This window comes from Nycticebus coucang, unplaced genomic scaffold, assembly GCF_027406575.1.
Source record: "Nycticebus coucang isolate mNycCou1 unplaced genomic scaffold, mNycCou1.pri scaffold_54, whole genome shotgun sequence".
Lineage (NCBI taxonomy): Eukaryota > Metazoa > Chordata > Mammalia > Primates > Lorisidae > Nycticebus > Nycticebus coucang.
The window spans coordinates 516,674-781,569 of record NW_026515584.1 but is presented as its reverse complement, the minus strand read 5'-3'; the positions used below and the strand labels follow the sequence as shown (position 1 = coordinate 781,569).

The window sequence follows — 264,896 nt, the reverse complement described above, 5'->3', positions numbered from 1 at the left end:
GCTCTCTCCAGAGGGGAATCTGCTGGGAAATATAAAGCTTAGCGAAATTGAACACAGCATAGAACTGGACTGTTGAGATATTAAAGAGCCAGTAAGTACCTTTGGAGATAATATGACATAATCTTTGAACTATTACTATCAGAAGGGAAACACAAGTGGAAAAACCAAGCTTCTGGAGATAACAAATGCAATATATGAAATGAAAGATATACTTAATTGGATTAAGAACAGATTAGACACTACAGAAAAATAGAAACTGCCCAAAATGAAACACAGAGAAAAAAGATGAAAAAATGAACAGAGCACCAGTGAGTTACAGAAGCTATCAAGTAACCAAACTAAGAATCCCAGACAGAAGAGAGAGGGAGTAGAAAAATATTTGAAGAAATAATGGCTAAACATTTTTTAAATTTTAAAAAATTTTGATAAAAATTTTAAGCCTACATATCCAAGAAGCTCAATGAAATCCAAACCAAAAAAAAAAAAATCACACACACAAAAAAAATCTTGTGATCAAGAAAATCACACCAGAGCACACCATAATTGAACTGCTACAAACCTAAGTCAGGAATTGAGGCTCATGCCTGAAATCCCAGCACCTGGATTACAGGCTAATATAAGAGGATTGCTTGAGACAAGGAGTTCGAGACCAGCCTGGGCAATACAGTGAGAAGAAAAAGGAAAAAACAATTAGCTGGCATGTTGTCTAGCACCTATAGTCCTAGCTACTCAGGAGGCTGAGATAGGAACATCACTTGAGCTCAAGAGCTTGAGGTTATAGTGAGTTGTGATCATGCTGCTTGGCAACAGAGCAAGATCTTATTTATAAAAAATATAAATAAATAAATGATAAAACTATTTGCCACAAACCAGTAACAAAGGGAAATCTTAAAAACAAAGGAACAAAGATATGTATGTACCTGGGAACAAAGATAACTACTTCTCATCAGGAAAAATACTAGAAGACAGCAGAGCAATGTCTTCAAAGCAATGAAAGAAATTAACTGTCAGCCTGGAAATATATACCCTTAACATATTCTACCTAAATGAAAGTGACTCTGTAAAGAGATGGAGTAGATACACTTCTTCCTATACCTCCTCCTAAGTATGGCTAAAAGCCCCTGATATTATATATAAAACAACTATAAGTAGATTCTGAAAATTGGACAGAAGACAGTTCAGCTGGGGACCTGGCAACCTGAGGAAAAACACGTGGGTGAGTTTCCTGGGTTTTGTTTTTGCCTCATGTATCTTGGCCTGAGTGCCAAAGAAGCTGTCGACCTGAAATGTCAACAGATGCAGGCAAAAACAAACAAACAAACAAAAATCACCAAAAAAAGCCTGCTCTCTTCAGCCAAAGAACTAAGAAAAGGGCAATGTGGCATGCCAGAAAACTGTTAAGATAATAACCACTATACTCCAGCTAAATGCCACAGAATAAAATGGTGATCCCACCCTAGACATCTACCATCACCTAAGTGTAAACTGGTTGTCCCTTTGACCCTGCAAGGGTGATGTCAGAGAAGGCAATGTGAGGAATAAGGACTTTCATTCATACCCGGTGGTACTGAGCCTTGCCACACATAGTGTTAGTGTGGGTCTTCTGAGAAGCAGTAATAAGGTGTTCCTGCCCTCTGACATGAGGTGTTATCAGTGGTGACCTAGTGAGAAAGTTCAATCCCTGCCCAGCAGTAACAAGGAATTTCCCCTCCCCAGAGCTGTCACTGGAGGCTGAGTAGAGAACTTAGACTTCCACCTCTGTCAGGTTTGTTAACAAAATGTCAGTTCACGTTCCCTGGTTCTTGGTTCCCAGTACTGAAGAATGGTTACTAATACCAAGATGACAGAATAAATAAGCAGAACAAGTAGCTGCAAGCAGGCAAAGGGCCAACATTTAATAAAGCAAAGTACATTCCAGAGAGGGAATGGGTTTATATGACAAAGATCCTGAGTTTAAAGAGTGTAGTAGGCATAATGCACTCTCAAAGTTAGTAGAGAGCAGACTGCGTCAACGAGCAACAGCAGCCCCCTAGGGTTAGCATTTGTCCTTTATGCTAATCATTAATGATTAAAGAGTGGAATATTCATAAATTTTCTGGGAAAGGGAGAGTTTCCAAAACCAGTAGTCCTCCCCTTTCCTGACCTTATAGGGTAACTTCTGAGGGTTGCCATGGCATTTGTAAACTTCTGAGGATTGCCATGGTGCCGGTGGTGATACTGTGCTCATGAGGGCAAGTCACTTGAGGACACTGTCACCTTGTTTATAGGCATGCTTCAAGACTACCTTTTTTGGTATTGATCATATCACCATTTTTGGGTTTCTCTGCCTCTTTCTGGTTGGTCAGTACTTGGAGATCCCTATCATAGATCAAACATCTGTTCAGCTCTTAGAAACCCCTTGGTTATTCCTTTTTGGAAGCCTCCTATGGTCAGTATGTTCCTATTACTGTAGACAAAGCATCTCCTAGTGCCATCTGTTCCTCACCCTTCTTGTCCATACCTAACACCTCCACCTAGCCATAATCAGGTGGTGACCTTCTTCCCTTGGCAAAGTGAGGAAGCGTGCTGAAATGCAAGATTTAAATAAGATCCAGAGTATTATAATACTCAAAGTATCCCCAAAGGATACTAAAGTATCAAAGGCTTAAAAGGAATGTGAAATGCATAACAAAAGATTCATATGCATGTGGGTGGGATAATGGTGGCAAATTCTACCCTGTAAAATGGCTTCTTTCTTTTTGATTAGAAGCTCAGATCAGCCTCCGAGTTTCTCACAAATTCAATCCTCTGCTCAGACTCTCCCAATAATTCCTATTTTAAAATAAAAGTAAAATTCCAATGGCTTCCCCAGGCCCTAAGTAAGCTGGCATCCACCTCCCTCCCTGATCTCAACTCCTGCAACTCCTACCCCTACCCAGCTCCCTACTCACTTTAATCTGCTTCAGCTTTGTCTTAAAATGAGGCAACATAAAGACACTAAAATTATGCTTTGAGCATTTTTACTCTGTCTATTAACAATTTATAACTTAAACTCTTAAAATTTCATAACTGACACAATGTCTTTACTCAAAGTAAAACATCTCTCAGTTCTAACCTTTATTTGCTGGAAACAAGGAATATTTCTAGGCTGATAGCACAAATACAGATGTAGAAATTCTCACATTCAACCAGATACAATGCTTAGTCACTACCAAATACCACTTCACTTTTCTTTTTGGAAGTTTGAAAAATATCTATTTCTTGATACTTACTTCTCTTTTCACTTTCTCTTTTTTATATTGGTACTGCCTTTCTTTTAAGTGATTGCAATCATCAAGCAACTTCTTGTTTTCCTCTTCCAAAAGCAGACTACACCTTTCATGCACTACCTCAAGAGTCCTCACCGCTGCTGCACACTGGCTGTCTCTGGTGTTTATTTCCTTCTCTTTATCAGCAGAATCCTTGTGAACATCATCCAGCTTTTGTTGAAGTGACATAGTTTTACATTGCAGTCCAGACAATCTTGTCTCTAAAGACTTTTGCTTTACGATGTACGTACTCCCTGTATTTTGTTCACTTTTATACTTTAGTTGAATGTTCTGCTTTTCAAACTGTGCTTCCATCAGGTCTCTCTGTGCACCTTCTAGAGCAAAAGTCTTCTCCCGAAGAGCATCTTTCATGTGACAGAACTCAGCTTGCAGGCAATTGAATTTCTCTTCTGCATCACAAAGTTGTTGGAAAAGGATATCAGCATGAGAGCTCATATATTCCAGTGTACCAGACCATTCTTTTTTTATTCTCTGGACAATGAAGGCAAGGTCTCTTTGGGAGACCTGACTTTGGTGACGCTCATGGTTAGCATCTGCCAGTCTGAGATGGTGGGATTCAAGTTCTGCTTCTAATTTTTTCTGGTTTTCTTTTGCTTCCTTCAGTTCAGCTTGTAGCACTTTATTCTCCTCTCATAGTATGTTGAGCTGGCCACTATACTGAGCTGTTGGTTTCATTAACCTTTCCTCACTGAGCTTTACAGTATTTTGAAGGTCATAAGTCTTGTCTTTGATGATTTCCAAGTCCCGCAAGTGTTTCTTGTCTATCCCCTCATTGTTCATTTTCATTCTTTCTACTTTCAATCTTAGCCTGGCAATTTCTTTGTTCAGGAGATCTCTTTCATGTTGATGCCTTTGACAATTCTAAGTGAAAGAAAAGAAACTTTTAGCTATCACTCAATAAAATAACATATCATGATTTCCCCAGAAAGTAAAAAATAATCTGCACATTTATGAAATGAAAGGGTTGCAAAAAGCAGCTAACTGGGCAAAGAAAGTGGATCCAAACCTCAAAACTTATAGAGCATAAATTCCTGAAAGTTCAAAAATTTACATGAATGCAATTAATCTGTGAAAGCAAAAAAGAAATCATTAAATAATTTTTATGAATCTCCAAATTGGAAAAGGCTTTCTTTGAATTACAACAAATCCAAATGCGCAAAACTTTAATAACTGTGACATACTAGAAAGTTGGGTGTCCACTTTGGTATGCAACATCCCACTCCATAGTAGGAGCCTCAGCTCTGTGTATACTAGAACAGGTAAAATTTGCCAACGTTCTTAAGTTTTTTTCTGAGAATATTCTATAGATATTCTACTCTTCTAACAGTTTTATCCTAAGTTATAACAATTATATCTATTGATAAATGATAAATCTAGGCATTGTGCTAAGCATTTTTCTACATATCAATTAACTTGGCTACTTATCACAATTCTGAAAAGGAGAGATTAAAAGTATAAGCCTCTTACAGGATTTTCCTTAGTCTTCTGACCCTACCCCATGAGGCACATCTATCAAATCACAGTTACCACTTTGGTATGAATATATAAATGTAAAATAAGCCTTATATTTCAAAACACAAATTACAAATAAGATAAAATCTACAGAGGTCTTCTTAGAAAATCATGAGATTACTTGCGGTTGCAATATCTTTTGTTTCTTCTTCATAATGTTTGAAGTTGTTATAAATGTGAAATAGGGGAAAATACAATGACCTATTTTACTAGGAAAAAAACACCTGATAAGTCATCATTCAGTATATACTATGGTATATCATTTTCAAAAATTTTTTGTACTGAAATAAGATACTACTTGGACGCCAAGATTTATAATAAACAACTTTAGCTATAAATATCATAGTTAATTTTTAAGGCAAGATTTTGGCTTGTTTTATACATAAATAATAAGCATTGAATCAAAGAGACATCACAACTAATAGTGATGAAGTAAAATAATAAATGTGATGTTAACCAAAGATTAATTTACCTCCAGATTATTTCTAAGGGTCCCCAACTCCACATTTTGGGCTCTCAGTCTGTGTTCCAATTCTTCTTTTATCGCAACTTCTTTTCTATGTTGCTCTATTTCTCTTGTTAACTTTTCCTTAATTTGTTCAAATGCTATAGAATCATTTTTTCTCATCTCTTCCATTTCTTTTAGTGTGAATCTGCAGTTAAATATACTTATCTTAAAATTCATTGTTAGAGAAAAGTTCATTTTGAGACCTGACTCTTCATCTATTCATTGATTATCTAATAAAATGTCTGTTTTCTTGAATATTTGTTTTTTCTAGTCCTAAGGTTTTGAATATCTCACTTCATTTTCTCCCAAAAGACATGTACACATGAAAGGTAGATGTGAAAGAACATTCTCCTAATTGGTAAGTTTCTGTTAGTTTAGTTACTCAGGAAAAGGATATTGAAAATTATCAAGTGTATAAGTTGAAAATTATCTTTTATTTTTTTTTTTTTTATTGTTGGGGATTCATTGAGGGTACAATAAGCCAGGTTACACTGATTGCAATTGTTAGGTAAAGTCCCTCTTGCAATGAAGTCTTACCCCCATAAAGTGTGACACACGCCAAGGCCCCACCCCCTCCCTCCGTCCCTCTTTCTGCTTTTCCTCCCCCCATAACCTTAATTGTCATTAATTGTCCTCATATCAAAATTGAGTACATAGGATTCATGCTTCTCCATTCTTGTGATGCTTTACTAAGAATAATGTCTTCCACTTCCATCCAGGTTAGTACGAAGGATGTAAAGTCTCCATTTTTTTTAATGGCTGAATAGTATTCCATGGTATACATATACCGCATCTTGTTAATCCATTCCTGGGTTGGTGGGAATTTAGGCTGTTTCCACATTTTGGCGATTGTAAATTGAGCTGCAATAAACAGTCTAGCACAAGTGTCCTTATGATAAAATGATTTTTTCCCTTCTGGGTAGATACCCAGTAATGGGATTGCAGGATCAAATGAGAGGTCTAGCTTGAGCGCTTTGAGGTTTCTCCATACTTCCTTCCAGAAAGGTTGCACTAGTTTGCAGTCCCACCAGCAGTGTAAAAGTGTTCTTTCTCTCCACATCCACGCCAGCATCTGAAGTTTTGAGATTTTGTGATGTGGGCCATTCTCACTGGGGTTAGATGATATCTTAGGGTTGTTTTGATTTGCATTTCTCTAATATATAGAGATGAACATTTTTTCATATGTTTGTTAGCTATTCATCTGTCATCTTTAGAGAAGGTTCTATTCATGTCTCTTGCCCATTGATATATGGGATTGTTGGCTTTTTTCATGTGGATTAATTTGAGTTCTCTATAGATCCTAGTTATCAAGCTTTTGTCTGATTGAAAATATGCAAATATCCTTTCCCATTGTGTAGGTTGTCTCTTTGCTTTGGTTATTGTCTCCTTAGCTGTACAGAAGCTTTTCAGTTTAATGAAGTCCCATTTGTTTATTTTTGTTGTTGTTGCAATTGTCATGGCAGTCTTCCTCATGAAGTCTTTCCCCAGCCCAATATCTTCCAGTGTTTTTCCTATGCTTTCTTTGAGGATTTTTACTGTTTCATGCCTTAAATTTAGGTCCTTTCTCCATCTTGAATCAATTTTTGTGAGTGGGGAAAGGTGTGGGTCCAGTTTCAGTCTTTTACATGTAGACATCCAGTTCTCCCAACACCATTTATTGAATAGGGAGTCTTTCCCCCAAGGTATGTTCTTGTTTGGTTTATCTCAGATTAGGTGGTTGTAAGATATTAGTTTCATTTCTTGGTTTTCAATTCGATTCCAAGTGTCTATATCTCTGTTTTTGTGCCAGTTCCATGCTGTCTTGAGCACTATGGCTTTGTAGTACAGACTAAAATCTGGTATGCTGATGCCCCCAGCTTTATTTTTATTACTAAGAACTGCCTTAGCTATATGGTTTTTTTTCCAGTTCCCTACAAAACGCAGAATCATTTTCTCCAAATCTTTAAAGTACGATGTTGGTATTTTGATAGGAATGGCATTGAATAGGTAGATTGCTTTGGGAAGTATAGACATTTTAACACTGTTGATTCTTCACATCCATGAGCATGGTATGTTCTTCCATTTGTTAATATCCTCTGCTATTTCCTTTCTGAGGATTTCAGAATTTTCTTTATAGAGGTCTTTCACCTCCTTTGTTAGGTATATTCCTAGGTATTTCATTTCCTTTGAAACTATGGTGAAGGGAGTTGTGTCCTCAATTATCTTCTCATTTTGACTGTTATTGGTGTATACAAAGGCTACTGACTTGTGGACATTGATTTTATATCCTGAAACATTACTGTATTTTTTGATGACTTCTAGGAGTCTTGTGGTTGAGTGAAAATTGCCTTTTTTTATATAGTCACAATTTCTCTCCAACTGGGACAGATCATGGACAGTAAACTAACAGAAATTTACCCTTTATAAATAAGTTTATGAATTCACTGGAGGGAAATGTTCATCCCCACAAAACAGCACGAACATTCCTGAAAGTGACTGGCAGTGTAAGAGAGCTCATTCAGATATATCTCACACAACATATAACTGCAGGCTGCTATTTTTATATTTGCTACCCATGTGTTCTGTGTTTCTGTTTTGGGTGATAATTTCAAGTTACTTGTTGATGCTGGTATATATTATAAACAATTCTGAAATTCCTTTTGGGAAAAGACAGGTGAAATATTTAATAATACAATGAACAATAATATATGTTTTCAACACAAAAGTTTGAATTAATTTAGTCTGTGTAGGAGAGATGTTGAACAAGCTAATCAGTAGTCAATTTCCATTTTCCTTTTCATTCCCTGCATTATGAAAACAAACTATGTAATTTCTTTAAGAAACTTTGTCTGGGTTGAAAAAGGTCATTTTAAACTCTGTTGGTTGAGTTATAAATTTGCATAAACATTCTTGAGAACCATTTCAAAATATTAATCAAAGTCATTTTCATAAGATTACTTTAACCCAAGAATTTTATATTGAAGAATAAGTTAAAAGCATATAATTAGAAATGTAAGACTTGTGTAAAAATGTTCATTACAGTATTAATTATACTACAACCATTTAAAATTACAAATTCAATTTGTTAAATAAGTGGAGATTTCCCTATGGTAAACTTCTAATATAGCTATTAAAATTATGATTTAAAATAATATACATTTAATTGTCAGTAAATGTAATTATAATTAAGAACTTATTTTATTATTTCCAAGAATTGTACACCCCAGAAGACTAAGATGGCTTCTCTCCTATTTTTCTTTTCTTTTTTTTGCCAGTTTTTGTCCAGGGTTGTGTTTGAACCTGCCACCACCGGCATACAGGGCCAGTGCCAAACTCCTTTGAGCCACAGGTGCTACCCAACTACTCTCCTATTAAACACCAATTGATACGTCAGCAATTTCAAACATTCTCCAACATATAAATAAATAGTTCAAATAAATAGTTCTAAATAAATAGTTCAAATGTTTCTTTAAAACTACAATTTCATACCTCAACCTCTGGAGTTTTTGCTCCCATTCACATCTTTGACGATATAACTGTAAGTTTATCCCTTTTGTTTCAGATAGCTTCAGTTTTAGTAAAGTAATCATAGATTCCAGTGCTTTGATTTTATCTGTAAGTTTTTTATAGTGACTTTTATTAAGTTCTGCATGGCTTTTATAGGTAAGAGCCATGTTTTGAATTTCCAGTTGGTTAACAGAATCTGTATCAGGGCGAATAAAAGATAGAAAGAGAATACAGGAGCACTTTTATATATAAAGTGCGGCACGTTCTCACACTCACTCACACATTGCACAAATATAATTAGTGGGTATGATGGGGCACATGTGATACTGAGCTCTGCAGACTAGACAGAACCTCTGCTTTTATTTAGCTTAAAGTAAAGTGAAAAAAAAGACAAAAAAGTGACAATTATTAATTTAGATAGAATCTGTAAGAAAATTAGTATGTTATGTAAGATAATTCAATCTATACTGGGCCTAGGGAAGATTTTTCTGAGGAAGAGATGGCCACACTGACAAATGAAGGATGAGAAGCAAGCAGTAAAATAAAGCAAGAATGAAAACATGCTGGCCAGTCCAGAGCATGGGCTGAAGCTCTACTGCAATCTCCTTCTAGCCAAGACAGAGGAACAGGTGTTAATTTTCCATCTACCCCCCCAAAAAAAAATACAGCCAAAACACATTAAACAGTTATTATTAAGACAGTAGAATTTAGGCAACAAAGACCAGAGATCTTTGAAAAATAGAAAACAAGTCAAGGAAGCCTTAGGAATGCCCAAGATACCAGCCTTAATAGAGTTTTTAGGAAAGGACACCTGGAGAAAAAAAAATATATATATATATAGGGACCTCCGGAAGAGCTGTGCAGGCACCAGTGATGGGAACCCTCCCAGACCTCCAAAAGAGCTGCACCGGGACCAGTGATTGGCACCATCCTGGACCCCAGTAAAAGCTGTGCCAGGAACTACTACTCCACACTCCGGGCCTCCCCACACCCTGAAAAGAAACTCTGGGAGCTGTGCAACCCTGCATCCTCCCTTCTGTACCCTTCCTACCTCCACCCTGCCTCTGCGTGGAGCCCTTATACTGGCCAGAGACTGCTGGAGCCTTGGACCTCCTGTGCCAAAGTCACTGGGCAGAAGGCACTCCCAGAACCATGTGTGCCACCCCGTGCCCTGTTGCTTGATCCAGGGGTGTCACAGTCTGGAGCTGCTCCCTCAACCAGAACTCCCTGGCTGGGGCAGCCCCAGAAGAGCTACACAGGGTCACTCCCTGCAAAGATAGAGCAACAATAAAGTAATCCCCGCAGGTCTAATCTTGTAGAGACACAACCCCAACTCTGAGGACAGCCAGAGGCAATGGTGAAAAATAATCATGAGACAAAATCAAAGGAAATATTCTGGCAAAATGAATAATCAGAGTAGATCAATGGATCTATGGGGCAGACACAGCACAAGATCTCATGCACAAACAAATAGCTGAGATGTCAGAAATTGAATTCAAAATATGGATAGCAAATAAGATTGAATTAGAATTTCAAGCAGTAAAGGAAAAGACATCTCAAGAATTCAACAAATTCAAACACTAAATGACCAAAGATTTTGACACATTGAGACAAGAAGTTGTAGCCCTCAAAGATTTGAGAAACACAGTGGAATCTCTCTGTAACACAATGGAGCAAGCAGAAGAAAGGATTTCTGACATTGAAGATAAAGCTTTCAAACGCTCCCAAACTCTCAGAGAGGAAGTGAAAAGGAGGATAAAAACAAACCACTCTCTCAGAGAGCTCTGGGAGAATTAGGCAAAAACCAATATTCATCTTATAGGGATCCCAGAAAGTGATGATGTGGCTTCACAAGGCACAGAGTCTCTTCTCCATGAGATTATGAATGAGAACATTCCGGACATGCCAAGATGTTCTGAAATTCAGGTAGCAGACAGTTTCAGAATTCCAGCACAACTCAACCTGAATAAGAATCTCCCAGATACATCATAATCAGTTTCACTAAAGTTAATATGAAGGAGAAAATTATGAAAGCAGACAGATGAAAGAAAACCATCACCTACAAGGGCAAGAATATTAGAATAACTACAGATCTCTCTGCTGAAACCTGTCAAGCTAGGAGATGATGGTCATCAACTTTTAATCTCCTAAAACAAAATAACTTTGAATCCAGGATCCTGTACCCAGCTAAACTGAATTTCATCAATAATGGAGAAATTTAACAACATTCACAGGTTGAAGAAATTTGCCACAACTAAACCAGCTCTCCAGGATATTCTCAGACCTATCCTCCATAAAGACCAGCACAATCCTCCACCACAAAAGTAAACCCACCCAGAAAATTTTGATCACATTCCAACTTCCACGGTCGTGAAAGGATTAAAAATGTCCACCAGACTCTCAAAAGGCTTATCAATATTCTCAATAAATGTGAATGTTTTAAATAGTCCTCTAAAGAGGCACAGGTTGGCTCACTGGATACAAAAACTCAAGCCAGATATCTTCTGCATAAAAGAATTTCATCTTACATTAATAGACAAATATACCCTCAAGGTGAAGGGATGATCATCTATACCCCAGGCAAATGGAAAGCAGAAAAAAGCAGGCATTGCAATCCTACTTGCAGATGCAATAGGCTTTAAACCAACTAAAATAAGGAAGAATAAGGATGTACACTTCATATTTGTTAAAGGTAATACTCAATATGATGAGATTTCAATTATTAATATTTATGCACCCAACCAGAACACACCTCAATTTATAAGAGAAAGTCTAACAGACATGAACAACTTGCTTTCCTCCAGTTCCATAGTAGTTGAAGATTTTAATACCCCTTTCGCAGTGCTGGATAGATCCTCCAAAAGAAGCTCAGCAAAGAAATCTTGGATTTAAACTTAACCATTCAACATCTGGACGTAACAGATATCTACAGAACATTTCATCCCAACAAAACTGAATACACATTCTTCTTATCAGCCCACAGAACATACTCCATAATTGACCACATCCTGGGCCACAAATCTAACCTCAGAAAATTAAAAAAAAATAGAAATTATTCCTTGCATCTTCTCAGACCATCATGGAATAAAAGTTGAACTCAATAACAACAGGAATCTGCATGCCCATACAAGAACATGGAAGCTAAATAACCTTATGCTGAAGGATAGATGGGTTATAGACAATTTTCCTAAGTGTTCTGATCATGAAGGGATGCTGGATTTTATCAAAAGCTTTTTCTGCATCAATTGAAAGAATGACATGGTCCTTTTTTTTTTTTTTTTTAGTTTGTATATGTGCTGAATTACATTTATAGATTTACATATATTGAGACCAACCTTGAGACCCTGGGATAAATCCCACTTGGTCGTGGTGTATAATTTTTTTGATGTGTTGTTGGATTCTGTTTGTTAGGATCTTATTGAGTATTTTAGCATCAATATTCATTAGTGATATTGGTCTATAGTTTCCTTTTCTTGTTGGGTCATTCCCTGGTTTGGAGATTGAGGTGATGTTTGCTTCGTAGAATATGTTGGGTAATATTCCTTCTTTTTCTGTATTTTGGAAGAGGTTTAGTAATATAGGTGCTAGTTCTTCTTTAAAGGTTTGGTAGAATTCTGGCATAAAGACATCTGGTCTTGGGCTTTTCTTTTTAGGGAGATTTTGTATAGTTGATGCTATTTCAGAACTTGATATATGCCTGTTCAACATTTTCACTTTGTTCTGGTTAAGTCTTGGTAGGTGGCATAATTCCAGATATTGGTCGATTTCTTTCAGATTTTCGTATTTCTGAGAGTAGAGTTTCTTGTAGTATTCATTAAAGATTTTTTGAATTTCTGAGGGGTCTGTTGTTATTTCATCATTACCATTTCTGATTGATGAAATTAGAGACTTGACTCTTTTTTTCCTGGTTAGGTTGGCGCCAAAGGTTTATCTATTTTATTGATCTATTCAAAAAACCAACTTTTGGATTTTTGATCTGTTGTATAATTCTTTTGTTTTCAATTTCGTTTAATTCTGCTCTGATTTTGTTTATTTTTTTTTCTTCTGCTGGGTTTGGGGTTAGAGTGTTCTTCCTTCTCCAGTTGCTTTTGATGTCCCATTAAGTTATTAATTTCATCTTTTTTTGTTTTCCTGAGGAAGTCTTGCAGTGCTATAAATTTCCCTCTGAGGACTACCTTTTCAGTATCCCAGAGGTTCTGATAATTTGTGTCTTGATTGTTGTTTTGTTCCAAAAATTTGGTGATTTTATTCTTAATCTCGTCTATAACCCATTTATCCTTCTGCATAAGGTTGTTTAGCTTCCATGTTTTTGTATGGGTATGCAGGTTCCTTTTGTTATTGAGTTCAACTTTTATTCCATGATGGTCTGAGAAGATGCAAGGAATAATTTCTATTTTTTTTAAATCTGCTGAAGTTAGTTTTGTGGACTAGGATGTGGTCTTTTTTTGGAATATGTTCCGTGGGATGATAAGAGGAATGTGTATTCAGTTTTGTTGGGATGGAATGTTCTGTAGATGTCTGTTAAGTCCAGATGTTGAATGGTTAAGTTTAAATCTAAAATTTCTTTGTTTAGCTTCTTTTTGGAGGATCTATCCAGTACTGCTAACGGGGTGTTAAAATCTCCAACTACTATGCAAGTGGAGGAAATCAAGTTGCTCATGTCTGTTAGACTTTCTCTTATAAACTGAGGTGCGTTTTTGTTGGGTGCATAAATATTAATAATTGAGATCTTATCATATTGAGTATTACCTTTAACAAATATGAAGTGTCCATCCTTATCCGTCCTCATTTCTGTTGGTTTAAAGCCTATTGCATCTGCGAATAGGATAGCAATGCCTGTTTTTTTCTGCTTTCCATTTGCCTGGAGTATAGATGACCATCCCTTCACCTTGAGACTATCTTTATCTTTTAATGTAAAATGACATTCTTCTATGCAGCAGATATCTGGCTTGAGTTTTTGTATCCAGTCAGCCAACTTGTGCCTCTTTAGAGGACTATTTAAACCATTCACATTAATTGAAAATATTGATAAGCCTTTCGAGGGTCCAGTGGTCATTTTTAATCCTTTCACGACTGTGGAAGTTGGAATTTGATCAGAGTTTTCTGGGTGGGTTTACTTTGGTGGTGGAAGATTATGCTGGTCTTTTTGGAGAATAGGTCTGAGAATATCCTGGAGAACTGGTTTAGTTATGGCAAATTTCTTCTACATGTGAATGTCATTGAAGCATTTAATTTCTTCGTCATAAATGAAACTCAGTTTAGCTGGGTACAGGATCCTGGGTTGAATGTTATTTTGTTTTAGGAGATTAAAAGTTGATGACCATCGTCTTCTAGCTTGAAAGGTTTCAGCAGAGAGATCTGTAGTTATTCTAATATTCTTGCCCTTGTAGGTGATGGTTTTCTTTCATCTGGCTGCTTTCATAATTTTTTCCTTCATATTAACTTTAGTGAAATTGATTATGATTTGTCTGAGGGATGTCTTATTTTGGTTGAGTCATGCTGGAGTTCTGAAACTGTCTGCTATCTGAATTTCAGAATCTCTTGGCATTTCTGGAAAGTTCTCCTTCATAATCTCATGGAGAAGAGAATCTGTGCCTTGTGAAGTCACTTTGTCGCTTTGGGGGATCCCTATAAGATGAATATTGGTTTTCTTTGAATTGTCCCAGAGCTCTCTGAGAGAGTGATCTGTTTTTCCTCTCTATTTCTCTTCCTCTTTGAGAGTTTGGGAGCATTCAAAAGCTTTGTCTTCAATGTCAGAAATCCTTTCTTCTGTTTGCTCCATTCTGTTGCTGAGAGATTCTACTGTGTTTCTCAGATCTTTGAGGGAATGCAACTTCTTGTCTCAATGTGTCAATAACTTTGGTCATTTGTTCTTTGAATTTGTTGAATTCTTGAGATATCTTTTGGGTTACTGCTTGGAATTCTAATCTATCTTATTTGCTATCCAGATTCTGAATTCGATTTCTGACATCTCTGCTATTTGTTTGTGCATGGGATCTTGTGCTGTGTCTTCCCCATTGATCCTTGGGGGAGTTTATCTACTCTGATTATTGATATTGCCAGAGATTTTCTGTTGATTTAGCCTCATGATTGTTTTTCACCATTGCCTCTGGACGTCCTTTGAGTTTTTAGTAAAGTATCTTGAGAATGGAAAAAATGTCTCTGATCTACCCAATACTACTATGAAATCAGTATATAATCATCTACACATTCATATTAATGGCAAATCATAACTATCAGAAAGTAAAAGGGAAGAGGAGAGAGAGGGAATGGGAGGGGCTATATGGAAAAAGGGAGGGTATTTGGGGGTACCTTACCTAATGTCCATAATGCAATGGTACATTTCAAAACTATTATGAAATGAGTATAATTGTAATGGATATGCTACTTACTTCAATGTTAGCATTTCACATTGTATATCAATGCAGTACACTGAACCCCATAAACACATCAATGTACAAAGTTATGATTTAATTTTTTAAAAAAGCAAATAGACAACCTACATGCTGGGAAAGGATTTTGCATATTTTGAATCAGACAAAAGCTTGATAACTAGGATATACAGAGAACTCCAATTAGTCACCATAAAAAAGCCAACATTTCCGTATATCACTGGGCAAGAGAGATGAATAGAACCTTCTCTAAAAAAGACAGATGAATGGCTAACAGACATATGAAAAAATGTTCATCGTCTTTAATTATTAGAGAAATGCAAATCAAAACCACCCTGAGATATCATCTAACCCCAGCAAGAATGGCCCACATCACAAAGTTTCAAAACTGCAGTTGCTGGCGTGGATGTGGAGAGAAGAGGACACTTTTACATTGCTGGGAGACTGCAAACTAATACAACTTTTGCTGCCCCATGATCACATTAATGTACACAGCTATGATTTAATTTTAAAAATATATAAATAAAAACACCTGGGGGGAAAAAAGTATGGAGCACCTTCAAAGAAGTAAAGCTAGATCTCCCATTTGATCTTGAAATTTCATTGCTGGGCATCTACCCAGAAGAAAAAAAAAATCCTTTTACCACGGGGACACTTGCACTAGACTATGTATAGCAGCTCAGTTTACAATTGCCAAAAATGTGAAAACAGCCTAAATGCCCACCAACCCAGGAATTGATTAACAAGCTGTGGTGTATGTATACCATGGAATACTATTCAGATACTCAAAAAATGGAGAGTTTACATCTTTTGTATTAATCTGGATGGAAGTGGAACATATTCTTCTTAGTAAAGCATCACAAGAATGGAGAAGCAATAATTCTATGTACTCAATTCTGATATGAGGACAATTAATGATCTAGTACACAGTGGGGAGTGGGGAATGAGGTGAGAAGAGAAAGGGAAGGAGGGAGGGGTTGGGACCATAGGAGGTGTGGTACAACTTTTGGGAGCGGGATAGAATTATAAGAGGGTCCTTATCAAACAAAAGAAATCAATGTACCCTGGTTCTGCATACCCTCAATGAATCCCCAACAATTTAAAAAAATAAGAATTTGAATGTAATAAATGCAACTGTCCAAATAACTTAATCCTATTTTATGAATTTTTCCTTGTTTGCTTATTATTTGAGACCCACTTTTCTATGAAAATTAAGACACCTTACACCTTTCCTAGAATTAGGGTTAAGAAGTTAATACCAGTGTGAAAAGTAAGGATGACATCAGTGGATGAAAACCAGATATTTAAATTGTGCTGTTAGTGTTAGTGCCATTACCTTTGATAGTTTAGCCAGAGTTTGTTGTAGTAGTGTATGACTGCATCCCACAAATCGAGATTTGTTTTGACAGCATAAGCATTGCAAGCTATGAGCAGTGGGTCAGGTGACACATGTTAACCTGCACTCCAGATTAACAATATTGGGCTCTGACTACCAATTGTGACTGATAATCCATGAATGTGAACAGGCACATGTGGCTAATCATTAGATTTTTCAGCAAAACAGAAAATAATAATAATTTTGCTCTTTCAGGGCTAGAAATAAACTTTAAACATTAAAAACACATTTCTTATCAAAGTTCTTTATTTAATTTGTGGATTAATTTTATTCAAGTCAGTGAAAACTGAGATTTTCTTACAGAATTCTCAAAGCCTTTTCCTTAAAAAAGTAAAAGAAACATTACATATGTATATATAATATGCATATAGAAATATGGATTTGAAACTCATATCTCTGAGTGTGCTTACTAAGATAGCCAAAGTGCTTTCCATAACACAGTTTTCAAGAAACATTCCAAGAACTGCTATTTGAAAGTAGTAACTAAAAATATTTATTATAGGAAATTATTTTGTTAGAATGTATGTTGCAAAATCACTCAAGGTTAAATAGTCTGTATTTTCATAGAGGTTGATTTTACCAAAAACCTTTGTGATGATTAACTCACTACAACCTTGTTTTAACTAGCTCAAGCATGAATAAAAGAATGGCATATTTTCTTAAAGTTAAAAACATGGTGAAACTTATCTTCCTGGTAAAAATTACATGTCAAAAAAATGACTTAAACAAAAGCATTTAAAAAACCACAAAGCCTATAGACCATGTGCCTATCTTTGAGATATCATCTAACTCCAGGGAGAGTATCCCACATCACAAAAATCCCCAAACTACAGATGTTGGTGTAGATGCTGAGAAAAGGAAACACTTTTGCACTGCTGGTGGGAATGCAACCTGATACGTTCCTTTTGGAAAGAAGTTTGGAGAACACTCAGGGATCTAAAAGTAGACCTGCCATTTGATCCTGCAATTCCTCTACTAGGTGTATATCCAAAAGACCAAAAATCGCTTTACAACAAAGATATTTGCACTGGATTGTTCATTGCAGCTCAAGTCATAATTTCTAAATCATGGAAGAAGCTGAAGTGCCCATCGACCCATGAATGGATTAATAAATTGTGGTATATTTATACAATGGAATATTATGAACCTTAAAAAATATGGAGACAGTCTGAAGCACATTGTACCTCATGATTGCATTATTGTACACAGCTATGATTTAATAAAAAAAAAAAGAAGGATGGAGACTTTACCTCTTTTATGTTTACATGGAGGGGGCTGTAACATATCCTACTTAGTAAAGTATGTCAAGAATTGAAGAAAATGTATCCAATGTACTCAGTACTATCATGAAATCAATTTAGAAGAGCTCACACTTTCATATGAAAGATAAATCACAACTATAACCCAGGATGAAGGAGGGAAGAGGAGGAGGATGGGAAGGGAAGGTAAATGGCGGGACTACACGTATGGTGCCTATTGCAAGGGCACTTGTCTAATCTTTTAAGTATAGAGTATAAATGTCTTACTTAGCACACTAGTTAAGTAAATGAGATGAAGGATATATTAAGTAATTCAATATAAGCATTCCAAATTGTATATAAAATCAGCCCATTGTACCCCATAAATGCATTAATGTATACATGATGTATGTGTTTATGACTTAATAAAAATGAATAAATGAAAACTGCAAAGCCTGGTGGCTCATGCCTGTAATTCCAGAATCCTGAAGGAAGATTTCTTGAGCTCAGGAGTTTGAGATTAGCCTGATAAAAAGTGATGCCCTGTCTCAACTCAAAATGGAAAAATTATGTACCTTGAAAAGTGTTGCTCTGTTTTCAAAGAATTTAAAAAAAAAAAGAAAAAGAAAAATTACCCTGGTCGTGGTACCATCTTTAGTTCCAGCTATTCAGAGGATGAGGCAGGAGGGTCATTTGAGCCCAGGAATCTGAGGTTGCAATGTGTTATGATGATGCCACTAAATTCTAGCCAGGTGACAGTGTGATACTCAGTCTCACAAAAAAAAAAAAAAAAACACACAGTAAAAACTACAAAGATTCATTGTGTTTATGACAATGCTATGGTACATTGACCTAAAGATGTTGCTGATGTACAATATTCATGATAGCAGAAATCATGCTTCTTCAATGTGTGATTATCTGTACCTATTTAATGGCTGACAAAATATTTAAAAGGTAAATATAAATAGCCGGGCGTTGTGGCGGGCGCCTATAGTCCCAGCTACTCGGGAAGCTGAGGCAAGAGAATCGCTTAAGCCCAGGAGTTGGAGGTTGCTGTGAGCTATGTTAGGCCACGGCACTCTACCTAGGGCCATAAAGTGAGACTCTGTCTCTACCAAAATAAATAAATAAATAAATGGTAAATATGGCAGTCCTAATTAAAGTGAAATAACTTACTAAACATTATTGACATATTTGAATTATAGTTTTATATCTCCAAAACTTGAGAACCATTTTAAAATTACATGATGCAGAGACACTTTATTAACATTTTGAGAAAAGAAAGTCTAGAACTGTAATTACTCCATATTGGAATTTTTCAGGATAGATGAACTATTAAGTTTTGTGATGTTCAGGAAAGGTGAAATTGACTTAAATGTAACTGACAAAGTGTTGGATGGCAAAGTGATTAAGCCTTTGTAGCCACAGAACTTTAATAGTTTTTTGTTTACACTGTGATCTCAGAATACTAGACTACCTTTCCATAGCTCTTAGAACATAAAATCAATTAAAATTCATTTTGTGTTTTTAGCCAAATGATTAAATATGTTTATTTTTCTATAAAAAATGACCTTCAGAAAATCTTTGACTTTCTCACTCATTAACCACCAAGCAGCTGGTTAAGAGATGCTCAATAGTCTCCAATACTCCAATTTTAGAAGCTATTTTCAGTCATGTGCCTGGTCTTGGGAATTCAACATATTTGGAAAGGATCCCAATAATGGAACAGAAGAACTCTGTTTTTCTCCTGCTTAGCTATAGCCGAAATCTAAAATTATATAAATGATTATCACCCAAACCTTAACAAATTATGATGCTGAAACTCATAATGAAACAGCAACTGCACTCCTTCCAAAATTTCAGATTTATCATTCTCTAATATTTGTAAATTAAAGCTTACACTACATTCATGACCTCAGTGCCATTACATTAGAGCTATAGAGTCTTACACATGAATTCTCCGATCCTTTTCAATTAGAAACATATACTTTCTTAGGCCGCTATCTGCACTTTGTGTAAATTTTACCAATTTTACTCTCAGTGGAAGCCTGTCTTAACTTCTGCATTATCAATGTGACAGATCATTTGCACTCAATGTAAATATTGATATGTTTATTGATTTTCCATTTGTTATTTCTGTTCTTTATTCTTTTACCTCTTTTCCTGTATGCACTGGGAAATATTAAACTTTTTATGATTATATTTCACCTCCATTATCTGCTTATTAAATATTATTATTTATGTTTTAGTGACTGCTATGGAGTCTATAATATACCTTTTTCACTTATGACAGGCTACATTCAAAGATGATACCATCAGTCTTCTTCAAAGAGGCACACATTATATTTCCATTCTGTACTTGTTGTCCTTCCTCCTATTCCTCCAAAGTGTCCCACACTTTGATTCTGTATATATAACAAACACCGTATTTCTATTATGTTAGCTATAAACAATAACTTAGCTTTTGAAGGGTTAAAAATTAGAAAAACTATCTTTTATATTCATTTGCATAGCCACTATTTCTGACATTTTCATTCCTACCAGTATGTGTAGAGCCAAATTTCTTTTTGGTTGATAGAATCAGGTGTACTCCCCCAAATAGACCTTCTCCTACCAGGGAGAGTCAGGTTCATGACCCACCCAGGAATGATCAGACTCATGTACCTCCCAGGAAATAGGAATCCCGCCAATTGCTTACCTCCCTGACACTTTAAATCCCCATCTGCCATAACCCAAGTGTGGAATTTCTTTCTTTCTTTCTTTCTTTCTTTCTTTCTTTCTTTCTTTCTTTCTTTCTTTCTTTCTTTCTTTCTTTCTTTCTTTCTTTCTTTCTTTCTTTCTTTTTCTTTCTTTCTTTCTTCCTTTTTTTTTATTAAATCATAGCTGTGGACATTAATGCCATCATGGAGTACAATGTGCTGGTTTTATATACCATTTGAAATATTTTCATCAAATTGGAATTCCTTTCTTGATTTCACCTCAGCTGCATCCGGGTGGAAATAAAGACCATATTACCTCTACAGAATGGGGATTCCGTTTTCCTTTTGTTTTGTGCCTTGTAATAATCTTTCATCCTTGGGTCCAGAATCTTTTGTATGGTGCCATAACTCACTGGGGAGAAGCTCCTTTGGGGGGCTGAAAATATACCCCACTAGACCTAACCAAATGGACACTTATTACAATGAGTTGAGGAGAAGTTGTACACTCTCTGACCTTACCTAACATTCATCCATTTAAGACTGAGATGAGCCCTTATCAAAAACCTTTCTCTATATTTCTTTCCTCCTCCCATTACTATTCTACCTCCTTCTCCCCCCATCCTCTCTTTCTGCACTTTTAAATATTTGTATATAGTCTCTGGGTCCTTTTACCCTCCTGACTGGTGGTTGCATGGAGTGGCCAGGTCCTCTCTGACCTCAGTCTTGCACCCATGGTGCCCTAATTGTGGGTCCAGACCCCTGAGGCTCGTTAAGGTCACATGCAGAGTCCAGGACCTCTTTTTACCAAAGTCATATGTAGAGATTCTGGGTAATCTCCTGATGCCAGCCTCATCAGTCCATTGTCCATGGACCATTTTTGGTCATTCAGTAAAACAGGTTTACTCATCTAGAATCTTCCCAGAGGTCTAGGTCACTTTTGGGCTGACAGCCACACACAGGCAGAGTTCTTTCTGGTGGCAGTTTTGGTTATTTTTGTTCCTCCCTTTCCACCTTGAAAATTCTCTTTATATCTTAGCTTTAATCTCATTGACTTTCTACCTCCAGTTTTCACTATGGGCACCACTCAATCATGAATTCTGCCTTCTTCACCTTTAAGCTGTCTTCTAACTCACCTCAAGCCTCTATGTCTCCAGCCTGACCTCAAACCAAAACATCTCTTTCATTTATGTAATACTGCTTGGCCTACGTACAAACATGACAGTGGCTTGCATTGGCCTGAACATGGCATCTTTGATCTCTCAATTCTCACTGCTCTTACTAATTACTGTCAAAAATTGGGTAAATGGTCAGAGATTCCCTGCATCCAGGCATTTCTCTTACTCTGAAATATTCTTTCTCTGCTTTCATCTTGAGAACCCTCTAAGATTCTCTTGGTGTGTGTGACACTGGCTTTCCCAGACCCATCAGAATTTCCATTGTCTATTCCTACCCAGTAAACAGTTGTTCCCCTTCTGCCCTTCCACAGCCCTTCCTGCTCCTCTGCAAACCCCCTCTTACAATCCCTCCATTTTCTCAACCAGAACACCTGGAAAATTCCTCTGTGTAGGATACCTCTCCTCCATTTATAACCTCCCATCACTGACCCATTCTCATTGCCCTCCAACCCCGATATCCTTCCCTTAAACAATACCCCATCCCCCTCTCTCCACTTCTCTTCACCCATCCTACACCGTATCTGGTTGAAAAAATGGCAGAATTCTTCCAAGGCCCTCAGATCCCTTGTGAGATCTCAAAGATTTGGCCTTCAATGTGTGGGAGAACCTCTCAGAGCTCTGATTATCAATTCCCACTATTAGGTAAAACTAGGATACTTCTTGAAACTCGAAGGGAAATTTCAAACACAAAAAAAAATGAAAAGAAAAGAAAAATCCAAAATCTTCCTCAGGATTGTCCTTTAAGTGCAGCAGACCAGTCTAACTGGCAAAATACTCAGTCCATGAAGGTCTTCACTGTAAATCTGACTGCCTAGTTTTTTTCTGAAGATGAGTTTCACAGTCACTCCCAAGACCTAATGCCTGACCTGAGCCTAGGTGCAAAAGACTGACAACCCCCAGAAAGTCAGGATGCCCCATAGATGCCGTCCCTGGCAACTAAACTCTGGGTATTTTTCCTAATGGAAGGTAAGCCTATTCTTTTTCTAATAAGCATGGGAACAACTTCTTTCACACTACAACTTACATTATTTCTACAGAACAGGGATTCCTTTTCCCTTTGTTTTGTGCCTTGTAATAATCTTTCATCCTTGGGTCCAAAATCTTTCACTAGTATCTGATCTTTCTGACCTTCCTTAGTATTTCTTATAATGTGGGATTATCAAACATAATCTTTCTTAGGATTTTTTTTTTTTTACTGAAAAAAGTCTTTGAGAGATCATTTAGTCTGGTTAATGAATTTTAGACAGCCTTTTTTCTTCCAGTACTTTAAAAGTGTCACTCTATTATTATTATTTTCTTTTTTTTAGTTTTCTAACTTTCTGACAAGAATTCTGCTTTTTTATTCTTAATTTTTCATATATATTATATATTTACTTAAGGTCTCAGTGCCTTTAAAATTGTTCTTTTTTATTAGTGGTTATCAGCAATTTGTTTTTTCTGTACCTTCTTTTTGTTTTTCTGTTTGTTTTTATTTTATTTTATTTTATTTTATTTTATTAATTAAATCATAGCTGTGTACATTGATATGATCACGGGGCATCATTCACTAGCTTCACAGACCGTTTGACACACTTTCATCACACTAGTTAACATAGCCTTCCTGGCATTGTCTCAGTTACTGTGCCAAGACACTTACATTCCACATTTACCAAGTTTCACATATACCCTTGTAAGATGCACCGCTGGTGTAATCCCACCAATCCCTTCCCTCTACCCACTTCCACCCTCCTTCCCCTCCCTTTCCCCCTTCCCCCTATTCTTAGGTTGTAACTGGGTTATAGTTTTCATGTGAAAACCCTAAATTAGTTTCATAATAGGGCTGAGTACATTGGGTACTTATTCTTCCATTCTTGAGATACTTTACTAAGAAGAATATGTTCCAGCTCCATCCATGTAAACAAGAAAGAGGTAAAGTCTCCATCTTTCTTTAAGGCTGCATAATATTCCATGGTGTACATATAGCACAATTTATTAATCCATTCGTGGATCGATGGGCACTTGGGCTTTTTCCATGACTTAGCAATTATGAATTGGGCTGCGATAAACATTCTGGTACAAATATCTTTGTTATGATGTGATTTTTGGTCTTCTGGGTATATGCCCAACAAAGGAATTACAGGATTGAATGACAGATCTATTTTTAGATCTCTAAATGTTCTCCATATCTCTTTCCAAAAGGAATGTATTAATTTGCATTCACACCAGCAGTGCACAAGTGTTCCCTTTTCTCCACATCCGCACCAACATCTCTGGTCTTGGGATTTTGTGATATAGACTAGTGTCACTGGAGTAGATGATATCTCAAAGTAGTTTTGATTTGCATTTCTGTCTGGAACAGAGTAGAGAACCAAGAGATGAATCCAGCTACTTACCATTGTTTGATCTTTGACAAGCCAATTAAAAACATTCAGTGGAGAAAAGATTCCCTATTTAACACATGGTGCTGGGTGAACTAGCTGGCAACCTGCAGAAGGCTGAAACTGGACCCACACCTTTCACCATTAACTAAGATAGACTCTCACTGGATTAAAGATTTAAACTTAAGACACGAAACTATAAAAATACTAGAGGAGAGTGCAGGGAAAACCCTTGAAGAAATCGGTCTGGGCGAGTATTTTATGAGGAGGACCCACCAGGCAATTGAAGCAGCTTCAAAAATACACTACTGGGACTTGATCAAACTAAAAAGCTTCTGCACAGCCAAGAACACAGGAAGTAAAGCAAGCAAACAGCCCTCAGAATGGGAGAAGATATTTGCAGGTTATGTCTCGGACAAAGGTTTAATAACCAGAATCCACAGAGAACTCAAACGCATTAGCAAGAATAGAACAAGGGATACCATCGCAGGCTGGGCAAGGGATTTGAAGAGAAACTTCTCTGAAGAAGACAGGCGAGCGGCCTTCAGACATATGAAAAAATGCTCATCATCTTTAATCATCAGAGAAATGCAAATTCTGTTTGTTTTTAGCATGACTTTCCCATAGATACCATCGTTTTTTTCTTTATTTGTTTCTTTTATTGTTTATTCTATTTGGATTCATTAAGCTTTCTGTATTTCTGGACTTAGAATTTTCATCAAATCAGGAACATTTTTCAACTATTTTTTTAATATATATTTTTTTGACTACCGCCTCCTGTATATCCTCTCTTGGTGTGGTGTGTGTGTGTGTGTGTGTGTGTGTGTGTGTGTGTGTGTGTGTGTTTATCATGTATATATATTTTTCCCACATGTCATGGATGTTTTGCATAGTTTTTATTGCTAAATACAATCCAATGTAATATCAGCTACTCCAGTTAATCACAACCAGTAAGAGTTTTTATTTCAGATATTAGTTTTAATCTAGATATTCCATTTGGGTCTTTTTAAAATGTATTCTACTTTGTAGCATGTTCATGTTTTCTTCTATATTCTGGTACTTATGGGAATAATTATAACAGCGCTAAGATCATCATCTGTCATTTCCATTATCTTCCACCTTTTGGTCTGTTTTTTACTGACTGATTTTCTCCTGTTGCTTTGAATGTCTAATAGTTTTTTAGTGGACGAGGAACCTTTTGGCTACTGAATTTTATTTATTCATTCAGATATTCATGGAGATATTGTTCAAAATTAAGTTACTAGGAATTGGTTTGATCTTTCTTTTGTTATTGTTTGGATTTTAATTTTATTTTTTTAATTTTTAATTTTTTATTAAATCATAAACACATAGATCGTGCATACATTAATGCATGTATGGGATACAATGTGCTGATTTCATAGAGAATTAGGAATTCTTACATCACACTGGTTTTATATACTGCATCTTGTTTACTTAGTTATTGTAGTAAGACATTTATAAGGTATACTAACAGATCCAACATGTACACTTGCATTATACACCAGAGGTGATCCCACCATTCACCCTCCCTCAATCTGACCTTCCCCTTCTCCTCCTTCCTTCTTCTTTCATCTTGGGCCATAGTTGTGATCTGTTCTTCATGTGAAAGTCTGAGTGATTGTTAATTGGTTTCATAATAGTACTGAGTGCATTGGATATTTTTTCTTCCATTCTTGAGATACTTTACTAAGAAGGATATGTTTCAGCTCCATCCATGTAAACATAAAAGAGGTAAAGTCTCCATCTTTTTTAAGGCTGCATAATATTCCCTGGTATACATATACCACAATTTATTAATCCATTCATGGGTCGATGGGCACTGGGGCTTCTTCCATGACTTGGCTATTATGAATTAAGCTGCAGCGAACAATCTGGTGCAAATATCTTTGTTATAAAGTGATTTTTGGTCGATTGAATATAAACCTAGTAGAGGAATTGCAGGATCAAATGCCAGAGCAATCCCTATCAAAGCACTACCATCGTACATTAAAGATCTGGAAAAAATAGTACTTCATTTTATGATCATTATTATTATTATTATTATTAAGTCATAGCTGTGTACATTAGTGCAATCCAGGGATAAAATGTGCTGGTTTCATATACAATCTGAAATATTTTCATCAAACTGTTTAACCTAGCCTTCATGGCATTTTCTTAGTTATTGTATGAAGACATTTGAATTCTACATTTAGTAAGTTTCACCTTTACCTATTCTAAGATGCACCATAGGTGTGGCCCCACCAATTATACCCTCCCTCTACCCTAACCTCCCCCCATCTCCTCCCCTCCCTTGGCCCTTTCCCCATATTCTTGTGCTATAGTTTTCATATGAAAGCTATAAATTAGCTTCATAGTTGGGCTGAATACTTTGGATACTTTTTCTTCCATTCTTGAGATACTTTATTAAGAAGTATATGTTCCAGCTCCATCCATGTAAACATGAAAGAGGTAAAGTCTCCATCTTTCTTTAAGGCTGCATAATATTCCATGGTATACATGTACCACAATTTGCTAGTCCATTCGTGGGTCAATGGGCACTTGGGCTTCTTCCATGACTTAGCAATTATGAATTGGGCTGCAATAAACATTCTGGTACAGATGTCTTTGTTATATTGTTATTTTTGGTCTTCTGGGTATATACCTAGTAAAGGAATTATAGGATTGAATGGCAGGTCTATTTTTAGATCTCTGAGTATTCTCCAAACAGTCTTCCAAAAGGAACATATTAGTGTGCATTCCCACCAGCAGTGTAGAAGTGTTCCCTTTTCTCCACATCCACGCCAACATCTCTGGTTCTGGGATTTTCTTATGTGCGCTAATCTTACTGAAGTTAGGTGATATCTCAAAGTAGTTTTGATTTGTATCCCTCTGATTATTAAGGATGATGAGCATTTTTTTCATGTGTCTGAAGGCCGTGCGCCTGTCTTCTTTAGAGAAGTTCTTCTTCAACTCCTTTGCCCAACCCGAGATTGGATCACTTATTCTTTTCTTGCTAATATGTTTGAGTTCTCTGAGGATTCTGGTTATTAAAACTTTGTTAGAAATATAGCCTGCAAATATTTTCTCCCATTCTGAGGGTTGTCTGCTTGCTATACTTATTATGTTCTTGGCTGTGCAGAAGAGTGAATATTTTATGAGGAGGACTCCCCAGGCAATTGTAGCAGCATCAAAAATACACTCGTGCGACCTGATCAAACTAAAAAGTACTTTGTTTTATATAGAAACAGAAAAAACCTCAAATAGCCAAGACATTACTCAGAAATAAAAACAAATTGGGAGTTATCACGCTTCCAGAATTCAGACTATACTATAAATTTGTAGTGATCAAAAAGGTATGGTATTGGCACAAAATAGAGAGGTAGATGTATGGAACAGAATTGAGAACCAAGACATGAACCCAGACACTTAATCGTCATTTTATCTTTGATAAGCCTATCAAAATATAAATTGGGGGAAAGATTCCCTATTTAACAAATGTTGCTTGGAGAATTGTCTGGCAACTTGTGGAAAACTGAAACTGGACCCACTCCTTTCACCATTAACAAAAATTGTCTCTCACTGGATAAAAGATTTAAACTATAAAGATTCTTGGAGAGAGTGCAGGGGAAACACTTGAAGAAATTGGCCTGAGAGAATACTTTAAGAGGAAGACTCACTGGGCAATTGAAGCAACACCAGAAATACATTACTGGGTCTGATCAAACTACAAAGCTTCTGCAAAGCCAAGAACACGGTAAGTAAAGCAAACAGACATCCCTCAGAATGTTAGAGGATATTTGAAGGTTATTCTTCTGACAAAGGTTTGATAACTGGAATCCACAGGGGATTCAAACTTATAAATAATAAAATAACAAGTAATCCCATTTCATGTTGGCAAGGCTTGAACAGAAGCTTCTCTGAAGAAGATAGGTGCGTGGCCTACAGGCAGATGAAGAAATGCTCGTCATCTTTAATCATCAGAGAAATGCAAATCAAAACCGCTTTTGATTTCATCTAACTCCCATAAGACTGGCTCACATAACAAAATCTCACAACTACAGATATTGGCGTAGATGTGGAGAAAAGGGAACACTTCTGTACTGCTGTTGGGAGTGCAAGCTAACACGTCCCTTTTGGAAAGAATTATAGAGAATACGCAGGGATCTAAAAGTTTGATAATTTTGAACTTTGCTTTTAAGGCTTGGTTGCGTGGGTAAAGCACACTATTACTCTATGGTTAATTTAGAACTATTATTTTAACCTTTCTGAAAATTCTACCTGAAAATTCAGCTTATGTAGGAGTGGGGCTTTGCATATTGTGTGTGGCAATATACTATCCCCCACATTGTGAGTGCAATTGCTAGGCTCATGCTCTCCAGGCCCCATCTCTGGAGGGATTTCTTCTTATGCATATGAAGTTATCAGTATCCAGGGAAAGACCTTATGCAGATGTTTGAAACTCTGTCTCCTCAGCTCATGGAGGCTTCTGAGCTCTTGTCCATGTGCTAGGCAGGATAAGCTATAAGTTTCAGCTGTTGTAGAACTTACCTTGTTTGTTTTTTTTGCTCAGACTTTCTTATTTTCCAATATATGAAAATAGTTGTTTTATGTATTTTATCTAGATTTTAATGTAGGAAAGATCTGGTTTCTGAAATCCATTATGCTCAGAAATTAAAGTTTTAGCTTACTAATTATCTTTACCATCATTGTATTTTTATTTTTTTCTGTCTTTTAAAGTTTCTGATATATTATTATACTTTTACTTTCAGAATTTATCATTTTCCGTAAAGCATTTTTTTTTAGGGTTAGAGTGATTTTTGTTTAGTCTAACTTTTCAAATTCTTAGGTAGCTAAGTTTGCTTGTTACTATTCACTTTACTCATCACAGCTTCTTTCCTTGTAATTTTGAATATGCCCTGAGTTAAGAATGATCTGTCCAAACTATATTTATTTTTACCGTATTCAGGAGTCCTAGGGTCTAAGATGCCTTGAACCATGTGAGTATAAAATGTTTGGTGTGTTAATTGAGGGTAGAAAGAATTAGGTTATGAGGTTTGCCTTTGTTATGTAAAATACTCTTATAATTATGCACTGCCCCCAAGACACCATACACCCTAACTTTGTGCCCATTAAGTGGGAGCACACCCCTCACTTCTCCCTGCTCCCTTGTCCCTCTCTCCCACCTTGAATTGATTTGACTTTTTCTCTTATGTGGGCATGTATTATTAGATCATATACTGGCTTCAGATTAGAATTGAGTATATTGGATTCTTGCTTTTCTATTCTTGTGATACATTATTAAGAAGCATGTGTTCAAACTCCATCCAGTTTAATAAAAAAGATGTGAAGTCTCCATATTTTTTTAACGGATGAATAGTATTCTATGGTGTACGTATACCACAGCTTGTTAATCTATTCCTGGATTTGGTGGACATTGTAAATTGAGCTGTGATACAGTCTAGTGCAAATGTCCTTATGATATATATATTTTTTCTTTTTTTTTAACCTTATTGATAGATACCTCATAATGGCATTGCAAGATCAAGTGGGAGGTTTAGTTTGAGTCGTTTGAGGATTCTCCATACTTCCTTCCAAAAAGGTTGTATTAGTTTGCAGTTCTACCATCAGTGTAAAAGTATTTCTGCTTCTCCACACCCACTCCAGCATGTACCACTTTGAGACATTGTGATGTGGGTTACACTGGGGTTGGATGCTATTTCAGGGTGGTTTTGATTTCCATTTCTTTGACAGTCAGGACGATGGCCATTTTTTCCCAAATATTTGTTAGCCACACATCTGTTTCATCAGAGAAGGTTCTGTTCATATCTCTTGCTGAGTGATAGATGGGATTGTTGACTCTTTTTTTTGATGATTAATTGAGCTCTGTGTAGATTCTAGTTATCAACTCTTTGTCAGATTCATACCCTAAAAATACCTTTCCCATTGTGAAGGTTGTCTTTTTACTTTACTTGTTGTGTCCCTACCTATAAAGAAACTTTCAGCTTAATTAAGTCCCTTTTTTTTCTTTTGCAGTTTTTGGACTGGGCTGGGTTTGAACCTGCCATCTCTGGGTTATGGGGCCAGCGCTCTACTCTGTTGAGCCACAGGCACCACCCAAGTCCCATTTTTTTTTTTAATTGTTATTGTTGTGATTGCTGCTGAAGTCTTTGTTATCAAATCTTTCCACATTCCCACATTATCAAGAGTTTTCCCACACTTTTTTGTAAGATTTTTATCATTTCATGCCTTAGCTTTAAATCTTTTATACATCATGAGTCAATTTTTCTAAGTGGTGAAATGTGTGGGTTGAGTTTCCATCTTATACCTGTGCTTATACAGTTTTTCCAGCACCATCTGTTGAATAGGAATTCTTTTCTCCACTCTATGCTTTTATTTGGTTTATCAAAGATCAGGTGGCAAGTAGGGGCAGGTTTCATCTCTTGATTTTCTATTCTGTTCCATGGGTCTATGTGTCTATTTTTGTGCCAATATCACACTGCTTTGATTACTGTGGACTTGAAATGTAGCCTGAAGTCTGATAGGACGATAGCTCCAGGTTTGTTTTTATTGCTAAGAATAGCTTTGGCTATTCAGGGTTCTTTATGGTTCCATACAAAGTGAAGTACTATTTTTTCCAAACCTTTAAAGTATTATGCTGATATTTTAATGGGGATTGCACTGAAACTGTAGATTGCTTTGAAAGGTATAGACATTTTAACAATGTTGATTCTTCCCAGCCAAGAGCATGGTATTTTATTCCATTTGTTCACTTTCTTTTCTTAGAGTTTCATAGTTCTCTTCAATCTTTTGTTAGGTATATTCATTTCATTTTATCTGAAGGTACTGTGAAATTATTTGTGTCCTTGATTTGCACCTTTTCTTGGTTGTTCTGAGTGTATGCAAAGTCTACTGATTTCTGGACATTGATTTTATACTCTGAGACATTGCTGAATTTCTTGATCACTTCCAGAAGTTTTGTGGTTTAGTCTGTGGGGTTTTATAAGTATAAGATCATATCATTATCCACGAGGGAGAGTTTGACCTCCTCTGCTCCCATTTGCATGCACTTTGTATCCTTCTCTTGCCTGATTGCATTGCCTAGAACTTGAAGAAAATATTGGATAATAGTGGTGTTAGATCCTTGTTTGGTTCTAGTTCTAAGTGGAAAAGCTTTCAGTTTTACTCTATTCAGTATATTGTTAGCTGTGGGTTTACCATACATGGCTTTCATAAGGTTAAGAAACGTGACAGCTATGCATATTTTCTTAAGTGTTCTTGGTATTTAAGGATGCTAAATTTTCTCAAATGCTTTTTATGTATTTATTGAGAGGATCATATGGTCTTTGTTTTTGCTTCTATTGATATGTTGTATTACATTTATGGATTCGTGTATGATAAACCAGCCTTGCATTCCTTGGATGAAGCCTACCTGATCATGATATATAATTTAATGAGTAGCTGGAATGTATTAGCTAAGATTTGGTTGAGTGTTTTTGAATCAATATTCATTAGTGAAATTGGACGGCAGTTCACCTTTTTAGTTTGGTCCTTTCATGTTTTTGGTATCAGGGTAATGTCTGTTCCATAGAATGTGTTGGGGAAGGTTCTTTCCTACTCAGTGTTTTGAAATAGGTTTTGCAGTATTGTTACAAGCTTATCTTTGAAGATTTGATAGAATTCTGGTGTGAAGCCATCTGGTCCTGAGCATTGTTTCATTGGAAACTTTTTTATTGTTTCTTCTATCTCACTACTTGATATTGCATTCTTCAAAATATCTATTTCTTCTTGGTTAAATCTAGAGAGATTATATGATTCCAGGAATTACTAAATTTTCTCCACTTTGTCAAATTTCTGGAGGTTGAGGTTCTTATAGAAGTCAGATATAATTACTTGTATCTCTGTGGTATCATTTGTTACTCCCCTTTTCATTTGTGATTGAGGTTGTTAAAGATCATGCTTTCTATTTCTATTTAATCAGGACAATGGTTTATTGATTTCATTTATGTTTTTGAAGAACCAAATTTTGTTTCATTACCTTTAAGGATGATTCTTTTCTTTTAAATTTAATTTACTTCTGATTTAATTTTGGTTATTTCTTTTCTTCTGCTAGGTTTTGGATTGGATTGTTCTCCATTTTCCATTTCTTTAAGATGATTTATTAGGTTGAGGGTGGCACCTGTGGCTCAAGGAGTAGGGTGCCGGTCCCATATGCCGAAGGTGGCGGGTTCAAACCCATCCCCAGCCAAAAAAAAAAAAAGATGATTTATTAGGCTGTTGATGCACTCTCTTTGTTTTTAATATGTAGGTACCTAAGGCCATCAATGCACCTCTTAGGACAGCTTTTGCAATGTTGCACATGTTCTGGTAGCTTGTGTCTTCATCATTCAAGAAAGTTAATTATTTCCTCTTTTATCTCCTCATTGACCCAACTTTCATTCAGCCTTTGTGCAAAGGTTGAAAATTTTGTTGGATTTGAGTTCCATCTTTATTGCCTTGTGCTCTGAGAAGACACAAGGTATAATTTCAATTCTTTAGATTTTGTTGAGGCTCGATGTGTGTTGTAAGATATGATTTATTTTGGAGAATGTTCCATGGGCTGATGAGAAGTTATATATTCCTTTAGATTTGGGATGGTGTGTTCTGTATATGTCTATTAAGTGCATTTGTTATAACATCACGTTTACGTCCCTTGTACCTTTTAGTTTCTGTTTAGAGTGTCTGTCCAGTCTGTAAGAGGAGTGTTAAAGTTCCCTTATACTATGATATTATAGTATAACATATTGCTCAGACAAATTAAAGTTTATTTCATAAATCTGGGAGCATTTAAGTTGGGTGCATAAATATTTAGAATTGAAACATGCTCTTGTTGTACTGTTCCTCTGACTAATATTAAGTGTCCATCGTTGTCTCATTGGCTTTAGTTCCCTTAAATCCACTTGTATCTGAAAATAAGATCGCAACTCCATCTGTGATTTCAATTTGCCTGAAATATTTTCATCCCTTCATCCTGAATCTTGTTTTGTCCTTTAAGACTAGGTGTGTTTCCTGTAGACAGAATATGAATGGATTGTACTTTTTTATCTAATCAACCAGGCTGTGCCTTTTTGGGGGTGAGGGGTGGAATTCAAGCTATTGACATTTATTGAGAGAATTGATACGTGTGGTGGAATTATATTCATCTTATTTTGTGAAATTCCGTTGCTTAGTTTTATCTTTTGCATCCTTGTGGAGACTAGAGTTTGTCTTTCAGTTTCTGAGTGTTTAAGTTGTTGGTGGCATATTGTGATAGTCAGAGTGAAGAACAGGCGGAAGTATTTTGTGTAAAGCTGGTCTTGTGGCAAACTTCCTTGATGTTTACGTAGCAGTAAAACAATTGATTTCTCCATCAATTTTAAAGCTTAGCTTAGTAGCATATAGAATTCTGGGCTTAAAAATGTTCTGTTTAAAGAAGCTTAAAGGTAGATGACCATTCTCTTCTGTCTTGAAAATTTTCAGTTGAGAAGGCCACAGCCACCCTGATATTCTGCCCCTCTGGGTCAATTGGCACTTACTCCTGGAAGCTTGCAGAATTTTCTCTTTTATCTTGACTTTGAAGAGGTTCATGACAATATGTCTTAGAGAAGCTCTGTTTTGAGTTGTGATGCACTGGGGTTTGATGTCCCTCTAAAAGGAGTGTGTCAGAATCTTTGGTGATACTTGGGACATTTTCATGTATGATATCCTCTAATAGGGCTTCCATTCTTCTGGGTCATTATTATTCCCCTTTAGGATACATATAATTCATATGTTTGAATGCTTCATGAAGCCCCATAATTCTTTCAATGTTCTATTTTATCTCTCTTCTTTTACACTTCTTTAACTGCCTGTGTTAGCTCAAGACCTTTATCCTCTAGCTCTGAGATTCTTTCTTCTCCATGGGCTAATCTGTTATTGATTCCTCTACTACATTTGTAAGTTCCCAGGTTAACTTCTTCAATTCCTTCAGCTCCACTATAGCCTTTCTATCTTCTTCATATCTTTCATCCCTTCTTTTTTTTTTTTGGATTTCCATTTGGTTATTTTCCACTTTCTCAGCAATTTCCTTCATTGTTCTTATCCATATTTTAAACTTCCTTTCTGTCATTTCTAACATTCATTATAGGTGGAATTCTCTATAAAGGAGCTACCTCATGATTCCTTTAGTGGGGCTTACTCTGTTCTGACTTTTCATGTTGCAAGGATTTTTCTTTTGATTCTTCCTCATGCTTGTTTTCTTTATGCCTGCTTCTTTACTTTTTTTATTTCACTTCCTCTACCTCTTTAAGTTACCTTTCTCTGTCCTTAGGTACTCTTGTGTCCTTTTCACATAGGAACAAAATGAAGAGAAGAGTGAAGAGAAAGAAGGGAGAAAATATAGAAAAGAAAGGAAATAAAAAGGAAAGGGGGAAATAGAAGAGAAGAATGGAAAGAAAGATACAAGAGTAATAGTGGTATTCAGCAGGTTGCTTTGACCCACACCTACAATTCTCAGCCTCTGGTTTATGAGTTCCCTGGAGGTCAAGATCGTTTATCAGCCTGAACAGAAACAAGATCCTACTTCCACCAAAGGGAGAAGAAAAAACAAAACTAAAAAAATATATATATACAGGAATTTGTTGCAGTGGGTACTTGCCAAAAGCATCCTTTCGAAGGTCAAAGTTAGAATGAACCCCATACCAGGGAGTCAAGGTGTGCTTGAGCCAGGCCAGTGCTGTGATACTGATGTCCAGACCTCAGAGTGAGGATTTCTCCCATAAGTGGAATAAAGATGACAAAGAATAAAGCTGAGCAGTAAAAACAAATAAGAAGACACGCATATAAGGAGAATTGAAAATAAAGTTATATAAGATGTAAAAAAGGAAGGTTCATCTTAGCTGATATTTAATACATTTGTGTGGGATAGATAGGAAAAGTAGAAAAATCTTTATAACAAAGAGAGAGAAAAGAAGAGTAATGTAAAGGAAAGAAAAAAATAAAAGGCATAGGAAAACTGTAGCAGAAATGGAGCCATGTTATTGAAGAAAGTAAAAATAGAAAAAAAAAACACTATGAATAAAAACAAAACAAGCCAAAACCTTAATGGATAAAATTGAGGAGGAAAAGCATAACAGGAGCAGAATGTCTTAAAAATAGCAAAAATTGGAGCCCTTTCTATTGAAGAAACAATGAAAAACTATAATTGCATACAGAAGAAAGAAAGAAAAAGAAAAATCTAGGGGGAAAAATTAAAAAAAAAATTAAACAGGAAAAACAAATACATAGCTGTAGATTGCATGGAGAACAGGTGAAATTCTGGAGTATGAGATACTAATCACCACACAGGTACAGCTGTGTTAGATGGGGGCTGAAAGCCTCTATCCTGCCGAGGAGACCTGGTCCCATCTTCCTGATATCTTTGCCCTCAATCCCTGTAAGTTCAGGAGCCCAAGTCTCTCATCAGACTGCTTAATAGACACATTTTGACCTTCCCAAACCATATCCTTTGAACGTGCAGTGGCTTTCTCAGGGAACTGTGTGTTACTCAAGTCTCCCCACAGGTGGCTGAGCAGCTTATATATTTTGTGTTTAAAACATTTCAAGCTTTGAGATTAAACTTTACTTTATAAGAGTTAGAGTCAAACTATGATCTTCCTTAGAAAAGTCATTTTTTTCTTCTTAAATTTCAGAAAATATTTGGGAAGTGTATGTAGCCAAAATAATCAAGTGCAGCATATTTAGCATTGAAAACCTCTGTAAGGGTTTTGCTTGATCTAGCTATGCTCCAATCTCACCTGCACGTCACTGTTCTTTTTGGCTCACTGGAATGTAAACATTCCCTAGTCCTTACTTGAAAATCAACACATCATTTATATATTCCCAAGTATGTCTGTCTACCCTACCAACTGTCCTCTTTGATAAGGTTTCTTGTCACTGAATTATAACTTAAAGCCAATCAAAGTTTAAAGTTTATATTTTGTGATTTCACTTTCACAACGTGTTTAAAATACCTACCACAAAAAAATAAATCTTGGTGAGTTTCAAGCCATCATTATTATCATTGCTTTAATTATATCAATGCCTTTCCCTGGATTGTGAGGGGACAAGGATAATAAAGTGACAAATTAAACGATTATTTTCAGTTGAGTATACTATAAAACACCTGTTTATTAATTGACCAAGCTATAGTTTTTCCCCTGTAATATGAAGTATTGAAATGAAAACCTTAAGAAGTTTTCCAGTGTAAACCTTTCAAGATTACATAATTTGGCTATCTGGTAGGTTTAGTCATAATCATAAATTCATTTAAATTAGTGTGAAAAAATCTGAAAGAAAAAAAAAATTTCTCTTGGCACACCAAATCGGCACTTTTAAAAATTTTATTTAAAGTTGGCTACAGAAATATCTGGTAAGAAGAAGTTTCACGACTATGTATGCAAATCCTTTTAGTCCTTATGTAAATCTAATTTTCTTCTGAGTTCTTTCTAATAATAGGAAACTTATATGTATTTGCAAATAAAATATTGTTATACAGTGCACTTCCCCAGTCATTTCTGACTCTATATGACACTAATTGAATATCTTCTAAAAATTTTTCCTCCAGAGTGTGTTTCTAATGACAGGCATTAAACATACTTCAACATTTTAACTTTTCATTAAATGAGAAGGTCCTTCCTTTGCTACATTTTCTAGTCTTTGAAAAGATTAGATTATTTAAAAATCCATTTAAGATTTTGTTTGACCATATTCTTGCTTAAACTAAAGAACTATTGCCTATAAAAGAACATTAGAGGAAGTTGGTTAGACACAATTAATGATTTTGGAGACTCAGAAGGTGATCTACTTTCAGATCAGAAGTGAAGTTGATTTTTGACAATTCTCGCCTAATATCCCCTTAGTCTCCTTATAGAGAAACCATCCTATCTCTTAGCCTACTTGACAGATTTATTGCTCAGATGGACCTCAGACTTAAACAGAGGCACTGAATAGGGAAGCTGCTCATCCACTTGCCCAGTGGTGGCCAATAGTCCAGCGCCGCTGCCCCACGTTCCAGTTGCAGGTCAAGGAGGGTGGGCCCTCAGGCCAGACAGGCGGGATGGACAGGGACTAGGCTGCCAGCCCGCTGCCACCACAGCCGTGGCCGCAACTCGATGCCAGGCGCCTGCAGTGACTGTCCAGAAGTCCCAGATCTCGCGACGCCCTCAGCAGCACCGATGCAAGGGCCGGGGGGCCTCAGCCTGCGCCAAGCCAGGCGGTGGGCCCGGCACTAGCAGCGGCACTCAGGGGCAGAACCGGCTCCACCGCCGAACCCTGAGTCCCTGTGTCCAGCGCCCAAGGACTCGCGTCCATCGTGCTTCCCAAGGGCCCTACCGACCCCGCCTCCGGGCCGGCTCCTCCTGGGCCCATGCCGGGAGTGTGGGGTCCGCGCCCACCAGGCAGTCCGGCTGAGCGGCTGCCGCCAGGTCGATGGCCGGCTTGACTGCAACTGAGGTGTCAGCTGCCTGGTTCCTTCCTGCTAGGGGCGCGGGCAGATTCCTAGTTGCAGGGCTGCTCCCCACAGTCCCTGGCCCTGTCCAAACAGCAGCAAGGACAGGAATTATCTGCCTGAGCTGAGAGGGTACAGAACTCCCTAGATCCCTCCTGCACGCACCATGTGCAGCAGGTGTGCCAGGCCTGGCGGGCAGTGCACGAGGACCCTGTGCACCCAGGGAGCCCCGAGCTCCAGCTCTGTAGCCACGCCCTCCACGCCCAGGCCTCAGCTGCACTGAACTTCGTGACGCCAGCGCTGGTCTTCCTGCGCTCGTGCACTGCGGTTGCTAGCCTTCGGTTGTACTGGTCTGACCACCCAGCCGCCGGGTTTGTTTCCTGGAGTTGCTGCCAGACCTGGTTGGGACACCGGCCTAGGGCTAAGCTGAGCGAGAAAAGCGGAGGGGTGAGGGTGGGGGAAGGGTGACTACGGAGCCGGGAACTCTATCTAAAAGAAATTGTTAGCTGCAGGTGGAGATGGGCAACACAGTCTTTGCCCCTTTGGTCCCCAAGTACTCGGACCAGAATCAGGACCCAGTCTTCTCACCGCCCGGGTATTTCGTCAAAAACTCTGACCTCAGGGCTATCCACAGAGCTGCCTATGAGGGCGACATCTACGAGCTCCTCCACCTGAAAATAAATAAGTTAAATTCGTATGACAAGAAGAAGAGGTAATAGGAACTGGGGGCTCGGGGGTGGGGGTAGCGTCGGGGGTGAGAGGCTGGGGTGACCAGGTGTGAGGGTTAGAGGTAGGAGGGCGAGCAGGAGGAGACACCCCCTATCTTGGGCTCTCTAGGCGAGCCCTCCCGTCTCCAGGGCTCTATAGAAACTGAGATGGGGAAGCCTGGGAGAGGTCCCGCGCGCCGCTCAGGCCACTACTGTGGGCAGCAGAGCAAAAGCTGAACCTCATCTGGTTTCCATCCACTCCAGATTCCCCTTATACAGCTCTGTATTGACCTTTTTTGTTTGTTTTTTGGAGACAGAGTCTCACTTTTTTGCCCTGGATAGAATGCTGTGGCGTCATAGCCCCCCAACAACCTCAAGCACTTCTCTTGCCTCAGACTCCAGAGTAGCTGGGACTACAGGCATCCGCCACAAAACCTGGCTATTTTTAGAGATGAGGTCATGCTCTGGCTCAGGCTGGTCTTGAACCTGTGAGCTCAGGCAATCCACCCGCCTCGGCCTCCAGAGTGCTAGGATTACAGACGCGAGCCCCTATGCCCAGCCTTTATTGACCATTTTAAAGTAATTTAACCAAGAAAATTAGGCATAACCGCATTTTATTTTTAATGTACACATTTTAGGGCATTGCCTGTGGCTCAACGGAGTAGGGCACTGGCACTGGCCCCATATGCCGGAGATGGCGGGTTCAAACCCAGCCCCGGCCAAAAACTGCAAAAAAAAAAAAAAAAAAGAAAAGAAAAAGAAAAAGAAAGAAAGTACACATTTTAGAACATAATGTTCTATAGAAAAGTACATAATGAGAAAAATAATTCCAACAATATTAGTTCAATCTACCTCTGAACTAACACATCTTTAGATCAAATTCAATTTCCATTTTATAAAGCAATTTTAAAGTGGTAAGATGATTGCATGTGCTTGAATAGGAAGACTCATTTTCCTGAAAATGTGAGCTCTTTCCATGTTTATTAATTTTACATCAGCCAAATAAAACTACCAATTTTTTTCAATTTTTGAGTTGCATATGGTATCCGTCTTTTGTTATTGTCATGACATTAAGAAACGTTTGTAATTGTGTGAATAAAGACTTGCCCGTTTAGATATCAAAATGTGCTATTACTTTCCACAAATTGTTTACTAACATTTGAAAAGACACATAAATGAATGGCACAAAATATAAAATCCAGATACACCAAATATAATGAAGAATTTAGAACTTGATAATGGTGACATTTTATATTATTAGCGAACAATGAATTTTTCATAACTGAGGCATTTGTTAGCTGGAAATAAAGTAGATAGTTTTTTTATCCCAAAAGTAAGTTCATGGCTGGGCACTTCATAACAGGGCAGTAGCCCTAGGACATGGGCCACATACACCTGGGCTGGTGGGTACCAAGCCCAGCATGCTAAACAACGACCACTACAACAAATAAATAGCCAGGTGTTGTGGTGGGCACCTGTACTCTCAGCTACTTGGGAAGCTGAGGCATAAGAATCGCTTAAGCTCAAGAGTTTGAGGTTGCTGTGAGCTGTGACCCCACGGAACTCTACCTAGGGCAACATAGTGAGACTCTGTCTCAAATAAATAAGTAAATACATGTAAGTTCATAATAAAATACATATTAAAAGTTTTAAATATACCAAATGAGGAAAGTGCCAGGAACAAACCCAAATGCCTATTGAGATAGATACATTTTTATGGTAATGAAGCCCTTCCTGAGAATGACCTCTTAAGCTTCATGAAGATTGTTTCAGCAAAATAAACATTAAAACCCTCTGTATATTAGGGGAAAAAATTAAAAAAAAACATGTTTGCAAAATATTTGCAACACATCAAATGAAAATATATCTTAATTTGGGCTGCACCTGTGGCTCAAGGAGTAGGGCGTTGGCCCCATGTACCAGGAGTGGCTGGTTCAAGTCTGGCCCCTGAAAAAACTGCAAAAAAAGTATATATATATATATATATATACACACACACACACACACACACACACACACACACACACACACACACACATATATGTATCTTTACAGGGAACTCTTATGTGTCAATAAGACAATAATTCTAAAATTGGGCAAAGTACATTTTTCTTTACTGATCTACAATTGACCTCTGGACCTGGGAAAAACATTTAGTGTTCTTGATAAGACAAGGAACTTGTTAAATAGGGAATAAATTTTGTTTTCTATCCACAAAGTTTATAAGGATGCAATGTAGTGGTACTTACGCTTTTATGTGCTCATGACCTTTTAAATAGACTCCAACAAGTCATAATAAAATATTTTTATGAAACTCCAACAAGTCATAATAAAATATTTTTATGAAGTAATTAGAAATTCATAAATTTTGTCTTTCTCAGCTCTGCTTAAAGTAACACTGTATTAAGGAGAACCTACATAACATATGTATAAAGAAACTTCAATGCATGCATAGGGTAGTAGATTATGTGACAATTGAAGGTGACATATACACAGGTGTCCGCTGACATGTGATGGTGAACTTTTAAGATATACAGTGAGGGGCGGCACCTGTGGCTCAGTGAGTAGGGCGCCGGCCCCATATGCCGAGGGTGGCGGGTTCAAACCTCAGCCCCAGCCAAACTGCAACCAAAAAATAGCCGGGCGTTGTGGCGGGCGCCTGTAGTCCCAGCTACTCTGGAGGCTGAGGCAAGAGAATCGCTTAAGCCCAGGAGTTGGAGGTTGCTGTGAGCCGTGTGACATCACGGCACTCTACCCGAGGGCGGTATAGTGAGACTCTGTCTCTACAAAAAAGAAAAAAAAAAAAAAAGGTATACAGTGAGGAAAATGTCAATTTTCTGATACGTACACATGGACTATGGCAATGTATGAGCTGAAAATATGTAAAAAGTATGATAAAACCAGTTAGTGTTAGAAATTGGTATAAGACTAAGATTTTTTTTTTCCCTGTGATTTCTGCAGTGAACCTGTATAAGTTTTAGTAATAGCTTATTATTAATGAAATAATCCTTTCCCAAGGATTATGGGATATGATCCTTGCACAAGAAAAATAATTTGCCACTTTTTATTAATTCATTTATTTGAATTAGTATCTTCTGCTAACTTGTAGTCTCTTCAAAATGAATCTTTTTACCTATATCTGTGCGTGTATATTATGTTGTGTATACATTTTATTATGCACATATATTTTCATAATATATATTTATTATATATACAAATAATTATAGATTTATTATTTTATTTGTGCCCTTAAGAAAATAAAACTGGCAAATATAAATGATTGTTAATCTTGCAAAAGTATTGCTTTACTTCATGAGTTTTTTTTTTCTTTTAATTGAGCTCCCTATCCATCCTTTGAATTCATTTATTCTCCAAACATAAGCTGGAATCCTCTTTGGTAGGAGACATATACTATTGCCTTTCAGGACCATTCCATCCTAAACCATCATGTTTACCTGAGCAGCCTGAGGAAGATGAGAGGTTTAAAATTGTTGCATTAGGACTTGATCTCACGTGAAGTTTTCCCTCCCTCTGTCAAACACAGTTAAAAAGATTCCTTTACTTTTGAAGAGAATATAAGTTAGCAGAAAAAGAATTTCTAAAGTTAAAAAAATTATTTAAAAATATCTTTTAGTGACCTTTGACATTTTATAACAATCTTAATGACTAATACTAATCATTGGAAATATCTCCTTTATATGTCCATCAATCTAAGCACTGAATAATGAGCCACACTTTGCATTTGAATCCTGCATTTCCTTTGGTTTAAAGATTTTTGAAATCAAAGTGAGAATTAACTTTCTTTTGAAAATTCATTGTTGTTAATTCAGCCTTCTTGTTGTCATAGCACTTTTAAAAACTAAAATTTCTTTAAATGTCAATCATATGAAAATAAAATCTAGAGACCTGTGTGTGCCAAATCTCACTCACTGTAAGCCACCGTGGAATGTGCCATGCACCATTATCTTATGTTCAATAACATAATTTTTAAAATGCTGCCAGTTATACTTATAATCATGAATTACAAGTGGCGTTCCTAAGTCAGAGATATTATAATGCAAAAAAATAAACATCTTAGAATCATTGCAATATAGTTGTATTTCTAATTATCAAAACATACCACAGAGTAGATATGATTCTATCATTTTACTTAATCGGAATGTCATCTTTCTTAGCAGTCATAGTAATAGTTATAATATCAAACAATTACTGAGCTCTTATTTGTGCCAGGAATTGTTCAAAATGCTCAGCATCACAATGGTATCCTGTGAAGTGCTCTTACTAGTTTTTATGTTTTTGGCTGGGGCTGGGTTTGAACCCACCACCTCCAGCATGTGGGGCTGGCACCCTACTCCTTTGAACCACAGGTGCTGCCTGCCCTTACTATTTTTATTTCCATTTTATTGACAAGGAAATTGAGACACAGAAAAGCTAAGCCAAAGTGTGTCCCAAACTGAACTGAGGTTGAACTGAATCCAAAGGCCAATGTCTTTGGATTCCAATAGGCTGCTCTTTTGTTACACAGTGAGTGCTAATAAATATTGTTCTATCTTCACAAGAAAATTAAGGATTTGTTCTGAAAATAGGAATAAATGCAACTTAATGCTTACAATTACATGAATAATTATATGTTTTGAGTGAGTGTACTACAATCTTTTAAAAAGGCTCTCTCAAATTGGTAGGAGTGCTTTGCATTTGACTTGCGTAAGAGGATATGCCAGGGTGGCCGCTATGTTGATCGACAAGAACTGCGATCTGAACATCAGAGATGCTGAAGAGAGGACACCTCTGATAAAGGTAAATAGTAGCCAAATTTCAGCTTGAGATGGATTTTATTTAAACCCATAGAATATAACTAATAAGTGAAATCTGTGAAAGGTTTATATTGCATTCCTAGAACTTATGATCTATTTCTTGGTGTAAAACTGACAGGCCGTGCAATGCGAGAGACCGCAGTGCGTCACTCTCCTCTTAGAACGTGGCGCAGATCCCAACATTACGGATATCCACGGTAACTGCGCTCTCCACTATGCTGCCCACAGCGGCAATGTAGAGATTGCAACAAAACTCCTTGAACATGGTGCCGCTACAGAGATAATGAACAAGGTATAGATTAACTGACTTTATTTTGAAAATATTGGAAATGCATTTGTTTTAACATTGACATATGTAAGGGTTCAATTTTCCAAGTTTGGAAACTTAAGCATCCCCTAAACTAAATATTTTGAAATAGTTCAATTGTCAAAGGTTTCTGTTTAAAAATTGGTACTTTCAAAGGAGCATGAGAGAGTACAGCTTTTTCTATGCATTTATCTTAAATGTTTGTGATAACACTGAATTTTTTGAAGGTTAAATTATTTTTTTCAATTTTTTTTATCATTCTGCTGTTTTTTTCTAATTATCGTAAAATAACACAGAAAAGCCAATTTATCTGAGAAGTAGGTTTTGTCTTAAAACTTCGACAAAAGGAATGTATTTTACAAGAAATAGAAATCTTGCTGTTGACAGGTTCCTTAAAAAGTAATTTCTAGGAACATGATTTGCCTCACATAAGCAAGGGCTAAAGAGGAAAATGGGGAAAAGGGAAAGGAGAGTGATCAGAAACACACAGGCCAGTTTAAAAACTGCATGATTGAGTAAGTGAGATGAAAGCTATGTTGATTAGTATGATGTAAGCACTCCAATTTATACAAATAACACATTGAAAACGGCATAAATGTATTTATGATCTATGTACAAAAGACTTAAAAAAATAGTTAAAAAAACTACATAACTGCAGGAAATACCAATAAGAGGAGTTTTTCGCATGTTTTGCCCCAGTTTTTTAATATTTAAACCGGAATCTCTTTATTTTGAGGGATAATAATTCTCAGTTTGAGAGAGTTAGTGAGAGGTAGACTTGCCTAGGCATCAATTTTAGGAGAACTCCGAGAAAACCAGATTGACAATGAGTATGATGAAGTAAGAAAGAAGGAAGAACAAATAATTAACTGATCATCCTAATTTGGCAGAAGCAGCCACTTAGGTAAGAGTGTAAACTCTGCTCTCAAGAATAGAATGTCTTGATGGGAAGGTGGGAGACAAGGACCTTTTACGTAGCAAAATCAAGGTGCATGTTTTGTTCACTAGTCCCTGTTCTCCCCTTCCCTAGAAACATTAAATGGAATTTTTAGTAATGACTCCACCTCTTATTCTTTCTTGTTTTTATCCAAATCCCCAAGTGGTAACAGAAATTGTCCATGTAGGTAGACAATGAGACAAAAGTGGTTTTCTGTTGCATTAGTTCTCCACTAGAATTGTGCAACACAATGAACTGGGGGGAATGTAAAAGAATAATTTAGAAGTCTAGGCTCTGTCCTGAAGATTTTGATTCAGAAAATATAATAAGGTCCAAGTACATATATTTAAAAATATTTCCTTGAAGGCAGGTACAGTGGCATATGCTTATGGTCCATGTTCGTGGGAGACTGAGGTAAGAAGGATCACTCAATCCCAGGAGTTTTTTTCTTTCTTTTTTTTTTTTTTTTTGAGACAGAGTCTCACTATGTCCCCTCAGTAGAGTACCTTGGCGTCACTGCTCACAGCAACCTCCAACACTTAATGCTTAAGCGATTCTCTTGCGTCAGCCTCCCATGAAGCTGGGACTACAGGCACCTGTCACAATGCCGTGCTGTTTTTGTTGTAGTTGTCATTGTTGTTTGGCAGGCCCGGGCTGGGTTAGAACCTGCCAGCTGAAGTTTATATGGCCAGTGCCCTAGCTGCTGAGCTACAGGCGCTGAGCCAACCCAGGATTTCTTGACACTTTCTCTGACACTGTCCCTAATAACAACACAATTTCTTCAAGACTCTGATACACGGAGCACTTAAGTGTAATTATGAATTCACATATATCAAAAATGTAGGAAATTTCTAGAGGCACTACTTCTCTTTCAATCTCTGCTTTCCAGTAATATTAGACTGATGTTTATGATGTCTTTTACTGCTTAAGAAGGTAAAAGAAATGTTACTGGCAGTATCTATTAGCTTACAGAGCAACTTCTTTTCCCTTTCAACCATCAATCATTTACTGTTATTGAGAGGGATTTTAGAAATTTACTTGTGTGTAGTCTTTCAATAAGTGCAGACTGACCTTAGTATTTCCTCTTTGTTATCATTCAGATGATTAAGTCAACAAATGTTTTTTATAAGTAGAGTTTTCTCAATCAGAATAGTAGCAAATCCTTTACCTTTTTTTTATTTGAAGCTGTAATATGAACTGTCTTAGCACATCTTTTAGGGTCACAGAGCTTCAGCATAATCAGGATCTCAGTTTGAAACACTGAAAACCATGAAGTTAGTAAGAATACATATAGGAATTTTTTTAATAATTCCGTTTTGATAGTCCTAGGAACTAGTTATCCATTTGGTTAACAATCTGGGAAAATTCAGTATTAATACAAATAGACTGTAACTGAATATATATTGGAAAACTTTCAAAGTGGATATTATGAATTTTAATAGCAATTTTTATTCCATATTGGAACCTTCTTTTTTTCTTTTTGTAGAACATATGCTAAAGAAAGTCAAGATTTTATGTACAAATACCTGCTTCATTCAAAACCATTTGGAAACACATGTATAACAACTATAAAAACAGTCTAGAGTTCAGTTATGAACCATTGATAGGTTTAGTATCCTTCCATACATTGAACCAACATGTATTAGGAAACAGGCAAAACTACGGGTTTCAGACTTCCCTTAAGGAATCATCAAATCTTGTGTCAGGCTTCTCTTGAGGAATCTCTGGGTGCCCCTTGAGCCTGTCTTACTTGGGCCCTTGATAGATGGCATAGGCTTTCCAGTTTGCTGATGCACCAACCTAGGTACTTAACTTACACTGGTCACATACTGTGCCTCTACAAGTATTTGAATGTATGACTCCTGTTTTATAGTATACGTTGATAAAACGTTCAAGGTTTTCCAGATAGATTTATATTTGTCTATAGTATGCAACCTATATTTTATATCAGTGCCTTAGTGATGGGGTCATATCTTAGAACTTAGAAAATGGCTTTTAAAAACTCTTTGTCTTTGTATCTATCAAATAATTGTCTTCCTGTTAGAATACCTATAAGCCTTTTTAAGTTAATCATGGTTGTAGTTTGATAGATTATGCATATTGCAGATGACATATATTTCCCCTCAGCACCGTCTCTTAAAAATGTGAATGATTTAGTGCCTTTACTTAGGCTGTAAATAATTCATGTAGGTCAGTATTAGAACTTCTATTAAAAAGCCATTATATTTCTGCTTTATATTATGCCTAAAAAAACATAATTTAAAGAGAAACCAGAAAAAAATGGATTAGAAAGTTAAATATGCATTAGATTTCCAGATGCCATTTTCATCAAGAAGAAAATTTCTCAGTGAGCTTTCTAACAGCTGAGATAAAAATTAGTAATCTTTTTTTGTTGTTATTGTTGTTTGTTTTGTTTTGAGACAGAGTCTCACTATGTCACCTTTGTTAGAGTGCTGTGGTGTCACAGCTCACAGCGACCTCAAACTCTTGGGCTTAAGTGATTCTCTTGCCTCAGCCTCATAAGTAAAAAATTGATAATCTTGTAACAAGAGACATCCCATGGACCATTTAATAATAAGCAAGAAAAGTTCATTTGAAGTCTAGCTATTTTTTCACTCACTAAAATCTTAGTGAACCATTTGAAACAGGAGTGACAGACCAATTGGCATCTGGGATCTTGTCACCATCGATAGAAGAGAGTCCTCAGTTGGTACACCTGGTGAAATCCTCCCCCTTTGTTGGAAAGCTTTCAAGGATCACAGAAACTCTTAATTTCTCAAATGTTAGGGTTTGCCCCAAAAATGCATTGCCAAAGAGAGATTAAGCAAATTTAAGAGATTGCTTTACTATTGGACATATAATGGAAAGTTTGGTAATATTTGTTATGCATAGATTATCATGGAAACTTTGTGTTGGGGGTACATACTTCTCGTAAGTAGTCTTTGAAATCCAGTGTAAGAAATGTTGATCTAGGGGTAATAATTTAGATCATTAACTCAATAAAAATACTGAAAATGTTTACTACTATATCTTAGGGTAGGGGGATATAGAGATATTAATAATAGATACTGCCTCTGCCCACAAGAAGCTCTTGGTTTAGATGAGAAACAATAAAGTATTACAATATACTGTGGTAAATGCTGTGATAGAAGCAAAGATTCTCAGAAGCCGTCAATGTCTGAACTGAGTTTTGGAGGTAACCTGAGTTGATGTGAAGAGGCAGATCAGAGGTGTTTCCAAGGGCAGGAGCGGCACATTGGAAAGCACAGAGTACTGAGAAGGAAGGGGCTACTTTTTATTTATTTTCTATATGATGTATACAATTTTAGGACCTTATATAAAGTTTTCCACTTATAAAAGTGTACAATTTTTGTCCAGTATTGTATTGTTTTTGCTGTATTGCAGAAAGACACCACACCACTCTTCCTTGCTCTGAAGGAAACACATTCAGATGTGGCGGAACTTTTAATTAAGCACAAGGCAAATATACATCTAGTTGATGGATGTAAGAGGTATAGTAATTCATTCTATTTTTAAAACCTGAGTGGTGTTCTAGAGTAGCAATAGTATCTCTCCCCAGAAATGTTAAATGAACAATAACATTACCTAATAATTATTGTATAGTGAAAAATATCCACACAGATCTTCAGTTACACAGAAAAGCAGTTATTTTGACTGGGCGATATGAAGGGCAGTATACAGAAGGATTTATCTTTTCTTTCAATATTGGCTGATTTTTTTTGTAATTTGGTGTTTTGTTGATATATTAGCTGATAGGCTTTAGTTAGTTTTATAAAATGTGGACTTAAACTTGTAGTTTACTTTATGACTTAATACATACTTCTTCACTCTTTCATAGTATTTTTCAACCTCTGTTGCTTATATGGTTTTCCTTTATAATGTTCTGTGTCCCATAAATAGGAGCTGGGATTCATTTTCTCTTTTGAATGACTTAGTGAGTCTTTGCTTTAAGTTGTTTTCTTTGAAGAATATTGATGTTAGATTATCCTTAAGTGACTATTAATTGTTATTACCAGATCCTGTGGCTTCATCAGCTTTTTTCCATTTTTACTTCTAGTGTAGTTTGATGTTTTAGTTTTTAATTGGCATGGGCAGAAGGATGAAAACTTTAACTGGATAAACTTTTCCTTGAATAAAATAAGTCATAGGTGGGTGATAAAGTGTAAACAGAGAGGCTTTAGATTCCCTGAAGCCTGGGTTGGATTTCTCACTTTTCCACTTGCTAGGTATGATCTTAGGAACATAATTTATCAGCAGATATGTTTTGTGATCTGAAAAGGAGTATAATCTGCCAAGGCTTATGGTGTGTAAAGTCTTATATGCACACACGCAGAGATATGTATTTACATATATATATTTACACACACAATCATTTAATGCAGTGCCTAGCACATGATTATCAACATCAACATCTATAACTACTCTAAAATTATTACCATTATTATTAATGTTATTTGAAGCCTCCAAGTAGCTCTTACTTATTTGACTACTATCTGACTTTGAATTAAAATATATTCTATTTGAAGGAATTGAGAATTCTACATCTAAATCTAGCACTATGTAAGATAAGTGATTTCAGCATTGTTTCTTGACCATTAAAGCCCTAAAAAATAGCAGCTTGTACTGTGTTATACCCGTGAGTTAGGAGGCTTCCTTTTAGCTTCAGTGGAAATTTGCTAAAATAAACATTTCAGTACCCAAGATGTTCATGTCTGTAAGAACATTCTGCACAGATAGACAGGATGTTGAATTGGTAAAGTATATCCAATTAGTACTATAAATAACTTTTTTCAAGTTCGTAAGTGTGGGTTATCTTTCTTATTTTAGAACAGCGCTCATGCTTGCTGTACTTTGTAATTCGGAAAGCTTAGTGGATCTTCTTTTGGAGCAGAATATTAATGTCTTTGCGGAAGATTTATTTGGACAGACTACAGACAATTATCTTCTTCCTGACTCTGAAAGGTAAGTGTAGACAATAAAAGACTAGTTAATGCTGGGTGGCACCTGTAGCACCGTGATTAAGGTGCCGGCCACATGCACTGGGGGATGACGGGGTCGAACTGGGCCTGGGCCTGCTAAAACAACAATGACAATTGCAACAAAAAAATATGCAGGCAATGTGGCAGGCACCTGTAGTCACAGCTACTCAGTAGGTTTAGGCAAGAGAATTGCTTAAGCCTAAGAATATGAGGTTGTTGTGAGCTGTGATGCCATAGTACTCTACCCAGGGGCACAAAGTAAGAATCTGTCTCAAAAAAAGAAAATAAAAAGAAAGAAAAGAAAAAAGACCAGTTAATGCTAAATTGAGGTGTAAAATAATTATAACTATTGCAACTTGTACATCAGTTGAAATTTCATGGTTTGTTTCAGAAAGTTTTAGAATGGCAATGAGATAGCCAGAAGAAATCAAAAGGACAGAGATGTTAAAAGTATCAATGAGTGCAGGATTCTTAAGACTTTTAAGACCTTTAACCTTAGGTGTTTCAGTTTTATTTGTTTTATTCCAAGTACAGTCCCTATGTGTGAGATAAAGACAGTGTCACAACTCTGCTTTTTATAAGTAGTTATACGGGTCTTGAAAGGTCCACTTTAGTAGAAGGTGTTGTACCATTCCCTGTTGTACTGTTATGCTCTAGACCTTCCTCCTTGAAATTTTCAAGAACTGAAAGGGTTTTAAAGTGGAAGAAAGGCAATCCTCTTTTATAAGGCAGAAAGGGGAGAAGGACTTTGTACTCATTCTGTTTCCCTTGATTGTGTTGCTGCATTGTTGCCATGGAAACTGGTCCTGCAGTCTGGTAATTATGGACCTTTGCTACTAGGAATTCTTTGCTGATTCAGAAGCCTCAGTCTCCATGGTCAACCACACTTAAACTTTCAAGTAACACTTTTTTTAGTTCACATACATATGCTTATATGCTTGGCCATTGTTCCTAAAAGTACTTGTATCCTGCTCTTGCAGCTAGGCCTCTGACCTTTAGCCACCCAAACATACAGTGAGCAAAGAGATCCCACCCATACTTATATGGAGCTTATACAGAGCCCACATTTTAGTTTAGACTTAGTCTAATCCTTTGTAAATTGTCCTTTAAAGTCATTTTATCTAGCAAATAGTAGTTGAGATTGCTCTAAACAGTCAGAGTTTCAATTAATGTTGCAGGAAAAGATAGAAGTTCCGTTTCTTCTTTGTTACCAGATGTATGCCCTGAAGCCTACTTACAGACTGTGGAACACCTTTCCTTAGGCTGTAAAAGACCCCATATCCTTCTCTAGTAGTGGACACCAACTTTCCCTTGGCCCTCAAATGATCTTTCCTCCATAATTATGAAAATCTTGGAAGCTAATTGGTTCTCTACCTCAAAATTCAAAAATGTTTTCAAATTCTATGTCAAATTCTAAGAAGCTGCTGGATGTAACCTCTGAATCTGAACAGGTTAGTTGTATTTCCATGACAAATCAATAACAAAGCAAATAAACAACCTACCCAATAAGAAAGGATATTTGCATATTTTGAATTAGATAAAAGCTTAATAACTAGGATCCACAGAGAACTCAAATTAATAAGCACAAAAAGAATGAAGAATCCTTTATAACACAGAGCAAGAGAGATGAATAGAATCTTCTCTAAAGAAGACAGATGAATGGCCAACAAACATATGAAAAAATGCTCATCATCCCTAATTATTTGAGAAATGCAAATCAAAATCACCCTGAGATATCACCTAAACCCAGTGAGAATGGCCCACCTTATAAAGTCTCAAAACTACAGATGCTGGCATGGATGTGGAGAGAAGGAAACACTTTTGCACTGCTGGAGGGACTGCAAACTAGTACAACATTTTTGGAAGGAAGTATGGAGATCCCTCAAAGAACTCAAACTAGACCTCCCCATTTGATCCTGCAATCCCATTACTGGGCATCTGCCTAGAAGGAAAAAAAAAAGTCTATTTACCGTAAGGACACTTGCACTAGACTGTTTACCACAGCTCAATTTACAATTGCTAAAATGTGCAAACAGCCTAAATGCCCACCAACCCAGGAATGAATTAGAAAACTGTGGTACATGTATATCATAGAATACTATTCAACCACTAAAAAAGATGGAGACTTTACATCTTTTGTATTAACCTGGATGGAAGTGGAAGACATTATTCTTAGCAAAGCATCACAAGAATGGAAAAGCAAGAATTCTATGTACTTAATTCTAATATGAGAATAATTAGTGACCTAGCACACAGTGGGGGGTTGAGGATGGGAAGAACAGAGAAAGGGACGGGGTGGGAGTCATGGGGGGGTTTACAAGTTTTGGGGGTGGAACACTATTATTGGAGGGTCTTCATCTGACACAAGTAATCAATGTAACCAGGTTCTTTATATCCTCAATGAATCCCCCCCAGAAAACAAAATACTTACATACAAAAGTAGAACTTTGTGCTTACTTTGCAGCATGTATAATAAAATTGAAACAATACAGAGAAGATTATGACTCATGTGCAAAGGTCACGTGCAGTTTCTTGAGACATTCCATATTTTGTGCAGTTCTTGAATGGTCACTGAATTGTTTGACAAACTCTAATAGTATGAGTCAAAGCAAAATGGGCAGCACCCAATAGTGCTGAAATATTTGTGTAAGATGATCTATGAAATGAGCATGGAGCTGAATAACACCTCAGATGTTGTGTGCAAAGTGTTGTTGGTATATTTCAGAAATGAGAAAGTGTCAATTTTGATCTCCTTCATGGAACTTAAAGAAGCAGGATTCTTTTGTCTTCCACATCAATTTGAGATGAGCATGGAGATTAAATACCATTCTAACAAATATCTGCTGGTTCAGAGTCTGACTAGGTACTAGGTAGAGAGAGAATAGTAGGAATCCAAACCAGATCTTGACATCTATTAGTTTTCTACCATTATAATGGGGGACATTTACTTTATGTTATCTAATTTAGTGAGCTCATGTATTTACAAATAAATTTTGTTGAAAACTATGAAACAGCTGAGATGACCTTCTTACTGGATGAAGAGAGTTTGGCCACCTGTCACTGTCAGCCAATATGCAGAGATGGGGATAGTTGCATCAAACTTTGTTTGTCAGAAGTCCATTAATTGTGGAGAAGAGTGAGAGTAGACTCTTCAAGACTTTTCTGTTCTTCTATTTCCAAAATCACAGTTTTTTATTGTTGGGGATTTAGTGAGGGTACAAAGGCCCAGGTTACACTAATTGCATTTGTGAAGCAAAGTTCCTCTTATAAATGTGTTCCTCCCCCAAGAGGTGTTCCAAACACTGTGACCTTCCCCTTCTTCCCTCTCTCCACTCCTCTATTCTCCCACCCCAAAACACGTACTAGGTCATTAATTGTCCTCATATCAAAATTGAGTACATTGGATTCTTGCTTCTTCTTTCTTGTGATGCTTTACTAAGAAGGATGTGTTCCACTGCCATCCAAATTAGTAAAAAGGATATATAGTGTTCATCTTATTTAGTAGCTGTATAGTATTCCATGGTATACATATACCACAGCTTAATCCATTCCTGGGTTGGGGAGGCATTTAGGCTGTTTCTCCATTTTGTTCGATTGTAAATTTAGCTGCAATAAACAGTCTACTTCAAGTGTCCTTATGGTAAAACGATTTTTTTTTTCCTTCTGGGTAGGTACCCAGTAATGGGAGGATCAAATGGGAAGTCTAGTTTGAGTTCTTTGAGGGTTCTCCATACTTCCTTCCAAAAGGTTGTATTAGTTTGCAGTCCCAGCAGAAGTGTAGAAGTGTTCCCTTCTCTCCACATCCACATCAGCATCTGTAGCTTTGAGACTTTGTGATGTGGGCCATTCTCACTGGGGTTCAATGATATCTCCGAGTGTTTTTGATCTGCATTTCTCAAATAATTAGGTATGATGAGCATTTTTTCATATGTTTGTTATTTTCTCATTTGTATGTCTTCTTTAGAGAAGGTTCTGTTTATCTCTTTGGCCCATTGATAGAAGGGATTGTTGACTCTTTTTCTGTTGCTTAATTTGAGTTCTCTGTAGATCCTAGTTATCAATATTTTGTCCAATTCATAATATACAAGTATCTTTTCCCATTCTGAAGACTGTCTATTTGCTTTTGTTTTTGTCCCTTTAGCTGTACATAAGCTATTGAGTTTAATTAAGTCCCATTTGTTTATTGTTTCTGCTGTTGCAATTGCCACTGAAGTCTTCTTCATACAGTCTTTTCCCAGGCAGATACCTGGACGTGTTTTTCCAGTATTTTCTTCAAGGATCTTTATTGTTTTATGCCTTAGATTTAGATCTCTTATCTATCTTGAATAAATTTTAGTGAGTGGTGCAAAGTGAAGATCTAGTTTCAGTCTTTTATGTGTGGTTATCCAGTTCTCCCAGCACCATTTTACTGAATAGGGATTCTTTCCTCCAGTGTATGTTCTTGTTTGGTTTATCAAAGATCAGGTGGCTGTAAGATGTTAGTTTCATTTCCTGGTTTTCTATTTGGTTCCAAAATGTCTATATGTCTATTTTTGTGCCAGTACCATGCTGTTTTGATCAATATGGCCTTGTAGTACAGCCTAATGTACTACAGGTTTGTTTTTATTACTAAGGATGGCCTTAGCTACACAGGATTTTTCCTGGTTCCATACAAAACAAAGAATTATTTTTTCCAAGTCTTGAAAGTATGATGTTGGTATTTTAATGGGGATTGCTTGAATCTGTAGAATGCTTTTGGAAGTACAGACATTTTAACAATGTTGATTTTCCCCAGCAATGAGCATGGTATGTTCTATCATTTGTTAATATCCTCTTCTGTTCCTTCTCTTAGGGTTTTATAATTTTCTTTATAGAGATTCTTCACCTCTTTTGTGAGGTATATTCCTAGGTATTTCATTTTCTTTGAAACTACTGTGAGGGGAAGTGTGTCCTTGATTGTCTTCTTGTCTTGGCTGCTGTTATTGGTGTATACAAAGGCTACTGATTTGTGGACATTAATTTTATATCCTGGCACCTTACTGTATTTTTTGATCACTTCCAGGAGTCTTGTGATTGAGTCTTTGGGGTTCTCTAAGTATAATATCATATCATCAGCAAAGAGGGAGAGTTTGACCTGCTCTGCCCCCATTTGGATGTCCTTTATTTCCTTCTCTTGCCTGATTGTATTGGCTAGAACTTCCAGCACTATGTTGAATTAGTAGTGACGATAGAGGACAACCTTGTCTGGTTCCATTTCTAAGTGGAAAAGATTTCAGTTTTGCTCCATTGAGTATAATACTAGCTGTGAGTTTGTGGTAGATAGCTTTGATCAGTTTAAGAAATGTGCCACCTATACCTGTTTTCTTTAGTGTTCTAATAACCCTAAGGAAAATTATGCTGGGTTTTATTGAATGCTTTTTCTGCATGTATTGAGAGGATCGGGTCTTTGTTTTTGCTTCTTTTGATATGATATATTCCAAAATCACAGTTTTATACGTAAAAGTTAAAGGAAAGAATCATACTGATCCTTATATTAAACAGCAGTAATTAATACTTATTTCAAATAACAATAATCACCATAACCAATGATCTGTAACAAACAATAATTGACATAACCCATGATCCATATAACAACATTCCAATTCAGAAGTTAATCTCTTTAATACATTGCCTTAAGCTATTCAAGATATACAATGTTAGTTTAAACCCATATTTACAAGACAACAAGGATGGGAGACAAGAGGCAAAGGTCACATAGGACATAATCAGAGGTCACACAGGACATAACCAGCCAGACCGTCTGTGTCATCTCAGCCCTAGCCTGACTAACTCCATCTTATTCTCGCTTCGTGTGCTATCAACCTGATTTATAAGCCACACAGTAGAAAACAACCAATATCCGAAAAAGTAGGACTTAATGAACGTGTACTGGAAAATGCAACATTAGAATATTACAACCTATGGGGCCAGCACCCGTAGCTCAGTGGGTAGGATGCCAGCCACATACACCAAGGCTGGCCGGTTGGATCCCACCCGGGCCAGCCAAAATGACAGTGACAACTGCAACAACAACAACAACAACAACAACAACAACAGTTGGGCATTGTGGCGGGCACCGGTAGTCCCAGCTACTTGGAAGGCTGAGGCAAGAGAATCACTTAAGCCCAACAGTTTGAGGTTGCTGTGAGCTGTGACACCATGGCACTTTACCCAGGGTGACTTAGTGAGGCAATGTCTCAAAAAAAAAAAAAAGACTATTACAACCTATGAAAAATACAGATGGTAGTTTGTGTGGGATTCTATGACAGTTTCAATAATAAATTTTAGGAGCAATGTATTCCATTGTATTCCTGTTTCTCTGAGCATTTAAAAATTTTGTCTCAGTAAATCATCATAACAACCTAGTTAAAGAAGGTCATAAAATCCTTATTTTTAGAAAAAAAAATTATTGATCCTTAAAGAAGCAGTTTTGCCATGAACAATTAGCTATTTGTTATAAAGGTAGAACTTATTCCGAGTTCAGGAAGTTTTCCATTTTTTTCAAGCTAATTCTAATCAATGTAATGAGCTGTACTGCCCTCACTTCATGAGTACTTCACCTTGCTTTTTTTCTTTATTCTTTAGAATCTGTATAAGAATTTCATAGAGGGGCGGCGCCTGTAGCTCAAGGAGTAGGGTGCCAGTCCCATATGCCGGAGGTGCTGGGTTCAAACCCAGCCCCTGCCAAAAACCACAAAAAAAAAAAGAATTTCATAGAGCTTACAAATTTGATTTGTATGGGATAACATTCTGATGTCAGCTCTTATATTTTCTGAAATACTCTAATAATTTAATATATGTGGTAATGTATTTCATATCAGTATTAAAACTATAATTCTATTTATTCTTTATACATAGCATTCAACAGAAAATTTTGGAATACAAGGCAAAAATTAAACCTATAACTCCTACACAAGGTAAGACTTCTGATAATGGATTACTCTGGGTTGTCCTAGCTTAGTAAGAGTAGTAAGTTCTGAACACAAAGGAGCAGTTACAAAAAAAGTGTAAATTTTATGTATTTTTTCTTCATTTCTTTCTTCCAAGCCTAGAGTTTAGAATTGTTTATTAAGTCAGTTACAGATAACTTAGAATCCAGTATAATATTGTCTGAGAACAATTAATTTAATTAGTTTTGGCCTGTAAGATCTTATACGAGATTTTGCATAAATACGAAAAAAGATGTGCAAGTTAGAATGTTGAAAATTTCTGCTATCATCACACTGTAATGAGTTGAACTTGTTAATAAAATAAATCCTCAATTTAATTTTTGTAATAAGGGATTTACATTCAGTAAAAGAATATTAATTACTAGTTACCCTCAAAAATTGTGGGGGTTATAGTCAAACATCTGCATATAACATTTTGGGGGGGAGACAGGATCTTCCTCTGTTGGCCAGGGATGCATCACCATAGCTCACTGCAACTTCAGACTCCCGGACTCCAGTAGTCCTCCTGCCTCAGCCTCCTGAGTAGCTGGGAATACAGACATATACCACCAGGCCCAGCTAATTTTTAAAATTTTTATAGAGTTGGAGTCTTGTTTTCTTGTTCAGGTTGGTCTCAAACTCCTGGTCTCAAGCAATTTCCCCATCCTTTCAAAGTGCTGGGATTATCCACCTATGTATAATATTTGGCTCCCTACAAACTATTAATAGCCTATTGTTGACTGAAAACCTTAGTGAATGAAACAATCAATTACCACATATTTTTGTGTGTGTTAGCTACCTGATTCTCACAATAAAGAAAAAATCTTGTATTCTTACAATAAAGATAGAGGAAAGAATTCATTAAGAAGAAAGAAAGAATTGAAAAGTATATTTACTGTTCATTAAGTGGAAGAGGATAATCATAGGGACTTCCACCTCATATGGAATAGGCTGAGGAGGAGGGAGGGGAGAGATTGGTTTTGCTGTCTGCAGGTGGCAGAGGTGAAAGAAAATCTGCATGTAAGTGGATGCTGCAGGCAACACCCCTGTTGTTTAAAGGTTCACTGTATTACATAGTGCTATCTGTCTCTAAAAACATACTGTCTTTAAACCTGGGAACTCAACAATAAACAATACCTCTGTGGTACCATAAATAGGCATAAAACTACGAAACATATCCAGTGTGGGCTAACACCAATAAGTGAATATTTCTTAATGGTACCTTCTGGGTAGGCGAGTCAGAAGGGCAATCCCTGTTGAGAAGCACAGGTTATATATTCTTATACCAACAAGATCTTATTATTATTGACTTCATTAACCAAAAATTGAAATGTAATAAGGTATATTTACTTGGTTAGAATAAGGTGTGTTCTTCTGTGTGCTAGGTAATTATCATGGTAACCATAATTGTGTTAGAAGAAGATACTCTGTTACCATTCGCTAGAGGTTTTGCCTCATAAATATTCCAAATTCCCGACTCTGAGTAAACAAAGTATAATCAAAGTACAAAAATGTTTCATAGTAACAAAAGTGCTATTAGGCTACCTCAATGTGACATCAAATGCATTATGCAATCTAAACTATAATGTAGTGTATCTTTCTGAAATAACTTCTGTATCAGGTTTCTCAAGTTGTAGAAGAAAAAGATGGAGTAGACTGGGCTCAGTAGCTCATGCCTGTAATCCTAGCACTCTGGCAGCCTGAGGCAGGCAGAATACTTGAGCTCAGAAGTTCAAGACCAGCCTGAGCAAAAGTAAGACCCCATATCCACTAAAACTAGGAAAACTAGCTGGGAGTTGTGGTAAGTGCCTATAGTCCCAGCTACTCAGGAGGCTGAGGTAAGAGTTTGAGGTTACTGTGAGCTACAACTCCATTGCACTCTACCCATGGTGACAGAGTGAGACACTGTCTCAAAGAAAACAAATGGAATAGACATAGTTTTGGCCTGTAAGGTGCTCCGAATATATCCTTTCCTATTTAATTCCTGAGGTTGATGAACAAAATTGTTAAGGAAATAATCTTTATTCCTTTGCCCGTTTAACAAATAACTATCAAGTGTCTTTTATGTACTAAGTGTTTTTCTAATGTTGTAGAAGACAAACATTTAAATAAATAATATCAGAAGCTAGTTGGGGTTTTTGTTGTTGTTTGTTTGTTTCTTTCTTTCTTTTGAGACAGAGTCTCCCTGTGTCATCCTGGGTAGAGTTCCATGGCATCACAGCTCACAGAAACCTCCAATTCTTGGGCTTAAGCAGTTCTCTTGCCTCAGCCGCCCAAGTGGCTGGGACTACAGGCACCCACCACAATGCCCGGCTAATTCTTTGTTGCAGTTGTCATTGTGTAGCTGGATTTGAACCCGCCAGCCTCTGTGCATATGGCTGGCACCATAACCACTGTGCTGTGGAGCCGAGTAAAGAGCTAGTTATTATCATTGTCACTTTAATTATTTAGTACTTTCTTCATGGTTTACTGTGTGCGAGCACATGCTTATATCATTCCTTATGTATTTATTATGTTATGTTTATGCCAGCCACTTTTAAGTCCATGCAGAGAAATTAAAGCTTTAAGGGAATGAATAGGATATAAGGTAAGCAGGTAGGGTGAACAGCAGTCTTCCAGAGAAAGAGGCAAAATATGGATGCTTGTAGAAGGAACATCTAACCAGATTACATATTTGTCAGAAGGAAGAGCAAGTGCAAAATCTGATGTTCATAAGCGGCTTTGCCCAATGTCTGAGAGGTTCAGTTTTGCTGGGAATGAGGTGAATACCTGACTCACACATTTTCAGTAGTATAGAAATGAATAGATCTTATTCTGTAGGTCGTGGGCATTTTTTAAAAATCATTGCTGTGTACATTAATGCCATTATGGGGTACCATGTGCTGATTTTATATACCATTTGAAATATTTTCATCAAACTGGTTAACATAGCCTTCAGCACATTTTCTTACTGTGTTAAGACCTTTATACTCTACACTTAGTAAATTTAACATGTACCCTTGTAAAATGCACAGTAGTTGTGTTCCCACACTCCATCCATGCTGAAGATGACCTAACCAACAGTGGCTAAAACCACAGAAAACAGAGTTGTTTGGGGGGGGTCAGTGCACATCCTCAGCATCCCCCTTGTTGTCCCTCTTTCTGCTGTGCTGTTGCTGGTGTTTTGTTCATGTCTCCTTTCATGGTTGCCTAATTAGCAGTAACTCCAAACATTGTTTTCCCGTAAGGTGATGTCTCATGGTTGGAAGGCCTGCTTTTCTTCATGTTTCAGTTAAATGGAGAGAAAACTCACATGCTTGCAGGGGACTTCCTGTTAGATTTTGATGGCTGGGGTACGTCATATGCTCATCCCTAAACAATTCACTGGGACTGAAGATTAACTTAGAATAATTATTTCTGGTTTTGGAGATGGGGAAGGGTTTGGGGATGATAAATATCCATATAGGATTGTGTTTCTCTAGCAAGAGGGAACATGGAATGGCTATTATGTATGGAGCCAGTAAAGTTTGCTGTAGGGATTCATTGGTGAATTTTGAGCAAGGGAGTCACAGATCAGATTTGAGTATTAGAGAGCTCTGTTTATGAGCTAAAGCAAGGACTTGCAAGGTTTTTGTTCAAAGGGCCAGACAGTAAATATTTTAGCTCTGCTGGTTATCTCTGTCACATCTACTCAACCCTGTCATGGTTCTGTGAAAGCAGTCATCAATAATATGTAAGCAAATAGATATGAATTTATTCCAATAAATGTTACTTATAAAGGCATGCCAGGATGAATTTTTATATGTTGTCTGTAGTTTTCTGAGGCCTCGTGTAGGGGATAGGAGGAAGGTAAACACATGAAGAGATTAGGAGACAAAGAAAGCTTTTTTGGTAGTCAAAGCCACAGTTACCTTGGCACCAATTCTTGCTCTCAATCTATTATGAGGTTTTACCCATCCATGGTAAAATATAGAAAAATAGGGAGCTTAGTTTATTTTTATTTTTAAATGTTGGTATTTTTCTTGGCATTGTGACTTTATTTGTTTCTCTTAAAGTATTTTTTTCATTTATGAAATAACAATGATAATTGTTAGTTTGTTTTCCCTATGAGAATGATGCATTAAGAGCACATGCTAAACTAGGAATTATCAATGTATTTTAATGTATTAATATTTAACCCTCCAGCAGTAGTAGAAATATGCAGAAGAAGAAAAGCAATATAGTCAACATGATTTAGTGATTATTGAATGTGAAAAGCTTAGGGGGCAGAGAGAAATCTCAGATAATCCATACATTTCCATGCTGTACACAAATCTATTCAAGGGAATTTTTGAGGAAAACATCCATGGTATCACCAGAGATCCAGACATCTAGATACAAGATGGTCATCAAACTCTGGAAAGTCTTATAGCATATGCCGCATCTCCGAGACACATGATAATCAACTTGGCCAAAGTCAAAATGAAGGAGAAAATTCTACAGGCATCTAGGTGTAATCTATAACTGACCTGCAAAGGAAAAGCCATCAGACTAACAACTTATCAGCAGAAATCTTATGAACCAGAGGGATGGAGTCTCCTCTTTAATGTTTTTAAACAGAACAACTACCAGCCTAGAATCTGGTATCTTGAAAAACTAAGTTTCATATTTGATGTAGAAATTAAGCTTTTCCAGACAAGCATGGGGGGCATTTGTCACGACCAGACCTGCCTTGCAGAAAGTAGTCAAAACTGCATTATACATGAATCAGCAAAATTGATAGCCACCAATGTAAAAATCACCCAAAAAAGTAAAGCTCACAACTCTTATAGAATAATAGCACAAAAGGGAAAAAAGTACAAGGTCTTACCCAACACCATGAACAGAAGAGCATCCTACATATCAATTTTATCTCTTAATGGTTTAAATGCACCACTCACAAGGTGTAGTCTGACTGAATGGATAAAGAAACACAATCCAAGTATCTGTTTTCTCCGGGAAACATGTTGGAGCCACAAGGATGCATACAGATACAATGTGAACGTGTGGAAAAAAGTATTCCACACAAATTGAAACCAAAAGAGAGCAGGCATAGCCATTCTCATATCAGATAAAATGGACTTTAAATTAGCAAAGGTAAAGAAAGCCAAAGATGGTTATTTTAAAATGGTAAAGGGAAAACTTCAACAAGAAGTTACAATAATCCTGAATGCAGTAGACCCTCAGTGACTTGAACAGAACACCCAAGGGACTGTAAAAAACTGGTCAACTGGTCAAGAACTAGACCTACTGTACTGACACGTACATGTGGTGCATGTCCAGTCTATGAAAATTAAGTCAACTTAAGGAGGCAATGTAGGGAGTTGGTCAACCCTGAAGGTTCTACTGTATGTATGCACCTCACATACCAGCTTCCAGATAAATAAAGCAGACCTGCCATTAGACACTACAATTCCCCTACTCGGAGTATATTCAAAAGACCAAAGTAATTTTGAAAGTTACTTTTCAAAAAATATATTTGCACCAGATTATTAAGAAGCCTAAGTGCCAATTGACCGATGAATTGATTAATAAACTGTGGTATATGTATACCATGGAATACTATGCAGCCTTAAAAAAGATGAAGCTTTTACCTCTTTTATGTTTACATGGAGGGATCTGGAACATATTCTCCTGAGTAAAATGTCTCAAGAATGGAGGAAAATATATCCAATGTACTCAGTACTTCTATGAAACCTACTTATATTTACTCACACTTTCTTTTTCTTTTTTGCAATTTTTGGCCTCGGCTGAGTTTGAACTTGCCACCTCTGGCATATGAGGCTGGCATCCTACCCCTTTGAGCCATAGGTGCCGCCCTAGTCACACTTTCTTATGAACGATAGAACACAACTATAGCCCGAGATGTAGGAGAGAAATGCAGTAGGAAGAAAGGAGAGGGGAGAGCTTTGACAGAGGGAGGGTAAAAGGTGGGATCTCACCTATGGAGCATATGACAAGGGTGCAAGTCAAATGTGAAATGTTTTGGCACAGTAACTGAGATAACGCCAGAAAGGCTATGTTAACCACTGTGATAAAAATGTGTCAAATGGTTTATGAAGCGAGTGTATGATGCCCCATGATCATATCAATGTATACAATTATGATTTAATAAAAAAAATAAATAAAAAATAAAATAAAATAAAATGAAAAGGCTGTTCTCCAAAAAAAAAAAAAAAAGTGTCAAGTGTAGAACATAGATGTTTTGGTATAATAATCAAGTAAATGAGGTGAAAGCTGTGAGGACTGGCTTGATCTACATGTCAGATTGTATAAAAAAATCAGCACATTTGGGCGGCGCTTGTGGCTCAGTGAGTAGGGCACCGGTCCCATATGCCGGAGGTGGCGGGTTCAAACCCAGCCCCGGCCAAAAACCACAAAAAAAAAAAAAAAAAAAAAAATCAGCACATTGTATCCCACATATGCATGAATGTATTCTTGTATTTGACTTAATAAAAAAAAAAAAAAAAGAAAGTTAAGTAAAGAAATAAATACAGAAAACTTCTCATCTGGAACTCAAGCAACCCGCATTTGCAAGAAACCAGCACATGACCTGGTAGAAAACCTAATTGGAAGTTAAACTTGGTGTGCTGTGCTGTCAGCAATCTGAGGCTTTGCACATCCCTCCTGTGGCTCCCATGTTTTCCCTGTTACAAGTCCAGGTGTGAATGTATGTTACTCAAAGTTTAAAAAATACTGTGGTGAAGTAGAAAAGTGTTTTGACTTCAATTTAACTAAAATTGTACACTGCATTTAAAAAGCTGTTTTATAAAACAGTAAAACTGTGTTATAGTAAGTGAAGTCTGTCTTTGTCTTAATTTGCTTTTAACCAGTGTATTTGAATATTAATATGAAGTCAATACAGAATTAGTGGTATGTTATGGTGTGAACAAAAGAGATAGGCCTATTTTTAAAAGGAATTCTCAAGTTACCAGAAACTACATTTATCTGGAATATACCGATCCCCATGGGTTCCAGAGAGCAGGAAGATAACTGTGGCAGGATTGTGTTTACTGGGGACTTTAACACCTAACTGTCATAGATGGACAGATCATAAAACCAGAGTATAAGTAAATGCAGACTCTAATCAAATGGGCCTAACAGACATTTTCAGAACATTCTATCTCAAAACTATTGAATAAGAGATTCTTCTCTGCAGCGCATGAGATATTCTCTGAGATTGATCACGCCTTAGGCTACAAAAAGGCCTTAAGAAGTTAAAAAAAATGAAATCATACTGTACATCTTCTCTGACCACAGTGGAATGAAACTATAAGTGAATCACTAGAGAACTACCCAAACCTTTGCAAAGTCACAGAAATTAAACAACGTGCTGCTGAATGATTATTGAGTCAAAAACAAAATTAGCATAGAAATCAAGAAATAATTTGAAAAACAGGGAAACATAGGTCAGTCAGTCCCTGTATACACTGCCAACTGCCCCTGTGCCTGCTGCTTGGACACCATCTTGGGTGGCATCTCTGATGGGTGGGAGCCAAGCACTGATAACCACGTGGAATGGCAGCACCCTGGCTTGACCATAGAGCTGACCCATGGCACCTGGATGCTCTGAGAACATTTCAATTTTGGTCTCAGGATGTACACAGTGGGATTCTAAAAACACAGGGTTTTACTCCCAAGGACATTCGGGACCGAAACATTCATGATGTTTCTTCTTCTGAAGGGAGGGATGCCTTCTATGTTGGGATTTTGGGGAAACCCCAAAAGTAGCAAAAGTCTTCTTCTTCTGTTGCTCCGTTTTATGCAGTCAAATGTCATGACAGCAGAGCCATTGTGAAGATCCTCACTTCCATCGGGACAGGATCTGACTGTGCTAGCATGACTGAAATACAATTGGTGCAGAGTGTCAGGTACCTCTAGAGAGGATTATCTATGCAAATCCCTGTAAACAAGTGTCTCCAATTAAGTGTGCTGCCAATAATGGAGTCCAGACGATGACTTTGGATAGCACAGTCAAGCTGATGAAAGTTGCCAAAAAACAACCAAAGCCCAAGTTGGCTTTGCTGGTTGCCACTGATGGTTCCAAGGCAGCCTTTTGACTCCGTTAAATTTGGTGCCATGCTCAAAACCAGAAGATTTCTTGTGGAATAAGAAAAAGCACTAAATATTAATGTTATCAGCATTATCTTCCATGTAGGAAATGGCTGTAATGATCCTGAGCCCTTCATGCAGGTGGTCTCTGGTGTCTGCTGTGTCTTTAACATAGGAGCCGAGGTTGGTTTCAGCACGTACTGCTTCGTATTGGTGGTGGTTTGCCTGAATGTGAGGATGTGAAGCTGAAATTGGAAGAGATCATCAGTGTAATCAGCCCAGTGTTGGACAAGTGTTTTGCATCAGACCCTGGAGTGAAAATCGTAGCTGAGCCAGGCAGATAGTATGTTGCATCACCTTTCATGCTTGCAGTTAATATTGTTGCCAAAAAAGTCATGTTGAAGGAACAGATAGGCTCTGATGACGATGATGATGAGTGCAGCGAATAAGTCTGTCTGTGTTATGTGAAGACGGGGTGTAGGGGTCATTTGGTAACATCCTAATGATTATGTGCATGTAAAGCCTCTTCTGCACAAGAGTCCTAAATCAGATGAGAAGTAGTATTCATCCATCTACTTCTGGGGATGAGTATGTGATAGCCTTGATAAGATTGTTGAGTGCTGTGACCTGCCTGAAATGCATGTGTGTTTCTGGATGCTCTTTGAAATCCTGGCTACTTACACTGTAGCTGCTGCTTCTACTTGACTGTCTACTATGTGATGTCAGGGCTGATATGGCAACTGAACAAATCCAGAACCCTGACGTCCTACCTGAAGTAGAAGAGAGGGATGTCGGCATTCTGCCTGTGTCTTGTACTTGGGAAAGTGAAATGAAAGGTCACCCAGCAGTGTGTCCTTCAGCCATTAATAATGTGCAGACATCATTCTGTAGCTGTTAACTGTGAGTTTAGCTGGCATTAGGGATTTTGGGGTCCACTTAACTGAATCACTACTAGTTTTGAAATGTTTTTGTAAAAGTAGGGTTGGCACAGATGAAGCAATTTAGAGGATTAGGATATGGGGTTACCTTTATCTGTGTTCCTATAGAAAAAATTTAAATATTTGTTTTATATGGACTTTTGTTCACATTTCAGACATGCTATGAAAGAGTGCCCTTCAGCTGCTGAGCCAGCATTTAGAGCTTGTACAATAGCAGAATGCAACAAAAGTTTGGTTTTGTGATCTATTTTAAAAATAAATTGTGAAATAAGGAAAAAACAAGGGGACACAAGCTTTTAAAATCTGTGGGACTCAGCCATAGCATTCTTTGGTGGGAAATCAATAACCTTCAATGCCTAAATCAAAAAGACAGAATGATCACAATTTAATAGCCTGACCTTTAAACTGGGCATAAGGATGGAATAAGAAGTTTTTAGGTCAATAAAGAGGAGGTTACCAGGTATTGCCTTTACTATTCAACATAGTTCTGTTTTTAGCCAATACAATCAGGCAAGAGAAGGAAATAAAGGACATCCCAATGGGAGCAGAGGAGGTCCAAGTCTCCCTCTTTGCTGACGATATGATCTTTTACTTAGAGCACCTCAAAGACTCAACCACAAGACTCCTGAAAGTGATCCAAAAATACAGTAATGTCTCAGGATATAAAACCAATGTCCACAAGTCAGTAGCCTTTATGTATGCCAGTAACAGCCAAGGTGTGAGGCTAATTAAGGACAGAACCCCCTTCACCATAGCTGCAAAGAAAATGAAATACCTAGGAATATACCTAACAAAAGAGGTGAAGGACCTCTATAAAGGAAATTTTGAAACCCTAAGGAAAGAAATAGCAGAGGATATTAACAAATGAAAGAACATACCATGCTCATGACTGAGAAAAATCAACATTGTTGAAATGTCTATACTTCCCAAAGGAATCTACAGATTCAATGCCACCCCTATTAAAATACCAACATCATACTTTCAAGACTTAGAAAAATAATTCTTTGTTTTGTATGGAACCAGAAAAATCCCCATATATCTAAGGCACCTCTTAATAGTAAAAGCAAAGCTTGGGGCATCAGCATACCAGACTTTAGGCTGTACTACAAGGCCATAGTGTTCAAAACAGCATGGTACTAGCACAAAAATAGAGACATAGACATTTGGAAACGAGTTGAAAACCAGGAAATGAAACTAACATCTTAAAGCCACCTAATCTTTGATAAACCAAACAAGAACATACACTGAGGGAAAGAATCCCTATTCAATAAATGGTGTTGGGAGAACTGGATAAGGACATGTAAAAGACCGAAACTGGAACCACACCCTTCTCGACTCACAAAAATTGATTTAAGATGGATAATAGACCTAAATTTAAGGCACAAAACGATAAAAATCTACAAAGAAATCATAGGAAAAACACTTGAAGTTATTGGCCTGGGGAAAGACTGTATGAAGAAGACTTCTGTAGCTATTGCAACAACAACAAAAATAAACAAATGGGAGTTAATTTATCTGAAAAGCTAAGGAGACGACAACCAAAGCAAATAGACAACCTACACAATGGGAAAGGATATTTGCATTTTTTGAATCAGACCAAAGCTTGATAACTAGGATCTATAGAGGACAAAGGGAAGCCACAAGTCAATCTGCTCCCTCCCCTGCTCAGTGTAGACCTGGTGTAGACCAGTGTGGGTGCACCTCAGAGTTAAGGGTGCTTCCCCACATGGGTTCTGCACAGACAGACTCCAGGTGGTACCCCATCTGTGCAGATAAGAGGTCTGTGAGGGTGTTGGGTGCCATCGTGCAGTTCAGGCCATGCTGTGCTGACATGGTTCTTTCATAATCTAATCTACTCTTCCCCTCACATTCTCTAATCTTCTTAATGTGTCACCTATCACCTTTTCCCCCCACACTGAGTGTACCCTGTTCCTTCTCTATGATTTCACAATGTGGCTTCAGAGACAAGTGATCCATATGAAGGCAGCTACCTGCAACTCCACTTTCCCTGTGAGTGGCACATTTGTAGGCTGTCTCTAATCTGCCCTGCAAATGTTTGCTCCTATATACACATATCTACGATAGTTTATAAATTAGGCACAGTAATAGATCAACTACAATAACTAATAATAAATAAATAATTATAACAACGTGCTATACTGTAAGTGACGTGAATGTCATCTCTCAAAACAGTTTATCGTACTCTCCTCACCCTACTTCTCCTTGTTATGACAGGGGCAGATACAGTGAACGCGACTAGATGAGGGAGGTGGGTGAGGCAGGCACTGTGATGCAGTTTGGGCTGCTGTTTATGTTCCAACTGCATATTAGAAGGAGGAGATTATCTCCTTCCAGTGATCCTGGATCACCAAGCTGAGGGCTGAATGTGAGGACAGAGCATATCAATGGCTAAGGGAGAATTGGGGGTACAGCACAGACAGTGTGGTTATACCAGAAGAAGGATGATTGACATCCTGGGCAGAATGGAGCAGAATGGTTTGAGATTTTTTTATCACACTACTCAGAAGAGTACACAATTTAAAACTTATAAAGTGTTTATTTCTGGAGTTTTCAATTTAAGACTTAGACACCATTTTGACTATATGTATTGAAACCACAGGACACAAAGCCAAAAATGTGATACTTGATCTTGCACCTCATTTCCTGGCATACAACTTCTAAAATCCTTAGGATCTGCAAAAGAGATATCTTTGTGTGTGGTTGATGGCCTGATGTCCAGCAGTTCCTAGGCAGCTTCAGAGTAAGGCCTGGTCACCTGAAAGACTATGGTAGGATTAGAAGGTTGGGACTTCTAGACCCAATTCCCAACCTCCAGGGAGGAGAGAGAGACTGGAAGTTTGTTTGACACCAATGGCCAGTCCTTTAGTCAGGCATGCCAAGTAATGAATCTTTCATAAAACCCCAAAGGACAGGGTTCAGAGAGCTTCTAGATAGCTGAATATATGGAAGTTCCTAGGGGGTGGTGCCCTTTGGAGGGCCTGGAAGCTCTGCATCTCTTCCCCATACCTTGCCCTATGTCCCTCACCATCTGTATCCTTCATAATCTCCTCCATAATTAACCAACTGGCAGAGTGTCTCCTTGAGTTCTGTGAAACAGTCTACTGAATTTATCGAACCCTAGGATGGGGTTGTTGGAACCCCAGCTTGAAGGCTGTTGGTCAGAAGTTCTGGTGTGGGGAGGGGCAGACGAGCCCTGTGGGGTCTGATACTGTCACCGAGGAGATGGTGCTGGGATCAAACGGGAGGACACCCAGCTGGTGTCTACTGAAGAATCGATTGTGGGATTTTTGGAGTGAAAAAATATTCCCACACATAGGTCACATAAATCCTCTCTGTTGATTAGTGTCGTGGTGGTGTGAGGACAAAGGAAAAACAGGTTGAGTGTGTTTTTTCTCACACAAGTAACAGATAAGGGGGAATGCTTTATACTGTATTCTAAGTGCTCCTCATTCATTTCAGAAATCAATCTTTTTAAGTTTGAGACTATACTCACGTGATACTGATTCTGCAAATGATAGCATTTTCTGTCAGTATGGTAGGGTTTTTTAGTATTATGATTATTGAAAATAGTAGCTCCTTACAGGTATCAAATAATTTTGATAGATCTTGTTCTTGTTTACATTTTATAAACAAAGGAAGGGAAGTAAGAGTTTCTTTCTGCAGTAATAGCCCACCAATAGTATGACTATTAATTCTACTCTGGTATTCAAGTATGATCCCAAAGGAATACTTTGTAACAATGTATCAGTCTTCTTTTTTAACAAATTGTAAATCATACACAAAATGTGCATTTTTTTCATGATCTATCAGCTAGACAGCTATGATTTAATATTAATAAAAAAAGAAACTAGAATAAGAGCTAGTGAAACTTAAAGTGACAAAAGGAAATAAAAATTAGAGCGAAAATCAATCAGAATAAAAAGTAAAAAAAATCAAAATCAATGAAATCAAAATGTGCATTTTTTATTGTTTGGAATTCATTAAGGGTAAACAAAGAATTAGGTTGCACTGATTGCATTTATTAGATAAAGTCCCTCTTATACTTGTGTTCTGCCCCCAAGAGGTATGCCACACACTGTGTTCCCCACTCCCCTTCTACCTCTGCCTCTCCCCGCTACCTCATTCTGCTACCATACCCCTTGAATTAGATCATGTATTGCCTTCATATTAGAATATAAATATACACATTGGATTTTTGCTTCCCCGTTCTTGTGATAATTTACTAAGAACAATGTTTTCCATCTTCATCTGGGTTAATATGAAAGATATAAAGTCTCCATCTTTTTCAGTGGCTGAATAGTATTCCATGGTATATATCTACCACAGCTTATTAATCCATTCCTGGGTTGGTGGCCATTTAGGTTGTTTCCACATTTTGTGATTTTAAATTGAGCTGCAATAAACAGTCTAGCGCAAATGTCCTTATGATAAAAGGATTTCTTTTTTTCTGGGTAGATGCTTAGTAATGGGATTGCAGGATTAAATGGCAGATCTAATTTGACTTCTTTGAGGATTATCCATACTTCCTTTCAAAAGATTGTATTCATTAGCAGCCACAGCAGCAGCGTAAAAGTGTTCCCTTCTCTCCACATCCACACCGGCATCTGCTGCTTTGAGACTTTGTGATGTGGGCCATTTTGGGGCTAGGTGATATTTTGTGGTGGGTTTGATTTGCATTTCTCTGATGATCAGGGATGATGAGTATTATTTCATATGTTTGTTAGCTATTCATCTGTCTTTAGAACGGTTCTATTCATGTCTCTTGCCCTGTGATATATAGGATTCTTGGATCTTTTCTAGTTGATTAATTTGAGTTGTCTATACATCCCAGTAATCATGGTTTTGTGCAATTCATATTATGCAAATATCTTTTCCCATTCTGAAGGCTGTCTGTTTGCTTTGGTTATTGTTCCCTTAGCTGTATAGCAGCTTTTCAGTTTAATTAAGTCCCATTTGTTTATTATTGGTGTTGTGGTGATTGCCACAGAAGTCTTTTTCATAAAATCTTTCCCCAGGTTGATATCTTCAAGTGTTTTCCCCACACTTTCTTTGAGGATTTTTATTGTTTCGTGCCTTAGATTTAGATCTTTTATCTATCTTGAATCAATTTTTGTAAGTGATGAGAGATGAGGGCCCAGTTTTAGTCTTTTACATATCATTATACAGTTCTCCCAGCACCATTTATTGAATAGGGATTCTTTTCCCTAGTTTATGTTCTTGTTTGTTTTATCAAAGATCAGGTAGCTGTAAGATATTAGTTTCCTTTCATGGTTTTCTGTTCAGTTCTAAATGTCAGTGACTATTTTTGTGCCAATACCGTGCTGTTTTGATCTTTACAGCTGAAAGTCTGGTAGGGATATGCCCTGGCTTTGTTTTTATTACTAAGAATTGCTTTGGCTATAACATTTTTTTTTTTTGGTTCCATACAAAATGCAGAATTATTTTTTCCTACATTTTGAAAGTATGATGATGGTATTTTAATGGGGATTTCATAAAATCTGTAGAATGGTTTGGGAGTATAGAAATTTTAATAATGTTTTTTCTCTTCAGCCAAGAGCATGGTATATCCTTCCATTTGTTAATATCCTCTGCTATTTCTTTTCTTAGGGTTTTGTAAGTTTCTTTATAGAGGTCCTTCACCTCTTTTATTAGGTATATTCCTAGGTATTTCATTTTTTCTGAGGCTACTGTGAAGACATTTGTGTCCTTGATTAGCTTCTCATCTTGGCTGTTATTGGCATATACAAAGGCTACTGACTTGTGGAGATTAACTTTATATCCTGAGACCTTAGTGTATTTTTTGATCACTTCCAGGATTCTTGTTGTTGAGTTGTTGGTGTTCTCTAAGTATAAGATCATCATTGGCATAGAGGGAGAGTTTGACCTCTTCTGCTCCCATTAAGATGCCCTTTATAGCCTTCTCTTGCCTGATTGAATTGGTTAGAACTTCCAGCACTATGTTGAATAGTAGTGGTGGTAGAGGACAACCTTGTGTTTGTTCCAGTTCTAAGTGGAAAAGTTTTCAGTTTTACTCAATTTAGTATAATACTAGCAGTGGGTTTGTCATAGATGGCTTCAATAAGTTTAAGAAATATGCCACCTATGCCTATATTTTTAAGTGTTCTTATTAGAAAAAAAGATGTTGAATTTTACTGAATGCTTTTTCTGCCTCTATTCAGAGGATCATATGGTCATTGTTTCTGCTTCTGTTGATATGGTGAAGTACATTTTTTGTTTACTGGGCTTGCATCTCTGGGATGAATCCTGCGTGATTGTGATTTTATTTTTTTAATGTGTAGCTGTAATTTATTGGGTAGGATTTTATTGAGAAGTTTTGCATCTATATTCATTAGTGAAATTGGTCTAAAATTCTCAATTTAGTTGGGTGTTTTACTGGTTTTGGTATCAGGGTAATATTTGCTTTGTAGAACGTGTTGGGGAAGATTCCTTCCTTCTCCCTCTCTTTTTTTTTTGGAATAATTTCTCCAATATGAGTATAAGCTTTTCCTTGAAGGTCTGATAGAATTCTGGTGTGAAATCATCTGGACCATGGCATTTTTTGGTCTGGAAATTTTTCATTTTTTCTTCAATCTCAGTGGTTGAGATTGGTCTTTTCAGGAGATCTGTTTGTTCTTGTTTAAAGTCTAGGGAGAGGATATTATTCTTGTTATTGATCCATTTTCTCCACATTATACAATTTCTAGGCATAGAGTTTCTTGTAGTACTCAGAGATAATCTCTTGTGTCTCTGTGGCATCTGTTGTTATTTCCTGTTTATTGTTTCTGATTGATGTGATTAGAGATTTTGCTTTCTGTTTCTTGTTAATCTCGCCACAGGTTATCTATTTTATTTATTTTTTCAAAAAATTAAATCATTTTGGGGGGGCACCTGTGGCTCAAAGGAGTAGGGTGTCAGCCCAATATGCCAGAGGTGGAGGGTTCAAACCCAGCCTTGGACAAAAACTGCAATAAATAAATAAATAAATAAATATTTTTTGTTTCATTAATTTTTTGAATGAATCTTTTGTTTTCAATTTCATTAATCTCTGATTTAATTCTGGTTAATTCTTTCCTTCTGCTGGTTTGGGGATGAGATTGTTTTATTTTTCCAATTCCATAAGATGGTTCTTGAGTTTGTCAATGCACTCCCTTTCTGTTTTTCAAATGTGGGCATCTAATGTAATACATTTCCCTCATAAGACGGCTTTCACTGTATCCCACAGGTTTTTAGAACTTATTCCTTCATTGTTGTTATGTTTGAGGAATTTAATGATTTCCTCTTTTATCTTTTCTTGAACATAACTCTCATTTAGCTAAAAGTTATTTAATTTCCATGTCTTTGTGTAGAGATGTTCATTTTAGTTGGAGTTGAGTTCCACCTTTATTGCCCTGTTTTCTGAGAAGGTATAAGGTATACTTTCTATTGTTTTAATTTTGCTGAGGTTTGATTTGTATTCTAGGTTGTGGTCAATTTGGGAGTATGTATGATGGGCTGAGAAAAATGTATATTCTTTTGCTTTGGGATGTTGCGTTCTGTATATGTATATTAATCCCATTTGTTCCAGGGTCATATTTAAGTCCCTTGTATCTTGGTTAGTTTCCATTTATAGGACCTGTCCAGTTCTGTCAGAGGGATGTTAATGTCCCCAGCTATTATGGTGTCATTGGAATGTCATATTGCTCAGACCCTTCATGGTCTGTTTCATAAATATGGGCATATTAAAGTTGGGTGCATAAATATTTAAAATTGATATGTTTTCATGTTGTATTGTACCTTTGACCAGTATAAAGTGTCCATCTTTGTCTTTCTTTTTTATTTTTATTTTATTTATTTATTTATTTGTTTATTTATTTATTTATTATTGTTGGGGATTCACTGAAGGTACAAATAGCCAAGTTACACTAATTGCATTTGTCAGGCAAATTCCCTCTTATAAATGTGTTTTTTCTCCAAGAGGTGTGCCAAACACCATGACCCATCACCCCCTCCCTCCTTTCCTCTCTTCCATCTTTGTCTTTCTTAATTTTAGTTGCTTTAAAACTGCTTGTATCTGAAATTAAGATTGCAACCTCTCCTTTTTCTGGTTTCCTTTTTCTTCCTTTTCCGTTTCCTTTTGGGTTTCCAATCCAGATTTTAAAATTCTATAGACTGCTTCTCAGATATGCAAGGAAAATTGTAAGCTTTTTGAAGACTGTCTCTTCTTGTGTTATTTATTGATTGTGAACTACCAATATTTTTATGTATTCTTTACCTTATTTTTACTGTAGCAAGAGCAACTTTGGTTAAGGACAGGCGTTCTGTTTGTCAAAAAGAAGAAATGGCTGAAAACCATTTTTCCACCTTCACTTTAGTCCAGCCATTCATACCAGGTCCTCAAATGGCCTTTGTCAACCATTGTGATACAGAGGTAAGTTGTCTTCATAAAACCTTTCTTAAAGGATATTTATTTATTATTAAATCATATCTGTGTACATTAATGCATTTATGGGATACAATGTGATTTTTTTCACATACATCCCACTGATTCTCATAATAATAAGAAAGATCTAACAAAAAAAGTCCTCATAATCATAAGAGAAATCATATATTGACAAGCCAGAGATGTGCTTAGCATTGAGCATTAGGAAAACTAGTGGAGCAAAGCTTAAGCTTATCATTATGGAAGGAAAGTACTATAAAGCAACCAAAAAACCCCAGCTCAACAAACATGGAAAGAAGAGGGGGATGAAGGGAAAGAATTGATTGAGGAAGGGCAAGATAAATATAAACATTGAGTAAGACAGTCCAAATGAGGGAGATTATTATGAAAACACAACAGATAGCCAGGTGTTGTGGTGGGTGCCTATAATCCCAGGTACTCAGGAGGTTGAGGCAAGCATATTGCTTAAGCCTGGGAGTTGGAGGTTTCTGTGAGCTGTGATGCCAAGGCACTCTACCATGGGTGAAAAAGTGAAACTCTGTCTCTAAAAAAGAAAAGTAATAAATAAATAAATAAATAAAAACACGACAGAAATAGTGGAGTTAAATGTCAGCATGATCTCTGCATAAGATATAATAGAAATTATTTTAAACCTAACTTAGAAAAAAAAGCCAGGTAATGAAAACGTGTTCAGATTTATCTGAATGACTTATAACTGATGTTAATAAGGAACATAAAGAAAACTTAATGATGGCTATAGTAACATTAATCTTGTATACATTTACAAATAGCTAAAAGATATTTCATAAGTTCCTAGCATGAATGAAAGATAAATATCTAAGGTGATGGTTCCTCAGCCACAGGCTGGGAGGTCATGATTGGGAACCCTGGGTTAGGGTCCCTTGTGGATGATGGCCATGACTGGACAAGCATTAAGGATGGCAGTGATGAGAGTGGCACAGGCAGGAAGGGTACTAGAAGGAAAGTGGACACAGATGCAGAGGGTGTTTGGAACCCAGATACTGAGCAGAGCTTGGCCATCTACCTGCTCTATGGTTGTCAGAAAATCATCTTGTCCTTTGAAGGCAAGATGTATGGTTAGAATGAAATGATTACCTGCTATATCAAGCTAAGAATGGAGAAGGTCCGAACTTCCAACCAGGTCTCTAGTCTCATACAGGTTTCAACTTGAAAGTAATCAAGAGAAATCTAGTCCAAGCTAAAGGACCAGGTTTCCAAGAACAAGGCTTTCCGAACCATGGCTACCACATCGTTGGCCCAGCTCACCAAACTGGGTCCTGGTGGTCCTCAAGTCTCTGAGCTTTTCCAGTTTTGGCCTGGGGCCCTAGACCCCTCTGCAAGTTTGAGATGTGAAGCCATTCTTCTTGTCATTGACTCCCCCATCTATTGACCAGGGAATGGGTTCACTTAACCCCTCTCACCCCTGTCTGTACTTGCTCCATTATCCCCAGCCAGGCAGGCTTGGGCCCTGGGCTCTTCCTGGTTGCAGCTAGTAGAGTTCTCTGCCTGTGTGGAACTGCCAAATGCAACTGGCTCATACCAGAGGCACCTGTTTGTACATATCACCCAGCACTGCCCCAGCCCTGGAGTACCCCCACTCAAGAGTGTGGATGTCCAGCAGATCAATTACAAATTCTCTGAGAAAAGGGTGGTGTCCAGGAACTGATGATCATGGCCTCCTCCCCCTGTCTTTTTCCTGTTTAAGTTTTTGGCAGAACTGAACTGGGGCCCAAGTGGTGAGAAGACCAGGGCTAGCAGTGGTGGAAGCAGTAACAGTGGTGCCTTATACAGAGTGAGCAGCCAGTATGAGAGCCTGGAGCACATGACCCTCATGTGCTCCTCCAAGGCCTGCTCCTTTGGCAAGCAGGTGGTGGAGAAGGTGGTGACAGAGCGGGCCCAGCTGGAGGACGGAGATTTGTGTACTGCCTGTTGTGCTCACCCCTCTAGGAGTACCTGGTGAATTTCCTGCACAAGTTGTAGTAGCTGGCTGAATGATACATGATGAACAGCATCCTTGAAAACTCCACCATCCTCCCGGTGGTGACAAACAGAGACACCAGGAATTGCCGGGTGTCTTATTGGAATTACTGCCCTGCCTATGTCTTTGAGGTCTCCACCAATGAATACAGGGCCCAGCACCAATTTAATTCATGGTCTGGGCTGAGGGGGACCCCCAAACTGACTGACCCCTGGAATATACTCCTGGCAGGAAGGACCCTTGAGGTCTCCTCATGCTTTGTATTTAAGGAGAGGGCTGTAATTTAAAGGGGGTGACTTCAGAGGCCTAAGCAATAGGGGACACCAAAACTTGGTTGGTGATCTAAATAGGTGGGTTCCAAGAAAATAATAGACTCTGAGAGTGGAATGGGGGGTGTCTGAAAGGACAGATCACTCAAGAGCATCAGGGATTGAGGACAGGAGTGAGACTACCTCCAGGTACACTTCTCAGCCAATGACAGGGCCCCCTTGCCCCTCTATTCTGGATGTTTGGGAGAGCCTTCATTACACATTGGGTTGTCTTCCAGCTACCACCCCCCAAATTTCTGCCCCCAAAATATCACCCTTTTTACTACAGAGAGTAACCCTATTTGTGTAGGAGCAGAGCCAGGTGGGCCCTGGAAATATTTTTAATATAATGATCTGTTTATAAGGGTTATGGCTTTATCTCAGCTGCACGAGAAATGGGGGAAGGCTTTGTAACTCATCCTCCTCCTCAGTGAGCAGAGTGTTCTACTGTTGTGTTTCCTCACTTGCCAACACCAAAGTTTGTTGGTTTGTGTTATGACAGAGGATAAAGCTATTTCCCCCACAAAAAATGTATATATAAAAATGTATATGTGTTTACATATTTAAGATGATGAATATCCTTATACCCTGAGTTGATGATATGAATGTGTGAAATTATAATGTGTACACCCCAAATATGGACCCCTATTATGTATCAATTACAAATATTAGAAAATGGCTCGACACCCGTACCTCAGTGGTTAGGGCGCATGCCACATACTTCCGATCTGGTAGTTTCAAACCTGGCTTGGGCCTGCTCAACAATGATAACTGCAACAATAAAATAGCCAGGAATTATGGCAGGACCCTGTAGACCCAGCTACTTATGAGGCTGAGGCAAGAGAATCACTGATGCCCAAGTGTTGGAGGTTGCTTTTAGCTGTGACACCATGGCACCCTACCTAGGGGGACATAGTGAGACTCTGTCTTAAAAATAATAATAATAATAATAATAATAATAATAAAGGAGTTTTATTTTATTTTTTAGAAAAAAACATGTTTATTCTGTGTGGTTATCTTTTCTTTTGGGGGGTATTCCATTTATGAACAACGCCCCAAAGTTATCTTTTCCTTTGATTGCTTATGACAGCCTGAACATCAATCTTCTTTTTAAGGTCTATTCTCTATTATTTGGTACTATTTCTAAGAAAGGAAATTTAGTCTGTATTATTTCTTTTCAATTTAATGAAATGTCATCTCATATTTAATCTAGTCAAACCTATGCTCATAGATTATACAAAGTGAAACTTCTTTTAGGCTCTATTAGAATTATTAAATGAATTGTTAGTATTTGGCTCTTCTGGCTTTTGTTTAAGTTTTCTAACAGTGTTTACTATATTCTCAACTTAACTAATTTATCTTACTATTTGATGTAATTTCTTGGTAGCTGAACTTTTTGAAAATAAGAAGGCAAAATAAATAAGCATTTATAGTTTTGTTAACTAAAATTAAAATTTATGTATCCATTAAATGTGAAAAGATATTTTAAATTCAAACCTCTTAAACAAATTAGTCAGTTGTGTGTTTTGGTGTTTTTCTCATTCATCTTGTGCTCATGAAATCTCTGTAATGGACACAGATGTTCACACATCCAGTAAATGTAGTCAGATTTGATTAAAGAATCATCAAATAAACTACACAAAATTATAGAAGCATAAGGCAGTAAAGACTGCCAAATAGTATACAAAATTATCTCTGGAAGGTCATTTCTTAATTTGACAAATATATCCAGAATGCAAACATTTTATTATTCTAAAGAAGCATTATTAACTTTAGTATTCATACTTGTCAAACCTTGTGCACAATGTCTTTTATCAGTAAAACACCACAGTCCTGTGGGCCCGATGTTTTAGTCCATTTCTTCTTTCCTCATGTGAGTATCGGGTCCTGCTGGACAATCATGGATATACTGGGAGATTTCTGAATCTTCAACATGTATAATCATAGGGTTTTTTAAATTCTAGATCCTTTCTTCAATTTTGTTGTTGTTGTTGTTGTTGAAGTTTCCTTGAGAGTACACAGATCCAGCGTACATTGATTGCTTTGTTAGATAAGAACCCTTGTCTCCCTATTCTTAGGTTGTAACTGAGTTATAGCTTTCATGTGAAAGCCCTAAATTAGTTTCATAGTAGGGCTGAGTACATTGGGTACTTTTTTTTCCATTCTTGAGATATTTACAGGGAAGTTTGAAAGGGAGAGGAGGGAGGGGGAGGGGCATAGAGGGAGGGGGATAATTGGGATTACACCTGTGCTGCATCTTACAAGGGTATATGTGAAACTTAGTAAATGTAGAATGTAAATGTCTTAGCACAATAACTAAAAAAACGCCAGAAAGGCTGTGTCAACCAGTGTGATGAAAACGTGTCAAACGGTTTATGAAGCTAGTGTATGATGCCCCATGATCATATCAATGTACACAGCTATGATTTAATAATAATAAAAAAAGAACCCTTGTCCCACCCACAAAAGACATACCACACCCCTTTTCTTTAACTTTTAATGACCATTCTATCAGGTGTCAATAGACAGAGTTATTAGTATGTTGTTGACAGAAGAATAAGAAAACCATGTGAAATTCAAACTAGGGTTTTACATTTCTTTCTTACATCATAGTAGTACTTAAAATGCCCTCATAATTCTCTAATCATAACAGCATTTTTCTTCTACAAGTTAAAATTTGTAGGGAAAATTATTGAAAGAGTTTTCTTGTAGCATCTTGAATTTTTTTTTTTGAGTTAAACAATTTCTTCAATTTTAAAAATGCACACAATAACAAGAAATAAATATTTGCATATATTAATGAAAGTATATTTTTCTTCAAAAATGTTAAAATATAAAATTTGAATCCTATGGTTTTATTTTCTCCTCTTGTTCTCATTTTCCAAATGTCAGAGTTCTGTTGGATTTGCACTACATAGGTGTGCCAGTTAGAATATCTTACACATACTTATGTTCTTAACACCATATTCCTTTCATGAGTAAGTAATCTCTTCCTAAAGTATGTATCCAGATTTATCTCCTATGTCCTTGGGTGCTTCATAGTTGACATATTGGATTTTAAGGACTGAACACACTGTCCTTAACCCTTCCCTTACTTCCTTGACTCTTGGTGCCCTATTTTGTCATCTGATTTTTCTTTTCTAGTAAATAACATCTAGTAAGTAGCACTGAAACATTAAGTTAGTGTAAATCTTGTACTTTATCTCTCCTGCAGATCACCAATCCAGTCACTCACCATTACCAGTGTTCATAGCTTGTTACCATAATTCTCTTTCTGATCTATGATTTTGAAAAGCTCTTTTCTGATTTTGTCAGGTGTTCATCTGTTTTCACATTGCTACCAAGGTGACCTTTTGAAAATATGTTTGTGGTGGCCTGACTTACCTGCTTATTGAGTGGATCCCATTACAGGAAAGGGAAAATTTGCACTTCTTCTGCCACCTGTCTTTGGTAGCTTGGCCTGATTCTCCCATTTCATCTCTGAAACCTGTTCCTTATCACAAGGTTGCAGTTTTACCGCATTACCTTCATAGCCCTCATATGCCCTGTGGTTCCATTCCTCATCCTTTTGCCCCTTCTCTCCTGTCTAAAAGCCCTTCACACTCTCACTGTGCACATCGTGTCTTTGAAAATACGCCTCTATCTTTGCTGCATTTCCTAAGCTTCCTGAGTAGAACTGACTCTTCCTCCATTGTATCGTTTGTGTAATTAATTTACTGTAATTACAGACTCATGAATTACCTTTCTTATTTGTTTCCATATATCTTTGCCACACCCACTTAAATATAGGACAGACTCTGTCTTCTGTTTCTATGTTCAAATTATTCTCCCAGGTAGTGCATATGCTTGATAAACATAGTGAATGTGTGTTGTTTTGCTAACAGATTGATGTGTGAGTGAATCAATACATTTCCTGAAGTTGACTTTTCTTTTTCTCAATAGGAAGGAGCAAGAGAGTCAGAAGTTGGAGACAATACCAACACGATTGGTATTGTTGAAAGTGCTACACAAAAGCAAATAGGTAATGACAATTTTATTTTTGTGTAAATAAATTATTAGAGGTGGTAATCTTATAATTAGGGGAAACATCTAAAATTTTTAATTACATGCTATTATGAAATAAAAACCAATAATGCGTATTGGTTTAATTTCCATTCCTTTGATTTATTTTATTGTTTTTATTAAATCATAACTATGTACAGTAATGTATTTATGGGGTATGATGTGCTGATTTTATATACAATTTTGAATGCTTAAATCAAGCTGGGTCACATAGCCTTCACCTCACTTACTTAATTGTTGTGTTAAGACATTGATACTCTACACTTCATAGATTTGACATGTACCCTTGCAATATGCACCATAGGTAAGGTCACAAGTAGATAATGTCCATTCCTTTTAAATATACTGTCCATTCCTTTTAAGTACGTTTCTTTTGCCACCTTTTTTATACTATAAACTTTTTCCTGAAACTGCTTTAACCTTCTGAAATTCTTTTTGCTATGAGTTTTATTTTACTGAAATAGTCACAAATGGAGATACATTTGTATATGTTTTGAAAATGCAGTAATATTTTTATCATTAATTTATCTTTAAATGACATTTTATAGATAAAATCTCTGTACTGTTATCAGGACACGACAAACCAAAAGAACCAAGTTTGTATTTGGAGGTACTGTCTTTTCTTATCATTACTTTAAAATGTAAGCATTGACAACTTTAAAACATAAAAGGGATGCTTTTAATTACCTTTTCTCAGCTGCGTATGTTCCCACAAGGAATTATTTTCTTACATTATCAGGCCATAATTAATAAAGTAATTATGTGGAAAGAATGAGCTGCTGGATAGTAAAATTCTGCTAATTTGCAAGATTCCTTTAAAAAGACAGTGTAATATAATACAAAATGATAAGGCTTAGGAGTTATAAGAATTCCATTTGGCTTTGAAGTTAAGTTTATTTAAAAATTAAAGAATTATTCCAAATTCACCTATAGCCAAATACATGAGTCTTTGTTAAATATGGATGTGTAATAAAAGGCCTAATGAAATTCAGGGAAAAGCAGTTTGGAGACTTGATTTTTATAACTTGGAACATGTAATGACAAAATCTGGCACTCAAAACTGTTACTGTGTTTGAATTGACCAGTCTAGATCATCAAGGAACATTTTAAGAGAAAAAAAAAAAATCATGGGGAGTAAGTGAACATGTTGGACTGTAATAGTAACAATTTGATTTACTGGAGTTTTAATAAGCAAAAATCATTTTCTAAAATAGAACACATAGAATACTTTTGTGGCAGCCATGCTTCTGATATACTGTAGGTGTGAAATACTGACAATTTATTCGGAAGCAGAGCTCAGGTAGGAAGACATGGGAAAGGCTGACCTCTTAGAAGCAGTGGTTGGGCAGCAGCACCAGCATCAAATGGATGTCAAAAGACGTGTTATTCTGGATCTTTCACTTTCTGTGGAAACTGAGGGAAATTATTTAATTAATTTTGAATGTCTGTGACCTAATTCATAAACATGGCAATAATGTCAACCTCTTAGGTATGTGTAATGAACAAATATAGTATGAAATCTGGAAACATTTTTATAGTTTGAAAAGTATGCATGCAAATGTAAGAAATGTTCACAGTTTTATTTAATGATTTAATAAATATGGGAAGTAGTTCTTTAAAACAAAAACATTAAGACAGTAGTGTCAAGGAAAAAATGGAAAGTTAAGCAAGTTAGAACTGGCATGAGCCTTTCTAATTTGGGGTATAATAAGTTTTGGGAGACTGTTGTGGGAGACATCCTGTAAGAATAGTGATTTTGTGCTTACAACCTTCCCAATGAGATTTGTACATGTTTGACCTTGATATATATATATATATATTTTTTTTTTTTTTTTGAGATAGAATTTCATTCTGTGCCCTGGGTGGAGTGCTGTGGTGTCATAGCTCACAGCAACTTCAAACTCTTGGGCTTCAATTATCCCCTTGCCTCAGCCTCTGAAGTAGTATCTGGTACTATGAGTACCAATTATGTGCTAAGTACTTAGACATTGAATGTACAATAGGATGACTTATGGTATTGTAGTATCAATAGAAAGCCAAACAGCCAAAAATTCCGACTTACTATGTGGGCTTCATATAGATATAGTAGTATCAACAGAAAGCCAAACAACCAAAAATTCTGACTTACTATGGGGGCTTCATATAGAGAAAACAGAGAATATCAGGTTAGACAATATAGAAGAAGATTGCAGTTAATGCGGAAAGGACTGGGGTGGAAATCTATAGTCAGGAAAGATCTTTCTGAGTGTGATTTTCAAGCTATCAGCTAAAGGATGAGAGGGAGCCAGCCATGTGAAATTGTGGGAGGAAGATAGGAAAGAAAGCAATGGATCACATATGTATCATTTTTTACTCTAAACATCCTGGGAACACCAGGAAGCAGAAGGTAGGGTAATCATCATCATCATCATCATCATCAGTCAATTTTATTTTTATCATTATAATGCATAGAAATGAAAATGTGCAAATACGTGTCTGGGATACCTTAGATGCTTAAAAAATAAATGTTTGTATGCTTTTATATTGAGGTTTTCTATAGTTCCTAATTTGCTTTTTGTTAGTAAAAAGTTACATACTATATCTAGTGTTTGTTTGATTTTATTTAAACATAATAAAACAGTTATTTTTAACTGTGGTATCCTTTTATTCAACCATAAGTAAAAGCTCTACAAAACATATTTTATATTTTTCTAACCTTTTGTTTACCTAAATAAAGCAGCTTCAGAAATGTTCTGTTTAGGTACACTTATGTTAATATGAAATAAAAATGAATGTTCAGTTTATGCCCAGTATGACATATACAAAGTTTATTAGAATGCTGTGTGTCAAATTTTCATGCTAAATTCCATTAAGAAATATTTTATGTGTTTAATGGGTAAATATTAGAGCAAGTGTATTTTGTTTTAAAAAATGTTCTCTTATTTCTTGTGGTGAGTACAAAGTAATCGGTTATTTTCAAGCTTGTTCCATGTTGAAACATGCACGAGTTCATATTTTTTGTGAATATGATTCCTTGTGGCCTTTCATGCTGTGTCTACACACCGATATGCACATAAAAGATGAGCTTGAGCTAGACAGCATATATGAAGTTCTGTATTGAAGTGTTTGGCTTTCAATACATGTTTCTCTTAGTTTTATATGTAATTGCTTTTACCAAAAGAAATTCAGTTGTTTTTGAAGAAAATGATTAGCAAATATTGATGTAACTTATTATTTTTAACTTAACTCATATTGATATTAACTTTAACAGAGTATTTCAGAGACTCTTTCAGAGAAGGATCTTAGTCATTCATCTCAGGATGCCAATCAAGAAGAAAAAAACAGAGTAAATGCACAAGTAGAAGGTAAGAACTGTATCTTCCTGTAAAAGACAATTTTTACAGATGGGATCTTATTCTTGCTCAGGCTAGTCCTAAACTCCAAAGCACAGGCATCCACCTGCCTTGGCCTCCCAGAGTGCTGGGATTACAGGGTCGAGCTACCACTCCCCCGGGACTCTGTGTTTCTAATACTTCTCAGGTGACTCCAATGCTGTGGGTTCTTGGACCACACTAAGTAACAAGACTATAGACATCCCTGTAGAGAAATATATAGGAAGAGCTATTGGAGAACATTTCCAACAGAAGGATCAACGGAGGGCATTATTTTGTTTTTATATGTATTTCTGAACATGTTCCTAGCCAGATGGGATAAAGAAAAAAGTGAACATTTCCAAATTATAGATATGAACTATTACTAGTAATTGAAGAGGAAATAAGGGACATAAATGATCCCTGAAAAGAATGGTGACGAGAGATCTGAAAAAAAGTTTCATGAGCAGGGAAAGAGGGAAGGAATAAGTTATCCCCATAATGTTGCAGTTAATGATGAAGAAAACCGAGAGAATGCTCTGGTATCAATTCAAGAAAGTTGCATTTACACAGAAGATTAAGATTACTTCTGCCACAGAGATCACTGGAAGCAAGAGAGTGTGCTAGAATTATAACGTGGAATTTGGAAGGATAGGATCCGGTATTTGAAACTATTTCTGTTTGAATTCTCCAGTCTGGATATTCAAGGAACATTTTGGGAGAAAAAAAAAATTGTGGGGAATGGTGAATCTGTGGGGCTATAGCAGCAATGCATTTCTCCTCCTGTAAGTGTTAGGCATCAGAGATATGTGCTATATGTATATTAATTCATAAAAATACATTAACTTGAATATAAAAACACTAGTCATTTTTAAAAATGTTCTTTATTAAAATAGGTGTTTTCTAAAATCAGGAAGAGATTAATGTAATATCCCCACAGAAAATAAAGTCAAAAACCATAAATTTATTGAGCCCATTCCATGACTTTCCTTAATATTTTCAATGAATATGACACTGATTTTTAAATGTAAAAATTAGTTAATATGTTATAATGATGAGGGGAATCAATTTGTTTCCTTTTTTATAAATATGTCATATTTAGAGTGAATATGCATAATTACTTAGATGTATCTTACAAGGCTTTTGAATGAGTGGAGGAAGAAATGTTAAGATGGGAAAGCTAGAGGATACAGTGTACACCTAATCTGTAGGCAGCAGGGGGCTCCATCCCGTCCTGCTCTCATTTTTTCTTGGCCTCTCCAACTTTTCAGCTTGCTCATCTCACCCTTTCCTTCTCAGCTCACACATGAGCTCTGGAAATGCCAACCTTGATGCATCTTATTCATTTTCCTTTAACCGCATTCCATAATTATCAAGTAAAATAGATAAAAACTGTTTGCCAATGATGCTATGGAATATTGTGTCCTACAGCCTTGAGATCTGGGGAATAGAAAAGGAAATAGATAACTTACAGTTGAGGTGGGGAAGTTGCAAAGGAGAAATCCTTAGAGTATTGAGGCCTTACTGAGGGAGGATATGCCTGTTTATCCAGGGAAAGTGCCATAATGAATGGAGTCCTCACGTAGCAATCTGTGTAAAAAAAAAAAAATGGAAAGAAGATTGTCAGCATATGAGCAGAAAGCATTTCACATATATATTACCAGGCATACACTGATGAAGGTATAAAAAGTAACAACAACTTGATGATTAACATGTGCAATGCGTTGAAGGTTCTAATAGGAGGTAGACAGGAGTACATAGGGCTACTTGATATGTTTTTCTGGATTGATAAAATTTTCTTTGTTTATGATGGCTTTGTCATTTATGTTGGATGGAAGAATTTGTGAGTTAATCTGTGATCTTCGTATGCCTTCTACCTGGTGACATCTAGTAGCCTTCTGAGTGGTTTTTCAAGTATTAGATGATTAGGATTAATTTTTAAAGAAGTATATAGTTTGCTAAAGACTTAACTTCATCTAAACTCTCAATTTATAAGATAAAAATAAATTTAGGTTTGTATACATTTTTATAAAGCTGAGAGATTTTATCATATCATTCTAAGCAAGTCATTTAACTTAATATATGAAATTTACAGGACACAAAATTTTATCAAAATCAGTGAAAGAGGAAGAAGAACCTAAAGGAAGTGAAAATAACCAGCCACAGGTATCAACAAATTTAAATTTAAGTTCCTGGTTTAATGTTGTTTTCTTTACATGAATGATGTGACATAGTCCAAGGGACATTTCTACTGGAATAGCATTTTAGAATTCATACGTGGTTAGCTAATATTTAATTTTAAACAGTTTTTTTTTAACTAGTTATAAAACTTAAACCTTCCTAAAGTAAAGAGTGACTTACAGCTAATCTTTGTCCTTGGAATCCAGGCAGAGGATTTTTGGTGTTTTTCTGGCTCTTCAGTTTTGTAACCTTACATGATAAGGACGGTAATGCCAAGTACAGAATCATATTACTAAGCAAGAGAAATTACCAGCAATTTCATCATGATGACCACTGAGTTGGACTCATGTTCAAAGAGTCGTCATTCCCAATGTACCAAACTGTAATGTAGTTTGTATACTGCACATCAGTCGTGCCAGGTAGAGTGGTTCTTCCACCTTGTGGCCTCTAACTCAGTTCAGTGTGTGTGCTGAGAGAGGGAATTAGGTCATTAGACTGTGCCTATGTAGGAGATCCGACCTTGAAGAAAGGGACTTTGATGTGAGGGTACAGCAAGTTGTAACTCACATAGCTTCAGGAAATTATTAAATGGTACCAAGGTTCCTTCACTCACTGTCTTATGAGGACATTAGAATATATTAAACGTGGGCTTAAGCCGACAGTCTGTTTCAGAAAATAGCACTGTCATATTGTGCTATATCATTTAAATTCACATTTGAGAATTGGATTTTCTTTCTGATTGCTACTGATTTTGTCTTGTGATAATGTAAAATTTCCCAGGTTTCAGTTATCAATTTTTAAACACAGAACGGAAATAAGCATGTTAATAGTGCATGTGTTGTACTCATGCTACCTGAAGACAGACTCAGGTATACCCACTCTAGGTATAAATCAGATAGTGATTTATTACACCCGCGTAGGCCTGTTTTTGTCCAAAGGGCAAACGGCCCCAAGGCGAGGATCAAGCTGATTTTTATACCATTTTTGTGCTATGTGGCAAGCCAAGCAAAAACAGAAGCAAAACATGGCAGGTGGTTAGCTCAGGGGCGGGGTTACAGAGTTGGCTCAGGCGGGCAACAGCATGTCAGTTTTCACAAGGGTGGGGTTAGAGTGAGTCAGGGGTTTGGCACTGGTTACAGTGAGTCAAGGGGTTACATCCTGGCAGCTGGCATGGGGATAAACTTGGCTTGGGAAATTTTGCTTGAGTAAGCTTTCCACCATTGTTTAGCCATTGCTAGGGGGTTGTGGTAAGTTGCACCATTGTTTTACCCGTGTCTAGGAATCTTTGGGCACTAAGGGAACTTCCTGTTCTATTCTGAAACCTGTTTTGGGAATTAACCCAAGAGGGGGTTCAGATGTGCGGGGAACTCAGGATGAGACAGTTAGGGGCCTTTAGGGGTTCTTTGAATGGGTACTACACATGTTTGCATATGGAAACATGTCTCCTGACTAGGAATGAATGAGGACTGATAGAATGTATCTGTACATTCAGAACTTCCTTGCGTTCAAAAGTATAAGCAACTGTGCATCAAACAAGGCAAAGTGGAATGGGGAAGTAAATAAAAACACCTGAGAAATGAGTTGAAACAGAGTTCTGGTTAAAACTGTGAATAATACAAAATTCCTGCTTGTCCTTTAGTTGAGTTAGGGTAAGGAAGGAGCAAAGTTCTGAAAATTCACCATCTAATGTAACAAATGGTATACCAGACTGTGAGGGGTAAGATGTACCTGGAGTGTCCACTCTTTAGTGTTTGAGCCATTTTCTCAATAAAAAGGCCTCAGTCACAAAAATATGTCCCATCTCATGCCTGCTCTGTGTTCCTGAAGTATAATCTCTACTCACCTCCTAAAGTTCATTTAAATGAAAGAAAGAAGTATACTGTAAAAATGCTAACAATGCACATGGACACTCGGCATGCATTTGACACAGGTGAGTAGAAATGTGAAGTTAATACAAACACAAAAACAAGCAAAGAAGTCAGAAGTTATTGTCGAAATGAAGGGACACTGAGTTTTTTTTTATGAAGTTCTTATTATTTTTATATCATAATTTTTTTATCGAATCATAACTGTACATTACTGCTTTTATGGGGTACAAGGTGCTGATTTTAGACATAATTTGTAATGCTTATATCAAATTGGTTAACATAGGGTTCACCTTACTTAATTATTTGTTGTGTTAAGACATTTATACTCTACTCTTAAAAGATTTGACATGTACCCTTATGATATGCACCATAGGTGATGTCCCACTGTTTACCTTCTCTTCACACAGCTTCCCCCTTCCCCTATTCTCCCCCTGTCTTCCCTCTTTCATTCTGGGCTATAGTTGTGATTCATCATTCATATAAAAGTATGGGGGATTATATATTTGTTTCATAACAGTACTGAGTATAGTTTTTCTTCCATTCTTGAGATATGTTACTAAGAACAATATGTTCAAACTCCATAATGTGAACATAAAAGGGTCAAAGTCTCCATATTTTTATGGCTGCACAATATTCCATGGTATACATATACCACAATTTGTTACTTCATTCAGGGGCTATGGGCACTTGCACTTCTTTCATGACTGGGCAATCATGAACTGTGCTGTAATAAACATTCTGGTGCAAATATGTTTGTTGTAAAATGATGATTGGTCATCTGGATTTATTCCTAGCAGAGGCATAGCAGGATCAAATGGTAGGTCTACTTTTAATATCCTAAGTGTTCTCCAAACCTCTTTCTAAAAGGGACATATTAGATTGCATTCCCACCAGCAGTGCAGAAATATTCCCTTCTGTCCACATCCACACCAAAATCTGTAGTTTTGTGATTTTGTGATGTGGGATACTCTTCCTGGAGTTAGATGATGTCTCAAAGTGGTTTTGATTTGTATTTCTCTGATGATTAAAGATGATGAGCGGTTTTTCATGTGTCTGTAGGCCATGCGCCTATTTTCTTCAGAGAAGCTTCTGTTCAATTCTCCTGCCTAAAATGAAATGTGATCAATAGTTCTTACCTTACTAATTAATTTGGGTTTTCTGTTTAATCTAATTATCAAATCATTGTTGGAAACATAACCTGAAAAAATCTTCTCCCATTCTGAGGACCGTGTGCTTGCTTTATTTACTTTGTTCTTTGCTGTGCAGATGTTTTTTCGTTTTATCAGATCCCTGTAATATATTTTTGGTGTTACTTCATTTGCCTGGGGACTGGGGTCCTCCTCATAGCATATTCTTCCAGGCCAATTTTTTCAAGTGTTTTCCCTGTCCCTGCTAATAGTATTTTTATATTTTTTGTCTTAAGTTTAAACTGTTTATCCAATGAGAATCCATTTTTGTTAATGGTGAAAGATGAGGGTCCTGTTTCAGTCTTCTACAAGTCACCAGCCAATTCACCCAGTACCATTTGTTGAATAGGGAATGTTTTCCCTATTTATGTTTTTGATATGCTTATTAAAGATCGAATGATAGTAAGTGTCCGGCTTAAACTCTTGGTTCTCTATTCTGTTCTATACATTTACCTTAGTATTTTTGTGCCACTATCATGCTGTTTTGATAACTATAGATTTATAGTATAGACTGAAGTCTGGTAGGCTGATAGCTACTGCTTTGTCTTTATTTCTGAGTAATGTCTTGGCTATTCAGGGTTGCCTGCATTATAGATGACCATCCCTTCACCCTGAGTCTATATTTATCTCTTAAGGTAAATTGAGATTCTTATATGCAGCAGATATATGACTTAAATTTGTATATCCAGTCAGCAAAACTGTGCCTCTTTAGAGGATAATTTTAGCCATTCACATTAATTGAGAATATTGATAAACCTGGTAGTATTTTGGGTATCAATTTTTTTTAAAGTCCAGTAGGCATTTTTAATCCTTTTGCAACAGTGGAAGTTGGATTTTGATCAAAAGTTTCTGAGTGAGTTGACTTTGCAGGTACAGGATTGTGCTGGTCACTATAGAGGATAGGATTGAGAATATCCTGGAGAGGTGGTTTCTTTATGGAAAATTTCTTCAACATGTGAATGTCGTTAAAGTATTTAACTTCTCCATCATAAATGAACCTCAGTTTAGCTGGATACAGGATCCTGGGTTGACAGTTATTTTGTGTTAGGAGGTTAAAGGTTGATGACCATCCTCTTCTAGCTTGAAAAGTTTCAATAGAGAGATCTGAAGTCATTCCAATATTTTCCCCCTTGTAGGTTATGGCTGTCTTACATCTGGCTGCTTGCAGAATTTTATCCTTCATATTAATTTTGGCAAAGTTAATTATTATGTGTCTGGGTGATGCTATATTTGGGTTGAGTCATACTGGGGTTCTGAAACTGTCTTCTTTCTTCATTTCAGAATCTCTTGCCATGTTTGGTAAGTTCTCCTCGATTATCTCTTGCAGTAGAGCATCTCAAGGCTTTCAAAGCAACCTCATCCCCTTCAGGAATTCCTATAAGGCAAATGTTAGTTTGCTTTGAAGTGTCCCAGACCTCTCTGAGAGAATGATCCATTTTTGCTCTCCCTTTCTCTTCCACGTTGAGCATTTGGAAGCATTCAAAAGCTTTGTCTTCATTGTCAAAAATCCTTTCTTCTGCCTGCTCCATTCTGTTACTGAGGGATTCTACTGTATTTCTCAGATCTTTGAGGGCTTCAAATTCTTGCCTCTATGTGTCAAAACTTTGTTGATTTGTCTTTTAATTAATTGAATTCTTGAGACAACTCAATTCTCACAGAATTTGCATTTTGTCCTGGCTTTATAGCTGTATGGGCCAGGCACTATTTGAGTTCACAGAAACTATGGCTCAGTCCCACCCTGTGTTGTTGCTGCTGCACCTATTCTCATGTAGCTGGCATCTCTGACTACACTGCACTCTATGCTGGGGCGGGTTCACTTAGAGTTCAGAAACTCTCAGTTTCGGCCCTTCCATGGGCTGATGCTGTTGCCCTGCCTGCTTTTGTCCCAGCTAAGCTCCCCTGGGGGACACTTGCATCTTGGGCTCACAAATGTAGCATTTCTGACTCAGCTCTGCCCTAGGAGTGTGCCATCTCTGCATGCACATGGATTCTATTCTCTGTTCCTGCCATGACACTCCAAGGCAGGTATCACCTCAGGCATATCCTTTGCTCAGGGGGCCTTTGTGTCCATCCCACATCTGTTTCGCCCATAGCCGCCACCAGAGCAGAGGCCCAGCTGCCTCTGCTTGCTAAGAGAGGTGGAAAATGTTTCTCCAAAACATCACCAGGGGCATGAGCCCTATTGATCCCACCACTGCCGCTGCTGGGCTGCCTTGTGGAATGCCATCTCTCTCTCTCCTGTATGGCTCCCATGATCCACAGTCCCCAGTTTCCACCCATGCCTCCATTTCAGCACAGACTTGTAACAGCCCACACCCTGTCCACACCTCTCGAGAAAATGCCCAAGATTATGGACTCCATGGGGGACAGGCTTCCAGACCACGGCATGAGAGTGGAGGGGAGTGCTGGAAGTTCAGAATTGCAGGTAGAGTCTATGTTCAGTTTAATGCCTGGAGGGAGAGTGCCATGGCACACTAATGGGTCCTCTCTTGGGAAGGAGTTCTGGTTTATAGAGTGTCTCTCCCATGGGATAAAATAGGAAGAGCTATGAACTCTGCTTGCTTGCTTGTAGAAGGGATGCTTTGATATGTGCTCTTTAGTCTTCACCCTTGGCTCAGCTCTAAACCATCAGCTTACTTGCTAAACTTCTGTCCTTTAACTCTCCTTCTGGATGGGTGCCTCTGTGGAAATCTGGTTCCAATCAGCCATCTTGCCTCCTCCCCCACAGTGGATATTTTCAATCATTTCACCATTGTGGATATTAGGTTTCATTCATTTTCTGGGCGAATTTACTTTAGTGGTAGACCATTAAGCTGATCATAATGGAGGATGAGTCTGAGAATTTCCTGGATAGCTGGCTTAGTTATGGCAAATTTCTTCCACATGTGTATGCAGGTGAGGTATTTGATTCCTCCATCACAAATGAAACTCAGTTTAGCTGGATACAGGATCCTGGGCTGAAAGTTCTTTTCTTTTCAGAGATTGAAGGTGAATGACCATCCTCTTGTGGCTTGAAAATTTTCAACAGAGATATCTACAGTCATGCTAATATTCTTCCCCTTGTAGGTTATACTTTTGTTATGTCTGGCTGCTTGCAGAATTCTCTCCTTCATTTTTACTTGGGTATAGTTAATTACAACGTGTCCAGAAGATGCTTTATTTGGATTGAATTGTGCTGGTGTTCTGACACTATCTACTATCTGAATTTCTGTATCTTTTGTCATGCTTGGCAAATTATCCTCCGTTATATCTTGGAGTAGAGGATATAATTTGAAATTATCCCCTTCACCTTCAGGAATTCCCATTAGGTGAATGTTTGGTCTTCTGAAGTGGTCCCACAACCCTCTCACCAAGTAATCCATTTTTGCTCTCTACTTCTCTGCCTCTTTGAGTGTTTTAGAGCCTTCAAAAGCTTTCTATTCAACTTTGGAGATCCTTCCTTCTGCCTGCTTCACTGTATTACTGAGGGATTCTACTGTATTTCTGAGTTCATTGAGGTCTTCATTTTTTTTTCCTCCTTATGTCTAAATCATTGCATATTTTGTCTTTGAATTCATTGATTTCTTGAGACAACTTTTGAACTACTCCTTGTATTTTTAATTCCAACTTTCGTTCCATTCTATTAATCTTATTTGCCATCCATATTGTGAATTCCTTTTCTGACATTTCAACCATTTGTTTATGAATGGCATATTCTATTGTGTCTTTTTTGTCATTCCATGGGGTTGTTAATCTACCCTGAGTATTCATATTACCAGAGTATTTCCACTGGTTCTGCCCAATGATTTTTTTTTTTTTTTGCAGTTTTTGGCCATGGCCAGTTTTGAACCTGCCACCTTCAGTACGTGGAGCCAGCATATACTGCATATACTTGTCCTTGAGCCACAGGCGCCACACCAGCCAATGGTTATTTTTTACATTTTGCCTGGAGATGCTGCTAAAGTGAAAATGGTTTGAGGGATCCCTGAGTTGTAGTTCACCATCCTTTTATGAAAAAGTTGGAACTAGTGACTGTGGCTTTTTTCCCTACAGCTTTACAGAGGTCTCTTTCCATCGTGCATCCTGAGAGTCTGGGGACATGGTAGGTGTGATGGGGCTATGTGGCTCTGTTTTGTATTCAGCCAGCCTTTATCCAGTCCTAGGGAATCAGTGGCTTTGGTCTGAAATCTTAGCTGGGGAGAGATAAAAGCAACTAAGACACCCCACCTCCAAGCAGCAACAACTTGAAGAGGAGCATCAGTCTCTCCCATTTCAACCCTACCAGGGTTCAACCTTGGAGCATCCCCAGGTAGACAGCCCAGGTCAGGAGTTCTAAACTAATTGTCCTGGGCAGCACAATCACTGTTCATGTGGGAGAGTTGAAAATGTCTCCAACAAGCAGACAGCAGGGGTTGACTAGCAGTTCAAATATGACTTGTTCTGGTACTCCATGGAGTCAGAAAGGCCTACCCAGCAAATGAGTTAGTGCAGGGAGGTTGGAACTCCTTCCCCACTTTCACATCTGCCATGAGCAGTCAGTGTTAATCCTGAGGATCTCTTGCTGAGTTCCCTCCAATGAGCAAATGTGCCAGGGATCTGTGCCTGCCAAAGTCAAAGGGGAGTCAATGATTTCTTAACCAGGCCGTTGCATTCTGCCACCAGCACACAAAGGGAGCTGAATCCTGACACCCTTTGGTGCTCATTGGAAACTGGGTCATGTTTTCCCTGAGTCTGCTCCAAGGTGGGGGTTGACTCGGTGTGTGATTTACTCCCTCAGAGAATGCAGCTCTCACCCAGCCACACTCCTCCTCTGGTACCACTGTGGGGCGAGGTTGGGCTCCCTCTAGTGGTCCATAGAAGTGGTGAGATAGCTTCCTAAAATTTTACCATGGAGGGAGCAGGGTACCATCACTGCTGCTGTTCCACCACATAGGTCCCCAAGCCTCTGCCAGCCGCTACTATGTACTTGCTGGCACTGGGCCAGTCCTCTGCCCCTTGTATCTCTCCACTTCTTCTGATGTCACATTTTTAGCGCACCTGCCCCATGGCCCATACAATGCCCAGCCCTAGCAAAGAACCACCAGAAACTCTGAGCTCTGCAGGGGTTAGACTTCCAGACTTCTAGGCCTGGGGAAAAGATGGACTGAGAGTTCAGAATAGCAGGGAAAATACTTGTCCAACTTTTATGCCAGACAAGAAAATGGCCATGCTCACAGCTTTATTGTGTTTGTTCTGATTATTATCGTTCTTTCTTTGTGGGAGCTTTTGCTGAAAGCTGTCTCCGTAGAGAAGTGGCAGGAAATGGGAACCCCAAAACCATTAATGTGAAAATAGATGTCAGAACTATGCTTCAGTCTAGTGAAGCAAAATTTGTAACTTGATAACGGCAAAGAAATGAAGTGTGCCTCATTCAAGCAAAAGGGCACACTGCTTCTGCTGCTATGGGCACTTATGATGAAGGAAAAACAGTACATGCTGAACATGTTTGTGAGGCATTAGATGAGTTCAGCAAATCTAAGAAGTATAAATCATGAAACCTGAATCAGAAAATGTGCATTTCTCCCCACCACCTAGAGACAGATCATCAAAAGCATATGTGTTTATGAAGCAAACAATAGAGCAAATTATGGAAACTAATCAGAATGAGGAAGGCATGTTACCGGTATAACTCTCACCTTCCGAAAAGAAAAAGTTCAAGTTCCAAACGAGGTAGATGGTTCCCTTCCCACTGCTGCTTTTTCCTTTGTCAGTTGTCTGGTCCATTCTGATTTTTCAATTTTGTATGTTTCATTAATCACATTTATTCACCATTTTACTCTTACCTCCTACAATGAACAGAAAACAGTACTGAGGGTCACCATCTTCATCATGATTTTTATGTTCATTAATATAATGTGTAGACAAGAAAATGTACAAGAAAGTGCGCAGAACAACTTAGGAGATTCTAATAAATGTGTTCTCTGTTTTCATCCTTCACTTTTTATTTTATTTTATTTTTTTGTAAATGATTTTATTTTTTTATTTTATTATTTTTTATTATAGTGTGATCATGGGGCACCATACATTTGTTTTATGAACAGTTTGACACATTTTCATTAGACTGGTTAACATAGCCTTCCTGGCATTTTCTTAGTTATTGTGTTAAGACAATTACATTCTACATTTACTAAATTTCACAAGTACCCTTGTGAGATGCACCACAGGTGTAATCCCACCTATCACCCTCCCTCCACCCATCTTCCCCTCTCCTTCCCCTCCCTCTCCCCATTCCCCATATTCTTAGGCTATAACTGAGATATAGCTTTCATATGAAAGCCAAAAATTAGTTTCATAGTAGGGCTGAGTACATTGGATACTTTTTCTTCCATTCTTGAGATACTTTACTAAGAAGAACATGTTCCAGCTCCATCCACGTAAACATGAAAGAGGTAAAGTCTCCATCTTTCTTTAAGGCTGCATAATATTCCATGGTGTACATATACCACAGTTTATTACTCCATTCATGGATCGATGGGCACTTTGGCTTTTTCCATGACTTAGCAATTGGAATTGGGCTGCAATAAACATTCTGGTACAAATATCCTTGTTATAATGTGATTTTTTGTCTTCAGGATATAAACCTTATAAACCTAGTAGAGGAATTATAGGATTGAATAGCAGGTCTATTTTTAGATCTCTAAAGGTTCTCCAAACATCTTTCCTAAAGAAATGTATTAATTTGCATTCCAACCAGCAGTGCAGAAGTGTTGCCTTTTCTCCAAATCTACGCCAACATCTCTGGTCTTTGGATTTTGTGATAGGGGCTAATCTTACTGGAGTTAGATGGTACTGGAGTTAGAAGGTAGTTTTGATTTGCATTTCTCTGATGATTAAAGGTGATGAGCGTTTTTTCATATGTCTGTAGGCCATGCCCCTGTGTTCTTCAGAGAAGTTTCTCTTCAAGTCCTTTGCCCAGCCTACGATGGGATCACTTGTTCTTCTCTTGCTTATATGTTTGAGTTCTCTGTGGATTCTGGTTATTAAACCTTTGTCGGAGACATAACCTGCAAATATCTTCTCCCATTCTGAGGGCTGTTTTCTTGCTTTACTTACTGTGTTCTTGGCTGTGCAGAGCTTTTTAGATTGATCAGGTCCCAGTAGTGTATTTTTGAAGCTGCTTCAATTGCCTGGGGTGTCCTCCTCATAAAGTACTCGCCCAGACAGATTTCTTAAAGAGTTTTCCCTGCACTCTCTTCTAGTATTTTTATCGTCTCATGTCTTAAGTTTAAACCTTTTATCCAGTGAGAGTCTATCTTAGTTAATAGTGAAAAGTGTGGGTCCAGTTTCAGTCTTCTACAGGTTGCCGCCAGTTCACCCAGCACCATTTGTTAAATAGGGAATCTTTTATCCACTGAATGTTTTTAACTGGCGTGTCAAAGACCAGATAATGGTAAGTGGCTGGATTCACCTCTTGGTTCTCTATTCTGTTCCAGACATCTACTTATCTGTTTTTGTGCCAGTACCATGCTGTTTTGATCACTTTCGATAAATACTAAAGTCTGAGGTCTGGTAACGTAATTCCTCCTGCTTTGTTTTTATTTCTGAGTAATGTTTTGGCTATTCGAGGTTTTTTTTGATTCAATATAAAACTAAGTATTATTTTTTCAAGATATTTAAAGTATGACAATGGGGCTTTAATAGGGATTGCATTAAAATTGTATATTGCTTTGGGTAGTATGGACATTTTAACAATGTTAATTCTTCCCAACCATGACCATGGTATGTTTTTCCATTTGTTAATGTTTTCAGCTGTTTCTTTTCTTAGAGTTTCATAGTTCTCTTATAGAGATCTTTCTCGTCTTTTGTTAGATATACTCCCTAGTATTTCATGTTCTTTGGCACTACTGTGAATGGAATAGAGTCCTTAACTGTTTTTTCAGCTTGACTGTTGTTGGTATGTATAAAGGCTAATGATTTATGAGTGTTGATTTTGTAACCTGAGATGCTGCTGTATTCCTCGATCACTCCTGAGAGTTTTGTAGTAGAATCCCTGGTGTTTTTCATATATACAATCATATCGTCTGTGAAAAGCATAAGTTTGATCTCTTCTGACCCTATATGGATACCCTTGATCACCTTTTCTTCTGTAATTTTGATGGCTAAAACTTCCATCACAATGTTAAAGAGCAGTGGAGACAATGGGCAGCCTTGTCTAGTTCCTGATCTGAGTGGAAATGATTTCAGTTTAACTCCATTCAATATGATATTGGCTGTGGGTTTGCTGTATATGGCCCCTATCAATTTAAGAAATGTCCTTTCTATACCAGTTTTTTTAAGTGTTCTGATGATGAAACGATGCTGAATGTTGTCAAAAGCTTTTTTCAGCATCAATTAAGAGAATCATGTGGTCTTTGTTTTTTATTTTGTTCATGCAATGAATTATATTTATAGATCTATGCATGTTAAACCAGCCTTGAGACCCTGGGATAAAACCGACTTGGTCATGATGTATAATTTGTTTGATATGTTGCCGGATTCTCTTTGTTAGGATCTTGTTGAATATTTTTGCATCTATATTCATTAGTGATATTGGTGAATAATTTTCTTTTCTTGTTAGGTCTTTTCCTGGTTTGGGGATCAGGGTGATGTTTGCTTCATAGAACTTGTTGGGTAGTCTTCCTTCTTTTTCTACGTTTTGGAACAGGTTGAGTAACATAGGTACTAGTTCCTCTTCAAAGTTTTGGTAGAATTTTGACGTGAAGCCATCTGGTCCCAGGCTTTTCTTTTTAGGGAGATCTCGTATGGTTGATGCTATTTCAGAACTTGATATTGGCATGTTCAACAGTTCCACTTGATTCTGGCTAAGTCTTGGAAGGTGAAGTGCTTCCAAGTATTGGTTAATTTCCTTCAGATTTTCATATTTCTGAGAATAAAGTTTCTTGTAATATTCATTAAAGTCTTTTGAATTTCCAAGGAGTCTGTTGTTATTTCGTGTTTGTTGTTTCTGATTGATGAAATTAGAGATTTTACTCTTTTTTTGCTGGTGAGGTTAGCCAAATGTTTATCTATTTTATCGACATTTTCAAAAAACAACTTTTTGGTTTATTGATCTGTAATATCATTCTTTTGTTTTTAATTTCATTTAATTCTGCTCTAATTTTGGTTATTTCTTTTCTTCTACTGGGTTTGGGGTTGGAATGTTCTTCCTTTTCCAGTTGCTTGAGATGTCCCATTATGCTGTTATCTTCCTCTCTTTCTGTTCTCTTTAGGAAGGCTTGCAGTGCTACAAATTTCCGCCTTAGGACTGCCTTTGTGGTATCCCAGAGGTTCTTACAGTTTGTGTCTTCATTGTTGTTTTGTTCCAAAAATTTGGTAGTTTCCTTCTTAATCTCATCTCTGACCCAAGTATCATTCAGAATAAGGTTATTTAACTTCCATTTTTGTATATGTGTTTGCAGATTCCTGTTGTTACTGAGTTCAACTTTTATTCCATGGTGGTCCGATAATGATGCAAGGAATAAGTTCTATTCCTTTAAATTTACTTAGCTTGGACTTGTGACCTAAGCTATGATTGATTTTGGAGTATGTTCCATTGGCTAATGAAAAGTATGTGTATTCAGTTTTGTTGTAATGAAATGTTCTCTAGATGTCTGCTAAATCCAAATGTTGGGTGGTTGGGTTTAAATCTAAAATTTCTTTGCTCAGCTTCTTAATGGCAGATCTATTCAGCACTGCCAAAGGAGTGTTGGAATCTCCGACTATTATGGAGCTGGAAGAAATCAAGTTGCTCGTGTCTTTTAGAGTTTCTCTTATAAATTGAGGAGCATTCTGGTTGTGTGCATAAATATTCATAATTGGAATCTCATCATATTGAGCATTACCCTTAACAAATACGTAGTGACCATTTTTATCTTTCTTTACTTTTGTTGGTTTAAAGCCTATTGTGTCAGCAAATAGAATTGCAACACCTGCTTTTTTCTCATTACCTTTTGCCTGAAATATGGACGACCATCCTTACACCCTGACTCTATATTTATCTTTTAAGGTAAGACTTATACGCAGCAAATATCTGGCCTGAGTTTTTGTATACTGTCAGCTATCCTGTGCCTCTTTACCTGACAGTTTAAGTCATTCACATTAATGGAGAATATTGATATGTCTGGTAAAATTTTGGGTATCAAGTTTTTTGAAAGTCCAGTGGACAATTTTAGTCCTTTCTCCACTGTGGAAGTTGGAGTTTGATCAAAGTTTCTGAGTAAGTTCTTTTTTTGGTAGAGGATTGGGGTGTCACTATGGAAGATAGTTCTGAGAATATCCTGGAGTACTGGTTTGTTTATGGCAAATTTCTTCAACATATGAATGCCATTAAAGTATTTAATTTCTCCGTCATAAATGAAACTCAGTTTATATGGATACAGGATCCAGGGTTGAAAGTTATTTTGCTTTAGGAAATTAAAGGTCGAGGACAACCCTCTTCTGGCTTTAAAAGTTTCAGCAGAGACATCTTCAGTCATTCTAATATTCTTCCCTTTGTAGGTAATAGATTTCTTGCGTCTAGCTGCTTTCATTATTTTTGCCTTCATATTGACACTAGTGAAGTTAATTATGATATGCCTGGGGGATATCTTGTTTGGATTGAGTTGTGCTGGGGTTCTGAAACTGTCTGCTATCTGGATTTCAGAATATCTTGACATATCTTGAAAATTCTCTTTCATAATTTCATGGAGAAGGGCCTCTGTGAGTTGCAAGACCACTTCATCACTTTCAGTGATCCCAATGAGGTGTATTTTAGCCTTCTTCGAATTATCCCAGAGCTCTCTGAGAGAATGATACATTTTTGCTCTCCATTTCTCTTCTTCTTTGAGAGTTTGGGAGTGTTCAAACACCTTGTCTTCAATGTCAGAAATCCTTTCTTCTGCCTGCTCCACTCTGTTACTGAGGGATTCTACTGTATTTTTCAGATCTTTGAGGGCTGCAAATTCTTGCTTCAGTGCATTGAAATCTTTGGTGGTTTTGTCTTTAAATTCATTAAATTCTTGAGACAATGTTTGAATTTCTCCTCGAGTTTCTAATTCTGACTTTTGAATTGCTCTTTGGATTTCTAATTCCAGATTTTCCTCCATTCAGTTCATCTTGCTTGCAATCCAAATTCTGAATTTGATTTCTGACATCTCGGCCAGCTGTTTATCAATGGGATCTTCAGCTACATCTGCCATATCTGTCCTTTGGGAGTCGTTGATCTATTCTGGTTATTCATGTTACCAGAATTTTTCCGCCAATTGTGCCCCACGATTACTTTACACCATTTGATTTTTCCTCTGGAGCCTTGTCGAGGACCCGTGCAGTGCTATAGCCTGAGATGTTGGGGATCTATTTGATGTGGTGGGGTTAAGTGGTTCTGTCTTGTTTTCAGCTGGTCTCTATTCACCCCTAGTGAAACAGTTACTCTGGGTTTAAGTATCAGCTGTGGAGTATTACCAGCAATTAAGTCACCCCGCCCCCCACAGGCAAGAATTGGAAAAGAAAATCAAACTTTCTTACAACCACACACCCAGGGAACCATTTGAATAGTCCTCAGGCAATTGGCTCAGTTCAAAAGGTCCAAATCAATTGTGTCAGTCAGCACCTGCACCAGGTGGGAGAGTTTAAAAGGTCTCTGGCAACTGGAATGCAGGGGTCTGGTGACAACTCAAATATGACTTTCTCTGGTGCTCCGTGAAGTCCGGAGGACCCACCCAGCAAACAGGTTAGTCTGGGAAGTTTGATAGCTTCTTCCCCATCTTGAAGTTCTGTCACACCCAGTCACTGCTAGCCCCGCAGGGCTGTGACCCAGTCAGTTGTCTCCAGTGAGCAGATACTCCAGAGGTTTGCACCTGCCTAAATCACAAGGAAGTCTGTGTCTGCTCAGCCAGGCCACTGCTCTCTGCCTCTATCCATCAGGGGGTGGTGAGACCTGTCAACCTTGGGCACTTGGTGGAGGCTGGGGGGTGTTCACTTTGTTCCAGCTATGCCCTAGATTAATGTTACTGGCCTAACAGAACAACCTTGTTGGAGTTTGTTTCTGTCACAGCTAAATTCCTCTGCAGAAGAGGGGCTGATTTGAATTCCCAGAACCTGTGCCTCAGGTCCTGTCTGTACTCCTGCAGGTTTTTATTCGCAGCACGATCCGCTGTCAGCTCTAGCCTCCTGTCCTCCTTTGTCTACAGGCTGATGATCCCCTGAGGGCCGGGTGCGTCTTATGCTCAGTAGAGTAGTCCTCTTGGTCAGCCCGCTCTGGTAGTTTCCTTGTTCTGCATGTGCTGTTTCTAGTCCTTGTGTTCCACCCAGGCCAGTACCGCCTCAGGCAAACCCTTTACTCATGGGGCCTGTGTTTCAGTCCCAAATATGTTCTGTGGTGGTTGCCATCTGAGAAGATGCCTGGCCTCCTTTGGTTGCCCAGGGAGACAGGGGGAGTTGCCTTGTTGTCGCTAAAGACAGCTGCTGCTCTGTGCCTTGGGGCACTGCTGCTCTGGCGTGATTCCCTCTCAGCTGACCATCATCTCCTCACTCCCATGCCACAGAATTAGCTCTGTCCAGCTGCAGTCCAGGTCCTGTCCACACCCCTCGAGAAATCACACAAGACTCTGGACTCCTGGGGGACAGGCCTCCAGACCTCAGAGTGAGAGTGGAGGGAAGTGCTGGGAGCTCAGAATTGCAGGTCGTAACACAAAACTCATTGAGACCAAATGATCACATAAACAGATACAAAGGCTACCAGCCACACGAGCCCGTAGATGCACAGACAGAGACACATAGACATACAGACAACACCCACGACAACAGCAACCAAAAACAACTACAATAAAAAAGTGATAAATGTAAAATAATTGAAAAAAAAGAAAAAAAGTGGTGTTCATAAAAAAGTTAAAAAATAAGAAAGGAGAAATTAAAATTAGAAAAAAATGGAAATAAAAATATGTCTATAAAAATAATAAAAAATTAATAATAGCACCTCCAAGAAAATGGTGAGGAAAAAAACAGAACAAAAAAAAAGAGAAAAAGAAAAAAAGGCACCAATCACACAAATATTATTCTTGTACATATGTAGAAATATACATCTGTATGTATGATGTAGGGATCAATTTTCGTAGGAATATATTTATAATGCAATATACTTTCTGGACACCAGGAGGCGCTGTGAGTGGTTTCCAGGCTTATACCTGATTCACAGTTTATACTGTTACCATGTAAGCACCCTACCTGGTCAATCGCCATTTTGGAGTTTTGGTAAAAGTTTGTCACCTAAGTATTGTGCAACCTCAGCTGCTCTGTTCCAGATGGCACTCCTATCCGACCTCCCAACTCAGTGCAGCAGTCCACGCTTCACAAATCTTTCCACTCTGCTCCCACGTTCTTCTGCAAACTGGCGACTACAGTCGGCTGTGGGTGAGGGTGTTGGCTGCTGGTGGCTCCCGTGGCTGCTGACAGGTCCCGTGGCTGGAGCGCTCGGGGACCTTATTCTCAGTTTTGTGGTTCAGAGTCTCCCTTTTGAATTGGAACTTTTGAGTCCAGCCATCTGCCAGTTTGCCATGCAGCCTGAACTGCCAGCCCCCTCCAACATTCCCCACCAGGGATGCTCTGGTCTATTTAATCACTCCTGTTGTTCTGGGGGAAGGCGTCTGCCATTTTGGATAGTTCAAAATGTCTGTTTCCCGGGCGGTATCCCTTCCCTTCAATTTTCCATTGGGTTGCCGAGCTCTCTGTGGTTTTGAGTGGCTCTCCTTTCGGGTGCCATCCTTAGCTCAGGAGTACATTTTCGTAAGTTGTGTTTTGCCAGTAATTGCAAGCTGCTGTCCCCCATAAGGGAGGGGCCTGCCAGTCAGCATGGCCAACCAGGGAAAAATCTCTACAACAGTCTGTGGTTTTAAATTACGCCTCATATACAGCAATCTGCCAATTCGCTGAGTGTCTCCAGTTGTCCGTCCACACCAATAATCCACGCATGGGAAAGGTCCAGACCACTCTTCCTCTCACCTGATGACTTGGGAGATGTCGGCTACACGTCCGTCCCGTCTGCCATCATGCTCCGCCTCCATCCTTCCTTCTTTATTAAGGCTTGCCATACTTTCTTGAAGTTGTTTCCTAATTGGGAAGGAGTTGCACAGTGTATGTACTGTTTACTTTTACTTAAACATAAAAATAAGGCAAGTTGTTCTTATCAGAGGATATCTTTTTCTTCAACAATTTTTCCTATCAGTAAATATTTTATCACAAAACATTTTGATGTCTTCAGGGCCTTGTTTAGCTAAATGAAGCAGCATTGACATTTTTGAGCTCATACTCGACATGATGTACTCCCAAGTTGCCCATTATGCCAGTATCTAGTGTTACCACTGACATATTTCTAAAGTGAGAAATATTTTAAGGATGTAATGCCAGAAGTATGATATCCCATGTATTATATTTTTCACAATGTTGATCTGTGTTTGGTGGAGAATGCAAAGTAATGTTATGGAAGGTGAAGTAAGTTCCTTGTTGCTATATAACATGAGTTAATGTTTTGTCTTTGAATATGTTTCCTTTGGCTGCCTATCCTCAATTTACAGAATCAATAGCCATACACAAGTGGAAGATAAGGTTCATCTTGACAGCATATGTATAGCTGAAATGCTTTGGTTTTCAAGACATTCTTCTTTCTTTAAAGGTTAAAAAACTTTGATCTTAGAGTAGATAATTCAAATATTTTTGACAAAAATGATTAGGAAATGTTGATACCACTTATTTTAATTATAAAGTACTTTAAACTCAATGTTGATGTTAATTTTAACAGAATTTATCAGAGAATCTTACCAAGGAGGATCTTAGTGGTTCTTCTTGGACTGGCAATTCAAATGGATATAAGACAGTACCCAAACAAGTAAAGGGTAAGCACTACAACTTACGGGAAATGTCATGTGAAATAATGTTTATTGAAGAACATGAGCACCAAAAACCATCTTGGCTTTTAGATATGTATGGTAGAAAAAAGAAAAGATGAAGCAAAACAGTGATAAATTGTATGTCTTCTCAGGTGTCAGCAACAGATGATGAAATTGAGAGTATCACTTAAGGAACTGAATCTTTAGTCCCATCTCAGTATAGTGCGAGAGCTGAGCAAAGGCAAGAAATCAGGAAGAGGACAGCTTTACAAAAGGGGATGAAGAAGTGGGAAAGCAGACAGTACAGAGTACATGGAGAGAAAAGGAGCAGATGGATGTAATGTCAGGGTGGTCCAATAAAATACTTCTTAAGTAAAAGGTAGATTAAAGTGTTAGGTGGGAAGAATGTAGTAAAATGAGCTTCCAGTGCCAAAATGAGTGAGACAAGTAGCACCAACATCCATGTTCTCCCTGTGTTTCTCACTGTTTGGAAGCCATTAAGGGCTGAGGCCCTTGTTCATGCAGAGCTGTTTGATGGAGTGTGGAGCTGTTATGTGTATGCAATTTCATGTCATATAAAGTGATGTTTCTTCATAGCATATGGTTCAATTTTATGAAAGTGGATAGAAGACAATGGGCTTCTTCGTGGAGAGGTCAGGAAAGCTGTAGCCCAGTAACATTCCATTAGAAACATGGTGATTTTAAATGCCATTTCAGTGTGGAATATGTGACTGGGAGCACCTGGAGGCTGTATTCCAAGGGCTATTTTTAGGTAAAGAAATGTGGACTGATACTCTTTAAAGACCAGATATTCTCAAACATTAAGTAATCAATGGGGACCATGTTAAAGATGCACATTGTGATTGAGCAGGTTTGTGATTCTACAGTCGTAATGCATTCTCATTTGTTTCCAGTACTGTTGGTCCTCAGAACGCCCTGAATAACTAGGGCATAGAGTTCTCCGTAGAGAAATGTGTAGGAGGCGCCATTGAAGAGCACTTCCAACCTAGAATCAAGGGAAAGCATTATTTTGTTCTTATTTCTGAGCATTTTTCTAGCTGGAGGATAACACTGAATGATAGAGAAATTGAAACACTAGATATATGATGTTTTGCTAAATAAAGAGGAAAGAGGTGGTGGAAATAATCTATCAAAAGAATGCAGGTGGCAGATTGCAAGATTTTTTTTTTTTTTTTTTTGGCAAACGAAGAGGGCTTGTGAGTGGTCATAGAGGCAAGGCAGAAAGAAGGTAGCGAGGTAATTTCTCAGTTACTGAAGAGCAAACATGAGAGAACTCAGTTCAGGTGGCTTCAGGAAATTTGCACACACAGAGAAGATTGGGTTACTGCAGCTCCAGAGATTACTGGAAGGAGGAGGAAGTGCTGGATTGGGGCAGAACACAGGGAGGCATTTCTTTTCTCCAGAAGGATCAGGCATCTGAGATATATGTTGCATTGACACTATTTAATCAGATCAGGTTACTTTGAACAAATATGGCTGGCTTTTTTTGCAAATGTTATTTTTTTTTTCTATAAAGTAGTTGTTTCCTAATTCCCTTAATGTGAGATCTTCAAGAACACTAATTTTAGAAACAGTACACTTAGCATTTGATGCAATCTGTATAAAAGTAACGTATGCAAGCAAAACATGTATCCCCAAATATTCTGAAAATTTAAAAAAAACCTAAAAGCTTATTTTTGCCTCTTATGAAATTTAATGTCATATTCAATGAATATTCTAGTGATTTTTGAATATAAAAATTCATTAACATCTAGTAATTCTTTTTAAAAAACATTTTAACCTTTTTTTTTTTGTAGTTTGTAGGGCCAGGGCTTGGTTTGAATCTGCCACCTCTGGCATATGGGGCCAGTGCCCTACTCCTTTGAGTCACAGGAGCCACCCAAGATCTAATAATTATATGGCCATTCAATGTTTCCTTTTTGATAAATAGTTCACCATAGATAGCTCAGTATATGTAATTTCTCACATACCTCTTATATGAATTGAGAAAGAAAATTAACAGCACAAAAGTAGAGGACCTAAGAAATATTGGTATACTTGCGTCTCGTGTGGGTGTAGAAAAGATCAAATTTTTAAAACTGCTATTCTGCAAGGGTCTAGCCATGCAGATCCATTGAACCCTTTCTCTAATGAGAAATGGATTATGCCCTCATCTGAACTGTCATCATAGCTGTGTTTCTTCCTAAATGACGTCCACAAACTGAAGAACTTGGCAGTTAATTGCAGCCTATTGTACAAATGATGTTTTGGGTTGTAGTAAAGGCATGCTGTAAGCTTCTGCCATCGGCCTTGCCTTTTATGCTCTCTGGCTCATGATTTGCTCCTTCAAATAAGGACCACTCTCCACTCTTCTGTATGTGCACTTTTCTATATGAGTGATTTTCATTTGAAACATAATCTCACCTTTGAAGTTTTAACTGTATATTATATTAAACTTGTATTCCTATTGTCTTCAGTTTTTGTCTGTTATGCTCCTGTCTGCCTATAAATCAATCAATCCACCAATAAAAGAGAGAAAAAGCAGCCTGAAACCTAAAGTATTTATTTTCTAAGCCCAGCTTGGGGGTTCAGCTCAATAGGAACTCTCCACCACTGTATGTTTGGCTTTGTCATATTTACATTTGCACTGTCATTTACACTGATTTCTATGTTCTCTTTGTTTTTCAGTGCATGTTAAGACACAACCTCAGTATCAGGTAACAATATTCATTCAGGAAATTTGCACACACAGAGAAGATTGGATTACTGCAGCTCCAGAGATTACGGGAAGGAGGAGGAAGTACTGGATTGGGGCAGAACACAGGGAGGCATTTCTTTTCTCCAGAAGGATCAGGCATCTGAGATATATGTTGCATTGATACTAGTTAATCAGATCAGGTTACTTTGAACAAAGATGGCTGGCTTTTTTTGCAAATGTTATTATTATTTGTTTTCTATAAAGTAGTTGTTTCCTAATTCCCTTCATGTGAGGGAATTATTTTCTGTACATTGTGTGAAATTGTGCTTTACTTATGATACAATTTGTTTCAAAGCTCACTGTGTGCGATGCTGATATAAAACCTCCTACTCCAAAAAAAGGAGTACAAAGGATTAAAGTTAAACCAGCTGCAACAGGTAATTTTCTTTTGTTGTTGTTGTTATTCTGCCTCCCATTGTTCTCTGATTTGGCATCCCTGTCCTTGTTAGGGAAATGACAGAGGTGAATTTGGTGACTCCACAACTTTCCAAGTGCTTCTTGAAATTCAAATCTTTACTTAGAGGAGCATTTCATGTTAACATCTCAGTCATGTTTAACTTTAATTATTCAATCTTTCTGATTTTACACTGATGATACAAAGGATGTCAGATGATCCAATTAGTAGAGTATATTTGTGTGAGAGGGTATCCTTATTAGTAAAATAATTAATCACTCCTTTATGAATATTTGGTAGACACAGTCTTAAAACCATGATCCTGAAAGGTTAATAGTAGGAAATAGTCCTTCCGTACTATTGAATATATTACACAGAAGTAATCAACACCTGGAGTTGTCTGGACATTATTTCCATAGACTTTCAAAGTGTGTCTGGTGATAAATATTGCTGAGAATTAGTTTTTGTGTCATAAAATTGTACAAAAATGGTATAATTGCAACTTCTTTATTTGCTCTGCCGCACCCCCGGCATCTAGCCGGGGTGAAGTGGCGCTGTCCGCATTATAAAATGCGTGAGTAGGTGGTATGTGCTCCCCGGAGCGAAACCCCCAGCCCCCCTGGTTTGCGACAGCAGCGCATAAGTTGCCTAGCATGCCTTTGTTTGAACGTAATGACTCACGAGGTGCGGCATAAAAGCCTAAAAAACCTTTGCTCTGAAACCTGTCTGTTCAGTTGGATGCCTGATTATTGCCTGATTATCTTGGGAAACTAAGAATAAACACAGTGACTTACTGATCCACAATTAAACACAGCAAGTATAGCTGTGCTGAACTCAGTGGCTCCAAGAGAGCCTACACAACAGCACGTCCCTACCATAAATGTCAGTGACTTGAGACAATGCAGGCACGGCAAACAAGATGTTCCAACATGACACCTTCTGCAGTAAAACTTTACTTAGAAAAACATCTTACTTCACTAATTTTCATATGTAACACAAATCAATAAAGTAGTTTAATGTTTAACAAACAATGAATCAAAATATAGTTACTAATTAGAGTAAAAATATATAGAAGTAGTCAAGCATTATACATAAAAGAATATGTTCAGCTGTTCTTAAAAGAGATCATAAGAAACTGAGACCAATTACAGAACTAAGAGAAGTCACAAATCTTGACATTCCTAGATAAGGAGAAGCAACCAGGTGTTACTAATGAAACCACTTCCCTAGAACAAAAACCTTGAAAAAATAAACCACCTCCCTCCAAAAAGAAAAACCTTGAAAACATATAGTGCATGATAAACCACATATGGAGACACAAAGATAATTGGAGACACAAAGATAATTCACAAGCATAAGCAAAGTAATGATTACATTGTTTTAACCCTGGAAATAAAATGTATAAATACCAGACTTAAAAATCAATAAAGTGCAGCTGCTTTGTGTAGCAGTCTGTCAATTCATCCTGCGTCGACCTTTCAATCAACCTGTGCCGTTCGCCCTGAGCACCCTCAGACTGAGGCCCATCGACTGGCGGTCTGCGACACCTGGCGCCCGAACAGGGACCTGAAGGACAGGTGATCTTTCTTTTTCTTTCTTTCCTCTCTTTTCAGATTGAAGGCGACTCTCACCAGGGAGCTCGAGTCCCGCCGGTAAAGGCTGACCGGTTAAGCGTGAGTAATCCGCAGATTTCATGGGGCTCACATTAGTTAAGGAAGAACGCATGCTCGGTGTCATGATACAGCGCTTGTTAGAGAAAAATGGTTTTCATGTGTCCCTCAAAAAGTTGGAGGAGCTTATGCATTTCATAAAACTGGTTAGTCCTTGGTTTCTGGAGGAGGGCTCCCTATCTCTCTCCGATTGGAAGAGAGTGGGGCGCGAGATGCGAGCTTATGTACAGGAGCATGGGGAGCAGGTTCTGCCCCCACAGGCTTATCCTTTATGGCTGCAGGTTAGGGAACTTTTGGCTGACAATACCTTTCTGGAGGCTTTTATAAGGGAAACTGCTTCGGAGGCTGGAAGCCCCGAAACTAAGGCAGCCCCCACTCATGATGAGGTCTCTCCGGAGGCTTTCAAGGAACCTGAGCCGGCATTGAATGCTGAGGGCGTAATTCCCTCGGCACCAACACTTAAAGAACTTTTGCCGCCGCCTCCACCAGTTAAGGATAATCTTTCTGACAGTGATGAATGGGATGTGGTTGATGAATTGGCCAAAGAGGATGAGGAGAATGAGGAGGTTAATTTTATTGATCACCGCCGCGCTTACCCAGCAGTTCGCATTCCTATGACAACACCCAGACCGGCTTTACGGGCTCCACATTCTCGTGTGCCCCCTTGCCCCCCCGCGCCGGCCGCGGGTTTTCAGGCGGCAGTACGTGAAGCCCGTCAGCAGGGAGATTTTACTTTCACTTTCCCAGTACGTTTTCCTACTGATGAAAGAACGCCGCCGGTCTGGGAACCTTTGTCATTAAAAACACTAAAGGAATTGCAGCAGGCTGTTCGTACTTCAGGTGCCTCTGCTCCTTATACTTTGCAAATTGTAGAATCAATAGGTAGCTTGTGGCTTACTCCTTATGATTGGCAACAAACAGCCAAAGCCACACTTTCTCCAGGGGATTATATCTTATGGAGAACAGAGTATGAAGATAGATCAAGAGAAAGTATTAAGCAGCACAAAGGTAAGAAAGCACAGCCAACTATGTCAATGCTCCTAGGGACGGATGAGTTTGCCTCTACAGAAAGTCAAACTGCATTGCCCCAACAATTTTTGGAGATAGTTAGTCACAATGCGGTTGCTGCTTGGCGCAAACTGCCTCCTCCAGGAACCAAGAGTACCACTCTAGCAGGAATAAGGCAAGGTATGGAGGAATCTTATCCTGACTTTATTTCTCGCTTAGAAGAAGCCATTAATAGAATGCTCCCACCATCTGAGGGTACAACATTATTGCTCAAGCAACTGGCTTGGGAAAATGCTAACACGCTGTGTCAGGACTTAATACGTCCACTCAGGAAAACGGGCACATTACAGGATTATATTAAAGCATGCATGGATGCCTCACCAGCAATCGTACAGGGAATGGCGTTTGCTGCAGCAATGCGGGGTCAGAAATTCAGTTCATATGTTAAAAATGCTTTTGATAGAGACCCCAGTAATACATGTTTCAGCTGTGACCCCCCACACGCTGTGCCCACCTGTTACAATTGTGGAAAACCGGGTCACATGCAAAAGGATTGTAAGAAATTTACTAATAATAATAATGGTAACAAGACCCGTGGAATTCCCCCGGGTCCATGCCCTCGTTGTAAGAAGGGCAGACACTGGAGAAAAGAGTGTAAATCTAAGTTTCATAAGGATGGGACCCCCTTGTCAGACAAGGGTGCTAATTTTAATGAAGGCAACAAGCCAAAAAACTAGATGTGGGGCATTCTCCCAGCCCCAACCCCAAGGGAGAACTGGCAGCGCTTACTGAAGTGCAGCCTGTCTTGCAACCTACATCTACATTAAATTGTCTACCCCCTGAATTTACTATTCATGACCTCGCACGAGGAACTCCTGGCAGCGCAGGTTTAGATCTTGCCAGCTCTAAAGATGTAATTTTATCTAAATGGGATGGTGTCACTCTCGTTCCCACTGGTGTTAAAGGTAAATTACTACCAGGCACGGTTGGTGTTATACTAGGACGCAGTTCTAATTATACTAAACATTTTGAAGTTGTGCCGGGAGTAATTGACTCAGATACTGAAAACACAATTAAAATTATGGTGAAAGCACTGGTGGAAACTACACAGATTCATAAAGGGCAGAGAATTGCTCAATTACTGTTGTTACCATATGTGCCACTCCCTAACTATCACCTACATGATGCAAGGGGAGAAGGTCAATTTGGATCCACTGATCAGGATTGTGTAGCTCTTATTCATGACTTGTATGATCGACCAATGTTAAAAATAAAAATTGAAGGCAGGCCTATTAAAGGATTAATGGATACAGGGGCTGATGTAACTTGTATTGCAGCCTCTGACTGGCCAAGATCCTGGCCAGTTCACCGAACCGGGTCTTCATTGATTGGTTTGGGTTCAGTTTCTGGTGTTATGCGCAGCACATCTTTTGTAGCATGGGAGTACAAAGACAAGAAAGGCTACATTCAACCATATGTGTTGCCCTCTCTACCCTATACCTTGTGGGGCAGAGATCTTTTGCATGTTATGGACATGAAGTTAGTTACTGCTGATCAATTAAATGATCAATGTTTTTCATAGGGGCCACTGCAGAGAACTATGCCTGTAAAATAAAATGGTTAACAGACACTCCTGTGTGGGTTAGTCAGTGGCCCCTAACAATGGAAAAATTACAGGCATTACAAATTTTAGTACAAGAACAATTAAATAAAGGACATTTGGAGGAGTCCACTAGTCCGTGGAATACTCCTGTGTTTGTCATTAAGAAAAAATCTGGCAAATGGAGACTTTTACAAGATTTAAGAGCAGTGAATGCCATTATGGAAGACATGGGTGCCCTTCAACCTGGGCTCCCATCTCCTGTAGCAATACCTGAAAAATGGTCACTTATAATTATTGATTTACAAGACTGCTTTTTTACTATTAACTTACACCCTGATGACTGTCCTCGCTTTGCATTCAGTGTTCCTTCTCTTAACCTACGGGAACCATTTAAAAGATATCAGTGGACAACTTTACCACAGGGCATGAAAAATAGTCCTACATTATGTCAAAAATTTGTGGCAACTGCATTGGCAGCACTACGAGAGCAATTTCCTGGTGCTTACATTATTCATTATATGGATGATATTTTACTAGCTCATCCTCAGCTGTCACAGGTGCAGTTTATTTTAGAAAGAGCTATAGAGCAATTAACTAAGTTTGGCTTGGTTATTGCCCCAGAAAAAGTTCAAAGAGATAAGCCACTCAGTTACCTGGGACAATGGATTCATTCAGATTACATCACACCACAGAAAGTACAAATACGGAGAGACAAGCTACAGACACTTAATGATTATCAAAAGTTATTAGGGGAAATAAATTGGATTCGACCTTTCTTAAAAATTACTACAGGAACTCTTAGCCCTTTGTTTGCTATCTTGCAGGGGGACTCAAATCCGCGTTCCCCAAGACATTTAACTCAAGAGGCTTTACAGGCTTTAGAAGTCGTTGAACAGGCTTTGACTCTAGCTAGGGTTAAACAAATTAATTATCAAAAACCATGGTCTTTACTAATTTTTTCTACTGAATATACTCCTACAGCCTGCCTGTGGCAGGAAGGCATTTTAGAATGGATCCATTTACCACATGTTCAAGCAAAAATTGTTGCAGATTATCCATACTTAGTTTCATTACTGATAGACAAAGGAAGAAAAAGGTCATGAGAATTGTTTGGTAAAGATCCTCATGTAATTATAACTGCTTATAATAAAACTCAAGTGGAACAACTATTTCAAAATAATGAAGATTGGGTATTAGCCTTACAAGGCTATACAGGTCAAATTTTATATCACTTTCCGAAACATCCTTTAATTGAATTTACAAAAACAGTTTCACTTGTGTTTCCTCTTATGTGTTCCAGACAGCCACTGTCTGATGCAATAACTTTGTTCACAGATGGCTCCTCTACAGGAAGGGCTGTAGTTTTCAGCCCAGGTCTGTCTCCTCTTGTTAAGGAAGTAATGCAGACTTCTGCTCAGCAAACAGAATTGTGGGCTTTAATTTCGGCTTTTAATAATTTCAAGCAGAAGTTTAACTTATACACAGACTCTAAGTATGTTGCTTCCCTTTTTCCAGCCCTCGAAACTGCTCTCCTAACAGGAACCTCAACTATTTTACCTTTGTTAAAGAAATTACAAACTTTAATTCAACAAAGGAATAATCAGTTTTATATTGGTCACATAAGAGGACACACTAACTTACCTGGCCCTTTGGCCCAAGGAAATGCCACTGCAGATCTATTAACACGTGCCATGGTGGCATCAGTAACTGAGGCTGAAGAAAGCCATGCTTTGCATCATCAAAATGCTAATGCATTAAGAAAAATGTTTCATATTACCAGAGAGCAGGCAAGACAAATAGTCTTAAAATGCAAAGCCTGTCCTATTACTCATCATCCTTTGAAATTTGGTGTTAATCCTCGGGGTCTACGCCCCAATGTATTGTGGCAAATGGATGTTACACATGTGCCAAGTTTTGGAAAATTAACTTATGTACATGTCACTGTGGATACTTTCTCTCACTATATTTGTGCCTCTGCTAGAACTGGCGAGGCTTATAAGGATGTTGTACAACACCTGTTTGGCTGCTTTCAGCAGCTAGGTGTCCCTCTTCAACTAAAAACAGATAATGCTCCAGCTTATACCTCACGGGCATTTGAACAGTTTTGTGTACAATGGAAAATTGCCCATTCTACAGGGATCCCTTATAATCCTCAAGCTCAAGGTATTGTGGAAAGAACTAATCAAATATTAAAATTACAGATTGAACGCCTACAAAAGGCTCATAAATATTTTTCTCCTCATCATATTTTAACTCATGCTTTATTTGTTTTAAATCATCTAAATGTTAACTCTAATAATCAAACACCAGCTTTAACTCACTGGCAGCCGAAATCAGCTGCTACATTCCCAAGAGTGCTGTGGAAGGACCTGTTATCAGGCCAATGGAAGGGCCCTGATATATTGCTAACCTCGGGACGAGGCTATGCTTGTGTGTTTCCCCAGGATGCCGAATCCCCCATCTGGATTCCGGACCGGCTCATCAAACCGGCTCCCCCGGAAGATCAGACGCAGGAGGCGACGCCTACAACAGATGAAGAGCCTGGAGACACAAATGAAGAAAGTGAAAGTACTATCGAGACCTCCCAAGATCACGTGGACACAGATCAGAACCCTGGTGAAACAAGCTAAACAACTTATTTTGACACAAAACAATCCTTTAACTCCTACCATGTATTTTGTAGCTTTCCTATCTCTTATATCTACTCCTATAGCAGAGAGTGCAGCTTATTGGTCATACATTCCTAACCCGCCACTACTCCACCCAGTGGGCTGGTTAGATCAAGATCCTGTTAGAATTCTAACTAATGATTCCCTCCGGCTGGGAGGCTTACAAGACTCAGAGTCTAGAAACCATGCTGCGGCGTTAATTAACTTCACTGGTAAAGCTGATTCACTGCCTATTTGCTTTACCTTGAGAGGCAAAGCACCTCCCTTTTGTTTACCTACAAGTTATAGAGTATTTTTAACTGATGCTCCAGATCCTAATGATGCAGAAAAGCGTTATGTTTGGGAATATGAGTTACAAACTATTGGAACATTTAATTATAATGAAACCTGCTTGACAGTGAACTGGCTGCCTATTCCTAATTGTAAAGAAAAATATAGAGATAAGAACCAATTCTGGGAATCATCTTTAACTAAGACACCTACTTGGCTGTCCTGTGGGTTTCCAGATGCAGCCAACAAACATTTTCCTATGAATTCAGAAACAATCGTCTGGGACTATTCCCCTACTTCTTGTTATGATCATAATAAATATTTATCGAAACAGTTAGATAAATACCATCAATACCAATGGTCTGGCACCCCTCAACCTATACAGCGATGGTTTACACCTGGTTTAGTTGAACCCATATGGGTTGCCCAGGAAAAGAATAAAACTCAAATACATTATGATTTATTTAGGCTTGTTGCTGCATCCAACTTAATATTAGAAAAGAAACCCGGTATGACTAAACCTACACCAATATCAGTAAAAACTTGTGTTGGATATCCATATGCTTTACTTCTGGCTCCTAATAAGTACTTAACTATTACACAGTTGAAAAATTCCTATCATATAACCTGTACTACTTGTAAAGTAACCAATTGTCTCACTTCTACTGATTTGTTTAATGACAGACTGTTTAATTCTGTGTTAATTGTTAAAAGACCTTCTTATGTACTGTTACCTGTAGACTTACAAAATGATCCCTGGTATGATAACTCTGCTTTACAAGTTTTACACACTGTTAATGAATTAATTAGACCTAAGAGATTTATAGCAACATTAATTTTAGGAATTTTAGCTTTAATTTCTATAGTCACTACATTTGCAGTGGCTACAACTGCCTTGGTACAAGAAATACATACGGCTCACTTTGTCAACTCTTTAAGCAACAACATTACTTTGGCCTTAATGACTCAAGCCAGCATAGATAATAAACTTGAAGCAAAATTAAATATTTTAGAAGAAGTAGTATTAGCTTTAGGACAAGATATTAAGTTCATACAACATAAACTACAGACTAAATGTCACTCAGCCTTTCAAGCTATCTGTGTTACACCTTTACCTTACAATCTTTCTACATCATGGGAGAAAACAAAGGCACATTTACAGGGTGTATGGAAAGACAATGACATAACACATGATTTACACACCCTTCAAAAAGACATCACGGCCATAAGTGAAGCTCATCTACCTATTACGTCCCTGGATGCATTAGCTCAATCACTGACTGATAATCTTAAAGCCTTAAATCCTGTAACCTGGATTCAGTACATTGTGTTTATAGTCATTATTGGATGTCTGATATTCTGTGTTGTCTTACTGTTACCATGTCTTCTTCGTTGTGTGTTTTCCTCCATAAAGGCTGTTCGCCAAGACCTCTTTGAATTACGCTTCATAAACAAAAAAGGGGGAAATGCCGCACCCCCGGCATCTAGCCGGGGTGAAGTGGCGCTGTCCGCATTATAAAATGCATGAGTAGGTGGTATGTGCTCCCCGGAGCGAAACCCCCAGCCCCCCTGGTTTGCGACAGCAGCGCATAAGTTGCCTAGCATGCCTTTGTTTGAACGTAATGACTCACGAGGTGCGGCATAAAAGCCTAAAAAACCTTTGCTCTGAAACCTGTCTGTTCAGTTGGATGCCTGATTATTGCCTGATTATCTTGGGAAACTAAGAATAAACACAGTGACTTACTGATCCACAATTAAACACAGCAAGTATAGCTGTGCTGAACTCAGTGGCTCCAAGAGAGCCTACACAACAGCACGTCCCTACCATAAATGTCAGTGACTTGAGACAATGCAGGCACGGCAAACAAGATGTTCCAACATGACACCTTCTGCAGTAAAACTTTACTTAGAAAAACATCTTACTTCACTAATTTTCATATGTAACACAAATCAATAAAGTAGTTTAATGTTTAACAAACAATGAATCAAAATATAGTTACTAATTAGAGTAAAAATATATAGAAGTAGTCAAGCATTATACATAAAAGAATATGTTCAGCTGTTCTTAAAAGAGATCATAAGAAACTGAGACCAATTACAGAACTAAGAGAAGTCACAAATCTTGACATTCCTAGATAAGGAGAAGCAACCAGGTGTTACTAATGAAACCACTTCCCTAGAACAAAAACCTTGAAAAAATAAACCACCTCCCTCCAAAAAGAAAAACCTTGAAAACATATAGTGCATGATAAACCACATATGGAGACACAAAGATAATTGGAGACACAAAGATAATTCACAAGCATAAGCAAAGTAATGATTACATTGTTTTAACCCTGGAAATAAAATGTATAAATACCAGACTTAAAAATCAATAAAGTGCAGCTGCTTTGTGTAGCAGTCTGTCAATTCATCCTGCGTCGACCTTTCAATCAACCTGTGCCGTTCGCCCTGAGCACCCTCAGACTGAGGCCCATCGACTGGCGGTCCGCGACAGCTCAACTTTACATTTTTTGCATCTGTTGAGAATGACACTAGTATCCTTGTTTAATTTAAGCTCTCTATACCATTCCAACATATGTGTACCACACTTAACTGAACACTCTGAACGCAGATTAGAAAAGGGGCATTCGTAAGTAAAGGTGATTGGGGATCCCTAGGAGCCTTTGTATACAGTGCATTGTAAACATTAAAGGTATTTGTACCAGAATGTTTATTGTAGCCCAATTCATAATTGCTAAGTCATGGAAGAAGCCCAAGTGCCCTTCGATCCACGAATGGATCAATAAATTGTGGTATATGTACACCATGGAATATTATGCAGCCTTAAAGAAAGATGAAGACTTTACCTCTTTCATGTTTACATGGGTGGAGCTGGAAAATATTCTTTTTAGCAAAGTATCTCAAGAATGGAAGATAAAGTATAAAATGTACTCAGCCCTACTATGAAACTGATTTATAGCTTTCATATGAAAGCTATAACCCTATTAAAGCACAAGGATATGGGGAAAGGGGTAAGGGAGGGGAGGGGAGGGAGAGGATGGGTGGATGGAGGGTAAATGGTGGGATCATACCTACAGAGCATTTTAAAAGGGTACAGGTGAAACTTACTAAATGCAGAATATAAATGTCTGAACACAATAATTAAGAAAATGCCATGAAGGCTATGTTAACCAGTTCAATGAAAATATTTCAAATTGTATATAAAACCAGCACATTGTACCCCATGATTACATTAATGTACACAGTTATGATTTAATTTAAAAAATCTTACTAAACTGAGCATTGAAATTGAAAAAATTATAATACAAAACTCAGATTATTTTATTCATTCCATAAAAAACCACATTACACTGGAGGCTAACACTATGTGAAACATTTCTGGAACCATTCATATATTTCAGAAGTGCATTTATTTTGCAGTATTGCCTGTAAGTCATCTTCTGTTTATACATGTGGCCCTGGAATTTACCTTCCCTAACTGTGGTCCCTCTCCAGGGCCATTAGGATGATTAAGCAGAACTTGAATTGGTAATACAGTACCTATAACAGTACCTTAGGTCTCACATGGGGTTTTCACAATCTGACTTTTTCTCAACTCTCCATTTTAGCCCTTTTCCTGTGTGTCTGTCTTTTCACTAGCATTTCTGAACTACCTCTGGGAGTGCCCTCTGAACCAATCCCTCTCTGTTGGACAAATGCACATCCTCTTTCAGACTTGTTTTTACTCCTGCTTCTTCCTGTCCTCCTCTCCCTTTTTCCTGGCCTCTCCATCTTTTCATCTTGCTCATCTCACCCTTTACTTCTCAGTTCAGACATGACTTCTGGAAAAGCCAACCTTGACAGATCTTATTCATTTCCCTTTAACCAAAGTATAATTATCAAGAATAGATAAAAACTGTGTGCCCAACAATGCTGTGGAATATTGTGTCCTACAGCCTTGGTATCTGGGGAATAGAAATGGAAAGAATTAACTTATAGTTCAGGTGGGGAAGGTGCAGAAGAGAAATCCGTTAGTGCTGAGGCCTCAGTGAGAGAGTAGATGCCTGTTTGTCCAGGGAAAGAGCTGTAATTAACAGAGTCCTCACATAGCAATCTGTGTCCAAAAATAAAGAAGGAAAGAATGAAAGAAAAGAAAAGAAAAGAGAAAAATAACAAGAAGAAAAAAGTAAAGAACAAACGTAATAAATATTGTCAGCATATTAGAAGGAAAGCATTTCACACGTAAGTCACAGGGCATACACTGATTATGGTATAAAAAGTAACAGCAACTTAGTGAATAACATGTGCAATGCCTGGCAGGTTCTATTAAGTAGGAGAAAGAAGTAAACAGGGCTACTTCATATGTTTTCCTGGATTGAAATTTTTTTCTTTGTTTATGATGGCTTTGTCATTTATGTTGGGTGGATGAATTTCTGCGTGAATCTGTGATCTTTGTGTGCCTTTTACACACTAATGCCTGGTAGTTTTCTGAGTGGTTTTTCAAATGTTAGATAATTAGGAGTATTTGTTAAAGAAGTATATAGTCTGCTAAAGACAACTTCATCTAACTCTCAATCTATAAAATAAAAAGAAATTTAGCTTTCTATCCATTTTTATAAAGCTGATAGCTTTTACCACATAATTCTAAGCAACTCATTGTTAGATTAATTAGGAGTATTTTTTAAGGAAGTCTATAGTCTGCTAAAGACTTAAATTCATCTAAACTCCCAATTTATAAAATCAACAGAAATGTAGCTTTCTATCCACTTTTATAAAGCTGATAGCTTTTATCACATCATTCTAATCAACTCATTTACCTAAATATATGAAATTTACAGTATACAACTTTGTTACATCAGAAGAAGAGGAAGAAGAGCCTAAAGGAGATGAAAATGACAAGCCACAGGTATAAACAAATTTACATTTATGTTTCTGGTTTAATACTGTTTTATTTATGTGAATGATGTGACATAGTCCAAGGGACATTTCCTACTGGAATAGTATTTTAGAATTCATATGTCATAAGCTAATATTTAAGTTGAGGGAGTTTGTTTAACTAGTTATAAAACTTAAACCTTCCTAGAGTGAAGAGTGACTTATAGCTAATCTTTGTCCTTGGAATCGAGGCAGAGAATTTCTGATGTTTTTCTGGTTCTTTAGTTTTATAACCTTATATAATAAGGTAGGTTTTGCCAAGTACGGAATCATATTACTAAGCAAGAGAAATTATGAGCAATTTCACCAAGATGGCCACTGAGTTGGACTCATGTTCAAAGAATCACCATTCCCAATGTCCCAAACTGTAGTGCAATTTTACACTGCCAGTCATTCATGCCAGGTAAAGTATTTCTTTCTCCTTATGGCCTCTGGCTCAGTTCAGTGTGTGTTGAGAGAGGGAAAGGGGTCATTAGACTGTGCCTATGAAGATAATCCTGCCTTAAGAATGGGACATTGATGTGAGGGTGCAGCAGTAAGTTTGTAGCTACTTACCTGCAGGACATTATTAAATGGTATCAAGGTTCCTTCACGCACTGTCTTAAGAGGACATTAGAATATCTTAGTCATAGGCTTAAGCAGATAGATAGTCTGTGTCAGAAAATAGCACTGTCATATTATGGATATCATTTGAATTTACATTTGAGGATTGGCTTTTCTTTCTGATTGCTATTGATTTTATCATGTAATAATGTATAGTTTCCCAGGTTTGAGTTGTCATCAGTTTTTAAAAACAGTTCGGAAATGCAGTCGGGGGGGGGCCACTATTGAGGTTAGAAGGTTTTAGTTAGGGAGGCTCTGTATTCACACTAGTTATCTACTGATGCATTTGGTCGTTTTTAAAGATAATAAGTTAATTCTGGACTGAATGAGAATGTTACATTTGTAGTTCACGATTTTTTTCTATGTGTTCTCTAAGGAATATTATTTTTTAATATGTATTTACAATCCAGTGATTTCAGAGTAGATAAATACATTTAGGAAGTTTTCCAGTACGATTCTTATTTTCTAATTTTATTTTGGAAAGAACATTCTCCTTGACAGAAAACACAACTGAGAAATAAAATAAGCACAAGAATATTGCATGTTTGCATATGAAAACATGTCTCCTGACTAGGAATAAATGAGGACTGATAGAATATATCTGTATATTCAGATCTTCCTTGTGTGCAAAAGTATGAGCAAATGTGGGGTCAAACAAGGTGAAGTGGAATGGGGAAATCAATAAAAACACCTAAGAAATGAGCTCTAACAGTGTTCTGACTAAAACTATGAATAATACAAAATTCCTGCTTGCCCTATAGCTGAGTTACTGTAAGGAAGAAGCACAGTTTTTTAAAAGCACCTTCTGTAAGTGTCCTTGTGATAAATGGATTTTTTTTTCTTTTGGGTAGATGCCCAGCAGTGGGATTGCAGGGTCAAATGGGTAGTCTAGCTTGAGGTCTTCGATGGTTCTCCACACTGCCTTCCAAAAAGGCTGTATTCATTTGCAGTTCCACCAGCAGTGTAAAGTGTTTTCTCTCCTCATCCATGCCAGCATCTACAGTTTTGAGACTGTGATGTGAGCCATTCTCCCTGGGGTTAGATGGTATTTCAGGGTGGTTTTCATTTGCATTTCTCTAATTATTAGGGATGATGTGCAGTTTTCATATGTTAATAAGCCATTCCCCTGTTTGTCTTCTTTAGAAAAGTTTCTATTCATCTCTCTTGCCCAGTGATCTAAGGGATTGTTGACTCTTTTAATGTTTATTACTTCAAGTTCTCTGTAGATCCTAGTTATCAAGCTTTTGTCTGAATCAAAATATGCCAATAACCTTTCCCTATTTATTCCAGCCTATTTATTGAAGCTCAATTTACTATCACCAAAATGTGGAAGCAGCCTAAATGCCCACCAACTCAAGAATGGATTAAGAGCTGTGGTATTTGTATAGCATGGAATACTACTCAGTCACTAAAAAAGACGGAGATTTCACATCCTGTGTATTAACCTGGATGCATGTGGAACACATTATTTTTAGTAAAGCATCACAAGAATGGAGAAATAAGAACCCTATGTACTCAATTCTGATATGTGGACAATTAAGGTCCTAGTATGCAATGGGGGTGAGGGATGGGGAGAGCTGAGAAAAGGAAGGAGGGCGGGCATGGGGGACAGATTTCACCTTTTGCAGGGCTGGACACAAATATAATAGGCTCCTTATCTGACAAAACCAATTAATGTAACCTACTTCTATGTACCCTCAATGAGTCCCCAACAATTAAAAAAAAAAAAGCTTCATCTAATTTAACAAATAGTATACCAGACTGTGAGGGGAAAGATGCACCTGGAATGTCCACTCCTTAGTGCTTCTGGCATTTTCTCAAGAAAAAGTCCTCATGCCTACATTGTGTCCCCTAGGAATACTCACCACTCACCCTCTAAACTTTATTTAAATGAAAAAAATAAACTCTGAAAATTATAACAATCCAGATAGACATTAGGAATACACTTGACGCAGGTGAGGAGAAATGTGAAAATGTTACAGACAGTAAATAAGCAAGAAACTCAGAAGTTACAGTTGAAATGAATGGACACTAAGTTTTTTTTTTTTATGTCTTTAATATGATGTTTTTATTTTATTATTTTATTTCATAATTTTTTTTCAATCATAACTCTGTTCCTTAATGCCTTTATGGGGTATAATGTGCTGATTTTATATACAATTTGGAATGCTTACATCAAACTGGTTAACATTGCCTTCACCTCACTTAATTATTTGTTGTGTTAAGACATTTATACTCTACTCCTAATAGATTTAACATGTACCCTTAATATACACCATAGATGATGTCCCACCAATTATCCTCCATCTACCCGGCCTCCCCGGTCCCCTGCCCTTCCTCTCCTGTTCTCTGGTCATTCTGGGCTACACTTGTGTTTTATCATTTGTGTAAAAGTGTGTGGGATTATATGTTGGTTTCATAGTAGTACTGAGTACATTGGATACATTTTTCCCATTCTTGAGATACTTTTCACTAAGAATAATATGTTCCAGCTCCATCTATGTGACACAAAATAAATAAAGTCTCCATCATTTTATGGATGTATGATATTCAATTATACACACACACACACACACACACACACACACACACCATAAGTTGTTAATCCATTCATGGGTCTATGGGCACTTGGGCTTCTTCCATGACTGAGCAATTATGATTTGGGCTTAAATAAACATTGTGGTACAAATATCTATGTTGTAAAATGATTTGTGGTCATCTAATATAGACCTAGTAGAGGAATTGCAGGATCAAATGGCAGGTCTCCTTTCAGTTCCCTAAGTGTTATCCAAACCTCTTTCCAAAAGGAACATTTCAGCTTGCATTCTCACTAGTAGTGCAGAAGTGTTCCCTTCTCTCCACGTCCACACCAACATCTGCACTTTTGGGATTTTGTGATGTGGGCTACTCTCACTGGAGTTAGATGATGTTTCAATGAGGTTTTGATTTGCATTTCTCTGATGAATAGGGATGATGAGCAGTTTTTTTCATGTGTCTATAGGCCATGCACCTGTCTTCTTCAGAGAAGCTTCCATTCAAATCTTTTGCCCACAATGAAATGGGATCACTTGTTCTCTTTTTATTAATTAGCTTGAGTTTTCTGTGGATTCTAGTTATCAAAACTTTGTCAGAAACATAACCTGCAAATATCTTCTCCCATTCTGAACTTTATTTAAATGAAAAGAAGTATAATGTGAAAATGTTAACAATGCACAAAGAACCTGGACATGTATTTAACAAACATGAGGAGAAATGTGAAAATTATACTGACACTAAAAGAAGGAAGGAACTCAGAAGTTACCACTGGAATGAAGGAAGACCATGACTTTCAAAGTGTAGTGGCAAGAAATAGGAACCAAACACCATTAATTGGATATTAGATATCAGAACTATGGTTCAATCTAGTAATGCAAAATTTGTGACTTGATAACTTTAGAGAAATGAAGTGTGGGCTTGTTCAAGTGAAAGGGCACAGTGCTTCTGCTTCTACAGGCACTTATGAAGAAGGAAAAGCAGTACATACTGCACGTGTTCCTGAGGCATGAATCAGAAAATATTCATCCCATCTTTTTTAATGGCTGGATATTATTCCATTGTATACTTATACCACAGCTTATGAATCCATTCTTGGGTTTGGGGGCATTTAGGCTGTTTCCACATGTTGACAATTGTAAATTGAGCTGCCGTAAACAGTCTAGTGCAAGTGTTCTTATGGGAAAAGGATTTTTTTTTTCCTTCTGGGTAGATACCAAGTAATGGGTTTGCAGGATCAAATGGGAGGTCTACCTGGAGTTCTTTGAGGGTTCGCCACACTGCCTTCCAAAAAGTTAGTATTACTTTGGCATCCCACCAGCAGTGTAGAAGTGTTCCCTTCTCTCCACATCCATGCCAGTGTATGCAGTTTTGAGATTTTGTGATGTGTACTATTCTCACTGTGTTTAGATGATATCTCAGGGTGGTTTTGATTTGCATTTTTCTAATAATTAGAGATCATGAGCATTTTTTCATATGTTTGTTAGCCATTAGTCAATCTTCTTTAGAGAAGGTTATATTCATCTCTCTTGACCAGGGATTTATGGGAGTGCTTGCTTTTTTCCTGTGGATTAATTTGAGTTCTATGTAGATCCTAGATATCAATCTTTTGTCTGATTCAAAATATGGAAATATCCTTTCCTATTGTGTAGTTATCTATTTGCTTTGGTTCTTGTCTCCTTAGCTGTACAGAAGCTTTTTAATTTAATTAAGTCCCATTTGTTTATTTTTGTTGTTGTTGCAATTGCTATGTAAGTCTTCTTCACAAGGTCTTTCCCCAGGCTGATATCTTGCGGTGTTTTTCCAATGCTTTCTTTTAGGATTTTTATCATTTCATGCCTTAAATTAAGGTCTTTATTTCCATCTTGAATCATTTTTTGTGAGTGGAGAAAAGTGTGGGTCCAGTTTCAGTCTCTTACATGTGGATATCCAGTTCTCCCAGCACCATTTATTGATTACAGATTCTTTCCTCCAGTATATGTTCTTGTTTGTTTTATCAAAGATTGGGTGGCTGTACCATGTTAGTTTCATTCCCTGGTTTTCTACTCAAATCCAAATGTATATGTCTCTATTTTTGTCAGTGTCATGCTGTTTTGACCACTATGACCTTGTAGTACAGCCTAAAGTCTGGTATGCTGATGCCCTCAGGTTGGTTTTTACCCTTAGGAACTGCTTTGGCTATATGGAATTTTTTATGGTTCCATACAAAATGAAGAATTATTTTTTTCCAGCTCTTGAAAGCACAGCGAGTACTTTAATAAGAATGGCATTGAATCTGTAGTTTGCTTTGGGATGTATAGACATTTTAACAATGTTGATTCTTCCCAGCCATGAGCATAGTCTGTTCTTCCATTTGTTAATATCTTCTGTTATTGTTTTCTTAGGGGTTCGTAGTTTTCTTTGTAGAGGTCACGCACCTCTTTGGTGATGTATATTTCTGGGCATTTCATTTTCTTTTAAGCTACTGTGAAGGGTATTATGTCCTTAATTACCTTCTCATCTTGGCTGTTATTGGCATTTGCATAAGCTACTGATTTTTGGACATTGGTTTCATATCCTGAGACATTACTGTATTTTTTTTAATCACTTCCAGGAGTCTTCTGGTTGCATCCTTATGGTTATTTAACTATAAGGTCATATCATCAGCAAAGAGGGAGAGCTTCACTTCTTCTGCCCCCTTTTGGATCCCCTTTATTTCCTTCTCTTGCCTCATTATATTGGCTAGAACTTCCAGCACTACCTTGAATAGTAGTGGTGATAGAGGACAACATTGTCTGTTCCAGTTCTGAGTGGAAAAGTTTTCAGTTTTATTCCAATCAGTATAATATTAGCTGTGGCTTTGTCATAGATAGCTTCAAGCAGTTTAAGGAATACACCACCAATGCCTATATTCTTCAGAGTTCTAATTAGAAAAGGATGTTTCACTTTTACCAAATTTTTTTTCTGCTTCTATTGAGAGCATGATATGGTCTTTGTTTTTGGTTCTATTGATATGGTGAATTAAATTTATGGATTTGTATATGTTAAACCAGCCTTGCATCCCTGGGCTGAATCCTACTTGACCATGATGTATGAATTTTTTAATGATAAACTGTCATCTACAGACTAGGATTTTATCGAGAATTTTTGCAACTATATTCATTAGTAAAATTAGTCTGTAGTTTCCTTTTTAGTTGGATCTTTTCCTGGTTTTAGTATCAGAGTTATGTTTACTTCATAGAATGTTTTAGTGAAGATTCCTTCCTCCTCAATTTTTTGGAATAATTTTTTTCAGTATGGGTATAAGCTGCTCTTTGAAAGTTTGATAGAACTGTGGTGTCAAGCCATCTGACCTGGGCATTTTTAGGGTGGGGGGATATTTTATTGCTTCTTTGATCTCAGTGCTTGAAATTGGTCTGTTCAGAAAGTCTATTTCTTCTTAAGTCTAGTACAAGGGCATGTTTCCAAGTATTGATCCATTTCCTTCACATTGTCAAATTTCTGGGCATGGAGTTTCTTGAAGTATTCAGTGATAATCTCTTATATCTCTGTAGCATCTGTTGTTATTTCACCTTTATCATTTATAATTGAGGTTACTAGAGATTTTACTTTCCTGTTTCCAGTTAGTGTGGTCAAAAGTTTATCTGTTATTTACTTTTTCAAAAATCCAACTTTTTATTTCATTAATTTTCTGAACTTTCTTTTGTTTTCAATTTCATTAACATCTGATTTAATTTTGGCTATCTCTTTTCTTCTGCTGAGATTAGGGTCTTTTTCCAATTCCATAAGATGATTTGTGAGTGTGCTGATGCACTCAATTTTGGGTTTTTGAAGGTGGGCTTGTAGCACAATAAATTTTCCTCTCAGGATAGATTTTGTTGCATCCCAGAGGTTTTGGTAAATTCTGTCATAACTATTGTTATGTTTGAAGAAATTAACCCTTTCCTTTTTTTTTATCTCTTTCTGAACCCAACTATCATTCAGCATAAGGTTATAAAGTTCACAAGACTTTGTGTGGGCATGAACAATTTTGTTGGAGTTGATCATCAGCATTATAGTCTTGTGTTCTGAGAAGAAGCATGATATAATTTCTATTCCTTTAATTTTGCCGAGATTTGATTTGTATCATAGGATGTGATCTATTTTGGAGCATGTGCCATGAGCTGATGAAAAAAAAAGTATATTCTTTTGCTTTAGGATGGGGTATTCTACCCATTTGTTCTAGAGTCATATTTAAGTCATTTGTAGCCTAGTTTAGTTTCTGTTTAGAGGATATGTCCAGTTTTGTCAGAATAGTGTCAAAGTCCTGACTGTTAAGATATTCTGGGACATAGGCAGCGCCTGTGGCTCAGTGAGTAGGGCACCGGCCCCATATGCTGAGGGTGGCGGGTTCAGGCCCAGCCCATGCCAAACTGCAACAAAAAAATAGCCGGGCGTTGTGGCGGGTGCCTGTAGTACCAGCTGCTTGGGAGGCTGAGACAAGAGAATCACTTAAGCCCAGGATTTGGAGGTTGCTGTAAGCCGTGTGACACCATGGCACTCTACTCGAGAGTGGTACAATGAGACTCTGTCTCTACAAAAAAAAAAAAAAGATATTCTGGGATATCACATTGCTGAGACCATTCAAGGTCTGTTGTATAAATCTGTATTTAAGTTAGGTGCATAAATATTTAAAATTGAGGTCTCTTCTTGTTGTGTTGTTCCTTTTACAACTATGAGGTGTCCTTGTTTGTCTTTCTTAAATAAAGTTGCTTTGAATCTGATTGTATCTGAGAACATAATTGCAACCCTTTATGATTTCCATTTGCTTGGTGCACTGTTTTCTATCCCTTAACCCTGAGGCTTGATTTGTCCTTCAGGGCTAGGTGTGTCTCCTGGAGACAGCGTATGGATATCTTGGGGTTTATTATTGTTGTTTGTTTGTTTGTTTTTGTTTGTCATTTTATCCAATAAGCCAGCCAGTGCCTCTTCAGTGGGGAATTCAATCCATTTACATTTATTGAGAATGTTGATTAGAGTGGTAGAATTCTATTCATGTCATTATGAGATGGTTTATTGTGTAATTTTATCCTTTCTGACATTGTGGAAGCTAAGCTTTGGTTTTTGGCTTCTAGGTATTTTCTTTGTTAGTGGTTCACTGTGGTGTGCAGTATTGAGAATAGGTCTCAGTATTTCCTTTCGAGCTGGTCTTCTTGTGAGAAATTTCCTCAGTGCTTGTATATCAGCAAAAGATTGGATTTCTCCATCCATTTTGAAGCTAAATTTAGCAGGACACAGGATTCTGGGCTGAAAATTATTTTGTTTAAGGATGTTGAAGGTGTATGACCATGCTCTTCTGGCTTGGAATGTTTCAGTTGAAAAGTCTGCTATCAACCTACTGACCTTGTAGGTCAATTGGCACTTATTCCTAGCTGCTTGCAGAGTTTTCTCCTTCATCTTGACTTGTGACATGTTGATCAAATTGTGTCTTGGAGAGGCTCTGTTAGAATTGAGATGACTCCGGTTTGATATCCATCTGAAAAGTGTGTGTCAGGATCTTTAGTAAAACTAGGAAAGTTTTCATTTATCATAGTCTCCAGTAGGGCTTCCTTGCCTTTGGGTCAATCTTCTTCCTCTTTTGGTATTCCTATCATCCATATGTTTGAATGCTTCATGGCATCTCCTAGTTCTATAAGCTCCTACTCTGCTTTCTCTCTCTTCTTTTCTGACTCTGTAACATCCTGTGTTAACTCAAAGACTTTATGCTCTAACTCTGATGTTCTTTCTTCTCTGTGGTATACTCTATTTGATACTTTTGACTGCTTCTTTACATTCCCTGATTGTCTGCTTCACTTATTTCAGCTCATCTGCATCCTATATTCTACCTATCTCTCATCTGACCTTTGGTTTTGTCTTTCCATTTTCGTATTCAATCCCTTTTGTGTCTCAGTCATCCATATTTTCAAATTGCCTTTCTGTTAAATCCATTAATTCCTTATAGGAAGAGTCTTAAAATTTCTTGACGGTCCCTTGGAAGAGTTGCTCTATTTTGGTTCTTCATGGTGCCTGAGTTTTTCTTTTGGTCCCTCCTCATGTGTGGTCTCTTCTAGTTCACTTCTTTTTGCTTCTTTCTCCTTCTCACTTCCTCCTCTCCTTCAAGTTACCTTGTCTCAGATTTTAGGTGGTGAAGAGGCCTCTTGTTGTGGGGTCAATAGGCAGAGGAGAGTAGGAGTAAGCAAGGAGAGGCAAGAGGAAAGAAAAAGAGAAAAAAAAAGATGGAAGAAAGAAGGAAAGAGTAAGAGAAAAGCAAAAGAAAGAAACACACACACACACAAAAGCCAAAGTGTGGAGGGGGAATAATGGAAGAAATTTGAAGAACAGGTGAAAAGGAGAACAGGAAGGGAGGATGAGAGTGATAGCAGAAATGTTATTTTTCAGCAGGTTATATTTCAGGCATGTTATGGCCAAGCCTATAGGTTTTTGTGGAGCTGGGCTGGGTGGATTCCTCTAGTTCAGGCACTCCTTACCAGCTTGAACACATCCTGACTCTTCCTCTTCCATTAATAAAAACAGACAAACAACAACAACAAACCCAAAAACCAAGAAGGAAAAATTGAGTAAGGATGAAAAAAGAAAGAAAAAAATATATAGCAAAATAGGAAAGTTTTACAGCATAATCTTCCTAATACTATCTTCCTGGGGCCAACACTAGAAAGTTTTCCTGGCTTCTTTGAGCCAGACCACTGCTGAAATCTACCTGCCAGACCACCACTGTGTCACACCCACCCTCAGCAAAGAAAGGATGGAAAAAGAAGAAAAAATAAGAATACAAATATGAGAATAGATACATAAAATTAAATGTGCTGTTTAATCAAAGGAGAGAGAGAGGAGACAAATAAATAAAGAAGAAAGAGAACACACCAAGAAGAAAAAAAAAATGTGGGAGGGGAATATCCTAGCTGATGCAGAAGCACTTTGGGAGAGGTGATAGGGAAGAGTCTCTATCAACTGAGAGAATGCTGAGGAATGAAGTGGGGACAGAAAAAATCAAGCTAAAATTCTGCAACAACAACAACAAAATACAGGAAACCTTGCCCTTTTTGAATGTAAAAATGAAAGTTAGTTAAAGAATCAGCCAAACAACTTAACAGGAAACAAAATACATTGAAATGAGATAAAGTGGGGGGGGGGAAGAAGCTCAAATAGCCTGATGTAAGCAATCTCAGCAACCAATAGAGGAAGGAAAGAAGAGAAATAAAAGAAACAATGATATCAACCCAAAGAAATTGTGTGTGTATATATATGGCTGATTCTTTAACTAACTTCCATATTTCCATTCAACAAGGGCAAGGGTTCCTGTATTTTTTTTTTTTTTTTTTGGTGCAGGATTTTAGCTTGTTTATATAGTACATGTATATAAACATACACATGTATATGAGGTAGGGATACAACTTTAGTAGGAATATATTTATGTTGCAATATGTACTTCCTGAACACCTGATGGTGCAGTGAATATGGGGGACAAACAACACAACTGTTAACTTCTCTCTGGTCCTCAGGCTTAGAGCTGTTTCCCAGGTTAGCTGTTGGTGATCGCATGTTCACCTGCTCAGCACTCAGGCTCTGCTGATCTGAGATTCCGCAGCTCTGAAAAATTCTTTAGCCACAGGTCTGACAGATTTCTTCTACAACAGTTCCCATGGAGTGCGGGAGCCCCTCATGAGTGTAGGTCCACTCCCCACAGGCAGAACACAGATTACCACATCATAGGCCCTCAGCAAGAGGGTCCCCCCACAACCATCTGGTGCCCTTCATGACAATGGTGGCATTCTATTTGGGGACTTTATTCTCCCCATGAGAATATTTCACCCACTGCCAAACTGCAGCAGAACTGCGCTAGACAGCACCCTAATCTGACCACCCAATTCTGCTCAGGAGTACACACTACAATCTTTTCACTCAATGCCCAGCTTCCCCTAAGAACCAAAAACCATGAAAGGCTTCTTCTGGGACAGCTGTGGGGAGGCTGGATGTCATGGAGGCCACTGCTGGTGACTCAGCCTCCACTGAAGCCAGAGTGGACTCACAGAAACTTGCCTGTTGTGGTGGGGCTTTACTGTTCCGGCAAATGCAATAGTACACCACATCACCATACACCCTGAATTACCACTCCATGCCAATATTCCATGTTGGCAATGGTCTATCCTTCTCCAGGAGAGCTCAGTTAAATGTCTTTCCCATCCACTGTCATGCTCTGCCCCGTCAAGTTTTTCTTCTCATAGGGTTTCCTTTCTTTAAAGCATTTTCCCTATCAGCAAACATTTTATCAAAAATATTTAGATGTAGTCAAGGAATTGTTCAGCTAAATATAGGAGTGTTGACAATGGTGAGGTTATACTTAACACAACATACTCCAAAGTTGTCCATTATGCCAGTATCTAATGTTAACATGGAAATATTTCTAGGGTTAAAAATATTTTAATGATGTAATGCCAGAACTATGACAACCCGTGTGTTAATCTTTTGCAACATTCACTTGTGTTAGAGAATACAAAGTAAAGTTATGGAAGGTGAAGTAAGTTACTTGTTGCAATATGACATGAGTTAAGATTTTGCATTTGAATATGTTTCCTTTGGCTGTCCATGTGAGGTGACAGTATCAATAGCAATACTAGGTGAAAGATAAGGTTCATCTAGAGAGCATATGTAAGGTTGCAAAGCTTTGATTTTCAAGAAATTCTTCTTTTATTTAAAGGTAAAATTATTGTTTTTAGAGTAGAAAATTCAGACATTTTTGAAGAAAGTGATTAGGAAATCTTGGTGCCACTTATTATAATTATACTGTAATTGAAACTCAATATTGATGTTACTTTTAACAGAGTCATTCTTCTGGGACTGGCAATTCAAATGGAACCAAGACAGTACCAGAACAAGTAAATGGTAAGGACTGCATCTGATGGAAAATGTCATGTGAAAGAATGTTTATTGAAAAACATGAGCACCAAGATATCATAAATGCCAAAGAAAACCACCTATTACATATACAATTAAAAAAAAATAAAATGAAAAAGCGAAACAGGTGTTAGGAACAAGTGAGGATGAAAGAGAGAGTATCACTAAAGGAGCAGAATCTTTATCCCATCTCCATATAGTCTGAAAGCTGAGCAAAGTCAGGAAACCTGGAAGTAAACAGGTTTACAAAAGGGAATGAAGAATGGGAAAGCAGACAGTACAGGGGTACATGGAGAGAAAAGGAGCAGATGGATGTAATAGCAAAGTGGTTCAGTAAAATACTTCCTAAATAAAAGGTAGATCAAGGTGTTATACAGGTGGGAAGAATATAATAAAATGAGCTTCCAGTGCCAAAAGGAGTGAGAGAAGTAGCACCAACTTCCCTGTTTTCTGTGTGTTTCTTAATGTTGGGAAGGCATTAAGGTCTGAGGCCCCTGGTCATGCAGAGCTGTCTGATGGAGAGTGGAGATGTTACATGTGTGCAATTTCATGTGGTATAAAGTGATGGTTCTTCATAACATATGGTTCAATTGGATGGAATTGGATGGAAGACAGTAGGCTTAGTTGTGGAGAGGCCAGGAAAGCTATAAACCTCTAACATTCCATTAGAAACTTTGTGATTTTAAATACCATTTTAGTGTGGAATATGTGATGGAGAGGAACTGGAGTCTATATTCCAAAGGATAATTTCAGGAAAAGGAATATATATTCACACTCTTTAGAGACCAGAGCTTCTCAAACATAAAGACATCAGTGGGGGCCATGTTAAAATGCACATTGTGATTGAGCAGGTTTGTGATTCTGCAGTGCTAATGCATTCTCAGGTGAGTCCAGGGCTGCTGTTCCTCACACCACCTTGAATAACTAGGGTATAGACTTCTCTGTAGGAAACCTGTAATAGGCGCCATTGAAGAATACTTCCAACCTAGAATCAAGGGAAAGCTTTGTTTTGGTCTTATTTTTGAGCATGTTTCCAGATGGAGGATAACACTGAATTATAGAGAGATTGAAATTCTAGGTATAAAATGTTAGTGCTAAATAAAGAGGAAAAACGTGGTGGAAATAATCCATCAAAGGAATGCAAATGTCAGATTTCAAGTTTTTTTTTTGTTTTTTTTTTTTTTTTGCAAAGCAAGAGGGTTTGTGAGTGGGCACAGAGGCAGATAAGAAAGAAGTTAGCTAGGTAATTTCTCATTCCTGATGCGCAAACGTGATAGAACTCAGTTCAGGTGGCTTCAGGAAATTGGCACACACAGAGAAGATTGGATTATTGCAGCCCCAAAGATTACTGGAAGGAGGAAGAAATGCTGGGATTGAGGCAGACCACGGAGATGCATTTATTTTCTCTGGAATTATCAGGCATCAGAGATATGTTTTTCATTGATACTAGTTAATCAGATGAGGTTACTTTGAAAATAGATGACTGACTTTTAAATGCTATTTTTTCCTATAAAGCAGCTGTTTCCTAAAATCCCTTAATGGATTAATGTGACAACCCCAAGGACACTAATTTTAGAAACAATACACTTATCACTTGATTAAATCTGTATAAGAGGAAAGTAGGTAAACAAAACATGTATCCCTTAATATTCTAAAATGTGAAAAACTGCCTAAAAGCTTATGTATGCCTTTTATAAATTTTAATGTCATGTCCAGTGAATAGTCTAGTGATTTTGGAATATAAAATTTCATTTATAGCTCATAATTCTGCGGCCATTCAGTGTGTTCCTTTTTGATAAATAGTTCATGATTGATAGGTCAGTATATATAATTTCTTGCATACCTCTTATGTGAGTTGAGGAAGAAAATTAATATGACAAAGTAGAGGACACAAAAAATATTGGTATACTTGTGTATTTATGGGTATGGAAAAAAATCACATTTTTAAAACTGTTATTTTAAAAGGATCTATCCATGTAGATCTATTGAACCCTTTCTCTAATGAGAAATGGATTATAACCTCCACTGAACTGTCATCACAACTGTGTTCCTTCTGAAATGGAGCACAGGCTGCAGAACATGTCAGATCCTTGCAGCATATGGTATAAATGATGATGTGGGTTGCACTAAAGACATACTGTAAGCTTCTTCCATCAGCCTGGTCCTTTATTCTCTCTGGATCATGATTTGCTCCTTTGAATAAAGACCACTCTTCACCCTGCTGTATGTGCACTTTTTCAGTTGAACTTTTTTTTTATTTATGTTTCATTTGAGTGAAAGCTAATGCCACTTTTGAAGTTTGAACTGAACATGATATTAAAATTATATCCTATTGTCTTCAGTTTTTGTGTTCTGTTCCTGTCTACCCCTAAATCAGTCAATCAATAAAACAATCAATACAAGAGGGAAAAAGCAAACCCAAACGTAAAGTAATTACTTTTAAAGCCAAGCTGGAGGGTTCAGCTCAATAGGAACTCTCCTCAACTGTATGCTTGTTTTCTTCATAGCTACATTTACACTGTCATTTACACCGATTGCATGTGTTCTTTGTTTTTTAGGGGATTCCAAGACAGAACCTCAATTTCAGGTAACAACATTCATTGTTTGTCTTGAACTATTCCCTGTATATTTTGTGAAATTATGCATTACTTATGATATACTTTTTTTCAAAGTTCACTGTAAGTACCTGTGACACAGAAGCTGCTACTCCAGATAAAGGAGTAGAAACAATTAAAGTGCAAGAAGCCACAACAGGTAATTTTCTTTTCTTTTGTTGTTCTTCTGGTTTTGGTTATTCTGCCTCACATAGTTCTCTGATTTGGCATCCCTTTCCTTGTTAGGGAATTGACTGAGGTGAATTTTGTAACTCCACAATTTTTCAAGTGCTTATTGAAATTCAAATCTTTACTTAGAGCAACACTTCATGTTAACACGTCAGTCATGTTTTAACTTTAATTATTCCATCTTACTGATTTTACTGAAATCAGATGATCCAATTAGCAGACTGTGTACGTGTGAGAGTGTATCCTTATTAGTAAAATTCTGCAACTTCTTTATTTTCTCAACATTACATTTTTTGGATCTGTCGAGATTGACCCTAGTTCCCTTGTTTAATTTAACCTTTCTATACCATTCCAACATACGTGTACCACACTTAACCCTCTGAGTTCAGATTAAAAAGGGGGCAAATGCAAGTAAAAGTGATTGGAATCATTAGGAGCTTTTGTATACCATGGGTTGTAAACATAAATACTTAGTGTAATTAAGTATTACACTGTGCTTTAAAATTGAAAAAAAAAAATGAAATACCAAACCCAGATTCTTTTATTTATTCAATAAAATTCCACATTACACTGGGCACTGACACTATGTGAAGCACTTCTGGAAACATTCATATATTTCAGAAATGCATTTTTTTTGCTATATGGCCTGTAAGTCATCTTCTATTTATTCATGTGCCCCTAGAATTCATCTTCCTGACAGTATTTACTGTGGCCTCTCTCCAGGGCCAGTAGGATGATTAAATGTTTCTAAATTAGTAATATCCTAGTACTTTTAAGTTTCACAGAAGGCTTTTGCAATCTGACTTGTTCTCAACTCTCCATTTTAGCCCTTTCCCTGTGTGTCTGCCTTACTCTAGCACTACCGAAGAACCTCTGGGAGTGCCCTCTGAGCCAATCCCTCTATTTTGGACAAATGCACACCCTATTCCAGGCTTCTCTTTCCTCTTGCTGCTTTCTGTCCTGCTCTGACTTTTTCCTGGCCTCCTCAATTTTTCACCTTGCTCATCTCACCCTTTACTTCTCAGCTCAGACATGACTTCTGGAAAAGCCAACCTTGATGCATTTTATGTACATATTTTTAAACTTAGAGCCAATAATAGCCACATAAAACAAGATTCAGACTATTGGTCTAATGGGACTTTGGAAGATTTCACCCAAAGCCATTTGTCTTAAATGGCTTATAAGACAAAGGGATAGAAATGGAAAAAAAACGGTTCAAAAGCAATTTAAATAACCAATAATTTTATGGCCCTATAATTTTCTGTAACAGATAAAGACAAGACAAAAAATCAAAAAATTTAAAAAGAAAATAAATTTATTTAAATTATATTGTGAAGCAAAAAGGAAATAAATGAACCACAGTTCAGGATTAAAAGTTGCAGAGGAGAAATCTAAGTAGTAAGGCAGCCCCAAGAGAGGCTAGATACCTGTTCATCTGGGGAAAATGCGAGAATCAGTGAAGGCTTGATATAGCAGTCTAACAGTGCAAGGTGATTTGTCAGAATATTAGAGGAAAGCATTTCTCACGTAAGGAGCAGGGCATACACTGATAAAGGAATAAAACCTAATAGCAAATTTGAGAACTATTATTTTTTATTTATTTTTTTTATTGTTGGAGATTCATTGAGGGTACAATAAGCCAGGTTACAATGATTGCAATTGTTAGGCAAAGTCCCTTTTGCAATCATGTCTTGCCCCCATAAAGTGTGACACAACATGCACACTATGTTACAGGTACTATTTTGAAGTAGACCAGAGTATACAGTGATACCTTTATGTTTTACTAGATTTGTAAATCTTGCTTTGTTTATGAATTTTTTGCCATTTTTATTGAGTGGATGAATTTATGATATTTGTGGCTTTTATCCTCATAAAAGCTATCTAGTAGCATTCTCAGTGGTTTAAAGTGTTAGATAGTTAGGGCAGGAATGGTGGCTCATGCCCGTAATCCTAATACTCAGAGGCCAAAGCTGGTGGATCACTCAAGCTAAGGAATTTGAGATCACCCTAAGGAAGGGCAAGACCCCATCTCTACTGAAAATAGAAAATCTAGCCTGGCATTGAGGTAGATTCCTGTAGGCCCAGATTCTTGGGAATCTGAGGCAAGAAGATGGCTTGAGCCCAAGGGACTGAGGTTGCTGTGGGCTTGGAAGCCATGGACCTCGACTCAAGGGAACAGAATGAGACTCTGTCTGAAAAGAAAAATGAATAAAAATAATGTGTAAGCTAATTAGACATATTTTAAAAAGAAGTATATAGTCTGCTAAAGATTTACCTTCATCTAAACCCTCAATTTATAAAATAAAAATAAATTTTGCTTTCTATCAATTTTTATAAAGATGATAGCTTTTATGAAATCATTCTAAGCAACTCATTTACCTAAATATATGAAATTTACAGTACTAAAGTCGGTATCCATATCAAAGGAAGAGCAAGAAGAGCTTAAAGGAAGTGAAAATAACCACCCACAGGTATCAACAAATTTTAATTTTAGTTCCTGGTTTAATATTATTTTCTTTACATGAGTAATGTGACATAGTCCAAGGGACATTTTCACTGGGATAGCATTTTATAATCCATATGCTGAAGGTAATATTTAATTTTAAGAAGTTTTTTCACTAGTTTAAAACTTAAAGATTCCAAAAGTAAAGAATGACTTACATCTAATCTTTGCCCTTGGAATAGAGGTAGAGGGTTCCTGGTGTTTTCCTTGTTCTGCAATTTTATAACCTTACATGACAAGGAAGGTTATGCCAAGTAAAGAATCATATTACTAAGCAAGAGAAAATATGAGTAATTTCACCATGATGGCCACTGAGTTGGACTCATGTTCAAAGAGTCACCATTCCCAATGTCCCAAACTGTAGCATAGTTTTATACCATCAGTCATTCATGCCAGCTAGTGTACTTCTTCCTCCTTGTGGCCTCTAACTCAGTTCAGTGTGTGTTGAGAGAGGGAATGGGGTCATTAGACTGTGCCTCTGAGGAGAATCCTACTTTGCAGAATGGGACTTTGTTGTGAGGATGCAGCAGCAAGTTTGTAACTCACTTACCTGTGGAAATCTTTAAACGGTATCAAGGTTCCTTCACCCACTGTTTTATGAGGACATTAGAATCTATTAGACGTAGGCTTAAGCAGATTGCCTGTGTCAGAACATAACACGGTCATATTATGTCATATTATTTGAATTAAAATTTGAAAGTTCACTTATCTTTCTGATTGTTGTTGATGTTCTTTGCTGGCAATGTAAAGTTTGTCCAGTGTCTCATTGTTAACCTTTAGAGAAAGTACTGAGAAGCAATGTAGGGATCTGCTATCAAAGGTATATGCATGAAAGTTTCTCAACTGAGGAAGGCTTTGCAGTACTACAAGTCTTCTGCTAATACCTTTTAGTAGGTTTAATAGATAATCAGTGAATTATAGGCAAAGAATGAAAATGCTGAGTTACTAGTTCACACTTTTCTGTCATGTAGACTAAGGAAATTATTTTTTTTAACTTTTTATTTGCAATCCAATGATTTGGGAGTAGCTAAATACAGATCTGAGGTGTTTTCCTGTTCCATTTTTGAATTTTCTGTTTTATTTTCTAACTTGGTGCACACATGATTGGTAAGGATAAATTTATTTGGAAAAAAAATGCTGCCTGATAGAAAATACAACTGAGTAACAAAATAAGCACATTGAACTTGCATGTTTGCATCTGAAAACTTGTTTCAAGTAATCAGAATTATGGTAGAGAGAATATACTTGTATATGTGTCCTTGTGTAAACAAGTATGAGAAAGTACAGATCAAACAAGGCAAAGGAGAATAAAGAAATTAGGTAAATCCCACGTCAAATGAGTTAAGCCACATGGTTAGTGATTAAAAAAAAAAATCGTTCATGTCCTGTACCAGAGTATAGAAGCAAAAAACTAAAGATGAAAAAGATTTAATTTTTAAAAAGCACCATTTATTTTGAAAAATAATATAGCTGATTGTGAAGGTAAAGATGCACCTGGAGTGTCCATCTTTATAGTGTTTCAGGTATTTTCTCAAGAAAAAGGCCGATGCACCTGGAGTGTCCACCTATATAGTGTTTCAGGCATTTCTCAAAAAAAAGGCCTCAGTCACAAAAATATCTTTCCATCTCATGCCTACTTTGTGTCCCTGAAGTATACTCACCACTCAACTTCTGAACTTTATGGAAATGAAAAAAAAAAGATACAGTGAATATTGTAACAATGGGGACAGACTCTGGGCATGTGTTTAAGATAGGTGAGGAGACATGTGAAAAAGATACAGACACCAAAATAAACAAGGGACTCAGAAGTCACAGTTGAAATTAAGGGACACCGAGAGTTTGGTAGTGAAGTGACAAGAAATAGGTGCCCAGACATCATTAATTGGATATTAGATATCAGAACTATGCTTCAGTGTAGTGATGCAAAATCTGACTTGATAACAACAAAGAAATGAAGTGTGTGCTTGTTCAAGTGAAAGGACACAGTGCTTCTGCTGCTACAGACACTTACGAGGAAGGAAAAACAGTACATACTGCAAGTGATCCTGAGGCATTAGATGAGGACAACAGTGCTACTATGTATAAACCATGAACCTGAATCAGAAAACTTGCATCTCTCCCCACCACATAGAGACAGATCAAAAGCATATGTGTTTATGAAGAAAGAAATACAGCCAGAGATGCTAAGGGTCAGGAATGAGGAAGGCAGGTTACCGGTAGCATTCCCATGTTTGGAGAAGAAAATGTTCAAGTTCAAAATGAGGTGGATGCTTCACTTGTCATTGCCGCTTTGTCCTTGGTCAGTTCCCTGGTCCATTCTGATTTTCCACTTTGTCATGCTGTATTAATCACATATTTTTACCATTTTACTCTTATCTCCTACATCGACCAGAAAGCAAAACCTGGGGTCACCATCTTCATCATGATTTTTATTTTCATTACTATAATGTGTAGAGAAGAAAACGTACAAGTAAGTGACTGGAACACTTTGGAAGTTTCCAGAAGACGTCTTCTCTGTTCCCATCCTTCAATTTTTATTAAGCCTTGCCATACTTTCTTAAAGGTGTTTCCTAATTGGGAAGGAGTTACATGGTATATATACTTCTTTTGCTTTTACTTAAACATAAACCATAAGGCAAGTTTTGCTTATCATAGGTTTTCTGTTTCTTCAGCAATTTTACCTATCAGTAAAAATTGTATCACAAAACATTTAGATGTCTTCAAGGCCTTGTTTAGTTACTGACATTGTTGAGCCTATACTCAACATGACATACTCCAAAGTTGCCCATTATGCTGGTATCTAGTGTTAACACTGAAATATTTCTTCAGTAAGAAATATTTTAATGATGTAATGCCAGAAGTATGATAGCCCATGTATTAAACTTTTTGCAACATTTGTTTGCGTTGGTGGAGAATGCAAAGTAATGTTATGGAAGGTGAAGATAGTTCCTTCTTGTGATATGACATGAGTTAATGTTTCCTTTGGCTGCCTGTGCTCCATTTACAGAATCAATAGCCATACACAGGTGGAAGGTAAGGTTCATCTAGAGAGCATATGTAAGGTTGCAATGCTTTGGTTTTCAAGACATTCTTTTATTTAAAGGTAAAATTAATTGTTTTTAGAGTAGAAATTTCAGACATTTTTGAAGGAAGTGGTTAGGAAATCTTGGTGCCACATATTATAAATATACTGTAATTGAAACTCAATACTGATGTTATTTTTAACAGAATTTATCAGAGAATCTTACCAAGGAGGATCTTGGTTGTTCTTCTGGGAGTGGCAATTCAAATGGAACCAAGACAGTACCCAAACAAGTAAAGGGTAAGCAGTGCATTTTATTGAAAAAGTCATTTGAAAAAATGTTTATTGAAAAACATAAGCAACAACATAATCTAAATGCCAAGGAAAATGACCTATTAAATGTATAGTAAAAAAAAAAAGAATTGAAGAAGCGAAATAGTGTTAAATTGTATCTCTTCTCAGGTGTTAGCAACAGGTGAAGATGAAACACAGTGTATGACTAAAGGTGCTGTAGCTTTAGTCCCATCTCAATACAATTTGAGAGCTCAGCAAAGTCAGGAAATCAGAAGAGGACAGGTTTACAAAAGGGGATGAAGAATAGGGAAAGCAGACAGTACAGGGAGTACATGGAGAGAAAAGGAGCAGATGGATTTAATGTCATTGTGGTCCAATAAAATACTTCCTAAATAAAAGGTAGAGCAGGAGTCTCAGCTGGAGCGTGAGCCTGCTGGCTGCATCTCCGTAACTACCCTGCCTGCTCTGGCAGTCCCCAGCAGTTAGGCGGGCATGTTCCTGCCCTGAGGCCTCGCCCAGCGGGCTCTAGACCCGGCTTGGAGCCCAATAGGCGCCTGGTGAAGGAGCTGCTAGAATAATACTGAGGCGGGGAGGTCAGGAGTGGCCAGCAAGAGGAGTATCTGGAAGTGGTGATCTGAGGTGCCCCAAGACAGGCCCTGGACATCCCTCCCCTCACCTCACCAAGCCTGGTGCCCAGGGATGGGGGAGAAACCATTGAAACTGATTTCAGTCACATTCTCAAGCAAGGCCACATGATGAAGAGCAGGAAGCTGGGAATCTACCGGAGGTGCTGGCTGGTGTTCTGCAAATCCTCCAACAAGGGGCCTCTGTGGCTGGAGAAGTATCCAGATGAGACGTCAGTGCACCTGCGAGGCTGCCCCAAGGTGACTGACATCAGCAATGTCAAGTATGTTACATGGCTTCCCAAGGAGACCTGGCGGCAGGCAGCAGCCATCACATTCACCAATGACTGGGCACAAGCCTTCACCTGGGACCCAGAGCTGGAGGCTAAATAGTGGTGCAAGACACTATCTGTGGAGTGTCTAGGATCGGCTGAATGACACCAGTCAGGGAGAGCCTGACCTCCTGGCCCCAGGGGCGCATGGCATCTTCCTGCCTCCCTGCCCCCACCTGGACGTGTATGGTGAGTACAAACTGCAGATCACCCAGGAGAACAGCTTCTTCCTCTGGGATACAGCAGTCTGAAGCTTGTCTCATTGCATCTCTATGACTGGGACGCAACATGCTTTACCTTTGAGGCTGGCAGCTTGTGCAACACTGGAGAAGGGCTCTGCACCTTCCAGACACAGGAACGGGAGTGGATTTACCAGCGGGCCCACAGTGCCACACTGGCCATCGCCAAGCATCACAAGTGGGTCTTGCTGGAGATGGAGAAGAATGTGAGGCTGCTTAACAAGGAAACAGAACATTACTCGTGTCCTCACACACCCAGCACCTTGCTGCCCCGCATGCTACTGGCACCACAACACAGATTAGCAGAACATGGCTGAAGCCTCCAGCTACACTCCTGAGGGCTATGCAGCAGCCCAGGCGAGTTCAGAAATGGACCTCCTCTACAGATTCATCTTGCTTAAGCCAAAACCCAGCCAGAGGGACAGCAGCGAGGCCAAGACCCCCTTCCTGTGACAGCTGTGCTGGTGAACAGAGAAGGGTGCAGGGGGCAGCCTGTAGCCTTCCATGGACAGCCAGCCTCAAGGGGCTGTTGGCCAACAGCCTGAAGAAAGGGAGGAAGCGGTCCCGCTCCTTGACTCCAAAGGGGAGACTGGACCAAGGGAAAGGGCTGGCCATACCACCCGAGCATGTGTGATGCTGATTTGGGGTATAAGGGCAGCAGTTTCCATTGCCTCCATGGCACACACCTGTTTCTCTCTCTCTCTCAATGACTTTATTTTGTTTTGTTTTGTTTTATTTTAGGTACAATGTGCTGATTTTATGTAGAATTTGGAATGTTTACATCAAAGTGGTTAACCTAGCCTTCACCTCAGTTAATTATTGTGTTAAGGCATTTATACTCTACTTTTAATAGATTTGACATGTACCCTTGCAATATGCACCATAGATGAGGTCCCAGCAATTATCCTCCCTTCCCTCCCCTTTCCCTCCTCTTCCCTCTGTCATCTTGGCTATATTTGTGTTTTATCATTTGTGTAAAAGTGTGGGGGATTATATATTGATTTCCTAATAGTACTGAGTAAGTTGGATACTTTTTTTTTCCATTCTTGAGATACTATACTAAGAACAATATGTTAATTGGCCTGGGAGAATACTTTATGAGGAGCACCCCCCAGGGAATTGAAGCAACCCCAAAAATATATTACTGATCAAACTAAACAGCTTCTGCACAGCCAAGAGCACACTTAGTAAAGCAAACAGACAGTCCTCAGAATGGGAGAAGATATTTTCAGATTATGTTCCTAACAAAGGTTTGGTGATCAGAATCCACAGAGAACTCAAACTTATTAATAAGTAAAGAACAAGTGATCCCATTTCATTGTGGGCAAGAGACTTGAACAGAAGCTTCTTTGAAGAAGACAGGTGCATGGCCTACAGACAAATAAACACATACTCATCATCTTTAATCATCAGAGAAATGCAAATCAAAACCAGTATGAGATATCATCTAACTCCAGGAAGAGTAGCCCACATCACAAAATCCCCCAAACTACAGATGTTGGCATGGATATGGAGACAAGGGAACAGTTCTGCACTGCTGGTGGGAATGCAAGCTCTAATATGTTCCTTTTGGAAAGAGGTTTGGAGAGCACTTAGGGAACTAAAAGTAAACCTGCCATTCGATCCTGCAATTCCTCTGCTACGTATATATTCAGAAGACCAAAAATCATTTTACAACAAAGTTATTTGCACCAGAATGTTTGTTGCAGCCCAATTCATAATTGCCAAGTCATCGAAGAAGCCCAAGTGCCCATCAACCCATGAATGGATTAATAAATTGTGGTATATGTATGCCTGAAACTGAACACAACCCTCTTTCTGCCAGGCCTTGTTTGAACTGTGAGGGCCAGAGGAGGGGGACAGTCAGAACTTGAGGCAGGCTGGCACTCTGAACAGCCTGGGGGCCAGATAACAGGTGGGTTCTCAGTTTCTCTGGGCCTAGAATGGCACAGGAAGGACCTAACCTTCCTCTGTGCTACTTGCCAGTCTTGGGCTTGGCATGTTAAGCAGAGGGGATATCTGGGTTTGCCTCAGGTGAAAATCTGTTTTTACAATGTAATTTGCACACAAACTCTTTCCTGCTTAGAAGGCTGAGAAGATGCCCTTGGGGTGGGGTGTCAATTACCTCAGCCTTGCTGAGGAAGGCTAGAGCTTGTTTCTTCCCAGGGCCAGGCCAGGCGGGAAGGTTACAGAGCACTCCTGCTGCCCTCCGTCACTGACCAGGGGTAGACAATGCCCCAGCAGAGGGAGGCCCTCTGCCCAGTGTCTAGCCACACTTGGCCAGCCAAAAGCACTCAGAAACCAAGACCTTCCCATTTTCTCCTCCCTACATGGTGTTGAGGCTCCCTGCTGAAATGCAATTAAAGCAATTGCGTTTCAAAAAAAATTAAAAAGGTAGAGCAAGGTCTTAGGTGAGAAGAATATAATAAAATGAGCTTCCAGTGCCAAAATGACTCAGAGACGTAGCACAAACTTCCCTGTTCTTCCTATGTTTCTCCCTGTTGGGAAGGCATTAAGGTCTGAGGGCCCTGGTCCTGCAGAGCTGTTGGATGTAGTGTGGAGGAGTGGAAGCAGAGAAGGTGAGCCGTACGTGTCTGCAATTTCATGTCATATAAAGTGATGGTACTTCATAGAATTTTATCATGTAATTGAAGGTTTGTGAAGTAGGAAGAATACAGTAGTTGTATCTATCAAGTGCTCAGGGCATCTCTCACCTTATGAAGATTGCACTGAAATCTGTATTATTTTTGATTTCCTTTCTATTTGGAGGATGTGATAGGGAAGAACTTGAGGTTAGACTCTAAATAGGTAAATTCAGGTAAGTTATGTGTTATACCCACTCAGTATAGATCAGAACTGTCAAATTAGAACTGTGCTGGGAATCTTGTTTAAAATGCACATTTTGATTTAGTCGGCATGGGCTTCTGCATTTTTTATACATGTGATGTTGGTGCTGCTGGTTGTTGGGCCACCCTGAGTGGCAAGTGTGCAAACTTTGTTGTAGAGAAATCTGTAGAGAGAGCCATTGGAGAGCACTTTCATGATGTGTTAATCAAGGAAAAGCATTGTTTTTCTGTTATGTCTGAGCATATTTCCAGCTAGAGGGCACGGAACAAAGAAATGAAGACTTTGAAATAATAGATATCATATATTTCTGCTAAGAGAAAAGATGTGATGAAGATGATCCTGCAGGAGAATGGAGACCTCAAATCTGAAGGTTACTCTGCAAAGGAATAGGCATTTTAAATGGGATAGAGGGAGGCTAGAGGGTGTTAGCTGGGTAACAATGCAGTTAATGATGAGAAAACAAGAGAGAACTCACTGCAGATAGATTCAGGAGATTTGCACTCAGAGGTAAGATTAGGCTCCAGATATCTCTAGAAGCAGGAGGGAGTGCTAGATTTGGGACAAACCACAATAACCCATTTCATTGCTCCATAGCTATCAGTCATTAGAGATCTGTGTTTCATTGATATTATTTAATTGGAAATTAATTTAAATATATAAGCATTGACTACTATTTTCAGAACTAGCTATTTTATAGAAATAGCAATGCACTCAACCCTACTATGAAACCAATATATAAGCACCCACACTTCCATATGAGAACTATAACCCAACTACAGCCCAAGATGAAGGGAAAAGAGGAAGGGAAAGGGAGGGGATGGGGAAGGACAGGTGGAGGGAGGGTAATTGGTGGGACCACACCTATGGTACATTTTACAAGGATTCATGTCAAATCTGTTAAGTGTAGAGTACAACTATCTTAACAAAATAATTAAGAAAGTATGGTGAAGGCTATGTTAACCGATTTGATGAAAGTATTTCAGATTATATATAAAACCAAGGCATTGTACCCTATAAATGCATTAATATACACAGCTATGATTTAATAAAAATTATACTAGTATAGGAATATTAACTTTGACTAAAGTTAATGAAATTTTCAATGCCTGAAACAATACTCTTTGTGGTAGAGTCCTTAAGAAGATTGCAGATGTAATTAAAAGCAATATTATTTAACAGAATTTCATGGAAGACAGAAGAAACTCAGTTCCAAGAATGCACGAAATGTGGATGATATAGCATCTTTTCTGTGTGTGTATCAAGTACAAACACGCAAATTAACCTGAATGTACATAAATGCTCATTTAGGGCAATTTTAGAGATGAAATTCCTTAAAGATCTTAACAAATATAGATAAGTGGTTGTATATTCAAAACCTGGAATTTATCAGCAGAATTTCTCTCCTAACTTGCAATCACTTTAAAGAACACAGAACACAATGTAGCAGATGATATTAGTCTTGTAAGTGTCAGACCTCTTTATATGACTTCTACAAGGAAAGGACTTGTAAGATAGCTAAAGAAGAAACAAAAAATATGAACTTATGGTATCCTAAAAAGGACTTAGCTATTATCTTGCCTAGGATTTCCATTCCATTAGGAGGGTACGTAGGAAGATCACTTGCTGACCAAATGATAACTTTGTTTTTTCTTTAATCTTCTTATAAGAAATAGCTCCGTGTTGTGATTATTTTAAATCTTTTTTTTTTTTTTAATAAAAGACATTGCTTCAGGTAGATATCATCTAATTCAATCTGGAAAATATTCATCTGACTGCATGTCAAAGTATTTTTTAAACGTACAGATTCCATTAATATTGTATTACATACAATCTATAATCCTATTTATGATTCTTCTTATTTAAGATTTACGTGAGTTTGGGAGATTGCTGATGTTTTTATATTATTAAAATTTGCTAATTTTTAAACTTAAAAAAGAAATAACTATTAAGTCATTAAGACATAGAAATAGTCATTAAGCCATTAAAATGATATGTCTACTCCACTAAACAAATTTTAGAAAAGATAAAATTATATAGGTTATTTCTTGAATTTTTTGTTATTTTCAATTAATTTTCCATTTATCTTGAATTATGGTGGTTATTAATGAAATTTGTATTAATTTTATGGTATTCATTTTCTCCTTTTTGATAAATATTTTAATAATGACCCCTTATTTTATGTAATTTCTCCATTATATCCTATATACCGCTTGATTGGGTCAATGAAAGTCTTTAAAATGACAAAACTAGAGGACATAAGACATGTAGTCCTATTCTTAGTTCACATGAGCATGGGAAAATGTGAATACTTTTCTCTACTGTTATTCTACAAGAATATATACATGCTTGCCAATTAAAAACACGAAACGCAGTATACATTCAACTAAATTGTGATCCCAACTGTGTCCTTCCTAAATAACACGACAAACTGAAGAACTTATAGTGTAATGGTATAAATAATTCTTATGTGTTGCTCTGAAGATATCCCATAGGCTTCTACCATCAGCCTTGTTATTTATCTTTTAGGGTTATAGTTTGTTCCTCTGATTAAAGATCACTGCTCACATTGGCATACGTTCAGTTTTCTATTTAAATTTTCTTATTTGAAACATAATCTTTCTTTTGAAATCTTAGCTGCTTATTGTATATTATATTCCTATTTTTCTTCTACATATTTCTGTCACATTTCTGTCAGCAGCAAGAAAAATAATAACAATAATAGAATGATCCAAAACCTAAAGTAATTAAATTATTTTCTTACTTGAGGATTCAGCTCAATAGAAACTTTCCATGAATGTATGTTTGGCTTTGTCATATTTGCATTTCTACTGTCATTTAAATTGATTATATGTTCCTTTTGTTTTTTAGGGTCTTTTAAGAAACATCCATTGAAGGTAATAATATTCATTTTTTCATCTGGAATTATTCATGGCACATTGTGTGCAATGTTCATTATTTATGTTACAATGTGTTTTCAAGGCTATTCAGAGCACTATTAACATGACAGTTTCCAGTCTGAAGAAAGCAGTAGGAAGGAAGAATGTGAAAATATCCAGGTCAGGTAATTGGTTTTTTCTTTGATAAAAATCCTTTCATTGCAATACAGAATTTAAAGTTTATATAGCCATGTTTACTATGAATTATTTTTATTAAAATATCTGTTAGAATATTGAAGTGTTACTAATAACAAATGTTAACATTTTTGTTTTAAATTCCATAGGCCATGACATTTTAATATATGGATAAAATCCCCATTTAAAAGACTTTAAGCATAACTGTACACAGGGAATCTTTTATAAAATGTCATTATTTACTGTTCATTGAGTCTTATAGAAATTTAGTTTTAAAAATGCATTTGTTAGTTGTCTTCTGTTTTGAAAAACCTTTTTACACTGTATAGTTCTCACTAGATGATCATCCTTACTCTTCTCCAGTGAGTAAAACAAAAACTTAGTAAATATTTTTTTAAGATTGCTCTTCTTCTAACATATTTTAGGTATATAAAGCAGGAGATTCATTATAATAAAAGCAGCAATATGAGAAAAATTAAATGGTTGTTTCGTACTTACTGAACAAATTCATTGTGAAAATTCTACACAACTAGTTGTGGTGGCTTTCTCACATCATTTGTAATGAAAGGAAGGGAGGGAGGAAGGGAAAGAAAAGAGAGAGAGGAAGGGATGGAGGAAAGAAAGTGTAGGAAAAATGAAACAGAAAAAAGAAAAAAATAAGCAAAGGAAAAGAGAAAGAAAGAAATTGCTACAGGTTCTTTTTTTAACCCCTTGCCTTTATTTTTTATTCATTTAAAAAATTTTATTATAGGGGAATCATGGAGGGTACAAGACCAGGTTATGCAGCTTGCATTTGTTAGGTAAAGTCCCTCTTATAATTGTGCCCCGCCTCCAAGAGGTGTGTCACGCACTGTGAGCTGCCAACCCCTTCCCCGCTTCCTTCTCTCTGTTCCCCAACTCCCCCACCCCCAAAATCCCCCACCCCATAATTAATTGTCCTCATATAGAATTGAGGACCTTGCTTTCTTTCTTTTCCATTCTTGTGATGCTTTACTAAGAAGAATGTATTTCAACTCCCAAGTTAACACAAAAGATGTAAAGTCACCATCTTTTTTAGTGACTGAATAGTATTCTATGGTGTACATGTACCACAGCTTGTTAATCTATTCCTGGTTTGGTGGGCATTTAGGTTGTTTCTACAATTTGGCAATTGTAAATTGAGCTTCAGTAAGCAGTCTAGTGTAAATGTTCTTATGATAAAATTATTTTTTTTTTCCTTTCTGGGTAGATGTCCAGTAATGGGTTTGCAAGATCGAAGGGAGGTGTAGTTTGAGTTATTTGAGGATTCTCCATACTTCCTTCCAGAATGGTTGTATTAATTTGCAGTCCCAGCAGCAGTGGAAAAGTGTTTCCTTTTCTCCCCTTCCACACCAGCATCTACATCTTTGAGATTTTGTGATGTGGGCTATTCTCACTGGGGTTAGATGATATCTCAGAGTGGTTTTGATTTGCATTTCCTTGATGATTATAGACAATGAGCATCTTTTCATCTTTCTTATCCATTCATCTATCTTCTTTAGAGAAGGTTCGGTTCATCTCATTTGCCCACTGATATAAGTGATTGTTGGCTCTTATTGTTGTTGCTTAATTTGAGTTCTTTGTAGAGTCTATTTATCAAACTATTTTTTTTTGTTTCTTTTTTTCTTTTTTTCAAGAGGCATATTTTCACTTTGTTGCCTTGGTAGGGTGCTGTGGTGTCACAGCTCATAGCAACCTTCAGCTCCTGGGCTTAGGCGATTCTCTTGCCTCAGCCTTCCGAGTAACTGGGACTACCACACCTACCACAATGCCCAACTTATTTATCAAGGTTTTGTCTGATTCATAATATGAAAATATCTTTTTCCCATTCTGCTGGTTGTCTGTTTGCTTTGGTTGTTTTCTCCTTCGCTGTGAAGAAGCTATTCAGTTGAATTAAGTCACATTTGTTTTTCTTTTGTTGCAATTGCCCCAGGGCCATAACTGCAAGTGATTTCCCCAGAGTTTCTTCAAGGATTTTTATTGTTTCATGCCTTATATTTAGATCCTTTCTCCATTTTGAATCAATTTTAGTGAGTGGAGAAAGATGCGGGTCTAGTTTCAGTCTTTTACATGTGGATATCCAGTTCTCCCAGCACCATTTATTGAATAGGGATTCTTTTCCCCAGTGTATGTTATTGTATGGTTTATTAAAGATAATGTGGCTATAATATATTAGTTTCATTTCATGATTTGCTATACAGTTCTAGATGTCTATGTCTCTATTTTTTGCCAGTAACATGCTGTTTACATTATGATGGCATTGTAGAATAGCCTAATGTCTGGTAGGTTGATACCCTGACTTTGCTTCTGTTACTAAGAATTCCCCCTTGGTTATCTGGAATTTTTTCTGGTTCCATACAAAATGAAGTACTATTTTTCCCAAATATGTAAAGTATGACAAAGTTATTTTAACGGGGATTGCATTGAATCTGTAGATTGCTTTGGGAAGTATAGAAATGTTAACAATGTTGATTCTTCCCAGCTATGAGATGGTATGTTCTTCCATTTATTAATATTTTCTGCTACTTCTTTTCATACAGTTTTGTAATTTTCTTTAAAGGGTGTTTCATCTTTTTGGTAGGTATATTCCAAGGTATTTCATTTTCTTTGAAGTACGGTGAAGGGAATTATTTCCTTGATTTACTTCTCATTTTGGCTATTATTGGCATATGCAAAATCTACTGATTTGCAGACATTGAATTTGTATCCTGCAATATTACTGTATTTTTGATCACTTTTATGAATCTTGTGGTTGAGGCATTGGGGTTTTCTAAGTATATCAACAGCAAAGAGGGAGAGTTTCATTTCCTCTGCCCTCATTTGAATGCCCTTTATTTCCTTCTCTTGCCTGATTATTTTGGCTGGGACTTTCATCCTGATTAGTAGTGATAGAGGACAACCTTGTCTTCTTCCAGTTGCTGAGTGGAAAAGCTTTCTCTTTTACTTCATTTAGTATAATATTAGCCGTGGGTTTGTAATAGACGAGAACATTTCAGACATAGGAACAGGATATACACTGATGAAGGTATAAAAAGCAACGCCAACTGTGTGAACCATTAATATAAAGAACACACTGGCAATGTTTTTGTACATACAATTATGAAGTAGAGACTAGTATACAGTGATATTTCATATGTTTATGATAATTTTAAATTTTGTTCGTTTATGTTGGGTAGACAAATGGAGGAATGAATATTTGAGATGTTGGTATGCCTTGAATCTGGGGACATCTGATGCCTCCCTGAGTGTATTTTGAAAATTTTTATAGAAAATAAATACTCTTCTAAAGATTAATTTCCATTTAAACTATCAATTTATAAAATGAAAAAAAATTTCTCTTCTTTTATAAACGCTATAGCTTTGATTGGATCATTCTAAGTAGATTATATTAACTAAATTTATGGTTTTGACAGCAAAACAAGACTTTATGGTAATATCAGAGGAAAAAGAAGAAAAGCAGGATGGAAGCAAAAATAATCATCCACAGGTATAAAAAAATTGAAATTTTGATTTCGGGTTAACTATGGTTTTATTTGCATTGGTAACATAGAATAGTTGAAAATAAATTAAAATTTGGACTAGCATTTAAGAATTGATAGGTTATAATTTGATATTAAATTTTAAAAAGCCATTCAACTATTGCAAAGTTTAAAATAAATAATAAATTATAGATAAATTTGCCATTGGTATAGAGGCAAGTGTTTTCTGGGATTTTGTGTATTTTATAATTTTTATAATTATATTCCTTGTATTATAAATTTCTTATGTGATAAGGAAGGTAACATCAGCTGTTTAATCATATTGCTAAGCAATAGAATTTATGAACAATTTTACAGTGGTGGCCACTGAGTACATTAAAAGAATAATCATTCACAGTGTTTCCAAATTTACAATTTTATGTTGCCAGTCAGTAATGCTTAGGCTAAATATTTCTTATGCCTAGTGATCCCTAACTCACTTCAGTGTCTATATTGAAGGAGAGATTTGAGTCATAAATATTGTGTCTACGAAGAGAGTTTGTATCATAAAATATGAGGCCTTAGGTGAAACTTACTAAATGCAGAATATGAATGTCTGAACACAATAACTAAGAAAATGCCATGAAGGCTATGTTAACTAGTTCGATGAAAATATTTCAAATTGTGTATAAAACCAGCGCATTGTACCCCATGATTGCATTAATGTACACAGCTACGATTTAATAAAAAAAGAAAAAAAAAAAGAATGAGGCCTTTGGTAATGGGGCTCATTATTCTTGGGGTAACAATACCAAGAATATAACATATTTACATGTAGTAAATCAGTAAACAGTATCAAAATGATTTTATTCACTGTCATTAGAGGACATTAGGATGTATTAGACCTAGACTTAAGCAGTTAGGCTGTGTCACAACATAGCACTGTCATATTATTTTATATAATTTTAATTAAAGCTAAATAATTGACTTTTATGTCTGATTGCATTGATTTAGTCTGCTAATAGCATAAAGCTTTCCAAGTCTCCAAATGTTGCCCTTTAGAACAGTACTGAAGTACAATGTAGAGGTTTACTATTGCATTAAGGTAAAGTCATTTTAAGTGAGGAAGGAAGGCATTGTAATATTAAAAAATTACCTGCTTATTCAGTTTTGGTAGATTAAAATATAATAAATTAACTTAATTTCAAACAGAGAGTGATAAAGTTGTCTAGTTCCTATTGGAGGCTGAGGAAAACAATTTTTCACTTGTTAGTTGCAGTCCATGATTTGAAAGTAGCTAAATACAGATTTAAGAAATGTGTTAGTTAAAGTTTACTTATTTTCTGAATATCTTTGCCCATATTTGGGTGAGAGGATCATATCATTTTGAAAACCTGTATCCTGACAGAAAACATAACTAAGTAACAAAATAAACACATTAATCTTTTATGTTTGCATCTGCAAACAGTTCTCAAAAACTAGAAATACATAGGGTTTGTGGAAGAGGGGATATACTGCATATTATGGATTTCCTTATGTGCAAAAGTTAGAGTAATTGTGGATAGATCAAGGCAAAGTAGAGTGGTGAAATAAATTAAAATTTAAGAAAAATGAGTAAAACCAAAGGTTTGGTTAAATTTTTGAATACATATAACACAAAAGTCCAGTTTATCCTTAGGCAGTTACTACACAACTCCAAAAGAGTAACAAGCTTATATTAAAAAGAAAAAAAAATTGTAATTTGGCAAAATTACAGATTCCTCCTGATTGTGAGGATAATCGATCCACCTGAAGTGTCCATCTCTAAAATACTTCATGCATTCTCTGAACAAAAGCACATCAGTCTCAGAAATGTCTTTTCATCCCATTTCTACTTTGTGTCCCTGAAATACACTTGACACTTATCTTCTAAGCTTTATTTAAAAGAAAACACAGTATATCGGGAATATGAGAACAGCCCTGGTGGACGCTGGGTATGTTGTTGTTGCTGTTTTTTTTTTTTTTTAATTTCATATTACTATGAGGGTAAAAATGATTAGGTTACATTGTTTGCATATCTAAGAAAATTCAGGTTGAAGCTGATCCCTTCACCCACAGAGTGTGCTGTGTGTCCTCACATTGTGTACATTTGATGAGAGCAAATGTGCACACTATGCACACTCCTTCAGCCCTCCCATTTCAACTCAATTGTATTTTTCTCTCCTGTGGGTGTGTAGTTCTTTATGTAATTGTTTCATATTAGTATTCAGTATATTGGATACTTTTCTATTCATGCACACTTTGCTAAGAAGAATGCTTTTCAACTCCATCCAGGTAAAAGCAAAATATGTAGTTTTCATCTTTTTCTTTTTTATGACTGAAAGGAGGTCCATGGTATACATATACCACCGTTTTTTAATCCATTCCTGGGTTGATGTGCACATGGGTTTCTTCTACATCCTGGCAATTATGAATTGAGCTGCAATAAAGATTCTAGTGTGGATGTCCTTATTGTAAAATGTTGTTTTCTTCTGGATAGATACCTAATAAAGGGATTGCAGGATCAAATAGAAGGTATACTTTTAGTTCTTGGAGAATTCTCCGTAATTCTTTCCACAGAGGCTATGGAAAATATCTGTTTGCAGTTTTACTAACAGTGTAGAAGTGTTCCCTTCTCTCCACATCCACACCAGCATCTGCATCTTTGGGACTTTGTGATGTGGGCTATTCCACTGGGATTAGGTAATACCTTCATGTAGCTTTGAATTGCATTTATCTGATGATAAGTATTTTTTCATGTGTTTGTTGGCCATTCATCCATCTTCTTCAGGAAAGTTTTTGTCCACTTTTGACATAGGATTGTTTGTTCTTTTCTTGTGAATTAGTTTGAGTTCTCTGTAAATTCCAGTTATCAGCTCTTTGTCCGAGTCATAGTGTGCAAATACCTTCTACCATTTCACAGGCTGTTTTCTTTAGTTCTTGTACCTTTAGTTGTGCAGAAGCTTTTTAGTATGGTTATGTTCAATTTGTTTATTTTTAATATTGCTGCAGTTGCCAAGGGGGTCTTGTTCATCAGCTGTTTTTCAGGCTGATTTTGCCAAGAGTTTTTTCCACCCTTTCTTCCAGATTTTTTGTCATTTAGTGTCTTAAATTTAGATATTTTATCCAATGAGAGTCACTTTTTGTAAGTGGTGAGAAGTCTAGTTTTAGTCTTCCCATTGTGGCTAACAAGTTCTCCCAGGACCATGTATTAAATATGAATTCTTTTTCCCAGTGTATGCTTTTGTTTGGTTATCAAAGATCAGATGGTAAGTGGCTGGGTTCACTTCTAGGTTCTCTGTTTTCTTCCATAGGTACCTATTTTTTTGCCAGCATCGTGCTGTTTTGATCACTGTAGATTTTTAGCATTACCCGAAGTCTGGTGATATAATGCCTCCAGATTTGTTTTTATTGTTTAGAATTGCATTTATTATTTGTTTTTTTTTCTAGTTCCATATGATGCACAGTATTATTTTTTCTAGATCTTCAAAATATGACATTGATGCTTTGATGGGGATTGCATTAAATCTGTAGATTGTTTTGGGTAGTATGGACATTTTATGATGTTGATTCTTTTCAACTGTGAGTGAATATGGTGTGTTCTTTCACTTGTTAATGTCTTCTGCTATTTCTTTTCTCAGGATTTCATAGTTCTCTCTGTAGAAATTCTTCACATCCTTTGTTAAGTATATTCCCAAGCATTTCATTGTTTTTTTTTTTAAGCTACTGTGAAGGAATAATGTGTCTTTGACCTTATTCTCACCTTGACTGTTACTGGCATACCATTCTGGAGGGTCCTGAGTTGTGGACCTTGATTTTATGTACTAAAACTTTTTATTCCTTGCTCACTTCCAGGAACCTTGTAGTTGAGTCTCTGGGGTTTCCAAAGTATAAAATCGTATGATCAGCAAAGAGGGAGATCTTGACCTCCTCTGCTCCTATTTCAATGCCATTAATATCCATCCCTTACCTGATTGCATTGGCTAGATCTTTCAGCACTAGGTTGAGTAGCAGTGGTGATAGTGGACCTCCTTGTCTGGTCCCAATTCTAAGTGCAAAAGCTTTCAGTTTTCCTCCATTCAGTATGCTATTTTCTGTAGGTTTGTTGTAGGGTGGTGTCTATCAGTTTAGGAAATGTCCCATCTATGCCTATTTTCTTAAGTGTTCTTGCAGAAAGGGATGGTGACTTTTGTTGAATGCTTCTTCTGCATCTATTGAGAGGCTCATATGGTCTTTCCTTCTGAATCTATTTAAACAGTGAATTATATTTATGGATTTATGAATCAACTTTCTATCCCTGGGATAAAACTCATTTGGTCATGATGTGTAATTTTTTAATGTGTAGCTGTTCTCTGTTGGCTAGGATTTTATTGAATATTTTTGAATCAATATTTATTAATGATATTGGTCTGTAGCTTTCCTTTTTTGTTGGCTCTTCCTCTGGTTTTGGAATCAGGGTGATGTTTGTTTCATAGAACGTGTTGGGGAAGTTTCCTTCCTTTATGTTTTGGAATAGTTTCTGCAATATAGGTATTCTTTGAAGGTTTGGTAGAATTCCGGTGTGACACCAGCTGGTCCAGGACTTTTTGAGGGAAGATTTATTGTTATTGCAGTTCTGGTGCTTTATACTGGTCTGTTCAGAGTTTCTAGTTCTTTATGGTTGAGCTTAGGGGAGATGATATGAGTCCACATTTTGGTACAGTTCCTCTACGTTTTAGAATTTCTGAGAATATAGATTTTTGTAGAGTCACTGAAGATGTTTTGTATCTCTGTGGTTTCTATTGTTATTTTCCCTCTTTTATTTCTGATTGAAGTTATTAGAGATCTTTTCTGTTGCTAGTCAGTATGGCCAAGGGTACTTTGATTTTATTAATATTTTAAAAGAAACAACTTTTTCTTTCTCCGATCTTTTGAATGGTCCTTATGTTCTCAATTTCATTAAATTCTGATTTTAGTTTATGTCTTTTCTCCTACTCGGTTTGAGATTGGATTATTCTTTCTTTTCCAGTTGCTTCAGATGGTTTATTGGGTTATTGATTTGCATTTTTTCTGTTTTTTGAATGAGAACATTTAATCCAATAACTTTTACCCTTAGGACTGCCTTTGCAGTATCCCACAGGTTTTGATAGTGTGTGGCTTCATTGTCATTTTTTCATGAAAGATAACGATTTTTTTCTTTATCTCCTCCTTGACCCAGTTCTTTGCTCTAAGGTTACTTCATTTCCATGACTTTGTACAGGCATGCAGGCATAAGGATCTTTTTTTTTTAGTTGAGTTCTGCCTTTATTCCCTAGTGATCTGGAAAGATACAAAATATAATTTCTCTTCTTTAGATTTTGTTGAGGTTTGATTTGTGTCCATTTTTTTGGAATATAATCCATGAGCTGGAGAGAAGAACGCATACTCAGTAGTTTTTGGATTTATGTTCTGTATATTTCTGTAAAACCCAATTGTTCTAGGCACACATTTAACTCCCTTGTTTATTTGTTTAGTTTGTGCTTGGAGAGTCAGTACAGTTTTGTCAGAAGTGTGTTGCAATGCCCACTTAATATGGTTTCACAGGATATCATGTTGTTCAAATTGGTTAGGGTTCATTTTAAATGTCTGGGAGTGTTTCAGTTGTGTGCATAGATATTTAGGATTCAAATGTCTCATTGTTATATTGTTCCCTTGACCAGAGAATAGCATCCATCTTTGTTTTTGTTTATTGGTTTAAATCTAATAAACATCTCATAATATTTAAAAATACAATTGTACCCCCTACTTTCTCCTGATTTCCATTTGCCTGAAATATATTTTTTCCTACCATTCACTCTCTTCTTATCCTTCAGAAATCCCAATGATTCGAATGCTTGATCTTTTGGAGTAGTTTTATAACTTGCTCAGAGAAAGCTGTTTTTGTTCTGCTTTTTTCCCCTGTCTCTTTGAATGATTAGGTTAGTTCAAAATTCTTGTCTTCCATTTCTGAGATTCTTTCTTCTCCATGTTCTATTCTACTGCTGAGACTCCATACTGTTTGAATCTCCTTGAATGCCTCTTTCCATTTCTTAAGCTCTGCTATAATTGTGTCCAGATCCTTGGTGACTAAAACTAAATCTGGTGGGCTGAAGTCAGATCCAGAGGCTCCTGTATGTGAAGTTGCTCACTCTACTTTACACCTAACTATTCAAACAAACTCTTCTTTTTCTCTGAAGTCCCAGCTGTGACAGATTCAAAGTGAGGAGGCTTTTTGACTATGGTAGGGAAAGGAGATCTTGGGACTACCATCTGCTTCCAAGGCTTTCCCGGATTGGGTTGCCTGTCAGAGACTAGGCCCATCCACCTTCAATTTGGCAGGAGTGGAGTCAGGGGCCAAACCTCCAGGAGGGGCCTGCTAGGCACAGATGCTAGAAAATGCCATCCCAATGGGCAGGGAAAGTTCCCCCCTAGCAGGATGGAGACTTAGGAGGGACCTTGTCATGCATTGTCAGTGCAGCCAAGCCACCATTTCCTCCAACAGGGTTGAGGCATGCTCAGTTCACTGGGCCACACAATGCAGATATCTCTCAGAGTCCACATGGCCTGATAAACACCCTGATGATTCTTGGTGACAGAGAAAGCAACCTCTGTAAACCCTAGCTCCCTCAGTTGCTCTGAGGGGTAGGTAGGGTCCAAAGCACTTTCACCTGTTGTTGCCAGTGGGTGGGTCAAACCCCCCTCCAGTCTGGGCTGGGCTAGTGCTTCTAGTTGCTGCCACTGGAAAGCAGAGTTCTGCAGAGGGGGAAGACTGTTGGGCAACCCAAAAAAGAGAGGGTATGGGCTGTGGTTGAAAGGAAGCTAGTGCCAAAATTGCTCTCTATTCTGCCAGGCAGGATACAGACTCAGAAGCGGATATGCCTTGGTGCAAAAATAGTGGGATGTTTTATCCTTCTTGGGACTTCCTTATCAGGCAAGTGATGGTGTGTTTTGCTGTTTGCAGAAAGACTGCAGGTGGGAGAAGGCTCACCCTTACCCTTCTGTTTTCTGGAATCCTCTAGACTGATCCAATCTAACTCTCCTCAGTTCTCTTCCTTCCTCTTACTCATCTTGGTCCTCGCAGTTTTTCTGTGCAGGGTTACTGAACCCCTTGGTTCTTCTTGCAATCTAGCCCCCAATTACACTACTCTGGGTTACTTCATTAAAATTTCCCTCCTTCTGGATGAGACTTTCCACAAAATATACCTCTAGTTAGCCATCTTGTCTCTGTCCCAGCACTGGGCATGTGAGGATAATATTATAATGACACACACACTAAAAAAGCAAGGAGCTCAGAATATACAGTTGAAACAAAGGAACATAAATAAGCTTGATTTTGAAATGGCCAAAACAATTTTTTTTTGGAAATTGGACATCAGAAATGTACCTCAGTCAAGAAATCCAAAATTTGTGGCTTAAAAGGAAATGAAGTGTGTGCTTCAAACAAAAAGGTGCAATATTTCTGCTGCTATATCCACTAATAATGAAGGAAAACCAGTACATACTGTACGTGTTCCTGAGGCATTAGATGAGGACAGAGATGCTGAAAAGTAAAAACCATGAAACCTGAATCAGAAAATATGCATCCCTCCCCACCACATAGTGACAGATCATCAAAAGCATCTGTGTTTATAAAGGAAGAAATATGGCAGGATATGCAAAAGGGTAAGAATGAGGATGACATGTTACCAGTAGAATCCCCACCTTTGGAGAAGAAAAATTCAAGTTCAAAATGAAGTAGATGTTCATTCGTCACTGTTGCTTTTATCCTTTTTCAGTTCTCTGGTCCATTTTGATTTTCCACTTTTGCATGTTGTATTAATCACATCTATTCACCATTTTATTCTGAACTTCTTGAAATGACCAGAAAGCAGAACCTGGGGTCACCATGATTTTTATTTTTATTATTATAATGTGTAGAAAAGACAAAATACAAGTAAGTGCTTGGCATGTTTTATATGCTTCAAAAGCAAATGTTCTTATTCTTCCCTTTTTATTAAGTCTTGCTATGCTTTATTAAATTTATATCTTAATTTAGAAAGAGATGCATACAGCATATACATATATATATATATATATATATATATATATATATATATATATATATATATATATATATATATATACAGACACACACACACACACCATGGAGTGCTATTCAGCCATAAAAAGATGGAGACTTTACATCTTTTGCGTTAACCTGAATGGAGTTGAAACACATTCTTCTTAGTAAAGTATCATAAGAATGGATAAGCAGACTGAAGCCAGCTTTCCACAGAGGCTCCCGTCCATTAGGAGAGTTAAAGGACAAAAATTCAGCAAGTAACCTAGTGGATTTGAGCTGCACTAAGAGAGAAGGTTGAAGAACGCACATCAACCCCGCTGAGGTGAGCTGCGACCCCAACATACAAACAAAAGGTACAAAATCCATCACCATGTGGATGGGAGTCCCCTCCCCCATGAGAACAGCTCAGAGTGCCCCACAAACAATCGGGCAGAGTTCAAAGATCCTCCCACTGCACTCCACGGGACAGACCCTCTAACAACTGGACCTACCTCCCCTACTAGGGTGCCACAGCGTTCTCCTGCCAGGCATAAAACTGTATAAAACTGTGTATAGTCTCTACCTGGAATTCTGAGCTCCCAGCGCTCCCCTCCACTCACACTGAGGTCTGGAGGCCAGTGCCCCAGGAGTTCAGAGTCTTAGGTGATTTCCCGAGGGGTGTGGACAAGGCCTTGACTGCAGCTGGTCGGCACCAGCTCTGGGAACGGGAGTGAGGAGAGGACGGTCGGCGGAGAGGGGACCACACCGGAGCGGCAGTCCCCTGAGGCACAGTGCAACTGCCATCTTTTGGTGACAATACGGCCAGGCATAAAACTGTGTAAAACTGTGTGTGTTCTCTGCCCATAACCCCAGGCTCTCAGTGCTCCCTGCGGTCCCCTCTTCTCTCGCTCCAAGGTCTGGAGGCCTGTCCCCCAGGGGTCCAGACACTTGTGCGATTGCTCGAGGGGTGTAGACAGTGCTGGGCTGCAGCCAGTCGGTGCAGACTCTGGGGCATGGGAGCAGAGAGAGGACAGTTGGCCAGAGGGGTGCTGCACTGGAGCAGCGGTTCTGTGAGGCATAAAACAGCAGCCCTCTTTTGCTAGCAATACAGCTCACTACGGAATATTCTGAAGCCACACCCCCGTCTCCCTGGGCAACCAGAGACTGTGAGTATAGGGTTTGCCTGAGGCAACTTGAACTTGCAAACCAGGGAAACTCCCAGGGCAGGGCTGACCCAGAGGTACGTTTTACTGAACCTAAGATGCACCTGGCCCTCAGGGGATCGTCAGCCTATAGACAATAAAAGAGCAAAGACAAGCTGATTTGAAACTCAATTCAGCTTCTCTTCTGCAGGGGAACCGAAAATTTGGTCTGTTCTGTTCTGTTAGTAACATTAATCAGGGGCGAGACTGGACCTGAGTGAAAACCCCCCAACCTTCATCAAGTGTCCAAGGTTGTCAGGCCTCACCTCCTCCAGCTAGAGAGAGGCTGAATGCAGCGCCCTAGCAGTCTTCCTTGTGATTCAGGCAGGTGCAAACTCCTGGAGTACCGGTTCACTACAGGCAACTGGATCAGCCAACTGCAGGGCTATCAGTGACAGTGGGTGCAAGATGCTGGGTGCTGCTGGGTGTGACAGTGGTGAAAGATGGGGAAGGAGGCAGCAACCTTACCAGACTGATCTATTGGCTGGGTGGCTCCTCCTGACTCCACGCAGCACTGGAGCAAACCATACCAGAGTAGTCACCAGACCCCTGTGATCCAGTTCCCAGAGACCTCTTAAACTCTCTCACCCGAGACAGGTGCAGACTGAGACAATTTATTTGGATCTTTTGAACTGAACCAATCGCCTGAGGACAAATCAGGTGGTGCCGTGGGTGCACAGTGGTAGGAAGGTTTGATTTTTCTTTTCCAATTGTTTGCCAATGTGGGGTGGGGTGACTTAATTGCTGATATTTCTCCACAGCTGAGACTTCAATCCAGAGTATCTGTTTCACTAGGGTGGAACAGAAACCAACTGAAAACAAGACAGAACCACTTAGCCCCACCACACAAAACGGGGCCCCAGTTTCTCAGGCCACAACACTGTACAGGCCCTCAACAAAGCCCCAGGGGGGGGAAATCAAAGGGAGTAAAACAATCATTGGGCAGAATCAGCGAAAAACTCTGATAACATGAATAATCAGAATAGATCAACCCCCCCAAGGAAAGATATGGCAGACGTAATTGAAGATCCCATTCATAAAAAACTGGCTGCGATGTCAGAAATCAAATTCAGAATTTGGATTTCAGACAAGATTAATAAAGTGGAATTAGGAATTTGAGGAGAAATTCAAAAGTTGTCTCAAGAATTTAACGAATTTAAAGACAAAACCACCAAAGACTTAGACACACTGAAGCAAGAATTTGCAGCCCTCAAAGATATGAAAAATACAGTAGAATCCCTGAGCAACAGAATGGAGCAAGCAGAAGAAAGGATTTCTGACATGGAAGATAAAGCCTTTGAACACTCCCAAACTCTCAAAGAGGAAGCGAAATGGAGAGCAAAAACGGATCATTCTCTCTGAGAGCTCTGGGATAATTCGAAGAAGGTGAATATCCGAATCATTGGAGTTCCAGAAAAAGATGAAGTGGCCTCGCTGGGCACAGAGGTCCTTCTGCATGAAATTATGAAAGAGAATTTTCCAGACATGCCTAGAGATTCTGAAATTCAGATAGCGGACAGCTTCAGAACCCCAGCACGACTCAACCCCAATAAGACATCCCCCAGGCATATCATAATTAACATCACTAAAGTTAATATGAAGGAGAAAATTCTCAAAGCTTCCAGGAGAAAGAAAACCGTTACCTTCAAAGGGAAGAATATTATAATGACTGCAGATCTCTCTGCTGAAACTTTTTAAGCCAGAAGAAGGTGGTCACTGACTTTTAATCTCCTAAAGCAAAATAACTTTCAACCCCGGATCTTGTATCCAGCTAAACTGAGTTTCATTTATAATGGAGAAATTAAATACTTTAATGTCATTCATATGTTGAAGAAATTTGCCATAACCAAACCAGCTCTTCAGGATATTCTCAGACCTATCCTCCATAATGACCAACCCAATCCTATACCACAAAAGTAAACTCACTCATAAACTTTGGATGAAACTCCAATTTCGACACTAGCGAAAGGATTAAAAAAGGCAACTGGGCTTTTGAAAAACTCGATACCCAAAACTTCACCAGACTTATCAATATTCTCCATTAATGTGAATGGCTTAAACTGTCTTCTAAAGAGGCATAGGTTAGCTGACTGGTTACAAAAACTCAGGCCAGATATTTGTTGCATACAAGAGTCACATCTTAACTTAAAAGACAAATACAGACTCCGGATGAAAGGATGGTCATCCATATTTCAGGCAAATGGTAATCATAAAAAAGCAGGTGTTGCAATTTTATTTGCAGATACAATAGGCTTTAAACCAACAAAATTAAGGAAGGACAAGAATGGTCACTTGATAATTGTTACGGGTAATACTTAATATTATGAGATCTCAATTATTAATATCTATGCACCCAACCAGAATGCACCTCAATTTATAAGAGAAACTCTAAGAGACATGAGCAACTTGATTTCCTCCAGCTCCATAATAGTCGGAGATTTCAACACTCCTTTGGAAGTGTTTGATCGATCCTCCAAGAAGAAGCTGAGCAAAGAAATCTTAGATTTAAACCTAACCATCCAACATTTGAATTTAGCAGACATCTACAGAACATTTCATCCCAACAAAACTGAATACACATACTTCTCATCAGCTCATGGAACTTACTCAGAAATTGATCACATCTTACGTCACAAATCTAACCTCAGTAAATTTAAAGGAATAGAAATTATTCCATGCATCTTCTCGTACCACCACGGAATAAGACTTGAGCTGAGTAACAACAGGAATCTGCATACTCGTACAAAAACATGGAAGTTAAATAACCTTATGCTGAATGATAGCTTGGTCAGAGATGATATTAAGAAAGAAATCGCTAATTTTTTGGAACAAAACAACAATGAAGACACAAACTATCAGAAGCTCTGGGACACCGCAAAGGCAGTTCTAAGAGGGATATTTATAGCACTGCAAGCCTTCCTCAAGAGAATGGAAAGAGAGGAAGTTTACAACTTACTGGGACATCTCAAGCAACAGGAAAAGGAAGAACATTCCAACCCAAAACCTAGTAGATAAAAAGAAATAACCAAAATTGGAGTAGAATTAAATGAAATTGAAAACAAAAGAATAATACAACAGATCAATAAATCAAAAAGCTGTTTTTTTGAAAAGGTCAATTAAATAGATAAACTTTTGGCCAACCTAATCAGGAAAAAAAGAGTAAACTCTCTAAACTCATCAATCAGAAACAACAAAGACGAAATAACAACAGACTCCTCAGAAATAAAAAAAAAATCCTTAATGAATATTACAAGAAACTTTATTCTCAGAAATATGAAAATCTGAAGGAAATTTACCGATACTTGGAAGCACGTCACCTTCCAAGACTTAGCCAGAATCAAGTGGAAATGTTGAACAGGCCCATATCATCTTTGGAAATAGCATCAACCATACAAAACCTCCCTAAAAAGAAAAGCCCGGGACAAGATGGTTTCATGTCAGAATTCTACCAAACCTTTAAAGAGGAATTAGTACCTATATTACTCAACCTGTTCCAAAAGGTAGAAAAAGAAGGAAGACTACCCAACACGTTCTATGAAGCAAACATCACCCTGATCCCCAAACCAGGAAAAGACCCAACAAGAAAAGAAAATTATAGACCAATGTCACTAATGAATATAGATGCAAAAATATTCAACAAGATCCTAACAAACAGAATCCAGCAACACATCAAACAAATTATACATCATGACCAAGTTGGTTTTATCCCACAGTCTCAAGGCTGGTTCAATATATGTAAATCTATAAATGTAACCCAGCACATAAATTAAAAAACAAAGACCATATGATTCTCTCAATCGATGCAGAAAAAGTTTTTGATAATATCCAGCATCCCTTCATGATCAGAACACTTAAGAAAATCAGTATAGAAGGGACATTTCTTAAACTGATAGAGGCCATCTACAGCAAACCCACAGACAAATACATATTGAATGGAGTTAAAGTGGAATCATTTCCACTCAGATCAGGAACCAGACAAGGCTGCCCATTGTCTCCATTGCTTTTTAACAGTGTAATGGAAGTTTTAGCCACTGCAATTAGGGAAGAAAAGGCAATCAAGGGTATCCATATAGGGTCAGAAGAGATCAAACTTTTGGTCTTCACAGATGATATGATAGTATATCTGGAAAACACTAGGGACTCTACTACAAAACTCTTAGAAGTGATCAAGGAATACAGCAGCGTCTCAGGTTACAAAATCAACATTCATAAATCGGTAGCCTTTATATATACCAACAATAGTCAAGTTGAGAACACAGTTAAGGACTCTATCCCATTCACAGTAGTGCCAAAGAAGATGAAATATTTGGGAATTTATCTAACAAAGGACATGAAAGATCTCTATAAAGAGAACTATGAAACTCTAAGAAAAGAAATAGCTGAAAATATTAACAGATGGAAAAACATACCATGCTCATTTCTGGGAAGAATCAACATTGTTAAAATGTCCATAGTACCCAAAGCAATATATAATTGCAATGCAATCCCTATTAAAGCTCCACTGTCATACTTTAAAGATCTTGAAAAAACAATACTTTGTTTATATGGAATCAGAAAAAACCTTGAATAGCCAAGACATTACTCAGAAATAAAAATAAAGCAGGAGGAATTACTCTACCAGACCTCAGACTATACTACAAATCGATAGTGATCAAAACAGCATGGTATTGGCACAAAAACAGAGAAGTAGATGTCTGGAACAGAATAGAGAACCAAGAGATGAATCCAGCTACTTAATGTTATTTAATCTTTGACAAGCCAATTCAAAACATTCAGTGGGGAAAGGATTCCCTATTTAACAAATTGTGCTGGGTTAACTGGCTGGCAACCTGCAGAAGACTGAAACTGGACCCAAACCTTTCACCATTAACAAAGATAGACCCTCAGTGGATTAAAGATTTAAACTTAAGACATGAAACTATAGAAATACTAGAGGAGAGTGCAGGCAAAACCCTTGAGGAAATCGGTCTGGGCGAGTATTTTATGTGGAGGACCCCCCGGGCAATTGAAGCAGCGTCAAAAATACACTACTGGAACTTGATCCAACTAAAAAGCTGCACAGCCAAGAACACAGTAAAGCAAGAAAACAGAGCTCTGTGGATTTAATAACCAGAATCCACAGAGAACTCAAACGCATCAGCAAGAAAAAAACAAGGGATCCCATCGCAGGCTGGGCAAGGGATTTGAAGAGAAACTTCTCTGAAGAAGACAGGCGCACGGCCTTCAGACATATGAAAAAATGCTCATCATCTTTAATCATCAGAGAAATGCAAATCAAAACTACTTTGAGATATCATCTAACTCCAGTGAGACTAGCCTATATCACAAAATCTCAAGACCAGAGATGTTGGCGTGGATGCGGAGAAAAGGGAACACTTCTGCACTGCTGGTGGGAATGCAAATTAATACATTCCTTTTGGAAAGATATATGGAGAACACTCAGAGATCTAAAAATAGATCTGCCATTCAATCCTGTAATTCCTCTACTGGGCATATACCCAGAAGACCAAAAATCACAACATAACAAAGATATTTGTACCAGAATGTTTATTGCAGCCCAATTCATAATAGCTAAGTCATGGAAAAAGCCCAAGTGCCCATCGATCCACGAATGGATTAATAAATTTGGTATATGTATACCATGGAATACTATGCAGCCTTAAAGAAAGATGGAGACTTTACCTCTTTCATGTTTACATGGATGGAGCTGGAACATATTCTTCTTAGTAAAGTATCTCAAGAATGGAAGAAAAAGTACCCAATGTACTCAGCCCTACCATGAAACTAATTTAGGGTTTTCACATAAAAGCTATAACCCAGTTACAACCTAAGAATAGGGAGAAGGGGGAAAGGGAGGGGAGGGAGGGTGGAAGTGGTGGAGGGAAGGGGATTGGTGGGATTCCATCAGCGGTGCATCTTACAAGGGTATATGTGAAACTTGGTACATGTGGAATGTAAGTGTCTTGGCACAGTGACTGAGACAATGCCAGGAAGGCTATGTTAACCAGTGTGATGAAAGTGTGTCAAATGGTCTGTGAAGCTAGTGAATGATGCCCCATGATCATATCAATGTACACAGCTATGATTTAATAAATTATAAAAAATAGAATGGATAAGCAAGTATCCAATATACTCAATACTAATATGAAACCAATATATAAACAACTACAAGCCCACATCTAACAAAAATGCTAGTCTCATGAGATGGAGAAGAGAGGAGGCAGAGAGGAGAGAAGATGAAGGGAGGGTGATTGGTGGGATCCGATCTAATGTGCAGAATGTCAAAGTGTTCAGCATGTCTCCTGGGTGAAGGGCTCAACTAAAAATTGAAAATTATTTTAGAAATGAAAACAATGTAATCTAAAAGTTTATGCCCTCATATCAATCTAAAGTTTGAAAAATATAAATTCGTTTTAAAGTATTGTTTACCTAAATAAAGAAGATTTGATAATGTTCAGTTTATGTTCATAATGACATACTCCAAAGGTTCCCATTTGGCCAATACTAATTTATCACCAACATATTTCTAGAATAAGGAATATCAATTTATTTAATGTTGTAAGTATTATAGTCAGTATATTGTATGTTCTTATAATGTTCACTTATTTTTGGTGGGGAGTGAAGATTAGAGTTATGTATTTTGAAGAAAATTCCTTGTTGACATAGGCATATAAATTTATATTTTCTCAATTAACCATTGAATATTAGGTGAGTCTTTCTTTCTTTCTTTTTTTTTTAGCTCCCTCTTTAGTTCACAGAATCAGCCATGAAAAACAGATGTAATACAGGTTTCATCTGGAGACCAAATATGAAGTCTTCAATTGCAGTGTTCTGCTTTTAAACAGATACTGCTTTTATTATAACTGCTTTTTCATAAAAAATTCTGATTGGGAAATTTTCATGAACCTTAATACTTTAATTTAAGGTAGTGATTAGGAAATCTTCAAGGACCTTAGTATTTTAATTTATTTCAAACTCAATGTTGTTATTAATTTTCACAGAGCATCTCACAGAATCGTAAAAAGAAGGATCTTGGGTATTCGTCTGAGGCTTCTAATCAAAAAGGAAAAAATACAGTGAATGAACAAGTCGAAGGTAACAATTGTATATTTCTGAAAAAGCTATTTGACACAAAATTTGCTTAAAACGCATTGATATATTGTAAGAGCCAAGGAAAGTCACCAATTGCATGCATACAAGGAGAAGAAAGAGAAGTGAAATGGTGATAAGTTGTGCGTGTTCTTTTAATTTTTTTATTAAATCATAACTGTATGCATTTATGGAGCATAATATGGTGATTTGATGTACAATTGGAATGCTTAAATCAAACTGATTAACATAACCACCACTTCATTTATTTTTTATGGTAAGACATAATTTACTCTTCAGTTATTTTGAAGTATACATTTGCATTATGCACTTTAGGTGAGATCCAAGCAAATAACCTCCCTCTTCCCACTTATCACCTTCCCTCTTCCCCTCCCATGTCCCATTCCTCTTGTTAGACTGTATTTGTGTTTTGTCATTCATATGAGAGTAGAAGTGTTTATATATTGGTTTCATAATAGTATTGAGTACATTGAACACTTTTTTTTGTTTGTTTGTTTCCATTCTTGAGATATTTTACTGAGAAGAATATGTTCCAACTGCATCCAGGTAAAAATAAAAGATGTAAAGTCTCCATTTTAATTCATTTATTCACTTATTTGTTTATTTATTGTTTGTTTGTGATTCCTTGCGGGTACAAAGAATAAGGTTACACTGATTGCATTTGTTAGATGAAGTCCCTCTTATAGTTGTGCCCCACGCACAAGAGGTGTAACATACCCTGCCACCCCAGCCCTTTCCCTCCACCCCTCTTCCCACTTGCTCATTCTCTTAGCCCCCGCCCCTGTATTAGGGGCTGCCTTCATATTGGAATAGAGTACATTGGATTCTTGCTTCTCCATTCTTTTGATGCTTTACTAAGAAAACTTTGTTCCAACAAGTCTCCATTTTTTTATGGCTGAATATTTTCCATGGTATAATTATAAAGCTCTTTTGCATCCTTTGTAAGATAAATTCTCAGATATTTCATCATCTTTGGCACTACTGTAAAAGGAACAGAATCTTTGATTATATTTTCAGTTTGACTATCATTGGAATATATAAAAGCTACTGATTTCTAGGCATGGATTTTGTGTCCTGAGACACTGCTGTATTCCTTGATCAGTTCTAAAAGCTTTGTAGTTCATTCCCTGGGGTTTTCCAGGTATAAGATCATGTCATATGTGAAAAGCAAGAGTTTGACCTCTTCTGTCCCCATTTGAATACCCTTGATCTCCTTCACTTACCTGATTGAAATGGATGTTGAATAGCAGTGGAGACACTATCCTTGTCTAGTTCCAGATCTGAGTGGAAATGTTTTCAATTTTACTTCATTCAATTTGATATTGACTGTGGGTTTTCTGTAGATGGCCTCTATCATTTTAAGAAATGTCCCATCTAACCCTGTTTTCCTAAGTGTTCCAATCATGAAATGATGCTCGATTATCAGAAGCCTTTTCTGCATCAATAGATAGAATCATGTGGTGATATTTTTTTTTTATTTTTTTATGCGCTATGTTATATTTCTAGATTTATGTATGTTGAACCAAACTCATAACCCTGGGATAAAACCAACTTGATCATGGTATAAAACTTTTTTGATGTGTCACTGAATTCTGTTTGCTAGGATCTTATTGAATATTTTTGCATCGATATCCATTAATGATATTCATGTATATTTTTCTTCCTTTGTTGGGGCCTTACATGTTTTGAGGATCAAGGTGATATTTGCTTTGTAAAATGTGTTGGGGAGGATTTCTTCCTTTTCTATGTTTTGGAATAGGTTATGTAATATAGGTACTAGTTCCTCTTTGAAGGTTTGATAGAATTCTGATGTGCAACCGTTTGAATTTTTATTTTGGAGAGATTTTGTATAGTTGATAGTTTAGTGCTTGATAAAGGTCTATTCAAAATTTCTAATTCTTTCTGGTTCCATCTAGGAAGTGATATGCTTACAGGTATTGGTCAATTTCCTTTATATTATCATGTATCTGAGAATAGAGTTATTTTGTGGTAGTCATTGAGAATTTTTTGAATTTTTGTGGTATCTGGGTTCCCCCCCTTTATTGTTTCTGATTGATGTTCTTAGAGATTTTATTTTTCTTCTTTTGCTTAGTCTAGCCAAAGGTTAATTAATTTTATTAATCTTTTCAAAAACCCAACTTTCTGTTATGATGACCTACTGAGTGATTCTTTTGTTTTCAATTCTATTTAATTCTGCTCTAAGTTTGGTTATTTCTTTTCATCTGCTGGGTTTGCAGTTGGATTTATCTTTCATTTCCTGTTGCTTAAGATAGCCTATTAGGTTGCTGACTTGCTCTCCTCTTGTTTTCTTTTATTTATTTATTTATTTATTTATTTATTTATTTATTTATTTTTTTGTAGAGACAGAGTCTCACTTTATGGCCCTGGGTAGAGTGCCGTGGCCTCACACAGCTCACAGCAACCTCCAACTCCTGGGCTTAAGCGATTCTCTTGCCTCAGCCTCTTCTTGATGAAGACTTCTTATGCTATGAACTTCCCTCTTAGGACCGCCTTTGCAGTATCCCACAGGTTTTGATAGTTTGTGTCTTCATTATCATTTTGTTCAGCAAATCTGATGATTTCTTTCTTAATCTCATCTTTGACCTAGCTATCATTTATACTAAGGTTATTTCACTTCCACGACTTTGAGTAGGAATATTTCTTTTGCTAGAAGGTATAATTGGTATTATTTTAAATGCGTTGAGGTTAGACTTGTGTTTGAAGATATGATCAGTTTTGAAGATATGATCTGTGGGCTGGTGAAAAAATGTGTATTCTGTTTTATTAGGATGAAAGATTCTGTAGTTGTCGGTTATGTCCATTTTTTTCGAGTGTCAAGTTTAAGACCATTATTTCTTAGTTGTTTTTTTTTTTTGATGATCTATCCTGAATAGCTAAAGGGGTATTTAAAATGTCCAGTTATTTATAGTACAGGAAGATATCATATTGTTCAGATCCATTAGGGTTTGTTTTGTAAATAGAAGAACATTCAGAAAGGGTACATAAATGTTAATTATTGAAAGCTATTCATGTTGATTGTTGCCCTTGACAAATATTTAGTATCTGTCCTTGCATTTTGTTATTTGTTTTTGTTTTAATTCAAGTATATCTGCAACTAAGATTGCTATCCCTGCTTTTTTCTGATGTCCATTTGCCTGATCTCCATTCATTCGCTTTGAGTCTTTCTTTGTCCTTTGAGGTAAGATGAGACCCCATTGGCAACAATTACTGGCCTTAGTTTTTTAAAACCAGTCAGCCATTCTGTGCCTTTAGGAGAGAATTTAGGCTATTCACATTAATTGAGATAATTGATAGGTATGGTAGTATTTTGGTTGTTTTGTTTTTCAAATGTCTAGTGCATATTTTTAACCCTTTGACCATTGTGAAATCTAGGCTTTGTTGTTTAAATTCTGGGTGTATTTCTTTGGGTGGTAGACAACTGTGCTGGTCATTACAGAAAATGGTTCTGTGTATTTCCTGGATAGCTCATCTTGTTATGGCAAATTTCCTCAACATGTGGGTATCAGTGAAGTATTTGATTTCTCCATCACAAATGAAACTCATTTTATATGGATATGGGATTCTGAGCTAAAAGTTATTTTGTTTTAGGAGATTGAAGGTGCATGATGATCCTCTTCTGCCTTGAAAAGTTTTGGCTAAAAGATGTGCGGTCAACCTAGTATTTTTCCCTTTGTCGGTAAGATTTTTGTTACACCTGGCTGTTTGTAGGACTTTTTCCTTGATATTAACTTTGGCAAATTTAAATACAATGTATCTAAGAAATGGTTTATTTGGATTGCATTGCGCTGGGGTTCTGAAACTTTCTACTATCTGAAATTTTGTATCTCTTGCAATGCTTTGGAAATTCTCCTTCATAATATCTTGGAGTCAAGCATTTGTACTTTAAGGATCATCATTTTCTTCTTCAGGAATCTCTATACTTTGGATGTTTGATCTTTTGGAATGGCCCCACAACTCTTTCAGAGAATGTTCTGTTCTGATTCTCCTGTTTTCTGCCTGTTTGAATAATTGGTATCATTCAAAAGCCTTGTCTTTAATTTCTGATACACTTTATTACCTGCTAAACTCAATTAGTGAGGAACCCTACTGTATTTCAAAGTTCTTAGAACACTTTTTTCATTTCGTTAAGCTCTGCTATATCTTTCTCATTATGTTCATATCCTTGGCGACTTTGTCTTTGAATTCTTTAGTTTCTTGAAACAACTTTTGAACAGTTTTTTGGATGTCTCTTTTCATCTTTTCCTCCACTCTATTCGTCTTATTTTTCAACCATATTCTGAATTCTGTTTCTGACATTTGAGCCACTTCTCTATGAATAGTATCTTTTGTTGTATCTCCTTTTTCATCCCTTGGTGTAGGTGATCTTCACTGATTTTTCATGTTGCCAAAGTTCTTCCACTGGTTCTTCCTCAGGAGTATTTTCTCCAATATTGCCTTTAAAACTTGTGGGGGGAGTTTGGTTTGGTGGCTTCAGGTACTGGTGCTAAGCAGTCCATTACCAATGACCTGGAGCTTGTGATTGTGGCTTTTCCCCTACAGCCTTTGACCATTGTGAAAGGTCAATCCTGTTGAATCTCAGCTGTAGAACTATATCAACATCTGGGTTGCCCCACCTCCCCCACACTAGTTACAGCTAGAGGAGGAGAATCTATAACTCTCCACTACAAAACAACTACAACTCAACTTTGGAGGGTCCCCAGGTAGACATTCCAGGTTGAAAGTTCTAATCAGATTGTCCCAGGGAGTACAATCACTGTTCACGAGAAAGAGTTCAGAGTTTCAAGCATCCAGTTTTAGGAATTCACAGGCATTCTGTCCAGCAAACCCATGGGGCTAGACTCTGGTCCCCTCTCGTGGGTAAGGGAGTCAGGAAAGTTGCCCATTAATGTCAGAACTTGGATGTCAGTTCCTCTGCCAGCTGCACACCATCTCCACATCCCTGTCTCTCCAGACACCATTCTCTCTCTGCAGCCCCCGTTTCCTCACTAGTCGCTGCCCGTGATGCCATCTAGAGGTCTACACAATGCCTGGGCCTGTGAATTCACCAAACACTCTGGGCTCTGCAGGGGGTATACTTTCAGGCATCCAGGCTCCTGGCAAAGGGTTAACTGTGCATTCAGATTTTCAGGGAAAATATTTGATTGATTTTATGACCAGTCGGATGGCACCTAAGCTCACAGGTGGGAACTCCCGGGAAGAAGAAGACAGGGAGGAAGTACACTAAGTGAAAAGGATCAGGTGGCATGATTCAGGCTGGTCAAATGATACAATTTCTGGAGAGGGTGCATGGGTGGCAAGGGCCTACGTATTATGGGGTGAAGCGGTAGAATGGTTCTGGGCGAGTGAATTTGAACAGTCCCTGCCCTGAGTCTCCAAGGCAGCTACTGCTGCTGCCACAGATGGGAGCCCAGAGAGCTGCTGGGTTTGTGCCTGATTAACTTTCTAGCAGGAGAATGATCATGGAGGTGGTCCCTGCCAAAGTGAAAGGTTTGCTTCCAGAGGAGATAATGGACACTGGTATGACTTCAGTTGGTGACCATAGTATTGAAGCTGGGGAAGACCCAATTCCCATAGAGACAGAAGTGGAAGAAATTGTCAACATAAATTTTACTGGTGGCTCTACAGCCATGCCTATTTCCACAGAACCAATCACAGTGGACAGTAAGCACACTAACCAAGTTACAGGGAATGCCACAATTACTAAGGCAAATTGTAACACCACAGTGAAACCAGCTTTTCCAAGTGGCGTTCAGAAATTTCGTGCTCAGACTCCTATGACTGTATCAGTCCATCATATTATGTTAAACAAAGTATCACAGACAGCTGATGTTAAACTGGTAGTCAGAAACTTAAACCAGATGAACAGAAGTTAATTTTAACCACTTTGGTTAAGTCTCGTTCTAGAACTACCCCAAAGCCAACTACCGCAGACTCAGAAATTTACAACTGAGGCCCTATCAGGAGATAGTAAGTTATCACTGCAGCAAATTAAAATAGTTAATCATGGGAAGAAGGCCAGAGTTGAAACCTGTCATTGGAGTCTCAGCACTGACCCCAGGAAGCCAACAGATGAATAGTGTAACACAGCCCTTGTTATAGACCAAACAGTAAAAAACACTACAGATTGCTAAGAAGCCTCAAATACCAACCTCTGGTCCGGTAATCAAGAAGCTGATCTTTGCAAAACCAAGTAATGGAAAAACAGTTACAGGACAAACAACTCAAGTATCACCTCCAGTCATTGCAGGTAGGGTTCTTTCACAGTCTATTCCCAGAACTCCATCAAAGACCACAACAATATCTGAAAGTGGTTTTATTGGATCGCCTTTAAATTATACAACACAGACACTAAAGAAAATAGCCATATCTCCTGAGATAACGCCGGAAAGGCTATGTTAACCACTGTGATAAAAATGTGTCAAATGGTTTATGAAGTGAGTGTATGATGCCCCATAATCATATCATTGTATACAGTTATGATTTAATAAAAAAATTAAAAAAAAAAGAAATCACCAAATAAGGCAGTGGAATCAATTGTGCAGACCATCACTGTTAGGGGAGTAAGCACATCAAAGTTTAAAGCAATTGCACGTCTGGAAACTGCTCTCAATGTCCGGAAGATGCAGTTACCTGGAAGCAAGTTTTATTATGTCTGACTTGTTACTGCCACACAACCAGTAGCTCACCCCAGCTAGATAGAATCCCAGTAAAAACACTCAAAGCCAGCAAGCAAAGCCATTGCTTGTGAATACAACCCCAGTTCAGAAGTCCGTTCCAATTATCGTGGCTTAGGTTGTCAAACAAGTTGCTCCCAACCAATCAATCTAACTTCACAAATCATAACTACTAGCCAGCCACAGGACTGGCTCATCATGCCTGCCGCAACACTGCCACAGATTCAGCCCAACCTCACCAACGGGCCACCAGGCCTTGTCCTGGCAGTGTCTTGGCCACAGCTCTGGGAACAGGGATTGTGGGCTATGCTGTGCTTCCAGCTCAGTACTTTACTCAGCTACAGTAGTCTTCATACGTGTCTGTAGCAAGCTATTCTAACTTCGTTGGAATATTTGGTATCCAGATCCAGTCGAGGCTTCCATTCAATGGTATAATCCCATCTGTGTCTTCCATTGGGCCTAGAAAGCCCTGTAAGTGTAAAATATCACTGTGTATGACATTATATTGTGATTGCATTGCAAATAGTGAATTTTACAACATCCACAATTGTACTAGTTATTATAATAATTCGGAACATGAAAATGAAAGAAAAAAAGCAATAAAAACATGCCTTGACAGAAATCCAGAAGGCTTCAGGCCTAAGATAGGGAAAGGAAAGGAGGGAGAATCAGATTGACATCATAGCAAAGGATGTAATTGCAAATGATCAGGCTGTCTTAAAAACTATTATGAATGCTGTGAGGCAAAAATAATGTGTTCCTCAGTATACAAATGCAATGGGTGTAAAATTTTGAGAAAGCCCAGAAAGAAAGACATTGATGTACTTGGCAGAGGCAGCTGAAGTACGAGTACAGCAACAAACAGCGACAAAGACTAAGTTGTCTTCTCCAATTTCAGACTTGTTTAGTAGGCCAAACCAACTTTGAATAGTGGATGAGGAAAATTGTTGTTTACACTTGTGACTAAGGAAGTACCTGAAGCCATGTGTGACTACCTTCTTGCCCAGACAGAGCAGGCAGACAAGAGGGAAAATAAAAAGCAGCAGCTGAAAGAGTAATAGGAACACATTTATAAGAGTGATTTTGCTTGACAAATGCAATTAGTGTAACCTGGATGTTTGTACGCTCGATGAATCCCTAACAATAAAAAATGTAAAGGATTTGGATGAGGTTTGATGAGCATCATTAACTTAGCAGGAAAAGCAAAATGTGACCCCTGTGCCATGAATTGCTAACTCTTGCACAAAAGACTGATAAATGGTACAGTACAGAAAATTTAAGGTGCAGGGATACTTGATTTTTTGGAAAATGGTTTAACAATTATTGTGTTTTAATTCACTTCTTGTTTTAAGAGATTCGAATTATAACATTGAAAGAGAAGAGATTTAAAATGAGGAAATTAGTGCCTTTTAAATCTTAGTTAAATCTGCTTATGGCCTAAATTTAAGTTTTCTTTCTTGTATTATATAGATTTTTCATTGGCTTAGGTGTTTTTTTTTTTTTCTTTTTTTGTAGAGACAGAGTCTCACTTTATGGCCCTCGGTAGAGTGCCGTGGCATCACACAGCTCACAGCAACCTCAAACTCCTGGGCTTAAGCGATTCATTTGCCTCAGCCTCCGAGTAGCTGGGACTACAGGCGCCCGCCACAACGTCCGGCTATTTTTTGGTTGCAGTTTGGCTGGGGCCGGGTTTGAACCCGCCCCCCTCGGTATATGAGGCTGGTGCCTTACCGACTAAGCCACAGGCGCCGCCCATTGGCTTAGGTTTTTAAACAGTTAGATGGTCTATCCTTCTGATTCTATTGACAAAGGATATTTATAATTACTATAATTTACAATGTGTGGTGTCACATGATTTTTTTCAGTAGAGAAATTCAAAGTACCAGTGTTTGTTAACCAGTCATCCTTTGAGTATAGATTTAGAGCGTATTCAGACAGAATGTCTAACATAAAAAATTCTTAAGAAACATTCAGATGGCCTTTTGTGTTTAGAAAAGCACCATATTTAAAAAAAAAATCAAGTTTTAAGGTGGATTCTGGAATAATATCTTGTTGTTAATTTGGGAATGTCAGAAGGGAACCCTCAGGCACACTCTTAAAATTAAGAGGGGGAGAGGGATAGGGTGAGTGGAGGGAGGGTAGTATAAATGTCTAAACACATAACTAAGAAAATGTGGTGAAGGCTATATTAACCAGTTTGATGAAAGTATTTCAGATTGTGTACAGAACCAGCACAATGTACCCCATAGTTGCATTAATGTACACAGCTACGATTCAATAAAAAAAGAAAAAAAATAAACATATAAAATATTAAGGGGGGCAGCACCTGTGCCTCATTGAGTAAGGTGCTGGCTCCATATACCGAGGGTGGCAGGTTCAATCCTGGCTCTGGCCAAACAGCAACAAAAAAATAGCCGGGCATTGTAATGGGCACCGGTAGTCCCAGCTACTCTGGAGGTTGAGGCAATAGAATCACCTAAGCCCAAGAGCTTAAGATTGCTGTGCACTGTGACACCACTGCACTCTACAGAGGGTGAAAAGTAAGACTCTTTTTCTAAAAAAAAAAAAATTAAAAAAGACAGTAAATGATAAATGATACTTAGAGAATTAACAATGTGTTTCTATGATAAGGAATGGCCAATAAAAACTCCATTTTCTCTCAAAGAGGTGGCATGTATTTGAAATAATATATTGTCAAAGTGTTTACTGGGTGCTATACAAATAAGAGGTGTGTATAAGTAGAAGTAAACTTATCATGTAGTGATTATATAGAACCTCACATTATTATCAAGTATACATTTGGCCTGTGAAGAAATAAAGAATAAGGAAGCTGTAAGAAATGAATTTGGAGAAGGATTTTTCATCTATACAAAAACTTCTCTTTGTAAACTTTTGAACTAAGAAGTTTCAAATCAATACATGACTCTTACTTGATTTACTGAAATGGGCTTCCCAACAAAGCCTTCAAAATTATAATGGGAAAAATTCCTTTTATAACAGTAGTCAGACATGTTGTCCATTGCTCTATTGGTTTGTTTTTATAATGGAAGTTTAATGTAGCATGATTTTACTCAGTTATTTGGGTAAGCGGAAGGTATGAGTATAATTACTCAAATAATCTAAATCATTTTCAGTAATTCTAAAACTCTGAATTTAGGAGTGTGTTGTAATGGGACTCTTGGTTTATAACAATAAAAAAGACCATGTTGGAATTCAGTAATTTTGTTAGGTACCTTAATCCTCAGTAATTATTCATGTATGATTATTGCAGTTCCTAAAGGGACTCTATAGTGTTTCTGTATGTAGTGAGAATATACGTTCATATGAACAGGCCTGATATAGGCAATAGAAACTAAGTGATCCAAAAGAGGATTCCATTATTCAATAAACAGAATCCTTCCTTTTGAAATTTGGATTTATAAAATTATAGGGCATTAACTTTAAGTATAGATAGTGCACACATTCTTAGCACCTCAATCTAGTATGTTTAATTAAAATTTTTATAAATGTAAATTAGCGTAAGATGATAAAATAATGTCTAGTCAACTTATTTTCAACAAATCGGAATATGTTTTTGGTCTAGGCCTAAATTTTGTTCATTTTGCAAATATTCTGTATTAATTCTAATTGCACATTTGTGATGTGTATTTCTATACAGTGTGAAGAAAATGTGAAATTTTGTTTACAATTGTAGATTATATGTGGTGGCATTGCTTAAGAGTGTTTGCTTATAGAAATTTTGAGGTGGAATCAAATGCTACCAGTTTTTCTGATTTTCAAGAAGCTTTGTAAAATACTAAGCCATTTCCTTCCTCTGTAGTACTTACTGAACATTTTGTATTTAGGCATTTGCATAAAATTGCTGAACAAAAGAAATACCTATATTAATTCAACAATTTTAAAAAATACTTGAAGAGGGTTGGGCATATAATTTTTAGCTCTAATTCTATCACAAAGTAGAAAGATTAAATTTATATTTGTTAGAGCTATTCAAAGAATACCCTTTTCTACACTGTAGAAACAGGACAGCCAATTAATAATACAAAAAAATTAACATTTATACTGTCTTAAAAGAAATCAATTTCTTTTTCTTTTTTTAATGTTGAGGATTCATTGAGAGTACATGAAACCAGGTTACACTGATTGCATTTGTTAGGCAAAATCCCTCTTGCAATCCTATCTTGTCCCTAAAAGGTGTGGCACACACCAAGGCTCCACCTCCCTCTCCTCCCCGCTCTCTACTATTCTTTTCCCCAAACCTCCCTCCTTTCTCTCTCTGCTCTCCACTTTCCCTACCCCTACCATGTCCTTAATTGTCATTAATTGTCCTTAAATTAAAATTGAGTACATAGGAAAAATAGTAATTTCTTAGTGCAAAGTGGACAGGGCATTACAAAGGTGGCAAGAATATAAAGTGAGCTCCCAGTTTCAAAATGTGTCAAAGACAGAGAGCACATACCCTCGCTGCTCCCACGTTCCTCACTGTTAGGGAGGCATGAAAGACTGAAGTCTCTGATCATGCAGAGGCGTGTTTCATCTAACACAGAGGAAAGGAAGCATAGGGTCAGGCACAAATGTATATAATTCAGTGGCATATAAACTATTTTACTTTACTGAACAGTAGTATCATATACTTCACAATAAGGAAGCTAGAATGGAGAGAAGAGGGTTAGTTATGAAGATATATTGGAAAGTATAGCCTGATAAAAAGTCCATCAGAAACTTGATGATTTGTGATGCCTTTTCATCTTGGAGTATGTTACACGGAGGGACTGGTGGTGAGATTCTAAAGGGGAAGCTCAGGTAAGGAAATGTGGACGCAAATCCCTGCAGACCAGAGCTTCTCAAACTTTCTGATATCTCCTGGATACCTTGTTAAAAATGCACTTTGTGATTCAGTAGGTCTAGGTATCTTCATTTCTAACACACACAAGTGACGCTGAGGCTGCTGGTCCTTGGATCCCCATGAGTAGCAAGGGTATACACTTGCCTATAGAGAAATCTGGAAAAAAACCCTGGAAGAACAGTTTCACCATAGCAGGATCAAGAAAAGGCATTATTTTGCTCTTATTTCTGAGCATGAGTTTAGCTGGAGGAGAAGGAGCAAAGAAACAAAGAAATCAAGTTATAAATGTGAGATCGTTTTGCTAAATGAAGAGGGAAGAAATAGCAGAAATAATCCATGAAAACAATGGAGACCACAGGGTTACAGAATACTTTTTGAAGGGAAGAGACATTCTGGGTAGGGAAAGAGAGTGGAAAGAAGAAAATTAACTAGGTAATTTTGTAGTTAATGATGAGGAAATTTGAGAGTACTGACCAAGATGGATTTAGGAAACTGGCCCTCACACAAGATAGATTGTTGCTGCCCCAGAGATCACTTAGAAGCAGGAGAGTGCTGGAATTGGGGTAAACCAGAGAGATGCATGTCTCCTCTCCACAAATGCCATGCATCAGAGATGCATGTTGCATTGATATTACATTATCGAATAAGACTAATTTGCATACAAGCAGTGGCTGCTTTTTTAAGACAAATTTTTTGTTCTATAAAATGGCTATTTTCTAAAGATCTTAAAAGATTAATAGGATATACCAAAGGAAACTAATTTTATAAAAATGTAATTATCTTCCATGACTTGGCAATTATGAATTGAGCTGCAATGAACAATCTGGTGCAAATATCTTTATTGCCAAATGACTTTTGGTCCTTTCGATATACACCTAGAAGAGGAATTGCAGGATCAAAAGTCAGGTGTACATTTAGATCCCTGAGTGTTCTCCAAACTTCCTTCCAAAAGGAATGTACTAGCTTGCATTCCCAGCAGCAGTGCAAAAGTGTTCCCTTTTCTCCACAACCACGCCAACATCTAGAGTTTGGGGATTTTGTGATGTTAGATGGTATCTCAGAGTAGTTTTTGTTTGCATTTCTCAGATGATTAAAGATGGTGAGCATTTTTTCATGCGTCTGTAGACCATGTGCCTATCTTCATAGAAGCTTCTGTTCATGTCTCTTGCCCACATTTAAATGGAATCACTTTTTTTTTTTCTTAGTCATATGTTTGAGTTCTCTGTGGATTCAGGTTATTAGACCTTTGTCAGAAATATAACTTGCAAAAATCCTCTCCCATTTTGACGCTATTTGCTTTATTTACTGTTTTCTTGGCAGTGCAGAAACTTTTTAATTTGATCAGATCTTAGTAATGTATTTTTGATGTTGTTTCAATTGCTCGGGGTGTCCTCCTCATCAAATATTCTTTCAGGCCAATTTTTTCAAGCATTTCCCTGCACTCTCTCTATGAATTTTTTATAGTTTCATGTCTTAAGTTTAAGTCCTTTAACCAGTGAGAGTCAATTTTTGTTAGAGGAGAAAGGTGTTGGTCCAGTTTGAGTCTTTTACAAGTTGCCAGCCAATACACCAGGGAATACTTTGCAGCATTAAAAAAAAAAAGAAATGGAGACATTACCTGTTTTATGTTTACATGGTTGGAGCTGTAAAATACTCTTCTTAGTAAAGTATCTCAGAAATGGAAAAAAAATCTAATGTACTCAGTGCTACTGTGAAACCAATTTATAATCACTCACACTTGTATATGAAAAATGAAACACAACTTTAGCCTAGAATGAAGGAGGGAAGGGGAGGGAGAATGGAAAGGAGGAGGATGGGTTGATAGAGGGAGGGTTAGTAGGGGGATCACACCTATGGAGCATATTGCAAGTACAAGTTGGATCTATCAGGTGTAGAACACAAATGTCTTAATGCTGCAATTGGGGAAATGAGGTGAAAGCTATGTTGATTAGTAGGATGTAAGCACTCCAATTTGTACAAATAATCAACACATGGAATCCCATTTGGCATAAATGTACTTATGACCTATGTACAAGTGACTTAATTAAATATATATGTGTGTATATATATGTATGTATTCATGTTTTTTCAAAACTTTCTTATTTTTACCAAATATTGCTTTTATTTTGAAATGTAAAAGGTTATTAATTTCATATAATTCTGTGACATCTCAATTTTTTTTCTTTTGGGATAAATGTTTTGATATTTGAAATGTATTGTTCATAATTTATTTGATGTATTTTATATGTCCTTAGGTGAGTGGGTAATGAAACTCTTAGATGGCAAAAGTAGATGGTAGAAGAAATGTAGGTGTATCTGCAGCTTACATGGATATGGAACAAAGGGAATGTTTATATTAACTATTATTCTACAAGTGTACATCCATGCTGCTCTATTAAAAATACTTTCTCTAAGAGAAATATATTATAGATTCATCCCTACTGTCATTAGAAGTGTGTCCTTTATAAATAACAAAACAAAGATCAGATGATTACTTACGTGCATAAATGATGCTTTTGTGTCGCATTAAAGCTATGCTAAAGGCTTCTGCCATCAGTCTTGTCATTTGTTCTCTCAGGGGTATGATTTGCTCCTCTGATTAAAGACACCATTCACATTGCCATATGTGCACTGCCGTGTTTGAGTGGTTTTCCTCTGAAATACTTTAGAAATCTTAAGTGGATGTTGTATTAAATGTATGTTCCCTTACTTTTCTTCGTTTATTTCTGTCATATTGCTGTCCACAATAAAAAAAGAAAAAGGAAAACAACTTCAAAGCTAAAATAATCATGTACAAAGTCAAACTTGAGGATTAAGCTCAATATTAACTCTCCATAACTGCACGTTTGGCTTTATCGTATTTACATTTATATTGTCATTTACATTGATTGTCTGTGTTTTTTGTTTTCTTAGGGTTTTCTGAGAAACATTGCCAGTTGAAGGTAACCACATTTTTTTTTCATCTGGAATTATTCACTGTGTGTCATATGAAATATACATTACTTATGAAACCCTTTATTTTAAAGTCCACTCAGCATACCATTAAGATGGAAGTTTCCCATGGCAAGAAAGCAGTAAAACAGAAAAATGTGCAACTGTCCAGATCAGGTAATTTTTTGGGGGGAGGGAAATGGATACATGTTCTTGCTATGTGTAATGACTATAGCTCACTGTAACTTCAAAATCCTGGGGACAAGGGATCTTTCTTCCTTCTTTAATTTTCAATTTAAAATTCCTGTTTTGTTAGGGAGTGGAAAGAGATGAACTATGAAACTACACAATTGTCTAGTGTTTCAAAGAATTTATGAAATTCTGACTTTACATAGTGGAATGCTTTATACTAACAAGTTGGTCTTCTTTTAACTTTAGTTATTTTATCCTATTGTTACACCGATGATATTACGGCAGTTAAATGTCTGACTAGCAGAACCTATGTGCATGTGTGTCATCATTAATTATTAAAAACAAGGAAAATAATAAATTGTCCTTCCATGGCTATTTGAAAGACATAGTCTTTTAAAATGGCAGTACTAAATGTTTTGGCTTTAGGGTCCTCTCAAACTATTACAAATAATTGAGTGAAGTATCCAACACCTAGAATTAGCTGTATGTTATTACCTTGCACTCATACGCTGAAAATGTTTTACTTTATAGGTGACATAGGTGTAAAATCATAATTTGTTTCCATGTCCTAAAATTTCATATAAATGATATATACACTGTGTTCAAAATAAGATGATGAAGTTTGTGAACTCATCCTAGAAAAAGCACTGCATACCTTATTGTTGAATATCACCACAGTCACCTTTGAAGTACTTCCCTTGGAAAGTTGTGCACCAATACCAGTGCCTCATCCAGGCTCCAAAGCAATTTTGGAACTTTTATTTCTGGAATAGCCATCAGCACTGACATTGTATTATCTTCGATGTCCTAAATGTTATCAAAATATCTTCCTTTAAAATGTTCCTTCATCTTTGGGTAAAGAAAAAGGTCATTGAGAGCCAGATTATATGAGTAGGGAGGATGTTCTAATACAGTTATTTGTTTACTGACTAAAAGCTCCCCACAGATGGTGCTGTGTGACTTGGTGCATTGTCACACAGCAAGAGCCATTGCCCCCCTGATGCAAGAACCATGATTTGGCAAAAAGTTCAGGTCATTTTCATCTAACTTTTCCATGTAGCCTTTTCAGCACTTACAAATAGTAAACTTTGTTAACTGTGCAGTTGTTGAAAATTTTTAATGAGCAATCCCTCTGATATCAAGAAGGTTAGCAATATCATTTTAACATTTTGTTAGAACTAAAGGAATGTTTTGATTGTGGAGAAGACTGACTTTCATTGTGCACTTTGATGCTTTTATTCAGTTCATGCTGGTATGCCTGTGTTTCATCACCAGTGATAACATGGCTCAAAACTTCATCTTTCTTCTCTGTAAGGTCTTGTCAAAATTTGACTCTCCTTTCCATTTTTCCACTGGTGATCTACTTTGGGAATCATTTTGTTCAAGTTTTTTCTTGTCAAGATTTTCCATTATGATTTTCCTGATTTTTTTATTAGATCATAACTGTGCACATTACTGCATTTGTGTGGTACAGTATGCTGATTTTATATATAATTTGGAATGTTTACATCAAACTGGTTAACATAGCATTCAACTCCCACCCCTGCCCTCCCCTGTTTGACTTGGGTATTTTAAAAAAATTTCCCGTGTGATTCCATTAATCCGTATAACCCAACTATTGATATGACAGACGTATGTGTGTATATTGACCTCTCAAACAGACTTTATACTACATTTATCTACTATGCTACACTCTTCTTACGTAATTAAAAGTTTGCTGACTAAAATAAAAAAAAAAAAAAACATAGCATTGACCTCACTTATTTATTTTCTTTTTCTTTCAGTTTTTTGCTGGGACCGGGTTTGAATCCACCCGCTCTGGTCTATAGGGCTGGCTCCCTACTTCTTTGAGCCATAGGCAGCGCCCACTTATTTAATTGTTGTGTTTAGACATTTATAATCTACTGTTAATAAAATATTAAATGTAATATTAACAGCAAAATATGCATGTCTCTACAAATTTTAATACTAGTATTAATATTAAATAGTATTGATATTTAATTAATACTTAATATTTAATATTTAATAGTATTAATGCTTAACTAATAGTAGAATATAAATGTCTCTACAATACTTAATATATTGTTAATATTTAATAGTAGAGTATAAATGTCTAAACACAACAATTAAATAAGGGAAGTGAATTCTGTCTTAACAAGTTTGATTTAAACATTCCAAATTATATATAAAATCAGCACATTATATGCCATAAATGGAGTAATGTATGCAGTTATGATCTAATAAAATAAATTAAAAAAAAGACTTTCCTACCTGTTTCTCTCTTGATGTTTACTTGATATGCTATGCTTCTCACAGTCAGCTAATAGTTTTGATGCAAAATTCAATGAATTTTTGTAAGGTTTTCATGACTTTCATTCTTATTACTGGGCACCCTTACCTCTCTTCTTCAATGCTGCTTTTTATCCCTTCAGAAAACTATTTAATCTATTTGCAAACTGCTGATTTTTTTGTGGCATTAGCTGCAAACTAACATGTCCCTGACTTCCCTTTCAGGCTTGCTAAGTTTAACAAGATTAACATTTATTCATCGCTCTAATTCAGGTTCTGAAATTCTCATAACAGCACACAATCATGCAGCAATGATAATGAACTCCATTCTGAAAGATAGTCAACATAAACACAACTATGAGACACTGATACACCAAAGTTATGAAACCATAATGAGGGGCTTGTACAGTACTACTGACGTAAGCACACAGTTGTGAGTTTGTGAACTTAATTGTCAAGGCTTCATATGTCATTTTGTGACTTTATTTTATTTGCTAAGTATTATATTTGTGAGATCAATCCATATTGACACAAGTGTATTTGGTTTAATTTATTTTGATTTTTATAATATTCCATCACATAAATGCTGCAACATCAAACTGTTCGAAAGCTTGTTTATATATATATTCCTATATATATGAATGATAGTCCTAATGGCTTTTGTATTATATAGGTGTATCCACAGATATTTATTGTATTGTTTATTAATATTGAAAAAATTAAAATACAAAACCAAGATTTATATGTTTATTTATTTTATAAAAACATGCATGCTATATGGGACACTGATATTTGATATCCAAAATATTTCCATAAACATTCACTTATTTCAGGCCCACATTGCCTTTATTTTCCAATATGTCCTTCTAATTCATTTTCTGCCATTCACTTGTGTTTTTCTGAAATTCATCTTCCATATAGAGTTTAGAGTGATTTACTTAAGTGAAAATGGGATAATTAATATCTCTTTGAAATATTAACATCCAAGCACCATGAAATTTCATAGAAGGATTTCTGCTATCCCTTCTTGTCGGCATTTTTTTCTGGCATTCCTGAGCTTCTACAATGCCTGGCTCACCAATCCCTCTACTGCAGACAAATACATATACATATGTTTCTTCAGGAATTGTTTCCTCTCTCTCCTTCTGCTTTCTGTCCTGCTCTCATTCTTTCCTGGCCCCTATGCCCTTTAATTTGGCTCATCTTACATTATAAATATCAGCTCAGACATAATCTCTGAAAAACTCATTTTTGACAGTTTTATTTATATTCCTTCCAGCCACAGCGTCAATAATTATTGAGTAAAACAGATAAAGACTGTTCCAGAAGTTTTGAAATATTGTGCTTATAGTCCAGGGGAAAGGGTAGAGACATGGCAAGAAACGACTTACAGTTTAGGTAGGAACATTGAAGTAGAGATGACACTAGAGTACTAAGGCAGCCCTGAGGGAGGAGATGCCTATTTATCTAGAGAAACAGCAGGAATCAATGAAGGCTTCATGTTGCAGTCTAAGGCCTTAAAAGATAAAAATAAAATTGTTAAAATATCACAGTAAATCTTTTCACATGTAACAAACAGGATGTACACTGATGAAAATACAAAAAGCAACAGAAATTTGTGAATTATTAATAAAACAACATGCACAGCATGCTTTTGAATGGTACTATTATGAAATAGAGAATAATCCACAATGTTATTTCATATGTGTGTATTGTATATTTAAATTCTGTTTTTCTTCTGACATTATGTGCGTATACATTAGGTGGAAATATCTGTGAGTAAATCTTTGATATGTCTGTATTTGTTGAACCTAGTGACATCTAGTTCCCTCTGGGTTGTTTTGCAAAGTTTTGGATAATTAGAAGTGTTTTATTTTATTTTTTTTACGGAAGTAAATATTTGGCTAAAGATTAAGCTTAACATAAACTCTCAATTTACACATAAATTACTTTTTTACCCCTTTTTATCAAACAATGTAAATTTTGTTGAACTGTGGTCCACTTAACTAAATGTATGGTCTATCAGTATAGCCAGCCTTGCAGATGTCATCAGATGAAGAGAAAGAAAGTCATGAAGGAAATAAAAATAAACAGTCACAGGTATGAAACTATTTAATTTTAGATTTCTGATTTACTATTGCTTTCTTTTGCAATGGTATTTTGAATGGTATTTGCAATGTAGAATAGTCCAAATAAAATTATCTTTTGGACTACCATCTTAGACTGAATAGGCCACAATTTAATATTTTCTTTAAAATATATTCTTAACTAGTTAAAATATTTAAAAATCCTGAAAACTCAGATAGCCTTTGTCTTTGGAATAGAGGTAAAGAATTTCTGGGCTTGGGATGGAGCAAGTTGGGGAACCAGAAAGATCATTCAGCTGAGTTCTCCTAGAACGAATGGGGAAAAAGAGAGTACCCAGCTATACCTAGCATGAAGACCTTACCCAGAGTCCTAGCTAAGGGAGCACAGTGAGGAGGTGGTGAGATGGATATAGCTTATGATCTGGAGAGGTGGAAATCTGATGAATTAGGTAAGTAATTGAGACTGGCTTGGATCAGCTGGCCACCCACAGAGGTTTGTGGCAGAAGGAAGCCTTTCTTGAACTTTCAGTTGTTGGGGCAAGCTGTGTGTTGAGTGGAAAGCTTGGAAGAGAAGGCAAGCTCAAACAGTAAACAGCCTAACCATATTCAAATGCTGGTTGGAGTGGATGTGCCATAGGTTTATGCCTGGTGAGGCAGCTATAATGAGAAGTTCTCGGTCGCCAGGTGGCTGCCATTGTGGGAAGTCCTGACAAGGTCTTAGCAGGAGCCTAAAGCACTGTTGTCTTAATATCTTCTGCCAAGATCAGAACTCATCTATTGGGGCAGGCTGAGGGACTCCTGCAACCTATAGGAACTAGAGTCAGGGGGCACTGTGAAACCTGCCCCTGAAGGATTCTAGCCAGCTTTAAGATCCCAACTCAGCAGCATCTGAATGCTGAGAAAACAATCAGGTGATTGCCCAAGGCAATAATTTTGGAATTAGGATGATAGAGGTTGCTGCTGTGCTCTCTGTCTCCTGAAGAACCCACAGCACGACCTGATGCCCCAGAAACATACTGTCATCATGCAACATACTGTCATCAAGAGCAAGGACTTCTCTTTAAAACAAACGAGGTAGTGAGAAGTAAAAAGGAGCATAAGGAGGTAAACAAGAAGAAAGAACACATGAGGAGGAAACAATAGAAAAATTCAGGCAAACTGAAAAATAAGAACAGAGGATCCCCCACAATGAACCATGAGGCACCTACTGCAGAAGACCCCATCTATAAAGAATTAGTTGACTTCTCTCAGAGCTGGACAGATCCTCTAAACAGAAATTAAACAAAGATATAAGAGATTGAAATGAGATCCTAGCAAAACTGTGCTTGACAGATGTATATAGACCACTCCATCCCCAAAATAAGAATATACATTATTGTCATCATCCCATGGAACATTCTCCAAAATCATCACATCCTGTGACAGAAAATGACACTCAACAAAATCAAAAGAATTGAAATTTTACTGTGCATCTTCTCAGAGCACAAGGCACTAAAAGTCAAACTCAACTTCAACAAAAACGTTCAACCTCGCAAAAACGCATGGAAGTTCAACAACCTTATGCTGAATGACAGTTGGGTGCTGGAAGAAATACAAAAGGAAATTATTAACTTCCTTGAATATAACAACAATGAAGATACAAGTTAAAAAAAAAACTGTGGGATACAGCAAAAGCAGAAAAAAAATACCACTTTAGAAGCCTATATTCAAAAAAATGAAAAAAAGAAAGATGGAGACTTTACTTTTTTCATGTTTATTACATGGATGGAGCTGGAACATATTCTTCTTAGCAAAGTATCTCGAGGATGTAAGAAAAAGTATCCAATGTACTCAGCCCTACTATGAAACTAATTTATAGCTTTCGTATGAAAGCTATAACTCAGTTATAATTTAAGAATATGGGGAAGGGGGAGAGGAAGGGGGAGGATGTGTGGAGGGAGAGTGATTGGTGGTCTCCTGTGGTGCATCTTACAAGGTTACATGTGAAACTTAGTAAATGTAGAATATAAATGCCTTAACACAACTAAGAAAATGCCAGAAAGGCTATGTAAACCAGTGTGATGAAAGTGTGTCAAACAGTCTATAAAAGCAGTATATGGTGCCCAATGATTGCATTAATGTACACTACTATGATTTAATAAAAAAAAATGAATGTTCAAATAATGTACCTTGGTAAAAATTAAATCCAATTTATGTGATAATTGGTAACTAAATTGCCCTCTAAAGAGACACAGGTTGGTTGACTAAATAGAAAAACTCAGTCCAGACATCTGCTGCATTCAAGAGTCTCATCTATCCTTAAAAGATAAACATAGACTAAAGGTGAAGGAATGGTCACCTTTAATTCAGGCAAATGGAAATCAGAAAAAAGTAGGTGTGGCAATTATATTCTCAGATACAATAGGCTTTAAACCAATCAAAGTAAGAAAAGATAATGATGGTCACTTCTTATTTCTTAAGGGCTACCCTCAACATGATGAGATTTCAATTATCAACATTTATGCACCCAAGCAGAATGCAACTCAATTTATAAGAGAAATTTTAGCTGACATGAACAATTTGATTTCCCCCTGCACATTAATATATGGAGACTTTAACACTCCTCTGGCAGTGTTGGATAGATCCTCACACAAAAAAGAAGCTAAGCAAAGAAATTTTAGAACTAAACTTAACCATTCAACATTTACATATAATAGACATCTACAGAACATTTCATCCTAATTAAACTGAATACACATTCTTCTCATCAGCCGATGGATCATCCTCCAAAATTGATCGCATCTTGGGTCACAAGTTTAACATCAGCAAATTTTAAAAAATATAATTCATTCCTCGTATTTTCTCAGACCGTCATGGAATAAAAGTTGAACTCAGTAAAAACAGGAATCTTCACATGTATACAAAAACATTGAAACTAAATAACTTCATGCTGAATGATAGCTGGGTCATAGATGAGATTAAGAAGGAAATTACCAAATTTTTGGAACAAAACAATAATGAAGTCGCAAACTATCAGAACCTCTGGGATACCACAAAGGCAGTCCTAAGGAAAATATATAGTATTGCAAGCCTTCCTCAAGAGAATGGAAAGAGAGGAAGTCAATAACTTCATGGGACATCTCAAGCAACTGGAAAAGGAAGAAATTTCCAACCCTAAATCCAGCAGAAGAAAAAAAAGATAACTAAAATTAGAACAGAACTAAACAAAATTGAAAACCAAAGAATCGTACAACAGATCATCCAATCAAAGAGTTGTTTTTTGAAAAGGTCAATAAAATAGATAAACCTTTGGCTAACCTAACAAGAAGTAGAAGAGTAGAATCCCCTATTCATCAATCAGAAAAGATAAAGGCCAAATAACAACAGACTCCTCAGAAATCCAACAAATCCTTAATGAATAGTACATAAAACTCTACTCTCAGAAGTATGAAAATCTGAAGGAAAGAGATCAATACTTGGAAACATGCCACCCTCCTAGACTTAGCCAGAAAGAAGTGCAAATGTTGAACAAGCCTATAACAAGCTCTGAAATAGCATCAAGTATAAGAAATCTCCCCCAAAAGAACAGCCCAGGACCAGATGGCTTCACATCAGAATTCTACCAAACCTTTAAGGAGGAACTAGTACCTATATTACTTAATCTTTTCCAAAACATACTAAAAGAAGGAATATTTCTCAATACATTCTATGAAGCAAATATCATGCTTATATCTAAACCAGAAAAAGACCCAATAAGAAAAGAAAATTAGAGACCAATATCTCTAATGAATATTGATGCAAAAATATTCAATAAGATCCTAGGAAACAATACAATAACACATCAAAAACATTATACACCACAACCAGGTGTGTTTCATCCCAGGGTCCCAAGGATGGTCCAGTATACATAAATTCATAAATATAATACATCACATAGACAAATTAAAAATCAAAGACCATATGATTCAATTGATGCAGAAAAAGCTTTGACAATACCCAGCATCCTCTCTTGATCAGAACACTTAAGAAAATAGGTATAGAATTCACTGAATTCTTGAGACATCTTTTGGGTTACTGCTTGGAATTCTAATTTGATCAATTGATGCTTACTACTGGCTGCTTGAAGAATTTTTTTCATCTTGACTTCAGACAGGTTCATTGCAATGTGTCTTGGAGAGGCTCTGTTAGCATTGAAATTACCCAGGGTATGATATACATCTGAAAGGGGTGTGTGGGGGTCTTTAGTGAAACTTGGGAAGTTTTCCTTTATGATAGTATCCTGAATGGCTTCCATTCCTTTGGGGCAATCTTCTTCCCCTTTAGGAATCCCTATTCATATATTTGAATAATTCATGGAGTATTGTAGTTTTCTAAGCACATGTTATGCTTTCTTTTCTTTTCTGCTCATCAACTCTCTGGGTTAAGTCAAAACTTTATCCTGTAGCTCTGAGCTTCTTTTTTCTCCATAGTATACCCTATTTTTGATACTTTTCACTGCAGCTTTACATTCCCTGATTGTTTCCTTCATTTCCTTAATCTCCACCATATCCTTTCAATGTTCTACGTATCATCAGATTTTTGGTTCTTTCTTTCCATGTTCTTGCCCATTCCTTTTAGTGTCTTTATCATCCATATTTTAAATTCCCTTTCTATCAACTCCATTAATTCTTTTATTTTCTCCATACAAATAAATGTGTTTATTTGCTTTCCAATTTTGCCTGCACAAAATTAAGAAGACTTAAAATTTAAAAACAATGGCATTGATTAAAATAAGGACTAGAAACAAAAATGTCATCAAGAACGAGCAAAGATAAAAACATTCATAGAAGAGATCAGATTATTGCTGCCAGAAAATATTGAGCAATAATAATAAGAATGCAAAAAAAAGTAACATTCATATTGTGAGATAAGAGTGTGTCTATCATAGAATGCTTTGACTTTGAGGTTCAGTATGGGGTCATCAGTTAACTTCTTTTTCTTTTTTCTTTTTTCCAAAGTCTCAAAAAATAGACAACTATTCTTGCTAATACGTTTGAGCTCTCTGTGGATTCTGGTTATTAAACATTGGTCAAAGGTTTAACCTGCAAATATTTTCTCCCGTTTTGAGGGCTATCTGCTTGCTATACTTAACTATGTTCTTGGCTGTGCAGAAGGTTTTCAGTTTGATCAGGTTCCAGTAGTGTAGTTTTGATACTGCTTCAATTGCCTGGGGAGTCCTCCTAATTAAATATTCACCAAGGCCGATTCCTTCAAGAGTTTTCCCTGCTCTTTCTTCTAGTATTTTTATAGTTTCATGTCTTAAGTTTAAAGATTTTACCAAGTGGGAGTCTATCTTAGTTAATGGTGAAAGGTGTGGATCCAATTTCAGTCTACTACAGATCGCCAGCCAGTTTCTCACTGTGGGCAAAGGAATGGAAGAGAAACTTCTCTAAGGAAGACAGGCGCATGGACTACAGACACATGAAAAAATGCTCATCATCTTAATCATCAGAGAAATGCAACTCAAAACTACTTTGAGATATCACCTAAATCCAGTAAGAGTAGCCCACATAACAAAATCCCAAAACCAGAGATGTTGGCATGGATGTGGAGAAAAGTGCACACTTCTGCACTGCTGGGGGGAATGCACACTAATATGTTTCTTTTGGAAGGATGTTTGGAAGACACTTAGAGACCTAAAAATAGAGGTGCCATTCAATCCTATAATTCCTTAACTAGGTAAATACCAGAAGAACAAAAATCACAATACAAAAAAGACATCTGTACCAGAATATTTATTGCAGCCCAATTCATAATTGCCAAGCTATGGAAGAAGCCCAAGTGCCCATCGACCCATGAATGGACTAGCAAATTGTGGTACATGTATACCATGGAATATTATGCAGCCTTAAAGAAAGATGGAGACTTTATCTCTTCCATGCTCACATGGATAGAGCTGGAACATATTCTTCTTAGCAAAGTATCTCAAGAATGGAAGAAAAAGTATCCAATGTGCTCAGCCTTACTGTGAAGGTAATTTATAGTTTTCATATGCAGGCTATAACCCAACTGTAGCACAAGAATTTGGGGAATGGGCCATAGGCGAGGAAGAGAGAGGGGAATTCAGGGTGAGGGAGGTTAATGGGTGGGGCCACACCTACGGTACATATTATAATGGGTACAGGCAAAACCTACTAAATGCAGAATACAAATATCTACATACAATAACTAAGAAAATGCCATGAAGGCTACTTTGAACAATTTGATGAAAATAATTTAGATTGTATATGATACCAGCACATTGTAACCCTTGAATGCACAAATGTACACAGCTATGATTTAACAATAAAAAAAGAAAGAAAATAAGTATAGAAGTAACATTTCTTAACTGATAGAGGCCATTTGCTGCAAACCCACAGCCAATATCATAGTTAATGGTGTAAAATTGAAATCATTTCCACTCAGATCAGGAACCAGGCAAGGGTGCCTACTCTCTCCACTGCTTTTTAACATTGTAATGGAAGTTTTAGCCACCGCAATCAGGCTAGAGAAGACAATCAAGGGATCCAAATAGGACCAGAGGAGATCAAATTGTCACTCTTCACAGACGATATGATTATATATCTGAAAAATCCAAGGGAATCAACTACAAAACTCCTAGAAGTGATCAAGGCATAGAGTAGGGTCTCAGGATACAAAATTAACACTCATAAATCTGTAGCCTTTATATATACCAATGATAGTCACAGGGAAAAAACAATCAAGGACTTCATTCCCTTTACAATAGTCCCAAAGAAGATGAAATATCTGAGAGTGTATCCAACTAAGGATGTGAAATGTCTCTATAAAGAAAACTATGAAACTCTGAGAAAAGAAATAGCTGAAGATGTTAACAAATTTAAAAATGTATCATGCTCATGGCTGGGAAGAATCAATGTTGTTAAAATGTCTATACTACCTAAAGCAATCTACAGATTTAACGCAATCTCTATTAAAGCACCTCTGTCATATTTTAAAGACCTGGAAAAATTAGTACTTTGTTTTATACGGAAACAGAAAAAAAACTCAAATAGCCAAGACATTACTCAGAAATAAAAACAAATTGGGAGGTATCATGCTTCCAGACTTCAAACTATACTATAAATTGATAGTGATCAAAGCAGTATGGTACTGGTACAAAAATAGAGAAGTAGATGTGTACTCAGCCCTACTATGAAACTAAATTATAGCTTTCACATGAAGGCTATAACCCAACTAAAGCACAAGACTATGAGGAAAGGGCCAAGGAAGGGGAAGGGAGGGGGGTTATTATGGTGGAGGCAGGGTAATGGGTGGGGCCACACCGACGGTGCATCTTAGAATGGGTACAGGCGAAACTTACTAAAGGTAGAATACAAATGTCTATATACAATAACCATGAAAATGCCTGAAGGCTATGTTGAACAGTTAGATGAGAATATTTCAGATTGTATATGAAACCAGCATATTGTACCCCTTGATTGCACTAATGTACACAGTTATGATTTAACAATAAAAAATAAATAAATACATAAATAAAAGGCAAAAAAAAGAGGTAAACCCAGACATTTATTGTCATTTCATTTTTGATAAGCATATTAAAAATATAAATTTTGGGAAAGATTCCTTATTCAATAAATGGTGCTGGATGAATTGGCTGGAAACTTGTAGAAGACTGAAACTGGATCCACACCTTTCTCCTTTAACAAAAATTTACTCTTACTGGTTAAAAAACTCATAATTAAGACATGAAATTATTAATATTCTTAGAGAAAGTGCAAGGGAAATGCTTGAAAAACTTGGCCTGGGAGAATACTTCATGAGGAAGACACCCCAGGCCATTGAAGCACCATCAAAAATACATTATTGGGATCTGATCAAATCAAATGCTTCTGCACTGCCAAGAACACACTAAGTAAAGCAAATAGACAGCCTTCAGAATGGGACAGGATTTTTGCAAGTTATACTACCGACAAAGGTCTAAGAACCAGAATCCAGAGAATTCAAACTTCTTACTAAGCAAAAATCAAGTGATCCCATTTCATTGTGGGCAAAAGACATGAACAGAAGCGTCTCTGAAGAAGACAGATGCATGGCCTACAGATACATGAAAAAAATGCTCATCATCTTTAATCATCAGGGAAATGCAAATCAAAACTACTCTGACATACCACCTAACTCCAGTAAGAGTAGCCCACATCACAAAATCCCAAAACAACAGATGTTGGCGTGGATGTGGATAAAAGGGAAGACTTCTGCACTGCTGATGGGAATGCAAACTATTATGTTCCTTTTGGAAGGAAGTTTGGAGAACACTCAGGGATCTAAATGTAGACCTACCGTTTGATCCTGCAATTCTTCTTCTAGGTGTATATCCAAAGGACCAAAAATCATTTGGCAATAAAGATATTTGCAACAGATTGTTCATTGCAGCTCAATTCATAATTGCCAACTCACAGAAGAAGCCCAGGTGCTCATGGACCCATGAATGGATTAATATATTGTGGTATATGTATACCATGGAGTAGTATGCAGCAGTAAAAAGAAAATGGAGACTTTACCTCTTTTATGTTTACATGGGTGGAGCTGGAAAATATTCTTCTTAGTAAAGTATCTCAGGAATGAAAATAAAAGTATCCAATATAGGGCGGCGCCTGTGGCTCAGCGGGTAGGGTGCCGGTCCCATATGCCGGAGGTTGCGGGTTCAAACCCAGCCCCGGCCAAATTAAAAAAAAAAAAAAAGTATCCAATATACTCAGTACTACTGTGAAACCAATTTATAATCACTCACACTTGCATATGAAAAATGAAACACAACTTTAGCCTAGGATGAAGGAGGGAAGGGGAGGGAGAGGGGAAGGGAGGCAGTGGGAGGGAGAGTAGGGGATAGAAGGAGGACCACACCTATGGAGCACATTGCAAGTACAAGTTGGATCTATCATGTGTAGACCACAAATGTCCTTATAATATAATTGGGTAAATGAGGTGAAAGCTACGTTGATTAATATGATGTGTAAGCACTCCCAATTTGTATAAGTAATCAACACACTGAAAATGGCATTAATGTGTTTATGATCTATGTACAAAAGACTTAATAAAAAAAGAAAAAAAATCATACATTATGATCAAATAAGATTCATCTTATATTAATTTTTTGAGTGGTGAGAAGTATGGATCCTATTTTATTCTTCTGCATATGGCTATACAAATACAATATTACTGGCACCTTTTATTGAAAGGGAGAGATACCCCAACATATGTTGTTGCCTGCTTTGTCAAAGATCAGGTGTCTATATGTGGATGGTTTTGTATATGGGTATTTTGTCTTGTTTAATCAGCCTGTGTCTCCATTTTTGTGTCAAAACCATGTTGTCTTGGTTACTTTATACTTGTAGTATAGTTTGAAGGTGGTAATGTGATGCCTCCAAATTTGTAAAAGAAGTCATTTTATCAAAAAATACCTGTACTCAAGTGTTCATTGCAACACAATTCACAATTACAAAGATGGGGAATCAACCAAAATGTGCATCAATTCATGAGTAGATTAATAAAACATGGTTCATGTATTCCATAGAATACTAAGACTCAAAGAATGACTTAATATCTTTTGCAACAATGTGGATATAACTAGGGACCTATTAGAAGGGACGATTATCCTTAGTGAAGTATCTAAAGAATGAAAACATGAATATCCCATGTACTTACTACTAAATTGGAATTAAATTGATGGGCACACATGTGAAGTAAACCTCAATAGAAATGAAGCAGGGGGTGACAGGGGGAGGGGACGCAGAAACCTATCTAACAGGTACAGTGAACACTCTCTGGGTGAAAGACATACTTCTATCGATGACTGAAACATTACAAAAGCAATCTACGTAACCAAACTATTTGTACCCCCATAATACTTTTAGATAAATAAATAAGTACATAAATAAATAAATGAAAGGATAGAAGGTGGCATCTTTTGTTTGTCTTTTTATTTCTCAATTTCTGACACTCAAATGGGGTGAAAATTCATTCAATACCAACAGGAAAAGGGAATGACAAAGTTAAGAACGGCCCTTTTTGAAATTTTGAAAAATTCTTTTTGACTCACTCAAAGTGATATAAAGCAGATTCTCCAAACAATTTAAATAACAAAGTTATAATTATATCTCACAATTATGTGATAATACTCAAATGTAATGCTAAAATTAAAGTAATAACAAAATATTTTGCTGGCTCTAATCATAACAAAGTAAAGTGATAAAATCAATCAAAACAAAAAATTTCTTTTTATGGACTAAAGTAGTAACAATTATCCCTTCTATTAAACTTTTCATCAAGGTTAAAAAACAAAGGAAGAAGTGTGAAGCTAATGAGATAGAAGTATCTAAATACCTCTGTGATTTTGCAACTGATGACAGTGATGATGATGGATTTACTCAAAAAAGAAAGGCTGGAGAAACCTACAATCAGCAGTTTTCTAGGAAGGAGAATGAAAAGTGGGACAGGTGAGCCTGTAGCGGTGTTTCATAGTAGATAATTATTACTGTACAAGAAAACTAATTTTAATTTGGACTAACATTCACAATTAACCAGTTGTATACTTAACCTAAGGATTTTCAGCCTTTGCCTGCTATTAGAACAATGCAAATTTACAAACAATGGGATATCATTGTTTTCAGTCATGCTGATATTTTTGTTTAACAAAAGCAGTGCTGAGAAATGTGTAGAAAATTTATTGTCATGCACTATTTGTTGATAAACCGGTAAATCCACGTTGACAGTTAATTTAGCAATGGGCATCAAATTTCAAATATGTCATTCATTGAATCTAAGAGGTCCAGTTCTGCAGCTAGATCCTACAGGACAATGTGACCCATGTAAACACACAAACGTGTTAAGAACATTCGTTATCTATGATATATACATAAAATAAACCAATATGTATGTACCTAATATATATATATATAACCTATGTTAAAATGCATAGTATTAATTATGTATGTCAAGGACTTTTATATAACTACGTTATCTATATATGTGTATTACAGAAGTTTATTATAACATTGTCATATCAAAAGTTGGAGATAGTCTAAATACGTGTCAGTAAGGAAATACTTAAACACCACACCCATAAAGTAATGTTGCATACAATGATTTTCTAAAATGAGGTGAATCCGTAGTATACTAATGAGGTGAATCTGTAGTATACTAATCTAAAATGAGGTGAATCTGTAGTATACTAATCATTTCCCAATGAAAGTATGCTAAAGTATTTAGTTTAGTGATACATATAACCAAATTTTGATAGAATTGCTTAAATATCTGCTGAGTTGCAAAAGGCAGCTACATGTTGTTGGAATTCTAGCTTATAACCAAGAAGGTTGGAGGTTATTATATTTTTGGTTTTGTTCTCAATACATGAGTGCTCAACTATTGGAACCTCAAATTAGTCTGAAAATCAGCAAATGATTGCACATGGGCACTCGTTTTCCATATATACATTTCAATAAAGTGTAAAAATGATTAAATCAGAGGTTGTTTAATCTAATAAAATTAGTCTTGGCCAAATTTTCCTTTAAAAGGCCAGAGAGTAAATATGTTTTAGACTTTGTGGGCCATATGGATTTTGTTATAGTCCAAAATCTGTCATAGAAAATGAAGGAACCGGCATGCCTGTGATCCAATAAAACTTTGCTGACAAAAGCAGGCAATGGGCTGAGCTTGGCTCACATGTGCTAATTTACTGATTCTTGTGGTAAAACCCAGTACTACTAATGCAGCAAGTCTTCTTTTAAAAGATTATGCATTTCAATATGAACCACATCACATTATTCAACAGATCTCATGTTACATTATTTATACAATAAGATTGTTCTTGCAATTTTTCCCCTTTTATTTCCATTATGGAATTCAAAATTTTAACATAAATATTTACTTTGTATAGTGAATGAGTATAAAATATACTAAATTTGGATGACTTTTATCACACAGTACATACTTCCCTTGAAATTTCAGTCATTTTTGGTCTTTATTTATATACATGGACAAAATGATAATCAGGTCTTTTCTTTTCCTGTTTCTTTTTTTTTAATTTCATGTTAATGTGAGGGTATAAACAATTATTTGTTTACATTATTTTCATTAGTTAGGTAGAGTCCCTCTTGTAGTTGTGTCCCGGACTCAAGAGGTGTTCCATGTACCCTTACATTCTGCCTATTAAGTAGGAGCACACCAATCTCCCTCCAACCTTCTCTTGCCCGTTCCCTTGTTCCCCTTCCTCCCAACTTGAACTGAAACGAGATTTTTCTCTTATGTGTACATGTATTAGATTGTCTACTGGCTTTATACTATTATTGAGTATGTTGGATATTTGTGTTTCTATTTTCTGATGCTTTACTGAAGAATGCATTTCACCTCCATCCAGGTTAATATCAAAGATGTAAACTCTCTGTTTGAAAAATGACTGAGAAGTATGGTGTACACATACCACAGTTTCTTGATCCATATCTGAGTTGATGGACATTCAGGTTGTTTCAGAATCTTGGCAAATGTAAACTGAGCTGCAGTAAACAATCTAGTGAAAATGTCTTTATTAAAAAATATTTTTTTTCTTCTGAGTAGTTATATCTCTATTAATGTGATTCCAGGATCAAATAAAAGTTCCAATTTGAGTTCTCTGAAGATTCTCCATACTTTTATTCAAAAAGGTTGCATTAGTTTGCAGTTCCTGCTAGGGTGTAAAGTGTTCCCCATTACCAATATCAGCAACTTTGGGACTTTGTGATGTGGGCTATTCTCACTGGATCTGGATGATGTCTAGGGCGGTTTTGATTTGCGTTTCTCTATTGATCAGGGAAGATGAATATTTTTTCATATGTTTATTAGCCACTCATCGGCTTCCTCAGAGAAGGTTCTGTTCATATCACTTGACCAGTAGTAGATGGAATTTGTTTGCTCTATTGATGTTGATTTAATTTGAGTTCTCTGTAGATTCTAATTATCAAACCTTTATCAGATTCATAACATGTGTAAAACCATTCTAAAGGTTGTCTATTTGCTTTACCTGTTGTGTCCTTAGCTGGACAGAAGTTTTTTCAGCTTAATTAAGTCCCATTTGTTCATTTTACATGTTGCTACTGAGGTCTTTGTCATAAAATCTTTCCTGAGTCCAACATCATCAAGAACTTTTTTCACACTTTGTTCTAAGATTCTTATCATTTCATGTCTTAGATTTAAATCTTTTATCCATCTTAAGTCAATTATTTTTTTTTTTTTATAATTTATTTTCACACTAAGGCCCCACCCCCCTCCCTCCATCCCTCTTTCTGCACCCCCCCCATAACCTTAATTGTCATTAATTGTCCTCATATCAAGATTGAGTACATAGGATTCATGCTTCTCCATTCTTGTGATGCTTTACTAAGAATAATGTCTTCCACTTCCATCCAGGTTAATACGAAGGATGTAAAGTCTCCATTTTTTTTAATGGCTGAATAGTATTCCATGGTATACATATACCACAGCTTGGTAATCCATTCCTGGGTTGGTGGGCATTTAGGCTGTTTCCACATTTTGGCGATTGTAAATTGAGCTGCAATAAACAGTCTAGTACAAGTGTCCTTATGATAAAAGGATTTTTTTCCTTCTCGGTAGATGCCCAGTAATGGGATTGCAGGATCGAATGGGAGGTCTAGGTTGAGTGCTTTGAGGTTTCTCCATACTTCCTTCCAGAAAGGTTGTACTAGTTTGCAGTCCCACCAGCAGTGTAAAGTGTTCCCTTCTCTCCACATCCACACCAGCATCTGCAGTTTTGAGATTTTGTGATGTGGGCCATTCTCTCTGGGGTTAGATGGTATCTCAGGGATGTTTTGATTTGCATTTCTCTAATATATAGAGATGATGAACATTTTTTCATGTGTTTGTTAGCCATTCGTCTGTCGTCTTTAGAGAAAGTTCTATTCATGTCTCTTGCCCATTGATATAAGGGATTGTTGGCTTTTTTCATGTGGATTAATTTGAGTTCTCTATAGATCCTGGTTATCAAGCTTTTGTCTGATTGAAGATATGCAAATATCCTTTCCCATTGTGTGGGTTGTCTCTTTGCTTTGGTTATCGTCACCTTAGCTGTGCAGAAGCTTTTCAGTTTAATGAAGTCCCATTTGTTTATTTTTGTTGTTGTTGCAATTGCCATGGCAGTCTTCTTCATGAAGTCTTCCCCCAGGCCAATATCTTCCAGTGTTTTTCCTATGCTTTCTTTGAGGATTTTTATTGTTTCGTGCCTTAAATTTAAGTCCTTTATCCATCTTGAATCAATTTTTGTGAGTGGGGAAAGGTGTGGGTCCAGTTTCAGTCTTTTACACGCAGACATCCAGTTCTCCCAACACCATTTATTGAATAGGGAGTCTTTCCCCCAAGGTAAGTTCTTATTTGGTTTATCGAAGATTAGGTGGTTGTAAGATGTTAGTTTCATTTCTTGGTGTTCAATTCGATTCCAAGTGTCTATGTCTCTGTTTTTGTGCCAGTACCATGCTGTCTTGAGCACTATGGCTTTGTAGTACAGACTAAAATCTGGTATGCTGATGCCCCCAGCTTTATTTTTGTTACTAAGAACTGCCTTAGCTATACGGGGTTTTTTCCGGTTCCATACAAAATGCAGAATCATTTTTTCCAAATCTTGAAAGTACGATGTAGGTACTTTGATAGGAATGGCATTGAATAGGTAGATTGCTTTGGGAAGTATAGACATTTTAACAATGTTGATTCTTCCCATCCATGAGCATGGTATGTTCTTCCATTTGTTAATATCCTCTGCTATTTCCTTTCTGAGGAGTTCATAGTTTTCTTTATAGAGGTCCTTCACCTCCTTCGTTAGGTATATTCCTAGGTATTTCATTTTCTTTGAAACTATGGTGAAGGGAGTTGTGTCCTTAATTAGCTTCTCATCTTGACTGTTATTGGTGTATACAAAGGCTACTGACTTGTGGACATTGATTTTATATCCTGAAACATTACTGTATTTTTTGATGACTTCTAGGAGTCTTGTGGTTGAGTCTTTGGGGTTCTCTAAGTATAAGATCATGTCGTCAGCAAAGAGGGAGAGTTTGACCTCCTCTGCTCCCATTTCGATTCCCTTTATTTCCTTGTCTTGCCTAATTGTATTGGCTAGAACTTCCAGCACTATGTTGAATAGTAAAGGTGACAGAGGACAACCTTGACTGGTTCCAGTTCTAAGAGGAAAAGCTTTCAGTTTTACTCCATTCAGTAAAATATTGGCTGTGGGTTTGTCATAGATAGCTTCAATCAGTTTTAGAAATGTGCCACCTATGCCTATACTCTTCAGTGTTCTAATTAGAAAAGGATGCTGGATTTTATCAAATGCTTTTTCTGCATCTATTGAGAGGATCATGTGATCTTTATTTTTGCCTCTGTTAATATGGTGGATAACGTTTATGGACTTGCGTATGTTGAACCAGCCTTGCATCCCTGGGATGAAGCCTGCTTGATCATGATGAATGACTTTTTTGATGATAAGCTGTAATCTATTGGCTAGGATTTTGTTGAGAATTTTTCCATCTATATTCATGAGTGAGATTGGTCTGAAATTCTCCTTTTTGTTTGGGTCTTTTCCTGGTTTTGGTATCAGGGTGATGTTTGCTTCATAGAATGTGTTGGGGAAGATTCCTTCTTCCTCAATTTTTTGGAATAATTTCTGCAGTACAGGAATAAGCTCTTCCTTGAAGGTTTGATAGAATTCTGGAGTGAAGCCATCTGGACCAGGGCATTTTTTAGTTGGAAGCTTTTTTATTGTTTCTTTGATCTCAGTGCTTGAAATTGGTCTGTTCAGGAGGTCTATTTCTTCCTGGCCAAGTCTAGGGAGAGGGTGTGATTCCAAATATTGATCCATTTCCTTCACATTGTCAAATTTCTGGGCATACAGTTTCTGGTAGTATTCAGAGATGATCTCTTGTATCTCTGTGGGATCAGTTGTTATTTCCCCTTTATCATTTCTGATTGAGGTTACTAGAGATTTTACTTTTCTATTTCTAGTTAGTCTGGCCAATGGTTTATCTATTTTATTTATTTTTTCAAAAAACCAACTCCTTGTAACATTAATTTTCTGAATGATTCTTTTGTTTTCAATTTCATTGATCTCTGATTTGATTTTGAAGATTTCTTTTCTTCTACTGAGTTTAGGCTTAGATTGTTCTTCTTTTTCCAATTCCATAAGGTCTCTTGTGAGATTGTTGATGTGCTCTCTGTCTGTTTTTCGAATGTAGGCATCTAAAGCGATGAATTTTCCTCTCAAAACTGCTTTTGCAGTATCCCACAGGTTTTGGTAGCTTGTGTCTTCATTGTTGTTATGCTTAAGGAAGTTAGTGATTTCCTGTTTGATTTCTTCCTGCACCCATCTGTTATTCAACAGAAGATTGTTTAATTTCCATGCCTTTGGATGGGGTCGAGCATTTTTGTTAGAGTTGAGTTCCACCTTTAGTGCCTTATGGTCTGAAAAGATACAAGGTAAAATTTCAATTCTTTTGATTCTGTTGATATTAGTTTTGTGTCCCAGGATATGATCAATTTTGGAGAATGTTCCATGGGGTGATGAGAAGAATGTATATTCTTTATCTTTGGGGTGGAGTGTTCTATATGCGTCTATCAAGCATAATTGTTCTAGGGTCTCATTTAAATCTCTTATATCTTTGTTTAATTTCTGTTTAGAGGATCTGTCCAGCTCTGTAAGAGGTGTGTTAAAGTCCCCTGTTATGATGGTATTATCAGATATCATATTGCTCAGACTGAGTAAGGTCTGTTTCAAGAATCTGGGAGCATTTAAATTTGGTGCATAGATATTTAGAATTGAAATGTCTTCTTGTTGTAGTTTTCCCTTGACCAACATAAAGTGACCATCTTTGTCTTTTTTGACTTTAGTTGCTTTAAATCCACATGTATCTGAAAATAAGATTGCAACTCCTCTTTTCTTCTGAATTCCATTTGCCTGAAAAATTGTCTTCCAACCCTTGACTCGGAGCTTTAATTTGTCTTTTGAAGCCAGGTGTGTTTCTTGCAGACAGCAAATGGATGGCTTGTGTTTTTTAATCCAGTCAGCCAATCTATGTCTCTTCAGTGGGGAATTCAAGCCATTAACATTTATGGAGATAATTGATAAGTGTGGTAGTATTCTATTCGTCTTATTTTGTGAGAGTCCATTGCTTAGTTTTATCTTTTGCATCAGTGTGGAGGTTAGGTTCTGTCCTTTGATTTCTGAGTTCTTACTTTGCTGCTGATCCATTGTGGTGGTCAGTGTGCAGAACAGGTTGAAGTATTCCCTGTAGAGCTGGTCTTGTTGTGGTGAATTTCCTCAATGTTTGTATATCCATAAATGATTTGATTTCTCCATCAATTTTGAAGCTTAGCTTAGCAGGGTACAGAATTCTGGGCTGAAAATTGTTCTGTTTAAGTAGATTAAAGGTAGATGACCATTGTCTTCTTGCTTGGAAAGTTTCATTAGAGAAGTCTGAGGTCACTCTGATGGATTTGCCCCTGTAGGTCAACTGGCGCTTACTCCTGGCAGCTTGCGGAATCTTTTCTTTTGTCTTGACTTTGGACAGGTTCATCACAATGTGTCTTGGAGAAGCTCGGTTAGAGTTGAGGCGACCTGGGGTCCGATAGCCCTCTGAAAGCAGTGTGTCAGAATCTTTGGTGATGTTTGGGAAATTTTCTTTTATAATATTCTCTAGTATGGCTTCCATTCCTCTGGGGCAGTCTTCTTCCCCTTCTGGAATTCCTATAACTCGTATGTTGGAACGTTTCATAAAGTCCCATAATTCTGACAGTGAACGTTCTGCTTTCTCTCTCTTCTTTTCTGCCTCTTTTACTATCTGAGTTATCTCAAAAACTTTGTCTTCTACCTCTGAAATTCTTTCTTCTGCATGGTCTAACCTGTTGCTGATACTTTCCATTGCATCTTTAAGTTCCCTGATTGACTGTTTCATTTCCTTCAGCTCTGCTATGTCCTTTTTATATTCTTCATATCGTTCATCTCTGATTTGATTCTGTTTTTGGATTTCCTTTTGGTTATTTTCCACTTTATTAGCAGTTTCCTTCATTGTTTCCATCATTTCTTTCATTGTTTTCAACATGTGTATTCTAAATTCCCTTTCTGTCATTCCTAACATTTCTGTATAGGTGGAATCCTCTGCAGTAGCTACCTCATGGTCCCTTGGCGGGGTTGTTCTGGACTGGTTCTTCATGTTGCCTGGAGTTTTCTGCTGATTCTTCCTCATGAGTGATTTCTTTTATCTGTTTCCTTGCCCTAATTTTCCTTTCACTTCCTCTTGCTCTTTAAGTTCTCGTGCCTGTGGATTAAGGGTTACAGGACCAGAAAGGTGAGAAGGTTGAAGAGCAAAAAAGGGATGAAAGAAAGGAGGACCGAGTGATAAGAAAAGAAAGAAAGATAGAGAAAGGAGAGGGGGTAGGGATAAGGAATATTGACAAAAAGAAGAGAGGCACAGAAAGAGGGAGACAGGGCAATATAGGTGTACAGTAGGGTACTTTGACACAACCTTAAAAAACCCCACCTTCTGGGGGTTGGGTGCCCAGTTGGGTGGTTCCGTTGAGGTCAGCAGCTCTTTGCTAACCTGGTCAGACACAGTACCCCACCTCCACCAAGTAGAGAGGAAAGACAAAAATGCTATAACTCAAACCAAAACAAGCAAACAGAAAACTTTATGGCGATAAAATTGGGTGAAAAACCAAGTGATAGCGGTAGAAACACTAGCAAAAATGAAGTTGTAGTTATTAAAAAAGGCAGCAATGGGAAATTATAATTAAACTAGAAAAATTGAGAAAGAAAAAGGGATCTGTATGGAAAAGATTGAAATTAAGAAACAAAAGAACATCAACAACGTCAAAATAAACAAACAAAAAAACCCAACCAAACAAAAAAAAAAAGAAAAAAAAATACACAACCAAAAACAAAGCAGTTTGTATATGTTGTTGAATATTGTCTGGGCAACACGTGGTCTTTTGGGGTATGGGATGTTAGTCACAGTTCCAATACGACTGGAGGCTGCTGATTTCTCAAACCCCAGCAGGTAGACACCCTAAATCTCTCTTCAGCCCACCTAAAAGGCACTTTGAACTTGTAAACTTGCTGAGCAGAAGCTTTCCCAGCTTTCTCGCTGGAATCGCTGCTGAAGTGGCTATCCACTTACTCAGTGTGCCAAAACCGGTCTCACTCTGCCCCTGAGGGTTAGGGCTGCAAGGCGGCTCAGACCCCACCCTTAGGCTACTTGGTTGCTGGGTTACCAGCTCCCACCCGTTTCTAGCTCTGTGACCCTGAGGGCGGAGCTTGCCGGGGCAGATCACTGACAATGGATCCGTGTGACCCACCGCCAAACACTATTAGCTCCGTCTGGCTCAGCGGCTCAGACTGGGGCCCTAGACAACGGCCAAAGTTCTCCGCACTCCCACTCAGGCCTTCCCCAAGGCAGTTCAACTCAGTGCCAAGTCCAAGGACATCAAAAGAGTTCACAGGTAAGGCCTTTCTGGTTTGCAGTCTCGCTGCTACTGAACTTACAGTTGTGGGCGGGTTTAGACGGGTTGAACACACGCGACCACTTGCCGGTTTTCCACTGTTTTAGTCCTCCTCTTGGGGTCCAGAAGTCTCTCGCTGACTCCCTGTATTCTCATAGGAGTGATGATAGGCAGTTCCCACCAGCCAGAGATGCCTGGAGTCCTATCTCCCCAGACTCACGGTGCCCAGATGCAAGGAAGCTGTTACTCGGCTGCCATCTTGCTCCGCCCCCCTTAAGTCAATTATTTTAAGGGGTGAAAGGTATTGGTCGAGTTTCGTCTACTACAAGAAATTATGTGTAGAAATTTGGCAATGTGGAGGAAATGTACCAATAGCTGCAATCATGCCATCTTCCTAGACTTTACCAGGAAGAAATAGATCTCCTGAAAAGGCAGATATCAAATGCTGAGTGTGCAGAAACAATAACAAAGCTTCTAACACCACCACCAACAACAAAAGCCCAGAAACAGATGACTTCACAACAGAATTCTATCACACCTTCACAGATGAGCTTCTATCTATACTGAAGAACCTATTTCAAAACATTGACAAGGCTGGAGCCTTCCCAAACATATTCTATAAAGCAAATATCACTTTTGTTTTGATTCCAAAACCAGGAAGGGACTTAACAAACAAGGAGAACTTCAGACCAATTTAACTAATGAATATAGATGGAAAAATACTCCATAAAATCTTAGCTAATAGATTACAGCTACTCATTTCAAAAAAAGTATGCATCACAATCAAGTAGATTGCATCCAAGGGGTGCAGGTTGTTTTAACATATGTAAATTCATAAATTTAATACATCCTATCCATAAAAACAAAGTCTAAATGATGCTCTCAATAGAGGCAGAAAAAGCATTTGTTAAAATTCAGAATTCTTTACTAACAAGAACATTTAAAATATAGGCATATTTGGTATATTTCTTAAGATGATTGAAGACATCAATCCACAGCTAACATCATGCAGAATGGTGTAAAATTGAATGCTTTTCCAAAGAGAATTGGAACCGGACAAGGATGCACACTCTCACCACTATTACTCAACATAGTTCTAGAAATTCTAGCCAATACAATCAGGCAATAGAAAGAAATAAATGACATCCCAAAGGGAGCAGAGGAGGTCCAACTCTCCCTCTTTCCTGCTGATATACTCTTATATTTAGAAAACCTAGAGACTCAACCAAACACTCCTGGAAGTTATCAGGAAATACAGAAATGTCTCAGGGTATAAAATCACTTTGCAAAGATCAGTAGCCTTGTATATGCCAGTAACAACTAAGCTGTTCAGCTTCTCTTGATTGAGAAGCAAATCAAGAACATAATTCCCTTCAGAGTATCTTCAAAGAAAATTAAATAATTAAGAATATACCTAACAAAAGAGGTGAACTATCTTTTCACAAAGGATTATGAAACCCTAGGAAAAGAAATTATAGAAGATACTAACAAATTGCAGAACATACCATGCTCTTTGCTGGGAAGAATCAACATTGCCAAAATGCCTATTCTACACAAAGGAATCTACAAATTTGAGGCAATGGTGATTAAAATACTGACATATTTTGAAGAACTGGAAAAAATAGTACTTCATTTTTTATGGAACCAGAAAATAAGCAATATAGCTAAGGCTATTCTTAGTAATAAAAACAAAGTCAGAGGCATCACCCTACCAGACTTTGGGCTATATTACAAATCTGCCATAAACAAAACACCATGGCATTGTCACACAAATAGAGGCATAGACATATGGAACCGAATTGAAAACCAATGGATCAAACCAATCTCCTCTTGCCATCTGATCTTTGATAAACCAAACAAAAATATACAGTGTGGAAAATAATTAATTTTCAAAAAATGGTGCTGGGAAAACTACATAACCACATGAAAAGACTGAAACTTGCCCCACACATTTCACCCCTTATAAAAATTGGCTCAAGATAGATAAGAGACTTCAATCTAAGACACAAAATGATAAAAATCTTAGAAGAAAGCATAGGGGGAAACTCTTGATGATGTTGAGCTAGGGAAAAATTTTATGACAAAGACTTCAGGGCCCATCATAACAACAACAAAAATTAACAAATGGACTTAATTAAGCTGAAAAGCTTCTGCATCACTAAGGACACAACAAGGAAAGCAAGAAGATAATCTTCAGAATGGTAAAAGATATTTGCCAGGGCATGAATCTGACAAAGGACTGATAACTAGAATCTACAGAGAACTCAAGTTAATCAACAGTAAAGAGTAAACAATCCCATCTACCTCGGGGCAAGAGATACAAACAGAACCTTCTCTGACAAAGACAGACAAATGGCTAAGAAACATTTGAAAAATGCTCATCTTCCCAGATCATCAGAGAAATGTAAATCATAACTACCCTGAGATACCACCTAACCCCAATTAGAATAGCCCACATCACAAAGTCTTAAATCTGCAGATGCTGGTGTGGATATGGAGAGAAGGGAACACTTTTACACTGCTGGTGGTACTGAAAACCAATACAACCTTTTTGGAAGGAAGTATGGAGAATCCTCTAAGAACTCAAACTAGCCCTCCCATTTGGTCCTGCATTTCCTTAATGAGGCATCTAGCCACATGGAAAAAAAAATTGTACTAAACATTTGCACTGACCATTTGCAGCTCAATTTACAATTGCCAAACTGTGGAAACAACCTAAATGCCCATCAACCAAGGAATGGATTAACAAGCTGTAGTTTGTGTATACCATGAAATACTATTGTGTCATTAAAAAAGATGGAGATTTTACATCTTTTTTACTAACCTGTATGGAGGTGGAACACATTCCTCTTCATAAAGCATCAGAAGAGTGGAGAAGAAAGAACGCAATGTACTCAATTCTAATATGAAGGCTGTAAGTGGTCTAATAGAAGGTGGGGGATAGGGAAATGAGGGATGGGGAGAGGGGCAGAGGAAGTAGGGTAAGGGGTCACAGTGTATGGCACACCTCTTGGGGGTGGGACACAATTACAAGAGGGAGTTTACCTAACAACTTCAATCAGTGTAACATAATTCTTTGTACCCTTAATAAATTTCAAACAATAAAAATAAATAAATACATAAATAAATTAATAATAAAATTGAAGATAGAACAAGGTGCTTTTATAGGATTGCTCAATGCTAACCCCGTGAAGCCCAAGGATGGCTCAGAGAAGGTGTCCTTAGCTATGGATCATCCCCAGAATCTCTTAATTATGGGTGAATCTCTTGATCTTGAAACCTATAAAGCAAAGAAAAAGAATGGAGAACCTCATGCACAGATGGTTAATTTGTGAAACTCTGAATACTTGAGTATCACATCCAGGCTCAGTACTGGAAACTCAGTGCACAACAGGCTGACCTGCAGTCCACCTTATCCAGAGGATAAATTCCAAAGAAGTTTGCCTGCAAAGTCACCAGCCTTGAAGAATGGCTATGTCAAGATGGTTTTTACCACTGAGGAGTTTCTTCCGCGTCCTATGTGGCCTCAGTTGCAGCAGCTGTTGTGCCTACGAAGATGATTCAAACCACTCGGAGCAATCTGGTTGTCAAAGGTGCAGACTTGATCATTCAGGAAACAAAACAAATACTCAGAATGCCCCAGAAGAGCTTGTCTTGCTCTGAGGAGTTCAAAGAATTGAGGGATCTGCCACTGAGTGGAGCCAGAAGCCGGTAGCATTTAGTCAAAGCCATGACTACAGGGATCATGGGAAGCCCCAAACCTGCCATGCAGTCTGTATTGGCATTGGCCCTCTTAAAACAACAGAAGCAGCAAATGTTGTAGATGAGGGAAAGGAAATCAGAAGCTTTTTGGAGACAATTTCTCCAAGGCTCAAATAAAGTCAAGAGCCTGGCTCTGCCATCCTCATCTTAATAGCCCACTGATCAATCTGCATGGATGGGGACTGATTTCCCCAGGATGGAAGGCAGCCTGACCAGGTGGATGCCCAAGATGGGGTGTGGCATCTCAAAAGGAAATGACGTTCTCTTTTCTGATGAGTCACAACCACCAAAACCAAAACTGAGTGCTTTAGCAGAAACAAAAAACTTGGCTGCTGTCACCAAATTAAGAGCAAAGGCCAGCTTCTTAAAGAAACACACCAAAATAGCCTCAAAATGATACAAAAGGATTCCCAGGATACCCTGGGAGTGGTGAAATGTGTAGAAAAGAACACCATGTTTTCTTCCCAAGCTGAGGATGAATTGGAGCCTGCCATGAAGAAAAGGAGAGAGCAGTTTGCCTGACTGGAATCTGAGTAATTTCAGGAAATTCTAAAAGTAAAGTCAAAGTGCACAGGTGTCCTGAAAGAGGCTGAAGCTGAGCTGCATAAATGCTATTTTGAGGCATTGGTGAAAAAAAAAAAAAAAAACAAATGGAAGAAAAGATGAGAAACATCAGAGAAGTGAAGTGTCTGGTCGTAACATGCAAGATGGGCACCTACACCGATCTCCATGTGCTGGAGACCTGTGTCAGTGAGCAGCACGACCTCTACTGGCTCAATGACATGAAAAAGTTTTTCAAGTGTCCCTGTGGGGACAGACTCCCACACAAGCACTGCAGTAATCGTGGCCTCTAAAAAAAAAGGGAGGGAATGCTAAAAGAAAACTCTGGTCCAAATATCAGAGGAGAAATTTTGTTACCAAGAGGAGAACACGCCAAATTTCTAAGTAGCCTCAAATAACCCTAACGTCATTTGCCTCAATCTTTTTTTCTTCATGTGGCTCTGGAAAGGCCAACATGGACTGCGGATTGCCTTTGTTTCTGACTGACACCAGCAAAAACCCATGCACAGATGGTTCAATTGTGTGGGCTTAACACCAAATTTAATATTGATGTTTAAGTGGAAAACCAGAATATTGTCTTCCCTGTTCTCACTACAGTATTGTGGCAACATTACAGCTTTCACAGAAATTTTTGGCCCCAAACTGGAAGGTAAACCGAGAGGTGTGTTTCTGTACCTCTTGGTTATACACTCCTTTATCTCAATGAAGTTTATCTCATGGAGATAAAAATATACATTGTATAATGACATTAACAATAGCAGCATTGTGATTTTATGAGATACTCTAAATTATCAAAGGTATTACCTTTATAGCCTAGAAAAGGGAAGATTTTGATTATGTACAATAGAAAAATAAATGATTGACAGTTTATCGCAGATAACACTTTTTTGTATCATAAATTTATAAAGCTTGAAAACCACATTTCTTTGTACCAATAGTGTCATGGACGTGTATTGTGTACTCAATAAGTATTTGTTGAATACAAGAATAAACAGTGGAATAGATAATTTCGTGCTGATGAGGAATTTTCTTTAGAAAAATAAGTTTTGAACTTGTTGAAAGTAGGTTTCTCTAATTGCCTAGATACAACCATATGAAGGCTTTTAGTTTTTAAAAAATATGTGAGATTTAGAAAATTTTGTTTATAATTATGGCCATAAAAAGAATGATTATGTGGATTTATCTACTATCCTATCATTTAAGAGCAGTTGACAATAAATTTGATTTTCACAACAGGGTATGAAGCTCATGTGTTGGAGCCAGAATTCTGGGGTTTGAATGTGTGGTCTCTACTGACCATCTGTATGTGCTTGGGCAAATTACTTGGTGTTCTGAGCCTAGTCTCCTCCTTTATAAAACCATACAGGATGATAACATCTCTAAAAGGGTAGCTACATCACAGAGCTCTGTAAGGATTCACATTAATTAAATACATATACAGTGCTTTAAATACTACATATAGTTACATAGTAAGTTGTGAAAGTACAGATGAAAAACATTATTATTATTATTGTTCTTTTTTTAAGACAGAGTCTCACTTTGTAACACTTGGTAGAATGCTATGGTGTCACAGCTCACAGCAACCTCAAACTATTAGGCTTACGTGATTCTCTTGGTCAACTTCCCAAGTAGCTGGGACTACAGGCCCCGACCACAATGTCTGGCTATTTTTAGTGACAGTGTCTCACTCTCGCTCAGGCTAGTCTTGTACTCATGAGTTCAGGCAGTTCCCTGACTCTGCTTCCCAGAGTGCTGGGATTACAGGTGTGAGCCACAGCTTCTAGCCTTGAATTTAACATTATTAACATTATTACAAACATTTAACATTATTAAAAAAAGAATTTCCCTCATATAAGTATGTTAGATAATTCAAATAAAAATAAGTATTAGTGCCTGTAAATTACCATATTTATTAAAAAGGAGAGTGACAAACACCTGGTATATTTCTATCAAATAATGCAAGAAGTATGCTTGTCCTTTCTCTTTTTCAGAAGGCTTGATCTAAATGTAATTCTTTGTTAGGATGTTATGTAGTATGTTTTCTTTGTCTCTTAATGTTACTGTTTATACTTCAATCCCTCTTGTAGAAAATGATTGATTTTACATTATGTATTAAAAACCCTAAAAACTCTATAAGTAGGAGAAATAAATGACAAAAGCAGATATTTTATTAAACAACAATTGTTTTAGATATTTTGCATTTTGTATATTTCCTATTTGCTAAAAGGAATTATTTGTGTTTTTTAGGCCTACAAAGAGAACATCTAAGAACAAGAACAAGGTATTATTAAAAAATCATCAAATATGTCATAATTTGAAAATATAAAGTTAAAATAAAAAGAGTCTTTTGCTATAAAGACATTTCCTTTAAAAACTGATTAAGGAACCATAGCCATAGGTAAAAGTGTCATCCTTTTAGCACACATCAGTACTTTACAAAATATCTGTGGTTTTGCTCATATAAAAAATAAATAATTTTTTTCATTCCTGAGATACTTTACGAAGAAGAATATTTTCCAGCTCCATCTATGTAAACATAAAAGAGGTAAAGTGGTACAAATAATCAACACATTGAATCCCGAAATGGCATAAATGTGTTTATGATCTATGTACAAATGACTTATTAAAAAAGAAAGAAAAGAAAAGAAAATGGATAACTACCACTTCTGTACATTTAGACTATGCTGTAAACATTTGGGGGACATTTTGAAGCACTGTTCTTTATTTTATAGGTGAAAAAACAAATATACACTTTGGATGACCATGATGACTTAACCTGGTCATCTGAGGGAGCCTCAGAGGATTATGAGTTTCCTTCCGTTAATTATAAGAATTTGACATTTCTTGCTAAACAACATGGAAAGCACTATAAAGGTAGGACCATTGCATGAGTGTAAGACCTTTTTATGTGTCCTACAGTAGCATATGCATTGCTTAGCACTGCACCGTAGAGCACACATGTATTATGGTAACATTAATCTCAGAAATGTGCTTTATGTTTATGTAGAATGAGAACTACATTATGTTATGAACTCAGTCAAAGCGTTCTGAGAATCCCACTGTACTTCTCTCAGTGTAAATGGCACCCACGTGTGTTGCTGACCCTACTTCTCTCTTACACTTTCCCAACATCAGGTTGCCATTATCTCCCACTCAGAATGCTACGGTAACCTTAGAACTGCTTTCCTCACAACCCCATCTCCTGAGGCCATGCTCTACTCTGCAACCATTATATATATCATCAATCCTCTGTGAGTTGACCACTCAAGGGACTATAACGAACTGGTCAACACATGGAGATGGCCAACATAAGGAACTAGGCCTACTGTACAGATACGTATGTGTGGTGGATGTGTGGTTAACTTGAGGTCAAATTGAGGTGGTCAATGCAGGGAGGTGGTCAACTATGGAGGGCCTACTGTACTTTTAAAAATGAGGATCCCATCGTGTTAAAAATCCTTGTTGAAAATACATCTACCACTTCTCATTATTATAAGATTAGAGATCTCAACTCTAGCATTATCCTGCTAGAGTTGTGCCTGGCTGTTCTTTCTTTGTGTGTTTCGGCCACTGTCTTAGGTGTTTGTTCCTGCTTTCAGTGGCTTCAGAGAGGCGTAATTAGTATATGAAGAAATGTGCAATATCGTAAGTTTTGAAATATACAAGTGAACCCATGGCCATAATAAGAGAGTTAACAAACTCATCACCCACAGCACTCTCCTCCTGGCGTTTTATATTCCCTTATTTTAGAACCTGCTAAATTACATTCCATAGTATTCATAGTATTTGTACCATTTTCCATTCCTGACAGCAGTCCATGACAGTTCCATTCTCTCTGCATCCTCACACTCAGTATATCATTGTTTTTAATTTTAGACATTCTGATGTGCATGCTTTGCGCATACTATTTTGGTTTCAATACACAGCATCCTAATGACTCATAATGTTGAGCATCCTCCCATGTGCATATTTGTCATCTGTACATCTTCAATGAGCTGTCTTTGCAAATTTCTTGCCATTTAAAAAATTAAACTGTTCTTCTCTTTGTTGAGTTTTAAGAGTTCTTTATATATTCTGGATACAGTTTCTTTACTAGCTTTGTTTTTTGCAAGGAATCTTTCCTGGTTTGCATTCCAAGGAATGTTTCCAAACGTTCCAAAAAATGTTTCCCAGTGTTCATTTTTTAATAGTATTCCAATGAATTCTGGTTTATCTGTTTGTTTAATAATGGCTTTTGTTTTGTCCTATTTAAGAATGGTCTACCTAGTGCAAGGTCACAAATAATTTCTCCTATGCATCTAAAAGTTTTACAGTTTTTGTTGTTACATTTAAGCTTATAATCCTTCTTGAGTTCCTCTTTGTTCATGGTTTGATGTATGGATTTCAGTTCAATTTGGGGATGTGGAACTCCAGTTTGTTCATAGGCCATAAAAGCCATTGTTGCTCTGGTGCATTGACATTGCACCTTTGTTGAAAACAAGTTGTCTGTACACATGCTGGTCTGTTTCTGGATGTTCTATTGTGTACCACTAATCTATAGGTGCTCCTCAAATATACAGCTATGTCCTGATAAAACCATCATAATTAAAAATCCATTTAATGCCCCCAATAAGTCCATCAAAAAGTTGAAAAATTCTAAGTCAAACCATCTTAAGTTTGGCTGCCATTATACAAGTTGAGCATCCCTATTCCAAAACTCTGAAATATGAAAGGCTCCTCAATCTGAATTTTTTTTAATTTTTTTATTTATTCCTTTTTTTGAGACAGAGTCTCACTATGTTGTGCTCAGTAGAGTGCCATAGCGTTACAACTCACAGCAACCTCAAACTCTTGTGCTTAAGCAATTCTCAGGTGCCTCAGCCTCCCAAGTAGCTGGGACTCCAAGCACCTGCCACAATGCCTGGCTATTTTTTGTTGCTGTTGTCACTGTTATTTACTTGACCTGGGCCAGGCTATAACCTGCCAACCTCGGTGTATGTGGCTAGCGCCATAACCACTGTGCTATTGGCGCCAAGCTGTACATGTGAAACTTTTGGAGTGTCAACATAATACCACAAGTGGAAGATTCCATACCTGACCTCATGTACACAAACTTTGTTCATGCACAAAGTTATTCAAAACCCTGTAGAAAATTATTCTCAGACTATTGTAAGATGTATATAAAACCTAGGTGTAATTTCGTGTTTAGATTTAGGTTTCATTCCCAAGATGATCTCATTTTATGTGTACGTATGTTTCAAGATCTGAAACACTTTTGCTCTCAAGCATTTTGGATAAGGGACACTCAAACTGTGCCTGTTTCATGTTGTTCTAGTTAATAAGGGTTCATACAATTCCTAAAAGCACCCCTTCAATTTGGTTATATTCTTCAGGGTTATTTTGGTGCATAAATGTTAGAATAGCTTGTCAATTAAAAACAAGTTACTGGGTGGCGCTTGTGGCTCAGTGGGTAGAGTGCCAGCCCCATATACCGATGGTGGCGTGTTCAAACTTGGCCCCGGCCAAACTGCAAATAAAAAATAGCCAGTAGTTGTGGCAGGTGCCTGTAGTCCCAGGTACTCAGGAGGCTGAAACAAGAGACTCACCTAAGGCCTGGAGTTGAAGGTTGCTGTGAGCTGTGACATCACAGTACTCTACCAAGGGCAACAGTGTGAGACTCTGTCTCTACAAAAACAAACAAACAGAAAACAACTTACTGGCCTACTAGGAATTAGGTTGTGCTCATGATGCTTCTATAGGTTAATTTGGAGAAAATTGACTTCTTAACAATAATGAATTATTTCATTCCTGAATAAAGTGCATTACTTTATTTGTGAAGGTCATATTTAATTTTCTCAGCTAACATTTTGTGCTATGGAGTATATATGTCCTCCCTATTTTATTGCATTTATCTGTATTTTATGTTGTTATAAATGACATTTTAAACATTTTTGCTTTTATATTTTAATGCTAATTGTATTTGGACATACAGGTGATTTCTATATGTTGATTTTGTATCATCAACTTAACTCATTTATGACTTGTAGTACCTCTTTGATAGATTCATTGAGATTTTCTAAATGGACTCTATGTTGTCAAAGCTTTGCTTTCTCAAACTACTTTCTTCATGGATATGGAGAAAAGGGAACACTTCTGCACTGCTGTTGGGAATGCAAGCTAATACATTCTTTTTGGAAAGAAGTTTGGAGAACACTTAGGGAACCAAAAGTAGACTTGCTATATGATCCTCCAATTCCTCTAATATATCCAGATGACCAAAAATCATTATACAACAAAGATATTTGCACCAGAATGTTTATTGCAACCAATGCATAATTTCCCAATCATGGATGAAGCCCAACCGCCCATGAATGGATTAATAAACTGTAGTATATGTATAACATGGAATGTTATGCAGCCTTAAAAAACATGGAGACTTTAGCTCTTTTGTATTTACATGGATGGAGCTGGAACATATTCTTCTTAGTAAAGTATCTCAAGAATGGAAGAAAAAGTATCCAATGTACTCAGTACTTTTGAGAAACCAATATGCAATCACCCCCACTTTCATATGAAAGATAAAACACAGCTATCGCCCAGAATGAAGGAGGAAAGAGGAGAGTGAGGGGAGGGGTCAGGTAACTTGGGGGGTTTTCAAGGGTACATGTCAAATCTATTAAGAGTAGAGTATAAATATGTCTTAACACAATAAGTAAGTAAGTGAGGTGAAGGCTATAGTAAACAGTTTGATGTAAGCATTCCAAATTATATATAAAATCAGCACATTGTACCCCAGAAATGCATTAATGTAAACAGTTATGATTTAATAAAAAATTATTGAGAAATAAAAAAGATAGTAAATATTTTAAACCTGTTGTAAAACAAACTCTGATGTAGCTCATCAATTCTGTCATTATTGTATGAGAGTGGTCATAGAGCAGTCAATACAGACATTAATGAACATCTGCGTTATCATAAAACAAAGCTAGCTCACAGGTTGGAGTTCACTCACCCTAGTATGTGATCATGGTTGTAAATAAAGATCACGTTTTACTTCTTCCTTCCAATTAGGATGCCTTTGATTCCTGTTTCTGGCTCACTGTACTGGCCAGAATCTTCAGTGCAATGCTGAATGACAGCACTGAAAGTAGCATTCCTATGTTCTTCCTGGTCTTAGAGAGAAAGCATTCAGTTCTCCCCATGACATCTGTTAGCTGAAAGTTTATCACAGGTGCTCCTTGTCATGCTGAAGAAGTTCCTTTATATTCTTAGTTTGCTGAGAGTGTTTTTAAATAAAGAATGAGTATTAAATTTTTTCTCATGCCTCCATCTACTGATATGGTCCTATAATTCACTTTTGATTTGTAATATGGTGAATAACAGGGACTTTTGAATGTAAAATTAACCCTGTGTTCCTGGGATAAACCTCATTTGTTTATAAGGTATTATCCTTTTAATATATCTTTGAATTTTATTTGTTAACATTTAGTTTAGATTTTTTTAAAGACTTCATTTCTTTTAGAGCCATCTTATTTTATTTATTATTTCAGATTGATATGAGGGTAGATGCCTAGTAATGGGATTGTGAGATCATCTGGAAGGTCTGATTTGAGTTCTTTGAGGATTCTCCATACTTCTTTCCAAAGAGGCTGCATTAGTTTTCACTCCCACCAAAACTGTAAAAGCATTGATAATGAACTCCATTCTGAAAGACAGTCAACATAAACAGAGTCATGAGACACTGATACACCAAGGTTATGAAACGTTAATGAGGGGCTTGTACAGTACTACCAACGTAAGCACACGGTTGTGAGTTTGTAAACTTAATTGTGAGGCTTCATATGTCATTCTGTGACTTTCTTTTATTTGCTCAGCATTTGTGAGATCAATCCATATTGACACAAGTATATTTGGTTTAATTTACATTGATTTTTATAATATTCCATCACATAAGTGCTGCAACATCAAACTCTTTGAAAGCTGTTATGATACTCCTAATGGCTTTTGTATTACATAGGCATATCCACAGATATTTATTATGTTTTTTATTAATATTGAAAAAATTAAAATACAAAACCAGGGTTTATGTGTTTATTTATTTGATAAAAACATCCATCCTATATGGGGCACTGATATTTGATACCCAAATATATTTCCAAGAAACATTCACTTATTTCAGGCCCACATTGCCTTTATTTTCCAATATTTCCTTGTAATTCATCTTCTGCCATTCACTTGTGTTTTACTGAAATTCATCTTCCATATAGAATTTAGAGTGATTTACTTCGGTGAAAATGGGATAATTAATATCTCTTTGAAATATTAATATCCAAGCACCATGAAATTTCATAGAAGGATTTCTGCTGTCTCTTCCCTGTCTGCATTTTTTTCTGGCATCCCTGAGCTTCTAGAATGCCTGGCTCACCAATCCCTCTACTGTAGACAAATACATATACATATGTTTTTTTCAGGATTTTTTCTCTCTTGCTTTCTGCTTCCTCTCCTGCTCTCATCCTTTCCTGGCCCCTACGCCCTTTAATTTGGCTCATCTAAGTGTCAACTCAGACATGATCGCTGGAAAACTCATTTTTGACAGTTTTATTTATATTCCTTCCAGCTACAGCATCAATAATTATTGAGTAAAACAGATAAAGACTGTTCCAGAAGTTTTGAAATATTGTGCTTACAGTATAGGGGCAAAGGTTAGAGACATGGCAAGAAACGACTTACAGTTTAGGTAGGAACATTGCAGTAGAGATGACACTAGAGTACTAAGGCAGCCCTGAGGATGGAGATGCCTATTTATCTGGTGAAACAGCAGGAATCAATGAAGGCTTCATGTAGCAGGCTAAGGCCTTAAAAGATGAAAATAAAATTGTTAGAATAGCAGAGGAAATCTTTTCATATGTAACAAACAGGATGTACACTGATGGAAATATAAAAAGTAACAGAAGTTTGTGAATTATTAATAAAACAACATGCACAGCATGCTGTTGAACGGTCCTATTATGAAGTAGAGAACAATCCACAATGTTATTTTATATGTGTATTGTATATTTAAATACTGTTTTTCTTCTAACATTATATGTATATACATTAGGTGGATAAATCTGTGAGTAAATCTGTGATATGTCTGTATTTGTTGAACCTAGTGACATCTAGTGCCCTTTGGGTGGTTTTGTGAAGTTTTGGATAATTAGAAGTATTTTTTCATCAAAGGTTTCTCATAGATCACAAATATCTCAGTTTTGTGAATATTTTCTTTCATGATATCTAATATTTTTTGTTTTTTTTTTCCTATCTGGTGTAGTCTGCCTCTCTGACATTACAATTTACACATCTATCAGTACAGGTTTTTTTAATTTTTAATTTCTTCCATGTCTAAGATTTACATAGGGATAGGGTTGCGTTACTTTAAAACAGCTTGGCCCTTTCTGCTGTTGCTTTTATAATTTGAGATAATACCCTACGCAAGAGGCAAGACCTATTTCATGATTATCTTATGCAGTCTGTGTTTTTCCATCCTTCATTATGAGAATGGACACTTCCTGGCACTATATGAGCACCAGGCTTGGTTGACCTTGATGTTGTTTAGATAATTTTTCTCTTAGTCTCAAATAATTCCTAGCAACATGCACAGTTGACTACTCTGATAAATACCTGAGAGGGGAATCTCCACACATCTCCAGGATTCTTTCACTATACTGCTTTCTCCTCTTCAGTTGCTATCCTGTGATCACTGCCTGCTTTGGTCTTTTCAGACTCTCCTTACTCAACTACAATTAGGGGAGTCTGGTAGCGTGTAGGTCAGGCTTTTTCTTTTTTTTTATTTTTTTTCTCCAGGTGTGCTTTCCTGAAAACTCTGTTAAGGCAGGGATCTGGGGCATTCCCAAGGCTTCCTTCTCTTGTTTTCTATTTTTCAAAGATCTTTGTCTTTGTTGCCTAAATTCTACTGTCTTAATAATAACTGTTTAATGTATTTTGGCTGGGTTTTTTTTTTGGGGGGGTAAGGGGGAAAATTCACACCTGTTCCTCTGTCTTGGCTAGAAGGAGATTGCAGTAGAACTTCAGCACATGCTATGGACCGGCCAGCATGCTTTTATTCTTGCTTTACTTTACTGCTTGCTTCTCATCCTTCATCTGTCCGTATGGTCATCTCTTCCTCAGAGAAATCTTCCCTGGGCCCAGTATAGATTAAATTCTCTTACATAACATACTAATTTTCTTACAGAATCTATCTGAATTAATAATTGTCACTGTTTTGTCTTTTTTTTTTTTCACTTTACTTCAAGCTAAATAAGAGCAGAGGTCCTGTCTAGTTCTGCAGAGCTCAGTATCACATGTCCGCCACTGTACCCACTGAGTTATATATGTATAATGTGTGAGTGAGTGACTGTGAGAATGTGAAGCCCTTTATATACAAAAACTGTTCCTGTATTCTCTTTCTTTTTTTTCATCCTGATACAGATTCTTTTAACCAATTGGAAATTCAAAACACAGCTCTGCCCTGTAAGAGCCATGCAGAACGTAATAAAAATTATTATAAAAAACTTACAGATAATATCAAAGCACTGGAAACTATGATTATTTTTCTAAAAATGAAGCTATCTAAAACGAAAGGAATAAACTTACAGTTATACCATCAAAGATGTGAATGGGAGCAAAAACTCCACAGTTTGAGGTATGAAATCCTAGCTTTAAAGAAACATTTGAACTATTTATTTGGAACTATTTATTTGAAATATTTGTTTATTTATATGTTGGAGAATTTTTGACATTGCTGACATATCATCTGATATTTAATAGGAGAGAAGTCTTCTTAGTCTTCCGCGGTATAAAATTCTTGGAAATAATAAAATAAGTTCTTAATTGTAATTACAATTACTGATAATTAAATGTATATTCTTTTAAATCATAATTCTAATAACTATATTAGAAGTTCACCTTAGGGAAATCTCCATTTATTTAACAAATTGAATTTGGAATTTTAAATATTTCTATTATAATTAATATTGTTATGAACATTTTTACACAAGTCTTAATTTTCAAATTATATGCCTTTAACATATTCTTCAATATAGAATTCTTGGGTTAAAGTAATCTTATGAAAATGGCTTTGATCAATATTTTGAAATGGTTCTCAGGAATGTTTATGCAAATTTATAACTCAACCAACAGAGTTTTAATTGGCCTTTTTCAACCCAGAAGAAGTTTCTTAAGGAAATTACATAGTTTGTTTTCATAATGCAGGGAATGAAAAGGAAAATGGAAAGTGACTACTGATTCGCTTGTTCAACATCTCTCCTACACAGATAAAATTAATTTAAACTTTTGTGTTGAAAACATATATTATTCTTCATTGTTTAATTAAAACACAGAACACGTGGGTAGCAAATATAAAAATAGCAGTCTGCAATTATATGTTGTGTGAGAGACATCGGAATGAGTTCTCTTACACTGCCAGTGACTTTCAGGAATGCTTGTGCTGTTTTGTGGAGATGAACATTTCCCTCCAGTGAATTCATAAACTTATTTATAAATGGTAAATTTTGGTTAGTTTACACTCCATGATCTGTCCCAGTTTGGGAGTAATTATGACTATGTAAAAAAGTAATTTTCAACTTATACATTTGAAAATTTTCAATATCCTTTTCAAGAGTAACTAAACTAACAGAAACTTACCAATTAGGAGAATGTTCTTTCACATCTACCTTTCATGTGTACATGTCTTTTCGGAGAAAATGAAGTGAGATATTCAAAACCTTAGAACTAGAAAAAACAAATATTCAAGAAAACAGTCATTTTATTAGATAATCAATGAATAGATGAAGAGTCAGGTCTCAAAATGAACTTTTCGCTAACAAAATGAATTTTAAGATAAGTATATTTAACTGCAGATTCACACTAAAAGAAATGGAAGAGATGAGAAAAAATGATTCTATAGCATTTGAACAAATTAAGGAAAAGTTAACAAGAGAAATAGAGCAACATAGAAAAGAAGTTGCGATAAAAGAAGAATTGGAACACAGACTGAGAGCCCAAAATGTGGAGTTGGGGACCCTTAGAAATAATCTGGAGGTAAATTAATCTTTGGTTAACATCACATTTATTATTTTACTTCATCACTATTAGTTGTGATGTCTCTTTGATTCAATGCTTATTGTTTAGTTATAAAACAAACCAAAATCTTGCCTTAAAAATTAACTATGATATTTATAGCTAAAGTTGTTTATTATAAATCTTGGCATCCAAGTAGTATCTTATTTCAATACAAAGAATTTTTTAAAATAATATACCATAATATATACTTAATGATGACTTATTAGGTGTTTTGTTCCTAGTAAAATAGTTCAGTGATTTTTCCCCTATTTCACATTTATTACAACTTCAAACATTATGAAGAGGAAAGAAACAAAATGTATTGTAATCTAAAGTAATCTCATGATTTTCTAAGAAGACCTCTGCAAATTTTATCTTATTTGTCATTTGTGTTTTGAAATATCAGGCTTATTTTGCATTTATCTATTTATTCCAGAGAGGTAACTGTGATTTGGTAGATGAGCCTCATGGGTTAGGATCAGAAGACTGAGGAAAATCCTACAAGGGGCTTATACGTTTAATCTCTCCTTTTCAGAATTGTGATCAGTAACTGAGTTAATTGATATATAGAGAAATGCTTTGCACAATGCCTAGATTTGTCATTTATCAATAGATATAATTGTTATAACTTAGGATAAAAATGTTAGAAGAGCAGAATATCTATAGAATGCTCTCAGAAAAAAACTTAAAGAACATTAGCAAATTTTGCATGTTCTAGTGTACGCAGAGCTGAGGCTCCTACTATGGAGGGGGATGTAGGTTAGACACCAGAGTGTGCACCCAACTTCCTAGTGTGTCACAGTTATTAGAGTTTTGTGCATTTGGATTTGTTGTAATTCAAAGAAAGCCTTTTCCAATTTGAGATTCATAAAAATTCTTTACTGATTTCTTTTTTGCTTTCAGAGATTCATTGCATTCATGTAAATATTTGAACTTTCAGGAATTTATGCTCTATAAGGTTTGAGGTTTGGATCCAGCTTCTTTGCCCAGTTAGCTGCTTTTTACAACCCTTTCATTTCATAAATGTGCATGTTATTATTTACTTTCTGGGGAAATCGTGATATATTATTTTATTGAGTGATAGCTAAAAGTTTCCTTTCTTTTACTTAGAATTGTCAAAGGCTTGAACATGAAAGAGATCTCCTGAACAAAGAAATTGCCAGACTAAGATTGAAAGTAGAAAGAATGAAAATGAACAATGAGGAGATAGACAAGAAACACTTGCGGGACTTGGAAATCATCAAAGACAAGACTGATGATCTTCAAAATGCTGTAAAGCTCAGTGAAGAAAGGTTAATGAAAGTAACAGCCCAGTATAGTGGCCAGCTCAACATACTACGAGAGGAGAATAAAGTGCTACAAGCCAAACTGAAGGAAGCGAAAGAAAACCAGGAAAAACTAGAAGTAGAACTTCAATCCCTCCGTCTCAGACTGGCAGATGCTAACCATGAGCGTCACCAAAGTCAGGTCTCCCAAAGAGACCTTGCCTTCATTGTCCGGAGAACAAAAGAAGAATGGTCTGGTACACTGGAGTATATGAACTCTCGTGCTGAAACCCTTTTCCAACAACTTTGTGATGCAGAAGAGAAATTCAGTTGCCTGCAAGCTGAGTTTTGTCACATGAAAGATGCTCTTCGAGAGAAGACTTTTGCTCTAGAAGGTGCACAGAGAGACCTGATGGAAGCACAGTTTGAAAAGCAGAACATTCAACTGAAGTATCAAAGTGAACAAAGAACAGTGAGTATGTACATTGTAAAGCAGGAGTCTTTAGAGCAGAGACTGTCCGGACTGCAGTGTAAAACTATGTCACTTCAACAACAGCTGGATGATGTTCACAAGGATTCTGCAGATAAAGAGAAGGCAAAACACACCAGAGACAGCCCGTGTGCTGCAGTGGTGAAGGCTCTTGAAGTAGGGCATGAAAAGTACAGTCTGCTTTTGGAGGACAAAAACAAGAAGTTGCTTGATGAATGCAATCATTTAAAAGAAAGGCAGTACCAATATAAAAAAGAGAAAGTGAAAAGAGAAGTAAGTATCAAGAAATAATCATTTTTCAACCTTCCAAAAAGAAAAGTGAAGTGGTGTTTGGTAGTGACTAAGCATCGTATCTTTTTGAATGTGAGACTATCTAGATCTATATTTGTGATATCAGCCTAGAAACATACCTTGTTTCCAGCAAATAAAAGTTAGTACTGAGAGATGTTTTACTTTGAGTAAAGACAGTGTGTCACAACATTTTAAGAGTTTAAGTTATAAATTGTTAATAGACATAGAGTAAAAATGCTGAAATCATAATTTTAGTGTCTTTATGTTGCCTCATTTTAAGACAGAGCCGAAGCAGAAAAAAGTGAATAGGAAGCTGAGTAGGGGTAGGAGTTGCAGGAGTTGTGATTAGGGAGGGAGGTGGAGGCCAGTTTACTTAGGGCCTGCAGGAGCCATTGGAATGTTACTTTTATTCTAAAATAGGGATTATTGGGATAGTTTGAGCAGAGGACTGAATTTGTGAGAAACTTTGAGGCTGATCTGAGCTTCTAATCAAAAAGAAAGAAACCATTTTACAGGGTAGAATTTGCCACCACTATCCCATCCACATGCATATGAATCTTTTGTTATGCATTTCACATTCCTTTTAAGCCTTCAGTTGGTCCTTATGCATTTCACATTCATGAGGGGAGGAATGAATAGAGGACTGAATCTGTTGTCTGAGCAGTAGAATACTGACTTGGGGGGGAGGTAGCACTTTCCTTAGTGTCCTTAGCCAAATTTAGTGGTCAACAGGAATGTGTACACAGGAGGAAAAGAAGGTGAGTCAATGCAATGTATGTGATGATAATCTTCAAGGTATATATGTTAAAGTTAAATATTATTAACACATCCTAATAATAAAGTGTTTATAATATCTGCAACAAAAATATCTTACCAGGCAGTTTTGAGACAACTTCGCCAAGAACTGTGTGATACCATGCAAAAACTATCCAGATCGGAGACGTTACTAGAAACTACATCACGTTGTCACATTCATTTAGAAGATGAGACCCAACATTCAATGAGAAAAATAAGTCAGATGACAAACCAAGTATGTACATAATTAACATGCCACCCGTTAATCTAGAGCTGATCCAATAACATAAAGTGTTTTAGAATACTAGCTGCAGGTGACAGTTTTCTTTTTATATTTTCATTATGAGTAGTTTTGTACCATTTTATTATCTTTATCATGTATTTATTTCTTAAATTCTGACTTTCATTCTTCCACTTTTCCTTAAAATTACATAGAAAAATACCATATTTTCTTATAATATATACCCTTAGGAAAGTCGAGGATTATGCATCATTTTTCACAGAAGTTGTGAGACATTTTTCCTGTTAAGCAGTAGTTTTCAGTGATTTCTCTATTGCCATTGTGAGGCAAGCCAGATTAAATCAGGGTAATGTCTAATGAAATGTTCCAGAACATATCTTCAATTTTGTGAATGGATACAAAATCTGTGCATACTTATTTTATGGATTTCAGGTTAACTCATAGAGAAAGGCCTTTATATTCTTGTCTAAAATGAAAATGCTGCTCGGGAGGCAGAGGCAAGATAATCGCTTAAGTCCAGAAGTTGGAGGTTGCTGTGAGCTGTGTGAGGCCACAGCACTCCACAGAGGGCCATAAAGTGAGACTCTGTCTCTAAAAAAAATAAATAAAATAAATAAATAAAATGAAAATGTTTTAGGTTAATTTATAAACTCTTTGCAAAGTTAATTGCCTTCATTTCCATTTCACTTTAATTATATTGTAAAAGCACAGAAATATTCAGGTCTTGGATAGGAGGTACATCCAAAATAAAGAATTAAGAAAATTACCCAGATCCTGCCATTGGATTTTTAAAAGCAAATGTATTGAGGTCTCATTCACATACCATGCAGTTCACCACTTAATGTCTCTTAGTATATTCACAGGGTTGTGGAACCATCATCACAATCAATTTCAGAACATTTGCATCAATGCGAAAAGAAACCCCACATCTTATAACCATAACCTCCACCCTCATCTTATCCCTCCACTTTCCCCAGGCCTGGGCAAGCACCATCTACCTTATCTCCATAGATTTGCTTATCTAGACAGTTCATTTTTGGGGTGGTGGGGTGGGGGTGAGGGAGACTTTATCAATCAAATTTTATTTTATTTTTTTTCAAGGGGCATATTATACATCCTCACAATGTGCACAATAGGTGAGATCTTTCCTTGTGCCCTCCCTCATTCTGCCAAACGTTCCCCACCCCGCTTCACTCTACCCACAAACTGGACTATAAGAGTGTTTTATTGTTCTTATGAGCATGTAATTGTTTATATATTGATTTCATATAGGTATGGAGGTATGGATTTCATACTGGATATTTACTTTTCTATTCTTATGGTACTTTACTAAGAAGAGTGTATTTCAATTCCATCCAGGTAAATGTAAAAGATGTAAAGTCTCCATCTTTTTAATGGCTGAATAATATTCCATGGTATACATATACCACAGTTTGTTGATCCATTCATAGGTTGATGGACACTTAGGTTGCTCCCATGACTGGGCAATTATGAATTGAGCCACAGTAAACACTCTAGCGCAAATGTTTTTGTGGTAAAATGATTTTTGTTATTCTTGATAGATACCTAGTAATGGGATTGCAGGGTCAAATGGTAGGTCTACTTTTAGATTTTTGAGGATCCTCCATACTTCTCTCCAAAAAGGCTGTATTATTTTGCAATCCCACCAGCATGGTAGAAGAATCCCTTTTCTCCATCTCCACAATAGCATCTGTAGTTCTGGGATTGCTGGGGTTAGGTGATATCTTAGAGTGGTTTTGATTTGCATTTCTCTGGTGATTAAAGACAATGAGCATTTTTTCAAGTGTTTGATGGACATTCGTCTGTCGTCCTCAAGTTTCTGTTCAAATCTCTTGCCCACTTATAGAGAGGGTTGTTTATACTTTCTTAAGGTTCAATTTGAGTTCTGTGTACATTCTAGTTATTAGGCCTTTGTCAGATTCATAACATGCAAAAACTTTCTCCCATTTGAAGGCTGTCTGTTGGTTTCATTTGCGGTAGCCTTAGGTGTGCAAAAGCTTTTAAGCTCGATCAAGTCCCAGGTATTGATTTTTGGTGCAATTGCTAAGAGGGTCTATCTCACAAAGTTTTTTCCCAGGCCAATGTATTCAAGTGTTTTCCCCCACTCTTTCCTAGAATTTTTATTGTTTTGTGTCTTATAATTAAATCTTTCATCTACGAAGAATCAATTTTTTGTCAATGGTGAGAGGTGCAGGTCCAGTTTCAGTCTTCTACATGTGGATAACCAGTTCTTCAAGCACCATTTGTTAAATAAGGATCTTTTTCCTCATTGCATGCTCTTTGTAGGCTTTTCAAAGATTAAATGGCGATATGTGGCTGGGTTCATCTCTAAACTCTCTATCCAATTTCATAGATCTACATCTTTATTTTTGTGCCATTACCATGCTATTTTGTAGACAGTTCTTATAAATGGAGCCACATACTACTTAGTCCTTTGTGACTGGATTGTTTCACAAAGCGTGTTTTCAGGATGAATCCATGTTGTAGTATGGATCAATACTTCATTTCCTTTCACGGTCTAGTACTATTCTATGGTGTGGTCCTACTGGTGATCGATTCTTCACTTGCTGGACCTGTAGGTTTGTTTCTACTTTTTGCCACCAATGCATCATAGTCCCATGAACATTAATTTAAATGATATCAAGCGGATATTTTATTTCCCTGCCATTGACTGTCATCCTCAGTTAGTTAGCAGATTTGACCATCTCTCTGCCTTGCTCATGCTGTGCTTCCCGCTTTTTTAGCTTCTGATCATCTAACCTCATTCAGACCTGAGCACAATTTTTCCTTCTTCATGAAACTTTCTCTGAGTGTTCTGACTTTCGTTGACTTTATTCTTTAGTACTTGTTATCTAATCTGTGCAGAATAAGTTAGTCCTTCATTTTGCATTGCTTTTTTTAATTTTTTTATTATTAAATCATAGCTGTGTACATTTGTGCAATCAAGGGGTACAATGTGCTGGTTTCATATACAATCTGAAATATTCTCATCAAACTGTTCAACGTAGCCTTCATCGCATTTTCATGCTTATTGTATGTAGACATTTGTATTCTACCTTTAGTAAGTTTCGCTTGTACCCATTCTAAGATGCACCGTGATGTGGCCCCACCCCTTACCCTCCGTCCACCATAACCTCCCCTCTCCCATCCCTTCCCTTGGTCCTTTCCCCATATTCTTGAGCTATAGTTAGGTCATAGCCTTCATATGAAAGCTATAAATTAGCTTTATAGTAGGGCTGAGTACATTGGATACTTTTTCTTCCATTCTTGAGATACTTTGCTAAGAAGAATATGTTCCAGCTCTATCCATGTAAACATGAAAGAGGTAAAGTCTCCATCTTTCTTTAAGGCTGCATAATGTTCCATGTTATACATGTACCACAATTTGCTAGTCCATTCGTGTGTTGATGGGCACTTGGGCTTCTTCCATGACTTAGCAATTATGAATTCGGCTGCAATAAACATCCTGGTACAGATGTCTTTGTTATATTGTGATTTTTGGTCTTCTGGGTATATACCTAGTAAAGGAATTATAGGATCGAATGGCAGGTCTATTTTTAGATCTCTAAGTATTCTCCAAACATCCTTCCAAAGGGAACATATTAGTGTGCATTCCCACCAGCAGTGTAGAAGTGTGCTCTTTTCTTCACATCCATGCGAAGATCTATGGTTTGGGGATTTTGTTATGTGGGCTACTCTTACTCGGGTTAGGTGATATCTCAAAGTAGTTTTGATTGGCATTTCTCTGATGATTAAGAATGATGAGCTTTTCTTCATGTGTCTGTAGTCCGTGTGTCTGTCTTCTTTAGAGAAGTTTCTCTTCAAGTTCTTTGCCCACCCTGTGATTGGATCACTTGTTCTTTTCCTGCTAATACGTTTGAGTTCTCTGTGGATTCTGGTTATTAAACCTTTATCGGAGGTATAACCTGCAAATATTTTCTCCCATTCTGAGGGCTTTTATTTTTTCATGAGGAGTCATCTTGTTCAATTATAAATTTGCCTAAGGTGAGAATAATATCTAAGTTGCATATAAAACGAGCACATTGTACCCCATAATTGCATTAATGTACACAGCTATTATTTAATAGCAAAAGTTGATATGCCTATAAGTTATCCTTATATAAATTGAAAATGTTTTAGATTAACATTTGTTAGAATATAATTAAATACTTTATACTATACTGATAATTGATATAATAAAATTTTATTCTAAGTATATTTTAAGCAATAAAATATAAAATTGGAACTTTTTATTAAAAAAACAGAAAAAACTCTTTCTTGCTATTGTTATTAATTTTCTCTATTTGGGATATATATTTCAGTGACTTTTTCCAAGTTATTTTATAATTAATAGATGGTATTTAACAGAATTTAGTGAAAAGTATTTTGTAAATATGTCTAGCTGTGATTTATCCATTGCAATATCTTCCCAATGAAGTTTGTAATTGGGGAATTAAGGAATTTATATGGAAAGAAGGTGAAGGGGAGTCTCAGGGAAACTTGCCCTTTTCCCCTAGGTTGATTTGCTGAAAAGATCAACTCACAGTTATAGTAGATTAATAAGAGAAAGGTTTATTTCCAAATACCATGCACATGGGGGGTATGAATGATTGCCCAATGTTTCAGTGATAGTCAGTGGCTTTTAAAGATGCCTTTTAGAAGGGAGGGGGGAGAGAAACTGTAAAATATATGTGTAGCAAGTGGTTGCGAGGGATGATTGGTAGATGGAGGGAAACAGACTGAGTTGCAGTTTAACCTGAGAGACAGGTCTCAGTGCTTCAAAGGACATTAGGGCCAGGCCTATGTGATAAGGACTCCAGCAGCCCCTTTTCTGATTCTAAATCAAGTTATTCAGGTTTTATAGAGGAGAGACTAGTGCATTCTAATCAAAAATGGCCTTTTCATTGAAAATATTCTCTATACCAAGGAATTATATTTTGATTTCCTTATCTCCTTCAAAGATATACATCTGGAAAGTACTCTATGTCTTTGCTTATCTCCTCATGTAATCTTATTTAATATTGATAAAGTTTGAAATATTTCCTGTAGTTCTTTCTTATTGTTCATTGCTGTTTCAACAGTAGCAAGAAAATGTTTTTCTGTTTTTTGTTTTGTTTCTTTGTTTGTTTTAATGAGTTAGGGCCAAACCAGTCTGCTTCTTTCCTGCTAGTACTAATTTAATTTCCAAGGAAAGTGTTCAACCAAATAAATAAGTGAATGTAGATGCAACCAGCAGGAAAAAAAAAATATTCATGTCATTCTCACTATAGAAAAAAAAATTAAATTAGTATTCCTTCATTACAAAGTCAGAATTGGGACTTGTAGATTGATAATTGCCTTTCCAACTGAAAAGCTCTGGCCTTTCTGATCTACCACAGCACATGACCTTAACTTGATCATCAGAATGCTTGCTAGAGCAGCCCATCATATCCAGTTGCTGGGAATGAAGTGATCAAGGCACCTTGATTTATCAATGGAGTCCAGTGTTTTCAGGTTGAGGCTATTGCCTGGGGTCATGTAAGTTCCATACAACTCACTCCAGAAGATGCTCTGTGCACTGCAGTTCATGGTCATGCATCCCACTGATTGCTATGGAGATAAGTAAACTATGAATTCTTATGAGTGGACGAGAACAATGCTGGCTACTGGAGTTGGTGACTGTTATCTCAGAATTTGGGACTGTTGTGGGCGTCATGCTCTGCATTTATTGCCCATTTTAGTAGTGTGGAGATCAGTTGAGTGCAGCTGTCGGGGACCATTTTCATTGGCATGTCACCTGCCTAAACTATAAAATTAGAACATAAAATACAACAAGATGTTAATAGTAAATATTATATGCCACTCACCATGTGCCTCATGTTTTTCTAAGTGCATTACGTGTATTCCCCAGTTCAGTCTTCCCAACACCCACATGAGGAAATCAGTGCTATTCTGTTCATGTTGTAGATGAAGAAACCAAGTTGCTAATTTGCTAAAGGTCACACAGCTAGTACTGGTGGAGCCAGTACTCAAACCCAGATCTTTTGGCCTCTGTAAAGGTCCACCTCTCAAACTATTCCATGAGACATCTGGTTGTCATCTGAAGCATACACACCACTGAGATGTGAGAGAAAAAGGAAAACCTGGTCCCCTTGCTCTGTGGGAAGCTGAAGGGTGCTGTCCCCCTGTGTAGCAGTGCACAAAGTTCTAGCCTTTTGTCTATTTTACCTGTAAATTGGCTCAGAGACTACAATGTGTCTATGAATATGAACAGTTAGCATTTACCAACTTGTGCCTGTCTACTTCCTCATGTTCACAAAAATAAATAAATAAATAAACATCTGGTCACGATGGTTAGTAAAACATGGCTTTGATGTGACTGGGTAGGTTAAGTGGTAATTTTAACATGATGGCCTCTCTTTTGTCGTGTTTAATCGCAAAGTTTAATAGTCATCCTCACAGTTTAAGGCGACGCATTTAAATTAAATTCTCTCCTAGTGAAAACTTAAGCCTTGCGACTTAACTTTGGGGTTGACATTCTCTGTTGTACTTTTCTTCCCATTTATTTTTAAAAGTCCTTTTCCTTTTCCTAAAAGGAAAGATAATGGTGAGTGTTAGATGCTGAAAGTATATAAGTTGCCTTGTTACAATAAAATTAAATGTGAATAAAATAAAATAATAAAAGTTGATGTTGTGATCTTAGAATACAAAATATACATGCTTATCATAATGTAATCTTCTCTTTCCCCATTTTATCAATTTTATAAATTTGAGTATTTATCTCATACAATATAGTTTGTAAAATTAAGAATAATGTATTCATTGAGTATTTAATAGTATTTATGTAATACAATATAATTTGTAAAAGCAAGAATAATGTTGTGTTTTCATCCTGTAACAGAAGTAGATAACCTTCTCTGTGAAGGGCCAAATAGTATATTTTAGGTTTTATGATCCAGAAGATTCCTGTTGCAACAGCTCCACTGTGCAGTGATGGCAGAAAAGTATCTATAAATAATATGCAGAATGAAGGGGTGTGTCAGGGTTCCAATGAAATTTAGCTACAAAAATCTCTTCAGGTGATGAGCAGATTTGTACTAGATCATTATTATTTTTAACGCAAATAGTGTGTTAGTCTAAAAACTTTGTTTTCTATATGCTACATTTTTTAGCTGTCCATCCAGTGAGGGAAATGTGGGTCATTTCCAAGTGTAAACATTTTTCTAATCTTTGTTTTAGTTTCAAGAAGTAGAGGATCAACTCAAAGAGGAAGGACACCGTGCCGAGAAGATGCTAGACCAATGGAAAAAGTATGCTTTCAAGCAGCAAAAAAGAAAAATAAAAAGACTTGAGTATTATAAAGAAAATAAGTGTTACAGTTTGAGACTAGTGCTAGTTGTAATAGTAACTATATCTGTGTGAATCTTAGGAAAATTTTCAGCTTTTAAGCTATTTTGAAATGCATATTTTTTTTTACTTTGTTTCTAAATTTTGCACATTATGCATGGACATTGCTAGAAAAATGATATAGTTGTTTAATCATCTACTTTTCAAATATCTAAGGATTCACATAAACATACCTTCAAGTGTTTGTTCAAAAATTGCATGATATTTAAAAAAATTATCTGACATTAATTATTTTAAAAATTATATTTTAGGATCAAAATGGCAAATTCCAAATTAAAACTTACTGTCAAAGACCAAGCCGAAAAACTCAACCAGTATGAGAAAGACTTGTCAAGTGCAAGTTTCGTAAGTTAATCTCTTATTTTAGTTCTGGGGCAGAATAGGCTGAGTGTATCTTACTCAAAATGCTTTGGACTAGAAATGTTTTGGATTGTGGAATATTTGTACATGCCTATTGAAATATCTTGGGAAGGGAATTCAAGTCTAAACACAAATTTATTTGTAATATATACACCATATTCACACACCCTGAAGATAATTTTATGTAATGTTTTATAATTTTGTGCATGAAGCAAAGATGTTTTCACTGCAACATGGCACATGAAGTCAGATGTCAAATTTTCCATTTGGAATGTCATTTTGAACCTAAAAGTGATTAGGATTTGGGGGCATTTTGGATTTTAGGTTCTAATATTAAGACGCTCAACCTGTAGTACAGATGCTCACTGACTTTCAGTGGGGTTATATCCCAATAAACCCATCCTCACTTAGCCTAGCCTACCTGGAACATGTTCAGAGCACTTACATTAGCCTTCAGTTGAAAAAATCATCTAATATAAGTCTGTCTCTAATAAAGCATTATATGTCCCTCATACCACATATTGCTAGCCTGGGAAGGATCATGAATCAAAATTCAACATACATTGAAATTGGGGTGTTTCATATCATTTTAAAGTCAAAAAAATTAAGGTGGCCATCATCATTATGTCAAACTTGCAATGGCTTCACATCATTATGGAGTCAAACAATAGGAAGTTGGAGGATCCCAAGTCAGGGACAGCCTGCGTATAAGAATATGGTAGACAATATGAAAAACGTCTCTGATAAAAATATCTATCCCCTTCATAGTGATAATACTTATTGCAAGTAGTGCCAGTCCCCTTGACTTTACAAAAGAAATTGACTTAATTCCTAAAATTAATGATTTGGGTAGTAAGATTTTAATAAAAACATTGTCATAGCCCAAGAATAATATTTTTATGTATACCACATTTCATTTATCCATTAATCCATTGGTGGACACTTTGTTTTTCCAAGTGTAAATTATTTTTAGTCCTTTGTTTTAGGTGCAGAAATCTCTGGAAGATCAGTTAGCAGAGACTATAAAATGTAAAAGGATGATGGAAGACTGCATGCAAAGGTACAGTTAAAAGCAGCACACAAAATAACTTGAGTATTCATAAAGCAAATAGCAGTGTAATATGAGATTGTGTCTGTTCAGATAATAAGTATGTTTGTGTGAAGCCAAGGAAAGTTTCAACTTTAAGCTATTTTGAAATGCATGCCTTTGTATATTTTTTCAAAATTTTATACATTTTCCAAAAATACACCTAGAAAAATACCTTTGCCAAATCTTCTGCTTTGTTAATCTTTGAGAAATTCTCTAATTATGCCTTTAGATATTTGTTCACAAGCTTTATGGCATTTTAAAAATTTATCTGTGATAAGAATTATTTTACAATATGTATTTTAGCCTTGAAAAAGAAAATTCAAAAACGAAAGTAAACTTTGGAAAGGCACTGGACTGCATTGAGAAATATGTGTCATCTGCAAGTTCAGTAAATCAATCTCTTACTTTCTATCATACTTAAAAGGAACTTTTTTTCTCTACTAGTACAGGCTGTACATTCTGCACCCCAAATGCCCAGAAATATTTCAGATTTTAGAATATTTATGTATACACAATAAAAGATCTTGAGGATGGGATCCAAGTCTAAACACAATATTCATTAATGCTTCATGAACAACTTATGCACAAAGCCTGAATGTAACTTGATATAATATTTTTAAGTACTAAATTTTGCATGAAACAAAGATGTGTGTTTTCACTGAAACCTGTCACATGAATTCAGATGTGGAATTTTCCACTTGTGCTGTCATCTTTATATGTAAGATGAATAACATTTTGAAGCATTTTGGATTTCAGGTTTGGAGATTTCAGGGTAGATGCTCGTCCAGGAGCACAGGGAAGGGCCTAGTCAGTGCCTGCAGGTGGTACTGAGAGGTAAAGCAAACTAAAACTCAAAGATATGGCCTTGACGGCCCTCTTTTTAAATTGGAAGTGTAGGATTGTAAAAGATTTTAGTTTAAAAAAGTGATGAAAAATAGATCTCTGGATGAGACTGTGTATTAAGGAATATTAATACACAGTCATGCCATGGAATCCCAGCACTTTATGAGGCCAAAGTAAAAAGGCCAAGGCAAAAAGATCACCTGAAGCCTGGGCCTATCTCTACAAAAACTATAAAGGCATTAGCCCATCATGGTGATATGAAACTGTAGTCGTAGCTCCTTAGAGGCCCAGTCAGGTGAATCACCTGAGCCCAGGAATTAGAGACTTCATCAAGCTGTGATGGTAGCACTGTACTTGATCTTGTGTGACAAAGTTATACCTAGTCTCAAAAAAAAAAAAAAATAGAGTTCAAAGCAAGGGGAGAAACTGGATGATAGAAAAGCTGTAAGAGGTGATTCATGCCTATAATCTAAGCACTGTAGGAGACTTGAAACCAGGAGCTGTAGACACGCCTAGGTAATGTGAGAACAAAAAGAAAGAAAGAGAGAGAAGAAAGAAATGAAGAAAGAAAGGAAGGAAGGTAGGAAGGGAGGGAGGGAGGGGAAAGAGAGAAAAGGAAGAAAAGGAAAAAAAAGAGAGAGAGAGGAGAGAGAGAGAAAGGAAGGAAGAAAGGATGGAGGGAGGGAAGGAAGGAAGGAGGGAAGGAGGAAAGGAAGGAAGGACCTGCAGGTGGTGCTGAGAGGTAAAGCTAACTAAGACTGAAAGATATGGCTTTGATTACCCTCTTTTTTAATTGAGGAAGGAAGGAAGGGAGGGAGGGAGAGAGGGAGTAAGGAAGGAAAAGGAAAGAAAGAAAGAAAAAATAATTATCCAGGTGTGGGTGTGGTGATGCTTCCCTATAGTTCCAGCTATTCAAGAGGCTGCAGTGAGAAAATAAAATGAGCCCTCATATTAGAGGTTGCAATGAGCTATGATCATGGCATTGTACTGAGAGTCAGAGCAAGACCCTGGCTCAAATAAAAGAAAGTTTAAAACAGAAATAAATAAAATTTAAAATAGAAAATAAAAAATAAAAATAAATGAAAAGCTGCAAGAAACAGGGAAAAAGGCATGTTTATTATAGAGAAGTCTTAAACTTTGTGGGGGTTTGTTTTGTTTTGTTTTTGAGTTTGTTAGGGAAAGTCCCTATTATAATTGTTTCTCACTCTGGGGAGATGTGCCCTATGTCCTTACATGTGCCCATTAGGTGGGACCACACTGATCCCATTCCCTTCTCCCCCTTTTTCCTCCCCCCTTAGCTCAACTGGAGTTAAATTGACTTTTCGTTTTGTGGGGGCATGTATTAGTTGGTCTACCAGCTTCATATTACTGTTGAATCCATTGGATACTTGCTTTTCCATTCTTGTGATACTTTACTAAAAAGAATGTTTTCTAACTATCCAGATGTAAATTCTCCAACTTTTTATGCTAAGTAGTATTTCATAGTATACATATACCACAGTTTGTTAATCCATTCATGAGTTGGTAAGCACTAGGGTAGTTTCCACATCTTGGTGATTGTAAACTGAGCAGCAATAATCAAATGCAGATGTCTTTATGATAAGGTGCTATTTTTTTCTTCTGGGTAGATGCCTAGTAGTGGCATTGTGGGATCAAATGGGAGGTATAATTTGAGTTCTTTGAGGACTCTCCCTACTTCTTTCCAAAGAGACTCTGTTAGTTTGCAATCTCAACAACAGTGTAAAGATGTTCACTTTTCTCCACATTTGCACAAGCATCTCATTTGGGACCCTGTGATGTAAGCTATTCTGAGTGGGGTTAAGTGATATCTAAAAATGATTTTGATTGTATTTCTGTGATTTAGATTGTATTTCTGTGATGATTGTATTTCTGTGATGATTTCTGATTTTTTTCATGTTTGTTAGCCCTTCATTTGTCTTCTTCATAGGTTGTGTTCATGACTCTTGCCCAGTGATAGATGGGATTGTTTGTTCTTTTTATGTTGATTAATCTGAATTCCCTGTGGATTCTAATTATCAACCCTTTGTCAGATTAATAACCTGCAAGTATCTTTTCCCATTCCACAGGTTCTTTATTTGCTTTAGTTTTTTTTTATTTTTATTAAATCATAGCTGTGTACATTATTATGATCATGGGGCACCATACACTTGGTTCATAGACCGTTTGACATCTTTTCATTACACTAGTTAACATAGCTTTCGTGGCATTCTCTTAGTTATTTGGCTAAGACCTTTACATTCCACTTTTACTAGGATTCACATATTCCCTTGAAGATTACTCAACCTGTTCCAAAAGGTAGAAAAAGAAGGAAGACTACCCAACACGTTCTATGAAGCAAACATCACCCTGATCCCCAAACCAGGAAAAGACCCAACAAAAAAAGAAAATTGTAGACCAATATCACTAATGAATATAGATGCAAAAATATTCGACAAGATTCTAACAAACAGAATCCAGCAACTTATCAAACAAATCATACATCATGACCAAGTCGGTTTTATCCCAGGGTCTCAAGGCTGGTTCAATATACTTAAATCTATAAATGTAATTCAGCACATAAACAAATTAAAAAAACAAAGACCATATGATTCTCTCAATCAATGCAGAAAAAGCTTTTGATAACATCCAACATCCCTTCATGATCAGAACACTTAAGAAAATTGGTATAGAAGGGACATTTCTTAAACTGATAGAGGCCATATACAGCAAACCCACAGCCAATATCATATTGAATGGAGTTAAATTGGAATAATTTCCACTCAGATCTGGAACCAGACAAGGCTGCCCATTGTCTCCATTGGTCTTTAACATTGTAATGGAAGTAGGCTCAGTGCCTGTGGCTCAAGCAGCTAAGGTGCCAGCCATATACACCTGAGCTGGCAGGTTCGAATCCAAAGTGGAGGCCCACCAAACAACAATGACAACTACAACCAAAAAATAGCCAGGTGTTGTGGCCAGTGCCTGTGGTCCCAGCTACTTGTGAGGCAGAGGCAGGAGAATCGCTTAAACCCAGGAGTTGGAGGTTGCTGTGAGCTGTGATGCCACTACACTCTACCCAGGGCGACAGCTTAAGACTCCATCTCAAAAAAAAAAAAAAAAAAAAAAAAACATTTTAATGGAAGTTTTAGCCACCACAATTAGGGAAGAAAAGGCGATGAAGGGTATCCACATAGGGTCAGAAGAGAACAAACTTTCACTCTTTGTAGATGATATGATTGTATATCTGGAAAATACTAGGGACTCTACTACAAAACTCTTAGAAGTGATCAAGGAATACAGCAGCGTCTCGTGTTACAAAATCAACATTCATAAATCGGTAGCCTTTATATATACCTACAATCGTCAAGTTGAAAAAACAATTAAGGACTCTATCCCATTCACAGTAGTGCCAAAGAAGATGAAATACTTTGGAGTTTATCTAACAAAGAGATCTATATAAAGATAATTATGAAACTCTAAGAAAAGAGATAGCTGAGAATGTTAACAAATGGAAAAATATACCATGCCATGGTTGGGAAGAATCAACATTGTTAAAATGTCCATACTACCCAAAGCAATATATAATTTCAACGCAATCCCCATTAAAGCTCCACGGTCATACTTTAAAGATCTTGAAAAAACAATACTTAGTTTTATATGGAATCAGAAAAAACCTCAAATAGCCAAGACATTACTCAGAAATAAAAAACAAAGCAGGAGGAATCACTCTACCAGACCTCAGACTATACTACAAATCGATAGTGATCAAAACAGCATGCTGGGCAGTGCCTGTGGCTCAAGGGGATAGGGCGCTGGTCCCATATGCCAGAGGTGGTGGGTTCAAACCCAGTCCTGGCCAAAAACCACAAAAAAAAACAAACAAACAAACAAAAACAGCATGGTACTGGCACAAAAACAGAGAAGTAGACGTCTGGAACAGAATAGAGAACCAAGAGATGAATCCAGCTAATTACTGTTATTTAATCTTTGACAAGCCAATTAAAAACATTCAATGGGGAAAAGATTCCCTATTTAACAAATGGTGCTGGGTGAACTGGCTGACAACCTGTAGAAGACTGAAACTGGACCCACACCTCTCACCATTAACCAATATAGCCTCTCACTGGATTAAAGATTTAAACCTAAGACATGAAACTATAAAAATACTAGAAGAGAGTGCAGGGAAAACCCTTGAAGAAATTGGGTTGGGCGAGTTTTTCATGAGAAGGATCCCCCAGGCAATTGAAGCTGCTTCAAAAATACACTATTGGGACTTGATCAAACTGAAAAGCTTCTGCACAGCCAAGAACACAGGAAATAAAGCAAGCAAACAGCCCTCAGAATGGGAAAAGATATTTGCAGGTTATGTCTCTGACAAAGATTTCATAACAAGAATCCACAGAGAACTCAAACGCATTAGCAAGAACAGAACAAGGGATCCCATCGCAGGCTGGGAAAAGGACTTGAAGAGAAATTTCTCTGAAGAAGACAGGCACACGGCCTTCAGACATATGAAAAAAATGCTCATCATCTTTAATCATCAGAGAAAAGCAAATCAAAACTACTTTGAGATATCATCTAACTCCAGTGAGACTAGCCTACATCACAAAATCCCAAAACCAGAGATGTTGGCGTGGATGTGGAGAAAAGGGAACACTTTTGCACTGCTGGTGGGAATGCAAATTAATACATTCCTTTTGGAAAGAGATATGGAGAACACTCAGAGATCTAAAAATAGATCTGCCATTCAATCTTGTAATCCCTCTACTGGGCATATACCCAGAAGACCAAAAATCACATCGTAACAAAAATATTTGTATTAGAGTATTTATTGCAGCCCTATTCATAATTGCTAAGTCATGGAAAAAGCCCAAGTGCCCATTGATCCACAAATGCATTAATAAATTGCGGTATATGTACACCATGGAATATTATGCAGCCTTAAAAAAGATGGAGACTTTACCTCTTTCATGTTTACATGGATGGAGCTGGAACATATTCTTCTTAGTAAAGTGTCTCAAGAATGGAAGAAAAAGTACCCAATGTACTCACCCTTATTATGAAACTAATGTAGGACCTTCATATGAAAACTATAACCCAGTTACAACGTAAGAATAGGGAAGGGGAGAAAGAGGAGGGAGGGAGGGGGATTAATGGCATCTTGCTTTAGTTTTTGTGTCCTTAACTCTGCAGAGACTTTCCAGCTTAATTAAGTCCCATTTGTTTAATTTTGGTATTGTCGTGGATTGCCAACAGAGTCTACATAAAATCTTTCCCCAGGTCTACATCATCAAGTTTTCCCCTACACTTTCTTCTAGGACTTTTATCATTTCATGTCTTAGATTTAAACTTTTATCCATCTTGAATTCAATTTTTGTAAGTTGACGAAAAGTGCAGGTCCACTTTCAGTTTTTATGTGAATTATCCAGTTCTCCCAGTACCATTTATTGAATAGTGATTATTTGTTTGGTTTATCAAAGATCAGATAGCAATAAGAAGCTGGTTTCATCTCTAGGTTTTCTATTCTGTTCTATATGTCTGTATTTCTATTTTTGTTCCTGTACCATGCTGTTCTGATAACTGTGGACTTACAATATAATGTAAAGTCTGGTAGAGTGATACTTCTGGATTTGTTTTTATTATTAATAATTTCCTTGGCTTTATGGGTTTTTTTATTGTTTCCATACAACATGCAGAACTCTTTCTTCCATTTCTTCAAAGTATGATGTTGGTATTTTAATGGTAATTACATCGAATCCATACATTACTTTGGGTTTTATAAACATTGTAACAATGCAAATCTTCCCAGTCGTGTACATGACATATTCTTCCATATATTCATGTCTCCTGCTATTTCTTTTCTTAGGGTTTCATAATTCTCTTTGTAAAGATCTTTCATGTCCTTGGTTAAGTATATTCCCAGGTATTTCACTTTCTTTGAAGCTGCTCTGAAGGGTATTGTGTCCCTGTTTGCCTCTCATCTTAATTGTTATTTGCATACACAAAGGCTCCTGATTTGAGCACATTGATTTTATACTCCACACCATTACTCTATATCTTGATCACTCCCAGGAGTCGTGTAGTTGAATCAGTTGGGTTCTCTAAGTATAAAATGATAACATTGGCAAAGAGTGAAAGTTTGACCTCCTCGGCCATCATTTGTATCCACTTAATGTCCTTCTCTTTCCTGATTGCATTAGTTAAAACTTCCAGAGCTATGTGGAATACCAGTGGTGATGGTGGACATCCTGTCTAGTTTCAGTTCTAAGTGGAAAACTTTATTCAGTGTGAAATTGGCTGTGAGTTTGTCCCAGAAGGCTTCAACCAATTAAGAAATGTGTCATCTCTGCCTATTTTCTTGAGTGTTCTTGTTAGAAAAAGATGCTGAATATTGCCAAATGCTTTTTCTGCATCTATTGAGAGGATTTTATGGTCTTTATTTTGGCTTCTATTGATATGGTGAATTATGTTTATGGACTTGTGTAGGTTAAACTAGCTTCATCTTAGCATCCCTGGGATGAAGCCGATTTGATTATGACATATAATTTTTTTAAATGTATAGATAAAATCTATTTTCTAGGATTTTGTTGAGTATATTTCTGTCAATATTCATTAGTGAAATTGGTCTGTTGTTCTCTTTTTAGTTTGGTCTTTTCTTGGTATTGGTATCAGGGTGATATTTTCTTCAGAGAACATGCTAGGGAAGGTTTCTTTCTTCTCAGTGTTTTGGAATTCATTCTGCATGGTAGGTATAAGCTCTTGATTGAAGATTTGATCAAATTCTCGTGAAGCCATGTGGTTTAGGGATTTTCTTTTTGTTGTTGGAAGCTTTTTTATTGTTATTTAAATTTCAGTGCTTGATATTTGTCTGTTCTAGAGCTCTATTTCTCCCTGGTTAAGTCTAGGGAGACAGTGTGATTCCAGGTATTGGTCCATTTCGTCCACATTGTCAAATTTCTGGGCATAGAGTTGCTTGTAGTAGACAGAGATAATCTCTTGTATCTCTGTGGTATCTGTAGTTATTTCCCCTTTTTTTGTTTCTGATTGAGGTTTTAGAGATTTTAATGCTATCTTTCTATTTAATCTGGCCAAAGGTTTATTGATTTTATTTATCTTTTCAAAGAACGAACTTTCCATTTTATTGATTTTCTGAATGATTCTTTTGTTTACAACTTCATTTATTTCTAATTTAATTTTGGTTATTTCTTTTCTTCTGCTAGGTTTGCAATTGGATTACTCTTCCTTCTCCATTTCTTTGAGATGATTCATTAGGCTGTTGATGTGCTCTCTTTCTATATTTCATATGTTGGTATCTAATGCAATAAATTTCCTCTTATGACATCTTTTTCAGTATCCCACAGGTTTTGGGAATCTGTGGCTTCATTGTCATGCTGTTCATGAAATCTAATAATTTCCTTCTTTCATCCTCCTTGATTCAACTGTCATGTAGCATAAAGTTTGTAGTTTCCAGGACTTTGTGTGTGGATGAAGGTTTTTGTTGCAATCGATTTCTATCTTTATTCCCTGGTGGACTGAAAAGATGCAAAGTATTATTTAAAATTTTTTAAAAAAATTGTTGAGGTTTGATTTGTGTCTGTGGGCTGAAGTATGATCCATGGGCTGATAGAAGAACATATTCTCTTTGGCTTTGGGGTTGTGTGTTCTATATATGTCTATTAAGCATACTGATCTAGGATAGCATTCAAGTTCCTTGTTTCTATGTGTAGTTTCTGTTTAGTGGCTCTGTCCAGTTCTCTTGGAGGAATGTTAAAGTCCCTAGCTACTGTGGTGTTGTAGGATATTATATTGTTCAGACAATTAGTGTTGGCTTCATAAATCTGGGACCATATAAGTTGGGTGTTATATACTTTTAGAATTGAAATGTCCTCTTGTTCTATTGTTCCCTTGACCAGTATATAGTGACCCTCTTTGTTATTACTTACTTTTTTGCTTTAAATACAATTGTCTCTGAAAATAAACTTGCAACCCCTCCTTTTCTGATTTCCTTTAGTTTTTTGTTTTTTTTTTTATATAAAACATCTAATTTTAATCAGCAATACCAATTATCAAATCAATCAGCCAAAGCAGATCTTTTTCAATTCACATACATATGTTAAAATGTATCATTATATCAACTTCTCAGTTTTGAATTTAAGGCTCTGCCACTTTCATTATTTCTTACTGATATTTTCTTTTTTTTTTTTTTATTGTTGGGGATTCATTGAGGGTACAATAAGCCAGTTACACTGATTACAATTGTTAGGTAAAGTCCCTCTTGCAATCATGTCTTGCCCCCATAAAGTGTGACACACACTAAGGCCCCACCCCCCTCCCTCCATCCCTCTTTCTGCTTCCCCCCCATGACCTTAATTGTCATTAATTGTCCTCATATCAAGATTGAGTACATAGGATTCATGCTTCTCCATTCTTGTGATGCTTTACTAAGAATAATGTCTTCCACTTCCATCCAGGTTAATACGAAGGATGTAAAGTCTCCATTTTTTTTAATGGCTGAATAGTATTCCATGGTATACATATACCACAGCTTGTTAATCCATTCCTGGGTTGGTGGGCATTTAGGCTGTTTCCACATTTTGGCGATTGTAAATTGAGCTGCAATAAACAGTCTAGTACAAGTGTCCTTATGATAAAAGGATTTCTTTCCTTCTGGGTAGATGCCCAGTAATGGGATTGCGGGATCGAATGGGAGGTCTAGGTTGAGTGCTTTGAGGTTTCTCCATACTTCCTTCCAGAAAGGTTGTACTAGTTTGCAGTCCCACCAGCAGTGTAAAAGTGTTCCCTTCTCTCCACATCCACGCCAGCATCTGCAGTTTTGAGATTTTGTGATATGGGCCATTCTCACTGGGGTTAGATGATATCTCAGGGATGTTTTGATTTGCATTTCTCTAATATATAGAGATGATGAACATTTTTTCATGTGTTTGTTAGCCATTTGTCTGTCGTCTTTAGAGAAAGTTCTATTCATGTCTCTTGCCCATTGATATAAGGGATTGTTGGCTTTTTTCATGTGGATTAATTTGAGTTCTCTATAGATCCTGGTTATCAAGCTTTTGTCTGTTTGAAAATATGCAAATATCCTTTCCCATTGTGTGGGTTGTCTCTTTGCTTTGGTTATTGTCTCCTTAGCTGTACAAAAGCTTTTCAGTTTAATGAAGTCCCATTTGTTTATTTTTGTTGTTGTTGCAATTGCCATGGCAGTCCTCTTCATGAAGTCTTCCCCCAGGCCAATATCTTCCAGTGTTTTACCTATGCTTTCTTTGAGGATTTTTATTGTTTCATGCCTTAAATTCAAGTCCTTTATCCATCTTGAATCAATTTTTGTAAGTGGGGAAAGATGTGGGTCCAGTTTCAGTCTTTTACATGTAGACATCCAGTTCTCCCAACACCTGAATAGGGAGTTTTTCCCCCAAGGTAAGTTCTTGTTTGGTTTATCGAAGATTAGGTGGTTGTAAGATGTTAGTTTCATTTCTTGGTGTTCAATTTGATTCCAAGTGTCTATGTCTCTGTTTTTGTGCCAGTACCATGCTGTCTTGACCACTATGGCTTTGTAGTACAGACTAAAATCTTGTATGCTGATGCCCCCAGCTTTATTTTTGTTACAAAGAACTGCCTTAGCTATACGGGGTTTTTTCTGGTTCCATACAAAACGCAGAATCATTTTTTCCAAATCTAGAAAGTACGATGTAGGTACTTTGATAGGAATGGCATTGAATAGGTAGATTGCTTTGGGAAGTATAGACATTTTAACAATGTTGATTTTTCCCATCCATGAGCATGGTATGTTCTTCCATTTGTTAATATCCTCTGCTATTTCCTTTCTGAGGAGTTCATAGTTTTCTTTATAGAGGTCCTTCACCTCCTTCGTTAGGTATATTCCTAGGTATTTCATTTTCTTTGAAACTATGGTGAAGGGAGTTGTGTCCTTAATTAGCTTCTCATCTTGACTGTTATTGGTGTATACAAAGGCTACTGACTTGTGGACATTGATTTTATATCCTGAAACATTACTGTATTTTTTGATGACTTCTAGGAGTCTTGTGGTTGAGTCTTTAGGGTTCTCTAAGTATAAGATCATGTCGTCAGCAAAGAGGGAGAGTTTGACCTCCTCTGCTCCCATTTCGATTCCCTTTATTTCCTTGTCTTGCCTAATTGTATTGGCTAGAACTTCCAGCACTATGTTGAATAGTAAAGGTGACAGAGGACAACCTTGTCTGGTTCCAGTTCTAAGAGGAAAAGCTTTCAGTTTAACTCCATTCAGTAAAATATTGGCTGTGGGTTTGTCATAGATAGCTTCAATCAGTTTTAGAAATGTGCCACCTATGCCTATACTCTTCAGTGTTCTAATTAGAAAAGGATGCTGGATTTTATCAAATGCTTTTTCTGCATCTATTGAGAGGATCATGTGATCTTTATTTTTGCCTCTGTTAATATGGTGGATAACGTTTATGGACTTGCGTATGTTAAACCAGCCTTGCATCCCTGGGATGAAGCCTACTTGATCATGATGAATGACTTTTTTGATGGTAAGCTGTAATCTATTGGCTAGGATTTTGTTGAGAATTTTTGCATCTATATTCATGAGTGAGATTGGTCTGAAATTCTCCTTTTTGTTTGGGTCTTTTCCTGGTTTTGGTATCAGGGTGATGTTTGCTTCATAGAATGTGTTTGGGAAGATTCCTTCTTCCTCAATTTTTTGGAATAATTTCTGCAGTACAGGAATAAGCTCTTCCTTGAAGGTTTGATAGAATTCTGGAGTGAAGAAATCTGGACCAGGGCATTTTTTAGTTGGAAGCTTTTTTATTGTTTCTTTGATCTCAGTGCTTGAAATTGGTCTGTTCAGGAGGTCTATTTCTTCCTGGCTAAGTCTAGGGAGAGGGTGTGATTCCAAATATTGATCCATTTCCTTCACATTGTCAAATTTCTGGGCATAGAGTTTCTGGTAGTATTCAGAGATGATCTCTTGTATCTCTGTGGGATCAGTTGTTATTTCCCCTTTATCGTTTCTGATTGAGGTTACTAGAGATTTTACTTTTCTATTTCTAGTTAGTCTGGCCAATGGTTTATCTATTTTATTTATTTTTTCAAAAAACCAACTCCTTGTTTCATTAATTTTCTGAATGATTCTTTTGTTTTCAATTTCATTGATCTCTGATTTGATTTTGGATATTTCTTTTCTTCTACTGAGTTTAGGCTTAGATTGTTCTTCTTTTTCCAATTCCATAAGATCTCTTGTGAGACTGTTGATGTGCTCTCTTTCTGTTTTTCGAATGTAGGCATCTAAAGCGATGAATTTTCCTCTCAAAAATGCTTTTGCAGTATCCCACAGGTTTTGGTAGCTTGTGTCTTCATTGTTGTTATGCTCAAGGAAGTTAATGATTTCCTGTTTTATTTCTTCCTTCACCCATCTGTTATTCAACAGAAGATTGTTTAATTTCCATGCCTTTGGGTGGGGTCGAGCATTTCTGTTAGAGTTGAGTTCCACCTTTAGTGCCTTATGGTCTGAAAAGATACAAGGTAAAATTTCAATTCTTTTGATTGTGTTGATATTTGTTTTGTGTCCCAGGATATGATCAATTTTGGAGAATGTTCCATGGGGTGATGAGAAGAATGTATATTCTTTATCTTTGGGATGGAGTGTTCTATATGCGTCTATCAAGCATAGTTGTTCTAGGGTCTCATTTAAATCTCTTATATCTTTGTTTAATTTCTGTTTAGAGGATCTGTCCAACTCTGTAAGAGGTGTGTTAAAGTCCCCTGTTATGATGGTATTATCAGATATCATATTGCTCAGACTGAGTAAGGTCTGCTTCAAGAATCTGGGAGCATTTAAATTGGGTGCATAAATATTTAGAATTGAAATGTCTTCTTGTTGTAGTTTTCCCTTGACCAATATAAAGTGACCATCTTTGTCTTTTTTGACTTTAGTTGCTTTAAATCCACATGTATCTGAAAACAAAATTGCAACTCCTCTTTTCTTCTGAATTCCATTTGCCTGAAAAATTGTCTTCCAACCCTTGACTCGGAGCTTTAATTTGTCTTTTGAAGCCAGGTGTGTTTCTTGCAGACAGCAAATGGATGGCTTGTGTTTTTTAATCCAGTCAGCCAATCTATGTCTCTTCAGTGGGGAATTCAAGCCATTAACATTTATGGAGATAATTGATAAGTGTGGTAGTATTCTATTCATCTTATTTGGTGAGAGTCCATTGCTTAGTTTTATCTTTTGCATCAGTGTGGAGGTTAGGCTCTGTCCTTTGATTTCTGAGTTCTTACTTTGCTGCTGATCCATTGTGGTGGTCAGTGTGCAGAACAGGTTGAAGTATTTCCTGTAGAGCTGGTCTTGTTGTGGCGAATTTCCTCAATGTTTGTATATCCATAAATGATTTGATTTCTCCATCAATTTTGAAGCTTAGCTTAGCAGGGTACAGAATTCTGGGCTGAAAATTGTTCTGTTTAAGTAGATTAAAGGTAGATGACCATTGTCTTCTTGCTTGGAAAGTTTCATTAGAGAAGTCTGCGGTCACTCTGATGGATTTGCCCCTGTAGGTCAACTGGCGCTTACTCCTGGCAGCTTGCAGAATCTTTTCTTTTGTCTTGACTTTGGACAGGTTCATCACAATGTGTCTTGGAGAAGCTCGGTTAGAGTTGAGGCGACCTGGGGTCCGATAGCCCTCTGAAAGCAGTGTGTCAGAATCTTTGGTGATGTTTGGGAAATTTTCTTTTATAATATTCTCTAGTATGGCTTCCATTCCTCTGGGGCATTCTTCTTCCCCTTCTGGAATTCCTATAACTCGTATGTTGGAACGCTTCATAAAGTCCCATAATTCTGACAGTGAACGTTCTGCTTTCTCTCTCTTCTTTTCTGCCTCTTTTACTATGTGAGTTATCTCAAAAACTTTGTCTTCTACCTCTGAAATTCTTTCTTCTGCATGGTCTAACCTGTTGCTGATACTTTCCATTGCATCTTTAAGTTCCCTGATTGACTGTTTCATTTCCTTCAGCTCTGCTATATCCTTTTTATATTCTTCATATCGTTCATCTCTGATTTGATTCTGTTTTTGGATTTCCTTTTGGTTATTTTCCACTTTATTAGCAGTTTCCTTCATTGTTTCCATCATTTCTTTCATTGTTTTCAACATGTGTATTCTAAATTCCCTTTCTGTCATTCCTAACATTTCTGTATAGGTGGAATCCTCTGCAGTAGCTACCTCATGGTCCCTTGGCAGGGTTGTTCTGGACTGGTTCTTCATGTTGCCTGGAGTTTTCTGCTGATTCTTCCTCATGAGTGATTTCTTTTATCTGTTTCCTTGCCCTAATTTTCCTTTCACTTCCTCTTGCTCTTTAAGATCTTGTGCCTGTGGACTAAGGGTTACAGGACCAGAAGGGTGATAAGATTGAAGAGCAAAAAAGGGTTGAAAGAAAGGAGGACCGAGTGATAAGAAAAAAAAAAAAGATAGATAGAGAAAGGAGAGGGGGTGGGGATAAGGAATATTGACAAAAAGAAGAGAGGCACAGAAAGAGGGAGACAGGGCAATATAGGTGTACAGTAGGGTACTTTGACACAACCTTAAAAAAACCCCACCTTCTGGGGGTGCCCCAGTTGGGTGGTTCCCTTGAGGTCAGCAGCTCTTTGCTAACCTGATCAGACACAGTACCTCACCTCCACCAAGTAGAGAGGAAAGACAAAAATGCTATAAATCAAACCAAAACAAGCAAACAGAAAACTTTACGGGGATATAATGGGGTGAAAAACCAAATGATAGCGGTAGAAACACTAGCAAAAATGAAGTTGTAGTTATTAAAAAAGGCAGCAATGGGAAATTATAATTAAACTAGAAAAATTGAGAAAGAAAAAGGGATCTGTATGGAAAAGATTGAAATTAAAAAACAAAAGAACATCAACAACGTCAAAATAAACAAACAAAAAACAAAAAAGAAAAAATACACAACCAAAAACAAAGCAGTTTGTATATGTTATTGAATATTGTCTGGGCAACACGTGGTCTTATGGGGTATGAGATGTTAGTCACAGTTCTGATACGACTGGAGGCAGCTGATTTCTCAAACCCCAGCAGGTAGACACCCTAAATCTCTCTTCAGCCCAGTGAAAAGGCACTTTGAACTTGCAAACTTGCTGAGCAGAAGCTTTCCCAGCTTTCTTGCTGGAATCACTGCTGAAGTGGCTATCCACTTACCCAGGGTGCCAAAACAGGTCTCACTCTGCCCCTGAGGGTTAGGGCTGCAAGGCGGCTCAGACCCCACCCTTAGGCTACTTGGTTGCTGGGTTACCAGCTCCCACCCGTTTCTAGCTCTGCGACCCTGAGGGCGGAGCTTGCCGGGGCATTCCTTTAGTTTTTTAATATTTTAAATATATTTTCCTTCATTAAATCATAACTGTGTACCTTAATGCATTTATGGGGTATAATGTGGTGATTGAACATGTTGAAGGATAAAACAAGACTCAGGATGAAGGCCTGGAAAACAATAATTCAGGCAAATGGTAATCATCTCCTCGCTTACTTAACTGCTGGTTCACCCTGAGTCTTCTTTTGTCCTTCAACATTAGGTGTGTTTCTAGAGACAGCATATAGATGGATTGTGCTTTTTTATCCAGTCACCCAGTCTGTGCCTTGTCAGTGGGGAATCCAAGCCATTCATTGAGAGAATTGTTAAGTATCGTGGAGTTCTATTCACCTTATTTTGTGAAGGTCCATTGCTTAATTTTATTTTTTGCACCAATGTGGAAGCTACGTTTTGTTCTTCAGTTTCTGGGTGTCTACTTTTCTTGGAGGTCCATTGTGATGGTCAGTATGGAGAATGGGTCTGAGTATTTCTGCAGAGCTGGACGTGTATTGGCAGTTTTCATCAATGTTTGCATGTCAATAAAAGATTTGATTTCTCTGTCAAATTTAAAACATAGTATACAGAATCCTGGGCTGAAAATTGTTATATTCAAGAAAGTTAAATGTCAATGACCACCTTCTTCTGGATTACAAAGTTTCAGCTGAAAGGTTCACTGTCACCCTAATGGATTGGCTCTTATAATTCAATTGGTGCTTACTCTTGGTTGCTTGCAGAATTTTCTCTTTAATTTTGACCTTGGACAGGTTCATTACAATGTGTCTGTTGAGATAAACCAGAGTTTGATATGCATCTAAGAGGACTGTGTCAGAATCTTGGTGATGCTTGGGAAATTTTCATTGACAATATGCTCTAGAAGGGCTTCTATACCTTTGGGTTATTTTCCTTTCCCCTCAGGGATCACTTTAATTTGTGTATTTGTGTGCTTGATGAATTTCCATAATTCTCTAAGCTCTGCTTTTACTCTTTTCTGCCTCTTTAAATGCCTGAGTTAGCTCAAGAGACATATCCCCTAGCTCTGAGATTCTTCTTTCTCCATGGTCTAATCTATTATTTGTACTTCTACTGCATCTTTAACTTCCCTGGGTGACTCCTTTATTTCTTTAAGGTCTAGTACCTCTTTCCTATCTTTTATTCACTTCTTAAGTCAATTTTTGGATTTCCCTTCAGTGATTATCCGCTTTCCCTTCAATTCCCTTCATCATTTTTGCCATCCATACTCTAAATTCCCTTGATGTTATTTCCATAATTTCCTTCTAGGTGGGATCCTCTATGGTAGCTGCCTCATGGTCCCTTGAGGTTAGGGTTGATCTGTTTTGGTTTTTCGTGTTGCCAGATTTTTTTTCTTGTTGGTTTTTCCTCATTATGTGCTTTCTTCTTTATCCATATCCTTCCCCTACATTTTCCTATCACGTCCTCCTTCTTAAATGTTCTTGTTTCTGTGCTTGAATGTTGGAGTGACCTTTTGGTACAGGGACGAAAGGAAGAAAAGAGAAATGAATGAGAAAGGAGAAAAGAAACAGAAAATAAGGGTGAAAGAAAAAGAAAAGAAAGGACAGGAAGAGAAATACGGGAGTAATAGTGGTGTTCAACAGGGTGCATTGACCCATACATGCAATTTCAGGACTCTGAGGGGCCAAGGAAGTTGGGTTCTCCACAGTCAAGAGCTCCTTATCAGCCTGACCAAAAGCAAGACCTTGCCTCCAACATATGCAAAAGCAAAACATCTTTGTGTCACTGGGGGTACCTACTAATACTGTCCTTTGGAAGTCTAAAGTGAGAAGGACACCCAAGCCCAGGTTTTAAGGCCTCCTTGAGCCATGCCAATGCCATGGACCCCAGCCTAGGCCCCAGAGCAAGGCTCTGTCCCATAAATAAAATACAGAATGAAAGAGAACAAAGCAGATGAGAATAAAATAAAGAAAATAAATAAAATTATAAACTTTGTGGGGAAAAGGAGGGATAGAGCGATACCTTAGTTATCATTTGAAAAATTTATGAAGGAAAGATGAGAAAAATCTAGAAAAAGGAAGGAAAGAAAAAATAGAAAAGTAAGTTTAAAAAGCAAAGAAATGCTAACATAAAATGGAATCCTTATTATACAAGAAATTAAAAATGAAAAAATAAAACACAAGGAAAGAAAAACTTAAAAAAATTAGAAGGAAAAAATTTTAAATATACATACAGATAGCAATATATTACCTGGACTTCAGGTGGCACTCTGGGGGTTGGAGATGCAAAACAAACATGCTGATTCTGCTATATAAGATGGATGTGGGAAGCCACTGTCTAGTTGCTGAGGAAACCCACTTCCTTCTTTCTGACTTATTATCCCTCAGTCAGGGCATGGTGGTTTCATTAACATTCAGTCATAGCAGGGTGGGGGCCTGAAGCTTTTACCAGACTTTTTAGGATACACACCTCAAGTTTCCAAACAGTGCCCCTTGGCCAAAAAGTGGCTTTTCTGGGATGTGAGAACCATCCACCTCACCCCAAGGATGGCTACCCAGCTCATCAGGTACACCACAGCCAGTCACGTGCTGGGACCCTGTAGGCTGTTTCTTCCCAGTGGCCCTCCCCTCCCACAATGACAGCCCTCTGATGGCAGCCAACCTAATCAAAGTTACACCCTGCCTGGTAGTTCAATCCCTGCCACTGGGCACCATTCAAGTTCACTCTCTCACGCAGGCTCTCCCAAGGCAGCTATGGTGAGCACCCAAGTCCAAAAAATCTGCAGGACAGTACTTTCCTGTCTTTACCCCTCTGCCAGAGGGTCGGCCAGCCTCTGCAAGCAGGCACCTGCTTTCTATGCTGGTCCTACACTGCTCCTGACCTCCTTGTGAATGTGTAGGTGATTATATACTGATTTCATACTAGTATTGAATACACTGGATACTTTTTTCCCCATTTTTGAGATACTTTACTAAGAAGAATAACCTAATTTACATAATGCAATGAGACATTTATAAACTATTAAGAAAAGCGTACGAATGCCTTACCACATCAAATAAGTAAGCGAGGAGATGGTTCTGTTAATCATTTAAATGTAAGCATTCCACGTTGTCTATCAAATCACATTTTACTTCATAAATGCATTAGTGTACACAGTTACTATTTGATAAATAAAACAAAAAGAAAATCATTTGATTATTAAGAGAAGTTAACATAGATCCACAGGAAAGAAAAAGCTGTGATTTAGAAATTAGACCACACTCTTGAATTGTTCTTAAGATACACTATTTAACATTTTTAAAATTTAAATTGATTCTAATATTCTTTGAATGATCATATTACATGAGTTCTAACATAATGATTCCTTTTGTAGAATTATATTTAATATTGAATTATATTAACAGCTTACTTTTTTTGTTGTTTTTATTTTTGAGACAGAGTCTCACTCAATAGAGTAACCTTGTGTCACAGCTCACAGCAACCTCAGACTCTTGGGCTTAAGCAATTCTCTTGCTTTAGCTTCCCAAGTAGCTGGGACTACAGGCACCCACCACAATGCCCAGCTATTTTTTTTGTGTGTGTGTTATAATTGTCCTTGTTTGGCAGGCCTGGGCTGGGTTCAAACTCACAAGCCCCAGTGTATGTGGCCAGCACCCTAGCTGCTGAGCTATAGGTGCTTTGCCAACTTAGTTGATCTTGATGATGAACATTTGCAATGTATGCTTTCTCCCCATGTTTAAACTTACTCAGGGCATCACTGACTCAACACATTAAAAAATAAATATACAAGAACTATTCATATTATAATTCTTTAAAATGTATCCTTTCAATTTGTTTTAGACTGGAGCATCATCTCAAGGAAAATTAGAGCATATTGTTTCAGCAGGAGCTCAGATGAAATCCTGTATTGCATATCTGGAATCTGAAATCTCTGTAACAGAAACTTCTCGAGAAGAAATCAATGAAACCACATTTCGGAAATACAAGCAACTCTATCTAAAAGAATTGAAAATTAGAAAATTGTCATACAAAAAACTAAGAGAGTAGGTCAAAACACAAAATCATAGAAAATAAATTAAGTTCATTAATTTTCCTCAATGCATAATTTTTTAGGGAGGGAAGCTCATGAAATTATTTGGAAATAAAAACAGGTCTTAGTGAACTTAATTTTGAAATATTCATTCAGAGCAGTTTGTTTTTCTCCCTTTTTATGATTTTATATGAAATTTTTTCCTATGAATTATTATGTAGTGAACCTGATCTCTTATTCCTTCAGCTAGATATTTTTGTAGCTTTATAATTTAGACAGTGATATTGTTATAAATTTCTTGCCACCATTCCACTAGGTAAAAATATTAACGAGTTTCATTAATCTAATGAAGATTACAACTTAAACCCAAATAGTCAAGTACTACAACTATTCTTTCAGCATCTTCTGGCACCTGGAAAATTAACTTTTCTTGGCTGTGATCTTTGGTCTTGGCACTAGTGGGCACATTGAGAAAAAATTTCTGGTATAGTTTTTCCACTCAACACAAAGGCAGATTTGCAAAACTTGCATACTTGATTAACACAGAGATAAAGGATGGATAATTCACGAAGTTCTTAAAAATAATGCCATGGTCAGCCTGAGGTATGGAAGACACACAAAAGGTTAGGCCCCACCACTCATGCCTTGGTAACAATGTTATCAGCTGATTTCCACCAGTGCTTGCTGAAGTTCTTCTTGATCACCAACTCAGCCATCTCATTCTCACCTAGAAGTTGTTGCTCTGAATTATCTCTCAGTGCCCAATACTTAACTTTCCCCATATAGTGGGTGAAATGTAAAAGGGTGGCAAAAGCAAGTGCTTGAAGAAGTCTTTGAGGAACTTTTTTTTTTTTTTTAATCTTTGTACTGGCTTAAGAGAATAAGTTTTTCTCTAACTTTTTTGTTGTGGAATGTTTAGTATAGTCAAGCAAATTGATATATTCCCTATTGCACATAGTTGCTCTCTAAACATAAGTATTTCTAATGATACCCTCAAGTGTTTATTATAAAGAGAGCCATTACAGAAGGCAGCGAGCGTACCCTGTTGATCTTTACATCATTGACAGCCATACCTCTCCCCTCTGCACTTGAACTATTTTCTTATTAGAAACTATTTTCTTATTTAGAATGCTTTTATAACTAGAGTTGCACAGAGTAGGCCTGCCCTGACACATTTTCAGTTACAAAACACTGTTTAAATGGAAATTTTATTTACACTTATGCCAACTTCTTAATATTAAATTGCAAGCCACTTAGGAAAGCTTTAGGAAAAATGAAATACTAACCACTCATCCTTTGCAATCTTCATAGAATTCATCAGAATCTAACAGAAGACACTGCTGATTTGCTTGATGAAAAAAAGAGTAACAGATCTTGATGTATCACTCTTGCCATAAGGTCAGTTCTAGATTCACTTGTATTGAAAATATTTAAAAAGTGTAGTTTTCAACAGAAAGTTTATTTGAAGGGAACCTTGGTGATCTTCTGCCTCAAGCCCAGAGATTTCAGATAACAGCCTAGTGAACTACCTAACCAAAGTTAGTTATGTTATCTTTTTTTCTTTTGAGTTTCAAATTTCTGACGTAACTTTTCTTTTTAATTTGTGGAAATGCCGAGTTGTTTAATTAACTTAACATGTTAAGCAAAGATCATAATTATCTACCTTAATTAAGAAAAGAAACAGAAATTTTCTTTTAAGTCCCTGGTGCTCTCATTTTCAAGAGATACCCATTTGTTACCTTGATGGGATAAATATAACTAAACTGATGCATTTTACATTTTTTATTTTTTAATTTTTTTATTAAATCATAAAGAGATAGATCTTAACCTGTATGATGTAAGCATTCCAAATTGTGTATGAAATCAGCACACTGTACCCCATAAATGCATTACTGTATGCATTTTACATTTTCTAAAAAGCTACATTTAAATTACATTTAGGGCATTGAACATTATTGCCTAATAATCGAATGAATACCCATAGGTGCTCTGAGTTACTTTGTAATTGATTTCACTGTGACTGTGTTTCATAACACTTCAAGGTTTCCTGCACCACCTAAAGTGTTCCACCCCTAATCACAAGGGAATGCTTGCCATCCAAAACTTTAACCACATAGGATGTTTACTACCTATAGGAATCCAACATAGACACTTTTTATGAATTCAATAAGCCTGTAATACAAAGAAATATTAATTCTGTTTCTAATTAATTTCTTTTTTTTTTACTTTATTACATAACCATATGTCCTTAATTACCATTGAACTTATGGCGGTTTTGTATCAAGTTTCATAAAATGTATAGATTTCTGGGCAATTGTATTATACTTTTTAAATAGTGAAATCAAGCAACTAATTGAGCTTTTAAAATGAAGTTTATCCATGCCTCTCTATTTGACCATTGCTTGAATGATCCAAGACCAAGATGGCAAAAGTATCAAAGATGTGTAAATAGCAATGACAACCAAAGAGAATCAATTAATTCCTCCTACTCAGAATTTCTTGTAAAGGAACACATGGTTCCCATTTCTCTTGGAGATGTAACAAGAACCTGGTATTACAGCCATTTTATTTTATTCATAGTAAGAATTCATTTCTGCAAATCTCAAAATGGATCCGATGATGACAAGCTGTGTCAATTGTAGAGGCCATAAAGAAAAAGTTACTTCAACTGTCTTGTCCCAATTTAAATTGCTTATCTAATGTTTGGCCATTTTTACTCTGGGGGACATTACAAAGGCCGTTCACAGGAACACATTCCTGTGGGAGTCTGAGGCAGGATGAGCTCTGGAGCCCAAGCAGTTCAAGCTGTGGCGTGCGGTGATCATCCCTGTGTATAGCCACTGCACTCCAACCTGAGCAATATAGCATGGCCCTGTCTCAAAAAGAATTTACAAAAACCATAAAACATTTGTTTGAACAAAAACAAATAGCAACTAATTTTCATGATGATTTTAATACTTAAATGGCAAAATACTAGCTTACAAATTTTTCTTCATTATTTGGCTTACTTAGTGTTTGTTTTTTTAAAAAACAAAACATGAGATGATCAGGGTCTATGTACTTCCGAGTCATGAAATTGAACTACTGGATATAAAAAGAAAATGAGTGTTAAATACTCTGCAAATATAAAATGTCCTCATTGGCTCTTACCAGGAAAGTCAGATAATGTATCATTTTATAGAATAATGATGAAAGAATGTATAAGTACAGATGCAGTGAAAGGGAAGATTTTGGAGGAAATATTCTCCCATAATTTTTCAGAAGGAAAGGAATGTTTATTTTAAATGTGTATATTCCTTCCATTTTCTCTGAGTTATATTTAAAAATCTGTGTGGTTTTATCAATGTGCAGAAAAGTAGCTGAAAAAGAACTCCACATTCAAGGAGGTGACCTAAAGCCCATTCCCGGGCTGACGCTAATTTCCTTTTTGACTTTAGACAAACTACAATCTCTCTGACCCAGTGTTGCCTCTAATATGAATTGAGGGGGTTGATTACATTAATGTGTTTTATGGGTTTTTGGAATTTTTTACAAATATAAAGTTTCTTTAAAAAAATGCATGAAACCGTATTATACAAAACAGAAACACAGTCGTCTGGCTAAAGGAGGCATGCTGCCTCTCTAGGTGTGACTTCCTTGACTCTTAATCCTACAGTGTTCTCTCTGGACACTTAGATTTCCCTGGGACATAGATTGTAAGTTACCAGTTATGAGAGAATCTTCTTAATTAGCTAAAATTTGCTGATACATTTGTGTTCTGTACATAATATTACAATATTCCTATATTTAAGAATGAAAAATTAGAAACAAAGTTGCAAATGTGCTCCTCATATTAATATTGGACTTCAAGCTACCCCTGCCACCTGAAACCTAATCTCCACCTGCAAATAAACAGAAAGAACATGGAGATAGGGGCAGTGCTTTTCCTACAAATAATTGGTGCATTGTACTCCATAGGGAGCTAAGATAGCTTTTGACTTAGTATTATGTATGAAAATATTAGCAGTTCATTAAGCTTTTTTATTTCCTCTGGCAGTCATCAGTTTTTCCTAAGATATTGCTCCACACACTTCACAAACCATTGGTGGTACCTTGTCAGTGATCAATGTCACCGAGATATTTTTCTCCCCCTTTAGCTTTTGTCATCTGTACCAGGCACTGTATTAAATAATTCACTTGGGGACAATGATTCTGCATTTCTATTAAGAGAAGTATGAGGAAAAATACATGACTTAATAGGAACATAAAAATAAAGTGAGAGAGGGCAGCGCCTGTGGCTCAGTGAGTAAGGCGCCAGCCCCATATACCGAGGGTGGCGGGTTCAAACCCAGCCCCGGCCAAAGTGCAACAAAAAAATAGCCGGGTGTTGTGACGGGCGCCTGTAGTCCCAGCTGCTCGGGAGGCTGAGGCAAGAGAATCGCGTAAGCCCAAGAGCTAGAGGTTGCTGTGAGTCCTTTGACGTCATGGCACTCTACTGAGGGCAGTACAGTGAGACTCTGTCTCTACAAAAAAATAAATAAATAAATAAATAAATAAAGTGAGAGAGACTTTTTAAAAGTCCTTTAATATTTGAAAATTTTCACTTGTGAATACAGACAAAATAACTGCAGCCTCCCATCATCTAGTGCAAGACTGGAGTCATCATAGATCAAGCTCTTATTCCATAACGTACATATACCACAATTTGTTAATCTGTTCCTGGGTTAATGGACATTTGGGTTGCTTCCATGACTTGGCAATTATGAATTGGACTGACAATTTATAATTGAGGTGATGGTTATGTTAATCAGTATGATGTAAGCATTCCATATTTTATATCAAATTAGCACACTGTGCCCCATAAATGTACATAGTTATGATTTAATAAAAAATAAATAAAATATGAAAAAATCAAGATCTTTCTTGAAGCTTTTAGGTGCCCTCCCAGAGATGCTCCTTCCCTTTGGCCTGGGTCTGTCTCTTTCCCTGTGAGCTCTCACATCTGACCTGGTGTCTCTTTCCCAAGGACAGTTGCCCTTGCCATCACTTATGTGGGAAAGTATTCAAAAGCCAATGAGAGGCAGGAAGAGAACTGATTCCAGGGTTGGAATAAGAGCAACTACTTCGACCACGTGCTAAGAGTTAGGAGGAAAGATGACCTCTCCTTAAATATGTTATATAAAAAGTATTCTCCATCTAGAGAAAACACTCCTTTAGCACAGAAGTAAGCAATCTGTTGAGAAGTGTATTTCATTTTTATATGATTAAAATGTATATAAAACAGTTTGTGAATCAGGCATAAAGGAGTTAAAAAAAATCCACACATAACTAGCGAATATTTAAAAGAAGAGCTCCCTGGGGAAAGCTAATAAGATTACACTAGTAGTTCCTTAATTCAAGTCATGTAAGGATGTACATTTTACATAGTCTTTATTGATGGTAATGTGAGTATTCATTCTGTAAAAGCTTCTCTTTATATTTGGTATTAAAGTTTTACTTTTATAAGACCTAGTTAGTATGGTTTCATTATGTATTTTATAATCCTGTCAATAATATTATCACAGAAATGTTATGGAAAACAATCTATGAAAATATTAGGAAACCATTTTAACTTATGTCGTGTGGGCAAAGTGGCCTGTGATTCCAACACTTTTGGAAGCCAAGGTGGGTTGATCACTTGAGGCCAGGAGTTTGAGTCTAGTTTGTGCAAGATAGTGAGACCCCCAATCTCTACGAAATGTTTTATAACATATCAAAAAAATTGACTTTATATCTATAATTTATAAATCCCTTGGATATTATATTATCAACACAAAACATTAACTATATTCAGTAGAGTATTTGAGATCCTATTTTTGGCACTTAGTAAGAGAACACATTTTATACAAGAGTTAAATAAGAATACTGAAGATGGAGACACTTGCAATATAGTTTGTTTCACACATTTAATAAATTACCTAACAACTGTAATTAATCTAATATTAAAAAAAGGTAGTTATTTCTGATCTGAAAAAAACCAAAGTTATGATTAACAAGTTATTTATACTTTTGCATCTAATCCTGTTACACAAAGTCTTGAATCAAAGAAACTAAGTTTGAAAATGAGCTTTAACCTGTATTTATTCTTTTCTTCAAGCAAATTTTCTGAAGTGTTTGTATCTGTATGAATAAGGAAAGGTTAATAATAGCACAGATGGCATAATATTTACACTTAATCTTTTGTCAGTAGAATTTGGATAGGACATTACGACAATGCCACTTCATGTATATGTTTAAGATTCTGAGATGAAAAGTTATTAGCTTTGAACATACCTAAAAATTCTAATTTTCTAAAACTGGAGAGTGCAAAGATCATTTTTAAGAGAAAATCAACTAAAGTGAAAAAACTGATTCAACTTTTATAAATAACAGAGTTTTGCTCAGAATTAACAAAAAAAAATACATAGATTACAAAGTATGACTTGAGTTGTTTGACCTTTATATTAATAAATAGAAAAATCAGGACTCTGAAATGATGTATATTCAATAGTAAACCTATGGTAACTGTATTTTATCAGATTATTATAAATAGCATTACATTTTGATGTTCTATATTACGTAAAACAGTTTGTAAACTTAAAATAAGCTGCAATTTACTTTCACTCATGTGATTATTCTTTTATTTAAAAATGCTCGTCAGATCTAGTTTCGAAATTTTTTGTTTAAAGGACGCATTTTATAAGAAATATGTCATTCCGTAGCCGGGCATTGTGGCGGGTGCCTGTAGTCACAGCTACTCGGGACGCTGGGGCATGAGAATCGCTTGGGCCCAGGAGTTGGAGGTTGCTGTGAGCTGTGTGAGGCCACGGCACTCTACCGAGGGCCATAAAGTGAGACTTGTCTCTAAAAAAAAAAATAGAAATGTGTCATTCCCATGATAATATCTCTTGTTTAAATTTAACATTATATATAATATTTGTCTTATTTCAGATCTAGGATTTGTTGCCAAAATTTATGAATTAAGTTAAGATTAATTATTGATTTCTGAAATGAACTTGATAGAGCAAGTGGCACCACTCTTTATTGTGTGGTCAAAGGATACTACATTACATTTTTTTTTTTCTCACACAAATCTACTGAAAACTGTGAACACATAGACACTCATCGTGAAGAGTGTACACATGCTTCGTTTAATTCGTGTTTCACAGCTTTAAACATCTCGGGAGGGAAGGCTATGCATCTTTTTCTCTGGCTCTACACTTCCTTCACTTTTGCCATTTCTGAGGGATTCTCAGCACACTGAAGCTATTCCTGGAAAGCAAAGGACTCACCAACTTCTCAGGTTTACCTAGTGATTTAAGGCCAAAGTCCCCAGACACATGTAGTAACACTTAGTCAAGCCATTATAGCTCATTAGCAGTCACTTGACAGGTGACGTTTTCAATGTCTGGTCATTTACTTGTCATTAGTTTTCTTTTGCCCTTAGGAAAAGTACCAAATTCCTTAGCATGGGAATAAAAATACTTAAATCAATTTGGTTTATGTGAAGTTATTCAGCTTTATCTCTTAGGACTTACTGTGCTCTGCCCCTGTGTTCTAGCAACTGGCTCAACTAAACCACTTAGGATTCCCCATGTTCTTTCCCCACCCCATCAGCTGCGTGAGGTAGCTTCTTCCTCTCCCTCGTTCTTCAGGCAACCTACATATTGTCTCCACCAAAAAGCCTGTGATGCTGACACAGAACTAGGATGGCTTCTGTGTGCATGTTTCAGTACTGTCCTGATTTGTGCCTGTCATGGTGTCTGTGACTCTGGAAATGGCCTAGCTCTTTTTTCAGGTTATTGTAGACATTTGTTGAGGGATGGACTATATTATGTCTTGTAATTTCAATGCTTGCCACAGTACCTTAGCATAGGACTGTAGAATAGATGAATGAAGAATGAGAAAAGGAGAAACTGATAATTTAACCACAGTGATAATCAATTTATAATTAATATGTAGCATTAGGCATATTATTCTTAATAATTTTTCATTACTAACATAACTGTGCAGATATAGTTTTAATCCTCTGTAATATTGGATAACTTCTTAATTCTTCTTTACTGACTTATACTCAGTTAATTATGAAATCTTTTAGTCAAAAATTCTTTTTTATTTCCTAGCTGCTTCTGAATATGCATCTGGATTCGACATATCTTCTCCTTTAATCATATGATGTGTTAAATGTAAACCAAGTTCTAGTTGGAAAAGCACATGAGAATATATACAAATTTTACAGAAAAAAGTTCCATAATCAGAAAGATAATAAAATGTTCTTACTGGGCTGTTTAAATGGTGTACTGTTTTTCATTCAATGTATCACATGGGAGAATCTTTGCGAAAAGAAAATAATTTATACCATATCTTTATAATAAAAATTTATTTATGTTTTAAATAATGTTTCTTGGCCTATTAACTATTCAGTGAATTTTGCAGTTGAAGCCAGTATTGCTGCGTTTCCATATACAAACTGCCCTCATGCCAGCTGCTTAGCAACCAAACCACCAAGTTGTCATTGATATTTCAATGGAGTTGAGAGTTAGGTTATTTGTATTTTATAGCTAGTATAATAATATGTAGTAATAGATTCAAATTTATTTTTTTAATTCTTTATTAAATCATAACTGTCTACATTAATGCATTTACAGGGTACAATGTGCTGATTTGATATACAATTTGGAATGCTTCCATCTAACTGATTAACATAACCGTCTCCTTGCTTACTTATTTGTTGTGGCAAAAACATTCATACCTATTCTTAATAGTATAGAAATGTATCATTGCTTTATGCACATTAGATTGGATCCCCCAAAAACCCTTCTTCCTCCCAGCCTCCTCACCCCTCCCCTCTCTTTCCTCTTCCCTCCTTTTTCGGGACTATAGTTATGTTTTACCAATACTACATGTTGGAGCCCAAGATGCCGTGTCTTCATCCCAACCTAGGGCCTCATAGGAGCCGGGACCCTAGGTCTCCGGCCAGCCCACTTAAGTGTCTGGATGTGGGTTGCTGTGCCAGTTTACTCAGGGTAGGTCTTGTTCAGGTCTCGAGTGCCAAAGCACTTAGAAGTCACAGTCAATATGAGCAGAAGTGAGCATCTCAGCAGCAGTCTTAGTAGGAGAGCACCGATCAGCCATCCTCTGAGCAAGAATAGGAGCCAAAGGACGAGCCCTTGCTAACTTCTCCTGAAGCTATTTATAGAAGTAATCCTATAGTCACCTATGCACATCTAACCAATGATGAGCATTCTTTCATGCTCTCGTGCATCTCACTAATGAGACCCAATGATGTTAAATCCTTCCCCAATCTCTTATTGCCAAAGTATTTCTCACAGGTGCCTTCTATACCTATGAATGTGTAGGTTATTATATACTGATTTCATAGTAATATTGAATACATTGGATACCTTTTTTCCATTCTTGAGATACTTTACTAAGATGAGTATGTTCCAGCTCCATCAGGAGTCAAGGGAGTAATCAAGTGCCCATGATAGATTCAAATTTAAACAGACATTATTTGGGTTTACCAGTACTGTTGGCCATTGTCTATGTTTTGATTTATTACAATCATTACAGTATCATCAAACAAATATTTTTTTTATTTTATGCACTGATTTATATAGCTCTTCCTACTGGAAGAGCTGGAAAAGAATGTTAGTAGGATTATTACCTCATTTCACAATTTATGTTTATGAATAGATTTTTGATATCTGAAGTCCTTTATGAAACAGTGTTAATTATGAGATATATAGCATGAAGGAAGAAATAATAATGTATCATGAGCAGGGTTTGGATGATAACCCTTTGACGCCGAGGTTCCAAATGGAGAAAATAATTCCAGTGGTATCAGTTGAGAAACTATGACTGGTATGTATGCATTTTCTTATTAATCCTTATAATAACCTGGTCAGTTATGAATTAGATATCCATTTAACATGTTATGTCAATAATATTCAGAAGGTGTATTTAACAAACTTTCATGTTGGACAATAACAGACCTAGAATATAAACTTAGCTCTATCATCCCAAAATTTCAGATCCATACTCACACATCTTAGGGGACAGATACTGAGTAGATGTATGACCTGAATGTGTCCCTTCTGAAATGAACCATCAGAGACCCTGTCTCATCACTAAATCCTCACATGGTCACTCCTCATGCCCATGTGCCCCCGCCAGAGTAGTGTCTCCACCACTCTCACATTACCCCCAGCTCTGCTCAGGTTCACATGCATCTGACATACACGTAGAATAACAAAATTATCATGCCTCTCCAATTTTCACCATTTCCAGTGATCAGGATTCCAGTCCCAACTGACTCCAAATGTTACCCTTCCCATGGCTGTGTCACAGGACATCATTAGAATGTCAGCCAGTTTGGGCGGCACATGTGACTCAGTGAGCAGGGCGCCAGCCCCATATGCCGAGGGTGGTGGGTTCAAACCCAGCCCCGGCCGAACTGCAACAAAAAAATAGCCGGGCGTTGTGGAGGGCGCCTGTAGTCCCAGCTGCTCGGGAGGCTGAGGCAAGAGAATCACATAAGCCCAAGAGCTGGAGGTTACTGTGAGCCTTGTGACACCACGGCACTCTACCGAGGGCAGTAAAGTGAGACTCGGTCTCTACAAAAAAAAAAAAAAAAAAGTCAACCAGTTTTAGTTATAGCATCACAAGTCACCCAATGACCATTAAATTTATTTGGTGTCCTAACATGTCTTGTTATCTTCATAAAAATTTCAGATGTTGCCCCAAGACTTTTGAATCTTGTAAATTCTCACATTCCCCATGAATTTTTTCAAATGGATTCACCTCTTACTACCCTGGTGATTTAAAGAAATGCTTCAAGTTACTGTCACAAAGTCAACAAATATCATTGGAGTAAATCCCACGAGGGACAAATCTGTTTAAGTTGAAAACTTGTCTCCTTGATTTTGTCCAACTATATTCCCCTCTTTCCTGCTCTGTAGGAAAATATTACTGATTGTGTCATCTTTCCTAGCCCCTCACTGCTACTTTCCCATCCAATCCCTTTAACTTGATGTCTTTATTTTTAAAATGAAACCTCCCTGCGGTGCATCTTACAAGGGTATATGTGAAACTTAGTAAATGTGGCATGAAAATGTCTTAGCACAATAACTAAGAAAATGCCAGGAAGGCTATGTTAACCACTGTGATGAAAAAATGTCAAACGGTCTATGAAACAAGTGTATGGTGCCCCATGATCACATTAATGTACACAGCTATGATTTAATAAAAAAATAAAAACAAAAAAATAAAATAAAATGAAACCTCCCCTAAGATGGCTTTCCTGTAGTTCCTGCCCTGTGTCTTTTTTTTTGTTGTTGTTGTTTGTTTCCTTTTCAAAATGAATGCAAATGAACAATACACATTTAGTTACATTCTCCTCACTCCCCCACACCTTGGAGTTACTAAGATCTCCAGGATAGCATCTGGCAGGAGGCTGAGCCAGAGCTGACTCCTGGTGGCTGTGTGGTGTATCTGACTCTCACCCAAGGAGATTCTGTGGGTGATGGTGACCCCCTAGTCAGCTCCTGCACAGTCTCCTGCCTGGAGCTGTGCAAGCACGATGACCTGCAGCTGGTCCAGGAGGCATGACAGTGATGGCTCTGTCTGCCGGTATTTCTCCTTCTACCTTCTTTCTTCTTCTTCTTCCCTTTTTTTTCTTTTTCATTCCTGCTCCTTCTGCACATGTTACCCTTTGCTCTGCAGATCACAGACAGACTTGAGTCTGTACTGATCTCCAACCCAGAATGAAGGAAAATAAGACTTTGAGGGCTCAGGAAGAGCAGTAGGGCTGAAGAGCAACACCCAGCACCCCTACCTGCCAGCCATGACTGGGCATGAGCATGATGGGCCACCAGGGCCCTAACCCCAACTGCCCATTCACACCTAGGACCAGCTACCCCTGTGGCCACTTCTTCTCGCAGAAAAATGTGATGGGACTTCCCAGGTGAGATCAGAGAGGTGGTCTCATCTGTCCTGGCCTGCCCTGGGCCATCCTGTGTTATCTTGGGCCCTTCCTGCCAAAATACCTGAGATGTCACTGGTGAGAGCTGAGCCACAACCTTCAGTGTTAGAAAAGACTCCCATCAGGGCTTCCTGAGCCCAGGGCTTTGGGCAGTCAGGAAAGAGCAGTAACATCCCTTGGACAACTCCTGCCAAAGGAGCTGGGAGGGAGCTGTCTCTGGAATGTGAGTTTCTGGTTCCCAGGGTTGCAGGTTCTGCTGGGGTCTATTGCCTAGGAAGTGACGTCACCTCTAGGGGTCCATTTCCTGGGCTTCCTTTTCAGAAAATCCTTCCAAAAGGTTTCTGGGCTGCTGATTGCTCAGCCTCCACCCCTATGATGAGGCATAGCTCCCCCACAGTGCCTGGGACAGGCCTGTGCAAAGCAAGGGTCCAGCTTAA

At 37.1% G+C, this 264,896-nt stretch overlaps 3 protein-coding genes, 2 long non-coding RNA genes, 1 other non-coding gene and 4 pseudogenes across 7 annotated transcripts; all 10 read left to right on the top strand.

Moving 5' to 3' along the window:
* Positions 1–38,016: 38,016 nt before the first annotated feature.
* LOC128579443 (putative ankyrin repeat domain-containing protein 20A4) lies at positions 38,017–106,379 on the top strand. The gene is made up of 13 exons (XM_053581537.1): positions 38,017–38,263; positions 42,941–43,055; positions 43,191–43,364; positions 47,722–47,828; positions 49,165–49,299; positions 56,193–56,251; positions 73,539–73,678; positions 79,940–80,018; positions 80,608–80,669; positions 83,310–83,403; positions 85,505–85,575; positions 103,413–103,506; positions 106,189–106,379. Exons 1-13 carry the CDS (start codon positions 38,070–38,072, stop codon positions 106,377–106,379), a joined length of 1,515 nt encoding a protein of 504 aa, XP_053437512.1. The 5' UTR covers positions 38,017–38,069.
* Positions 51,766–51,868, top strand: LOC128579461 (U6 spliceosomal RNA). Its single transcript, XR_008378160.1, has one exon. It is a non-coding gene; the product is annotated as a U6 spliceosomal RNA (small nuclear RNA).
* Positions 74,565–75,976, top strand: LOC128579434 (transcriptional enhancer factor TEF-4-like; annotated as a pseudogene).
* LOC128579450 (uncharacterized) lies at positions 106,331–181,041 on the top strand. 2 transcript variants are annotated; one of them, XM_053581541.1, is made up of 13 exons: positions 106,331–106,635; positions 118,693–118,760; positions 130,762–130,822; positions 133,393–133,421; positions 133,507–133,588; positions 136,018–136,088; positions 138,513–138,590; positions 139,349–139,442; positions 146,346–146,371; positions 146,457–146,538; positions 149,980–150,053; positions 180,847–180,875; positions 180,960–181,041. In XM_053581541.1, exons 1-12 carry the CDS (start codon positions 106,533–106,535, stop codon positions 180,871–180,873), a joined length of 795 nt encoding a protein of 264 aa, XP_053437516.1. In that variant the 5' UTR covers positions 106,331–106,532; the 3' UTR covers positions 180,874–180,875; positions 180,960–181,041. The 2 variants fall into 2 exon arrangements, with proteins under 2 accessions (XP_053437516.1, XP_053437517.1); XM_053581542.1 differs by lacking the exon at positions 138,513–138,590.
* LOC128579433 (docking protein 4-like) lies at positions 139,481–141,083 on the top strand (annotated as a pseudogene).
* Positions 171,873–174,322, top strand: LOC128579446 (protein lin-54 homolog; annotated as a pseudogene).
* Positions 181,042–185,375: 4,334 nt separating the features above from the next.
* On the top strand, positions 185,376–195,908 carry LOC128579453 (uncharacterized). The gene is made up of 2 exons (XR_008378155.1): positions 185,376–185,445; positions 195,738–195,908. It is a non-coding gene; the product is annotated as an uncharacterized LOC128579453 (long non-coding RNA).
* Positions 195,909–207,883: 11,975 nt separating this feature from the next.
* Positions 207,884–209,656, top strand: LOC128579442 (protein MCM10 homolog; annotated as a pseudogene).
* A 56-nt stretch (positions 209,657–209,712) lies between these two features.
* Positions 209,713–233,255, top strand: LOC128579441 (ankyrin repeat domain-containing protein 26-like). The gene is made up of 9 exons (XM_053581535.1): positions 209,713–209,778; positions 211,991–212,132; positions 219,705–219,918; positions 221,135–221,315; positions 222,447–223,364; positions 224,260–224,412; positions 231,658–231,728; positions 232,077–232,170; positions 233,172–233,255. Exons 1-9 carry the CDS (start codon positions 209,713–209,715, stop codon positions 233,253–233,255), a joined length of 1,923 nt encoding a protein of 640 aa, XP_053437510.1.
* Positions 233,256–233,582: 327 nt separating this feature from the next.
* LOC128579452 (uncharacterized) lies at positions 233,583–261,141 on the top strand. The gene is made up of 4 exons (XR_008378154.1): positions 233,583–233,663; positions 252,290–252,492; positions 253,791–253,877; positions 260,600–261,141. It is a non-coding gene; the product is annotated as an uncharacterized LOC128579452 (long non-coding RNA).
* Positions 261,142–264,896: the final 3,755 nt, after the last annotated feature.

What these genes read in the sequence shown, in the direction of transcription:
- LOC128579443 (XM_053581537.1), top strand. Translation starts at nt 38,070, where the DNA reads ATGGGCAACACAGTCTTTGCCCCTTTGGTCCCCAAGTACTCGGACCAG. An exon ending in ACCTATAACTCCTACACAAG is followed by an intron (nt 56,252 to 73,538) that starts GTAAGACTTCTG and finishes TTTTTACTGTAG; the next exon opens with CAAGAGCAACTTTGGTTAAG. An exon ending in AGTAAATGCACAAGTAGAAG is followed by an intron (nt 83,404 to 85,504) that starts GTAAGAACTGTA and finishes TGAAATTTACAG; the next exon opens with GACACAAAATTTTATCAAAA.
- LOC128579450 (XM_053581541.1), top strand. Translation starts at nt 106,533, where the DNA reads ATGATACAATTTGTTTCAAAGCTCACTGTGTGCGATGCTGATATAAAA. An exon ending in AGTTAAACCAGCTGCAACAG is followed by an intron (nt 106,636 to 118,692) that starts GTAATTTTCTTT and finishes TGAAATTTACAG; the next exon opens with TATACAACTTTGTTACATCA. An exon ending in GTAGAGAAGAAAACGTACAA is followed by an intron (nt 138,591 to 139,348) that starts GTAAGTGACTGG and finishes TATTTTTAACAG; the next exon opens with AATTTATCAGAGAATCTTAC.
- LOC128579441 (XM_053581535.1), top strand. Translation starts at nt 209,713, where the DNA reads ATGGACTGCGGATTGCCTTTGTTTCTGACTGACACCAGCAAAAACCCA. An exon ending in CATGCACAGATGGTTCAATT is followed by an intron (nt 209,779 to 211,990) that starts GTGTGGGCTTAA and finishes TTTATTTTATAG; the next exon opens with GTGAAAAAACAAATATACAC. An exon ending in ACATGGAAAGCACTATAAAG is followed by an intron (nt 212,133 to 219,704) that starts GTAGGACCATTG and finishes ATCCTGATACAG; the next exon opens with ATTCTTTTAACCAATTGGAA.